This window comes from Suncus etruscus, chromosome 2 (genome assembly GCF_024139225.1).
Source record: "Suncus etruscus isolate mSunEtr1 chromosome 2, mSunEtr1.pri.cur, whole genome shotgun sequence".
Classification (NCBI taxonomy): Eukaryota; Metazoa; Chordata; class Mammalia; order Eulipotyphla; family Soricidae; genus Suncus; species Suncus etruscus.
This window is the reverse complement of record NC_064849.1, coordinates 83,260,378-83,516,016: the sequence shown is the minus strand read 5'-3', so window position 1 is coordinate 83,516,016 and position 255,639 is coordinate 83,260,378. Positions and strand designations below refer to the sequence as shown.

The following is a 255,639-nucleotide window of genomic DNA, read 5'->3' as shown; positions in this document are numbered from 1 at the left end:
AAGGCTTTAATTTATACCTGTATTGCTATGATCTGCACAAAACATCTAGTTTCAGGGCCAGAAAGATATTACAGCAGTAGGGCATTTGCCATGCACGCAGCAATCCAGGACAGACCTGGGTTCAATCCCTGGCATTCCATTTATGGCACCCACATAGGGTCCCCTGAGGCCTCTGGGAGTGGTCCCTGAGCATTGCAGGGTGTGGCCCAAGGTCCCCTTCAAAACAAAAACAAAAAAAAACAAAAAGACAGTTCCAGGGCCTGAGAGATAGCGCAACAGTAGGGCATTTGTCTTGCACACAGCCGATTCAGGACGGACGGTGGTTCGAATCCAGACATCCCATATGGTCTGCCAGCAGCAATTTCTGAGTGCCGGGTGTGGCCCAAAAACCAAAACAAAAAAAAAAAAAGAAAGAAAGAAAAGAAAGCAAGTTCCACCTTCCCCTGCCCTTCAATGTTGCTTCCTTCCTGGTGTTGGATCAAGAGTGTGGAAAGACTCTCTGCTCTGGGTGAAATCCCACCTTTGCTCAGGGCCCGATCCAGCGGGATGCTGTGAGTCTGTATTCTCCGCTGCCCCTGGGATCTTGAAACAGGAAATGGGGCCCAGACATCACTCAGTGCCCTGTAGATGAGCCGCAGGAACACGCTTGTCAGGATCTACAAGCTCCTCCTTCCCCCTGAATTATAATTATTACCATCAAGATCTGCTGAGGCCAAGAGCTGTTGAGGACTCAGATGCATAAAAACCTGATGCCAGCTGCTACTTGCGGTTCCCACCATCATTATCTCCAATCCAGACTCCTTGCCCAAGCCTTCCTCTTCTCCCTCTCTCTTTCTCTCCTGAAATTACTGTTGTAGAAAACGCTTCACACATCTGTTTTGCAGAAAAGGGCTGGACTAATTGCTTTCACTGTTTTTTTGACCTTTGACCTCCCTTCCTGGCCTTATCCCAGGGTCAGATGCTACTGAAACACAGAAATGGGTGCTGGGGGGCAGAGCTAGAGGACAGTGGGGAGGGTGCTTGCTTTGCATGCAGCTGACCCAGGTTCGATCCTCAGCATCCCTGATGGTGCCCTGTGCAGCACCAGGAGTGATCCCTGAGTGCAGAGTCCAGAGTAAGCCTTGAGCATTGTTGGGTGGTGGCCCAAAAAGACACACACAACAACAACAACAGGTGCTAGGGAGTGCTCTTTTTTGTTTTGTTTTGTTTTGTTTTTCGGGCCACACCCATTTGATGCTCAGGGGTTACTCCTGGCTAAGGCTCAGAAATTGCCCCTGGCTTGGGGGGACTATATGGGACGCCAGGGGATCAAACCGCAGTCCTGATCCTTGGCTAGCGCTTGCAAGGCAGACACCTTACCTCTAGCGCCACCTCACCAGTAGTGGCTGAGTAATTTATTCAGTACTAAGACTTTTAAAAAACAAATAACAAAATAACGCTGGGAACTATGGACCAAAACCATAGCACAGAGGAGGGCACTTGCTCTGCACGTGGTGGTGCAGGTTCAGTTCCAGGCATCCATATGCATTTGCCTTGCATGCAGATGACCTGGGTTCTATCTTCGGCATCCCATAGAGTCCCCTGTGCTAGGAATGATCCAGGAATGACCCCTGAGCTCAAAGCCAGGAGTAACCTCTAAGTGCCACCAAGTGTGGGCCCAAAACCAAATAAGTAAGTAACATGCAGGGAGGGGCAGGGAGGGGAGATGACTCAAAGGGTTGATGTCTTTTTTTCCTTAGGGGATAAGCCCAGGTTTGGTCCTGGGTACCACATGAATCCCTGAGCCCTGTTGGGAGAGAGTCCAGAGCTAAGCTGAAAACTGCCATCAAGTACTGCTGGGGGTGGCTGAAATTGATGATGATGATGATGATGATGATAATGATTGATGATGGAATAACGCTTGTCCCTTAGCTGCAAAAACATTTTATATTTTAAAAAATACTCCGGGCAGCCTCACAGTTTAAGATTGTCTTCTGACTTCTGTGGCTCTCTTTGCACAGGGAAACAGAAATCCCAGTGGGCACAACCCTTAGACAATATCAGTCTCCGAGGACAGCAAGGAAGTGGGTGATGTGTCAGAGGGAGGGGCAAGGACAGAAGACAGTTGTGTGTGTTGAATCCAGAGACCACTTCAAAGATGGCAGTTCCTGGCCTGAGCGATAGCACAGGGAAGGGCACTTGCTTTGCAGCTGGTCAACACAGGTTTGGTTCCATATGGCATGATCCCTGAGTGTCAGGGGTAAGTCCTGAGCACCTCCAGGTGTAGACCCCAAAAAATACAAAGGAAGGAAGAAAGGAAAGGAGAGGAGGGAGGGAGGGAAGAAGAGAGGGAGGGAGGAAAGAAAGATGAAAGGGAGGGAGGGAAGAAGGGAGCGAGGGAGGGAGGGAAGATGGGAGGGAGGGAGGAAAGAGAGGCAAGAAGGAAGGGAGGGAGGGAGGAAATAAGGGAGGAAGGAAGGAAGGGAGGGAGGGAGGAAGGAATACAAAATGACTCTTGGGTCTGGCTCAGCCCCAAAGACACCTGCCTTGTAAGCATGAGGCCATGAATTCAATTTCCAGAGCTCCCAGGATATCGCCTCTGGTGCACAACCAGGTGTGTGCTGGAACCACCAAAAGTGTGCACCCCTGGGTGGCAGCTATGTTTTATCAATGAACACATGTCTGCGTGTGTGAGATCTCGGGGGTTCAATGCAAAATATAAAAGGAAGTAAATAGAAGCCGAAGCTTTTCTCCCAGCCAACCTGCAGCATTTCCTGAAAAAACTTGAAGGCTCAGGATTCCCCAAGAGGAGGATTGATATGGGAGGCTGGCTGCTTCCTATGGTTACCTAGCACCCTCGATTCATGGCTGCCTTTTAGGTCAATTTTACTCATTTCCGTTTTTAGGGGGAGGATACACAGAGTACCTCGGGGGCTGCTCCTGGCTCTGTGCTCAGGGATCATTTACAGAAGTACTTGAGGAACCATATAAGATTCTGGGGGTTGAACTGTGGCCTGTTGTATGCAAGGCTAGTGCCTGAACCCCGGTCCTATCTTTCTGGCCCCTGGCCCATCTCTTTGGTCCCTGTCGCATAGCTCTGGTCCCTGTTTTCTGGTTCCTTTGTTGTCTTTCTGATCTCAGCTCTGCTTCATTGCATTTCGGTGACTTCACTCATCAGTCCATCCTCACTGATCAGGAAATATTCATGAGAGGTGGAGTTGGGCTTCTTGGAAAATGCCCAGATCGTACAAAGAAGATGCTTGCCTGGCTCTTGGTGGATCTGGGGTTTAATCTCTGAAACTATATGTGGTATCTGTTTTGCTTTAAGGCAAAACACTTGGCAATGCTCAGGGCTTACTCCTGGCTCTCAACTCTGGAATCACTCCTAGTGGAGCTGGAGGGTCCTATGGGATGCTGGGAATCGAGCCTGGGTCAGATGCATGCAAGGCAAGTGCCCTATTTACTGTATTATCTCCCTGGCGCTACTTATATGGTTTCTGGAGCCTCACCACGAGTGATCCATGAGCACAGAGCCAGGAGGAAGCCATCCACATCACCAGGTGTGGTCAAAAACCAAAAAAAGGAAAAAAAAAGAAGAAAAATTAAATACCCAGATGCCTGGTGCTTAGATGAAGGGCTGGGGCTGAAGAAGCAGAAGGCAGGTGAGGTGGAAACTGAGGAAGCAGGAAGAGACTGGCTGAGAGCTGAGAGGAGGAAGGAGGCCTCCACTGGGCTCTGACGCCCTTTGCCTTCAGGGCTGCACCGGAGTCAGAGGTTGGCCCCTTCTGTGCTTTGAGAGGAAAGTGATCTGGTCTGTGGTGGAGACAACTCTGCAGGGCAGGTGAACAGAGGCAGCAGGTGAAGAGCACAGACCTTGCATGCAGTCATCCAGACTGATCCCCAGCACTACATATGGTTCTGGGTCATTGGCAGGAGTGATTTCTGAGTACTACTAGGTGGCCTAATACCTCAGAGCTAGGATCTGAGGAGTAATATCAACTGTTTTATTGTTTTGTTTTATTTTGCTTTGCTTTGGGGTCATACCCAATGGTATTACTCTTGACTCTACACTCAGGGGTCATTCTTGGTGGTCCTAGGGGGACCATGTATGGGATGCTGGGGTTCGAACCTGGGTCAGCCACATACATGTAAGGCAAATGCCCTCCCTGCTATGTTATCGCTCCAGCTCCTCAATTTCACTTTATTTTTTTAATTTAATTTTAGAGTATTTGGGGGATTTGGGGGCCACACCCAGCAGTACTCAGGGATTACTCCTGGCTCTGTGCTCAGAAATCATTCCTGTCAGGCTAAGGGGACCATATGGGATGCCAGGAATCGAACCTGAGTCAGTCCTCGGTTGGTTGTGTGCAAGGCAAATGCCCTACCACTGTGTTATCACTCCAGCCCCCAACTTCACTTTAATACCTGGCACTGCCTATGACCCCCCACCCCCTGCGCACTGCAGTGATCACTGAGCACAACAAAAGCACCAGTATTGTCATCCACAACCCCCAGGACATGAGATATCAGGGTAATTTTGCTTCTGGGTCTCTGGAGTAGTCATGGGTCAGGGTCCTGGTTTGGGCCTGCTGTCTGCCTAGTTATTCAGAGGACTCTAATTTCTTTCCCAGGGTGAGCCAAGCTGCATGACACATGACGGTACTGCCTAGCCTTCTCCCAGCTGTCAACAGCTGAGACGTCTTCCTCTTTTTTTTTTTTTAGCCACACCCAGCAGTGCTCAGGGGTTACTCTTGACTCTATGTTCAGGAATTACTCCTGGCATTACTCCTGAATTACTTCAGCTGACCATATGGGATGTTGGGGATTGAATCAAACCCCAGCTCAGGCGCATGCAAGGCAAACACCAGACCCGCTATACTATCGTTCTGGTCCTGGATATCTCCCTCTTCAAGGTTTCCATGCTTATAGCTGTTTTTATTGCAGTCCCATGATTTATTGTCATTCATGACTGAGTTACAGGCATACAAAGTTTCAACACCCATGGCTGTACCAGTTTCCATTTTCCTCCACCAATTATTCCCAATTACCACCCCTCATTTTCTTCCCACCATCCAGCATGCTTCAGTGACAGACACCTTGTGTAAAATAAATTCCAAGAGTTGTGAGATCACCTCAGGCACTGTATTTCTAACCCCCATGCAGATAGGTCTGAAGAAACAGGGTAGCAGTGAAGAATTAATAAACCAAGCCAGTCAGGAAAGAATTATGGAGTCAGTTTGCTTCTTGCCTGTGGTCTCTTTGCCTTCACCAAAAGCCAGAACTGCCTCTTTCTTTATTAAACCAATACCCATCCCACCAGGTAAGGCAGGGTGGAGTAAGATCCAGGTGGTCTTTCACATATCAAAGGAAGAGGTTTATGAGAAAGAGGAAGCTTGGAGAACAGCTTTATTTTGGGTTAATAGGTGGGTGTAGGCACAGAGTTACATTTTTTTAACATTTTTTTTTTGTTTTTGTTTTTTGTTTTTTTTTGTTTTTGGGTCATACCCAGCAGTGCTCAGGAGTTACTCCAGGCTCTATGCTCAGAAATCGCTCCTGGCAGGCTTGGGGGACCATATGGGATGCTGGGATTCGAACCACCGTTCTTCTACATGGAAGGCAAATGCCCTACCTCCATGCTACCATGCTATCTCTCCGCACCCCCCCCTTTTTTTTTTTTAACATTTTCTAATGGTGGTGTGCCTTGTAATTTTTTTTCATGAAAAAAGTGTGCCTTTGCACAAAAAGGTTGAAAAAACTGTTATACAGTAAACCACAGGGTTTAAATAATGTTTAAAAATCTAAAAAGAGGGGCCGGCAAGGTGGCGCTAGAGGTAAGGTGTCTGCCTTGCAAGCGCTCGCCAAGGAAGGACCGTGGTTCAATCCCCCGGCGTCTCATAAGGTCCCCCCAAGCCAGGGGCGATTTCTGAGCGCTTAGCCAGGAGTAACCCCTGAGTATAAAACGGTGTGGCCCGAAAAAACAACAACAACAACAACAACAAAAAAGAAAAACTAAAAAGAAATGGAACTCTTAGTGAAAAATTAGATGGCGACTGACATTCATACTCTGTTCATGAAAGGGCCTAGTCCAAGACCCTCTGGCAATGAGCATGTCTAGGTACCCAGAACTGATTCCTAACACTTTCCTACCCTCAAGATCCAGGGATTTTTAGAGAACCTTTAACAGTTGACCATCACCTGCTGAATTAGGAACATCCAGTTTTGTAAGGTAATACCCAGCTATCAACCCCAAAAATTTTCCTTTTATTTTCCCTAACCTCTTCTTTTGGTATGTAAAATTTTGCCCAGTGGATAGTTAATTTTATATCTGACTTGACTTCCTCCTCCTGAATTTGGGAGTTGGTTTAAATAGAGAAAGGGGTCTGGTTTGGGGAGGAAGAGAGAGGGAGAAGAGAGAGGAAGTGGGAGAGAGGGAGAGGGGTAGAGAGGGAGGGAGAGGAGAGAGAAGAGAGGAAGGGAGGGGGAGGGAGAAAGGGAGGGAGAGGAGAGAGAAGAGAGGAAGGGAGGGGGAGGGAGAAAGGGAGGGAGGAAGAGAGAATGGAGGAAGGGAGAGAGGAGAGAGAGAGAGGGGGGAGAGAGAGAGAGAGGGAGGGGAGAGAGAGAGAGAGAGAGAGAGAGAGAGAGAGAGAGAGCTGACTCTAATGAATATCTTTTCTGACTGCTTGATATTATCCCCATATCATGCTTCATCAGACCTGTCTACCTAAGGGGTTAGAAGGATGGCATCTAGGATGATCTCACCAACCCATGGTTATATTTTTATTGTACCCCGTTTTAGAGTTTAAGAAAGCAAAGATGACAAAATCGCCAAGTCAAAGGGACATAAAATTGACTGGAAAAGGAGCTCACTGACCAGCTCTGGGAAGCAGTGAAAATCCAAGAGAATAATCCTGGTCAATGATGATCTTACCTGGATTTAAAAAATAAAAACTCATGAAACTTCCATCATGGAGGATGGAAAAGATAAGAAACCAGTAAGAGTAGCTTCCACCATCATTTGGAAAAGCAACATTCTAGAACTTTGATTCAGGCAGTGATTATTAATGAATAACGTGACCCACTTGGGAAAGGCTGCGAGGACGAGGTTAGGTGCACAAATTCAAGGTTACTTATTAATTGCTAGGACAAAAGTGTGTTTTGCAGGGAGCAGCCTGGCGCCCCAAGTCCCAAGGTGGGACATTGCCCCCAACTTCCAACAATTGCAGGCAAATTGCTGGCAACATTGACCTGAACTAGATCTTTCCAAAATAGACATGTCAAAATAGACACAGAATGTCAGACAGGCTAGAGGTAAGTATGAGAGCAGTGGGGGAACCCAGATTGTATCCTGGGATCCAACAAAAGAAACCAAAACCACTGATAGAGGGCGGGGAAAATCAAAGGAATTTGAGTTCAGATGAGAGGTCCAATGATCTGGATGGATCTTGTGCCTTTTCCTCGTGTAGTTCTGGGCTAGCAGACTTCTAGCTGAAGGACCAGCATGGGTCTCTGCTCTCTGCACAAGGAAGTGGGTGCAGAGAGAGAGACAGAGAGAGAGGAAATGGGTGCGGCTATGTGCCTGTGCTTCTTTGTGATGATGGTTCTGCAGCATGTGTGTCACACCGGGCTTTCAATTTCCCTGTGGGGTTGAGCTTTTGCAGAGCAAGAAGAAAGTGTTTTTGTAAGACTAAGACTGAGAAAGAGAGAAACTGCTAATACAAATGCTTTCAAGAGTCAGTTCCTTTCTATTCCTTTCCCTCTATGATTGTTCTCTTCTTGGGGCTGGAGTGTTTGACTTGTACGCCGCTGACCTAGGAGAGACCGAGGTTTGATATCCAGAGTCCCGTATGGTCCCCCGAGCCAGGAGCAATTTCTGAGTGCAGAGCCAAAAGTAACCCCTGAGCGTCACCGGGTGTGGCCCAAAAACCCAAAAAACAAAAACACAAACAAAACGAAGATTGTCTTCTTCAATTTATTGGGTTTATTGGTTTGTTTTTCTATTTTTTTTTATTCTTTCTTGACTTAAAAGTCACTGTATCAGAGGATCTGGAGTGACAGCACAATGAGTAGGGCATCTGCTTGCACACAGCCATCTGGATTTGATCCCTGGAGCTCCATATGGTCTCCCAAGTACCTCTAGGAGTAATTCCTGAGCACAGAGCAGAAGTAACCCCTGAGCACTGTTGGGTGTGGCTCCCCCCCCAAAAAAAAATCACTGTATTAGGGTAGGAACAGCAGGACAGCAGGAAAGGCATTTCCCTGGCACATAACTGACTGGGTTTGAACCCCAGCATCCATATGGTTCCTTGAGATTCCTGAGTACAGAGCCAGGAGTAATTCCTAAACACCACTGGGTGTGGCCCCTCCAAAAAAATCACCTTATTTTCCCCAGGGCAGGGACACTAATTTGTGGTTATATCTGGGAATTAAGAGAGAGAGAGAGAGAGAGAGAGAGAGAGAGAGAGAGAGAGAGAGAGAGAGAGAAAGACAAATGGATATCAAGAAATCAAATACCCTTTTTATTTCTACACAAAGCCTGAAGTCTGCCGCTGTCCAGGGATTTTGGGTAGAGAGAGAGAAGCAGAGAGAGAGAGATAAATTCACCACCAGAGGTGGCTAGGGGAGGCCTGCACACCCAGGTTCAAGAAAGAGAGAGAGGGAGAGGGAGAGAGAGAGAGAGAGAGAGAGAGAGAGAGAGAGAGAGAGAGAGAGAGAGAGAGAGAGAGAGAGATACAAAGCAGGCAGCATCTCACTAATGCTTTATCTCCAGCCCCCTGCGGATTGGCCAGCAAAGCTCTGGTCACTATCTTGTCCCCTCTTCAAATGAGTTTTTCTTTTTATACCTGCCGTGGCAGGGAGGCATGTCCAAGGATTGTAAGGGGGGGACACTTGTCTAGGTCCAACTCATTACAGTCGGGTATCTAAGGAGGCGTGTCCAAGTCCAACTGCCGTTACATCAACATCCTTCAAGTTCAACTTTTTTCACGGAACATTGGATATTACAAGAGCCAGGAAAGGTTTCTCACAGGAGCAGAATTGGACACCTGTGTGCTCCTGATTTCAGAAAACCCTACCACATGAATCATGAAGTGAACTCAGCCCGCAGTGTTTGGAGTGTTTTTGAGACACGGGCACTGCCACCCCAAATCTCTTGTCTTTAGAGCAATACAGACACATACTAGAACAACAGAAGGTGGATAGTAGTATCTTGAGATTGAGTTAGAGGGAAACAGACGGTGTGACTATTGGTGAAACTTATCCCAACTGTGCTCATATTGTTGTTCAAAGAACACAGGATAGAGATTACAAGGTGAAATGGGGGGTGACTTGTCTTTTGGTCACATGGAACACAATTTTGTGGAGGGAATTTGCCTAGAGGGAAAGCATCTCTAGTTCACAGTGTATGTTGAACCCCAACTGCAAATGCTGCATCATTCCCTATGTCATCTCAGCATATACCCACCACATACTCCATCTTTGCCCTTATTGGGCATTACCAACTTTCTCATTTTATTTAATCTGTTTGTGGTAGATTTAATGAAAATGTTCTAACAATTATTATTATTGCTGTTGTTGTTACTATTATTGGGACACAACTGGCCACATCCAGCAGTGCCCAAGGTAACTCCTAGCTATGCACACAGGAATCCCTCCTGGCAATGCTTGAGAGACCATATTAGGGTGCAAGGGATCAAACCCAGGTTAGCCACATGCAAAACAAATATCTTACCTTCTATACTATGACTCTGACCCCCAAAACGTCTTGATTATTAAAAAACAAAACAAGGTTGATCAAAAGACTTTTATTATGTTCTAAATTTTTTGACCAAGCATCCATGGACTGTGTAAGAGAAATAATACAGGAGTTAAGACATTCACCATGCATGCAGTCAACCCAGATTGATCCCCAGAACCACATATGGTCTCTGAGAACTGCCAGGAATGGTTCCTGAGTATAGTTTGGCATGGTCTACCCCAAGGGTCTCAAACTCAATTTACCTGGGGGCTTCAGGAGGCAAAGTTGGGTTGAGGCAGGGCCGCATAGGGATTTCACAAAAAAAGTCCTCAAACATCATTATTAACAGTTTTAATTATATCTTCTGAACATAAATAGAATGTTGAGTGAAGATCATGAACAGTTCTTCTGAACATGGCATCTTTTGCCTATTCCTTGCTGCCAGAGACTTGACAGCACTTCTTCTCACAAATCTGAACCACATTTGGCTTTAGAGAGGAAGCAGTTGAGACCCTCAGTATGGCTTGAAGATGATCATCATTAAGTCTAGACCTGTACTTTGACTTATTGAAGTTCAATGTGGAGAATAACTTTTCACACAAATATGTACTCCCAAAAAGGCACGTGGTGCGCTTGAACATTCAGGAAAGCTCAGTGAAGCTGGGGGGCAATTCTCTCAAAAATTGCCCATGCATGTCTGCTTTTCCACTAATCTCCCTGAACTTGGCTTTGAGATCAGAGTTGCATTGCAGGTCAATGAGCTCCATTTGAAGCACAGGAGGGGCATCTTGCACATCAAAGGAAAAGGGGTCCACAAAAATTTGGAAAGTGGCTTTGTGCTTTTTGAAGTCTGTAAATCTGTGATCAAATTCCTTCTCTAGCTTAAAAATAGCATCAACATATTTCTCACCACTGAATGGTATGCCTGCATCCACAAGTTCCTTGCATGCTGGGAAATGGCAAAGGTTTGTCTGAGAGAACTGGGATTTCCATAACACAAGTTTTGTGGAGAATGCTCTCACGTTGTCATAGGCAGCACTGATAAACTGCCCTGGGCCTTGTAACATCTTGTTTAGTACATTCAGCTTATGTGTGATGTCAACAAGAAAAGCTAAGTCCATGCGCCATTTGTGATAACTCAACTCAGAAACAGGATTCCCATCCTTCTCCATGAAGGCTTTCATTTCTTCTCTCAACTCAAAAAATCTTTTCAGGACATTTCCCCTGCTGAGCCAATGTACCTCAGTAAAATAGAGCACATCTCCATATTCTGACTCCATTTCCTCTAAAAAAGCATGGAACCTCCTGTGCTTTAAGCCCCTGGATCTGATTTGGTTGATGCATTTCACAACAACAGATATTATATTGTCACATGCCAGTCATTTACTGCAAAGGGCCTGCTGATGGATAACGCAGTGAAGAGCAATGGCCTTCTCTACACCCTCCATTTCAAGTTTTTTTTTGAACAAGTGCCACCAGTCCATCTTTCCTCCCTGTCATCGATGGCGCTCCATCGGTTATTATTCCAACAAACCTCTTCCATGGCAAACCTGCATTCTCAATGGCATCATACAGATGCCGAAATATTTCATTAGCGGTGGTCTGGCCATGCATTGGAATTATTGTGAGCAGCTCCTCTGTCAATTCAAAATTGCAATCAACACCATGGACATAAATTGTGAGCTGTGCAGTGTCTGTTATATCTGTGCCCTTGTCAAGAACAACTGAGTATGCATCAAAACATTTGGCTTTCTCACACAGTTGATGATAAATGTCACTTGACATGTCAGAAATGCGCTCTGCCACAGTGTTGGCAGAAAGGCTGATTTTGCTAAACTGACCTTTCTTTTCCAGACAGATAATACTTGGAGCCTGTAACATGCATTTTTTTTTTTAACAAACTCTCCTTCTGTGAATGGTTTCCCTGCCTTAGCAATCATCTCACTAACTATGTAACTAGCTTCTACTGATGCAACATTCTCTTTGGTTGCTTTCTTGAAGAAATCTTGTTGCCTCATTTTAATGAGACATCCTTTAAGACTGGCAACCTGCTTGGCTCTCTCATTTCCTTGATATCTTGCACATTCCTCAGCATGTTTAGTTGAATAATGGCGTTTCAAGTTGTATTCCTTGTGCACTGCAACTTTCTATGAGCAAATAAGACATATGGGGATGCCCCTGTGCTCAACAAAGAAATACTGTGTCTCCCACTTTTCCTGAAATTGTCTGTGCTCGTCATCAATCTTTCTCTTCACTGCAGGCTTTGATGAAGTCATAATGAAGGTATGACAAAATCTAATTCTGTAATAAACTTTTCTCCCTTAGGCCTCCGATAATGCAAGGGACAGTGGGCAGGAGCAGCAGAAATGACATCTGCGCTAGGTGCAAAGTATTCGTGATTATTCGCTTACTAAACATTTACAATAAAAATCACATTAGTAAGAAAAAAACCGCAAAAAATCGCATTAAACATTTGCATATCTCGAACGGAACTGATTAATGTTTAATGCGATTTTTTTCTTATTAATGCGATTTTTATTGCGATTATTCGGTATGTGAATAATCGTGAATACTGCGATATTTGAAGGCCGGCCGCAGGCCACAAAATACGGAGGGCCACAAATGGCCCTCGGGCTGCGAGTTTGAGACCCCTGGTTTACCCCCTACACTATTCCCAAAGAGAACAAGAGTATCTTTGAGCTAAGGCCTGAAGAAGAGCACAAACTGTTTTGTGTTTTGTTTTGGGGCCACACCCAGTGTTGTTCAGGGCTTACTCTTGGCTCTGCATTCAGGGGTCATTCTTGGCTGTGCTCAGAGGACCATATGGGATGCCAGGGATTGAACCTGGGTTTCCCGTGTGCAAGGCAAACACCCGACCCATTGTGCTATTGCTCTGGCCCCAACACGAACTGTTTCAATGCTAAATTGGGAGCAGGGACGTGACTCAGAGGCAGACCATATGCCTCCCACGCTAAGTCCCTGGATTCAATCCCCAACACCTCTTGAAAGAAAGAGACACAGAGAGGAGAGGAAGAAGAGATCCAGAGAGATAGGAATGTGCTTAAAGCAAATAGAATAAAATGTGTGAAAAATTTGGGCATGAAACGAGTACAGAATGCTTGAGTCTTAGCAAGTAGATAAAAGAGCTCAAATCTTTTTTTCCCCTTCCTACCACTGTGCTATTGCTTGGACCCCCACCTGGAGATGTGTGTGTGTGTGTGTGTGTGTGTGTGTGTGTGTGTGTGTGTGTGTGTGTGTGGTTTTTGGGTCACACCCGGCAGTGCTCACACCCGGCAGTGCTCAGGGGTTACTCCTGGCTCCATGCTCAGAAATTGCTCCTGGCAGGCACGGGGGACCATATGGGACTCTGGGATTCGAACTGATGACCTCCTGCATGAAAGGCAAATGCCTTACCTCCATGCTATCTCTCCAGCCGCTGGAGATTTTTTTTTTTTAATGTAAATTCTGATTTAGAAGGTCCTGCTTAGAGCCTAAGATTCATCATTTCAAACTGGTACTGGGCAGTGCTCTTGCTATTCAGATCTGTGTATCACACTTTGAAGAGCATAGCTCTAGATTTTTTTTTCACTAAAATTAACATTAGTCTATGTGCAAAAACAATTAGCCAGTATAGTTAGGGCTGAAATGTTGATATATGTGTTTGTCTCTTATGTGTGAGGTTCTGGATTCCATCCCTAGCATCATAAAGGAAAATAAATAAATAAGTAATTGTCATCAGCCTTAGAAACATCACCAGCTTCTGAACTATTCATAACTTCAATTTTTTCATTAGTTTTTCAGAGAAATGTGCAAGTTGACCATGAGACATCACCTTGCACCAAGGAGAAGGCTCAATTAAATATTAAAAAAGTTGGGGGAAAGACCTGTGCTGGCAGGGATGTGGTGAAGAAAAATCCCTCATTTGCTGCTGGTGGGACTGTTACCTCATTTAGCCTTCCTGAGAGACAGTTGGGAAAAATAAAACATGTCCATGGGACTCCGTGATTGCATATTCATTGGCCTTTCTTATCCCAAGAGCACTAAAACATTACTTCATAGATATATCTTCACACCTCTGTACCTCACAACACTATTCACAAAAGCCCAAATCTGGAAACGACCCAAGTGCCTAGTAAAAGATGAGCAGATAGGGGCTGGAGAGATATCATGGAGGTAAGGCATTTGCCTTGCATGCAGAAGGACGGTGATTTGAATCCCTGCATCCCAGTTGTTCCCCATATCTGCCAGGAGCGATAGAGTGTAGAGTCGAGAGTAACCCTGAACCTAGCCGGGTGTGACCCATAAACAAGAAAGAGAGAGAGAGAGAGAGAGAGAGAGAGAGAGAGAGAGAGAGAGATGAGCAGATAAAGACCATTTCTTTGCACAATGAAATACTAACTCAGCTAGAAGATCAGACCTTGCATATTGGGGAAACTTCCATGGAACTAGATGGTAGATGCCAAAAGGAGAAAGACCAGCAAGTTAATCAATCTTGCTCTTCTGTAGAATACAAAGAAACAACAGGGAAATAGAGCATTCCCAGTAAAGATGAATGCCAGATACTGCTTAATGGACTAAGAACTAACTCAGGCTGCCACTGACCTGGGAATGTGCTGAAGAGATCCCAGACTCTGGTGGGGGCTGTGAGACATAACAGCAGAATCACAAGGCAATACTAACACTACTATTGCAAACCATGATACTTTAGTAAAAACAGTTTAAAAAAATAAAGGGCTAGGGCTGGAGTTATAGCATAGCAGTAGGGCATTTGCCTTGCATGCAGCTGACTCAGGACTGATTGGGTTTAATTCCCAGCATCCCATATGGTTCGCTGAGCCTGCCAGGAGTAATTTCTGAGCACAGAGCCAGGAGTAACATCTGAGCGCTGCCAGGTGTGGCTCAAAAACAAACAAACAAACAAACAAACAAAAAAAAAAACAAAAAAAAAGGGGGGGTAGCTAAAGTACAGCATGTACTTTCACGCAACCAATCTGGGTTTGATCCTGAGCATCCCATATGGTCCCTTGAGCACGGCCAGGTGTAATTTCTGAGTGCAGAGTCAGGAGGAACCCCTGATAATTGTTAGGAGTGACTCTCCATGCCCAAAATAAATCAACAAGTATGTAACATTATGTAATGCATAATACGTAGATAGCATCTGATATATGCGGATATACCAGAGACCTCTCATAGTTGGTGCATAGAGACACATAGTAAATAACTAATAAATGGTCAAAGATGGGGAACCTAAGCATTGGTCTGTAGTAATGAACTGAGCAGGGTGGGAGGAGGATCTAGAGAAAATGAAGGAGGGAAGTGGTCACTGGGTCAGGGTGTGGTGCCAAAATGATATATTCATGAAACTGTACCATGAACAGAATGTCACCATGGTATCACACATTAAGAAATAAAGACACAAACAAAATCCATTTTCCCACAAGTCATTGACATGACCAAGAGATTAGTTCCTATAGCATATTTTTGGCCACAAAAACATTACTAGATTTATCAATAAAGACACACATTTCCACCAAAACCTGTCAATTGTGTGCCGTCATTTATTCTTTTCCCACCTGCTTATTCCAGTTTGAGGCCACAGATAGTGAGAGTTCATAGTTTAGAATATTGAACTGTGGGGAGGAATTCTTCCAATGCCCACATATGCACACACACACACATACTCATACTTATTCATTCACACAGTCTCACACAAACTCACATTGGAACAACTCAGACATTGTTAGTGAACCTTATGGGCACGTTTTCAGGATATGGAAGCAGATTGAAATGTCTAGAGAAAACCCATGTAGACATGCAAATTCCATTCATTCAGTGGCCCTGGTTGAGCCTGTTTTTTTTCTTTTCTCACTGTGATAAAATGATGCTGAATAAATCAACATTGTTCAAGGACTTGCTGTTTAAAGGCTCACTAAATCTCAGTTGTAGAGACTGAAGTCTGAACTGAATCTTTTTTTTTTTTTTTTTTTTTTGGTTTTTGGGCCACATCCGGCGATGCTCAGGGGTTACTCCTGGCTGTCTGCTCAGAAATAGCTCCTGGCAGGCACGGGGGACCATATGGGACACCGGGATTTGAACCAACCACCTTTGGTCCTGGATCAGCTGCTTGCAAGGCAAATGCCGCTGTGCTATCTCTCCGGGCCCTGAACTGAATCTTTTATGGGACTAAAAGCAGGATATCAGCAGGGCTGGTTGTTTCTTAGGCTCTGGTACATCTTTCTCTCAACTTCTAGGGGTGGACAGAAATCCTTGGCTTGTAGGTCCTTCCTTGTATCATTCCCTAAATCCTTGCTCTTACAGTGACTGTGATGACCTATCTCCCAAAGGACATGTGATAAAAGTGGATCCTTCTGGATAAACCAAAATAATTCCAAAATTCTTCATCGTATCTGCAAAGACATTATTGGCCATACTGTTACATGCATAGCTTCTCAGAGTGGGAGGCTTTGGGGGCCATTCGTGGTTCTAGTATGGTATTTGAATTCCTACATTAAATATTTTTCACTTGAAATAATATTATAGAATATTATCTTTGTTTCATTAATACATTATTGGAGGAGATGGGTTGTTGGGGTCACATCTACCATTGCTCAGGGCTTATGCCTGGCTTTGTGCTCAGGGATCACTCCTGACAGTGTTCAGGGAATCATATGCAGTGCAGAGTTGGACACAAACAAGACAAGCAAGCTCCTTAAGCTCTGTGCTATCCATCTCGACTGACTATACAGTATTATAAATCAACATCTATAGACACTACATTATGACTTTTGACATAAAAAAGTCTAGTTTCTATCATTCACTCTACAATGACTTTTACCTACTTCACTATGACCCCAGCCATTTCTCTTCCCTTAAAACATATCCCTTTGATATGTAGAAGCCTACCTAGATAGGTACTTCTCTCTCTCTCTCTCTCTCTCTCTCTCTCTCTCTCTCTCTCTCTCTCCCCCCCCCACCTTCCCCCTTCTGGCTTGTTGGGCAGAGACCACAAGGGAGAAGCTACTGATTCCATGACTCTCTCCTGACTAGCTTGTTTTATTAATCCTTTGTGGCTACCATATCTTCTTCAGACCCATCTGCCTGAAGGTGGAAATATGGTGTAAGGGGTGATTTCACAATGTGGGGATTGGTTTTACAATTCACCAACTCCCTTTCATTTTCCCTACTGATAAGGCCTCTTATAATTTAAAACTTTTCCTTAGTTTAGTTTAATTACTTTGTTGATCTACCACTCCTGAGTGAAAATTACAGTTTGTCTTTCTCTAACTTAGTTTACTTAGCATAATCACTTAATTCTGTATTTTTGATTACTGTAATTAATGTTTTTTAATTAATTGTAATTAATGTTTTTTAATCTTATAGGATTTATATTATATTGCATTAAAGTTTTGCTTTTGTAACTATGTGTTTATGGTTAAATAGTGTTACATTATTATTATTGTTATTGTATTGTATATTATTATTGTTTATTTACAAAAAAGGGGGAATTGTGTATTTTTTGTAATATTGTTTTTGCCTGTCGTCCCACCTGGATCTTCCAGGTGGGAGCGATTAAGGAAAGAATAAAATAACTTGTTGGGGAGGCGTAAGAAGCTTTTTGCCAGAGCTGATGGCTTGTTCGGTTTGCTTTTTGGAGCTTAATGTTGCCAATGGCAAGATTTTATCTTTCTTCGCCAAACCCTACCACTCCAGCACCCATACTTTTTCTTGTTTTGTTTTGATTTGTTAGTTTTTGACTTTATTTCCCTTCTCTTTTTTCTTCCACTTTTCTCTTTCTTTTTCACTCTTGTGGTTATTATTTAGAGATTTATTTTTATTTGCCAGGTCCATTTTTCTCTTTTTTCTTCCATCTTTATTTTCTTTTTTTTTCTCTCTCCTTTCTTTTCTTGGTAGTTGTCACCAAATTTTTTTCCTCCCCTTTTTCTTATCTTTTTTATCTCCAATGATGGTGGAATAGATGCTCAATCTACAACAAGCTGTAAAGTGGAGACCAGTTGCACAAGCATTCTGGGGGGTAGAGGAGGGAGATATGGCATGCATACTGGGAACAGGGGCGGAGGAAGGACAGCACTGGTGGTGGGAATGCCCCTCATTCATTGTCATTATGTACCATAAGTGATGCATTGAAAGATTTGTAATGCACTCTGGTCACAATAAAAATTAAAATAAATAAATTAAAAAATATTTTATCTTTCTTGGAGCCGGAGAAATAGCATGGAGGTAGTGCATTTGCCTTACATGCAGAAGGACGGTGCTTCAAATCCTGGCATCCCATATGGTCCCCCGTGCCTGCCGTAGAACGTAGAGCCAGGAGTAACCCCTGAGCGCTGCTGGGTGTGACCCAAAAATAAAAAAAAAGATTTTATCTTTCTTATGATGTTCAAATGATAAGATACTATTTTTTCATAGCTAAGAAGTGTTCCATGTGTGCATAAAGTTACCTGTTGCTTAATGCTGGAATCCGTTCTGAAAACAAACAAACAAAAACACAAAATGGTTTGGTGAATTCCACTTGCGTGAACCTGATAATGAGTCAATTGGGATGCTGTGAAATTGGGGTGGGCACCTCTTAGTACTCAGTCTTACTCTTGCCTTTGTGCTTATGGGTCTCTCCTGGCAGTGCTCAGGGGAGCAGGCAGTGGTAGGAATCAAATATGGTTCTGCTGCATGCAATTGTTCTACCCACTAAGCTATCTCTGTGGCCCCTTTAAAGGACACAGTAAAGCTTGTGTGACAAGCTGTGTTGAAATCACCACTGTGTGGGGCTGGAGAGATAGCATGGAGGTAAGGCGTTTGCCTTTCATGCAAGAGGTCATCGGTTCGAATCCCAGCGTCCCATATGGTCCCCCGTGCCTGCCAGGAGCAATTTCTGAGCATGGAGCCAGGAGTAACCCCTGAGCACTGCCGGGAGTGACCCAAAAACCACAAAAAAAAAAAAAAAAAAAAAGAAATCACCACTGTGTGTGCCATCTACTTTTGAGTGACATATCATTAGGTGATGCCTAACTGCAGTGCCAGATGCCACATCTATGAGGGATGGTGTCTCTCCACTGAGAAATTCCACCGATGCAAAAGAGGAAAGAGGATACAGGACTGAGCCAGAAAGGGAGACATCTGCCCTCTCTCTGGAGGAAACCTCCAGATATCCCCCCTCCTCCCTCTCATCCTGGAGAGACATTTTTCTGGCCATGCAGAGGATGAGGATCACCTTGATCCTTGTTCTCTCTCTCTCTCTCTCTCTCTCTCTCTCTCTCTCTCTCTCTCTCTCTCTCTCTCTCTCTTTCTCTCTCTCTCTCTCTCTCTCTCTCTCGCCCTCGGAGAAATATTCCCCTGGCCATGCAGAGGACAAGCAAAGACCACCTTGGTCTCTTGCTAGCTTGCAGAGCCATGGGCAAAACATCACTGTGCATGCTTCCCATCATTAGCCTCACTATGCTACCGAAGCATCCCAAGTGAATCTGCTAACAGGGGGACTCTTTTTCACTGGGGATTACTTCCAGCTTGGGGTGCAGTGGAATGGCTTAAAGGGAAAGTCTCCAGATCTAGCTCGAAGGGTCAAGTGCATTGGGATGCCCTGAAATTGGGGTGGGCACCTCTTAGTACTCGAGTCTTACTCTTGCCTGGGTCCTAAGTGATGGACTCTCCCCTGGTGACATGAAAGCCGAGTTTGAATAACAGTTACTTGTGCAGGATTAGAGAGAGGCATATCCACTCCACAGCAGGCATCAACCTGCCACCAACAGTGTCACAAATAGCCAATCCTGAATGGCCCTGCTGGAGTCAAACAGCAGCCGGAATTTACTTTTAAAAAGCAATTCATGACTCTTCCAGACAATAGTTACAGCAGTCAGCATCAAGTCCAGAACAGACATTCAAGCATTTCATATTGATCAAAAACAGAGACTTCTTGTCATGAAGGGATAGATTTTGACTTTATCTATTACTTATTTAATTAAGAGGTCTGGAGATCCTCAGGGTATATTCTTGGCTGCATATTCTTGGTGCAGGGATCACTCCTGAGATTTTGGACCTGGGTTGGCTGCATAAAAGACACCTTAACCTCTGTTCTCTCTCTTTGGACCCTCTTCTTGACCTTTATAAATTTTACTTTAGTTTTGCTTTTGGGACACAGCTGGCAGTGCTCAGGGATTTCTCCTGGCTCTGTGCTCAGGAATTACTACTGGCTTGGGGGACCAGATGAGATCAGACTCAGGATGGCACCATGCAAGGCAAGTGCCCACCTGTTGAGCTTGTTTTGAAGTCAGATTTTTTTTTTCTGTTTTGCACTCAGTGGAAGGATTGTCCAGTCAGAACGTTTGAGTCGTTGGCAACCTCACCTGTGTAATAAGGAAGCTGGGCACCAGGTTCCTCCTTTGATGTCCCGCCAGCTGCACTTGTGATGGGTGCTTGGATCAGTGCTTTCTGCTTCCTCTCATTCCAGGGCTTCTGAGGATCATTTTACGACTTACCAGCACCAAGCAGAGGCCTTGGGCTTCGGCATCAGACAGCACAGCACCTTTTTAGGTTCCTGTTTCCATTGCAGGATGTACTTTAAAATTTTTACAATGTATGAATCACTTACACTCACCCAAAATTCAGCATTTCATAAAAAGGAATTCCTAATTCCTTTACCCTGGTTATGCCTACCTTCTCATTCTTTTTTGTTTGTTTGTTGTTGGCCCATATTCGGTGGAACTCAGGGATTACTCCTGGCTTCTGTGCTCAAAAATTAGTCCTACTGGAAGGCTCAGGGGAACATATAGGGTGCTGGAGATAGAACCTGCATCGGCTACGTGCAAAGCGAATGCCCTATCCACCATTTAAAAAATCTACATCTACTCTTTCTCGCTCTCTCTCTCTCTCCCTGTCATTTATTTTTATTCATTTTTTATTTATTTATATTCATTTATAATATAATGTAGATTTTTTTTTATTTTTTTTTTTCATGTCGGGCTGGAGCTAATGGCTGCGCCAGTCCAGGATTTTCCTTGGCAGCAGGAAATTCCGCAGAGAGCACAGGGAGGAGGACGTTGTCCCAGAGCCACCAGGCGGCCTTAGCCAGCACTAGTCTGTTCCCAGAAGAGACTTTCCAGTAAACATCCTTCCCCATAGTGCAAACAGACTTGAATCTCCCCAAACCTTCAATAAAGCTCTTTCCCCTCACATCTCACATATAGAGGTGAGCACCAGAGGCAGAGCACAGGCTTTGCCTGGGGGGAGAATCCCCTGAGAGTTGAGAGAGCAGGGAGTAGTAACTTCTGGCTCTGTTGGGTGTGGCCTCAACCAAACCGAGAGAGAGAGAGAGAGAGAGAGAGAGAGAGAGAGAGAGAGAGAGAGAGAGAGAGAGAGAGAGAGAGAGAGAGAGAGAGAGAGAGCATTCTAATGTAGATTTATTTTTAAATGGTAAGATTGAGCCAGCTTCTTAAACATAATTTTTTTTTTTTGGTTTTTTTTTGGGCCACACCCGGTGACGCTCAGGGGTTACTCCTGGCTATGCGCTCAGAAGTTGCTCCTGGCTTGGGGGACCATATGGTTCGCCAGGGGATCGAACCGCGGTCCATCCTAGGCTAGCGCAGGCAAGGCAGGCACCTTACCTCTAGCGCCACCGCCCGGCCCCTAAACATAGTATTCTAAAAGATCTTAATTGGGGGGAGCACCCTTTCCTGCACTCAGGGCTTTCTTCTTACTCTGAGCTCAGGGATCATTCCTGACAGAACTCAGGGGACCACATATGGTGCTGAGGGTCAAGCCTGGGTTGGCTCCAAAGCAAGTGCTCTCGCCACTGTAGCATCTCTCTAGCCTGCAAATAAATGTCTTTAACTTTGTGTTTCATTTTGGGGCCCTCATCTAGTAATGCTCAGACCTACTCCTGGCTCTGAGCTCACAGATCCCAGTCTTGGTGGGTGGGGTTCTGAATCTTGGCCTGCCAGTCAGCTGCTTGCAAGACAAATGCCCTATCCTGTAACTTTCTCTCTAGCCTGTATTGAACACGTCTTATCATTGGTTGGTACTACTTTATAGCAAGGTGTAGTCTGTATATTTCCACTCTATTGTATGAACTTACATTTTCTCACTGATTCTAATAGGAAACCTAGCATAATCAGTGAAAAATAGTTTCACCACGCCTGTTGATGTGATGGTAATTGGGCTTGGACATGCCCCTTGGACAACCCCCTTAATGGCAGCTGGACTGGGACACACACCCCTGCGACTGATAATTGTCCCCAAAGTATAAAAGGGAGAGTCTGGCAGTTATTGGGGAGGGTCCAGGGAAAAGACTGCTGACCAACAGAGGCCTGGATATAGCACCACTGAGATGCTATGCTGCCTGCTCTGTATCTATCCCTCATTCTCTGTTTTCTCTTGAACCCAGACCTACAGGCCTCCCGTGTCCCTCTCTGACTGGTGAATTACATCTACCTATCCCTTTCTCAGAAACCTTTGGGCAGCTACAGACTTCAGATGGGAATAAAAGGATACTTAGTCAGGGTCAGAGATAGCACAGCGACAGGGCATTTTGCCTGCCTGCAGCCCAACCTGGGTTCTATCCCCGGCATCCCATATGATACCCTGAGCCTGCCAGGGTCTATTTCTGAGTGCAAAGCCAGGAGTAACCCGAGTGCTCAACCCCACCTCAAAAGGATATTTAGTTTCTACTTCTCTCTCTCTCCCCGGGACCTCAGCCCCTGCTAGCTAACTCTAACCCTAACCCTTGCAGCTAACTGCATAATCTGCACACGCCTGCTGTGCAGATTTACAGCTCATGTTGCAAGCTCTTGCTCTCCTTTTAGGCTGTCTGAAGTGCTCGCACCTCCTGGGTCCCTTGCATCACCAGCTCACTGTGTAAGCTGAGGCTTGAGCCACATAAAGGCTCACTCGTGGGAATGTCATGGGTGGAGGCAGGTGTCACATTGGTCTGGGGCCAAACACTGGTCTGGGATTCTTTGGCCTCTCCCCTCATCCCCTTGTGTCACTCTGTCCCCATTCAGGACTAGGCTTTGGGAGACTCACAGCATATCTGTTACATCCCTATTTGCTCAAAGGCTTCCATTGTTTCATGGAGTATCCAAAACTCGTGGTAGTGCTGAAAGCTACTAATGACACAGGGTTCTCCAGCCTCAATTCTGTCCATTTCTCCATGCAAAATACACTCCCTGAGGGCCAGACCTAGTGCAGGGGTTTAGACTTTTGCCTTGCATGGACAGAACCCAGTTTGGCCCCCAACACAGATTGTGATCCCCCGAGCATTGTCAGGAGAGATCCCTGAGCGCAAAGCTAGAAGCCCTGAGCACCACCAGTGTGGCCCAAAAACAAACCCAGAAAGATTGATCCCTTGGTGACTGGTTTGTGTATGGGGAATAATGACAAAGTGGAGGCACGGGGACTCACGAAGAGCTTAGAGGTGCAAGCAAGCAAGATGCAGCCCTCTGCCAGGCACCAGCCTCAGACCTGCAACTGCACCCCAGTCTTGGGGCCACCCCAAAACTTCCCCAACCCGCCCTGCGGCCAACAGCTCAAGACCCAACACTCCTTCCTCTCCTTTGCATCTTCCCGAGTGGCCTTGTGTGACCACTGAGTGGCTTGTGCAGAGCTAACCACTCTGCAGCTTGTCTGGCTCCTTAAGGAACTCTTTAAGGCTGTTTGCTACTGTCTGTTGACTGTTTCTGGCTGCGCCTAGGCAGGCCCCAGGGATGAAGGTGCATACACAGCTCTGGGTGGGGAGGCTCAGGACATGGTGATGGGCGCAGCCCACGCGTGAGGCTGAACCAGTCTGAGCTGATGAGGAAATGTGTGAAGCAAACACCTCTTAATTTGGGAACTGTGCTCCGCCCCAGGCACTGCACTGAATTTGAACTACAGCTGGTGGTTCTACAGGAAGGATTTGAGGTCCTGAAACCTTTAGGAAAGAAAACACTTTCCTAAAGGGCTGGACTGAAGACCACTTCAGCTTTGCAGGGGGTCTGTGTTGTTTCTATTGTCCTTAATAGACACACAGACAAATGGCCCACAAGCCTAGATGTGCTGTGATAAAAAAAAAAAAAAAAAAAGCTAGTGAGGAAACCCAGGAGCTGGGCTAATGTGAAGACTGTGTTACAGTTTGCCCAATGGAAAAGATAAAACAGATGAAAATGGCAAATGCCAAACCACAAATCCAGATCCAAGAACTTCCAGCCATCATATTTCTCTACTCAAGCATTGGGAACAAACAGATGTTCTGGTTAAATGTAGTTGGTAGTGAAATAAGTCAGAGAGAGAGAGAAAGACGCAGAATGGTCTCACTCATCTATGGTTTTTTTTTTTTTAAAAAGGAAAGACATTTCTCAATTTTCAGAGACATAAGAGAGGAGGGCTGGACGTTACAGCCCACCTAATGAACCTCACCACAAAGAGTGATGAGTTTAAAGAAATAACTACATTGCGAACTATCCTAACAATGAGAATATATGAGGGAAATAGAAAGCCTGTGTAGAGTACAGGTGGGGGCGGGGGTGGGGGTGGAGGAGGGATATTTGGGACTTGGTGCTGGGAATGTTGCACTGGTGATGGGGGGAGGTGTCCTCTTATATGACTGAAACCCAACCACAATCATGTTTGTAACCAAGGTGTTTAAATAAAAAATATTTAAAAAAATGTAGCTGGTATATATTTGTCCCAGTAAGATCATGGTGGGGAGGAGAAATATTGTTATTTACTTATTTATTTTTAGTGTTTGGGCCACACTCTGCTGTGATAAGGGGTTACTCCTTGCTGTGTGTTCAGAAATCACTCCTGGATCAGGGGACGATATGGGATGACAGGAATTGAGTCCGGGTTCATTCCACGTCGGCCCTGTGCAAGGCAAATGCCCTACCGCTGTACTATCTCTGGCCCCCAATAACAAAATTTAAACTAAATTATTAGGGGGCTTGAACAATAGCATTTTGGGCACTTGCAGGCTGTCGAGCTGGTTTCGATTCCTGATACCCCACATATTTTCCCAGGCACCACCAGGAGCGACCCCTGAATGCAGAGCCAGGGTAAGTCCTGAGCACCACTAGGTGTGACCTTCCCCCAAATAAATAAAATACCAAAAGGAGCTAGAGAAATAGTGCAGGGCATTATTTCTGGGACAAAGGAGTTAAGGCATTTGCCTTGCATGGAACCTATTTGGATTCATAGCACTGTATATGGTGCACTAAGACCCAAGGAGTGACCACTGAGCAGAGCCAGGAGCACTGCTGAATTTTGTCCCCAATTTTCCTCCCCCAATCATGGGGGTCAGAGACATACTCAATGACCAAGTGAACTCTTTAATTAGAGGCCTGAGCTCTGGTCCGACCTCCAGCATCACAAAACACAATCAAACATTATTTTAAAATAATAACCTTCCTACTATCTGTAATGACCATTATGCCTGCTATTCTCCGCCCCCCCCACCCCCCGCCTCCCTATTCAGGGAGCCCCTGGCTGGAGCATGCTCAAGTCCCACGATTGAAACCAGCTTTGGGTTGTCCTGAGTCGCTAGGAGTGAGTAAGTGCTGCCTGGCCGTCCCCTGTGACAGGACTAAACGGCCTCATTCTAGGATTCACAGAAGCTCTCGCTGAGAACAGGCCCTCAATGGCCACAGATGGCATGAACGCCTGAGAGGTCCTATCTAGTTTTGTTTTTTTGGGTCACACCCGGCAGTGTTCAGGGGTCACTCCTGGCTGTCTGCTCAGAAATAGCTCCTGGCAGGCACGAGGGACCATATGGGACACCGGGATTCGAACCAACCACCTTTGGTCCGGGATCGGCTGCTTGCAAGGCAAACGCTGCTGTGCTATCTCTCTGGGCCCAGTTCTGTCTAGTTTTATAGAATCTTTTTCTTCTACCTCTTGACTCCCTAAGTCACTTTGTTTTGGAGAAAGCAGAGGTAAAGGTCCACTGAGGACAGAGAACTCAGAAACACAAAGGCAATGACCCCAAAATTTCAACACAAACAGGCCCCAAATCTTTTTTTTTTTGGGGGGGGTCACACCTGGCAGCGCTCAGGGGTTATTCCTGGTTCTATGCTCAGAAATCGCTCCTGACAGGCACAGGGGACAAAATGGGATGCCAGAATTCGAACCACTGTCCTTCTGCATGCAAGGCAAATGCCTTACCTCCATGTTATCTCTCCGCCCCCCCCCTTTTTTAGTTTCCAAATAAATCTCTTAGGGTCTCCAGAGCTGCGAGAAAGGAAGCACACACATGTTTGCTAATATCTTTTATTGCCAGGCTTGATTTGAGCCCACAAACAATGTGTATGGCTGTTGAACTTGGAATAAGGCAACTTTCAAATTTCTCTCTGCTCTGTGAATGGACAGAGCGGCCCGAAGTCTTTACAACTTTTCCATATAAAAATAAAAAGTCCATGACCAGATGCTTTGGATCTCTGGCCATAAACGCAGATTTATTTACAGGTGCCTTGTGCGGACGGGCTACTCTTCGAAAGTCAGGATCAGAGATATCCCGTGTCTCAGCATTTAATACCGGGGTTCCTGAAAGGTTCTCTGTGCACGACATCAGAAGTCTCTTAATTTACCTTCAAGTGGGATTTTATTGCCAGTTACCCGACACGGTCCCTTGGAACCTCTAAAGACACTTTTTTTTTCTTTAAAACTTAGATCTCTGAGCAAGCAATGACTGTCAGGAGTATCTCCACACGGCCCTGAAACCAGCTGCTCAAGAACCACTTATAAATACAGGCTGCCTGCCGGTCTGTCTCGAATACAGCAGAGACACAGAGTGCAGACTTGGCTACGTGGAAAATAGGATGAGAGGGGTTTCTGCAGAATTGCTGATGCCCGGAAGGAGACGGGCTTCAGGCCTGTTTTACTGAAACCACCTTGGAAAGGAATAGAAGCCTCATGCTTAAATGACACCCTGCCAGGGTGCTCAAACGCTTCAGAGATAAACCTTGGGGGACCCCACTGTACATTCTTGATTCCCTTCCAGGACGATGCTCAGGACGCCAAGTCTTCATTAGCGTGAGGTGCCCAGGCCAAGCCCAGAGACTTCCGAGAGGCAAAAAGATAAGAAGAAAGTGAAAACGTGTCTGCAGGAAGGCTGCCAGCAGCTCCCCAGCTCAAATAACCTGCCCCCACTTCCACCCGTGGGGCTCCCTCTGTCCTCTCCCCTCTCCCTCACTCTCCCGAGACAACATAACCATCATCATTGTTATCATCGGGCAATCAGGAAAGAGGGTTAGTGCATCTCGGACAGACAGACACACACCCCTCCACCCCCACCCTCCCCCAGAAGCAGGGGAGAACCTCTTGCTTTCAGTAGCACAGTTATTAAGGTCGATGCGCGGGCCCAGGAGGTAAGGTAAGGCACAGAATGGCAGCTTTGGTGGCAGTGGTGGCACTGCTTGCTTTCCTTAAGGCAGGGGGCAGGGGAGGGTAATAAAGCTTTCCAAGTCGAGCTCAGTTGCCAGCTTAGTAGGAGATCACTCGGTCCAGGTGACCAAGGGGAGGGCCTGCGAAGCCTCTGTCCTTGGTGAGGGGATTCCAGAAGGGCCTGGCAGTGGTGCTCTGGCCACGGCCTGGCTTGTCCCCCGAGGTTTCGGACCCTGCAGAAGTGGCGAGCGGGGCTCCCTTCACCTGGAGCTGCCCTGGCTGCTGACAGAGCGTGAGGTGCTGTAGCGCTTCTTCACGATCATGCTGATGTAGGCCTTCATGAGCTTGGCCACATCCACCACCTGCAGGACAAGTGACACGAAGAGTCAAGGGGAATGTGGGGAGAGGGTCCAGTGGTTGGCTCCTAAGACAGGCTGCACCAACCCAATGCCTTCAATGGTTCTGTTGGGCCAAAGACAGAATTTGCACAAACCCACCAGGGGTGGCACTCTAAGGGCTTTCAGGTCTCAGCTCAGAAAATCCCAAGCTTTCTAGATGAGCCCTGTGGGTTTAGCCAACTCCTGAAGGAAGAGGAGGTTCAAACAGGACTTGGTGATGGTGGTGGGGCTGTGTCTTGAATGTGTGCCCCCAGCCTACCATACCTGCATAGTTTTTTGTCCCACAAGTCATGCACTTCGCCCATGGCATCCTCCCACAATGCATTGGCTGCAACCCACTCTAACAGGGCCCTTCTGGAGACCTGCCCTGCACCTCTAGGGGCATCCCCAAAAGTTCCTGTTTCTCTGCTGATCCCTTTTCTTACAACCACAGTGTTTGCAGAATCTAAGGCCTGGCCCAAGGCCACCCCCCATGGAGCGCTAAGTCTGTGTTGGTTGGTGGTGTGGGAGTCTCAGGTCAGGTCAAAGCCAACATCTCAGTCCACTTCCCATCAACCAGCCCAGTCTCCCTCGGGGACCACATTATTAGTCTGTCAGTACTAGTCAGCGATCACCTCATCTTTTCTTCCCATTTATCCAACAGTCCAATGGGCATCGTGCCACCCCCCCCACTACTCTGTGCAGTCCCATTCTGCTTCCCAAAGCATCAGCTCCATTATTCCCACTATCATCCTCACCATCACCCACCATTATTAATGCTGCATTTTTATTTGTTTTGGGGCCACACCCAATGGTGCTCAGGGCTTACTCCTGGCTCTGCGCTCAGAAATCTCTCCTGGTGGTGCTAGGGGGAGCCTATGGGAGTCAGAGATTGAACCCAGGTCGGATGCATGCAAGGCAAAATGCCCTCCCTGCTGTGCTATCCCTCTGGTTCCACCATCACAGCTGCACTTTTTAAGCTTTGCAGCAGATGACACAATCTATATATATCTGGAGCCCTCTTCTGGGGAGTTCTGTAGTCAGTTAGCTAGGCCAGGATGGTCACAGAATATCCCCAAACCCCAGTCCTGCTGGGCACAGCTGCTAGAACCGAGTACCCCAACTGGGCGATGCTTGCTGCTATAATCATTGGCTAAGTGCTCCAGGCTTTCACTGACACATTATCAAGGACATTTTTCTTTTTGCTCATGGACAGCTCTGTCATTTCCCTGTCTCTTCTTCAGTTCCACGGGCAAGATCTGCTGATACCAGGACACTAAATCCTCTGTAGCATGGAAGAAATCTGGAGTTTTTGGGGTCTGGCCTGCAGCTGTGAGGTGAGACCACCACATGAGGTGTTTCCAAATCGCAGAGAGAATCATCCAAGGCCACAAACCGGCACAGTCAGAGATAAACATGAAAAGCCACTTTTGTTTTGCCTCTTACCTCACTGGTCTCAAAGAGCAGCTCCCTCTCGTCCACGACGATCTTGTATGTGTTTGCTAGGGGCGCCCCGAAGGAGAGGATGTGCTCGTACTGGAACACCTCCAGAGGCCTGGCTTCCCCACGCTTATACACAGAGACGGCGTCTGCGCTGACACCCAGCCACAGCTCTTGCGGGAAGCCGCCTTCCTTGCACTGGTGAAGACAAGAGGCAGCCAGAATGAGCTCGACAAGCAGCTGGGAATGTGGGGTCCAGGGCACAGCCCTCCCTTTGGCCCAAACTCAGCTCTAAGGGCTGAATGCACCTGGGAGTCCTGGGCCCTAGTGTGATGGTAGATTTCTTTTTTTTTGGGGGGGGGGCACACCCGGCGGTGCTCAGGGGTTACGCCTGGCTGTCTGCTCAGAAATAGCTCCTGGCAGGCACGGGGGACCATATGGGACACCGGGATTCGAACCAACCACCTCTGGTCCTGGATCGGCTGCTTGCAAGGCAAACACCGCTGTGCTATCTCTCCGGTCCCATGATGGTAGATTTCTGATCGGTCTGTGAGCATCATAGATTTGGGAGAGCCTACAGTGTGAACCCCAACTAACCTCTTTTTGTTTCCTTTTGTTTTTCTGGGTTATACCTGGAAGCGCTTGGAAGTTACTCCTGGCTCTGCACTCAGAAATCACTCCTGGCTCAAGGGACCATATGAGATGCAGGGATTTGAACTGGGGTTCATCCCATGTTGGCTGTGTGCAAATGCCTTACCTGTGTGCTACTGCTCCAGCTCCTACTAACTAGCCTATTGCTCTGTCTCACCATCCTCCATTAACCATGCTGGGATCCATCACAGGAATCCCTGAACCTTCCAGGTTCCCTTAGGTCTATGTTCTAACTCCTCCCACCCTTTTGTGAGGGACACTGGAAAGAAAAAAAAAACAAAACAAGTACTAGCTGATGCTAACTGGCTGATGTGTATGTGAGTGAGTGTGTGATATGTTGGGGAATCAAACTCAAGAGTGTCACCTATGCAAGGCAAGTGCTCTACTGTTTGAGCTCCAGTCTCAAATTTCTTCCTTTTAAAAAATTGATGGGGCCAGAGCAATAGCACAGTGGCAAGGCGTTTGCCTTGCATACGGCTGACCCAGGATGGACCTGGGCTCGATTCCCGGCATCTCATATGGTCCCCCCAAGCCAGGAGCAATTTCTGAATGCAGAGCCAGAGTAACCACTGAGTGTCACCGGGTGTGGCCCCCTAAAAGTTATTGACAAAAATAATGTCAAACCCAGAAATAGGGGGCCGGGTGGTGGTGCTAAAGGTAAGGTGCCTGCCTCGCTTGCGCTAGCCTTGGATGGACCGCGGTTCGATCCCCAGGTGTCCCATATGGTCCCCCAAGCCAGGAGCAACTTCTGAGCACATAGCCAGGAGTAAACCCTGAGCGTTACTGGGTGTGGCCCAAAAACCAAAAAAAAAAACAAAAAAAAAAAAACAAAAAACCCAGAAATAGCCAAAAAGAAAAAAAACCCAACAAAATAACAAAAAAAAACCATCCATCAACTAAAAATACCACCACCTAAAAACATGCACGTTTTTGGCGTTTGTGCCAAAAGGTTACTCCTGGCTCTGCACTCAGTAATTACTCCTGGCAGGTTCAGGGACCATATGGGATGCTAATGATGCTTAGGATGTATGTGGTCAGCCATGTGTAAGGCATATGCTCTACCCACTGTGTGATCACTTTGGCTCCTACCTAAAAATCTTTTGGAATGCAGATTTATGATTTGATGATAATGAGATCAGCAGTTTCCATAAGAGTAGAAGTTGAACTTAACTATGAATTTGGTAATCTCAAATTTTTCCTTTTCCTGCAAATACATTTTTTTGGACTTAGGGTGGGCATGGTTCAGGCTCACTCCTGGCTCGGACCCACTGGGGCTGGCCTAAAACCCCCTTCTGTACTACCTTCCTGGCTCCTCACTCCAAATATTACAAGGTCGCTGAGTGTGTGGCAACAAGTCTGGGAAAGGCAATGGGTGTGTGGTTCAGCATGAGTGGCCCAACTGGGAAATGGCATCAAAGAGGATCGAAGGGCCCAGTCTCTTATCCTCCATGACCTCTGTCTCTCCCACGCTCGGACCCTGCAGCCTTTCCAGGCCAGTACTCACCTCCACATCAAATAGCGTCGACCCATAGCCTGGCCACTCCTTGATCAGGGCCATGTACTTGGCCATGGCCTGCTCCTGCTTCATGCCCTGGAATTTCTTCCACTTGTCCAAAACACTGGCGCGTACGGAGGTCACCTCTTCCTTAACCCACATGTCCAGCATCTGCTCTTCCTCAGCCTTGGGTCGCAGGGCCGGCACAGGCCGGAAGCTTCGCCTCAGGGTGCCCTCCAGGAAGCTGGTCCTGCGCTTCTCCAGCCGCTCGCAGGGCGCGAAGGGCCTGGTGGACTGGCTGATGCGGGCCTTGAGCCTGTGCACCGCGTAGACCTCCTCCAGCGGTGGCACGGTGGTGTGCGGGGAATGGTCCCCTAGCAGGTATTGCAGCCGGAGGGCAGCCAGGACTTGGAGGTTCTCTTCGGGGGCTGGATAGTGGCCCTGGATCACTGCCTCGTGGGCCTGCAAGGAGAGCACAGCTCATCTGCACTACCGCCCTGCCTGGTGCTCTGGGACCACTGTCTAGATATGGTGTCCTCAAACTAAACCCCTTTGCTGCAATGACCCTGAGCACAGTGCATAGATACGCGACATCCCCTCTGAGCTACCACATCCACTATTTGTTTTTAGACCACATCTGGCAGTGCTCAGGGGTTACTTGTTTAGTTAACTGAGTTCTGTTCTATTTAGGATATGTCTTTTACTCATTGGCTGGTAGCACCTTTGGATGAAAGCATCCCTTAGACCACCTGTTCTTCACCTGAGGGTGTGGCCTTCTGTTTCCTAACAAAGAGCCCGGGTCTCAGGAATTTTTGCAGTTTTGGCTTTCTACCACTGAGTTATGTGCTTCTTAGGCTTGAATGTGGAAGTTCCTGACCCTGTTTTATTTATCCCCTTAACTGTGTGTGGATAACTTCCTGTGTCGGCGTTTGCTTCCAGACTGGCATCCCTCCATTGCCCTGGGATTGGGGTATGAGGCTTCTGTTACAATTACTTCTGATTCTGTGCACAGAAATCACTCCTGCAGGCTTGGGGGACGTTGAGATACCAAGGGATTGAGCCTGGGTTGGCGGTGTAAAAGGCAAATGCTCTACCTGTTGTGCTATTGCTCTGGTCCCTTTTTCTGAATTTTAAATTTTTGAGTTCCACCTGTAGAACTGAGGAGTTATTCCTGGCTCAGCACTTAGGAATCACTCCTAATAGTGCTCAGAAGAACACTCGAGGTGCTAGAGAACTGAACTAGCTTGGCCGCAAACAGGGCAAGCACCTTACCTGCTGAGCTATCTATCACTCTGGTTTCCACCTTGCCTGTAATGAGCTTGTAATGAGCTTGGTCATTGGCCCCGAAAGGAGTTCAAATAAAGCATACAGAAATTTCCTTCCACCAATAAAAGAATAGTCACAGTTTTGGGGATGCCAAGGAAAAATGGCCCCTGCCTGGTTTCTAAGTCTGAGCATTTAATTTACCAGGAATCTAAAGGGATTTTGATTTTTAAAAAAATTTTTTGGGGTCATACCCGGCAGGGCTCAGGGCTTACTCTGACTCTGTACTCAAGAATCACTCCTGGCAGTGCACCATATAGAAAGCTGGGGATCAAACCCAGGTCAGCCACATGCAAGTCAAGCACATTACCTACTGTATTATCCCTTTGGCCCCCAGGATGTGCTGCTTTACCTGCTCAAACATGAAAGCAAATTCCACGCTGTCTTTTGGCACATGGTCAGTGTCGAGGAAGCAGTAAAGTTTGAAGTAGAATTTCCAGGGCAGTTCTCCCCCCTCGGATGTGGCCGCCAGCCTACAGACAGAATAGGACAGGACAGACTCAGAAACCAGTGAAACACCAGTGGAGCCAGCAGGCAGCCCTGGAAAGCTTATCCCTGCAAGATTCTAAGGATGAGACTGGTGTTTTGTTCAGGTTCAGGCCACAGAATAGGTGGATCGAGGGCAGATGGAAAGAAAACTGAACAAGAATGAGGCTGAATAGTTCAGCTAGTTTAACTCACTTAGCTGCTCATTAGTTTAACCAGAGGTGAGAAGCAGGTTTTCATTGGAGACTCACGTTAATTTTTTTGGATTTTGGGCCACACCTGGCTGTGCTCTTGGCTCTTTGCTTAGGAATCATTCCTGGAGAGGCCCAGGAACACCATATTTGGTGCTGGGGATTGAACTTGGGCCAGTCACATGCAAGGCCAGAGTTCTAACACTGTCCTATCTCTCCCGTTCTTGAGGAAAGAAAAGGAAAGAAAACCTTCCTTTCAATTGCACTAACAAGCCCTTTCTGAATCTTCCAGTTTAACTGCTGCTAGCCAAGCATTATACTGAATCGGAAGGAAGGAAGGAAGGAAGGAAGGAAGGAAGGAAGGAAGGAAGGAAGGAAGGAAGGAAGGAAGGAAGGAAGGAAGGAAGGAAGGAAGGAAGGAAGGAAGGAAGGAAGGAAGGAAGGAAGGAAGGAAGGAAGGAAGGAAGGAAGAGGAAGAAGAAGGAAGGAAGGAAGAAAGAAAGAAAGAAAGAAAGAAAGAAAGAAAGAAAGAAAGAAAGAAAGAAAGAAAGAAAGAAAGAAAGAAAGAAAGAAAGAAAGAAAGAAAGAAAGAAAAAGCTAGTTCTTCATCCTGTTTTTCTACCCTGGATTCAACCACAATAATGTTTGTGTGTGTGTAATATGTGTGTGTGTGTGAGTGTGTGTGTGTATGTGTGTATATATATTTTTATATATTTAATTTATGACATACCTGGCAGTGCTCAGGGCTGACTATAGACTCTGTACTCAGGAATCACTCCTGATAGTGGTTGGGGGAGACCCTATGGGATACCGAGGATCAAACCTGGGCTGGCTGCATGCAAAGCAAGTGCCTTCCCCACATTATTATCTCTCTACTATTTTAAAAAATACTATTTTTTTAAAAAGGACATCAATAGTATAGGGCAAAGTTTATAAGAAATAGCCTTTTATGTTTTCTTATTTTGGGGCCACACTGGCGGTGCTCAGGGGTAACTCCTGGCTCTGTGCTCAGGAATCATTCCTGGCAGGCTCGGGACCACATGAGATCAAACCCAGCTTGATTGTGTACAAGGCAAACAGCTTCCGTGCTGTGCTATTGCTCTGGTCCCAGGGACATACTTTTCAAACTTGGCCAAGACATCGGCCACGATGGTGCGGCTCTCGATGGCTTTGTCCACATGGCCGTTGTGTTCAAACAAGGCGAACATGTTCCTGCTGTCCTCCATAGCCAGGCCTCGGATCAGCTTCTCCACCACCTGCAAACACGCAACATGCATCAGCGCCTGTGGCCAGCAGGTCCAGAACTTGCTTTTACCAGCCTCCCCCAGCACCCTGGGTCTGGGCTGTCCTGCATCTCAGAGGCACAGATGTTGCCCTAGATCTTGGGAAACCAGGTCTCAGCCCTCCTTGCTGGAAGAACACAGGGTTGGGACCAGAGTGACAGCACAGCGAGAAGAGCGCTGGCCTTGCACACAGCCAACCCAGAATTGATCACCAGCATCCCATATGGTCCATCAAGCACTGCTAGGAGGATTCCTGAGTGTGGAGCTAAGAGCAACTCCTGAGCACTGCTGGATGTGGCCTCAAAGAGACAAATACAAAAACTCAAATAAAACCCCCAAAATAAAGATCACAGGGTCCTCCTGGCAATTCTGGGACCCAAGCACATGAGAGCCAAGAGACCCTAGGTTTTGTTCGTTTTTTTTTTTTTTGTTTGTTTGTTTGCTTGATTCTTTTTTGTTTATTTTTGGGCCACATCTGGTGGTGGTGCTACTCCTGGCTCTGCGCTTAGAAATCACTCCTGGCAGTCTTGGGGGAACCATATGGGATGGCAGGTATTGAACCTGGGTCCATCCTGGGTTGGCCACGTGCAAGACAAATGCTCTACGCTGTGTTATCATTCTGGTCCAAGACCTCATGTTCTTGGGACTGAATCTACTTTTTTTGGGGGAGGGGTTGGGTCACACCTGAGAGCGCTCAGGGGTTCATATGGGATACCAAGATTTGGACCATCGTCCTTCTGCATGCAAGGCAAACATCCTACCTCCATGCTCTCTCCGGGCCCTGAATCCACTTTTTTTTTTAAGCAACAACTAAACTTCCACTGAGGCCTTTGATGCTTCTCTGGCGTTTTGCTGTGTAACTTTTACCCAGCTAGTGGTTTCTTGACTTGTTTTGAAGTTTGCTGCCCTGGTGAGAGGGTAAAAGGGCCAGCAGGCTACAGTGAAAGTGCTGGGTGCCTGGGATGGAACTTTCTGAAACCACAGCCCCCACCTGAGCTTAAGTTTCAAAGAGAAATAGCATGCCTTCTGCATGTCCAGCTACAGAGGCATGTGGCTGACACAAACAGGGTGTGAGAGGGAGAGGAGGAGGTGTGTCATAGGGTCTGGCAGGACCACATGCTGGATTATGACTTGGCATTTCAGTGCTAGTTCAGCTTGTTGTTCCTCCTCTTTGATTCATGGGTAATTGTTATGGGATCAGGGCCTGAGGCTTGGGTCTCTCATACAAGACAAATCCTCTAAAGCTGAGCCCAGACCTTTGAACTTTGAACACATTTGATTTTAGTCCATTAAATTGTTTTGCCCCCCCCCCCCCCCTTTTCTGTTTGTCCACACTTGCAAATGCCCAACTCATTGTATTATCATTCTGGCACCATTTTCCTCTATTTATTCATTTTTTAAAAACTTACACCTTTGGGGGTGAAGCAATAGCACAGCAGGCAGGGCATTTGCCTTGCATGCGATCGATTTAGGTTCAATCCTTGGCATCTCATATGGTTCCGAGCCAGCCAAGAGTGATTTCTGAGTTTAAAGCTGAGAGTAACCCCAGAACGCCGCTGGGTGTGACCCCCTCCAAAGATAATACCCCCAAACAAACAAAAACAAAAACTTAGCACCTCAATAGAAATTTCATAAATATCTAAGACTCGTAAATTAGCTACCAACATCCAAACACTTGCTAGTTTGTTTTGGAGCCATACCTAGAAGTGACCAGGACTTACTCCTGGTTCTGTGCTCAGGGATCACTTCTGGCACAGCTCAGGAGCCCATTCAGGATGCTAAAGAGCAAACCTGAGTTAGCTCAGTGAAAGGCAAGTACCCTTCCAGCTGTGCTCTACTCCCCCTCTCTTTTTTGCTGCTGGGTTACTCCTGGCGGTATGTTCAGGGGACCAAATGGGATGCTGGATATTGAACCCAGGTCGGCTGTGTGCAAGGCCAATGCCCTCCCTGCTGTGCTCTGATCCCAATTTTCTTCAGTTTTTAAAATCATGTTTAACACTGTTGTTAGCTGTTCCCTGCAGTAATGGGGGTTGGGGGTAGAGATAAGAGTTGCTGGAAGGTTATACCCTGCCTGTGCTCATCCTCTCTCCATTTCCGATCCCAAATGAGGCACTCCCAGAGATGCGAGTGCTCCGTTGCAAAAGGTGTGTCCCCATTTCTGGAGTGGCGTCAGCGTGCCCTGATATCACAGCTCTGCCCGTCTCTCCTCATCTCTGATGCATATGGCTGGCATCAACTGTCCCCCTATCCCAGCCTCTCACCTCTCCGGCCGTGGTGTGGGAGTTAATGGTGATCCTGCAGGAGCCCCCACCATGGCAGTATACTGTGGACGTCATCTCCTGCCTGTGGACCAGCGCCTCTAGCTCTTCCCGGGAGGGCACGAACTCGCGGCACTTGGTCTTCTTGAGCGACTCGTAAATGAACAGGGCGTATTTCTCCATCTCAGTGCCGGGGAACTGGTCCCGGATCCTGGGAGACAGATAGGGGTGGCGGGGGGGGGGGGGGGGTCAGTGCTGGCTGAAGGGGGCAGGCCTGAGTACAAGTTGGATTTAAATACAAACTCTGAGGCCTGAAGCTGGAGACAATACAGTAGTAGAGTGCTTGCCCTGCACGCGGCCAACCAAGACGGATCTGGGTTCAGTTCCCGGCATCCCATATGGCTACCCTGAGCCTGCCAGGAGCAATTTCTGAGCACAGAACTCCTGAGCGCCGCTGGATGTGAACCCCCCCCCACCCCCCCAAAAAAAAACCCAGAACATTCTGGGGCTGGAGAGAAAGCACAGGGGTGAGGGGCACTGGCCTGATTTGCAGCTGCCCCTGGTTTCATCCCCGGGAACAAGTCCCCTGATGGTTATTGTTAGGAGCCACCCAAAGCACAAAGCTGGTGACTATGCCCAGCATGGGGGGGGGGGAGTGAAAGTAACTTCCAGGCCATATGCAAACTCTGCACCAAGTCTAGGTGTATCTGTCAAGTGCTTCTGCCCCCTGCACAATTCTGCACAACTTTTCTCCTGGAAAGAAAAATCAGGTCTCAGGGTGGGGGTGAGGGAAAGTATAAACACTGGTGGCAGGAAATGAGCATTGGTGAACAGATGGGAGATGGAACATTACTAGACTAAAACTTAACTATCAGCAACATTCAAACTTTTATTTGTATTTATTTATTTTTGAGTGGTGAGCCACCTGGTGGTACTCAGAGGTAATCTCCTGGCTCTGCACTCAGGAATCACTCCTGATGGGTATGTGGGACCATTTGGAATACCAGGGATTAAACCCAGATCAGTTGCATGCAAGACAAACTTTGCCCTTCCCTGCTATACTCTGGCTCCAGCCTCTCAATTGTCAAGAACTTTTTTTTAACTCTATTTCACGGTGAGTTAATTTAAAATGAATCAATTAAATCCATTTTATAAATCAATGAATAAATGAATTAAATAAAAGTACAATAAAAATTAAAAAAAATTAAATTTATTTTATTTATTTATATTTATTTATTTATTTTTGGCCCCTCGGGCCATACCCAGTGATGCTCAGGGGCTACTCCTAGCCATGTGCCCAGAAATCACTCCTGGTTTAGGGGACCATATGGGATGCCAGGGGATCAAACCATGGTCCATCCTAGGTCAGTGCATGCAAGGCAGATATTCTACCACTTGCACCACCACTCTGGCCCCTAAATTTTATTTATTTATTTATTTATTTATTTATTTATTTATTTATTTATGTATGTTTTTTTGGCCACACTTGGCAGCGCTCAGGGGTTACTCCTGACTCTGTGCTCAGATATTGCTCCTGGCAGGCTCAGAAGACCATATGGGATGCCGGGCATCAAACCCAGGTCCATTCGGGTCGGCTGCATGCAAGGCAAATGCCTTACTGCTGTGTTATCACTCTGGCTCCAAATTAAGTTAATTTTAAAAAGTAAAAAAAAAAAAAAAAACCAGGCCTCAAACTAGCACATAAAAATTACTTTTCCATGGAGCAGAAGAATCAGAATCAGTCTCTCTGGTCCCCGAAACAGCTCTGTTTAATCTGGGGACATAAGGCTGCAGTGGGACTCAGCATTACAGCACAGGCTCAAAGCATGAGGCCCTGGGTGGGTTTGAGGCCTGGTACTACCTAACAGGGAGAGAAGTGCCTGCTGCAGCTTTCTCCAGGCCTACTCCGGGACTGTGTGACAGGGGAGGTAGGTCCCAGCCCAGCGGCACCGCCCGGATCAAAGGACCAAGATCCCACCCACATCTCTGATTCCGCCACTGGGCCCTCTCCTACCTCTTCAGGTGGAACTTGAGGTACTTGAGGATGCCCCGGCTAGGCAGGAAGGCACAGCTGAGGCATGTGAGGATCTGCCAGCTATACAGGTTGCCAGGACTGCCCGGGTGTGGCACTTTGTTGGTCTGTTTGATGAGCTGGCAGTAGAGCTCGTCACGCAGTGGGCGCAGGTCGTGGCCCGTCTGCAGGATGCCCTGGATGATGGGGATGGGGTCGGACATGGACTCCAGCTGCTGCAGGGAGTGGAAGATCTTGATGGCTTCATCCTGCAGTGTGGTGTAGCCTTTGTCCTTGAGCACTGGGGAGCAGAGCAGATATATGGGGTCACAGGGGGCTTCAGGCAAGAATTCAAGGAGTGATAGATAAGAGGGAAGGGGATGGGTGGGAACACGGAACCACCAGCCACAATCCCTCCACATCTGAACCTGAGGCACAAACTGTCCAAACAGAGAGGGCAAGTATGTCGTTTTGCTTAATGGCATAATGCAATGACGTGATTTGAACAGGTATTAATAGGAATATGGCAGGGAAGGTTCCAGATCGAAAAATCAAGACTTGGTATCAGAGTGATAGTGCCAGAGGGTAAAGTGCTTGTCTTGCATGTAGCCAAACCTGGTTCGACCCCTGGCATTCTATATGGTCCCCTGAGCACCACCAGGAGTGATTTCTGAGTGCAGAACCAGGAATTAGCCCTCAGTATCACTGGGTGTAGCCCCAAAACAAACAAACAAACAAATCAAGATTGGGGGCCAGAGAGATAGCACGGAGGTAAGACTTTTGCCTTGCATGCAGCCGACACGGGAGAGAACAATTCAATTCCTGGCATCCTGTATGGTCCCCCGAGCCTGCCAGGAGTGATTTCTGAACGTAGAGCCAGGAGTAACCCCTGAGCGCTGCTGGGTGTGTGGCCCAAAAACCAATAAAAAAAAAAAAAAATCAAGATTGGGGACAGAGCTATAGTACAGCAGATAGGGTGCTTGCTTTGCACATGGCCAACCCAGGCTTGATCCCCAGCATCCCAGATGGTCCCCTGAGCTCCATCAAGAGTGATTCCTGAGAGAAGAATGCTCAGAAGTAACCCCTAAGCATTGCCTGTGAGCTCCCCCCCCCCCCCAAAAAAAAAAAAAAAAAGGACAGAAATCAAGACTGTTAGTGCTATGGTCCAGTCTACACAGGCTGCTGAGAGCTTATTAGGTACTGACTGCCTCTTCTGTTCTGACTGTCTGCAAATCTGGACAAGGGGTCAGAGTGATTGTACAGTAGACAGAACGTTTGCCTTGCATGTAGCTGACCTGGGATCGATCCTCAACATCTCATATGGTCTCCTGAGCCTGCCAGGAGTGATTTCTGAGCGCCGTTGGGTGTGGTCCCAAAACAAAAACTAAAATCTAAATAATATTTGCCTGGCCTGAGCAGACCCTGAACCTCAGAATCACCTTGAAGTGGAATGTCTCTCCTCTACAACCAGGGGGTAAGGGGTGGGGCGGGGGACTCACAGTTGAGGTTGATGTCTCCATAAGGTAGGGGGAGCAGCGGTGAGTGCAGGGGGTGCTGGGTGTGTCGAAGGATGGGATTCCGCTTGTAGATCTGCTCCACCACATCCAGGTTCAGGCAGTTTTCCTGGAAAAGAGGGAAAGAGATGCAAGGAACTAAGTATAAAAACTTTGAATGAGGACTGCAGTAGAACAAGGTCATCCTTAGTTGATTCACCCTGAGACAAGCATTTGAGATTTGCTGAGAGCTGCACGGGCCGAAGAGATTGTTCAGTGGGTTATATTGCACCCTGATATAAACAAGGGTCCTGGTAGGAGTCCTGGAAATGTATGGTTCTCCCCAATTGCTGCTGGATTTGGCCCGAAACTCAAAATAAACAAAAACCCTCATGCAAATCGAAACCACCCATTAGCATAGGTATTGGGTTTTAATGATTTCCAGCATAGGTGCTGGAGAAACATGCCCTCCTTGTGTATGGTGACTTGGTGTGATCCTTGTGTCGCATAAGGTCCCCTAAATACTGTGGGTGCAGGCCCTACATACCCCTAAAAACATGGTTTACTGATCAAACAATTTCCTGGTTTTCTGTTTGATCATCTTCCCCCAACCTAACATGAAGAAACCATAAGATACTTTTCAAAATAACTAATAAAACCCTTTAACCTACTTCACTCATTCTCTTCTTGGTGTATTTATTTTCCCATATTCTCTAAAATTTTCCCACGCATACAGCAGGGAGGGCATCTTCCTTGTACGTGGCCAACCTGGGTTCAAACCCCAACATCCTACATGGGCACCAGAACATCACCATAAGTATTTCTGAGTGCAGAGCCAGGAGTAAACTCTGAGCACCGCCAGGTATAGCCTAAAAAAACCATTACAAACATTCACCATGGAGTTAACATATCTAAAACTAACAATCGGTACTAAATTTTTACAAAAACCACTGAAAACAAACTATTAAAAAACTACTATAATATTTAACCTACTAAAAAGTAGTTATTTTGTGGGGGCAGTAATATGGATCAAGCCTAGGGCCTCCCCTATGCAAGGCAAATGTTCCATCATTGAACTACAACCTCATCCCCTTTATTTTATTTATTTAATTAATTATTTTAGTTTTGGGCCAAAGCTGTCTATGCTTAGGGCTTATTCCTGACTCTGAGCTTAGGAATCATATCTGGCAGTGCTCAGACTCTGAACTTAGGAATCATGCCTGGGGACCCCATGGGATGTCGATACTGAAATCAGGTTGGCCACACGGTAGGCAAGTGCCCTATTCACTGTACTATTACTCCAGCCCCATCTCATTGACTTTAATTGAATTCAGTCTTCTCTAGCTGAACATTTACCAAACTGCACTCTACTTGACTTATTAAAAAGATTTTTCTTTGGCCCGGAGAGATAGCACAGCAGCGTTTGCCTTGCAAGCAGCTGATCCAGGACCAAAGATGGTTGGTTCGAATCCCGGTGTCCCATATGGTCCCCCGTGCCTGCCAGGAGCTATTTCTGAGCAGACAGCCAGGAGTAACCCCTGAGCACCGCTGGGTGTGGCCCAAAAACCAAAAAATAAATAAATAAAAAAGATTTTTCTTTTGGAGGGTGCCCATACTTTATTTCTCTCTCTGCTTGGCAAGAGCATCCTCAAATCTTGTTAATGACACTGTGTCTGCCTTCCTCTGTCCTTTTGAAATCCCTCACAGAATTTCATCATGCTTTTGGTCTCCTGAAAGGTTCATTCAGTATGTAGAAAAGTCAAAGTTAAGGACAGGCAATGAATGAATCATTCCCTTATGGTAATTTCATTTCCACTAAAAACTTTTTCAGTAACATGTAACTGAGAGAACGGGACGATTTAAAATGATTTCATAGAGACTTAGTTGGTCTAATTTAATTTCTTAAGAAATATCATTTCATACTTGGAAAATTTGATTTTCTCTTTTAAAGTCTGATTTCAAGAGAACCTAAACATGAAGGCAAAGAAAGCTTGAAAGAAAATGAAGACTAGAAATAAAATGTTTCGTTTCTAGCACATGAGTTTCCTTGGAAAGTTCTCGTAGTCATGTCAAAAAAAAGGGACTTGCTGAAATTTAACTTCCAATACCCAGACTTGAATGGGGTGGAAAATAATCTGCTAGAGGTATATTAGGGTCCTCTTGTACCCTGCCTTCACATGGGGGTGAGGGTGGGGGTCTGGATCGGAAGAGCCAGTTCTGATGGTGCCCATCAAGAATTATCAGCCTCGCTTACATTCTGCTGTTTTTCCTGTCTTAGCTCTTTCCTGGGAATGATGTGCCACCACTTGGAATTGTCAAGAGAAATCAGTCATCAAGAGAACTGACCAGCAGTAAAAACAAAACAAGCAGAACAATCCACGTCTTGGTACACAGACTACAGTGCTCTTGGCCATGACCGCTGGTCAGTGAACGCTTTGCTCACTCATCATGAAGTTATAGACAACTGCACTCCATGAATGAGAAGTTACAACTTCACATGATCAGTGTTAATTATCTCAGGGACTTAGGAGTTCCTGGGAGTGTGGAGGCAGCTGATAGGGAAGTTGAGTCCCAAGAGCCAATTGGTCGCTGAAGCTATTGTGTGGTCTGGAAACTACATGGTAGAAGGAGTTTTCATGGTCCCCAGCACCCTCTGAACACAGTAGACTGTTTCCCAGCAGAGAAATACTACATACTTACAATCAGGGTGTAGCCCTAGACCCCTAAAAGTCATTCCTTTATTCTTCTTCTCGCAAAGGCCATAATCATATTTGGCTCATGCCAACCACTAATAACTCTTTGGGAACAAAAATGCTTTCAGCAGAAAATTGCATGTAAATCTTACTGATAAGCCTCCTAAGAGCAAGATTACCACCACCCCCCAAACTGTGAGTTCTGATGGAAACCAAGAACCGAGTTTCACTAATGCTGATGTCTTTTTTTTCCAGCAGCGCTCAGAGGTTACTCCTGGCTCTATGCTAAGAAATTGGCCCTGGCAGGCACAGGGGACCATATGGGATGCCAGGATTCAAACCACCGTCCTCCTGCATGAAAGGCAAACGCCTTACCTCCATGCTATCTCTCTGGCCTCTAATGCTGATGTCTTGATGTGCCCAGGAAAACCAGGGAGTGACCACGAGTAACCAGGGCCCCCACGAGGAACCAGACTCCCTCTTACCTTGATATCTTGAATCAGCTGCTGGGTGGGGGTGTCGATCGGAGCCTTGGTGTCCGTCACATTTTGGATGGCACTGGACCAGCGGGTGGCCTCATTGAGCAATTTGGTATAGAGCCGATAGCAATGCTTGCGACCATACACCGTAACGTTCCAATACCCTGTGAAAGCAGCAGCAAGAGACAGGTGGTCAGTGCTAACTTGGGACCCGGGCAGGGTGCCCACTCCGGATACCCACCGGAAGTGGATGACAGCTCTGTGTGCCATTTTTACTGAAGACATTTCAGTAAAATGAAATGACATTTCTGAAAATCTGAAATGACATTTCAGATGAGTTTGTGTTTTATCCTGGGCTAGATATCCGGGCATTCAAAAGACAAGAGGAATTCAGGACGGAGAAGGAATACACCAATAATTAAATATTTAGATGGGGCTTGAGTGATAGCACAGCAGTTATGGTGCTTGCGTTGCATGTGGTCGACCAGGTTCAATCCCTGACATCCCGCATGGACCCCTGAGCTTGCCAGGAGTGACTCCTGAGTGTAGCCAGGAGGAACTCTGATCTCTACCAGGTCTGGCCCAAAACAACAACAACAAAATAGACTAAAAAGACAATTACTTAAGACAGTAACATCTGTTCTGAAAGCAAAAACAGGAGAACATTAAAGCATTAAAGCCCTTTCAAGGCTCTGAACTGAGATGACAAGAGCTTCCTGCTTTATTTCCTCCCCCTGTCCTTAGCTTCTCCCTGGAGAAGAAACCACTGTGCCAGGCAAATAGACACTGTGATCAGACATAAGCTATAATCTGGGACAGTGACGGCATAACAGGCATCACGAGTCTTTTTGGATGCAGTAACTGTGATTAAGAAAAAAATAAATAAAAGCACAAAATCACCAGCTAGCGGCAAAACCCAAAGCAAACAACTAGGAAAAAAAATACCCCAACAAAGGGACACTCTCTTCCTTGTGAAGCTTGTGAAGCTTCTCTTTCTGACTTTATGGACAGCCAGGACAAAGCTGATGGAGGATGCTTCAGAGGAGAAGAGGAAAAGCCACAGAGAATAACAGCATTCTGGACAATCTTGGTCTTTACACATATGAAGGAGCTGAGAAGACTCAGATCTGTAAGAGTCAAGTTGATGCAGCTCCAAGGCTGACTCCAAGGAAAATCAAAACAAGCTTTTGTGGGGCCAAAATGATACATAGTACAGTGGGTTGGGCATTTTCTTTACATGTTGCAAACCTGGGTTCAATCTCCCAAGCTAGCCAGGTGTGCAGAGCCAGGAGTAACCACATGAGCACAGCTGGTGTGGTCCCCAAACCAATCCACCAACCAACTAACCAACCAAACAACCAACCAAGAGCTTTTATGCAGGGAACACCACTGGTGTCTCCTTCCACTGCTCTATATCCTCCCCCCGCTTACCTGTCTCCTTGAATATCTTCTCATCTGGGGGGACCACAGAGCAGAGACTGTTGAGGACCAGGGTGCCCAGCTTTAAGGCGTTCTTCTCCGAGCTCTTGTAATAATCCAGGGAGTTGTGTGTGAGCACGAACCACCGCTTCTTCAGCTTCAGCGAAGACATTTTGGGGCTGTTCTTGACCTCTTTGTGCAGCCACCCTGGGTGGACAGAAACAAAGATTCAGAGGAGCACTAACAAGCTGTGAAGGAAACACATCCACCAGTCCCACCATATCAGGCCATTCCCTCTAGTCCCCATCTTCCCCCAAGTTTGAGACTCGAATCGTCCTGAGTTCAAACAATTTGCTTGGCACTGCAGTGACAAGATTGCAGGGAAAGAAAGAGACAAGCACAGCCAAGCCGGGGTGGTCACCTCTCACGATGAACTCTTGGCCTTCCACTCGGGTGTCCCCTTTGGACCTCTGCAGCAGGGTGATCCAATGGTGCATCTCTTCCGGCGTATCTGCGTTCCAGTGCAGGACGCGGTTGGCCGTGATGATCACGAAAGAATTGGGTCTGAAAAAAAGACAGCTTCTGAGGATCAGTGCCACTCGGACCTGACTCACACAAGCTGCCCATCTCCCAGCTGGCAGCTAGGAATAAGGGGGCTCCAGACTGCAGGGCTGCCCCATTAATTTTACAAGGCAGAACCTCTGCTCATTTCTGCAGACTCACTCATCTGCATCATTAATCTTTTAAAGGTGGACCAACACATGCTGAAGGTCTGGCCAGTGGGGGGGGGGGGGGGGGGGGAAGGAATCTATCTTCCTGCAAAACTTTCCAGATGAAAAACTCAAGTTCCGGGAAGGCTAAATAAGGTGAGGGCAGGAAAAAAGCTTTATTTAGGGAACAGGGAGAAGGGGGAGTCAAGGGGAGGCAGGTTTGCTTCTCTCCAAAGTCAATTTCTTTCTGTCTCTAGATATAGCCTTGGAGATTATTATTATATATATTTTTTTCTTGGATACTATTTTTGAGGGTGGGGAATAACATGTCAGACACGAGAAAGAGCAAAAGATCGCTCACTAGGTGTGAATGGAACATCTTAGGCATCCGATTAGTCTGGGTACAAAAAGCCACCTGGGCCGTGTTTGCAAAGCAATCTAAGGAGGGCGAGTTTCCAGGCAGGGATAACATAATTATGGAAATTTCCTTCCTTGCTCAGCGCTCTGTGGCCTGGTCATGCTCTGGGCACCTTGCTCAGGCTACTTCCTCTATCTCCGTCTGTAAGCGAGTGACTAAGGTCTGCTCAGTGTTCAGAAGTTCACTGCAGCTCTGTCAAGGGTCAGCGGTCAAGCTGCAGGGAGAGGAACACCAATGGGGCTGTCTCGTGAAGGAGAGACACAATTGTTGTCAAAACCACACGAAGATCGCTCTGTAGTGGGAGAGGAAAGCCTGCATGGAAAGTTCCAAGCACAGCTGAATGACAGGGATGTCAGGTCAGACAGAAAGCAGGCAGCTCAGAAACGAAGGATCTGGGCTCTGCTGACCTATATCAACAACTGTTCCAGAGTCTGCTTTGGACAGTTTGTGGAATTAAAATAGATTATCTCTGTTGAGAGGACCCCTCATGGAGGGTGGGCCCCAGAGCCCAAATCCTGTCTACGAGACATGGTTTTGGTTGTTGATCTATTTTTAATTGTATTTAGACATCTGAAAAATGGATTGGGCTGGAGTGATAGCACAATGGAGAGGGTGTTTGTCTTACATGCACCTGACCTGGGTCTGATCCCCAGCATCCCATATAGTCCTCCAGCATGGCCAGGAGTGATTCCTGAGCACAGAGCCAGCAGCAATTCCCTGAGTATCATTAGGTGTCCCCCCCAATCAAAAACAAAATCCCAAAAACGGGCTGGAGATATAGTATGCGGGTAAGGCACTTGCCTGACGTATGAAATGACTTGGGTTTGATCTCCAGTACCCCAAGACTGATTTCTAAGCACAGAGCCAGAAGGAAGCCCTGAAGAAAAATTAAACCACTTTAAAATGTGTTTATGTTGCTTTAGGGGAAACTTCACCCAGTGTTGATTAGGGATGCCACCCAACTCTGATGCTATCAGGGGACCATGTCATACTGAGGATCAAACCACAAACAGCACACATGACCAAGACTATTACATGCTCTATTCCACTGCCAGTAAACACCAGACTTCCTAACCATCAGTGAAGAGAGAAGCCCCAGTACACATGCTCTGGGAAGCATCTTTGAAGAGATTTTCTCTTAAAAGACAAAATCACCCAGTGGGCTTCTGTGAAGGGCACAGGGAAAGGGCCAGTGAAAGGAAAATGAATGCTTGCAGGCTGACTTACATGCATTCTATGTGAAAACTTACAGGGGAGTTTTGGGGCCACCCCTGGTGGTGCGCAGGGGTTACTGCTGGCTCTGTGCTTAGAAATTTCTCCTGGTAGGCTTGGGGGGGGGGGCGGGTATATAGGATGTTGGGGATTGAATCCAGGTCTGTCCTGGGTAGGCTGAGTCAAAGACAAATACCCTACTGCTATGCTATTGTTGCTCCAGCCCCAGGAAATAATTTTCAAGCTCATCACAGGTTTGAGATGAAAGCCATTCCCCCCAATGCTGGAACTCTATTTCCTTTGTGTATGGGTTTCTAGTCTGCCCACACTGTCTCTGAATAAAAAACATTCTTCCTGTGCACATGGTTCAGGTTACATGCAGATGGTTCCCTTTAGAATTCCAAAGGTGGCCAAAGAATAAGATTCCAGACGATGTCAACCAGGTTCTAGACAGAAGACTGGGTCTAAAAGCCCAGCATCCTCTCACAGGTCCATAAAGGAAAAATGCAGAGAGCACAGAAGTCTGGGATTTGGGATCATTGATCAAGGGTTACTTCTGAGCTTACCGGTCAGGGCTATCCGAGGCACACACGGAATCGATAAGTCCCACATCCAAAGTCCCCTGGGAAAGAACATAAAGGAGAATGAGTGAGAAACATGCAGGCAGGACATCATACCCAAGTGCTCAGAACAGGTGACCAGATAAAGAACCTTATTAAAGAACACTTCTTAGTTGTAAGAAAAGATCAAGTCCTGCAATGCACTGCTATGTGGACGGATCTGGAGAGTAATAAATTGTGGGATGTTTGTTGGTCCAAGGAAGAGGGACAGACACCGAATGAGCTCTCTCGTGTAGGATAAAAAGAAACTTCATGAGGGAATAGCAAAGCCCCAAGGCCAGTAGAAAGGAAGAGCAGGAGAACTGGTCTTCAGTAGAAGCTGACAGCTGGATTATTGCAGGGGTGGGGTTGGGGAGAGAGAGAGAGAGTGAGTGAGTGTGTGTGTGTATGTATGTGTGGTAAAGTAGGGAAGGGAACCCCAGGACCATAGCAGAGGTAAAAGTGCCTGCAATAGAGGCAGGGGTGGGGTTAAAGAAAAGGATATGGGGAATATTATGAAGGGAAGTGAACACTGATAAAGGAGGGAGGGTTGTTAGAATATTTTATGCCTAAAACTCAATCATGAATAACTTTGTAGCTCTACAAGGTGATTTAAAAAATTTAAGTCTAAAAATAAAAAGAAAATGTCTCAACCTAACCCCTAGGAATATTCTCTAACGGGCCAACAAAAATGTCACTTCTGTGCTCAGCACAGCACATATCACTAAGTCAGAGGGACCCTGGCATGGAGTATGGGCGGCCTCCATCCCTGTGAACATGTTCACATGAGACTGTATTGTATTTGAAATGTCTTCAGTGAAGGGTGTACACGGACTTCTCTCAATAGTAACAATTTTTGGATTTACACCCTAATTCATCATTAGATTTTTTTTTTTGGTTTGTTTGTTTGTTTTTGGGCACACCTGGCAGCACTCAGGGGTTACTCCTGGCAGGCACGAGGGACCTTATGGGATGCTGGGATTGGAAGCACCATTGGTCCTGGATCGGCTGCTTGCTAGGCAAATGCCTTACTGTTGTTCTATCGCTCCAGATCCTCATCATTAGATTTTTAGTTTTCTGCAAAGTTTTCTTACTAGAAAACACAAAACTCAATTTGTAGAGTAGAACTTTGATACTGATGATCTGTTTGTGATTTTGAGAAAAGACAGAAAGAACATGATCTAGAACTCACCACATCTTTTGAAGAAACAGAAAAGGTACATCTGTGACTTCAAAAAAACAGGACTTTATTTTTGGGGGGGAGTTCTCTTAAAGGTTTGAGGTGAGGTACTAGAAAGATAGGACTGGGGGCAAGGTGCACATGGCTTACCCAGTTCTATCCCAGACACCACATACAGTTTGTAAGCCTCCAAACGAAAACATTAAAATTAATAAAAGGCTGCAGATGGGAAAGCTGAAAGCTAATAGTATTTATAATTCAAACTGTAATCAGCTTTTCTGTACGTTCTTTAACATGTTAAAGTCCAACCCACTCAACCACTCACCCACACCATGCCCATATGCTCAAGCCCCACCCAGGCCAACACCACACTCCCCACACCCACATCCCGCCCACATACTCAAGCCAGCACCCACCAAACCTAACCCCATGCTTATACCATGCCCCAAGCCCATACCACTCCCACTTGATCGAGCCCCGCCCACACCCAAGCTCCGCCTCATGCCCACGCACCACTGCATTTTGTGGGTTTGCCTGCTCATCGTGCATCTCCCGGATCTCCTGGTCCGTGGAGGCGTGGACCTGACTCAGGACGCTGAACCATTGGCTGTGGGAAGGAAGTAAAGAGGCTGTCAGGGGGAGGTCTGGGCCTGCATTTGCAAACAAGGACGCCTTCTCCAGGCTTCTAGAAACTGCAGCTCAGAGACACTTGGCTTCTCATCCAGCTCCTCATCAAAGGTAGGAGCCAAGTTAGCAAAATCAGTAAAGTGTCTCAAAGTAGTGGTCAAAAACAAAAACCAAAAAAACGAAAAAAGAAAAGCATCGGGGGTGGGGGGGCTGGGAAGAGAGTTCAAATGGAATGGAGAGCGGGTTTGCATGAGTGGCCAATGCAGGTTGGATCCAGGACAGAGCTTGTATGCACATCTTCACATCGCTGGTGCACCAGAGCACGCAAATGTCTTTATGTGACCTGTGTCACGCAGGAGGGTCCCTGAGACACACTCAGCTTGAATCAGCCCTGAGTCCTGCCGCGTTCATACAGAGGCCTTTGAATCCTAGATCCCACTGGTTAAACCAGCTCCCAAAGGAGCTGCTGCTCTTCCCATGCTTAATCTACGCACAAGAGATATTTATTCTCTGTTGAGATGCACAACATGTTTCACATGTGGGGATGGCACAGCTCACACAAGACACAAAGCCTTAACCAGGGGTACTCCCAGCAGGAATCAGGGCCCTGTGCTCTCCCTGGACAAGGACACACACACACACACTGAGGTATACGACTGCAGTGTGTTCACTGCAACCCACGAACCAGAACATCGATTCACATCTATGCCCAGACAAGAGAGGGGTCAGGGAACCCTAAGGGGAGTGTGGATGAAGCATAAGGCAGTTTGGGACCTCACCTGGCATCTTCCGGGGACTCTGCAATCAGGTGGAAGGTCCTGTCAGCCAGGATGATGTCGATCCCGTTCTCCTTGCTGGTGTTATCTACGATTTCTCTGCAGAGAACAGAAGCCAGTCAGGAATGCTGATCAGCTGGGAACACAGGTTAGAATTCTGAGTGCAGGGGCCGGAGAGATAGCCAGCAGGTGTGGTGCTTGTCTTGTAGGCAGCCAACTTGAGTTCAAGCTCGTCTGAATCCCTGAGTCCACCCTATCTATGCAGAGTCAGGAGTAAGCCCTGATCATAGCAGAGTATGCCCTCCCCCCAAATAAATTCTGACAGCAGGAAGATTTGGTGTTGGTGCAGGAATGTCATTTCCCAAAGGAAGCAGGCACTGGACATGACCTAAACTTTTTCTTCCTTTTTCTTAGGGTCTTTTTGTTTTGTTTTGGGGCCATACCCAGCAGTGTTCAGAGGTTATTCCTGGCTCTGCGCTCAGGAATCACTCCTAGTGGTGCTCTGGGGGTCATGTGGAATTCGGCAATTGAACCCAGATTGGCTACATGCAAAGCAAAAGTCCTCCCTGCTGTGCTATCACTCCAGCCCATAAGATGGTTTCTAAGCAGGGTTCAGGGGTTACTGCCAGTGATATTCAGCTGGATATGAGGTGGTTCCAGCACTAGGGACTGGAGTCATGTCATTGTCTGCTCTTCCCTTTTTCGGGACGGAATGGTGGGTCACTCCTGGTGGTGTTCAGAGAACCACATGTTGGTGCCAGGGACGTCCAGTTCAAAGCCAGGCCTCCTACATGCAAAGCACGCTCCCTAGTCCTGTCCATCTCCCTTGACTTCTATCCTTCTACCAACTGATCGCCCCCTCCCAAATGCCCAGAGCTCTGCTGGCCTGGCACAAACCACTCTGACATCCCCACCCTACTCCCATGCCACATACTTGGCGGCCCGGACTTCCACGGTGCCCTTGAGCTTCTCCTCGCTGTCGTTCTCGAAGTACATCAGCTTGGACTGGCGCAGGACGAACCAGCGCCTCTTCCAGTTCCTGCGGGACAGCGTGGACGAGCCGCCGCCTTTCTTGTGCAGCCAGCCCTGCTTGAGGGCCTCCTGCTTGGAGCGGAACCACAGGAATGTCTCGTCCTTGAGGACACACCAGCGGCGCTTCCAGGAGTTCATCAAGCCACCTGCAGCCCCCCGAAATTGGGGAGGGAGTCCGTCAGGTTAGCTGGGAGCTCTTAGGTTCAGTGCTGCCTTAACTCTGACCCTTGCTAAAGCAGGGTATAGGCCTCACAGGCCTGAAAGCACATGACCCAGGGGCAGCCTAAGTTTATCGGCCTTTGCCTTCAGGCCCATCACCAAGCATAAGGCCTAGAAAAGTGTAGGAAACCGATGCATGACGAAATGAGGTTGGAGCAGTAGCATAGCAGTAGGGTGTTTGCCTTGCACATGACTCATCAGAGACAGACCTGGGTTCGATTTCCAGCATCCCATATAGTCCTCTGTGCCTACCAGGAGTAATTTCTGAGTGCAGAGCTTGAGTGCCGATGGGTGTGACCCAAAAATAAAAAATAAAATAAAATGGGGCTGGAGTGACAGAACAGCGATAAGGCATTTGCCTTGCATGTGGCCGACCTAAGACAGACCAGGTTTGATCCATAGCATCCCATATGGTCTGCTGAGTTTGTCAGGAGCGATTTCTGAGTGCAGAACCAGGAGTAAACCCTGAGCACCTCCAGGTGTGGCCAAAAACTCCAAATAAATAAACAGATTAAAAAAAATAAATAGAAAAAAGAAGAAACTTTCCCATGAAGCTGAAGCTCTGGGGAACGATACACTAAGTGTTGTAGCAGTGGCACCAGCTCTCTCTGCAGACAGATGTACTGCTGTGTGTAGGAGAAAAAGGAAGTGCCTATACAGGGGAGGGTGAGGGAGAGCGGCAGGCAGGAAGGAAACAGCACAATGAGGCAGAGACCGGGAGCAGGGCTGCCAGGAGTGATGCTGACCCACCCCTCTGGCAGGGGACACAGGACAAGGTTTCCTTGGCAAGGCAGTGTGGTCCACGGCTGTCACCCTCTAGAGTAGACACCAGGGGGGGGGCAGTTGTGGCCAGGTCTTACCTTTCATGTAGAGGAAGCTGTGGAAGTAGGGCAGTGTGACGCAGCTGTACACGGAGTCCCGCCGGTACGACAGCTCATCATCTGTGTCGAAGCGTGAGTCGAAGTCCTCCTCACTGTCCTCAAACTGGGCGAGGAGGAAAGACACCCCAAGTGAGCAAAACAGGCACTGAGGGAGTCCCTGAGCCCCCAACCTGACCGACATGGGCCAGCACAGCTAAAGTAAGGCAACAACAGCTCAGGGGCTAGACAGATAGGATTAGTGGATGAGAGGTATTTGCTTTGCAGGCTAGGTTTGATTCCCAGCATCCCATATGGTCCCTCCCAGAACTGCCAAGAGTGATCTCTGAGGGTGTCAGAGAGATATACAGTGAGTAGGAGGTTTGCCTTGCATGAACCTGACCTGGGTTCAATCCCTGACATCCCATGAGGTCCCTGGAGCCTGCTCAGGATGATTCCTGTGCACAGAGCCAGGAGTAATGTCTGAGCACTACTCAAAACCCAAAAATGAATTCAAAAGAGTGATCCCTGAGTGCAGAACCAGGAGTAAGCCCTGAGCATTGTCAAGGGTAAACCCCAAATCTAAACCAAACAGAACCAAACCAAAATCAGCTCAGAAACAACACACTGGCTCCTAATGCCACAACAGAGCCTGCACCATGAAAAGACCCAGATTGAGGTGGCCCTGTCTGTGCCAGGGACCAAACCCAGGATCTCACACATCCGAGGCAAGCTCTCTACCACCGAGCTATGTGCCTGGGCTCCAAATACTAATGTTTGTATGTTAGTGTTCTGGATTTTGAGCCACATCTAGCAAAGTTTGGGGCTTACTACTCCTGATTCAGTGTTCAGAGACACTGTTGATAGTGCTGGGGACTAGGAGAGTGTATATGTAGTGCCAGGGATTGAAATAGGGTGGGCTAAATGCATGGCAAATGTCTCAACTCAGTACTCTCTTTCCAGTGCTCCATCCCATTCTTAAGAGCAGTATTGATGGCAAGGGGGAAAAAGAGGAACCAAACATTTTAGGAGCTGATAACCTATAAGTAACTAAGACAAAAATAGTTGAGGAAAGGAGGAAGAGAGAGAGAGAGAGAAAGAGGGAGAGGGAGAGAGAGAAAGAGAGAGACAGAAAAGACAGAATAAGGGAGAGGTAGGATGGGGGAGGGAGAGAGAGAGAGAGAGAGGAGAGAGAGAAAGAGAGAGAGAGAAAGAGAGAGAGAAAGAGAGAGAGAGAAAGAGAGAGAGAGAGACAGACAGACAAACCACTAACTCTCAATCCTGGAGTCAGAGGTCTGGGAAGGCGTCAGATATTCCTCTGACACAGGAAGTGTCTGAACTTCCACAGGCCCAGGCCCTTGGCATGTATGTTTCCTAACCGTGAGAAATGCCAAAGTTCAGGTGCCAGACAGCACAGCAGGGAAGGGCCTGCAAGCCACTAGGGCAGTCAGTGAGCCCTGGTTCTAATCTCTAGCCCCACATTTGCTCCCTGAGCAATGCCTGGACTCACTGCTGAGCAGAACCAGAAACCAAACCAAACACCAATGTACAGGCTGGCAGGTACACTGCCATCGTGCCTGGCATCAGAAATTCACAAAATGCTTATTTTTTTAGACTTCAGGCCCCAAAGCATGGTGGGCCTCCTCCCCAACACACACACACACATGCGCGCACCCCAAAGCATGGTGGGCCTCCTCCCCAACACACACGCGCACGCACGCACACACACACACACACACACACACACACACACTCGTCCAGCAAGAAAAAGTGGTTGAATGTCATCAAGAATCTTTGCTTTTGTGCCAAATCCAATGAAGTTACTCCAGGCTCTGTGCTCGGAAATTACCACAAAGAGTGACGAGTGCAGTTAAGAGAAATAACTACACCAACAACTATCATGACAATGGTGGTGAATGAGAGAAAAAGAATGCCTCTCTAGAAGACAGGCAGAGGGGGCAGGGGAGCATTGGTGGTAATAATGGAGCTTAAAGATATTAATTAAAAAAAAAAAAGAAATTACTCCTGGCTGTACTGAGAAGGGGCATATGAGATGCTGGGTATAGAACCTTGGTTGTCAGCGTGCAAAGCAAACGCTGGCCCCCTGCAAGAGTTTTTGAAATATCACCCTACTCTGTGGAATTTGTATGTGTGGTGATGTAGGATTCCACTACATTCAAAGTGACACCCCTCCCAGGAGCCCTGGGCAGATAAGATGGGGTGCAGAGGGAGCTCACCGAGGACTGCGCCCCTTCCGAGCTGAACCTGTAGGCACTGGAGCTGTTGTAAGTACCCACAGAGCAGCGGTAGTCAGGGCCCCACTGGCTGCCGTAGGAGTTGGAGCAGGTGACGCTGCTGCCCGAAGTGGCCGCGCCATCCTCATAGTCATCCTGGTCATAGTCATCATCACCTTCGGGGGACGGGGGGCTCCCGGGACCCTGCGGGAGGCAGTAAGTGGACTCGGCACTGGAGGAGTCTGACGCAGCCAGGAGCCCATCACTGTGCGCACCAGGGCTGGTGGGGACCACCGTGTCGTTCATGTACGGGTCCTCCTCGGACGACTCGTCGCTGGTCCTGATGCCGCTGGTGCGCTGGTCCGAGTGGCCGTGCTCGCTGGCGTTGGGCGAGTCCTTGAAAGCGTCGTCGTCCGCTTCAAAGCCCTCGTCCACCTCCTCGTCCTGCTGGCGCTGTCCGTGCACCAAGGCCACCGCTGCAGCCTCCTCGGGGTACGGCTGGCTGAAGTTGAAGCTGGGCTTGCGGCCACCCGTGCCCTCCTGGTCCTCCTGGCTGGTCGACAGCGAGCGCTCTATGTTGCGAACGCACTCGTCAATCTCGTCAAAGTTGAGCGACTCCAGGAACTCCTGGGCCGCGCGGCAGGCCTCGTCTTCTAGACGCTTAAGCTCCTCATCCCGCAGCTGCTGCAGCTTCTGCAGGGACGCCTCATTCAGTGACAGCTCCTGCCGTTCCTTCATGCGCTGCAGGTCTTCGATCTCCTTCTCCAGCCTCAGGATCTCCTCGACCTGCTTGTTCTCCTGCTGCTTCTCCAGCTCGCGGCTCTGCTGCTCTGCCTCTCGCTGCCTCTGCTGTGCTGTTTCCAGCTCCAGCTGCTGGCGTGCCTGCTCGGCCTGGGAGCAGATAAAGGGGGGAGGTTTGGTCAGCGCAATCCCGAGTTTGGGAGAACTGTAGGGAAAGCTCCCACTGTTAGCATTAAGTCGGGTTCACTTCCCATAGTGGTGGCTAGAAACTCCTATCCTGGGCACCTCTCAAGCTCTCTGAACTTGGAGATGGGTTCTTGCAGGATGGGGTCGAGAGAGTGAATGAATGAGGCTGGGAGGTGAGGCCTGGTCCTAGCAAGCTGGCATCCTTCTAGAGAGACACTGGGGGGCTAGAGCAATTGCATGATGTTTGTTGACCAGGGTTTGATTCTTGGCATCCCAGATGGTCCCCCAGCACTGCTAGAAGTGCAGAGCAAGGAGTAATTCCAGAGCACTCCCCGGTGTGGTCCAAAAACAAACAAAAAGAGAAATTAAAATAAAATAAAATAAGAAAGAGGGGCTGGAGTGATAACATGGCAGCGAGGATGTTTGCCTTGCAAGCGGCAAACCTGGGTTTGATCTCCGACATGCCACAGGGTTCTGGGAACCCACCAGGAGTGACTCCTGAGTGCAGAACCAGGAGTAAGCTCTGAGCACAGCTGGATGTAGTCCCAAACAATTAAAAATAAATAAAAGATAATTAAAGAGACATTGGGAGCTGGACAAACAGAGCAATGGGTTGGAGCGCATGCTTTGCATGTAGAAGCTTCAGGTTTAATCCCTGGCATCACATGATCCATCAAGCACTGAGCCACATGTGGTTCATAAAACAAAGAGGAAATAAAAAAAAAAAGACATGGGGCACACAGACATTGCGCAGATGCAAGCCCATGAGGACACAGCAGGTAGCTCGTCTGCAATCCCAAGATATGAGCCTCTGGAGTGAGCCATTAGGCCAATATTTGGATCCAATCTTTGCAGACTCTGGAGCTGTGAGAATGTCCATTTCTGTCTTTGAAGTCACTCAAGCTGAGGGTGATTCTACTCATAGGAGCAAATTGATCCCATACTGACAATGGCTATGAGAAATCCAGCTGTCGAGATTCCACTAACATCTGGCACACCCACTCGTTTTCTCCCAATTGCAATGGGCTAGAAATGGCATCAGTGAGATTTTTCTCTAAACTTCCCCTTTGTAATGCTTCTACCAGCTTTGAGTTTGGTCTCTGTGAAGTGGGAAGGGGGCAGAGGAGGAGCCATGTGGGCACCATGTCCCTTACCTGCTGAGCACGGAGCTCTGCCTCTTGCTTGGCCCTCTCCCGTTCTCTAGAAATTACAAGGAAAAGGAAAAGTTAAAAATATAAGTGCAATGAAAAAGGTCCTAGAACCACTTTCAGAGTGCTTCTTTTTTCTAAGAGCTTTGCTAGAAACACCGTTAGTAAAAGTACAAACTCCAGGACAGAACAATCATTTTGTATTTCTTTTTCTTTTTTTCCGAAACTCTGTGTTTGGAGGTTGAGGTGCTGGTAGATCCACACCCAGAAGTGCTCAAGGCTTATTTCTGACTCTGTATTCAATAATTACTCCTGGTAGTGTTTAGGAGACTGTATGGGGGACAAGGCTATAATTATAGAGTTGGTGGTGTGCAAGGCAAAACTCGTTTCTCCGTACTCTCATTCCCTGGCCCCAAGAATGTCAATTTTTATTTTATTACTTTATTACTTTGGTTTTTGGGCCACACTTGGCAGCACTCAGAAGTTATTCCTGGCTCTGCATTCAGAAATTGCTCCTGAAAGACTTGAGGGATGCCTGGGATCAAACCCGAGCCCGCTGCGTACAAGGCAAACGCCCTACCTGAAGTGCTATTTCTCTGGCCCTAGAATGTCAATTTTAAAAGACCCTTCAATCAGAGTCAAAGATCTTAGCCAAAGACCTCGAACACAGGCCGTGCCCACAAGAAGCCTGAGTTCCATTGCTAGCAAGCATGGTCCCCCAGCATTGGTGGGACTAAAGCAAAACCAAAGTTAAAAAAAAAAAAAAAAAGCTAAAACACTAAAATAAGGTGGGCAGGAGTGATAGCATCATGGTAGGGTGCTTGCCCAATCTGGGATCAATTCCTGGCATTCCATATGGTCCCAGGAGTGATCCCTGAGCAGAGCCTGGAGTAAGCCCTGAGCACAGCTGAGTGTGGCCCGAAAACCAACAACCAAACAAAAACCTCATTAAATTTTATAATGCAAAAAAAGATAAAAAAAAAAAAAAAAAAAAAAAAAGGGCTGTGAGATGTCCAAACACCTAGAGTGCACGAAGTCCAGCCCCTACAGCACCTTGAGGCCCCCTGAGCACTGCCAAGGTTACCTCCAGGGTCCACACTGCTGGCCTCAGCATTGTACTACTCAGGCCCAATTGGCTGCACACGGCCAGAAATGCCCTTCCTGGCCACCTGAGCATTGTTTGATACCCTCCTCCAAGGCCCTAGAAGAGGGAAAACACAGTGTCTCCTGGCAATAGGTTTGTTCTTTTAATAAAACATGACTAAAACTATACAAGGAACAAGGCTGGCAAAACTGCAGCAGGGAGGGCATCTGCCTTGAAGGCGTGTGACCTGACTTCAATCCCCAGCATCCTGTACCCTTGAGCTCTGCCAGGAATGATTCCTGAGAGTAGAGCCTAGGTGTGGCCTAAAAAAAATAATACCCCAAAACTCAAACAAACAAGCAAATAAGATACCAAAGAGGGCCAGCGAGATAGCACAGCAGGTAGGGCCATTTGCCTTGCATGTGGCTGACCCAGGTTCTATCCCCAACATTCCACATGGTCCCCTGAACCTGCCAGGAATGATTTCTAAGCGCAGAGCCAGGAGTAACCCCTGAGTGAGGCTGATTGTGGCCCCCAAAACCAAAACACTAAAGAAACAAAAAGAAAACTTTACACAGATCTGAGCCTTTGATCCAAGAACTTGGAACCAAATCCCTAAGAGTTTATGAGACAGCTGCACAGTGAACATTGCCAGGAGAGCTCCAGAGGGAGGTATCAGAGAGCACAAAGGCAGGAGTACCATCACTACCTTCTTCACCCACTGGTGCATCTCCTAAAGCCAACTTCCAAGAGCCCCTAAGGGCCTCCTCCCTGCACTGGAGAAGAACTCACCTCTCCTCCTCCTGCCGCCTCCTCTTCTCTTCCTCCTCTCGCCTCTCTGCCAGCAGCCGTCTGTATACTCGACGTGCCAGCTGGCCCCGGAGCTGCTTCTGCAACACCACGGCTGCTTGCTTGAGCTGCAGGAAGCGCCTCCTGGCCAGCACCGCGCGGTAGTTCTTCTGGATGATGAGTGCACAGCCCAGCACCTTTCGGTACTGCTTTCTGAAAAGGAAACCGAGGCAGCACAACAGAGTAACTGTTGAGGAAATGCAGCTCCCAGCCCTTCCCAGGTGTGGACGCCCTGAAGACCCTGCTGAAGGAGGACGATGGAGAACGATGATGAAAAAATGAGGCTGGCGAAGAGAGCAAAGAAAGCTCCACTGGGTGAAACCAAAGGATAATCACTCCCCCGACTCAAGCAAAAGCCTCTCATTATCTGGGCTAAATAAGCACGCAGCCTCTAATGCAGGAAGCTGCACTCTAAACAAGAGCCCACCGAAGTCCGTCTGGTCTCTGGTTCTGCAAGGGGAGACAGATGGGCCCAGAAGGGGGGCTGGTACTTTCTGAATAGTCCTATGTGTGCCACTGGCCTGAAGCAGGCAGGGCACATAACTCAAATGTGAGGGACAAAAGCTGTTGCTTTCAACAGAGGAGAGGAGGATGGACGTCTACAGGCTGAGGAACCCCAGTGTCCAAGCTGCCTGCCTACGGCTGCCAGGCTCCCCACTAACACCCTAGCTCTTTGCCCTTGTGGCCCAGCTCTGAGCTATACAGCTGCAGTGGCCCTCCTTGCTTTCTGCCCCAAATATCTCCTGAGGTGGACCCTCCCATCTAGGTGCGTGTGCAATGAAAGCAGGAGGACTGCAGACACTTGAGGGTGTGTTGGCATAGAACTGAAGGTTCCCCTTCACCCCTACCCAGCTTACCGTGCCAAGTAGCCCAGCACATGGGCCTGGATCACCATGGCTGCCCGAACCATTTCCTCCTCCCGCCTCTTCTCCAGCTTCTGCTCCAGGGATTCTCGGAGGAAAACCTTCAGGGATGATGGGGGGGGGGGGGGTTGGAACCAACGGCAGAGGTGGTGGGAATGAGTGATGGGGCAGGTGGTACTGTGAGTACGAGTGCAGCAGAGAAGGTCACACAACGGCACTGAGTCAGGATGGGGCTGTTGTGTGTGTGTGGAGTATATATATTATATCATGGTGGTGTTTGCGTGTGTATGTTTGTGTATGCATGTTAAGTGTGAGAGTGAGGATGGGTTATTGTATGTATAAATATAGAAGAGTGTATATAATGGTGCTGTGTGTCTGTGAGTGTAGACAGGGGTGTTGTGCATGTAACTGTATTTATCAGTGCTTCTCAAATAGTAGGGTGTGACCCCCCAGGAGGGGGTATGAGGCTCTGTAAAGGGGGGGCGCGTTTGACTGCGGCAAACACTGTCATAACAAGCTAAGCCCCGTGTTTATGTCTCTGTATGTCTCTGGAGCTGAGAGTTGCTGTGTCCTGCTTCAGACCCTGCTTCGAAGAGCTATGCATTGCAAAACATAGCCATTAATCCAGACATCACCTCTGATTAAAAAATCAGCTCAAATTATTTTATATATTTTTGTTTTGCAGGTTAAAGTTTTTTTTTTTGTTTGTTTTGTTTTTTGTTTTTGGGCCACACCCGGCGTTGCTCAGGGGTTACTCCTGGCTGTCTGCTCAGAAATAGCTCCTGGCAGGCACGGGGGACCATATGGGACACCAGGATTCGAACCAACTACCTTTGGTCCTGGACCGGCTGCTTGCAAGGCAAACGCTGCTGTGCTATCTCTCCAGGCCCGGTTAGTTTTTTTTTTTTTTTTTTTTTTAATAAAGACACAATTTACAGTCGCCGGGGGGGCACGAAAAATGGTTCCTTCTTCCTAGGGGGGCATGACAGAAAATAACTGAGAAGCTCTGGTATATATGAAGGTACTACATGTTTGCGAGTATATAGGGGTGTTATGCATGTTAAGTGTGAGTACATAATGAAAGGGCAGTGTGAGTGTAGATGGGGGTGTTGTGTAAGTGTGAGAGAGCATATGATGGTGCTCTGTGTTTGTGAGTGTAGACAGGGTGTGTGGTAGTATGAGAGATGGTGGTGTGTGTGCGCGAGTGTAGATGGGGGTGTTGTACATGTTAAGTGTGAGAGTGTATATGATGCTCTGTGTTTGCGAGTGTAGATGTTGTGTATGTAAGTGTGAGAGTCTATGATGGTGCTGTAAGTTTGTGAATGTAGATGAAGGTATTGTATGTATGGGAGTGTCTATCAGTGTTGTGTGTTTACTAGTGTATATAGTGGTGTTGTTTGTGTGTTAATATATATAATGACGCTGTGTGTGCTGAGAGTGTGTCTATGATGGTGCTGTGTATACATAAAAGAGTGTACATGGAAGCACACATGTGTGAGAGTACATGAGAGTTATGCAGGGTATAAGCGGTGGGCTGGGCATGTCTGAGAGTGAGTATGTTTATGGGGCTACTATGTGTGAATGTGTGAAGGCGATGCCATGTGTGTGATGTGTTTGTGTGAGTGTTAAAGGGTGGTGCTCAATAAGTGCGTGTACATATCATGGTATTGTGTGTGTATGCATCTGTGTTTGAGAAGATTTACGGTGATACTGCAGGTGTGCAAGTATGATGCAGTGGGTACATTTATGTGTGTATTTGTTTATGGCGATGCTGCATGTGATGTGCTATGTGTATGTATGTGTGAGTTTCTGTGAGTGTTGAGGTTCCCCCCACCCGCAACAGTCCTTCCCAGACCCCCTGCAGGGAGGTGCACCTGGCTACTTGAACTTGTCACCCAACCTGGTCTTAGAAATTTGGAATATGGTCAAAGACTATTGCTAGAAGGATGACTAAGAGGACATGTGAAGGGCCAGAGTAACAGCACAGAGAGATAGCAGCTGAGGGGGTTCGATCCCTGGCTTCCCATATGGTCCCTGAACCTGTCAGGAATATCCCCTGAGAACAGAGCCAGGAGTAACCTCTGAGCGCTGCTGGATGTAGCCCAAAAACAAAAACAAACCCCCCTCCCAAAAAAAAGGATTGAAAAAAGCTGGTGACTTTGTGTAGTCTCTGAGGGGCGCCCTGATGTCAACAATGTGAACAGACATAATAAAGTCGACACTAGGGCAGAATTCAGAAAAGTAAGTGTGAAGTCAGACTTGAGCCAGTTAAGCTGACCCACGCAGCCCTCACTGGGGAGAGTCAACAAACTGCAACCAAATACTGCCTTGCTTTTGGGACCCCTTAGATCCACCACTTGTCAAAGGGAACTAAAATTGGTACTTGGAGGTAAGAATTCCTAATTTTTCTAAGCACAGGAAGTAATTAAGACCCTCCTCAAGGGCCAGAACAATAGTACAGTGGGTAATGCAAGAACCTGCCTTGCACGTGGCCAACCAGAGTTTGATTTCTAGTATTCTATAGGGTCCCTCAAATCTGCTAGGAGTGAATCCTGAGTGCACCATAGTACATCCTCCCCCCACTAAAAAAAATAATAAAAAATAAGACATTCCTGAATCAAATAGCTTTCAGATTTGCATTAATTTTAACTGCACTGACTAATACAACCATAAGAAGTTTGAAATTCTTCCCCCAAATTAGTACCAGGTCTTTCTGATGCCCTTTCTATTAAAAATCTCACAGACATGGTGATTTGGGGGCTCCAGAACATATTCCTACTGGCAATGCTGTTATTTTATTCCATGTCATCCTGACCGAGAAAAACGATGCATCTGTTCCCTCACTGGTCCTTTATCCTAGAGACTGATGGCTGAGACACTGAGGAGGGCACAAAGGAAAAGCAACCTCACACCTTAGCACTGTGGCTACAAGAACCTCTGTTCCAGTGCCCTGAACGCCCCCACATCTGTATCAGGACTTCTCCCAAGAGGTTTTCTCTACAGTACAATTTCCACCCACATTCCCCAGGAACGCGCAAAGTGACTCTGGCTTAAAAGCCAGAACATGTTTAAATGCAAGAGTCAGAAATGTGACCCCTGGTTCCTGTGTGCAATGTCAAAAGGAGCATTTTGAAAGAGAGGAAAACCAAACGAAGCCTCAGAGGGCCCCCAGGGAGCGACTGACATCAAGTTTTCCTGCAGATGGTTTTGGGGACTGAGCTTCTTTCTCTCCTGCTTTGGCTCCGGGGTTTAAAGCACTTGGCCAGAGAAGCGGCTCAGACCACAAGCTTCCGGCGTGTCTGGGGCCCTGTGTTCCAGCCCAGGTGGCATGAACCAAGGATGGGGTCTAATCCTGGGAAAGTGGGGGGATGGAGGAATGACCGAAACAAGGCACAAGGCTCCCCATTCTCACGAGCCACTCTGAGTAGCCAGGACTTGTCTGTCACAAGGGTCTGGTCTTGATTTGGGGCCAGGCGATAGCACAGGAAGGAGTTTGGTGCCTTCTTTCAGCACATCCCCCAAAAGAACAAGACCACAGCTGGGCGGGGGCTGTGTTATGTCCCAGGTTCCAGGGCTCAGCTGCAGAGAAGGTCATGTTTGTCCCTGCAGGCATGAGGCTGTGGCTTAAGCAAGGCTGTCTGTAGCTCCAAGGGGTAGATTCTGCTGAATTTGACCCCCACTGAAAATATAGAGCTGTCAGATTTTTGGCCACACCCGACAGTGCTCAGGGGTTACTCCTGGCTCTGCACTCAGAAATTGCTCCTGGTAGGTTTGGGGGACCATAAGGGATGCCAGAAGTCGAACCTGGGTCTGTCCTGGGTTGACTGCATGCAAAGCAAATGCCCTACCACCGTGCTATTGCTCTGGCCCTGAAGGATGTTTTTAATAAAAGAGTCTGGGGGCCGGAGAGATGGCATGGAGGTAAGGTATTTGCCTTGCATGCAGAAGGTCGGTGGTTTGAATCTGGGCATCCCTTATGGTCCCCCAAGCCTGCCAGATTTCTCAGTGTAGAGGCAGGAGTGACCCCTGAGCACTGCCAGGTGTGACCCAGAAACGAAACAAAACAATTAATAAAAGAGTCTGGGCTAGGGGCTGGAGAGAGAGTCCAGTAGGTAAAGAAGGCAATTGCCTCACATAGGGCCAACCTGGTTCAATCCATGGCACCTCATAGGAGGGTCCCTGGAGCACTGCCAGGACTGATTGTTACATGAGAGCCAGGAGTAACACCTGAGCACTGTTGGATATGGTTCAAAAACAAAACAAAAGTCAAAAAGTTTGGGAGATTTTTAGTTTGGGGTTGGGAGAGTGGGGCTTGGGTTATGCTAACTAACTACTCCTCTATCTGTGGGTCTGTGGTCAAGGTCACCCCCTGGGGAAGCTTGGGGACAATGCATAGTGCTGGAGTTTAAAGCTAAGTTGCAGCTGCTACAGATGCATGCAAGGCAAGTGTCCTCCATCCTATATTAGCTCTCTGGGCCCAAGGTAGCTGAAAAGAGGTGGTGTGTGTATAGCCCCACCTTAATCCCTGACAGTGCATGGTCAGCCCTGACCCCTACCCCCCAGGTGCAGGTAGTCCATAAGCACTGCTGGCTGCACCCCCAAAGCAAATTGAATGACACCAAACCCACCAAGACTCTTTTTTTTTTTTTTGGTTTTTGGGCCACACCCGGCGATGCTCAGGGGTTACTCCTGGCTGTTTGCTCAGAAATAGCTCCTGGCAGGCACGGGGGACCATATGGGACACCGGGATTCGAACCAACCACCTTTGGTCCTGGATCGGCTGCTTGCAAGGCAAACGCCGCTGTGCTATCTCTCCAGGCCCAAAACCACCAAGACTCTTAACAGAAGCCTGGAAGAGCTCAGTGATCCAGCATCTTACTGAACACCGGCAGCCCTGCCCGGGCCAGGGGTATGACCAAGTGTGGTGGCACCTTGGTGGAACTCTAGCTGTGTGGCAGCAACAAATAAATAAGTGAAGGAAGGGACGTGGCAGGCTGCCCCCCATTCACCTTCGTCTTGCCCAGCTGCCACTCGCTGTTGGAGGCGTCAAAGAGCTGCAGAAGAGATGAGCAGCCGGCACGGAGATCCCCGGACAGCGCTGCACCACTCATCAGCACCTTGTACCTGTGGTGAGAAGGCAAGACTCAGTCACCGGAGGAGCTGCCCAGCCACCACCCCCTCATGCCCTGAAGGGGGAGCCCCAGGGAAAGTGCCTGCTTGCCTCTTGTAGAAATCCTGAAAGGGCCTCCGGACAGCGTATCCAGCTTTGCGGATCTTCACCGTTTCCAGCATCCCCGAGTAGCGCAGCTGATTGAGCACCACGGCCTGGTCAAACTGGTCTGGCATCTGCAGGGAGGAAGAAGGGAGAAAGAGAGGGGTGGGGGAGATGGGTCAGAGGGCTCCACATGGCTGTTTCTCAGGCAGATGCATACACACCACCACACTCACACACATTCACTTCCATACACATAATCAGACCACTACACATATTCACTATACAATCACACACCACATATACACACATTCACCCCTTACGCACACTACTATACACACCACTATATATACATTCATTAGTACACAGACACACACACCTCTGTACATATCTTCACTGGTACACACACACACACACGCACACACACACACACACACACACACACACACACACGCGCGCGCCTGCTATTTTATACCCCCCCCCACACTATTACACACAATCTGTACCAGAAGGTACAGTGCTTCTGTACAGATAATACAGTGCATGGGCACTAGCCTTGCAGGCGGCACCTTATATTGACCCCTGAGCACAGCCAGGAATGACCCCTTAGCACAAAGCCCTGAACACCACCATGCAATGTGACCCCACACCTTATAGAAAAGGAAATGTTCCTGTGCTCCTATTCCTGGGGGGTGCAAGCCCCAGCCCCCACACCATTCATCAACATATCTACGTCCCTTTTGGAAAAAGAACCTCAGTACCCATGTGACGTCTTTAAGAGCCCAGTGATACCTCCGCAGAACACCCGAGTTCTGATGGCACTGTATGTTCCCTGGTAAGTTCCACGAGGAACACTTCAAGGAACGCTCTTACTTCTTGGGGCTTTCCTTCTTTTCTGGGTCGTGCCCTGCAAAACTCAGGCCTTACTTCTGGTTCTACACTCAGGGATGGCTCCTGGCAGGCTCAGGGAACCATATGGAATGCCAGGGATCAAAAATGGGCTGACCACATGCCAGGCAAGCACCTTCCACTCCAGCTCTTCACTCCCCTCTTTAAAAAATCTTTGGGCTACATTCCATAATGCTCAGAAGCTTCTCCTGGTTGGGTGTCCCAGGATCCCTCTAAAGGGATGCTGGGGGAACATGTGTTTAGGATATGGAGTCGAGGCCCTATGCCCTCTAGCCTTCAGCTCTTATTTTCTCTCTCTCTCTCTCTCTCTCTCTCTCTCTCTCTCTTTCCTCTTCTTTCTCTTTCTCTCCTCTCTCTTCTCTTCTCTCCTCTCTCCTCTTCCTCTCTCTCTCTCTCTTCTCTCTCTCTCTCTCTCTCTCTCTCTATCTCCCTTCTCTCCTCTCTCTCTCTCTCTCTCCTCTCACTCTCTCTCTCTCTCCTCTCTCTCCTCGCTTCGCTCCTCTCTCTCTCTCCCTCCTCTCCCTCCCCCCCCCCCCATTTTTTCTTTATAAAGACACTGCAGGGCATTTTTAAACAAGACTACAGTGACCCACTAAGGAGCCAAGGGGGGCGAGGAGCAGAGGAAGGCAGAGCGGCAGGGGGTGAAAGAGGCAGAAAAATAACCCTCATTTTTCTCCATCACCACTCAAATATGCAATTTGTTGAGAGGTCCCGGAGACAATAACTGAACAAATTCAAATTCATCCCTGAGTAGGCAACTTAAAGAGACGAACTCACACCAGGAGGAGGAGCAACTGGAAATGTTCTCTGACAGGGCTCAGCAGCCAAACCTGCTGGCCTTGCAGCTAAGAACAAAGGTCTTTCAGGCAGGAGCCCCCAAGTAGGCCAGGACAGGTTTCTGGTTTAGCAAAGGGCTCTCCCTCTGGGCCCAATCACTCTCTGAGGGTGTTGCACTCAGTTAGTCTACAAACTTGGAGAAAATGACTACAAATGCCACAGTACTGAAACAGAGAGTGAAAAGGTCACAGAGATGGAAAGTAACTTCAAATTCTAAGCAATCCGTAGGAAGGCAGCCAGCCATGAAAACATAACTAGTGGTAGGGCATTTGCCTTGCAAACAGCTAACCCAGGACAGACACAGGTTCGATCTCCGGCATCCCATACGGTCCCCTGAGCCAGGAGTGATTTCTGAGCACAGAGCAAGGAGTAAACTGATTGCCACCAAATGTGGCCCAAAAATACCCCCCCCAAAAAACCCCCCAAAAACAAAATAACCAAAAAAACTATATAACTAGACTGAAAAGCCTTTTTCTTCTGGAGCTTTCCAGGTCAACACCCCATCAATCTGACCCTCCTCCCCCCCCCCCCGCCCCCCCCCTGCCCCCCGTCACAGACGGGCTCTCAAATACAGAATATCTTGAGCAAACCACACAGAAGCTGTCATATCTACTCAGCAGAGCACTATCCAGGCAGAACCAGCAAAGCTCCCAGAAGTTGGGGCTCCCAATTGATAAGTCTTATTTATTTTATTGTTATTATTGCAATAGTTATTAATGACTAATTTCTGGGTCCCCACCAGGTGGTGCTCAGGGCTTACTCTCAGTTCTGCACTCAACACTCACTCCTGAAAGGATCGAACCCTGGTCAGTCACATGCCAGACAAGTGCCCTAATATGCTATTTCTTCTCCCTTTCTGGGGGGGATGGGGCGGGGGGCAAACCCGGTGGCACTCAGGGGTTATTCCTGGATCTTCGCTCAGAAATTGCTCCTGGCAGGCTCGGGGACCATATGAGATGCAGGGGATCGAACGGGTGTATGTCCTGGGTCGGCAGTGTGCAAGGCAAATGCCCTACCCCTATTCTATCTCTCTAGCCCTAATCTCAAATAAATTTAAAATTGCTTTTGAAAAGAAACACATTTGGGGCCTGGAGAGATAGCACAGCGGCGTTTGCCTTCCAAGCAGCCAATCCAGGACCAAAGGTGGTTGGTTCGAATCCCGGTGACCCATATGGTCCCCCGTGCCTGCCAGGAGCTATTTCTGAGCAGACAGCCAGGAGTATCCCCTGAGCACCGCCGGGTGTGGCCCCCCAAAAAAAGAAACACATTTTTTAAAAGCAAGGCAAACAAAACTATCACCGGAAACTCTTCTATCTGGGTCTGGGGATGAAAGACGGAGACCGAGAAATACTAAAACCATTCAGCTAACACCATCCTGGGGTACAGTGCCAGTCCCAGTAACCCAGAAAGATGAGAACAGAGAGATTTAAAACCACACCAGGGAGAAGCAGCCCAGAGCCCTGGTCCATCCACCTGGTAAACTAGAGCATCAGAGAAACCTTTTGATTATGAAAGGTCTTTATTTCCCATCGTAGTTCATTTATTTGTTTGTTTATTTATTTATTTATTGGTTTTGGGACCACACCTGGCCATGCTCAGGGGTTATTTCTGGCTCTGTGCTCAGAAATTGCTCCTGGCAAGCTTGGGGGAACCATATGGGATGCCAGAAGTTCAACTGGGTCCGTCCTGGTCCCGGTTCAGCCGCATACAAGGCAAATAAATGCCTTACCACTGTGCTATCTCTCTGGCCCCTGATTATGAAAGGTTTATGCTTACAGACCTTCCAAACCCCCCCCCCGACCAATCCAGATCCCCCCAAACAGTGCTCGCTCTAAACCTTCCAACTGCCCTGCCCTCTGCACCCTCTTTGTTGCCTGCTTTTTCTCCTGATATCTCAGCAAATGCTGACAATCCTACCTTCAGCACTGAGCGATTTATTTATTTTTTTTGGTTTGTTTGTTAAAACCTGCAGAAAAGTATTGCAGCAAACTTACCATCCTGCATTCATCCTCTTTCTTTCTCTCTCTGCGGGCCAAAATTCATATGGAAAATGCTGACCTTTTGGCCACTGCTAAAGACACTGAACAATAAGGAACATCATTCCTATGCTTTAAAAAGTGCTGGGTCGCCATGGCAACCCTGGCGGGGGACCTGGGCTAATTAGTGTGGTGTGGTAGCAGGAGCTCACCCAGGGCCAGGGGCTGGCTCAGCCCAACTCCAGCAGTGATTGTGTTTCTGCCCCGGGCCTGGTCATTTAACCAAGGGGCAGGAGGATCTATTGGCTGATTGTCGCCAGGGCAACCGCATGAGAGGCCAAACCTGCTTTTCCCATTGGTGCATCTCAACTTCCTTTGCTGGAGAAATAGAAGGTTCCAAAAGATGACACAGCTGGAGGCTGGTGGAGTCCCAACTTAAAAGCATTTTTGCAAGAAAAAAAAAATCTTCTAAAGATTCAGTCTTTGAAACTGGAGGAGTGTCCTCCCAGCTTCACTGGCCAGTGGGGTGCAGACCCTGGCAAAGACCACCTGTGACTGCCCCACTGTGTGGGGATGGTCACAAGGCACTGAGTGGCCCTGAAGGGAAAAACCATTAGTTATTTTTCCTGCATACCTTCGAGGTGCAGGGGGGAGGGAGGAGGAGAGGGGTTTTCCTGGTTTCTAAGTGGGGGGATTGTTTTTTTTTTTTTTTTTTTTTCAATCAACAGCACCTACCACCAGTGGAACATGCCACACGGAGGGAGTCCTTGCGGGCCGTCAAGGTCCCTTAAGCTCACAGTTAACACAGGGGACCTTTCGGAGGTTGCATGGTCAGGGTAGGGGAGTGTGGAATGAAGCCAGTCAGCGAGAACGGACCCCACAGGGCACATTGTCCAACAGGAATATCGTCCTGCTGTGCGGGTTCACCCTGCAGGCATACAGACTGACTCCAGCATATTTCTTAAATCAGTTCCCACCCTTCTCTCCACCCCTCCCCAATGTAGTTTTAAGTTCGCATCGAATTTGCAAAGGAGAAATAAACTCTCTCCTTATATCCCTGGCTTTCAGGCAGGCTGGATTTTTGTTCACCCCTGAAATTCAGAAGGGGTCAGGTATGCCAAAAAACACTACTTATCTTAAAGAGCAGAATTAAATGTCTTGGGAATCTGGAGGAAAAAAAGTAGGGGTGGGTAGCGTAATATTAACCTCATACTTAGAAATTCAGCCAGGTCCAATCCAAAATTTAGGCTGTAAAAAATATTTTTTAATTTAATTTTATTGGTGGGGGGGAGGTTGAATAGAATTTGGGCCACAGGTGTTACTCCTAGCTCTGTGCTCTGGGATCATTATTGGCAGAAGCTGGGGGACCATATGGGCTGCCTGGTTAAAAACCCAGGTCAGTCTTGTATACGGGAAGTGTTTTAATCTTTTGTTTGGTTTTTGGTTTTTGGGCCACACCCGGCAGCACTTAGGGGTTACTCCTGATGCTGTGCTCAGAAATCGCTTCCTGGCAGGCTCAGGGGACCATATGGGATGTCAGGGATTGAACCTGGATCTGTCCCAGGACAGCGGCATGCAAGGCAGATGCCCTACCGCTGTGCTATCACTTTGGCCCCAATCCTTGTGTTTTCTCTCCAACCTGAGTTTAGGCTTCTATTAACCACAGTGGAATCCCAACTAATTCCAGTGGTAGGAGTGCCACTACTCCAGAGTAAAATATCCAAATATAACTTCTTAATCTCCTGCCAAACTTCACTCACCAGGAGTCTGCTGTGAACCACAAAGACTTACGAAAAAGCAAATAACCGGTGAACACATCCTGCATGCTGTTTTACACGCTTTGATGTATGTGTTCTAACCTTCATATCATGTGGAGACTATATAGAAACTGTATCTCCTAGAATATATTATTATATTCTTGGAATACGAGAAGCTACAGAAAACCCCAGCTTATTACGAAAATCCAAAGGAACAGAATTCACATTTAAAGAGCTGCAACATGTTTATAAATATGATGCTTATTTCTTTTGTTTCTTAGAAAATCCCATGGAAGTCGGCCCTTGTGTTGGTCGAACCTGTGTTATATGAAGCAACCCTAAAAGGAAAGGATATTCTGCAGAGAGAAAATAGGAACCAACACTTAGAGAGAGGAAAGAAGGATAATGGGGTCAGGTTTGAGGGCCACTACTGTTAGGATAAAACCCCAGAGGAAGTGCAAAGCAGAAATTGAATGTCCCCAGATGCTCCCCAACCAGAGAACCCATGTGCATGATGAAGACTGGAAACAAGCACAGAGAAATATTAGCCATAGATCCTTAAATACTGCTCGGCCAGGAATACATCAAACCTAACTAAAGATGCACTAGCTGGATCTCAAAGGCCTTTGAGAAAAGCCAGATGAGAAGTGAACAGCAAGTTATCTGTATGATGAGCTCATCAACAAACACAAACAGGAGGTCAGAGAGACAGTACAAGGGGGTGGTAAGGCACTTGGCTTTGTAGATGGCCAAGGCCACTTCAATCCCCAGCATCCCATATGCCCCACCAGGAGTGCTCACTGAGCACAGAGCCAGGAGTAAGTCCTGAGCACAACTGAGGGTTTGGGTCTGGCCTAAACCCCACATCCCATTTTCCTCCCAAATCAGATAAAGATGCAAGAAGTTTGAACAGAACTGGTTGGGAGGCAGGAAAAAAAGGCAAGATGGTGCTGAAGGCCCTTTCAATTGACAAAAGGCCAATGTGCTTCAACCAATGAGTGGCTAATCATGTAGGTACCAGCCCATTAGGGAGTAGCATTTGGTTATCCAAAAGGCTGAAGCACTGGTGATACCCGCTGCCCCATGGTTGAGTCTCGAGAATGTGAGACCCAGTAGGAGAAGCCAGTCACAAAAACAAAAGCCCACTTGTGCTCTGCTCATATGAAATCACCTACAGTTGTCTTATCTCTGAGCACAAGGACAAGCCACTGAATTGTGTGTTAGAAATGAGTCACTGGCACAGTGTGAGTAATATCTCAAGAAAGCAATCCAAGCAAATATTTGAACAGCCAGGCCATCAAGCAGGCATTTGAAACAGATTAGAAGAGGGGGCAGAGAGAGCTACAAGTGCAGTGGATAAGGTGCTTGCACCCATGTTCAATCCCTGGCACTCCCTGGCAGGAGTAAGCCTTGAGCACAGTTAGGTGTGGCCCAAGGACCAAAAATCATTCATTCATTCATTTATTTGGCTTTGTTGCTACACCTGGCAGTGCTTAAGGGTTACTCCTGATGGGTCCAGGGGACCATGTGGGATGCTGGGGATCAAACCTGGGTCAGCTGTGTGTACAAGGTAAACACTCTACCTGATATACTATTATTGTTCTAGTTTCTTCTACAATTTTTTGGTTTTATTTTTTAGGCCACATCCAGCAGCACTCAGGGGTTACTCCTGGTTTTGTACTCAAATATTACTATTGGCAGGCTTGGGGGAAACCCTATGAGATGTTGGGGATCGAACCCAAGTCAGCTATATACAAGGTAAATGCCCTACTTATTATTGCTCCAGCCTTCCTCAAATTTTTTTTTAATTAAAAAAATGACTATAAGGAGGTAGGGATGATAATTTGAGGACCAGGCTGCATGCTTTTGATCCCCTGTACCACGTGGCCTTCTGACCATGGCTGGAGTATCCTCAGTGGCTCCAAGCACCACAGGGCAGGAGAAGGGCTGGCCTTGGCATTTAAGTGCCAGCCCAATTTGTCTGAGTAGAAGCGATGGGGCCCCCGTGGATCCCCAGAACACTGTTGGAAAGACTCCCCAAACTTCAAAATGAAAAATAACATAAAACCAGCAAGCAGCTAGAAGGGAGGACCACCAAGAACAAGTTTGCATCCTGAGACAGAATTAATCATCAACGGATAGTAATGGATTCAACAATTAAGGATTAGTGAAGAGGTTTAGAGTTTGAGAGCATTTAAATCTATAAAGAGGTTAGAGAAGCTTCTTAATTTTACTTCCACAGGATAAGAAACAAACAGATTTCTGAGCACCCAGACAAGTCAAATAAATGATTGTTAACAGAGTGTGCTCAGCCCTCTACAAACACCAGCCAGAGGCTAGCACTTGCTCCTCTGCAACCTAAAATCCAAACAAAGGAGCAGAGACTGCCCAGACCTGTGACCCTCAGGCCCCCATGAAAGAGAGGAGCTTTCCAAGACAAGAACAAATGCATTTATGCGTGCCTGCATCTGCTTACCCGCACACTGCCCAGCCCAGGTCACTGTGTAAACACAGGCTGGATGACTGCAGTTTGAAAACTGCCACCTGTCTGTGGCAAGGGATCATTCGGCCCAGCTGTGCTTCTGAAACTAAAGGAGAGTGTGTTTGTGACCTGCACACTTTCTTATTTTTGTAAAAGGGTCACACCTGGTGATGTTCAGGGCATACTCCTGGCTCTATGCTCTGAAATTAGAACTGGCAATGCTCAGGGGACCGTATGGGATCAAACCCGCACTGACTGCGCTACAAAACAAATACCCTACTCATTTTGGCCTGATTCCCAAATACATTTTTTGGGGGCTTTTGGGCCACACCCAGCAGTGCTCAGTGCTCACTCCTGGCTCTATGCTCAGAAATTGTTCCTGGCAGGCTCGAGGGACCATATGGGAACCCGGGATTGAACCTGGGTCCATCCAGGTTCGGCCACGTGCAAGACAAACACCTTACTGCTGTGCTATCACTCTGGCTCTGCCCCCAAATACTTTTATAGGGTCATCCATAGCATTGCTTCTGTGGACTCAGGGTTGCTCCTAGAAGAACTCAGTCTGGTGGTGAGTGTTGGACCCAAAGGCTTGGTGTTTAGGAACCAGGGATCAAACTTGGGGTGTCTCACTCATGCTATGTGCATGCTATGTGCACTACTACCTTTGCACCAACTCCTCCAATATTCATCATATTTAAAAGCATTCAATTACTTTACCCTCACAGATCTGCTGATGACAGAATTTAGTGTTTATTCAGCAGCCTTTTGAAACACCAGGTCATGCAACACATGCATGATGGTAGCAGCGAATGTCAGCACAAAAATCAGGTTGGCTGATTTTTGGGTGGTGATGGGGTTGGGGCACATATGGGGGCTCTGTACTCAGGGATCAATGCTGACGAGGCTCGGGGGACGATATGGAACACAGAGCACAGAAGGGTCAATCTCCCGTCTGTAATGTCTCTGGTCTGAGTCCTCTGGGTGCCTTAGCCCATTTCGTAGGTGAGGGAAGAAAGGTAAGTGACAAGATGCAACCAGTGTAGATTTGCTCCTCTGAGCCATGCTTTGCATTTCCTAAATTCCAGTTTGATAACAGCATGCCCTAATTTCCCAGTGAGTCCTCAAACTGGGGGCCTATGATGTTCATAGAAGATGCTATTCTCGGAGGAAGGTTCTGGAAGAGGTGATGATGGACTATCCAGGCAGACTGTCTTGTCAACAGCAACCCCAAAGCCATATGGCTTCTGGAAATGAGGTGCCTTCAGCCATTCGCTGAAGGTGGCATCATGGGAGCCTCTAGGAAATTCTAGGAAGGTGCTAGGACCAAAATGCTGGCATATGAACACAGCTACATTCTGAGGGCCACAGAAACTGTGACCTCTTGTGAGGTTAGTTGCAGAAGCAATGGAAGAAAGCTGAAAAGCCCCCAAAGAACCAGCAGAATCAACCCAGCTCTGATCTTGGGGTCTCTGGGCACAGGTTCTGAAAGAAGACAACATCCTCCTGGCCTGATCACCCTTCAGCTAAGCACACATTGCAAATGCCACCTGCACCTTCACTCCTCCCAGGGGCCTGACAAGAGGTTACAATTCCAAATGGCCACAGGAAAGGGTGAGCGACTGACTCAGACTGGTACCGAACCACGTCCCTGACCTGAGCCTATCCGGTGATAACAGATGTCTCTTTTGGGTGTCAAGGGGTCACATCCGAAGGTGCTCAGCGGGGGGCGGAGAGATAGCATGGAGGTAAGGTGGCCTTTCATGCAGAAGGATGGTGGTTCAAATCCCGGCATCCCACATGGTCCCTTGTGCCTGCCAGGGGCAATTTCTGAGCATAGAGCCAGGAGTAACCCCTCAGTGCCGCTGGGTGTGACCCAAAAACCAACAACAACAACAACAACAAAAAAAGGTGCTCAGTGGCTCCTGATTCTGTACTCCTGGGGGCTCCGGGATCACTTGGGATGCTGGGGATTGAACCTGGATTGGCTGTGTGCAAGGCAAGTGCCCTCCCTGCTGTGCTATCGCTTTGGCCCCAATGATGAATGTCTTAATGGTCTCTTCCACATGGGTGACAAATACCAGAGAAGACATGCTAACCTGCCATCAGAACTTTCTGAACAAAAGCCAACTTTCTGTCTAGCCTGACCCTTCTTTCTCTCCCCTTTGAGAAATACTTAAATCATCCTCACTCTGAGAACTCAATCCCTTCACAAGACCATCTGGTTTCAGATGGTTTTGGCGATTAGGTCAAAGTCACCCTGACTTAGTCCTTCATATGGCGGAGAACTACAAGGAGGAGCCCCATTTTTTCCAAAGGGTACATCTATGTGGGAACTCAACAGCTGACCCAATTTAGCAGCTTAATAAAAAAAAAAATCAGGGACCGGGGCCGGAGAGATAGCATGGAGGTAAGGCGTTTACCTTTCATGCAGAAGGTCATCGGTTTGAATCCCCGGCTTCCCATATAGGTCCCCCCTGCCTCGCCAGGAGCAATTTCTGAGCAAGGAGCCCGGAAAAACCCTGAGTACTGCTGGGTGTGACCCAAAAACCACTACACACACACACACACACACACAAATCAGGGACTGGAGAGATAGTACAGGAGATAAGGGCGGTTTGTCTTGCATGCAACTGAATCAGGACTGATGGTGGTTCAATCCTGGCATTCCATATTGTCTCCCATGCCTGCCAGGAGTGATTTCTGAGTGCAGAGCCAGGAGTAACCCTTGAACACTGTCGGGTGTGACTCAAAAACCAAAAATAAAATAAAATAAAAAAATCAACAATGTTAAGGAGTAGAGAGAAGTAGAATGCCTGTCTCGAATACAAATGGAGTGGTGGGAGGAGGGGAGATGGCGGGACATTGGTGGTGGGAATGTTGCACTGGTGAAGGGGTAAGTGTTTTTCTTTTTTTTTTTTTTTTTTTTTTTTGGTTTTTGGGCACACCCGGCCGATGCTCAGGGGTTACTCCTGGCTGTTGCTCAGAAATAGCTCCTGGCAGGCACGGGGGACCATATGGGACACTGAGATTCGAACCAACCACCTTTGGTCCTGGATCGGCTGCTTGCAAGGCAAACGCCCGCTGTACTATCTCTCCGGCCCGGGAGTGTTTTTCTTACGACTGAGAACTCAACTACTAACGTTGTAATCATGGTGCTTAAATTAAAGATATTATTTTAAAAACTGTGAATAGTTAGTATCATTTTATACTTCAAACTTCCCTGCCAGGGAGGTTGGAGCAAATAGAAAGTGATAGCAGCCAACCTGGGTTTGTCTGATATCCCAGATGGTCCCCCGAGCCCTCCAGGGCTGACTCCTGGAGCACTGTGGGGGGTGTGGTATAAAATAAAAATTAAATAAAAATCCCCCAGAGAGACCAGAGAGACAGGACAGCATGGGACAGCATCTTGAATATAGTCAACTTGGGGTTTGCTCCCAGACATCATCTATGGAACTCGAGCACCACCAGGAATGATCCCTGAGCACAAGCAGACCATTTCTCAGAATGAGCAATACTGGCTCATACAGAGCGCATACTGCAGTCCTCAGAGCCGGCTCTCCAGCCCAATGCCCTTGATCCTCACAATGACTCTATACATTCAGTCAGCTCGGGGCAGTTAACAGAACTGTTTGGTACAAGGCAGAGATGCAGGTAAGGCCATTTGCTGATATGTCCTCGACAACTCCCCAAGTCCTTCCCTATAAGGCATCCCTTGTTCCTCTCTACCACCTTCAGAAATGGGCAAGGCTTTGATATTTTCTGTCAAGAGCCTAAAATAATGATGACTGACCACATCACAGAGCAGGAAGAAGACACCCAAGTATTCTATGAATGCCTCCATCAGCTCACCCCTCTACCCTATATGCAGGAGACCCTGGGCTCATTAAGATATTCTAGTCCAGGGGCCTGAGCAATAGCACAGTTGTAGGGTGCTTGGCTTGCATGCTGTCAACCCCAGATGGACACCGGTTTGACTCCTGGCATCCCATATGGTTCCCCTTAGCCTGCCAGGAGCGATTTCTGAACACAGAGCCAGAGTAACCCCTGAGCACCGCCAGATGTGGATCCCCCAAATCTGGTAAACTCAAGTTCTGGAGAGGAATGAGTTTTCTTCATCATGAAGAATGTGACAGAAAAGCCCTCTAGTGATCTCAGCCTAACCACCTCTTTCAATCATAATAATAATTAAAAAAAAAAAGATATTCTAGTCCAAAGAGACACTGGAACCGTGGCTGTGACTATCAGTTATGGGTAGATTCAATGAGCTCTTCTGTTCTGTCCTGATGTGAGAATTTGTATCAGAAAGTTGCATCTCTCTTGTACATGTGTTGTATGAAAATGTGTTGGTGGGGGCCAGAATGATAGCATAGTGAGGGGGGTATCTGCCTTGCATGTGGCAGACCCGAGTTCAATCCCTGGCATTCCATAAGGTCCCTGAGCCTGCCAGGAGTGATTTCTGAGTGCAGAGCCAAGAGTAACCCCCCGCCCCCTCCGAGCACCGGTGTGTATGGCTCCAAAACCAAAAAGAGAGTAAATGTGTTGATCTGTATGAACTCTGTGCCATGGATAATAGCTCTAGGGTTCATACTAACAGGAATCACAAAAGCCAACATATCCTCAGGACTCTGTACCAGGTTCTCAGCTATTCTGTATCCCAAAGAACCATCCCTGAGCCAGGGCTGTCCCTTCTCCCCTTGAAGGCAGAGCTGGCAAAGGCTGTGTGGGCTCAGCCACTGACACTGTCTGTTCTACAAGGTTCAAGTCCAGGGACCTGATGTGGAGGGCTGGAAGTGTTCCTGTTGTTTTGAAGTATTCATCAAATTAACAATGGGCTTTATTTCCTGCAGCCCTTTTCTAGAATATTCTTGAATAAGACTCATCACAATAGTTATGTTGATAACAGACCTGAAGCTTAAAGCTTACACTGAAACAATACTTTTTCAGTTAGGGCTGCGACTGGCCCACTCCAGTCCAACTGTCACACCAGCCTGCTGCCTATTCTCTGTAAATAAAGTTTTATTGGAACACAAGCCATGCATTTTCTGCAAGGACTCTCCCAGAACAGAGAGACACTAGCCCTAATTTATGAACTCTCCTACTAGTTATGCAAAGTTCTGTCTATCTCAATTTAAAACACCAAAAGTGAGGTAAAGAACTCCCAAGAAGTGCAAGGAAAGGTTGAGGAAATAGCAAAAAAAAAAAAAAAAAAAAAAAAGGGTGGGGTGCAGGCCCAAGCATGTTCTAGGATCAGTCCCAGGAAATGGCAATGCTTTGCCAGCCCCACAAATGGTCCCAAAAATGCAAACAAGAAACGTAATACAAGAGTGATGTTTCATAGGTAATTAACATATTGGACTTCAAAAGCTCAGTATGAGGGAAAAAAAGCTAACGGCATAATTCTGAAATGTAGTACAGGTCACAGTGGCAATATTTGGGCTATACTGGGATGAAATGTATTGCTGAAACTAATTTTACAGGGATCTGGAAACAGTACCACCAAGGGTTGGAGGTTTTGTATGAGGGAGACTGGGATTGGGTCCCCAACACTCCATGGTCCCCTGGGCAGTACATGGGCAGGACCCTTGAGCACTGCTAAGTGTGGCCCAAGAATCCCCCAGCCCCCCTCAAAAAGGCCATTGAGTTTTATAATTTTTCTTTTTTGGGAGGGGGTACAGCCAGTGGTGCTCAGGGGTTACTCCTGGCTCTGCACTCAGAAATCACTCCTGGCTCGGGAGACCATATGAGATCCTGGGGATTGAACCCACATCCATCCTGAGTCAGCTGCCAACAAGGCAAATGCCTTACCATGGTGCTACCACTCTGGCCCCTAAATTTTTCTTTTTTGCTTTTTGGACCCCAAAACTGGCAGTTCTCAGAAGCTACTCCCAGCCTGGTATGTAGGGACCCCATGTCCTTTGAACTATCTCCCTGGCCCCAAGACCAAGTGCACTGCTAGAAAAATGGCAATTACATTTCAGTTAAAATAAAGATAATGTTCAATGACACATGGGACTCTGATTCCATTTTATCAAGGACATGCTGAGTAACTGGCACTCTAAGAACTGGAGACTACCGGCTGGAAAAATAATAGCACAGCGGGGAAGGAGCTTCTGTTGTATGTGGGCTGGGCTGGGGGTATGGTCCCCACCCCCCCCCCCAGCACTACCAGGCACTCCTGAACACAAAACCAGTCCCTGAGCACTGCAAGTAACTCCCCACCCTCCATCATCCCCAGGAAATGATAACAAAAACAATCAAACAAAAAGAGCTGGAGACCAAAAGTTTTAAGATGATCATTCTACTTGCATCTACTTGGCTCAATGGTGCTTGTTTGAAATATTTCTTTTGATGACCCATCCCTCCAAGATGAAAACAATTAACAGGCACAGAAATAAGGCAAAAACAGAAGCCTTCCCAGGAACACTTTTCAGGAGGCTGGCTAAAGCCTCCTTTAAACATTTCATTAGCTTCACATCGAATGCCTGAAACAGCCCCCAAACCTATTTTTCTTTTTCCTAATGAACTCACATTCAGTTTGCAGAGTATACCCCCAAAAGATCCCTGGCTTTATTTTTCACAAGCTGTTGAATCCAGAACCTTCTGTTACTTACTGTAATGACCACCCCGCTGGGAGAGTGGGGGTAGAATGTGGAATCAAGCCTGAGTGCAAAAGGCCCAAAAGGGGGCCCACAACTAACCCCTCCAAACCGGGAAGTCAATGCTTGAGCTTTGCAGCTCTACAAAGCAAGAAAGAAGCTTTCTATTTCATTGTACCCAAGGGACATTCATGTGTTTTTGAAAGGAGGCCACCAGGCCACCATTGTGTTCAGGTCATGCTTTCGGTCCCAAACCCCTCACCAGGACTTCAACATTTGGGCCCAGGCTTCCGTGAGCTCCAAGAATGCCAGCCTGGCCTCCAGTCCTGCCCAAGACTTTCTCTTATTCTTTTTCCCTTCAGTTTCCGGCTTTGCGGGAGGTGGGTGGGTGGGTGGGGAACGACCTCCTCACTGTTCCCTGCACCTGCAGTCCAGCTTTCTCTTCTCAGTGGGGGAGCAACACCCATTGATGCATTTCCCAGTCTCCCCCCAGGATGCAGATGCATTCTCAGGAAATCCTAGAGGAAACCCCAGTCTGCACTGCAGATCCTTTTGGACAGGAGGGACCCACCTACAGGCAGTAGGGTATAGGAGGCCAACAGCAGGGTCCAGCTTTCTGGACAAAGGGGCACCCCACCCCCATCCCAGCTGCTACAGATGGAGGGTATGTTTAATCCTCAGCCCCAAACAGCAAAGAGGGTATGCCTTCCTGAACCAAAAGAGTATCAAAGGCTGTTGACCCTGTACCAAGAAATTTCATCATTGGACGAAACAAGATTATCCTCCCACTGGAACCAGGAAGAGGAGTGGGGGGAGGCTTGTGATGGATCCAAAGTGACCATCTTGGAGGAACCTGCGTTTGCCTCCAGCTTCCCCTCCTCAAGGAGGAGAGTTAAGGGAGTGAAGGAGAGCCTAGATGAGTCCCACTGCCACGCCAGAAGGACAAGCACCAGTGCACGAAAAGACTGGACATCACGAAGAGCTACTCTTGGGACATGCAGAGTCCACAAGGTCCTGTTGTTGGAAAAACATGACCAAGACATTCCTGATGACCCTGTGCACACAGATCTACTGTGATGACAATTCTGCACTTTCATTGTGCTGGAGACTCTAGACCTACCTCCCATTCTGGGAGGTGAGGTGGGGAAGAGGTATCAAACCCCTCTTGTTAAGTGGATGTCCTACTGCCCTTAGGGCCACTGATATCCTTCTAACCAGCCCTGTAAAGCCCCTCTCTAGTGCCCACGATGTTCTGTGCTGGCTTCCTCTGAAGTGAGGCTCTAACACAAGCCTCCGACTGTCTGGCTCAGAGACTGGCGGAGGAGCCAGGATGAGGAATAATCTCACCTAATAAGGCGAGCCAGAGGAAGAAGGTTCCCACCACCTCCATGAAAATGGGCAGACCCCCATTTGGGCTAGCCCCCAATAACTCCTGAGGACATTATCTGACTGTAAAAGGTTAAGACTAATATAGGATTAAAGTACTATATTGTGTGCAGCAGACCCACAAATTCGATCCATAGCACCCAATAATCCACCCCTTAGCTACCGAGCAGGAATAATCTATGAGCCAGAAGGTCATGTTGAACATTTCTAGGGTGTAGTTTCTCCCAAAAAAGACTCTCTATAGAAGGAGTCCAAGATATATCAAGAGTTAATGCACTCGCTTTGTATGTGGACAATTCCTGTTGATTCCCAGAACCCTATATGGTTCCTCAAGTACCCCATCAGGAGTACCCCTAAATCCAGAGCCAGGAGTAGCTCCTGAGCATTGCAGGTATGGCCCCCCAAACTCCTCTCTCATTCTTCAAATAAAAACCCACAACCACAGTTTAGACAGGGGATACAGCTTCATGGACTGTGTGCCAATTTTGCACGTGGAAATTTGGGATTAGATCATTGGCACTACATGGTCCCAGGGGTGATGCCTGAGACCAAACCCAAACAAGCACAACTCTACCCCAAAACCCAAACAAGCACAAAGCCCAAACTGTGACCATGTTCTTCACCATTCACCCTCATACACATCCTCTCTCTCTTCAGCTCTTGCTTCAGTTCAACCCTCATTACACTGTGAGTATAATATCTCCTAAAACAGAAAGACAGTACAGCGAGGGAAAGCATTTGCCTTGCACCACAGCTAACCCCAAATTCGATCCTGGCATCCAATATAGACTCAAGTCATCCAGAAGCAATCACTGAGTGCAGAGCAGGAGTCAGCCCTGAGTACCGGCAGGTATCCCCCTCCCCCCCAATAAAAAAGCCTAAACACAACAAACTGAGAAGAGTGAATGGATAAATCTGTATTCTGACTCGATGCTATGCTCCAGCTGGGAAAACAGAGGATGAAGGCTGGACCAAAAACAAAGGTAAATCAACTTCCATTTAAAAGAGGCTTGGTTATTCAAGGGGGGGGGGGGAATCGAGAGAACCCATGAACAGATGTAGGAACAGACCCAGAGAAGGAGGCCTTCAAGACCCGGACTTGAATTGGGATGAGCAACAGCAGGTCCAGTCTCCATCCAGTCACCCCATCTGGGCTCTGGGTGCAGAAACCCCCTCCTGGATCTAATCCATTGCTGTCTTCCCACACAGCGTCATTCAGCTTCTTTCTCCGGCTCCAGGAAAGCGCCCTCACTCCATTCACCATTGTTCCACAGCAGTCTCCTTCTTTATCTGGCCTGGCTGGGAGCACTCCCGCTGAGAAATACAAATTAGGAGGGCAGCTGTCTCTTTGTGCAAGTTGGCCAGGAGGCTCCTGTCAGTCACTGAAGTGTACAAAAGGAGTGGGGCATTTGCTGACACATGGGTACGGATACGTACGTGACTGCCAGACAGATCCTAAGCTATGGCACAGGGGAGGGCCCCAGTGTGGTGTGGAGAGAAACAGATGGCAGGGTACCTGTGGGTACAGATTCTGAACGTCCAAAGCCAGAAAAGGGGCTTAGCTCTGGGCTGATACTTGGCCAGTTATTATTTATTATTATTGTTGTTGTTGTTGTTTTTATTCCCAGTTCAGTGCTCAGGGATGCTCTGGCCAAGCTCACAGGACCCTGCAGGTCTGGAGATTAAGCCCAGGACTCCTGCATACATAGTATGTGCTCAGCCCTAGGGCCTGAGCCATCATCCATAATTCTAAATCCTGAAATCATTAGTCTCTCTCTCTCCCCCCCCCCTCTCTCTCACACACACACACACACACACACACACACACACACACACACACACACACAAATTAGGATAGAGAAAGACTGATATTCAGAGACAAATCATCAGTAGAAAACCTGAAAGGGCTCAGGTGTTGGAATTGTCGAAAAGCGTGCACGGAAGAATGACATATTGTTTGATCCCCTGAACCACGTACAGTCCCACGGGCCCTGAGGACTGCTAGTTGTGATAAGAAAGAAGAGAGGAAAAGAGAGTGAGAGAGAAAGAGAGAGAGGAAAAGAGAGAGGAGAGTAGCGAACTAGAGAAAGTCGGAGGGAGGGAAGAAAGGAGAGATAGGGGAGAGGAAAGAGAGATTCAGGACCCGAGTTCTATCCCTGGCATCCCAGATGGTCTCTCTGAGCCTGCCGTGGAGTGATTTCTGAGAGAATGTAGAGGGAGAGAGAAAGGCATGCCCCCCCCACTACTTTGGCGGTGGTGGGCAGGTATGAATGAATCTAGGCTATCAGCAGAAACTATTGGAAGCAGTTAGCAATGCCCGGACTATACATTAACATGTGGGTAAAAACTGGGGCAATCCCACCTTCTAGAAGATAACTGCAGGCTAGTGGGGAGGAGATGCTGGTGAGGCAACTGCTTTCTAGGAGTCCTTTTCCCTGGCCTATGCACAGATTAAAGCAGGAGCCTTCAAGCCTGAAATCAGCTGGCCTGGGCAGTGAAGATCTATTTGCTAAGGAGAAATCCAGAACACGGCGGAATATTCTGTGAGCACTTGGCAGTTGCTAGGAGACAGGCGGGTCAGCCGGGCTCAAAGGCCAGGTCGTTCCCACTCCCGGCCCGACAGAATGTGTCAGGCTAGACCCCTGGCAGTCGGGTGGAGGCGGGACAAGCTTGATCAATGCAACTCAGACCGCTAAAATCTAGACAGCCCTCCCCTGCTCCCCTGCTCCCGAGGGCTGGGGGTGGGTGGATGATGCTGGCAGCAGAGCTTTGCACTGGCCTTCAACACAGGGGAGGAGAGATGGCCCAGTGGCACACTTGCCCTGTAAGTGCCCCAACCTAGGTTCAATTCTAAGCAACACACAAGAGTACCCCTGACAGGACTGAGTCCTAGGCTCAGAAGTCAGTCTGTGCACTACTGGATGTGATCTCTCCACAAAAGAAGAAATAAAGAGTTTTAAGATGAAGATGATTCTAACTAAGCAAAATGGTTTTTAAAAAGAAATGTGAGAGATCCAGATAGTATAAAGATTAGGGGGCCAGAGCTGATAGCACTGGGGAATGGCATTTGCCTTGAACATGGCCGACTTGGGTTGGGTCCTTGGCATCCCATAGAGTCCTCTGAGTACAACTGGAGGAATAAATATGCACAGAGCCAGGAGTCTCTGAGCACTGCTGAGTGTGGCCCTGAAATCATAAAAACAACAACAAAACCCAGGGTTAATGAACTCGCGCATGTGTGGCTCAATCCCCAGTACCCCTAGGAGTGATCCTTGAGCACAGAGTCAGGGTTAAGCCCTGAGCCCCACCAGCAGTGGTTCCTGAGCACAGAGCCAGGAGAATCCCAGAGCACCCCTTACATAAAAAAAGGACCTGTGCTAAGTTCACACACTTGGGGTGGGGGCAGCACCAAGGAGCAAGGCTGAGGCTGGGACCAGCCTCGAGACACATTGGTCGGTCACCGATTCTAGAATATTAGGCACCCAAATCACGAATGGACAGTCTGAGTGTAGGGTTCATAGACATGATCTGAGTGGATCCTGGTCTGAACTCAGGGTATGCTGAGATGGTCCCAGTGGATCCTGGTCTGAACTAAAAAGGTTAACAGTCATAATCCCAGTGGATCCCAGTGTGAGCAGAGGGACTGCAGACACGACCCCAGTGGATCCTGGTCTGAGCTTAGGGACTGCAGAGATAATCCCAGTGGATCCTGGTGAGCTCAGGGACTGCACACATGATCAGTGAATGCCAGTAACCAACTTAAGAGTGAATGGCTTTGCCTATACTGCGTCGAGAAAGCAAGTGACAGCGGGTGAAAGTGAACGAAGACAGGTCCAGGGGGTGAGGATTTCTTGTCCCATCTAGGCTCATCAGACTATATGACCATCTGTACATCTGCAGTCTTCAGAGATAGTTAATGCTCATCCTTGGCTATTGTCCTGCTACGTCCACACCATTTCAACAACTGACTGCTTCTGTCACCAGCAAAAGCAACATATTTGAGAAAATGATGCCCGTCTACTCCCATCCATCCAACAGGGAGAGTAAAATAAGCCCTCTGAATCACAGCTACTCCTGAGGTGTTAGCTTGGTCCAATGGTCACTGCAATTCAAGTTCAAGCGCCAGGATCTCCTACTCTCACCAGCACCAGAGCAATTTCAGCATCCTGTGCCCAGGTGAACACTGAGCGACTCTTCTGTTTCTGCGTTTTACCCACAAACTTTGGTCCGACGAACACCCAAAAACAGGAATCATTTCAACAACATCTGCTGCTTCACCTCCTCAGACCTTTCCCATAGTTTTGCCCCAATACAAAACAGGTATGTCTGTGTGTTTCGTATGCTACCCACCTCCCCCAGCACTTAACACTTAATGTTCTTTTTTAGCACCTCATTGTGCTTTTAGGGATGGTTTACCCAAAAGACCAGAACAAAGAACAAGACAAAAAAAAAACATCAATAAAAACCTTTGAGCTTAAGCCACTGGTCAAAGGTCCTTAGAACAGTTCCCCTCCCCCACCTCCTTCTCCATCACCCAACAGCTTTATATCAACATGTTTTAACAAGGAGAGTGCGAGGGCTTGGAGCAGGCAAGGTGAGCTAGAGAGAACAAGAGGCGATTGTACTGCGGTTAATTTTTTCTCAGGGTGCAGGAGTCATCCTTGGCACAGGCCCAAGTTTGCAGAGAGCAGGAAATGCCTATAGCAGGACTCCAGACAGCAGAAGCTTCCCGGGAGGGAGTGAGAGAAGGAGCGATTTGCTCCATTTGCTGATGCACCCGGCTGCCTGCCTGCCGGGAGGGAGTGTGTCTGAGGTTAAGTTCCAGTATCTTTCTGCACTGCCTGCCCAGCTGCCTGTCCCCCAGGCCTGAGAAACTGTTAGAATCCTGGAAATCCAAATCAGTGATAGCAGGACCAAGTGAAACCTGTCCTTCCACTTCTGCAGGCCAAGGTTGGAGCTTTTCTGTAGCTCTTTTCCAGAGAGGGTCTTTTATATTGTTATCAATGGAGCACTTTAAGCTCCTTGGGGGTTTGGAGAACCTAGAGCTGAAATCAAAGACCCTCACCAACATTTATGGAGTTCAAGAAAGAAGGGAGGAAAAAGAGGGATTGAAGTGGGTAGTGGTAGCATAGCGCGGGTAGGGCACTTGCCTTGGAAGCGGCTGACCAAGACGGATGCAGGTTTGATCCCCGGCATCCCATATGGTTCCCTAAGCCAGGAGTGATTTCTGAGTGCAGAGCCAGGAGGAACCCCTGAATGCCTCCAGGTGTGGCCCAAAACAAACAAACAAAAACAAAAACAAAAAACAAGGGAGAAAAAGAGAAACAAGGCAAAAAAAACAAAACAAAACAAATCACACACAAAAAAACCTCAATTTCACTTCTGCTATTCCTTTGTCCCACAATGAACACAGACTGAGGATGCTCTCCACTTGATGCCAATAATCTTTGGTTCAGCAAACCTTACCCTTACTTAGTCTTTCTCTACTACATCGTCCTGTGGAAAAGAATCTCCAAAGGAGGCCCAAGGATTTCATATGCAAACAAGGCTCTGGGCTGACCAGCCCCGAAACTGCCCTGAAACTGAAATCTCGGTTATCCACACTTGTCTGGCTTCTGCAAACAGATGTATATTTTCTCAGCCATCCAAAGAGGCTTAAGGAAAACACAAAACTCCACTCAATTGTCTCCAAAACCTGTGAAATATTCATCACTGGAAACACCGGAGCCGCTCAGTATTTTGCACCAGTCCCAACTCTTTTTCTCAGAGTTTCAAGTGCTTCACAGGAGAATGCCAAAGTTGAACAGTCTTCCCTTTGAAGCGCTTTCCCGACAGACCCAGTTTCTGGCACACTTGAATGAGCTGTGTTAGCCTTTCAGATGAGTAAAAGTAGGGCAGTGATTCATCTGAGAAAGTGGAGAGCCGAGTCATTATGTAACCATGCTAGGCACGGATATTAAGGATGATTCCCTCCCCCTAAAAGATTTAGAATCTTTTAGTATATTTACCAGGAAAGAAAACAGTAATATCTGGGGGACTCAGTGACTCAATAACCTCTGGAAAAGGTTATTACTCTATACTCAGCCGTCAAACACCAGCTTCAAAGACTTCCCTAGTTCTCTCATCAAATCACACCCTGCCAAGACAGATGTTCCACTTCTCCCAAGTGCAAAGACAAAATTACAAGAATAAACACCAAAAGAAACCATCAGCGTGGAGGCCTGCACTCGGTCATCTTCCTCCACTAAAAACAATTTGGGAGACTTCAGGAGAGGAGCACTGGAGGACAGAGCCAAGCAAGGAGGAAGGGATGGGAATTGCAAATCAGGAATGCAACCCTGCACTGGAGAAATAAGACTTCGGGACAAAGAGTTCTCCAGCCCCCAATGCAAATAGAGCCAAAGTCAGCAGGGACCGAGCCCTAAGCTAAGAACAGTGTGAGAATCTCCCGGGGTTGGGGGGGGTGGGGGACACAGTACTGGGCTCAGCAGTCGGGCTCAGAGGAGGGCTAGGCTGGCAGGGCTGTGCAGAGGCACTCACCTAGGCTGGCAGCTCGGCAGAGGCGAGCATTTCTCCAGAGGTGCTAGGTGAGGAGGTGAGGCCAACCTGAGGCCATGTGTGCAGGGAGCCAGTTAAGAGGCAGGAGGAGGGGCCCTGGCTGGGGCAAAGAGGTGCCAGGGGGGAGGCGTGGCTGGTGATGTCACAGAGCAGCGCGGTGGGGGGAGTGGGAGGGGTAGTGCCAGCCCCCTGTACCTGAAGTTTGGGGTTGAAAGGCCTGTAAGGCAGCTGAGTGGGGCTGGGGCTTAGAACACAGAAATAGGGAAGGGGGGTGAACCATTATTTCTGCTTTAGAATGTAGAATCTTTCATTCATTCCCTCTCTAGAATTGCTTGGAATCATTCATTCAGAACTGCTGGAATCATTTATTTACTCTTTAGAATTGTTTAGAATCATTGACTCGTTTATTCCTTAGAACTGCTCAGAATCATTAGTTCACTTACTCTTTATAAGTGCTTAGAATCATTTATTCAGCTACTCCTTAGAACTGCTCAAATCATTAGTTCATTTACTTTTTAGAACTGTGCAGAATCATTAGTTTCCTTACTCTTTAGAGCTGCAGAATCATTCATTCATCTACTCTTTAGAACTGGCAGAATCTAGTTCACGTACTCTTCGGAACTGTGCAGAATCATTAATTCACTTACTCTTCTGAACTGCAGTGAATCAGAACCAGCTAGGGGGCTGGCTTGTCTTCTACCTCCCGACTTTATAGTAATAAGTACATGTTTAGTAATATTTGGGGGGCACTCCAGGCAGTGCTCAGGGCTATGCCCAGCTTAGTGCTGGGGGGGGGCCTGGCTGTGCCCAGGAATCAGACTCTCACCACCTGCAAAGTATGTGCCTGTTGTGCCTGTTCGCTATGGCATTCTCCTCCACCCTTATTCTTATGCATTTGCTACAACTGTGAACAAGGAGATGGGTACTGGGAAGATGCAATGGCTGGACTGCACAAGACAGGGAAATGGAGATAGTCTGGTTAGGCAGGAATGAAACCAAGAAGACAGCTCTTAAATGCAACCCTAGGAAGCAGTTAAACCCCCAGAAAGAGGCATTGGTCAGTTCTTGCTATCAAAAGCTCTGGGCAGGGGCCAGAGAGATAGAACAATAGTAAGGTGTTTGCCTTGCATACAGCCAACACAGGATGGACCCCGGTTCGAATCCAGGCATCCCATGTGGTCCCCTGAGCCTGCCAAGAATGACTTCTGAGCACAGAGCCAGGAGTAACCCCTGAGCTTGCCAGGTGTGACCCAAAAACAAAACAAAACAAAAAGCTCTGGGCAGTGTTAAAAGAAAAAAATCAGAAAACCTAGAAATACATCCAACTTCACAAGTTTGAATTCTTCACTGGTACTTTTGTGGTACTTCGCTTGTTGTTGCTGGCTCCCCCCCCCCTCCATTTTTATGTCATTATTTTTATATTCACTTATTTTCTCTTTGGGTTCTGGGTCACGCTTGGGGATGCTTTGGAATTACTCTTGACTCTGTGCTCAGGAATTAATCCTTTGGTGCTTGGATAACCCATATGGGATGCCAGGGATCAAATGCGGGTAGGCAGCATGTAAGGGAAGGGCCCTACCCACTGTGCTCTCCTGCAAGCTTATTCATTTTGCTTTTAAGGGGGGGGGGCATCCATCAGTGGTACTCAGGACTTATTCCTTCCTCTGTGCCCAGGGATCAGTCCTTGGGAGACCATGAGTGGGTGCTAGGGATGGAATCTGCAAGGCAGGCACCCCACCCATTGGACTAGATTTCCGGCCCCATTTGCATTTTTCTTTTTCTTTTTTTTGGTTTTGGTTTTTTGGGCCACACCCGGCAGTGCTCAGGGGTTACTCCTGGCTGTATGCTCAGAAATCACTCCTGGCAGCCTCAGGGGACCATATGCAATGCCAGGATTTGAACCATCGACCTTCTGCATGCAAGGCAAATGCCTTACCTCTATGCTATCTCTCTGGCCCCCATTTGCATTTTTCTAATGTGCTCTCATTTCTCTAGTGTTTGTTGTTTAGAACCGGAGCCATAGCACAGTGGGTAAGACCTTGCTTTGACATGGCCAACCCAGGTTTGATCCCTGGCATCCCATATAGCCCCTTGTGTCCCGGCCCCCCCCCCCCAACTAATTCCTCAGTACAGAACCAAAAGTAACCCCTGAACACTGCTTGGTGTAGCCCCAAAATTTAAAAATAAACAAAAACCCCACCAAAACCACCACCACCAACAACATAAACAAAAAAAAAAACTCCCACAAAATAAACAAAGTGAACTTATGGGTTGTTTAAGAATTTTTGGGAAAAAAATTTTTTTTGTTTTGTTTTGTTTTTTGGGCCACACCCGGTGACGCTCAGGGGTTACTCCTGGCTATGTGCTCAGAAGTTGCTCCTGGCTTGGGGGACCATATGGGATGCCGAGGGATTGAACCGCAGTCCGTCCAAGGCTAGCGCAGGCAAGGCAGGCACCTTACCTCTAGCGCCACTGCCCGGCCCTGGGAAAATTTCTTTTTATATATTTACAGTTTTTTTTAGAGACTAATTTTTTTTTTTTTTGGTTTTTCGGGCCACACCCATTTGATGCTCAGGGGTTCCTCCTGGCTAAGCACTCAGAAATTGCCCCTAGCTTGGGGGGAATCGAACCCTGGTCGCGATCTTTCCTTGGTTAGTGCTTGCAAGGCAGACACCTTACCTCTAGCGCCGCCTCCCCAGCCCCTAGAGACTAGGTTTAAGGGAGTTAATGTTTTCCAAATCTTTCAATATTTTGAAATAAGCATTACTTTATATTGAAGAAGCAAAGCATCAAAATCCAGAAATCCAGAAACAAGGAGCCCTCAGAGGGATTTCACAGCCAGGAGAGCGTTGGCTTTGCACATGGCCAACCCGGGTTTGATCCCTATCATCCCATATGGTCCCCAAGCTCGCCAAAAGTAATTTCTGAGATTAGAGCCATGGGATGGGTGTGGACCCAAGCAAACAAACACCCAGAAAAGATTGTGGTCCAGTTTAACTGTTGCTATAATGTTTGCTCTAATTGTTGGAATAATTTGAAGCCTTGGGGAAAGGGTTAAGCAGAACAGGGACTACACTGGGGCTAAAGGAGTGAGGGGACTCTTCCCCTAAAAAAGTAGCAGAATTTTGGGGGAAAAGTCACTAACTACTGGGGCTCAGGAATCCAGGCAGGCATGCACAGAGCTGGTCGGAGGTAAAGAATGTCGGGCTGTGATTGGCTGCGCGGTTAGAGCCACTGCTCTTCTCATTGGATGCTGGACCAAGTGTAGCATCTGCACAGTTGGAGGAATGCTTTCGGGGTCAGGGGCACCGAGCAAAGCATTCTGTCCTCACAGCTGTCACTTTCCAGGTGTGTAGGGGGCCATGCAGGGCCCACTGGGGGGGGGGGGTTTGCAGCATCTCTAACTGCCCTGCACTTGGATTTCCTTATTCCTTGGATTTCACCTTATTCTCTTCTTTCACTCAGCCCTCTTGCAAATCAACAATGGCATTCAGAATTTCGAGGCTGGGGTGTCCAGTATTTCAGGTCCCCAGAAATGCACTCAGAAGTTCATATTCTTTTTTTCTTTTCTTTTTTCTTTTTGGTTTTTGGGCCACACCCGGCATTGCTCAGGGGTTACTCCTGGCTGTCTGCTCAGAAATAGCTCCTGGCAGGCACAGGGGACCATATGGGACACTGGGATTCGAACCAACCACCTTTGGTCCTGGATTGGCTGCTTGCAAGGCAAACGCCGCTGTGCTATCTCTCCGGGACCCAGAAGTTCATATTCAACTCGAGTCAGGATTGGATGGGACTTTTCTACAGTCTTTTAAAATATCCTTTCTCCTCGGACCTTAATAAAATGTTTTTGTTTGTTTTTTTTTTGGACCACACCCATTTGATGCTCAAGGGTTACTCCTGGCTAAGCGCTCAGAAATTGCCCGACTTGGGGGGACTGTATAGGACACCGGGGGATTGAACCGCAGTCCTTCCTTGGTTAGCGCTTGCAAGGCAGACACCTTACCTTTAGCGCCACCTCGCCGGCCCCAGGACCTTAATAAATTTAAGTAAATACTTACATTTAAAAAACAAACAACAAATCCCCACATTCATTTTTCACATAGCTCTAGAAAGGTACAAGGAAAGCCAATTTAGCCAAGTGGCAAGTCAGTCTTATTATTATTAATTTCTTTTAAAACTCCTCTGATCCATTACAAGGCATTTTAGCAACTGAATAGAAACCCACAGAACACAATGTTAAGTCTGGCGGACATCTCTGTCTCTATTAGCATTTCAGTCCTGCTTTTTATTTTGTTGGGAGGAGGATCTACAAGGGGGGGAATTAAGAGAATCTTAAGAAAATGGGTCTCATCAGGTTTCTCTAGGAGATTGCCAAATGCAGACAAGTGTGAGCTTGCATGAACCGAGCATAGAATATTCAGCAGATGACCACTGAAACGTCGCACATACACACTTGCCTGTAAACCAGATCCAAGCACAATTCCATGACTTACCCTCCTTAGGATTTCTTCACAGGTTCCCCCAAAGCACAAAGCAAGAAACTTGGACTGTGGCTGGGTTGAAACTCCCAGAGAAGTTTTTGGCAGTACCAATGTCAAGCAAACACACAAGCAAGTCTAAGAATACAAAGGAGTCTTCTTGAAGAGGTACAGTATTTCACATCCAAAGCAGATTGCTTCAATGATACTTTGATAAATGGGTTCTGCCCTCTTCTTCCCACAAATGCATTTGCAACGCACAGTTCCAACTTGCCCCGACACCCACAAACCCGCCCTTCCCCATCGGTTCAGAAATGACACGTGGGGCCCGGGTATTCAGCTAGAAGCAAAACCTGTTCCCTCTCTCTGGCTTTAAACAATTCTTCTGAAAAATGAAATCGGACTCCGCAGCAATTGTTGCAAACAAAATGCGGTTTGGAAAACTCTTAAATGGGGGTGGAGGTGGGGGAGGGGGGAGAGAGAAAGAGAGAGGCCATACCTTGGATTCCTATGGCCCCCTTTCAGTGTCTGTCCAGGGCAAAATGCAGCTGCATGCTTTGCAGTCCAGGCTTAGAGCACGGAGAAGCAACAGACACAAACCCAGGCTTTCTTCAGCTCGCAGCAGTCCCAGCTTTTTATGTGGTGTCTCGTCCTGGCTGGCTTAATTCATTCAGGATCCCACTGAAAGGAGGTTCAGCCAGGCGAGGCTGGGGTCGCCAAGTTCTGAAGATGCCTCTAATTGTGGGAGCCGGCCAACCACCTTCCTGCACACCCCCCAATATGCAAACACATTGGAAAGCTCAAAAGCTTTGAAAAGATGACCTCATCTTCAGAGGGAGGGGGAGCCCCAGGACAAAACAAAACAACCCCCCCCCAAAAAAAAACCCCATCAAGCAATTTAGCTGTGAATTTGGAAAGTGACCAACCTAACAATCAATCTCTGGCCTCTGGGGCTGAGCTGCATTTATGTCTTTTTATCCTGGTTCTTTACATAGAGAAATTGAGTCGTTGCCATGACAACACAGTAAACAGGATTCAAGTGACTAAGGAGGGGTTTACTGGGATTGTTTTGTTGGAGGGGAGAAGAATAGAAGCTTCAAGTCTTCATTTAAATGCTTCCTAAAAAAAAAACGATTTTTATAGAAATGGTTTTTTTTTAGCTGTACAGATGTGGCTTTTTAAGTTCAGAACTGCCTTTGGAGATGGTCCCAAAGGTCCAAGATGTCTCTCATCAGGGAGAAAAAAGCAGAGACCCGAAGAGACCCTCGGAGATAAGGAGAAGGATGGACAGTGACATGCTGAATGCAAAGTGGTCCTTTTCACTATTTCTACAGAGCACATGTAACCATCTGGAAAGCTAACTCAGAAGATGGGGCTGACAAATCGGGCTGTTTTTAAAACTCCACATGCTGTGTCCCATCACATACTCTCCATAAAACAAATCATGCCATTTCTGCATGTACAACAGAAATTGAATGATTCTAAGATCCGGCCATCAGATTCCTAGAAACTGTTACTTTGACAAAAGGGTTCACTGAGGGCCCCAGGCCAGAGAGATGGTTCAAAGGGCAGACGCATTTCATGCTAGAGCCTCACGATGACACCCCCAGCCCCCAAGCACCAGGAGTACCTACCCTCCTCAAGAGCATTCATCACATGTGAACTGATTGCAAACATTTGAATACAACATGATATAGACATTTTTCTAAAAAGATAACCAAAGGGGTCAAGAACTTAATGGTAACTTGGGACTTGACTAAAAACTGATCAGTAGGGCTAGAGAGATAGTACAGTGGGGAAGGCACATGCAACCTAGCATGCAACCTCCCCGGGTTTGATCCCCAACATGAACAACTTTATAGCAGTGTATTTCAGGGAGATTCAATTAAATAATTAAATTAATTAATAATTAATAATAAACAATCATAATTAATAAAATTATTTTTCCTCAACAAAAATAGGGATGACAGGTTGAATCCAAGGGCAGGTTGATTCCAAGAGCTGGAGCATTTATTTTCCATGTTGGAGTCCTGGTCTTAACCCCTAGCAGCACATGCTACCTACCCTGAGCACGAGAAAAGGCCCCAAACATGTTCCAAAACAGGAGTATGATTAAGTCAAAACAAGTGAAAAGGCCTGAGAGAGAGGAGCCCTGCAGTTAAGATGCTGCCTTACCTGCAGGTGACCTGGGGCAGGTCCCCAACACCATACAAGTTGTCTGAGTACTTCATGAGCAAGACCCTGCAGTAGTTCCTGAGCACTTAGGGTATGACCCCAACCCCAAAATAAAGAAAGTAAACCAATAAAATAAACTCCAAGGAGAATCTTGGTGGTAGGTGTGCAGAGTTCTATACATAGAGATGCCAAGGCATCCAAACCAGGGCCAGAGAGATAGCACAGTGGTAGGGTGTTTGCCTTGCACAAGGCCAACCCAGGATTGATGGTGGTTCGATTCCCAGCATCCCATATGGTCCCCCGAGTCTGCCAGGCATGATTCCTGAGGTCAGAGGCAGGAATAAAAAACCCTGAGCATCACCGGGTATGGCCAGGCCCCCAAAACAACCCTCAGAATCATACAGTATGAATACTTCTATGTTAAAACATTTTTAAATTTACATAGTCATAGGACTCTCTAACACAATGAAAGATGCTTAAAAGAAGAATGTGTGAACTACAGGATGGAGAATTCTAGAAAATATCACCTCAGTGTTGAAATCCAGCATGTCCTTTGTTCTTCCCAGACCACAGTGCAGGAACCAGAAACAAGGAGCTGGGCCTTGCTGAAGAGTGGAGGGGACTGGGCAGCACTTGGGCCTTTCCTGCAGGGGGGCTGGGAACCACTGAGGACCAGTTCTCACAGTGCAGGGCTCCAGCTGGGCTCTGGGCTCAGCAACACCCTCAGGCCCTGCTCAGGGTTTTTCTGAGGAATGCTAATGACAGACTCTCAGGGCTGGGACTTATCTGCTAAAAAACCAGGCAGGGAGAACAGGCCACAGAACTGCTCCCTGGAGAAATTCTGAGGTGGTAAAGCAGGTTTTCTGGGATGCAACCGGCAGTGGGGAAGTCAGGGTTCACACTGCTGGCTAAACTGGTTACAGCAGCTAGGAGACAAAGGGTAAGGGTCTTGTCACAGAGAATCCTGGAGAAGCCCCTGAGCTCCAGGGAGTCCAGGCTAGCTGGAGGATGTACCCTTCTGTGCTAGGGTCTAGCCAGAGACCTGCTTCCCAACTTCTACCATCGCCAGGAGTATTTCGCAGGGGCATCTGAATGGTTAGAATGCTGGGTAGGTTGTGCCTGGCAGTGTTCAGGGGCTACAAACAAAAAAACTAAACCAAAAACCATAGCACATTTTGTAGGACGAACTGACATAATTATTTTAGCACGTGCTACAGTTTGCACCTGCTTTTTTACAAGAGTGAAATTATAATATTGTACACCTGAAAACTGTTTGGTGTCATAAATCTACATTTTTGTTTTGTTTTGTGTTTGTTTTTGGGTCACACCCGGCAGCACTCAGGGATTACTCCTGGCTCTATGCTCAAAAATTGCTCCTGGCAGGCTCGGGGCACCATATGGGATGCTGGGATTCAAACCACCCATCCTTCTACATGCAAGGCAAATGCCCTACCTCCAGGCTATCTCTCCGGTCCCTGGGTAACTCCTTCTTAAAGAGAAGGTCCTTTTGGGAAATGAGTACTTGGTAAGGCTGGGTGCTTCACATGACATCACATGACAGAAGCTCAACTATCAACAATTTTTTTAACTCTCTCTCACGGTGATTTAAATAAAATAAAATAAAATAAAAATAAATAATTAAAATTAAGTTAAATTCATTTTAACTTAATTTGGGGGAGGCTATACCTGGCAGTACTCAGGGATTACTTTTGGCTCTGCACTTAGAAATCACTCCCGGGGACCAAGCGATGTGTATGGCGCTTGCCTTACACAGGGCTGACCCAGGATGGAGCTCAGTTCAATCCCTGGTGTCCCATATGGTTCCCCAAGCCAGGAGTGATTTCTGAGCACATAGCCAGGAGTAACCCCTGAGCGTCACCGGGTTATATTTATAAAAAATAATAAATACAAAATAAAAGAAATCACTTCTGGAATCAGGGGATCATATGGGATCCTGGGGATCGAATTCAGGTCAGCCATGTGCAAGGCAAATGCCCTACCTGCGGTACTATCGCTCCAGCCCCATCAATTTTTTTTTTAACTAAGCAAAGAGAGAAGGCCCATTTTTATCTTTCTGACTCAACAAGACGGCTTGTGTCCAGAAACAGCTGTAGAAAACATAGACGGCTGTACCATTAAATCAAAGGCAATGAATGGGGACCCAGTACAAACAGTAAGATTTGGCTCTGACCACGCTGTCAAAGCATAATCGACATCTCAAAGGAGTCAGACGTACAGTCCTCATGAGGGAGGTACAGATCTTCCTCACGACATGGAGCTTACTTCTCCCTCAGAACAGGACACCAAATCATTCTCATTTTCTATTTTGTTCTTTTGGGACATACCCAGCCATGCTCAGGGAACTATTCTCCAATGGTGCTGGGGGGGTGGGGCATATGGTCCTGAGGTTTGAACCCAGGATCCTCCCATGCAAATTATATACCTTTGCCATTTGAATTTTTCCTTCACAAAATATTAGTTATAAATATTTTAAGGCAACCTGCTCATTTAGCTTTAGACTATATGTCTCAAAGACCAATTTTTTGGGGTGTGTGTGTGTGATCTTCCCCCTAACAAAATTAATTCAAAGGTTTTGCAATTCCCCCAGGTAAAATAGTTTAGTTTTTAGAATACAAATAGTGTAGGTTTTAGAATACATGTACAAAAGAATGCATCTTTGCAAATAGTGCACCCAAGGAAGAATAGAATAAATTGCAAATATGTGCCTATTGAATAGAATAAAGACTGTTTAGGGTCTTTGAGATGTAAGACATCCTGGGCAAAAAGGCAATGGTAGGGGCCCAGTGATAGCACAGCAGGGAGGGCATTTGCTTTGCATGTTGCCAACTGGGGTTTGATTCCCAGTATCCCTTATGATACCCCAGCCTTCCAGGAATGATTTCTGAGTGCAGAGTCAGGAGTAACCCCTATGGCCCCCAAAAAAGAACAGGAATGAGAACTTTGTACTTGAAGGAGCCTGATGATGTCTCTGAGAGATATGCTAGTCTCTGTTTTTCTTAGACGTACAGTATGTTAATGTGCTGATTGCCCTTGATATACTCCCAACTGTCCTTGACGTACTGTACTTATTGTCCTTGGTGTATTACTAACTGTCCTTGACTTACTTAACAACTATCCTTGATGCACTTACTAACCATCCTTGATGTACTTACTATCTTTTTTTGTTTGTTTGTTTTAGTTTTTGGGTCACACCTGGGCAGCGCTTAGGGGTTACTCCTGGCTCTATGCTCAGAAATTGCTGCTGGCAGGCTCGGGGGACCATATGGGATGCTGGGATTCGAACCACCATCCTACTGCATGCAAGGCAAATGCCTTACCTCCATGCTATCTCTCCGGCCCCGTACTTACTATCCTTGACTTACTAACTGTCCTTAATGCACTAACTCTCTTCCATTTACTTACTGCCCTTGCCTTACTTACTACTTATCCTTGATCTACTTATTCATTGTCCTAGATGCACTTACTAATTGTGCTCAATGTCTGTCCGCTGCTGTCTGAGAGCCCAGGTGGCTGAGGTGGGATTATACTGAATAAGCCATGAGTCTATGATACTACTAGAGACTGCTCAGGGGATCCCCAAAGCTTAGACAGTTCTTGTTTGTATGTTTGTCTCATGCTCTGCAGGACAGAGGTAGAAGGTGCCAATCTGATTAATATTAGACATTTTGTTGTTGAAACAGCTGCTTGTTAAAGTCACATAGTTTCTAACCAGGATGCGCATAAAAAACTAAAATCACAGCACCCAGACACGAGAACTTATTTGGATAGGAACTTGGAGCCATACTGGCAGTTCTTGGAACTTACTCCCAGCTCTGCACTCAGGAATCACACCTGGCCATCTACAGGAAACATCTATGGGAAAGCAAGTGCCCAACCCATTGTACTATCTCTTTGGCCCCTGAATTGAGAACTTTGACAAACTTTCTGGAATTCCCCATTTAGTTCCAATGACCTGAAGGCTTCAGCAATACTACATTGAAAAGAGATTCAGGCTAAGAAAGAGAAACAGAGAGCTGGAGCAGATTCTAGGCAAAAACATGGCCTAGGGTCTATACCTAAGACCATTGGACCCTCTAAGCACTGCCAGGGGAGCCTAAATGGTCTCTGCAGACCCCCAGCCCAGCTGGGTCAGAATACAACTGCACGGCCAGGCCCAAGCACTGAGCATTTCAGACTCAAACAATCCTCCTGATCATCAATGGAAAGTGACTCCCTCATTCCCCAAGCCAAAATGAAAACAGACTTTTCATCACACACATTTGGTAGGTTTAACAACAAAGCAGAAGGACATCTAGAAAAATAAAGCCAACAGAAAATCTCAGAGCATTTCTTCTAAAACTTTTGTTTGAGAACTTGGGAACAAGTACCAAGAGGAGAAGTGATGATCTCACGATGTTTCCTTTTTGAAGGAGATTTCTCTGATGGTTGATAGCATCAGCCAAAGGTAGAGGGAATTGCCCAAGAGACAAAGAAAGAATTTCAAGTTCATATTAAATTTTAATTATGTTCTGTACTTTCTAAACATCTATTTGAAAGGACTTGGGACAAAGCAAGTTTGGAAGTAGTCAACCACCACAGGTGTTCTTAACACAATAACGCCGGCACATAACACCAATAGCTCACACAACCATGGACTGTGTGTACCACTGGTGGCTCACACTTGGATGCCCTAAGGATGGTGTATACTACTAATGGCTCCCACTGCATCTCACATGGATGGTGTGGACCACCAGTGGCTCACAATTGGATGTCCTAAGGACAAAATGTACCAAGAGAAATAATTATGTAATGTTGTCAAAGTTCCATATTACACTTCAGTGCTGTTCGACAAAGCATTATTCAAGAAGTCGCCAGATGGGGAGAAACACAATTGCAGCAGCAGCACCAGTGTTTAAAGCCACAGCTTTAGTACAGAGCATTCTCATTACTTACCTTCTGCATGTTCGGCTTGATGCAGCGGACAAAGAAAGGATTAGAGGAGCTTAGCGTGGCCATCAAGGAATGCAATGAATCCTATGAGGAAGCAAAAAGCACAGGCTGATTTAGTCTCTTTCTTATTTCACTCTATACTTTTCAGCACTCTGGGTATGTGTCCAAAACAAGGGGAAAAAATCAGAAAACTGTAAACCCTAGGAAGAATAGCTATTTGCTGTTTTGACTATGCCACTGCCTATGAAGCACAGATAGGACTGGATTCCAGATTGTCACTGGAATTATTTCACCAAATACAAGACTTATGCATATTCAACATAATATATCATTATAAAAAAATCTGGAGGCTGGAGCAATAGCATAGCAGGTAAGGCTCTTTGTCTTATATGCAGCTAACCTGGGTTTGATCCCTGGCATCCTATATGGTCCCCTGAGAATGCTGAGTGCAGAGCCAGGAAAAAGCTCTGAAAACTGCCAGGTGTGACCCCTACCACAAAATTCTGGAAACTAAAGAGACAGCTCAAGATGTGGGTGCATGCTCTGCATGAGGGTCTGTTTCTAGCACTCTGCCTCTGTGGCCAAAGAAAACATTATATATAGTTACATATATTATAAATATTACACACATAATATATAGACATATAAAAACTTTAATATTAACACTCTTGAAAAAGATTTAACATGTAGTTTTTTTTTTTTTTTTTTTTTTGGTTTTTGGGCCACACCCAGCAGCGCTCAGGGGTTACTCCTGGCTCTGCGCTCATGAATCACTCCTGGCAGGCTCGGGGGACTATATGGGATGTTGGGAATCAAATCTGGGTCTGTCTTGGGTCAGCTATGTGCACTGTGTTATCATGTAGTTTTTTTGTTTTTCTTTTGTTTTCTGATTTTTTTTGGGCCACACCCGTTTGATGCTCAGGGGTTACTCCTGGCTAAGCACTCAGAAATTGCCCCTGGCTTGGGGGTACCATATGGGATGCAGGGGGATCGAACCGCAGTCCTTCCTTGGCTAGCGCTTGCAAGGCAGACACCTTACCTCTAGCGCCACCTCACTGGCCCCAACATGTAGTTCTTCTAAATTTTTTTTTTTTTTTTGGTTTTTGGGCCACACCCGGCAGTGCTCAGGGGTTACTCCTGGCTGTCTGCTCAGAAATAGCTCCTGGCAGGCACGGGGGGGGGGGGGGGGGCCATATGGGACACCGGGATTCGAACCAACCAACTTAGGTCCATGATCGGCTGCTTGCAAGGCAAACACCGCTGTGCTAGCTCTCCGGGCCCAACATGTAGTTCTTAATACTATAATCACATGTATAATGGCCTTAAATTGTCACATTTAAATACTCAACAAAATCCAATTCAATAAATTTTTTTTGAGACTTGGGGGTCATATCTGACAGTGCTCAGTGACTACTCCTAACTCAGTGCTTAGGGGTCACGCTCAGTGGTTCTTGGGGAAATTATATGAGGTGTCAAGGATTGACATGGGGCTGTCCACATGTAAAGTAAGTGCCTAATCCCCTGTACTATCTCTCCAATCACTTAAATTGCATACATCTTAAACAGTGTTCTTTGAAATCAGAATGTCAAGGCTCACATATCATAGATGATTAATGAATGTGAGTTTGTTTTGGGGGTATACAGCCCCCAGATCTCAGGAGCTGGTCCCAGATGGGTGCTTGAAAGTTGGGATGTTCTCCCAGATGTGCTTGGGGAAAATGTGTGTGTGGTTCTGGGACTGAACCCCTTATCTTTTTTATGGTGGGGGGGGTCACACTTGGTAGCGCTCAGGGGTTACTCCTGGCTCTATGCTTAGAAACTGCCCCTGGCAGGCACAGGGGACCATATGGGATGCGGGATTCGAACCACTGTCCTTCTGCATGAAAGGCAAATGCCTTACCTCTATGCTATCTCTCCGGCCCCTGAACCCCTTATCTTGAGCACTGGTCACTTAGGGTGACCAAGTGGTTCTTGAGTCGCCTTCTTATAACTTTAGAAAATGTTGGAAGTTTCACAAATGCAAATAATTATGTTTCCTGCCCCCTGCCTAAATTGTGGGTATCTATCTGGCCAAGGTGACTGGTGTGGATTTTATTTAAATATGTATCTGGTTTTTATTTCGAGAGAGGGTAATGGAAAAACTACAAAAATCTAGACTCAAAAGATTTATTTATAGGCATTCTTACTATGTAATGGATACTAGTAAAAATAATCTAGACATAGGAGCAGACATACTCTATGTTCACATGACCTCCAAATACAAATTGATGTCTTTCTTTAAAAAATTTTGGGCCATACCCTGACAGTACTCAGGGGTTACTTCAGGTTTTACACGCTGGGATCACTCTTGGCAGAGCTGTGTGACAATGTAAAATGCTGGGAATTCAACCCAGTCAGCTGTGTGCATGGCAAGAATCCTACAATGATACTAAGTCTCCAGTCACTGTTTAATATATTTTGGGGGTAAAGGTTGATGCTGGAAATTGAACCCCAGCCTGACATATTAAGACAAATAAATATTCCACCCCTGAACCAAATCTCCAATCCTACAAATCAGATTTCAAATAATCAGTTTTCTTTAAGGATGACTGATTTTTTTTGGTTTTTGTTTTTGGGCCACACACACAGCATTGGCTCAGGGCTTACTCCTGGCAGTGCTCAGGAGACCACTGGGGATGGCCAGGGATTAAATCTGGATTAGTAGTATGCAAAGCAAGAACCTTATCCTCTGTACTCTCACTCTGGTCCAAAAATGAATAATGAGAAGAAAGGAGACACAATTGCTATTGACAACTTTGAAAAAAATTATTTTTAATAAATGGAATAAACAACTATTTTCACAAAACAATCTGCATACTTTCATCAGACTCATAAAAGAGAGCATTATCTATTATCCAACCTGGTTTGCAGAGAGATATCAAACAGAAACTTTTTTTTTTAATTTAGTTTTTGGGTCAGTGCTCAGAGGTAACTCCTGGCTCTATGCTCAGAAATCAATACTGGCAGGCTCGGGGGACCATATCTGATGCTGGGGATCAAATCCAGGCAGGCTACATACAAGGCAAATTCCCTACATTCTGTACTATCACTCGGGCCCTAAAAAGAACCCCCTGCCTATGCTTCTGGGTACCCAATTCCAAAAATGACCTTCTCCTAGGAGCTGGTGTAACTGACCTTGAACTGGGAGCTGACGGTGGGCCTGCGATGCTTACTTCCACTTTTCAGAGTATCTTGGTTATTGCGGCTGGAAACGTGTTCAAAGAGGTCATAGATGAAGTCGAATCTGGGAGAGCAATACCAGAGGGTGATGAGTGGCGATCACTTGCTCACCTGGAGTAGCAGGACTGTCATCATAATATATTTTCCCCCTCCCCAGATCCTCTCCCAGAGGCCTCCAAAAAACCAAGATGGCCCCCAAAGATACACCCACCAATGTCAATGAACTCTCAGCACAGAAAAACACAGACGGCAGTCAACAAACAATGGCGCACATCCTAGCAGGGCAGACCAGAACAGGAAACAATGCCCGGGTGGTTCAGCTCTTTGGGTCATCTCGTTCTCCAGGGCAGTTGAAAGCTTCCAGAACTTTCCCTCCTCTGGAAGGGAGGGAACTACTAGATCTGATATCTCATTGTGGAGGCGGAGTCAAAATAAATAATGGGTGTGAAAGAGTTAACACTGGCAGCTGATTAGTTCCAATCCTGCCTTGCTACTTCCTAGCCCTAGCACTGGGGACAAGACACTGGAGATCCCTGGGCCTACATATTTTCAGCTAGAAAATGGGTGTAATCTTAGAGATGATCTCTTGTGATGTTGGGTTTCTCCCAGGAGAAAGTGCTCATTAAGTTGAGCCATCTCCTTGCTAAGTTCTTGGGTTCAACTCCCTGGCAGGGGACGTGCTATTGGCTTGAAGGCCAGGGGCGAGGCTGTGAACTGGAAAAGCAGGACCAAGACTGGGTAGGCATAGCTCCGAGGTCATGGCCACACTTGCTCACTCACTGGCCTCAATTCTTTTTCCTTTTGGTTCAAGAAGATTCCTAAATGCATACTTTTTTTTTTTTTTTTTCTGTTTTCTAACTGTGCTCCAGCACTTTGGAGAAAGGGTTTGGTTCCAACAAAGATTGTGGGAAATTGTGCCTTTAACAAAAATCCCAAGTTTGGGATGGATATCCCTCTGTCACTACACATGGGACTGAACTCTGGTCAGCCGTCTGCAAGAAACTCTAGAGGGCCACCAGGAATGGTCCCCAAACCAAACCATACCAAGAGAATCCAAAAAAACCAGTTTAGGGTCTTGACGTTTGCTGCCCAACAGTGATTTAGCCTGGCCTTCATTCTGCATGTAAATACTGTATGGTGATAAACTGACCAATTGACCTCAAGGTCTTGTCAACTGAAAGCTCAAATTGTGGCTCACGTGTTAGGACGTGGGGAAGTGGGGAAGCCCAGTGATGGCTGCCCAGGGGGCCCAAATGCTCCCACAAGAAATGTGAGTTTGTTCCCTTATTTGTCTCATTTTCTGCAACTGACCCCTGCTGGACAGAGGTGGAAGGTGCCAATCCAACTGGCATTAGACAACAGAAGTGAATGCCACCTGGGAAAGGATGGAACAGAATAGCAGAGCCCCAGCCCCTTGGTGGGTTGGAGCAGCTGAGATAGGAAGTCCTTTGCTGGCTCAAGCACATAGCCTGGCCTGGCTCGCTCCTTCCTTCCTTCCTTCCTTCCTTCCTTCCTTCCTTCCTTCCTTCCTTCCTTCCTTCCTTCCTTCCTTCCTTCCTTCCTTCCTTCCTCCCTCCCTCCCTCCCTCCCTCCCTTCCTCCCTTCCTCCTTTCCTGTATTTATTTATTTAGGCAATACCTGGTAATGCTCAGGGGGCACTACTGGCTCTGAGCTCAAGAATAACTCCTGGGAGGAGGGGTGCGAAGAGATAGCATGGAGGCAGGACATTTGCTTTGCATGCAGAAGGATGGCAGTTTGAATTCTGGCATCCCATATGGTCCCCGGTGCCTGCCAGGGATGATTTCTGAGTGCAGAGCCAGGTGTAACCCCTGAGCACTGCTGGGTGTGACCCAAAATCCAAAAAGAAGAAAAGAATAAAAGAAAAACTCCTAGGGGCTGGAGAGATAGCATGGAGGTAGGGCGTTTGCTTTGCATGCAGAAGGACCGTGGTTTGACTCAAAAACCAAAACCAAAAAAAGAAAGAAAGAAAGAAAAGAAAGAAAAGAAAGAAAAGAAAGAAAAGAAAGAAAAGAAAGAAAAGAAAGAAAAGAAAGAAAAGAAAGAAAAGAAAGAAAAGAAAGAAAAGAAAGAAAAGAAAGAAAAGAAAGAAAAGAAAGAAAAGAAAGAAAGAAAGAAAGAAAGAAAGAAAGAAAGAAAGAAAGAAAGAAAGAAAGAAAGAAAGAAAGAAAGAAAGAAAGAAAGAAAGAAAGAAAGAAAGAAAGAAAGAAAGAAAGAAAGAAAGAAAGAAAGAAAGAAAGAAAGAAAGAAAGAAAGAAAGAAAGAAAGAAAGAAAGATAAAGAATAACTCCTGACTCGGGAAAACATATGGAATACAGGGGATAGAAGCCAGGTCTACAAATGAAGGCAAACAAATGCTTACATGCTGTACTATTGCTTGGGCTTCTAAACTTTTTTTTGTTTTATTTTAACTTTTTTTTGGTTTTTGGGCCACAGTTGGCGGCATTCAGAATTTACTCCTGGTTCTACTCCTGGCATCTGGGGGATCATATGGATACCAAGGATCGAACCCAGGTCGGCTGCATGGAAGTCAAATGCCCTACGCACTATGCCATTGCTCTGGCCTTGGTTTGTTTTAACTTTGGGGCTATCCCTGGCAGTGTTCAGGGGATGATATGGGGTATTGAGAATTGATAACTGGGTAGGCTGCTTGCTAGGCAAACACCCTACCAGTTGTGCTATCACTCAGGCCCCTAACTTTCTCTTTCTCATAGCTCCTGGTTTAATACAAATAGCTAAAACCAATCATTGAAAGCTTCTGCATATTTTCTTTCACTATTTATTGGACTGAATTTAGAATTCATGAATAAATGAATGTGTAATTAAGCTATAATTTTAGCTGAATGAGTACTTGTTTATTTCATTTGACACCTGTGATCTAACTAGAGAACTTGGAGTCTTGCAAAGCCAAGACAAATCATTTCAACAAGCATTTCTGGGCTGGAGCAGAGAGAATAGGCCAGACTTCAGGAGACAGATCTTAGTGAATTTTAAAGACTTTTATTTGGGGGGTGGTGGTTTATACATGGCAATTCTTGAGCATACTTCTGACTGCACTTAGGGATCCCTTCTGAAGTTTTAAAAGGTCATATGTGGTGCCAAAGATGGAATCCAGGTCAGCTGTTTGCAAGGCAAGAGCTCTACCTGCTATAGGATTGCTCTAGCCCTGTAAGTTCTTTTTGAGTCACACTTGGCAATGCCCAAGGATTACTTTTGGCTCTGTGCTCAGGACTCACTCCTGGCAGTACTTAAGGGGACCATATGGGATGCCAGGAATCAAACCTGGGTCAGCTACATACAAGGCAAGCACGTAAGTTCCTAGGGTCTTTTCTTTGACCAGGAATTCGTGACTAGACAGGGCAATGGTTCATTGAAAGGGCCTGAAGTGCAATTCTAACAAGTTGCTGCAGTGCCAGGGATGCCACGACTAGCCTGGCAGTGCTGAAGGTCCTGCAATACCCCCAGGAACATAGGGTGCTAGAGATCAATCCTGTATCAGGCACACACCAAGATTGTGCTTTCTGTGCTGGACTATCTGGAGGGAGCCCAAGATTGTAGGTTCTTGAGGCAAGTGGGCTAGATCCAATAGTTACTGTTGGTAGAGGCCTTTGGATTGGTCCTCATATTGCCTTCTAATTAGATGTCTCTCAATTGGTTCCTTTGGTTTTCTTGTTAAAAAGATGTTTCCCCATTGATTTCTCTCATCTGGCTCCCCCCACCCCCCTTGGGGCTGGGCTTTGTTTTTCTCAATAGAGGCAGCTTTGGAGGCTTGGAAAAGGTGCTGCTTGCTATCTTGGCTCATGGTTCCACGTGATGGAGGGACTGGCTTGTGGGTAAACAGCTTGCCATGTGTGTTTCTGGCCTGCTATTCCTTCCCAACTGTGTGTGGATTATTTCTTGTGTCAGAATTGCTGCTGTTGATTGATTTCTGAGCACAGAGGCAGGAGTAACTCCTGAGCACTGCCGGGTGTGACCCAAAAACCAAAAAAAAAAAAATTGCTGCTGGACCTGCATCTCTTGTCCTACCCAGACAGGGGCCATGGGAATCCTTTCCCCTCTCTGGGGATTGTGGAATTCACAATGCACCATTTTAGTTACTAGCTCCTTGATGACCAGTAGGAAAATCTTGGGCAAGACATTTAACTAATACAAATCACTCATTTGTTTCATAGTGCTAAAAACTGAATCTGGAGCTCAAGATATGTAGTTAAAATCACCCAAATCTTAAACTTCTCCATCTGTGGGATTAATGATTTATTTAACTCTTGGATTTACTGTTCTTATTGTACCTGTGACATCCTGGCTACCAATAGAATTCTTGATCATTTGGGCAAGTTTATAGATGAATTATTACCCCGAGGAGGGAAAACATCACTAGCTTCTATATTAATTTTTTCTTTGTATTTGGGTCACACTTGGCAGTACTCAGGGTTACTCCTGGCTCTGCACCCAGAAATTACTCCTGGAAGGCTCAGGAGACCATATGGAATGCTGGGGATCCAGGCCAAGGTGACTGTGTGCAAGACAAATGTCCTACCCACTGAGGCTATTGCCTCAGCTCTAATTTTTGAGATATTTATGAACAGAAAGCATTGGTACAATGTTAGTCTGAGGTCTGTGGAGCGGACGGACATACCTGCTTTCTCTCAACAAGTTGAGGAGATCATCTCTAAAAGTATCTCTGTTCTTCTCCAAGATGCCCCGAACATCATACTGAACCTGGTTTTCAGAAATAGAGAAGTAATTTCAATAGTATCAAGACTGACCACAGGAATGGCCTTTTAAGTACTAAATGGGCAAATCCAGATAACCCAAAGTGATCCAATTTTTAATTTTTTTTTTTTTTTGATTTTGGACCACAGCTGGTGATGCTCAGTGGTTAGTCCTAGCTCTGTGCTTAGAAATTACTCCTGGAAGTGCTGGGGGGACCATATGGTATGCCGGGGATCAAACTCTAGGTTGACTGCATGCAAGGCGTGTGCCCTCCCTGCTGCACTATCGCTCCCCAATAAAGAACTTAACCAGCAAAGTTACCTCTCCAGCATAGTGTTTCACCCCAAAATTGTTGACTGCAACTCTGGGCTTCACGTAAAAATGGTTATTCTAAAAAAACAAAGCACACACACAAATTAAAAGCCTAAGTCATGTACTTATTGCCAACGACTTCTAGAGAAAACTAATAACGACAGTGAAAACAATTCTAAACCTTACTAAGTAGCAGAGATTTTAGTCCACAGCACATAATGGGTTTTATTAAATAAAATTCTTTTTTGTTTTGTATTGTTTGGCAGTGCTCAGGGGTTACTTCTGCTCTACACTTAGAAATCACTTCTGGCAGGTTCGGTGGACCATGTGGGATGCCAGGGATCGAACCTGGGTCAGCTATGTGGAAGGCAAAATGCCCTATCTGCTGTGCTATTGCTTTGGCCCTGAAATTAATTCTTTTTTTTTTTTGGGGGGGGGGGTCACACCCAGCAGCACTCAGGGGTTACTCCTGGCTCTACACTCAGAAATCGCTCCTGGCAGGGGACCATATGGGATGCCAGGATTCGAACCACCGACCTTCTGCATGCAAGGCAAACGCTTTATCTCCATGCTACCTCTCGGGCCCCCTGAAATGAAATTCTTTTTTTTTTTTTTTTTTTTTTTTTTTTTGGTTTTTGGGTCACACCCGGCAGTGCTCAGGGGTTACTCCTGGCTCTATGCTCAGAAATCGCTCCTGGCAGGCACGGGGGACCATATGGGACGCCGGGATTTGAACCACGGACCTTCTGCATGAAAGGCAAACACCTTACCTCCATGCTATCTCTCCGGCCCCTGAAATGAAATTCTTATCTATCTTACAGTAGGTGAGAAATATTCACTTCCAGACTCCTCCACTAAATGCAGGCTCAAGACTTCAGGCTGCTGAGCAAATAGTTCCAAATCTACTTTCTTAGCAGCTACAACCTCAGTCCCTTCTGTTGACTGAAATTTTACTTTATTATGATTTTTTGCTTTTTTTGGGCTACATCCAGTGGCACTCAGGGGTTATTCCTGGCTCTGTGCTCAGAAATTGCTCCTGGCTCAGAGGACCATATCAGATGCTGGGGGATGGAACTAGCATCCATCCTGCTCAGCTGCATGCAAGGCAAACACCTTAGCACTGTGGCCCTGTTGATTGAAATTTTAGCTCTGTAATCTACTCATCAATATCTACTCATGCACTTCTATGTTCTGTTGGTATTCATGCTAACCTAGATATGAAAAAAATCCAAGTCCGCAACAACAGATGAGTGGATAAAGACATGCTAGTAACACACACAATGAACAGCAGTCAGCTCTAGAAAAAAACAAAATCTTATGATCTTTGACTTCCAAAATGGAACTGGGCAGAGTGATCTAAGTGACATAAGTCAGAAGAACACCACCTGATTAATTCACTCGTGTGCAATATAAAAGAAAAAAGAAAAAGAAAAGAACCAACAAAGTGAAACCCGAAATGACCCAACCCAACCCTGGATTTCCCTTTTTTTTGGGGGGGGGGATACCCAGTGGTGCTCAGGGGTTACTCCTCTGAACTCTGCAGTCAAAAATTGCTCCTAGGGCTAGAGCGGTGGTGCAAGTGGTAGGGTCCCTGCCTTGCAAGCGCTAAACTAGGACAAACCACAGTTTGTTCCCCCAGCATCCCATATGCTCCCCCAAACCAGGAGCGATTTCTGAGCACATAGCCAGAAGTAACCCCCAAGTGTTACTGAGTGTGGCCCAAAAACAAAAAAGAAAAAAAAAACATTGCTCCTGGCTCGGGGGACCATATAGGATGCCAGCGATCGAACCAGCAACAGTTCTGGGTCAGCTGTGTGCAAGGCAAACTCCTACCGTTGTGCGGACCTGGGTTCGATCCCCGGCGTCCAATATGATCCCCCAAGCAAGGAACAATTTCTGAGTGCATAGCCAGGAGTAACCCCGGAGCGTCAATGGGTGTGGCCCCCCAAAATAAAAAAAAAAAAAAAGAAAGAAAGAAAGAAAAAGCAAAAAATTAATGTGGGAGGCATGGGGGAAAAACGGGACCAGACTATCGCGTATGTAATCTTAATCCTCAACTTTGCTTTTTAGGCATAATTAAGAATTGGCGAGTTTAAACATACTGCATGTTGATTGTGTAATTTTTCCAATAAGGTGCTGTCGGTGGCTTGAGGGAAGTGGCTTTCCTCATTGATCAGCGCCAGGAGGCCGAGTTTCTAGAGAAGGGAAGAAAGATGGAATGAATGAAAAGCTGAAGGCATTGCTCCTCTGTGTATTATACTCTTGCTTTCAGCTGTCTGTGAAGAGGGGGCATTAAAAAGAAAAAAAAAAAACCCCACACACTCTATTTGGAATGATACTACCAAGAGGTCCAATTAATTACAATTCTCGTAACATACAGGTAAATGAAAACACAAATGGGAGCCACTGGCCATTTGTGGGCAAAATCGACAAAACAGCTAATCCTTGGGTGCTGGCCAGGGTTTTGCTTTCACATGGAAGTGAGGAGGATTCGCACAGACTGTGGGATTGGAGAAACTGGGTTCCTTCCACCAGACAATGGGCTGCAATTGGCCAAGTATTTAAATTTAGCCTTCACGCATTCCCATTTCTGTTTCCAAACGGCCCATTGTGTTCTAAACATTCACAGCTTTGATGTACGTGTTCACACAGGCGAGGCTGTTGCCATAAAAAAAAATGAATCAGTCCAGCTGGACACCCTGGGGACAGTAACAACCCTGGGCAGGAGCGGTACCTTCTCGATCAAGTCCAGGCACTCTCCATTGTCGACCCAGTCAATATCTTCCCACACTAGACCTTCCCTGGGGAAAGAACGAGAAGGGCCAGTTACAGGAAGGAAGGCTCAGCCTGCAAGCCAACACCCTGCTGAACCGTGAATACTGGCTTTGGAAAGGGAAGTCTCTGAGCGCTTACCTGCTGTATTCCAGTTGTTCTAAAGAAAAAATGTGCTTGTTGAAATATTCCTGCAGCTTTTCATTTGCATAGTTTATGTTGAATTGCTCAAAGTGATTAACCTACAAGGGACACCATTCATTAAGTCTCTTACTGCCTTTGCCATTACATAAGGAAAAGACAGACAGACAGACAGACAGACAGACAGACAGACAGACAGACAGACATGTATTTGCTTCTAGCCAGCGGCTAAGAAAGGATTTCCCGCCTTCCCATCCTTAGCTGTGTACCTCAAAGTTTTCAAACCCAAAGATGTCCAGGATGCCGATGGATTTGAAATCCTCTTTGCCCTTAATCCTGCTGTTGATCTTCTTGATGACCCACTCGAAGCAGCAGGCGTAAAGTGCCATGGCCAAAGAGTCTCTGCTATCGATGGCCTGTGGGCAGGGGAGAAGGTGTTCACTGCTGCCCCATCCAGCAGAACCCCATCTCTCAGGGGTGGAACACAAGCGTGAAATGCTCCTAGGTCTCTGCACCTAGCACCGAAAGTACTGAGGGGTGCAGTGTCCAGCATGGGTGATACAGCCCTTAGACATGAGATCCATATGTGGGGCAGGCAGCAGTAGTTTTGTTTTTTGTTTATATGTTTAGGGGCCACATCTGGCTGTGCTCAAGGGGTTACTCTTGGCTTTGTGCTTAGAAATCACTCCTGGGGGCCAGAGAGATAGCACTGTGGTAGAGCGTTTGTCTTGCATGTGGCTGACCTGGGAGGGACCTGGTTGGATTCCCAGCATCCCAATATGGTCCCTAGCCTGCCGGGGTGATTTCTGAGTGTAGAGCCAGGAGTAACCCCTGAGTACCACTGGGTGTGGCCTAAAAAACCAATTGATCAAATTGATAAAGTTAAAAAAAAAATCACTCCTGACAAGCTTCAGGGACCTGGGATGCTGGAAATCGAACCTGGGTCAGCCACATACAAGGCAAACATTCACACCACTGTGCTCTCTGTCAGGCCCTAACAGTAGCCTTGGAGATACCATACCTGGCTGTGCTTAGGCTCTATTCCTGGCTCTATGCTCAGGGGTCACTCCTGATGGGGCACAGAGGTCCACACACAGTCCCAGACATCAAACTGTAGGGGTCTGCTGCCTGAAAAGCAAGTGCCTTAATCCTGTACTGTCTCTCTGGACCTCCCCTAGAAATGGCTTCCCATGTGATCAGGTTTAAAATAATAAATATAATCTCTGTGATTTCATCATTATCTTCTCATTGCCCTGGGCACACATGGAAATTGCCCTTATGATATATTCAAGCACTTTTTCCTTGTCTGCTCAAGAAACATTATGAGGGGGCTGGAGAGATGGTACAGTGGGGAGGGCATTTGCCTTGTATGCAGCTGACCCAGGTTCAATCCCCAGCATCCCCAATAAGAAAACCAAGAGTAATTCCTGAGTGCAGAGCCACAAGTTAGCTCTAAGCACCTCCAGGTGTGGCTACAAAACAAAACAAAACAAAACAAAAGAAACCCTCTCTGGGAGCCAGGTCCATGTACAAAAAAGGGATGCATTCCAGGAGAAGAGGCAAATTTATGACCACTTCCCTGCCTATTAACAAGGTTCAAGTTTATTAACAAGGTTCAAGGTTTTTAGGGGGTTACTCCTGTCTCTGTGCTCAGAAATCGCTCCTAGCAGGCTCGGGAAACTCTATGATATGCCTGGGATCAAACCTGAGTTGGTCCCAGGTCAGCTGCGTGCTAGGCGAATGCCTTGTCTTCTGTGCTGTTGCTCTGGCCCCTATAATCAGCTATCATTCTTCTAAAAATCCTGTAAATCAGGGAGGAGAATTCCCTGATTTTCAGCAGAAAGTGAGAGTACAATGGGGAGGACGCTTGTCCTGCACATGGCCAACCTGGGTTCAATTCCTGGCATCCCAAATGGGCTACCGAGCACCGCCCGGAATGATCCCTGAGCACAGAGCCAAGAATAATCCCTGAGCACTGCTGGGTGTGGCCCCCAAACTGAAAGAATGGAGAGAAAACAGTTCAAGCCCACAGCCCATGCATAGCTTCACTTAGATAAAGACAGGCTGCCTGGAATGGCTCTGAGTCTTTCTGCAGCTCAGAGGCGGGGACCAGAAGCTCCAGCCCGTCCCTGGGCACCGTGTGGTAGGCTAGGCAGTACCTGCTGCACGCTGAGGGGTGTGAGGATCTCCTCCCCGCGGAGAAACATGGATCTCTGCGTCAGGGCGTCTGTGAGCTGTGCCTGGTCCAGCCCCAGCAAGTCTGCAGACCTCACCAAGGCTGGGGACAAAGAACACAGAGCCAGTGGGCACACAGTCTCCTGCAGGGCAGGCACACCCACACCCAGGGGCCCACAGGAACAGGCTCTGCTCAGTGGCAGAGAACACCAGAGTCCTATGTGGCAGAGCCGAAGGAGAGGGGACCTATGATGCTATTCACTGATCGGCTGATTTGCTCTCCTTGCAGAGAATCTGGTGATTGAAACAAGAGCGATTCTAGGTAGTGATCTGGAGGTTCCAGGTAGATTCATGAGCCAGTCTGAGGCTTTCAGGGCCTCCCCTGTTTTCATCACTACTAAGATGGGTGCGCTAAAGAGACAGTACAGCGGGAAAGGTGTTTGCCTTGCATGCACCCAGCACCGCAGGGTCCCTCAAGTAACCAGATACAGAACTAAAAGAAAATCTAACCCAAACCCAAACTAAACCAGGTCAGCTACAGAGCAAGTGCCTTATTCCTTGTACTATCTCTCAGCCTCTGTTGTTATTAAAATAAAAACATCCTAAATAAAATTTTGTTTCATTTTATTACAGTATTCAGGACTTCTGAATCTGTGCTCAGAGATCACTCCTGTTGGTGCTCAGGGGACCACATAGGGTGCCAGGAATTGAACCTAGGTTGGCCGTGGTGTTCAAGGTATGAGCCCTACCTGCTGTGTTATCTCTGGCCACATCAATATATTTTTAAATATTTTGAATATAGTATGATATATGATGATATAGTATAATGTAATACAATTATTTATTTTGGTTTTTGGGTCACACCTGGTGTCACTCAAGGGTTACTCCTGGCTCTGCCCTCAGATATTGCTCCTGGCAGGTTCGTGGGACGATATGAGATGCCGGGGAACAAACTTGGGTCTGTCCTGCGTTGGCCACGTGGAAGGCAAGTGCCCTACCACTATGCTATCACTCTGGCCCCCTAAATATGATGTTTTTAAAAAAGAAAGTTTCATGGACTTAGCTCAAGGATTGAGGCACTTGATTCACTCATGGTGGACCCAGGTTGATCTCTGGTACCATATCTGATCCCCAAATAGCACCAGGAGTGACCCTTGAGCAGAACGAGGAGTAAGCCTAGAGTACTACTGGGTGTGGCTCAAAGCCAAAACCCAAACCCAAACCAAAACAAATAAAAACAAATGGAAAAGCCTGCCACAGTCATAACCCGCTATTTTGACCAAAAACCAAACCAAAACAAGAAGGCATAGGACAGAGTGACATTACAGTAGGCAGAAGTGAGCCCTGAGCAGAGTCAGCCCTGAGCACCGTCGGGTATGGTCCAAAAACAACCGAAAAAATTGGCATCAAGTCTGAGATGATCTTGTAATGAATGGTGACATGGGACCACCATGTACCCAGCAGAATCCAATGTCATATGTAACCCTAAATGTGCCCCACATCCAAACTTCCTAATGCTCTCTCACTCCTCCATCCTTTTACTCACCCCAATGTCTCTCCTTTGTGATTCAGAACCAGGACACAGACACCCACATAAGTGCTAGGCTGGGGTGCAGGAATAGATCTCAGCAGGGTCAGACTCAGGGATGAGGTTCCTGGAGGACCATCCAGGTAGGCAGAGAGGATGGGAGGAGGGTCTTACCGGTTTTGAAGGAGACCTGAGCGCCCCCTGCGGTGATGAACTCAATGTTCCCCAAGTGTAAGATGCCCGCCAGCAACCTTAGCACCTCCCGAACTTCCTCCTGTCGGAACTCCATCACCTCCATCGCCGTCTGCAGGGGAAGAAATAGGTCCATCATGATGAAGCCACATCTCACACACTCAACAGTGAAGAGTATTCCTCACTCACTGGATCAATATGCTACTGCTCTGGGGACCAGGGGCAAAGGGGAAACAGGCCAGAGCACCTGCTGTTTCATGCTAAGGATGGTGCTCATGGAAACAGCTTCAAAGAACAAGTAGAAAAGAAAGAACCAGCAAAACCAGGAGACGCTCAGTAGTGACATGAGAAAGGTCTGGCAGCTTCCCATTGAGGTGACCCAAAAATGCCCAGTCAGGATGGTGGGAAGACACGCTTTCCCAACAGATGTCAGAGAACAATCACTGTCCTTTACTCAGCAAGAAATGGGCCCAAGAGACAGTACAGTGCGTATGGCATTTGGCCATGCGTATAGGAAACCTGGGTTTGATCTCCCTGGCACCACAAAAAACAAGGCTCCACAGAGTGATCCTTGAGCAGAGAGCCAAGAGTAAGTCTTAGAGCAGTGCAGGGTATACCCCGTCACCCCCCAAAATGGAAAGAAATGCTGAGGAGAGGGATGTCAATTCTCTTTGTGTATATTAAAGGAAGGGCTGGTCTGAGGGTTAAATACAGCAATGAAATAAAATTCCATTGATGTTGTTAAGGAACAGAGAGGGTGCGAAGCAATAGCATTTGCCTTGCACGAAGCCAACCCTGAACAGACTCTGGTTTGATTCCCGGCATCCCATATGGTTCCGAGCCTGTCAGTTGTGACTTCTGAGTGCAGAGCCAGGAGTAACCCTTGAGTGCCACTGGGTGTGACCCAAAAACCAAAAACAAACAAAACAAAAAGGAAGGAAGGAAGGAAGGAAGGAAGGAAGGAAGGAAGGAAGGAAGGAAGGAAGGAAGGAAGGAAGGAAGAGAGAGAAGGAAGGAAGAAAGAGAGAGAATGAAGGAAGGAAGAAAAAGAAAGAAGATGCAAGGAGAATAAAATAAAATGAAATAAAATCAAATAAAATGTCCCTGTGTTAAGGAGGAGAAGGTGGACTAAAATTCTCCCACAGAGAAATCCCATAGCTTGGTGTCTTGTCTTCTGGTCCTTCTCTGATACTTCCAGAGTGGAAGCCTATTGGAATTTACTATGACTGCTCTATTTTCAATTTCTCTACAGGTTTTTAGAGAAAGAGTGTGTGATAACCAATGATGCTCCAAGCTTACTCTTGGCTCTGTGCTCAGGGATCACTTCTGGCAACGCACAGAGATGAGAGGTGATCTTGGGAATTCAACCCGAGGGTGGATGGATGTGTGCAAGGCAAGGCCTTCACCCCTCTGCTCTCTCTCAGGCCCATCTCCACAGACTTTTTAAGGTCTGCTCTTGACCCCTGGGTAGTCCACAGACATTACTGTGGGGTTGTTTTTGGGAAGGGGAAATTAAAGAGATCTGTCACGTCAAGCAAGTATGTAGGTAACAGGCTCTAGTGAATCTCCTCTAAGATACCTGCTTGTGTTCTACAGTGATTTCATTTTTTTGCTGTGCTCAAGGCTGATTCCTATTCTGCACTCAAGGATCCTTCCTGGTGGGGTTAAGAAGACCATGACGGGCTGCTGGGGATCGAACCTGAGTTAACTGTGTGCAAGAAAAATGCCCTACCTGCTGGGCTATCTCTCTGGCCCCACCCAGTGGCTTTTGGAGCCCTGTTGGGAATATATATCCTTACCTTTACCCCAACAACTCCCCCCAAAAAGACTGGGGCCAGAACTGCTGACAATGTATATGAGAGGGGGGGGGGGAGAGCCTGAAGCCAGAATGACCTGGTGACAGAGGAAGGAGACAGACGGAGGAAACCAAGGGCCTCTTGTAAGTGAGAGAATCCACAGAAGGAAACGACCAACGATGACTGAAAATGGAGAAGTTTCTTTTCTTTACAAGGAAAAAACAATACAGTGAGACAAAGGGCCAAAACAATAGTCAGGGAAACAGCCATAAAACTGGAGGGAAGGAAAGGAATAAAGGCGTGAGAGCAGGGGGTCAGCGGCAGGCAGAGGCAGGTGGTCCTTGTCCAAAGGGAAGCGGGTCCCGGGGAAATTGTTTCCTCCTTTGGAAGTGGATGCATCAAGAAAACCCAAACATCATCGAAGTCCATGGGCCAGAAAACTGTGTGCAAGGGAGTTGTGCAGAGTTGGGGTGCAGAGCTGGCACAGGAAGCTCTGGTGCACCTGTTCAGCACTGCCTTTTGGGGACAAGACTCCCAGGCAGCTGTGGGCTGGGCCATGTGTGAGATTTTTAAGGCATTTCAGTCTCTGAGCTAATAAAGGTTCAGAGGGCCAAGAGATAGTACAGTGGTAAGGCATTTGCCTTGCATGCAGCCAACCTAGGACAGAAGGTGGTTTGAATCCCAGCATCCTATATGGTCCCCTGAGCCTGCCAGGAGTGCTTTCTGAGTGCAGAGCCAGGAGTAACCCTTGAGTGCCAGTGGGTGTAACCCAAAACCCCCCCCAAAATAAATAAAGGTTCAGAGAGTTTCCATTAATCTCTCCTGGTTATGAAGCCAAGATTCTAACCAAGTTAGGTTCAAAGAGCTAAAATTTCTAAGCATGGACTGGAGCGATAGCACAGCGAGAGTGTGTTTGCCTTGCATGTTGTTAAGCCGTTTTCGATCCCCGGCATCCCATATGATCCCCCAAGCCTGTTAGGAGCAATTCTGAGCACAGAGCCAGAAGTAACCGAGAGCCTCCAGGTATGGTCCCCAAAATAACAACAACAACAAATATAAACAACAAAATTTTGGAGCAGATCCCTCTGAGGCCTAATCTCCGACACAGAAGGTCCCATATGTATCAGGGTTATGTCCTCCCTTTTCAGAAAAAAAACCCTGAAAATTTACTTTAAAGCAACAAAAGAACGGTGGCCTAGGTAGCCAGGGCCACCAACTCCTATGCTAGAAATGGATTTCAAGAAATATTTCAATAGAAAAACATTATAAAATGTTCATTACACAGTTGGTTCTCATGGTTTTTTTGGGGGGAGGGGTAACATGAGTGGATGGGGTGTGGAACCACAGATGGCTATAGTTAGGGCTTATTCTTGGTTCTGGCTTAAGGATCACTCCTGGGAGGGCTCAGGGGACACTATGTGGTACCAGAGAGAGAACCAGCAGGATGCAAGGGGAGCACCCTATATCCCGATATCTCTCAGGTCCCTATACCAGGCTCTCTCTCTTTTTTGGGGGGGAGGGGGAGTTTTTACCAGATTCTCTTAACATAGTTACATTAAAAGATTCTAGGAGTCAGAGTGATAAACATTGGGTAGGGTGCTAGCACTGCATGCAGACAACCTGGGCTTGATTCCTGGCATCCCATATGGTCCTGAGGAATGATTCCTGAGTGTAGAGCTAGGAGTAAGCCCCAAGAATCTGAGTATACAAACAAACAAAGTTTAAGATCATCTTTGAATAAGCACAGAAATGAAACTCTTGCTGAAATCACCTGCTTTAAATACCACTGAAAAGTATCCAAACCTTATTGTTATTATTTTAGTTTTTGGGCCATACTCAGTGGTACTCAGGGGTTACTCCTGGCTCTGTGCTCAGAAATTGCTCCTGGCAGACTTGGGGGACCACACAGGATGCTTGGGATCAAACCCGGGTCACCATGTGCAAGGCAAATGCCCTACAAGCTGTGCTTTGCTCTGGTTTCACAAGTATCTAAAGTATAAAATAAAGTTTGTAGGTGCTAGAGAAATAGTAGAGCAGGTAAGCTGCTCGCCTTACATGAGCTGATCAGGGTTGGGTCCTTGGCACCCCATATGGTTCCCTGGGTCCAGACAGGAGTGATCCCTAGGGCGTGGCCTCCACACACACACACACACACACACACACACACACACACACACACACACACACACAGATTTTCAGTAGTAAACAATTTTAAACTATCAAATAAAAAAAATCTCTCACCAAATGCCCCAATATGAAAACTTTGTGGTTATGGATTTAAGTATGTTTACTGAAGTGACCTATGGAAATAATCCAGGAATGAGGGGCATTGATGCAGCCATACAAGTGACCCTGACCTAAAATAAAAAATAGAAGTAATAAAAATAAAAAAATAATAAAAGGGGCAGGGTAGAAAAAAAAGGAGAAGACGGGGTAATAAAAAAGTGATCCCAACCATGCAGCCTCACTCTGTACGAATGAGTTCATCCCCAGGGAGCTATGTGAGGTGAACCCCAATTGCACCCCATGAGGCAAGCTAAGAGCTGCCCCCAATTATCCCAGGTGTAGGCGGTAGACAGGGACAGCAGTTCACCAAGGCTTCCTTGGACAGGCACTTGCGGTTCTATTTACCGTGTTAGGAGCCTTCTCTCCCCCTTCGGCAAGCGTGGCCACTTTATCCTAATAATCCTGTTTTCTCAACAATCCAGTTCGAGACGAAGCAGTCCTGGGAACGGCTTAGTAGAGCTCAGAAGAGCTAAGCAGCAATTTAGTCATAAAACAAGCACCAAGTTGTGCCAACGATTGTCAGTCAAGTCTTGATGATGCATATAAAAATAGGTACTTGTGAAAGCATGTGTCTGGGGGTGTTCTGTGTGTGTGTATGTGTGCATGGAGGGAGGTGGTGGTGGTGAGAAATGTGTCAGTAAGTGACAGCTAACAAAGACCAAAGAGATTCAGCCTCTGGAAACAGAATTTCAAGGGCCAGAGTGAAAGCAAAGAGTGGAAAGCATTTGTCTTGCAAATGGCTGACCTGGGTTTAATCCCTGGCATTTCATATGATTCCCTAAGCACTTCCAGGAGTGAGTCCTGAGTGCAGAACCAGGAGTAAACCCCAAGCATTACCAGGTAAGAACTCAAAATAAAAACAAACACAAAAGAGGTGTGAGACTGTCCCCAAAAAACTATAAAAAAACTATAGAATTCACATCAGCAATGGTCTCACAGAGAGAGAGAGAGAGAGAGAGAGAGAGAGAGAGAGAGAGAGAGGGAAGAGAGGAGAGAGAGAATGAGAGAGGGAGAGAGGGAAGAAAGAAAGAGAGCGAGAGAGCGAGAGAGCGAGAGAGAGAGAGCGAGAGCGAGAGCGAGAGCGAGAGAGAGAGAGAGAGAGAGAGAGAGAGAGAGAGAGAGAGAGAGAGAGAGAGAGAGAGAGAAGATGCAAGCAGATACCAGGTTTATTTTCTGCCCCAAAGTACCTACTTGCTCTCGGGGTCTTGGGCAAGTGAGGAGCCTTACAAGAACCAAGGGGACCCCACTGACATTTGAATAAAGGATGGAATGAAAATGGTACAAGGAAGATTTTTGGGGCCAGACTAAGTGACTGGACCATTTCCAGGTACTGCTCTCTTAGGTGAGTGGATGCTGATTCGCCAGGTGAAATCTGGTCTCAACCCTTCTTCACAGAACTAGAATGTTTGCAATCTTGGCCCAGGTCTTCTTAAAATCTGATTTATGAGCCATGAGGTACACACATGGGTTTTCTCACCAGAAAACACCCACAGGTTTCCCTCAGGGTGGGGTCCAAGGGGCTGTGGGGTCAAGGGAACCCAGGGCTGACCCAGGGCATGTTGGGCACAGGCAGGAGTTGTGGAAGGAGGGAGTGAAGGGATTATTGTCTGGGTAAGAAGCAAGACGATGATGTCACACACTTCATCAGTCATTCCTATCCTGGGGTCCAAAGGGCAGTAAAATTAAGCACTTGTTACTCTTTGACTCAAAACAGCTTTTCATCCTGCCCCAAATTTACAAATCACACACAATGTTTTTTTTAAAAATATGAGAGCATTTTTATAAATAAATTATTTAATTTAATTAACATGAAACAAAATTTCAAAGTTGTTGATGATTGAATTTTAGTCATACAATGTCCAATACTCTTCTCCAGTGCACATTTCCTGCCACCAATTTCCCAGTTTCCCTCCTGCCTTTCCCCCTGCTGCCTCTGTGGCAGATATTTTTCTTCTCTCTGTCTCTCCTGTGGTTTGCAATATTTTTCCTAAAGGGGCATCCTGCATATCACTTTATCCCCTTTCAGCACCCAGTTATTGTCCAGAGGGATCATTTCCAACTCTCATTGTCTTAGTGGTCCCTTTACACTCCCCCCACTCTTTATGACAAGCTTCCTCCCATGGACTGGTCCTCCTGGCCCTAATCTCTATTGTCTCTAGATATTAATATCATACTTTTTGTTTTCTCCCATGAATGAGATATCATGCACAAACTTGTGGTGCAATGTGGAAGGCTGCTTTTAATGCAGCCATGAATGTGGGTCTACAGCTATTTGCTCCAAGAGAACAAATTCCTTGCAAAGGTAGCAGCAAACCGCCCCCCCCCCCCCGCAAGGTGGGCATTTATGTCAGTGAGTGCTAGCCAAGACCTTGAGACAGAAAGAGAACAAACTGCTCTATGACATAGGCAAAACACTGAAAAGAAGGTCCCCTGGTTAGAGGAGATGGGCACTCAAGTATCCACAGCTGAGAGAGCTTAATTGTGAGGGCAGAACTGAGAGCTAAACAAGAGGGCAGCAATGCCATTTTCATACATGATTCACAAAAAAAGACACGTCTGCATAAACCCTGAATTGTGGTTTGTAAACCAGTGTCTTGGAGCAGTAATATGCCTGGTATTTTTGCCTCTGTGCTCTCTGCTCAGGAATCACTACTGGCAAGAATTGGGGGGAGCAAATTATGTAAGTAAGTATGACCCCCGAAAAAAACATAAGAATCAAAATTCGAAAAGGCCTAAGTAATTAAGATTTAATTCATGACTTTGAATTTACTCCTGGCTCTGTGCTCAGGGATCACTCCTGGCAGGGTTCACGGGATCATATGAGATGCTGGGGATCGAACCTGTGATGGCTGTGTGCAAGGCAAGTGTCTTGCCTGCTGTACAGTTGCTCTGGCCTTGGTCCTACTTATTTTTTAAATAGAAGGATGAGTGAGTGGCCTTATTATGAGGTTCCATATTATTACATAGACTGAGCATGTGTTTTGCTCGATGTTAGGCATCTAACCCAAATTACTTAGGCATTTTCCAGTTGTGATTCTTGTATGGCAGGGCAGAGAGAATATTTTATTATGGCAGGAACAGAGAATAATTTCTTCTTATTTTCTTGTGGGGAGGGGCAGGGTCATACCTGACTGTGCTCACAGATTACTCCTGGTTTTGAACTCAGGAGTCACTCCTGGTGGGACTTGGGGGACTATAGGCAAGGCAAAACCCACATCTACCATGTGCAAGGTAAGAACCTTAGCAGCTGTACTATCTTTACAATTCCAGGAAACTATTTTTCCTCTTATAGAAAAGACTATTTTCCTTCTCTTCAAAACACATGCCCTCCCTCTTATCTTTTTCTGACTAGAACTCCCAGAAGAGTAATAATAGCAAAAACGGTGGTGCTCTGATTTCAATAAACATCAGTTTAAGTTTTCATTGACATTTATGATGGGTTAACACTAAAAAAGTAATTGCAAAGTCAATATTGAAGGATCTATAAACAGAACATTGGCGAGGAGTGCCCGGCCATTAGGTCAATTTTCATGCATAAACTGTTCTTTTTTAGATGATCTCCCCTTTCATCATTCCAAATGCTGGAACCTGTTATTGCAATGTAAAAATAAAAGCTTGCAGCCACCAGAGGAGGCCAAATTCCAAGCACTGACTTGTAAGTAGCCCACTCAGAGGGGCACCGAGCCAGACGGTGCTGCCTCAAGTGGACAGCGGAGGAACGACAGCAGTGGCTTGCGGGAAACTAGCGCGTCCCCTAGTGGCCAGACGCCAATCAAGCAGGGCCTGTCACCTTGAGAAAGGACTACTACACAAGCCTGGTCCCAACAACAACGTCCTTTTTCTTGGGGAGGTCAAACCCACAGGTGTTTAGGGACCATTCCTGGCTCTGTCTCAGGGATTATTCCTGATTCAGGGGACCCTCTGGGGTTCCCGGGATTGAATACAAGGATAATCCTCTGTAATATCTCTCCAGTCCCATGAATATTCTTTTTGATTTTTGGGCCACACCAAAAAATGAGTTGTGGTCAGGGGCTTTCTGCTCTATACTCAGGAATGACTTCTGGATCTGCTTAGGGAACCATATATCGTGTTAGAGGATTCAAAGTGGGGTCGGTGGGCTGCAAGGCAATGTCAGAAACCCAGTATTATCTGTCCGGCCCAAAGAACATCTTTGTTTGGGGAGACCATATCACGGCACTCAGTGCTTACTTACTGGTGGCTGTAAGCTCAGAAACCACTCCAGGCAGGATCAAGGGACCATGTGGGATGCTTTGAATCAAACCTGGGTTGGCTGCATACAGGGCAAATGCCGTCCCCGTTGTGTTATTACTCTGGCCCCAAGACATTTAATAACTAACATTGGTCATAGCTTCAAGAATGAAGAATGAGGGCCCGGAGAGATAGCAAGCGGCGTTTGCCTTGCAAGCAGCCGATCCAAGGACCAAAGGTGGTTGGTTCGAATCCCGGTATCCCATATGGTCCCCGGTGCCTGCCAGGAGCTATTTCTGAGCAGACAGCCAGGAGTAACCCCTGAGCATCGCCAGGTGTGGCCCAAAAACCAAAAAAAAAAAAAAAAAAAAAAAAAAAAAGAAAAAGAATGAAGAATGATGGGATGATGGGATTGGAGTACTAATAAAATGGCCAGGGTGAGGCCGGCGAGGTGGTGCTAGAGGTAAGGTGGTTGCCTTGCAAGCATTAGCCAAGGAAGGACCGAGGTTCGATCCTCGGCGTCCCATATGGTCCCCCCAAGCCAGGGGCAATTTCTGAGCGCTTAGCCAGTAGTAACCCCTGGTCATCAAATGGGTGTGTCCCGAAAAACCAAAAAGAAAAGAAAAGAAAAAAATGGCCAGGGCACTTGTTTTGCACATGGCTGACCCAGGCTTAATCTCATATGGTCCCCTGTGCCCCATCAGGAGTGATCCCTGAGCACAGAGCAAGGAATAAGTTCTGAGCACAGATGGGAGCACCCAACCCATATTGGAAAAAAAAAGAATGAAATCAAATATGAAAAACAACCCCAAACCACTAATTCTGATGAATCATTTTTGTCCTACTTGATAAATATAAGGACAAATATTCATACTTACTGTAAGACTTATTTTGTCTTTTTCTGTTTGTGTGGTTGCATTTGGGTCATGCCCAGCAGTATTCAGTGCATAATCCTGGCATTGTGCTCAGAAATTACTCCCAGAAGGCTTAGGGGACCATATGAGATACTGGGGATCAAACCCAGGTTAGCCACATGCAAGGCAAACAACCTACCCACTGTACTATGGCTCCGACCCCTAAAAAGTTTTGTTTTTGTTTTTGTGCCACATTCGGAGTTGCTCAAAACTGATTCCTGGCTCTGCACTCAGGAATCACTCCTGATAGGCTTCCATGTGGAAGGACCATATGGGAAATCAGGGATTGAACCAAGTTATCCTTGTGAAAGTCAAGTGCCCTATTTACTGTGCTGTCTCTCTCTACTTGTTATTGTTGTTTTTAAATAAGTTTTTTTTTGGCCGGAGCGATAGCATAGCAGTAGGGCGCTTGTCTTGCACGGGGCCAACCCTGATGTATCTTGGTTTGATTCCCAGCATTCCATATGATCCCCCAAGCCTGCAAGGAGAGACTTCTGAGAGCAGAGCCAGGAGTAAGTAACCCCATAGCACCATTGGGTGTGACCCAAAATCCGAATGGAAGGAATGGAGGGAGGGAGGGAGGGAGGGAGGAATGAAGGAAGGAAGGAAGGAAGGAAGGAAGGAAGGAAGGAAGGAAGGAAGGAAGGAAGGAAGGAAGGAAGGAAGGAAGGAAGGAAGGAGGGAAGGAGGGAAGGAAGGAAGTTTTTTTGGTTATTTTTTTGTTTTGGAGGTCAGACCTGAGTGTTCACAGGTTTTCTGGGCTCAGGGTGTAGTTTTGGAGTGTTTAGGGGATCATGAAGTGTTAGCAATAGGTGGGACATAGCTCCCTGCATACAAGAAAACATTCCCACTTGCCCAGCTTCCTGCCATTGCTCCCCATATTTCTTTCTTTTTTTTTTTTTTTTTTTTTTTGGTTTTTGGGCCACACCCTGTGACGCTCAGGGGTTACTCCTGGCTATGTGCTCAGAAGTTGCTCCTGGCTTCTTGGGGGACCATATGGGACGCCGGGGGATCGAACCGCGGTCCGTCCTAGGCTAGCGCAGGCAAGGCAGGCACCTTACCTCCAGCGCCACCGCCCGGCCCCCCCCATATTTATTTCAAAAAGGGGAACAGACATCATGAATCTGAATGAAGTGTCAGACAGTAACTCACAATAACTTCCCGAAAGGACTCCTGGTCGCTGATCGTTTTGTCCTCCTGGCAGCCCGACTGGTTCAAGTAGTGGTAATTCTCTGGGACAGATAAATAAAATTCTTCTGCGGAAGGAAAAGGCAGAAGATCATGTGAGAGGTTGAGCAATGCTAGACAGAACCCAGGCGTTTTTACTTTGTGATTAGTAAGATTTTGCGGTTTGTTTCTGGGCCACCCCAGGTAGTGCTCAAGGATCACTCCTAGAGGAGTTTGTAGGACCAATGGGACGCAGGGATCGAACCCAGGTCAGCACCCGAACAGGCAAGGCCAGTGTCTGACCCACTGTGCTCTGGCTCTGACTCCTTTTCACTTGGGAGATTAAAGAAAGGAACCACCCAACTAATTACACAACTCCGACATTGACTGCTTTTTTTTCCCCCGCTCTCTTTTTATTCCCCCACTAAATCTCTTAACTGCTCTCCAGTAAAAGGGCTGCACTTAACTGAACTAAAAGCAAAAGGAGAAACATTCCAGAACATGCTTGGTTTTCTCTGAAAAAAAAAAAAAATTCTAATGGTTAGAAATTAGTTTTGGGGTCTGTGCTTTCAAAAGAAACCAGGGGCCAAAGAGATAGTACCAGGGGGGAAGGGCCCAGCCTAGCATGAGACTCTGGTTTAACCCAGACCATGTGGACCTGAGTGTGACCACATGCAGCTCTGAACCCCCTGAACACTTTGGGGGCAGCCTGAGTAATCCCTGTTACCTCAAGGACTTAGGAGCACCAATCTCCAGACCCTCTGATGGAAATGCTAGCTGAGAATGCCCAAGAGGGCCCCCAAATTCCCTCCAAGTTCTCCAAAATAACACTATGACTTTCCAAGTTGTTTCTAATACAGTTGTTTCAGGCACTAAATGTTCCAACATGGATTCCACCAACTATGTGACCCATCCCTTCACCAGTGTCCCCACTCTCCCACTACCGTCTTCCCCTGACTCCTTGCAGGCACAAACACATTTATTTCAGATTGTTAACACAAAGGTAAATCAAAACTAAGATCCACAAGAGTTGATTTGAAATGGCTGTTGTCTCTCCATGGTGTTACTAAAGTCTAAGGAGTGTCTAAGTAGTGAGCCTGATTTTTTGTTTTTTTTTGTTTGGTTTTTGGGCCACATCCGGTGACGCTCAAGGGATACTCCTGGCTCTGCGCTCAGAAGTCACTCCTGGCTTGGGGGACCATGTGGGACGCTGGGGGATCGAACCGTGGTCCATCCTAGGCTAGCGCTGGCAAAGAAGACACCTTACCTCTAGCGCCACCATGCCGACTCTGACCCTGATTTTTTAAACAAGTTATCATACAATATGGAATAATACTTCCATCCATTCATCTATCCATCCACCCATCCATACCATCTATCCACTCACCCGCCCACCCATTCTTCCATCCACACACCCATCCATCCACCAATCTATTCATCCACCATCCATCTCATTCATCTGCCTATCCATCCACCCATTCACCACCCTACCACCACCCATCCATCCAACCATCTACCCACCCGCTCATCTATCCACCCCCACCCACCCAGTATATATTACCTATCAGTGACCTATTACCACTGGTGCACCAGTGAAAATCACTGGTCTGTCTTGGTTTTATGTGCCAGTGAGTAAACCAGTGCTGTAGTCTTTAGTGTGAAATGGGTGATGGTCACTGACATATATAACACATACATGTGCAAAAATGTTGAAATTCCAAAATAAAAATAATTCAAGTTTTTTTCCCCTCTTTCTTTTATTTGGGAGATAGAGTGAGGGGCAATCCCAGCAGGGCTTGGGCATTATTCCTAGCTCTATGCTCAGGAATCAATCTTGGCAGGGCCTGGGGGACTCTATGGGATGCTGGGGATCAAAACCAGCTCAGCAACATGCTGAGGGAGACACCAAGATTTTTCTCTTACAGATTTCCTCTCTATGCTATTTGTGACTAGAAGAAAAGCAATACTATTGTGTGCTCCTACCCATTTTTTTCAGAATAATTTTTTAATTGGATCACTGAAATACAGTTACAGCACTGTTTATGATTTTCACTCATACAGTGTCCAACACTCATTCCTTCACAAATGAACATTTCCCTGCTACCAATGTCTGCAGTTTCCCTCCTGTCCCCTCTCCCTCATAGCAAGCAAATATTTTTCTTCTCTGTCTCTGTTTGTCTCTCTTTCTCTCTCACCTATTTTCCCTTTTAGACACTGTGGCTTACAATACTCTTTCTAAAGGGTTATCTTGGGTATCACTTTACCTTCTTCCAGCACCCAGTTCTGGTCCAGAGTGATAATTTACAATTCTTGTCATGATGGCCCTTCTCTACCCTAACTGCACTCCTCCACTATTTGTGGCAAGCATCCTATCATGACCTTGCTTAAACTGTCTCTGAATATTATTTCCACACTACCTTATTTTTCTTATATCCCACAAACGAGTACAATCAATCTACGTCTCCATCTCCCTCTGATTCATTTCACTCAGGAATAATCCTCTCCATAGCCATCCATGTATAAACAAATTTCATGACTTCTTTTTTCCTAACAGTTTCATAGTATTCCATTTTATAGATGGAACCACAGTTCCACATCTATCTATCCACTTTGTATATATTATATAGATGTACCAGTTTCTTTATCCCCTCATTTGTTCTCAGGCACTTGGGTTGTTTCCAGATTCTTGCTATTGTGAATAGTACTGTAATAAACATAGGCATGCAGATACTTCTTCATATTGCTTCCTACGCATTTTGTTTCAACCAGTAAAATATCAACAAAAGGAAAGCAGGCATTGTCCCCTTTCCTGTCATTTGTCCTGGAAAGATGAGTTGCTAACAGATGCTCTGGGCTCTTCCAATCCACTCACCTTTCTCCCGGAGTCCCAGCCCTGCCAGCAGTGCATAGAATATGTGGAAATTCCTCTCCCCAGGATTTTGCCTGACGACTCGGTTCTGTGGAGAGACAAATTCCTCAGAGTCATTTCCTATGCTGCACCCACAGGATGATCTATAATTTCCAAAATAGGGAATGTGGGAGGAAACACAACGAGATCATGCATACTTACTTTTTCTAATAAATCTTCATGTGAAAAGCAATGGTGAGTCAAGGAACAGAACGACGAGGAGGAGATGGACAGACATATGAACCTGGCACGTTCTGGCCTCCAGACCCACTGGAGTTTAAGTTCCTGGTACCCCTAATACTGAACTCTTGGGGTCTAAGGAAGAGCAAAGATAGCCCCCAGATCTTTCCCAAATCCATGATTATACAAGTGCACTCCTGGGCAGTTGTGGAATAAACTTGTCACATTCCTAGTCATGGGATAATGACTGCAAACCCCAACACTCAACACCCTCTGGGGTTGGACACTGACACCTGATTTTTAATCACAGATTTCAGGTGTTTGTTGGTGCATCCAATTGGCCACACTGTGGACATGAACTTGGAGTGGGAGCTTCTGAGCCAGGAGTAAATGCTGGGTTTAGTCTCACCATCATAGAATAATAGCAACTAGGAGAAAACTTCTAGAAAGGAAGGTGGCCAGAAGAGAAGCAAGGAGAAATTCACTGCTGGAGGGCAGAAGGAGAGGAGAGGAAGGGGAAGAGCAAGATGGGGAGAGGGACAGGGAGAGAGGGAGAGAGAAAGAGGAGGAAAGAGAGAGAGGGAGGGAGATCACACACGAGAGCATCAGCATAAGGCAGGATACAATCTACGACCTTCCCGCCCTGAATGTTCCCCTTCTGGCCGATGTTGAGCTGCACAAACTTCCCAAAGCGGCTGGAGTTGTTGTTATACACGGTCTTGGCATTGCCGAAGGCTTCCATGATGGGGCTATAAGAAAGCAGGAGTCAACAAACTACAACAAGCTGTACGTAAAGGGGACCTGTTACACTAACAGTCCAGGGAGCAAGGGGGGGAGGCATGAGATGAATGCTGGGAACAGTGGTGGGGGGAGGTCAACACTGGTGGTGAGAATGACCCTAATTCATTGTCACTAAGTACCTTAAATATAACCCTGAAAGACTTGTAATTCACATTGGTCTCAAAAATAATTATATAAAAAATAGAAAGCGGGGGTCAGGAGTACCCAGCCCCCCACCCCCCATCAGCATCAACACAGACCAGAGGGGTGGGCCTGGGCCTGGACCGATGACTACCCCAAGAGCTCATGAGCCTGACTCTTCCTGCCACAGACTTAGTTTAAAATGTTGGTGTGGACTCCTCACCCAGAAGTGCTCAGGGGCTATTCCCAAGACTGAACATCACCACATGTAGTGCTAGGAATGAACTGGGGTCTGCCACGTGCGCAGCAGGTGCCTTTCCTCTATGCTCCCTTTTCTGGGCCAGGCCACACATCTAGGAGGCATCTGGTTTGAAGAGGCCATCCTAGACGAAGAGGCCGGGCTGATATACAGCCAGTAGGGGCTGCCCAAAAAAGCATCCCCAGAGCCCAGAAATGGAGATACTTGCAGCCACTCCTGGGGGATTCTGGGGATTCTGGGTAACTCATTTCCCCTCTCTGGGCCTTCTCTAGTATCAGAGTGGATCAGAGGCTGGAGGGACACATGCTATTGCTCTGCAGTGTGGATGGTCTGAGCTATCACCACAGCACAGTGCCTTAGTAGGGGTGTGTATGGGTGTGCGTCCCTAAGAGATGCCAGCCTAGCTTTGTATATGTGTGTTTGAATGTGTGAATGGGTGTATCGAGGATTAGGAGATGCCAGCCCAGCCCTTTATTTGTGTGTGTTTGTGTTAGTTGTGTGTGTTAGGGCATGTGTATATGTGTATATTAGGATGAATGTATGTGTCCCTAGGAGATGCTAGCCCAGCCCTTTATTAGGATGTGTGTGTCTGAGACTGTGTGTGTCTGCTCTTTACCCTTCAGGAAAGTCCCATCACTTGTTTTTTTTTTTTTTTTGGCCATACCCGGCAGTGCTCAGGAGTTATTCCTGGCTATCTGCTCAGAAATAGCTCCTGGCAGGCACGGGGGACCATATGGGACACCGGGATTCGAACCAACCACCTTAGGTCCTGGATCGGCTGCTTGCAAGGCAAACACCGCTGTGCTATATCTCCGGGCCCAAGTCCCATCACTTGTCACTCAACTACCTCACGTGCTTTGTGGCCCCAGGCTCTGTTCTCTATCCGCTCTCATGGGTGCTGCTTTTCATGGATGAGGCGGAAATTGCAGCCGCTCTCCTGAGTTCCCAGGTGGGAAACCAGAGCAGGCTGTGCTCCTAGACTGCTTACAGCCCAGGGACAGGGTAGGAACATAGAGCCCAGGAGGAGGGATGGAGCACATAGCCAAGAAGGAGGGAGCACCTGCTCTCCAGGATGGCCTGCTCCACGCAGGGTGCCGTGTCCTGCTGGGGGCGCTCCAGGGCCTGCTGGCTGATGGCTGACAGGAACTGCAGTACCAGTTTGGTGCACTCAGTCTTTCCTGCTCCACTCTCGCCACTGAAAGACAAACAGGAGGGCATGAGAATCCTGAGTGATGCTCCTGAGATGCTCCTGAGCAGTGTTCCCCTGTGGTGCTCCTGGGTGATATTCCTAATTCATACTCTTGATCAATACTCCTGAGTGATACTACAGAGGATAATCCTGATCAATACTCCCAATAGATACTCCTGAGCTATACTACTGAATACTCCTGAATATACTACTGATCGATATTTCAGATTGATACTGCAAATTGATACTTCCGATCAATACTCAGAGGATACCTCTGAATCTTCCCAACCTGACCACCCTCCATACCCCCCAGAACCTCTGGCTCATTTTCAACACAGCTATCAAGATGAGGTTTCCCAGAGGGTAGAAATGCCTCCTCTCTCAAAAACACCCCAATAAAGGGGAGTAAAAGCCCTTTCTCTGGCTGGCCACACGGTCTCTAGTGCCCACTCCCTGCTCTGGCACAGGAGAGCAGCAGATGAGGGCAACCAATTAGGTGTTGGAATAATTTGTCTGCACCCTATTCAGTATATCTCTTTTTGTTGGTGCTTGTCACTCATTGGATGGAATCGCCTTTGGACTGAAGCATCCTTTGGGTTGGTCTCTTACCTGACCTGTTTTCCTCCCCAGGGTGTGGTGTTTGGGCTCCCAATAAAGACCCTGGGACTCAGGGAAAAATCACTTGTGGTTTCGGTTATCCACAACTGAACTATCTGCTTCTTAGGAGTGGAAGGTTTGCTGTGGAAGTCCCTGAATTTGTTATATCTCCATAAATGTGTGTGGATTATTTCTTGTGTTTGGAATTTGCTGCCAGACCCATGCCCCTGCAATCCTAGGAGGCCATGACAATCCTGCTTCAGGGGATGAAAACGGTACAGGAATTGGGGCTTTTCTGGTATGTGTGGCACTCATAGGTCCTGCTCAAGAGTCAAGGAGGAAAGGAGGTTCAGGGCCTTCACCCCATATGAATCCCTACAGTCCTGGAATGAAGGTCTGGTGTCTGTGTCAGAACTGAGCCTCAAGAACCCACATTTAGGGAGGGGAGGAAGACAGTGAAAGAAACAGCTGAAATCCGAGAAGCAAGGGGAGTCAGCCAGGCAGAGGGCAAGGATGGGGCAAATGAGGGAGAGGAAGGGCCCTCCCCAGGTCAGCTGGGCGGAAGGGAGGACTGGAGGATGAGAGGGAGGACAGAGAATGGGGGACAGGACTGGGCAGAAGACAGTGATAAACCAGGCACATTCCACAGGCTGGGGGCCCCCAACATCACCTTGAGGCCGGAGAAGGGAAAGAGGGTCTGAAGAGGAAGGACAGGGAGAAGGGGAAACTGGGGTGAGGCCCATGCCAGTTCTAAAGTGTAGAGACTGTCTTTTGGGGAGAGGGGCTGGCCATACCCAGTAGCACTTAATCCCGGCAGTTATTCCTGGCTCTGCGTTCAGAAATCACTCCTGGCAGGCTCAGGGGACCATAAGGGATGCCTGGAATCAAACCCAAGTCAGCAGTATGCAAGGCAAACACTCTACCAGCTGTGTTATCACTTGGACCTCTAAAGGGCAGAAAGAGAGAAGAGAGCAAAGGAAACACAGCTCTTTTGGACCCTTCTGATGGCACTGCCCAGGTTACTCCAGACCACACAGATAAGACCACTGAACATGCCAAACAGGGGTGTGGAAGCAGCAGCCCCCAAGGAGGAGAGAAAAAACTAGAGGGTCTGAGGGGCAGAATGACACTCAGGTGAACCTGTCTGTTGGGGCCACTCCAGGAAGCAATTCTCCGTGCAAGATGGATGACAGGGCTGTGGTGAGGACAGGTGGCAGGGACACAGCTCTAGAGACTCATTCTTAGTCTTGCCAAGGGCTCCTGGGGGGACCCAAGGACAGGCATGCGCACACACAAACACACACATACATACACACACAGAAGAAAAGTCTCCTGGCTTCAGACCACAGGTCTTGCTAATCCACACACCCTTGTGGTACCCGAGCCTGGAACACCCAAGAAGTGTCTCGTGGCCGTTCGTGGTCACATCCTGTGGGGTCTGAGGTAATGAGGATTCCTGCTGCAGTTTCCTGCCACCGTTCTGAGAATCCTCCCAGGCCAAGTTTAGCAATCATCCAGGCTTAGCTGGCGCTGAGCTGGCCCAAGCAGAGAAGGCAGCAGAAAGAAGGGGAGAATAATAACACAAAGAAAGACCTAGATTCCTATTTATTTGGTTAAAAGGGGGCAATTGTAAGGGCCAGAGTGATAGCACAGCAGGGAGGGTATCTGCCTTGCACGTAGCCGACCTGGATTTGATCCCAGCATTTCATATGATCCCCCAAGCACTGACAGGAGTAATCCCTGAGTGCTGCTGGGTGTGGCCCAAAACCAAATCCAAACAAAACAAAACAAGGCAGTTGTGGAGACTGGAGCAATAGTGAAGACTGGAAGACACTTTGCCTTGTATGTAGCTGACCCCAGCTTGATCCTAGGCATCCCATAGGGCCCCCTGAAAATCTTCAGGAGGTGTGGAATGCCATCCTGATTTGGAAACAAGGACATCCGTTTCTTGAGACTTCAGCCTGAGTACACAAACCCTGGCTTGTGGGGACTGTTTGGTCTCTCTGCTTGGATCAAAGACAAGTTCCGTCTTGGCCACGGTGAGTCCAGGCCTGGGGGTGCCCATTTATATTGTGGTGGTGGGTCTAGGAGAGGACCCTTACAATTTGCTTTATGCATCACTTGGGTTTTGCCTTCAGTCCATAGTCCCTAGGGGAAATTAGTCATTGGGTTCTGGGTGCTAAGAGGGTCCATACAGGAGTCTACATGATGTGTGCAAAAAATATCCCTTAGGACAACTAGATGCAACATTCATGCCCTGGGATGTACTGCTCACCATGACCTTCTTATGATGGGTGCCAGACGCAGACACCAGCTATGCAGTAGCTTTTACCTTTGCTTAACAGGCAACCGCAGAGCTTGCAGGCTGTCTTGCCCAAGAGGCATTATGAATATCGGCACTGTATGTTCTACAACACTCTAGCACTTGAACGATCTAGGTAACTAGGTCCTGGTGTCCATGTTTACCATAATCATGGTGCAAGTAAATTAAAAATAAATCAAACTTAAGTACAAAGCCAACAACAACCAACTGTACAAGACTAACTAAGCCAGGGGTGCAGCTGTGACCTTAATGTCTGTGCATCAAGGAGAAGGGGACCTGCTGTCTCTCCTGTGAGATGGGGTACATGACTCACCCCGTCCCCAGAGGAACATTTGCTCCAGCCTCCATATCAAACAGTGACTCCGGCTTCCATGACCCAGTGAATGCCCCTGCCCTCCAGCACACACTCCGCTTACTTCAGGGCTGCGGGCAATGATGGGGCTGACTTTAAGCCCAGTATTGACCCCATGCCAGCTCAGAGCTGACACCACTCAGAAACTTGAGAAGCTGGGGGAAACAAGGTGTCACCCCAAAAGTCTGATCAGGGGGTTGTGCAGGGCTTGGAAAGGTGGAGACTTTCGCTGCAGAGAGCAAGTCAGAGCCACTGCTCAGTTGGAGGATCAAAGAGGATCCAAGTCTCAGGAACTGGTTGCTGGGAAGGTAGAGAGGAAGAGAGGAGGGGAGGGGGAGGGAGAGGGGTGAAGGGCAGGGAGAGAGGGGAAGAGAGGGGTGCACTTTTCAGGGCAGACACAAGAGGGGTCCTGAAGGCCAATCACTGCACCAGAATTCAGTCCATCAGGCAGTGGTGACCAGGTGTGACCAGGGCATGGGGATGGTTTGTGCTCCTTGATTAAACACTGGGTGGCGCCCGGGCACACCTTCAGGGTAGGGCATGCAGAAGGACGGTGGTTTGGATCCCGGCATTGCATATGGTCCCCCGAGCCTGCCAGAAGCGATTTCTGAGCGTAGAGCCAGGAGTAATCCCTGAGTGCTGTCAGGTGTGACCCCCCCAAAAAAAACAACAAAAAACAAAGAAAAACCCCACACATTTTCACACATCACACACAAGATACACATTCACACACTCATAAACACATTCACAATTAATAAATGAAATTCCTCCCACGAGTCAGTGCAAAATCCACAATGAATCACCACATATCAACCTTGATATTAGGTGAAAAACTGTTCTCAAGTTTTTGAATGAACATTTTTATATCTTAAAAGCAAATAATATCAAAGAACACTCTTATTTAAACGTGTGTTCAAACATAGAGCAAAAACAGAACAAGGGAAAAACGAGGCAACCACCTTGAGAAGGAGACCAACAAAAAGTGGCTTCACAAGAAGCCAGAGTGCTGTGATCTGGGAGTTCGGTCAAGTCACAGAAGCTCAAGTAGTGAGAGGACAAGTGCCTCCTTTCAAACAAACTTCTTTTCTGGTTTGCAGAATAGAACAGGAGAGACTCTTTGGGAAGCAGTGAAAGAAGGTGGCCACCAGGGGGCAGACCTTGCCTGAGGAAAAAGGAATAGCGCTCTTGAACCCTAAACTTTGTATTTTTATATTCAATTTTCTCTTATTTCCCACAATCCCAACCCTTATTTAAAGGAAAAAAAAAAGCTGCTAAAGAGGTTTGGTAAAGCCCCAAACACTTTTTGTTTTGTTTTGGGGCCATACCCAACAGTACTCAGGGTTTACTCCTGGCTCTGCTCAGTGATGGTTCCTGGTGGGTTCAGGGGACCAAAGGGGATGCCAGGGATTAAATCTGGGTTGGCCACATGCAAGGAAAATGCTCTCCCCACTGTCTTATCTCTCTACTCCCAACCACATTTTAATGAGAAATCTAAAGACTTCAATTCCTGTTATTTTATATAGTTATTTTTTTATACCAACATTATACATGGGAATTCTCTGGATCTTTGCTTTCCATGTTCTATATTTTATTATTACTGTTATTATTTTGGTTTTTTGGGCCACATACATCTGGTGATGCTCAGGGGTTCCAATTGGGCCTGCATTCTGGGACACTTCTGGTGGGGCTCGAGGAACTATCTAGAAAACCAGGGATCAAACCTGAGTCAGTGGTGTGCAAGGCAACCCCCCCCCCCCCTTGTTGTACTACTGCCCAAGCAATAGTATTTTTAAATTGCAGTCTTTGGCATGAACATGCCACCCTTTCCTTTTTATTACACTTATGCTTGTACACACAAATGCACAGACGTATGTACACAGACATACAGAGATATGCACACAGACACACATGGACACATACAACAGAAAAAAGCCACATACACATGTACACACAGGCAGACTCACAGACACAGACATACAGACACACAGATATACACACAGATGCACAAGGACACACACACATTCATACAGATATGCAAATAAACAGACACACAGTACACACACTCTCACTCACAGATCTCATTTGCTTTCCTCTTGCTGTTCTTTCCAGCCAGCAAGAGTCAGTGCTCGACCTTTCCCAGGCCGTGACATCATCAGCAGTTCTCAAGGCGACGCAGAGGTGGGTGCAGGGAAAGCAGCCTGGCCTTTGAAGAGAGGATGAGGCCCTCTCTCCACTCAGCTAACCCAGCACTACTTCAGGGCCATTCATGATTTTCGGTTCTAACTTCTGAACTTCAGGAACTCTTGGAACTACCAAGCACGCTCAGGTCCCAGGCAGGCAACTTTACAGGGAATGTGACTCTTGACAGCAGGTTTTGGGGGCCAGAGAAGTGCTCAACAGGCTGAAGCACACCTGCTTTTTGGGGGTTTTGTTTTGTTTTATTTTGGGCCATACCAGGTGGTGCTCAGGGGTTACTCCTGGCTTTGCACCCAGAAATCACTCCTGACTGTGCTTGGGGACTACATGGGGTGCCAGGGACTGAAACTGGGTCAGCTGTGTGCAAGGCAGATGCCCTCCCAACAATGGCTATGGCTGTACTATGGCTCTGCCCCTGGAGCACATGCTTTGGAGTGCGCAGGGTCCCCTAAGTACTGCCAGGTGTGACTCCAGATCAAGCAAGGAACAGCCCTTGAGCACTATGGGCTTGAGTGTGTGTGTGTGGGGGGAGTGGAAGGGGTGGCTATGCAGGTCTGAGGCATCTTTGTTCTCCATAGGATATGCAGAAATGGGGGGAATGGGGAGGGTGGGGGACGGAGTACTAGAGGGAGGAAGGTGAAGGTGGGAGGAGGGTGATTTAGCAGAAAGGAAGAGGGAGCAATTTTGGTACTCAGCGGAGCTCTTTGCAGTGACATCTGAGCAGGCCTGCTTTGGGGCGCTCACCTCCCAGGTGTGCTGGGATCATTAGGGACACAGGATCCCAGAAATCAGTCACTGAGACCAGAGGGCACCCCTCAGAGACTGATCTTAATACAGGGCTTCAAGAGAAACTTCAAGAGAAACAGCTGAACCCTCTGTTAACAGTTCCGGGAGGAAAGGCCTTGAGAGTGGGGTTTCCAGGGCCTAATGAGCTGGTCTCAACCACTCCCTCTCTGGCCTGCTCCTTCCCTCCCCTCCCCTCTTCCTCTTTCCTTTCCTACGGTATCCCCTCTACCTTCCCTCCCCTTTGTCTTGCTCTTTCTTTTTCCTGGGGGGGGGGGGGGGTCACACCCAGCAGCATTCAGCATCCTGGCTCTATGCTCTCTCTCTCTCTCTTGCTCCTGGCAGGCATGGGGAACCATATGGGATGCGGAGACTTGAACCACCTTCTGTCCTTGGAAAGGCTGTGTGCAAGGCAAATACCCTACCACTGTGCTATCTCTCCAGCCCTGCTCTCTTTCTTTCTCTCTCTCTCTCTCTTTCAATAATTTATTTAAGCATCGTGGTTACAGACATGTTCGTAGATGGATTTCAGTCATCGTATGTACACCCACCACCACCTCACTTTCCTGCCACCAATGTTCCCATCTCCCTCCTCCCCCACCCCCTGCCTCCAGTATTCCAGATAGGCATTCTGTTTCTCTTACTCACTACCATTGTCAAGTTGTCAGTGTAGTTATCATGGGCCGGTCCTTTCAAACTTTATCTCTATTGTCTCTGGGTATTATTAACATATTGTCTTTTACTTTTCTTAAATCCCACAGACCTTTTGTCTTGTCTTTTTCTTTTTTGTTTTGGGACCACACCTGGCAATACTCAGGACTCCCACCTGGCTCTGTGCTCAGGCAACCTAGGTCCAGCTTGGATCTGGAACACTCTTCCTAGGGGTACTGTGTGACACTCACAGGGAGCAGAACACGCTGGCACTGCTGTTCCCGCAAAGACTGACTTCCTTTGATTCACTCAAAGGCTATGGCCAGCATCACTCAGCATGTCTATCTGGTGCTGAGGTGCAGCCCATTTCCGGCCCCCACCATACACCCCACCCACAGATACCTGATGAGGACGCACTGGTTGTCCTGGCATTTCCACAGGCAGCGGTAACACTCGTTGGCCACCGCAAAGACATGCGGGGGCAGCTCCCCGAGGTGGGCCCGGCTGTAGCACTCCACAGTGCTGGGTTCGTACAGGCCCTTGATGGGCTTGTAGGGGTTCACTGAGGCGATGATGGAGCCGATATAGGTCTGTGGAGACATGAAAGCAAAGTTACCCAGGCAGGTCCCATTTACCCTCTTGGGGACCAACTCAGGGAACCTCTGGGGCAGCACCTCACCCTGCAGGGGCTACAATTCTTAGTCCCCAGTGCTTATCACAGGCTGGAAGAGGAGATGTCCAGAGCCGCGGTGATGGTCCCAGGGACTGGATTCAGTCTTTGGAAGGGGCAGCCCAGGGTTGTTCTGAGCTGGAGGTTACACTAAGCTCTCAAGAGTGATTCAAACATAAGGAGAAAAGAGAGAGATGCAGAGAATGAGAATAAGAGAGAGTATGAAGGAGACAAAAAAAAAAGAAAGAAAGATCGATAAAGGAGAATAAAAACTAGAGGAGAAAACGTGAGAAAGAAAAGGGAGAAAACGAGAAAAAGATCTGTAAAGGATATGGAGTGAAAAAGAGAGAAAAGGAGAAAGAAAACAAAAAGAGAAAGAAAAATTTGAATGAGGGGACATGGTGGGGTAGCTCGTGTTGAATGAGGAGAACGTTCTGGAAGTAGAGAGAAGTTCCGGTCTTGCAACCCTGATAAGTGCACTCACTCAGGTTTGCACACTTAGTTCAAAGGGAAGATTAAAGCATATTCTGTGACCCCCAAGTTATTGTATGAGAGCCCACAGGGTACCCCAACATGCAGAAGAGAACAGCACCAAGGCCTATACAATGCGGGAGACTCATCACCCAGTTCTAGACATCCCACAGAAGCCAGAGCACATATGTTCCTCCATGCAGGGCCAGGCATCCCTGACACAGAGATGCTTTCACAAGCAAGGGGCCCTTAGCATGGGCAGGTGGTGGAAGAGAAAGCTGAGGGGGAGCTGGGCTCCATTCTGGGAGGCCGAGGCCATCTGGCAGTGGATAGCAACTCCACAACACTGTGAATGTGCTACACGCCACCCACAGACCATATGCTTCAAAGTGGCCTGTGGCCTGATGAGGGAATTTGGTCCCCCCAAAAAAACAAGGCCCATGGGGCTTGGGCTCTCCAGAACTTTCCCTGCTGATGATGGCAGGTATAGTCTGAAGGAGAGAAAAAACGCTTTTTCTTTAGGATGGACAGGCCCTATCTGAAGGAGAACAGAGAAGAATCAGGTTCTGATAAGCCCTGAGATCTCTGTAGGATTTGACTATAGACACTCTAGAGCCTTTTAGAACCTTCTACAGCTTTCTTTGATGTCTGCAGAGAGGCTTGGTCCAGCTGTTAACATCTGTTTCTATCTTCCCAACGGTGTCCAGAAGGTTCTGGCAAGGCACCCAGGATATTCTGGGTGAAGAGGGCAGTAGTTCAATGCAAAAGTCTGAGTGTTCATTGCTATACGGGCTCTCTGGTGCCAGGAGTTATTCAGACCACCACGGTCTGGGGATCTCTATGGCTAACCCAATGGTGCTTGGGGACCATGTGGTGCTGGGCATTATACCCGAGGTGAGCACATGCGAGGCAAGTGCTATAACTCCTGAGCTATCATTTGGCCTCCGTTTCTATCCTTCTGGGAACTGCGAAAATTAACTTTGAATCACCCATGGTGAGTAACACTCTTCCCTTAAGAAACCTAACACATTCTCTAACCTACTCTAACCTAAAGTAACCGCCTGCCCTGCTCATCACCCATGTGAGAGGCTCTAAAGCTTAGTGATATGTTAATTGTCTCTAAGGATTGATCTATTTAGGATAAAAATAATCAGGGTCTGGAGCAATAGAACAGTAGTAGGGCATTTGCTTTGCATGCAACCAGCTCAGGACAGACCTGGGTTTGATCCCTGACATCCTATATGGTTTCCCAAGCCTGCCAGGGGTGATTTCTGAGCACAGAGCCAGGAGTAACCCCTGAGTGCTGCTAGGTGTGGCCCCAAAACCTAAAAAATAAGAATAAACAATCAGCTTATACTATGGCCCTTCTCTCAGAAGTGATGCTTTCCAGGCTGGAGAAAACTAGCCTGAAGGTCTGGGACATGTGCTTTACATGTGGGAGGCTCAGTTCGATCCCCAGCTGCAGAGAAGTACTGAGTACTGCTGCGTGTATCCCCAAATAAAAATAAATAAAACTGCGCTGTTCTCCATTGAAATTGCCTAGGCGTGCCACCCCTCCCACCTGGCACCCATGTTCCTGAGACTCACTCCTGCTAACATTGTGTGGGTGCCATGGGGCTGATGATCCAATGCACTGGGAGGGAGGATGCCAAACCACAGGACCAGAACATTCCATGTGTTCCTCACAGTGTCACTGTGACTTTAAGTCATTGTGTACCTTGGCCATCAACATCTGTTGGCCCTCGACAATATGGAGGGGAATCAGAGATGCCAATCCCATAACTGACACAGCCAAAACCATGCCAGAACTAATTCCATCTGGACTACCAAGAACTGAAAGACAGTTGTTTCGTAGATGCTGTTTAATCAACCCTGAGCATAAACTCAGCTGGTAAAATGGCATCAGGAAGCTCCTTACAGGGGCTGAAAATAACAGTACAGTGTGTGGAGTGTTGGCCTTGCCTGTGGTCAATCTGGGTTTGGTCCCCAGAACTCCCTTGAGTTCTGCAAGTGAGCCTTGAGCATAGTTAAGTTTGCCCTCACTGATTGAAGAAACTCATCATGGGGACTGGGAAGACTGCTCCAAACGCAGTGCCCATGCTTTATGGGTCGAGCCCAGGGTTTGATTCTAGCACCACATGGTCCCCTGGCAGCTCCAGAAGTGGCCCCTGAGCCCTGAAAAGGAAGGAGGTCTGAGTGCCATACTGGGTGTGGCCCTCAAACAGTAACAGAACCACAAAAGCAAACAAAACTATGAAAACCACAAAGAAAAAATGACAATGACAATGACAATGAGATGGGCAGACAATGAGCCTGGCGTAGGGTTTGAATTCTAGCACCACACATTTCCCTGAGCATCACTGGAAGTGACCCTCCCAGACCTACCCCCAACCCAGATGCAAGTGATGAGGGGGAGAAGGAAGATTCAGTTTCAAGACTGGACTTGTTTTACTTGGAAAAGCCCAGAAAGAAGTGAACAGGGAGCACAAACGCAGGGTGGATCGGGTCGACTCTAGTTTTGTGAGGTTTTTTTTTGGGACTGTTGTCGGGGTCTATGATGCTGGGGTGGGCAGGAGTAACACGGGCAGTGCCAGGAATCCAACTCAAAGCCTTGCATGTGCTTGACATGGGTGCTGCCACCTACAGACTTCCTGGTTCCCAATTGAACTTCTGAAGCTAAGAATAGCATTGGCACCAGACGAGCTACCCATTTTGGGAATGCTCTGACCTGTGAAGCAAAGCCAATAGTCTCTTCACACAATACAGACACTGCAAGGTCAGTTGAGCTGGAGGGCGCCCCCTTCAGGCAGACTAAAACCATGCAGGTATGAAACAACACTTGCAAAAAGACACCTCTAGGGCCGGAGAGTTAGCACAGCCGTAGGGCATTTCCCTTGCATGAAGCAGACCCAGGACGGACAGTGGCTTGAATCCCAGCATCCCATATGGTCTATTGAACCTGCCAGGAGAAACTTCTGAACGCAGAGCCAGGAGAACCCTGGCTCCTAGAGGGCCCCTGGCTCAGGCCACACAGACCATCTCACAGACAACCTCGGACAGCAGGTGAGGGAGACAAGATTTGTCATCTTCTACTTCCAGATGTGTCAGCAGGAAGGAAACTGACGCAGCCTATTTCCTGTGTGTGCTCAGGGCTTCCTCCTAGCTCTGTGCTCAGATCGGATCATTTTCGGCAGTGCTCAGGGGAACCCAGTGCAATGCCAGGGGTCGAACTGGAATAGCCACGTGCAAGGCCAGTGCCCTTAATCCCTGTCCTTTTTTATTCCAGCATAGGTATGAACAGTTGAGGGGAAAAAAAGGGTCCTTGCCATTTTGTCCCTAACATTGCCTCTTGCAGGAAAATGACTTCCGTTCCAGGTGGATAGGACACCTGGAACACTGCAAAGCAGGTTCCTGAGCCTCGTGTCATCTCTACCACAGGATTAATGGCCTCTATCTGGCTCACAGGCCATCACAGCATTGCTGACCTGTCTGGTCACACCTGCTCTTCAGACTTCCAACACTTCCCCCCACTTCCTGAACCCCACTGTGGCTCCATCTGCTGCCAGTTAGCCTTGCCAGGTGCCCAGCATGGCAACATCAAGCGTGAGGGAAGCTCATAGTGACCTTGTGTGGGAGGAAGGGGAGCGGTCCTGTCCTTGCGCAGCCTTGCAGGGCAGGGTAGAGGAAGCAGAAGGGTGCATGGAGTGAAGACACACTTTTCTCTGCCTCTGCTATATATACATCATAGGAGCTTTGCTCCTAGCTAGGAAATTCTAGCCATTTTTATATAAAAGACACTGTGTCAGGTTATTGTTTCACTTTCAAGTGTTTACACCACAGAATGCATCCAAAAACAAACAAACAAACAAACAAATAAAGTTTAAAGCTGAATTGTCAACACATTTAAAAAGGAGTCACAGTTCTGGCCGTTGACCTGACACTCCCCTATGGTGAGATGCCCTGAGCTTGCCAAGAGCGATCCTTGAGAGGAAAGCCAGGAGTAAGCCTTGAGCACCATCAGGCATGGCTCAAAATATACCCCCACCCAAAAAAAACCCACTTAAAAATCAGCAAAATAAAGAGTCATAGTTTAAGTTATGAGTCCTTAAAATTCGCCTGCCCTGAGTCGTAAGCCACCTTCCTTACACTCCGATGACATCCATGATCTTGTTTTGAATCCCCAATTTCACACCCATTCAGGATGCTTCTCCCAGTTGGGTGCCGTCCATCAGTTAAACAGCAAATGGTGGCCACAAGGCAACATCCACGATCTTCCTGAGACCCTGGGTACTACAAGTGGCATGATTTCTATTTCATGGTCAGAAATGCCCCCATATTTACACTAAGAAAACGGATATTCCCTACAGCTGAAGCCATGACACATTCAACACAAGGCCCTGTCATAGTGCTTGGAGTTGGTGGCCTGGTCCTTTTCAACCATGACCCCCAAACCCTTTCCTGAAGAACTCTGAATCAGTTCTGCTGAGTCAATCAAATGTTCCTTTCTACAGGGTCGACCAAAAATACCATATCCCATGGGGCCAGCGTGTTTGTACAGTGGATAGGGCATTTGCCTTGCATGCTGCTGAGCCAGGTTCGATCCCTGGCATCCTATATGGTCCCCAAAAGCCTGCCAAGAGCGATTTCTGAGCACAGAGCTAGCAGTAACCTTTGAGTGCTGCTGGGTGTGGCCCCAAAACAAAACAAAAAACCATATTCCACTGGATACTCAGCACAGATTTTATGCTGACTTTCTTGTGTGCAAAAAAATGTAGGGTGTGCTGGTGCTGGAGCAATATCACAGCAGGTAGTGTGTTTGTCTTTGCACACAGCCAACCTGGGTTTGATCACCCGCATCTTATATAGGCCCCAGATTCTGCCAGGAGTGATTTCTGAGCACAGAGCCAGGAGAAATCTCTGAGCACTACTAGGTATGGCTCCAAACTCCTCCCCACAAAATGTAGAAGTGAAGCTTTTGGTGGTGAAGGAGGGAGGGTTGGGCCACCCTCAAAGGTGCTCACCTCAGGGCTCTTTGTGGCTCTCTGCTTAGGAGTGACCCCTGGGGGTGCTCAGAGGGAGCTAAGTGGGTGTCTGGACCAATCACCCAGCACTGTAGTCTGAAGCAGCAGCACGTAAAACCCCTTGGCACCCCTGCTACCTCGCTGCACTGTGAAGCTTGAGGAAGGTTCTAAACCAAGTTTTGGGCTGAGAAAACAGGGTGTGATGATTGTGCTGTGACAGTTAGCAGGAAGTATCTGCAGCCCAGAGGTACGGGCCCCAAAAGGCCCATGGATGAATTGGGGGCTAGAGCGATAACACAGCAGGTAGCGTGTTTGCCTTGCACGCTACCAAACTGAGTTCGATCCCAGGTATCCCATATGGTCCCCCGAGCTTGCCAGGAGAGATTTCTGAGCACAGGGCCAGGAGTAATTTCTGAGTGCTGCCAGGAGTGGCCCAACCCTCCCCACCCCCCGGGGGAAAAAAACCGAGCCCATGAGGAATAAATAAAAACCTGGGGCCTGTGGCAGTGTGTCTACAGTGCTATGGACTGAAGGAGGGAGGTCAGCCTGGTGACCCTGAGATCAGCCTGTCCTGTGAAAAGAGGGGGTCACACAGGACAGCAGTGTTGTGGGGATCACTCCAGGCAAGGACCTAAGCATCTGATGTAATGGGTCCCAGTGGCAGAAGATGTGGAGGGCATGTGGAGGGCCCAGGATTCAATTCCTATTGAAGCAGAAGCTTCATGCCCCAATCCCAGGGGATTGGGAATAGAGGATCTAAAAGCAACATCAACACAGGAAATAATCCACACACGTTAGGGAGATAAAACAGGTTCAGGAACTTCCACCACAAGCTATCAGCCAACAGGCAGACAACCAGCTGGGGGAAAGAAACTGAATGCAGTTTCTCGAGGAGACCTAAAGAGGTCTTATTGGGAAGTAAAAGACTACACACTTAGGGTGGAGAACAGGCAGGGTAAGGGACCCACCCAGAAGTAATTCTAGCAAAGAATGATCCAGAATAGAATGAAACAGGTTACTTCAACACCTGTTACGGTACAAAGAAATTCCTCAGGAGTGGACTGGAGAGGCAATCCCAGGGGTCACGTGCCTGCCTTGCTCAGGGTCATTCTGTGAAACCATGCTGCATGGAAAGGGCTGGAGGAAGAGAGAAGCGAGCACTCCATAGAGAGGGAGCTGAATGGCAGGAGAGGCCGGAAGGATGAGGAATATTTTCACATGCTCACCTGCCCCTGGGCTCTGAGTCAAGTTCACTCTTGATCTATCTACAATAATCAATAGAGGACGAGAATGGGGGAGGGGAAGACAGAGGAGGAGAGGCTTACATCCATCAACAAATCTTCTAAGCAACGATTCCTGGGCCCCAGAGAGGATAGTGGACCAGGGACATTTCTTCCCTGGGGCTGATCTGGGTTCAGTCGTGGCACTGAATAGCACTCACAGAAGTGATCCCTGAGCATAATCAGGTGTGGCCCCAAACTAAAACCAAAACTAAAACAAAGGGCAGGAATGATGGCACAATGGGTAGGGCATTTGCCTTGTGTGTGGCCAACCTGGGTTTGATCCCTGGCATCCCATATAGTCCCCCCAATTTCTGAGCACAGAGGCAGGAGTACCCACTGAGCATTGGCAGATGTGGTTCAAACTCCAAAAAAGAAAAAAGAAAGAAATTAGATTCCAACAGACCATTCAAATGGTCATCAGAGTCAAGAGTCAAGCTCAGACATCAAGTGACATTTTCACTTAATTTTTGTATTTGAGGTTCATACTGAAATTGCCTCCTTGATGAAGGAGCCAGAGAAGAGAAGAAAATAAAATAAAATAAAACTCAAAGCAAACCAGTAAGTCCCGCATATAGATAAAAGGGGCATGTAGCCACTGGTGACACTCATTCTCTGGCAACACCTGGCTTAGTTTCATTCAAATCCCTCATCCCCGATGGAGGCTTTTCCGGGACTTCCGGTCATCCTTGCTAAAGTGACAGGCACCTGAGTCTGGAAACCGGCTTTGGAAAGGACCAGAAACATCCTCATCACCCCAGGCCCCATAAAAGTTCACCTGGGGAAAACTCCACCCAAGGCAAAGAAAGGCAAATTGCAACAGACTTGTATGAGGGTACCATTTAGGCAAGACCTAGGGCAATCTCAGATGTGGTATCCGCCAGCTCAGGAGGGGACTTGTTCGAGGTGATGGCTGGGCATTCAGGCCAGCTGGAGTGCAGCTGACACCCAGGTGAATTGAGGGACAACGTCAAACATATTTGCAGCACAGGCCTGGAATGCCACGGAACCACAGGAGGTGCATTGAGACTGTCTAAAAATACCGGCATCTGGCAACTCTTCCTCACACTTATGTTCAGACACAGCCACCCGCACCTTGAGACAGGCTGCTTTGATTCCCATCGCTGTACTGTTTGTTTGGCAAAACCAACAAACGCACCCATGGAAGGCCTTGGGTGGATGAATCTGGGCTGCCTGCTCAACCGGAGACAGCCCTGCCCATAATTGCAGGCGGCTCTCAAGTCCCAGGGGCGTGTTCCAGTGATGTGGTTTGGAGATGAGACAGGGGTGGTTCAGGGCTGGAGTAGTTCTCGCTGGAGGGGACTCAGGCAGGCCAGAACCTGGGGTGGCTAGGTGGCTAGTCGGCCCTCCCACAGGAAGCAGCAGAGCCACATGGCATGGGAGAGCTTGCTGGGTGCAGAGAAATATGCGCAGCTCCAGAAACCTCAGCTGCCACGGCCACATGCAGCATTCAGTGGCTCAGAGCAAGTCAGAGAACACAGCTCGACAGGCCCTCCCAGCCCTGCACCCCTTGTAAGAAGCTTCAGGGATTGCCGAGGCTTGAAAAGACAAGGCTGGGTGCACTGGCCACTACCTTTCCCCCTTCCATTCCTAGAAGCCTCTTCTTTTTTGTTTTTATTTTGGGGTCACACTTGGTGGTGCTCAGGGTTACTCTTAGCTCTGAGCTCAGAAATCACTCCTGCCAGGCTTGGGGGACCATATGGGATTATCAGGAATTGAACTCGGGTCCGTCCTGGGTTGGCGGCATGCAAGGCAAATGCCCTACCCCTGTACTATTGCTCTGGCCCCAGAAGGCTCTCTCTCTCTCTCTTTTTTTTTTTTTTTTTGGCAGTGTTCAGGGCTTACTTCTGGCTCTGTGCTCAGAAATCATACAGGCTGGCTCAAGGGATCATATGGGATGCCGGGGATTGAACCCAGGTTGGCTGCAGGCAAGGCAAGTGCTCTCCCTGCTGTGCCATTGCTCTGGCCCCTGGAAGCCTCTTTTTGAGCTCTTGGCTAAATGAGTCCCTGGCCCAACACTCTCACCTCCTCAGTGCTGCATCATTGCCCTTCCTCATCCTGCTTCTATCTCCTGCCCCACCACATGCTGCTTTCCTTTGAGCTCTGAATAGTTGGAGCCAGGAAAGTTGGTGAACAAAAAGGGGGGAAGGCTGGAGAGGTTTAAGCAAGATGTTCTCACAGTCTTTGATAACAGGATCAGATCCTGCAGCATGGCGGACCTGCAGGGTCAGCGAGTTCTTCCCATGAGCCAGCCACTGACCTGTACTCTGACGAGCCCCAGAAATAGCCTGGGCCCCATTTACCAAGCACCTTAGGATTCCACCCTAAGTTGCTTAACAGACTGTTCCCAGATACTAGAAAAATTCCCCTGTGGAGCATTACCTGATTGGGAACCCCCAGCGCCTCCAACTCTGCCTCTTCAAACACCCTAACACTTGCTAGGTTCCATAAGCAAGAGGACAGTCTTCTATTTCTTAGATCCTCTCAGCCCACCCACCTGCATCTCCACTTTCCAGCCCACCCTTCACTGCTATTTGCACCTTAGGTTGCCCAATAAATGCATCCAGTACCTCTCAGTTCCCTCTGGGATAAAACTCTCTAACTCCTTCCTTCCTTCCTTCCTTCCTTCCTTCCTTCCTTCCTTCCTTCCTTCCTTCCTTCCTTCCTTCCTTCCTTCCTTCCTTCCTCCCTCCCTCCCTCCCTCCCTCTCTCCCTCCTTCCTTTCCTTTCCTTTCCTTTCCTCCCTCCTTCCCTCCCTCCCTCCCTCGCTCCCTCCTTCCCTCCCTCTCTCCCTTCCTTCCTTCTCATCCCCCCCTCTCTCTTTCTCTCTCTCTCTCTCCCCTACTATCTCTCCCTTTTGGTTTTTAGGGGACCATATGGGAAGATGGGATGCCAGGGTTGGAGCCCAGGTGTTTGCAGGCAAACACTCTACCCACTGTATTATCTCTCTAGCCCACTTTACATTGGTTATTCCACTATCAACACGGGCTTCCATGGAAGAACCGATGTGCAAAGTCCACTTTCCAGTACACATGTGCTTGCCCCTCTTTTTCTCTTGTAAAGATGCAGATAAGTTTGGGATAAAGGTGCAAAAGCTGAGTAGCAGATCTGTCTGGGGACCACCTGACCCACAAAGGCACCTACTGCAAAGTGGTGACGACGATGAGTTGGTGACAACTATTTCTGGGTAACAACACAAGGAGCCATGCTGCGAAAGGGAGTGCATGTATTGCATTGCACAGCAAATTTCGAGGTTCTGTTTTCTCCTCAGAGATTCTTTCCTCACCTACCTGATGTCCACTTTCTCCCCTACAGAAAACGCATCCTGAAAAAATGACATCCCAAGACAGAGGAGCCAGAATTCTAGAACATTCCCCAAAGAGACTTCCACTGACAAAGACTTTCTAAATCTTGTGTCGTAATGAACCATCAGGATGGCTATTTCTAATATGCCTGGTATTTCTTTTATAAACACTCATTGCACAATTACCAGGCGCTTGGTCATGTTTTTGGCTCCAGTAAGACAGAAGTCAGACCTTGAGACGGGACAACAAGGAAATTGCTCTGTAAACACTGATGTGGCAGTTTCGCCTCTTGCTACCAGAAAAACACAGTCAACTGCCTTTTTGACCAAGGCAAGCCTTGTCGAGGGAGAGGAGCACAACAGATGTAAATGGAGTTAAAATTGGGAAAATGAAAACAGGGTGATTCAAACACAGGCCCTGCTCTGGGAGCCCAGCCATATATCCTACCAAAGGAGAGAAGGTGCATGATATGCTGGAGATGGGAAAGTGGGCAGCTATGCCAGGAAGGTACCCCACAGACCCAGCAACAGCACTCTGGTGGGCAGTCACCTCTGCGGTGGCCTCTGTGGACCAGCCTTACCTTTGCTGCCGAACATATGAAAAACATTAGCATCTAAAATCGGAGTGTAAGGAGCAAGCCCATTGGAGAAATATAACATGATCCAATTTCTCAAGACAAGGCTGTTTGGAAAACATTTGGCAAACATTAGTTCAATCTGGCAAAAAAAAAAAAAGCAAGCTACTTTCTCAATGGAAAAAAGAAGGCCAATAAATTCTTAATTTTATTTTATTTTGAAGTGGAAGAAAAAGATATGTAGATTCACAAATAGCTCCTTTTTTGTCTTCTCTCCTGGGAGATAGGACACATGCACTCAAAGAACACTAACAACTGGGAATTTCTGCAAACCTCAATCACTGTCATAAGGCTGAAGCAATGGCCAATCAGGACCAGAAATGCATGGATAATGGTATACACAACTCTGGGCAAACAAAATCCACCCAGGCCTTTCTGGTATTTGAGGGATGAAAAGACAGTAGGCAGTTGCCTTGCTGTGGCTCACCCTGATTCCATCTCTGGCAACACAAATTCAGTCCCCTGAGTGCTGCCAGGAAGGGGCTCTGAACACAGAACCAGGAATAAACCCTGAGAAATATTGCCAGGTGTGGCACATCCTTGCCCCACACATTTGTGTGTGTGTGTGTGTGTGTGTGTGTGTGTGTGTGTGTATGTGTGTGTGTATTTTGAGGGTTGGAGAGATGGTACAAAGGAGGAATTGTGAGCTTTGCTTTTAGGAGTTCTGGGTTCAGTCCCCAATATCTCCTGGTCTCCCATCACTGCTGCTAGATATGTCACCTCAGTGCCACAATGGTATTGCTGGGTGTGACGCCAAACCAAACAACTTGATGTACAAAAAAATGAAGTTTAGATAAGTGGTTACTCCTGTTTAGAAAGACTTGCAGATAAATGCAGAGCAAAACTCACCTCCGCAGTGTTCTCCAGGCACTTGAACAGCAAAGAGTGAGTCTCTGTGAGGTACTGTTCAGTTTAACTCTCTTCTATCAGGCTTACCAAAGTGTAGGAAGCCAGAAAACAAAGTGTGTGTGTGTGTGTGTCAGTTCTGTGTGTGTGTGTGTGTGTGTCAGTTCTGTTGGGGATCTATTGTTCTTCACTACACCTAACCAGCCCACCAGCTTCCCCCTAAACACAAATATCGTCAAGATTGGGTGGGAAAGGGAAAGGGAAAGTTCTTTTTGGGAGCCTGTTTTATATTTTGGGCTACACCAGTGGCACTCAGGGGTTATTCCTGGCTCTGTGCTCAAAAATCACTCCTGGTGGTGCTCAGGAGACCATATGGGATACTGGGGATTGAACCAGGTTGGCCGCATGCAAGGTGAATGCTCTCTCTGCTGTGCCATCACTCCGGCCCCCAAGGGAAAAGTTGTTAAAAGAAAGATTGAGAGAGGAAAAAAATCTTCAACTCAAGTTCAGTTGTTTACAAGTCATTACCCCAGCTCAGCTTTTCTTCACTAAGGAAATTACAAAAAAATATGACTCCGTTCCAAAATGCAGACTTACAAACAGAACAAACATATATCTTGAAAGAGGTTCAATTCCCTCGGATAAACACCCCCCTCGTAATGCCAAAGCACTTGGTTTACTCAGACACAGTGGTAACTTGACAAAACACCTAAGAATAGTTCTTCTACCCAGTGGCTGTCAACATTTCCTTACCCAGGGGTAGGGAATATGTTCTGCAAATCAATAGGGCTTTTGCATGTACATGAGGAGGGGGGCAGGGCAGGGCAGGGGGCACTCACGTAGATCTGGTTCCTTTTGTACCGCTGGTGTAAGTTGTGCATAATGGAACCACCGTGTAGCTCAGCGAGTGTGGCCATGTCGTCCACACCTTCCTCATCCAGGGGGTGCATGGCCGTCACCTTTTGGTGAGTAATTGTGCTTTGCTTGTAGGTGAAAACCTGGGAGGGGGAGGGAGGGAAAAGGGTGTTTTTAATTATTTGATGATCAGCAACAAATCATTTCCCCAGAAATGACTCTACTTACAAAATATCAGGCCACGCAATGCTGAATGGTTTCGAAAGAAACGACAGAGCACAGTTAGTTTTCATATTCTGGCTGCCAGAGTAATAGTACATCAAGGAGGGTGCTTGCCTGGCACGTGGCCAACCTGGATTTGATCCCTGGCATCCCACATGGTCTCCAGAGCCCTGCCAGAAGAGATTCCTGAGCACAGAGCCAGGAGTAAGCCCTGAGCATGACCGAGTGTGAAATCTTCCTCTCACCAAAAAACAAAACAAAACAAAAACCAACCAAACCAAACCAAAGAAAACAAAAAAGAAAGTGTTCATTTTCTGCCTACTGCCTATTTGGTACTAAAGATTGAATTATTTGGGGGCCAGAGAGATAGCACAGCACTAGGGCTTTTGCCTTGCACATAGCCCATCAGGATGGACTATGGTTCAAATCCCGGCATCCCATATGGTTCCCCATGTCTGCCAGGAGTGATAGATTCTGAGTGCAGAGTCAGGAGTAACCGCTGAGCACCGCTGGGTGTGACCAAAAACCAAAAAAAAATTTTTTTTTTAAATTATTTCAGCAGTCTTAGATGTTCCTGAAGGATATTAGTTTGAGTAATAGCCATATATGGACCATCTCAGATTTATCAAGTCATAAAAGTTCATTTTTTTGTTTTTGTTTTTGTAGTTTTTTGAGTCACAGCCGGCAGTGCTCAGGGATTACTATTGGGTCTGTGCTCATAAATCACTCCTGGCAGGCTCAGGGGACCATACGGGATGCCAGAATTTGAACCACCATCAGTCCTGGATTGGCTGCTTGCAAGGCAAATGCCCTACTGCTTTGCTATCTCTTCGGCCCCAACAGTTCACTCTTCTCTTTCTCCTATGGACATAAAGCAAAGATGGTAAGAAGTGCCCCCATTAAAGCTAAGTATTTTTTTTTAATTTATTATTATTATTTTTTTTTTTTTTTGGTTTTTGGGCCACACCCGGTAACGCTCAGGGTTTACTCCTGGCTATGCGCTCAGAAGTTGTTCCTGGCATGGGGGACCATATGGGACATCGGGGGATCGAACCGCAGTCCATCCAAGGCTAGCGCAGGCAAGGCAGGCACCTTACCTTTAGCGCCATCGCCCAGCCCCTAAAGCTAAGTTTTTAGAGAGTCATTTCACTTCAGCACATAATCTTGAGGTGGATGAGACCATAAATTTCACAATAAACAAACATCTTCAGTATGTTCATTCCATCAGTTCACCACGTAGCTCTACTATTTGCTCCAAGACTAGAATGCTCTTGATGGAAACTTGGGAACTGTCCTTTGTAGCTCTTCCTACAGAACTGGGATAATGAGCATGTCTAAGATCTTTAGAAAAGCAAATACTGTCTCAGATTCCCCCCCACCCCCCACCCCAAGTTAGATTGTTTGTGTGACAGTCTGTCGTGCTTCAAATTCCAAACATCAGCTCTGAAGGTTGAGTATGTGTTGGGGCATGTACTCAAGATAGCTCATTACTTGAACTTGATTACTCAGTTTAGCACAGATTTTTTTTTCTTTTTGTTTTTTTGGGTCACTCCTGGCAGTGCTCAGGGGTTACTCCTGGCTCTATGCTCAGAAATCACTCATGACAGGCTTGGGGGACCATATGGGATGCTGGGATTCAAACCAATGACCTTCTGCATGAAAGGCAAATGCTTTACATCCATGCTATCACTCCAGCACCATTAGCACAGATTTTTAAATCAATTTAGTGTTCTCTGCACAACTTGTAAGGGATAGGACTCACCATATCAAGTCTACTGTATCAGGTCATGTCTTTTAGAATGTGGAATCAAGTCAGAAATGTGGGTCAAATTATCCAAAACTCAGGCAGTCTAAAAAGCACTCTATTAATCTACTTATACCTTCATTTAATCCACCCAAGAAATCAAAACAAAGATACTAAAAAAGTCAGCATCTAAACCATATGCAAAAATGGAAGGTTTACAAGAGCCCCAACGTAGGATCTACCTAAAAGTCAATCAATAGAAAACTGGATGAAGAAGTGTGGTTACTGTACTCAACAGAAATCTATGCTGTTAAAAAAAAATCCAGTTGTGACTTTGGGAACAAAATAGAGGTGATTAGGTAAATACACTCACAAAAGCAGATGTCATGTTCAAAGTGGGCCAGCTCCAGAGATTCGCTCTGTTTTTGAACAAGATGTAAACTGAGTAGTAAAAGATCATGGGTACACAAACCCACAGAGCTGGACATCTAGGGAAGAGAGTGTGGGCTAAGCTACTACCCTGCTGAAGCCATGTGTGCTGCTTCCATTACTCAGAATCACCATTTTCCAGATGGCTCTGCCTCATCACTGACCCTCTACTACTCTCTTCAGGGACACTCATCTGACCACATCATCTGACCAGGTTACTCCTGGCTCTACACTCCAAAAAATGCTCTTGGCAATTTTGGGGTTCATACCATCAAGGCTTTTTGGAGCGAGTGTGATCACGCTCCCCCCATATCTTCCTTCTTCCAGGTGACCTGGCAACTAAGTCACAGTATTAGTAATAGTGCCTGGAATTTATAGACCATTTCATTTGTTTAATGCTCACATCCCCATAGGAACATCTCAATTTAACAGAATAGACTGCTCACAACAAGAGCTTACTAAACCTTCTGCCACTGTATTAATGACTTTATTGGAGATACAAGAATTTTCACAAAGTGCTTGCTACTGTAGTTTTTCTTTTTCTTCTCTTCCATTTTTTCTTTCTCTCATCTGGAAACATATATATGTTTTTGGGTCATACCCTATGGTACTCAGGGTTTACTCCTGGCTCTGCACTCAGAAATTGCCCATGGCAGGCTCAGGGGACCATATGAGATGCCGGGGATTGAACATGGGTATGTCCCAGGCTGACAGCATGCAAGGTAAATGCTCAACCACTGTGCTATCACTCTGGCCCCTGGAAACAGATATATTATGATCAACAACGTGATGCACTTTATTTAAGTAAATAAATGTATTGGAGGTTATGCTAAGTAAAGAAAACCATTGAATGGTTTCATATATGTGTAGACTATGACTGACAAAATCAAAGAAAATGGAGCAAAACAACCAAACTCCTACACTGAGTAAAGAATACTAGTCACAGGAAGGGCAGAGGACACTTTTGGCAGTGGGAGTTATTTTTATTTGGCTTTTTTTAGGCCATACCCAGTGATGCTTAGGGGTTACTCCTGGCTCTACACTCAAAAAATGCTCTTGGCAGTGCTCGGGTGAACATATGGGATACCAGGCATCAAATCCAGGTTGGCCGTGTGCAAGACAAGAATCCTCCCTGCTGTGTTATTCCACATTATCAACTCCATTAGCAGTCAGTTGACTTTTGCTGGTGAGTGCAGTCAACCTTATATTTGAAAATTCAGGTGTGGCCCAGAGAGATAGCACAGCGGCGTTTGCCTAGCAAGCAGCCGATCCAGGACCAAAGGTGGTTGGTTCGAATCCCGGTGTCCCATATGGTCCCCTGTGCCTACCAGGAGCTATTTCTGAGCAGACAGCCAGGAGTAACCCCTGAGCATCGCCGGGTGTGGCCCAATAACCAAAAAAAAAAAAAAAAAAAAAAGAAAGAAAAAAATTCAGGTGTGAGGTCAGGTGCCACCCTGTGTTCTGTAAACTACCCATAAATAAAACAAGGTCAAGAATGCAATATGAAGGAAGAGAAGACACATTTGTAATCCATCCAGGGCTCGGAGGCAGAGAGCTGTAGCAGATGACTTTCCGGAATCAAGTCACAGAACTTCTTGCATAGGGAGTGTCGATTTTTAAAATAGCAACTGGCCATGGGTCTGGCACCAAATAGCACGTTATTGCAGAGGCGAATGACCCACGAGGAAAATCCAAAGTACCAATCCAATGGCGTCCGTCGGCCAGGAAATAAAGGGCAGGATTGACTTTTCTGGAAAAAAATCAAAGCCTCAGAGGGGGCCTTTCTGCCATAGGAACCACAAGTACTGGTGGCAACCAGCCCCGAGAGACTGAGGGAGCCCAAGGTCGGGCCCACCCATCTCTTGGGAAGCAGCCACGCCTACCAGCTGCTGTCCAGGTTCAAACAACCCCACTGACACTGCCAGCTATTGGGAGGGACCCGCCACGCTAGCACCCACGGGGGAGGTGGGGGGGGAGGCAGGCCTGGGGCTCCCCACAGGCAGGGGGGTTGGAGTGTGGCACAGCCGGCCGACAGGGCATTAGAGAAAAATGCACAGAATGTGTAAGAGTGTTGAAAGACTCGGGGTGCTACTAACCTTTCATCTCAACTCTGAAACACTGGGAAAACGGTAAAGAAACAGGGTTAGGCTCCTGGGAGAAACCACCTGAGAGCGACATGGAAAGTTCCAGAAATGAAATAGCTTGTTTTTCTGTCTTTAACAAGCTGGCCATGGAAGAAGGCTGCCAACTCAGGCAGGTTTTCTAGAAACACTGTGTACACTTGTGAGTATCCCTGGGTCATTCATCACTAAAGAGTCACGCACTGGAGGCAGCAGAGACAGCTGATCAGGGGAACATTTGGGTAAAGCAGTGGCCGTTTTGGCCTCTGCATCCTGTGCCCGTCACTCCTGGCTGTTTCCCAACCAGGAGGGTCTCCCCAACCCCACTGGCTCCAAACTCCTGCCCACATGAGGGCTAGTGTGACAAGCTCCACAGGATAGAGATGAAGATGAGGTCAATGTTAGCACCCGTTTCCCCCTTTGCTTTGCACTCCCCAGCAGAGAATCTTCTCTACCCCCAGCCAACCTTTCTCTCCAACACCTCTTAGAAAACTTCCCACCCCCAAGACTAGGAACAGTCTAGAATCCTGAAAATCATGTTTTTAGTTCTTTGGGGCCACATCTGGCAGCGCTGAGTGGTTAATCCTGGCTTTGCACTCAGAAATCGCTCCTGGCAGGCTCGGGGGACCATATGGGATGCCAGGAATCGAACTCAGCTCCGTCCTGGGCTGGCCAATGCCCTACTGCTGTGCTATCACTCCAGCCCCCATAAACTCATGTTGTTTTTGTTTTCTTGGTTTTGGGGCCAAACCAGTAGCCCTCAGGGGTTATTCCGGCTCTCTGCTCAGAAATCGCTCCTTGTAGGTATGGGGGACCATATAAACTGCTGGGATCCAAACCACTGTTGGTCCTGGGTGGGCCGCTTGCAAGGCAAATGACCAACCACTGTGCTATCTCTCTGGTCCCAGAAACTCATGTTTTGATGTTGACCCTGCTTTTCGGAAGTAATCTTTACACCTATTATTAGTCAGATAATATCTACTAGTATGTGTAGATCAGCACATAGCTAATATATACTAACATGTTATATAGAAACACATATGTGGCACACATATGCATGCAGTATATTCTGCATTATAAAAGCAGTGTGTTCTGTGTAGATCATTATGCATATACAAATATACAGAATATTCCTGCTATTTGTCCATAAATACATGCCAACTACAAGCATAGACAGATCTACTACATGTAAAGACACACTTAATTGTAGACATATGCAGACACTAATACACGTTATATGTAAACACACATCTACACATAAACATACATATACACATGCATAGATCTATAAAATGACAAGACAGCTACTCATATACAGACACTCCATGGTTCCCTTTTGGGTTAATTTTTTTGTTTGTTTGTTTTTTTTTTTTTGGTGGCAGTTGTAGTATTCAGGGCTGGCTTCTGAGTCAGGAGTCACTAGGAATCACTCCTAGAAGGCTTGGGGGACCCTATGGAATGACGGGATCAAACTTGCATGCAAGGCAAATGCCCTACCCACTGTGCTATCTCTCTGGCCCTCTGGGTCCTATTTTATTTTATTTTATTTTGTTTTTTGGGCCTCACCTGGTGACACTCAGGGGTTACTCCTGGCTATGTGCTCAGAAATCACTCCTGGCTTGGGGGACCATATGGCACACTGGGGGATCGAACCATGGTCCATTCTAGGTCAGCCCCATGCAAGGCAAATGCCTTACCGCTGAGCCCTGCTCTGGGCCCTGGGTCCTATTTTAAAGCCCCAACAGAAGCAAGATGACACGAGTCCATGGACACAGCCCAGACTTGCCCCTGGTCGCTAGCAAGGAAGGCCCTTGTCTATACCTAGTGATGCCACTTTCTCACATTCCATCTCTACTATGTTTTCAGGGTTCTCTGTGTGTAAGAATAAACCCATTTCAGGAGTGAGAAGAGTCCAGAGAACCAAGTTCTACACAACCAGAAGAGGACGGAATCACGATAGGGACAACTGTGATGAGAACAGGTCAAGAGGTTACAAAGGATGAACAGAAGAATCTAATGCCCGTCTTCTTTTGGGGAAGAGGCTGAGGGGAGCTGGGCCACACCAGCAGTGCTCAGAGCTCACTGCTGGTGGGGGGGGGGGGTCAGGGGACAGTAAAATGTGGTCAGGGTTGGCACCAGAGTTGGCCTTGCCCAAGATAAGCCCCTAACTCGTGATTCTATCTCTCAAGCCCCCTTTCTGTACTGACTCGCAGCTGCTCAAAGCAGACAGCCAAGATAAGTGGACTTAGAGAGAAACACATCTGTGAAAGATGGAAGAGGGATGCTTCATTCTGAGAGGGGGTCATATTGGTCAGGTCTCAGCCTGGTAGCTAGAAGGAAGGTCTGATGCGTTTATTCAAATGATCTGTTCATTCCTGCCAAGATTCACTAGTATGTTGGAGGCCCTGGGAAAGCTGCTTACATTCTACCAAGCGAAGATACAAACATACACTCTTTTTGGCACAGGTGATGAGTACCCCCAAACACAGAAGAGGGCAAGGGGACAAGGTACATGAGGTACATCAGGGGTTCTTTACTTTTAGCTGCTTGGGGAGAGCCTTGTCAAGAGGATTAAACCCTAAGACAACCAGTTGGCTCTCAGAATCTTAATGGTCAATGGAAGAATAAACTGACTGGGCTTAGCATATGACTGACCTGAATTTGATCTCCAGCCCACCAGTGTGATTCCTGGATGTAGAGCCTGGAGTAACTCCTGAGCACTGTCAAGAGTTTTCCCGAAACAACAACAACAACAACAACAAAAGACTGATGCTTTTATTTAAAATTTTTCAAAGAAAGCCTCCTTGGAAATATCCAAAGTCCTGTTTCTAGGGTCTCAGGGGTAAAAGCTAGGCTCTCTCACACATACTCTCTTCCACTAGGCCCCTTCCATAGCACTCCCATAATCATTCTTCTGATTAGTCCTGGAGCTTTAGTTGTGCAAGACTATTTCCAAAGATCAGAAAAGAAAAAATTGTAGGTTGGTTTTGCTCATTTGGTTTGGTTTTTTTTTTTTTTTTTGGTTGGGTGTGTGTACTGAGAATTGAAGAAAATTCTAGGTTCAAACAAAGGCATCCTTACAGGAATTTTTCAGGAACAAACAATAGTTACATTCCATTGGCAAGATACAGTTATGAAATCTGAAGTCAATTAACTACGTTTTTCAGTGGAGCATATACTCAGAGGAAGGTTAGGAAGGAAAGTTGAGAAATGGAGCAAAACGTGGATTAAGATTAATAGGCAGGAAAATCAATTTCAAGAAAATAGAATCTGAGGGAACACAGCTCTAGTTATAGAAACACAAACCACTGGTCACAAGACAGACGGGATTGAGTAAGGGAGGGAGTGAGTCAATCAAGGAAACCCATCAATATTGCTGGAAAAATAACTTGGAAAGGGCTCACCCCATTGTGGGATCACTTCATAAAAAACAGAAAAAGGAAGAGCCAACCAGACAAACAAGAACTGAACACTTAGCAGCCTTCTATATTCATTTATAGCTGAGTACATCTGCCCTGTGCATACATATCTGAAGAATCGCCAGCCACACTTACACAGCAGTTTCTGAGAAACTATAGAACCTATAGTTGAGGCCAGAATGATAGCACAGTTGTACGGCGTTTGCCTTGCAGCCAACCTGAGAGGGACCCAGCTCCAATCCCCAGCATCCCATATGGTCCCCCAAGCCTGCAAGGAGCGATTTCTGAGCTCAGAGCCAGGAGTAATCCCTGAGTACTGCTGGGTGTGGCCCCCCAAAACAAACAACCCTCCCCCCCCCAAAAAAAAACCTATGGTGGGCTTAGATTCCTCTAGCAAGTCATTGGGAAGGCCTTATCTCAAAACCTACCTTTTATTCCTTCCCTCATTGGAGAAATATGCAAAGGAAACTGGAATTGGGAGGAAGTTGGAAGGGCAGAGGGCATTCCATTCTGTGAATGCTTGAGGCCCTGAAAACTCAGTCCCCAGCATGACCAATGTCCAAGCCCTGCATCTCCTGGCTCTTATGGCCACTGGGAGCACCTGAACACAGTCAGGGACCTCCCCCCTCAACTGTTTTTAAGGGAGAAATGCTACCATGTGGAATGGGGAGAGAGTTCCAAGAGCTGGAGTACATCCAGGTGAATTCCATCTCAGGTACAGCATGGACCCCAGCACCACAATCAGTGCATCCTTGGGGTCTCCTTGGTCAACTGTCAGACCTACACAGCTGTTCAGTATCTCTCTCTTGTGTGATTCCCAGGGCTCCAGAGTACTGCTGGAGCGGTGCCCCCCAACTAAAAGGGAAACCTGTAATGTTATCCTATGAACAAAAGGAGAGGGATATATTTAATCTGGGCGATTTCATCTTAGACTAGTATGAAATTTTTAGAACAGGCCTCACGCTTGCCTCTAGGAACTTGTGGAAAAGTATGAGATTATCATTGGTCAGCATTGGGGGGGGGGCAAGAAAGAAGAAGAATGTTATTGGCATCCAACCAGTATAGGCCAAGGACGCTGTTAAATTATAGCAAGGAATTTTCCGGACCATCAAAAATATCAAATGTCAAGGTTGAGATACTTTGGCCTCCAAATGCTGGTACATGCCTGTTCAGGACATAGCCAGGTGCTGGTAGATTCCAGAGAGAACAAGAGTGAGCCAGGGGTGAGACACAAACCCTTTTACTGGACATAGACACGAATCTTTCAGAAACAAAGAGCCTCACGATCTGGATCATAGCCAAATGCAGCCTAACAACAATACATCACTTGGCTTTTGATTCTTCCTACATTTTTTTTTTCAGGAGGTAGGGGGCAGACCACATCCAAGTGTGCTCAGAGCTCACTCCTGGCTATGTACTCAGAAATCACTCCTGGCAATTAAAGGGGATCAGATGAGGTGATGGGGATTGAACCTGGGTCAGTCATGTGCAAGACAAGTGCCCTCCCAGCTGTACTATCCTACTGACTCCAAGCTTCTTTCTTATTTGACCCAAGAAGGCTGATGGTAAAATTTGCTATATTCAGGGCTAGCCTTATATATATAAAAGCAAATATATATGTACATATATGTATGTGGGAATATAACTATATATGTATATGTACTAAATTATTTAAACACCATGGTTACAAGGTTGTTCATAATACAGTTTTTGTCCCACAGTTGCAAAGTTGTTCATGATTGAGTTTCAGTCTTACTATGTCCAACACCCTTCATTAGTGCACATTTCCCACCACCAATGTCCTCAGTTTCCTTCCTGTCTTCTCCTCTGCCTGCCTCAGTGGCAGAATCCTCCCCTCCCTTTTTTTTCTTTTTAGACATAGTAGTTTACAATATTATTACTGAATGGTATCACACCTATTATTTTCCCTTTCAGCACTCAGTTCTTGTTCAGGAAGACCATTTCTAACCATCATGGTCCCAGTGGTTCTCTTCCCTGCCCTAACTACACTCCCCAATTCTTAATAGTATTTTCTGACTCTGCTGTATTCCTGTTTGTCAAGTTTCTACAAATGTCTGACCTGGCCCTGGTCTGGGGGCCTTTCTGGGAACCTCTGAATCATGGATAGCCCATCACTCTTCTCCTTGACATGTCTTCTTGGGGGGAGTCCAGCAGGGTGATAGCAGAAGAAACCACCCCACCCCCCCATCGGCTTGTCCTCTTTCCACCTGAATCTGAGCTGTGTTCTCCATGGGAGATGGAAGTGGCTTGGCTGGTCCATCACCTTATTGTCAATCATCCTCCCTTCCCTGATGCTCCAGTCCATGTATTTCAACTCTTTTGACATAGGCCACAGGAAGATACATCTGTCATTGTAAAGTACCATCCACAGGGCACCCAGATGCACTACAACACAGTGCTCTGGACTTGCTACAGACTCTATTGGTCCTTTTTATTTTATTTGGGCCACACCTGGCAGTGCTCAAGGGTTACTTCTGGCTCTGCACTCAGGAATCACTCCTGGCAAGTGCTTGGTGGATCACATAGGATGTTGGAGATCTAATTTAGGTTGGCTGCCTGCAAGGCAAATGCCCATATCACTGTGCTATCACTCCAGTCTCCTATTGGTTCTACTTGGCAATGCTGGATGGGCTGGGCAAGACTTTGAGCCTCACTCACAGTTCCCAGTGAAGGGAGCCTGCCTGTCTTACCCCAATGCGAAGCCTTGGCTAGTCATGCAAATTCAATAAACACCAAGTGCGTAAGAAGTGCTCTGACCTTTGGGAAAAGAAATTGAATGAGAGGCAGAGCAGACTCGGAATCAGAGCCTAACCTTGGAGTTGAGCCATGAGCCATGTGCACTGTGTCCAGAACTCTTGCCACCCTGGACACCAAGGACAAGGCAGCAGATAAGTCATTTCCCAGGCCCATGCTTTTCTCCCATCTTTGTTATAAACAAAACTCAGAGTAAGAAGAATAGCTAACATACTGAACAATGGCAAAAACAGGAGAAAACGCCACAGACGTCACGGCCATTGACATCAGTAAGAACTTCAATGTTGGTGCTTTTCCCACCAAGAGAACCCCCAGGCAGGAAGACAGAATGTTTTCAGAGTAAGGCAGGGGCCAAGTGCCTGGGAGAGAAGGAAATGAGCCCAGTGGGGGGATCATAGCAAGCATTCGTGTTTACGAGGCTCCTAACCTGAGGGTCATCTTGCACAGCTCTTGGCCACATCGATTATTGAATCCCTTGGCACAAGTCGGCCTGGCCTGCTCTGATTTTTCCCTAGCGTCTCCCTGTATTGTTGCTGGGGCTGCATCTCTGATTATTGTCTTCTGTCCTCTCATTTACTGGCTCATTAGTTTATGAATTAAAGTCTGATCCAGAGACAGATGCTAAGGCTTTGGCCTTCTGGCTGTAGCATAGACCATCCTGTGAACCTTTCCAGAGTTCTCATGTGATGCTCTGGTCCCTTCTGCTCTCGAGAGCCCTGAACTCTTCAGTGGGGTCTGAGAGGGAAATAATCCAGGGAATTAAAAACCAGCCTCTCTCTTTGCTGCTGCTGCCTCTAGCATCATTGTCAGGCACATTGGGACACCACAGTATAATGTCTACTAGAAAGTTCTATTGGAATCTAATCGAAAGTAAACAGACACATCTGATGAGGGGTCAGATGGCCATAGGATCTTACTTTCAGCTCTAAGTGGTCAGAGATTTGGCCTCCTAATTCACCAATAATTCTTATACAACATCCCTGGGTGTTTGTCAGGCTACTAAATATAGACCAAGTATAGAAGTGGTTTCCTTTTTTCCTAAGAGTCACCCTGGGAGGTGAGGGGTAGGATTAAATATCAGCCATCTAGCCATCCATCCATCCATCCATAGGTTACTCCTGGCTCTGCACTTGGGGGTCTTTCTGGTGGTGTTCACAACTCTAAGAGATGCCAGGAATCGAATCCTGGATTGGCCACCTAAAGGAAAACATCCTAACAGGATGCTATCACTCTAGCTGGTGATTATGTTTTCAATGCCCTGTGAAACACCAGGTATTTGTATATAAAACAGAGAAAAAGGAAGAGGGTCATGTGTCAGGAGCTCACAACCACCCTTGGTGACATGCAGCCACCTTGGGTGACATATCAATGAGATAGTCACTCTTGATTCCTTCAGAGGAGAGAAAATTCTGCTGCTCACTTTTGAAAGAGTAAATATATTACTGTGCAGAGAAGTAAAGAGCCCTGTCTCAATGCACTGCTCTCAATTGAACACAATGAGTGACTAACTTCCTTATTTGTTTAAAATGAAAAAACAAGGGGGAACTAAAAAAAAAAGAGGGAACAAACAAAAATCTAATGGGGTCGGAGAGATAGCATGAAAGTAAGGCATTTGCCTTTTATGTAGAAGGACGGTGGTTCGAATCCCGGCATCCCATATGGTCCCCTGTGCCCGCCAGGGTGGATTTCTGAGCATATAGAGCCAGGAGTAACCCCTGAGTGCTGCCCAGGTGTGACCCAAAAAAAAAATCTGAGGGGTATCTGGGGGTGTGACTTAGTACCAAAGTGCTCGCCTTGCACCATGAGGTCCCAAGTTTGATTCTAGGCACCACTCCACATGGGTGTGTCTAATCCCTGACACTGACACTCTGGTATGACTCCTCCCTAGTGCCTTGACTGTGTTTCTCTGCCAGCCACTCACTGATTTCCAAGTATCAACAAAGAATGACGAGATAGCATGCTGGCTATTTATCCATCCAGGGCACAAAAATAGAATCGGAATGAGTCCAGAGTCCAGACAGAAGCCAAAACTCACTTTTGGCTGCAAGTCTGGCAAGACTCCTCTGGAGAGGGCGAGAGGCCGGCTTGGCTCCCGGGACAAGCACTGGGGTGAGGAGAAGCAGTGGCCAAAAGAGAACAGGAAGCGGCTGGCTTAGAAGGAGGTGTCGGGTGCCTGTACCTTCCCTGGCTCGTCCCACCTCACTACCAAGGAACTCTAAAAACATCCAAGGAAAACACACTCGGAATTACTGGAAGGATTCCTAAGAGACAGAAGGCTGGGGAGAGAAAAGACTGATTAAGAGTGATTAAGAGGGCAGAGATCTCTCTGTGAAAAAATATTTTGAGTAAGAAAAATGAATACAAGGCACTTGGGTGTTTCTCCAGAATGTGGTTGATTAGTAAAGAAAGGAGGATAAAAAGAACAATTGCTTCCCTTCCAAAAGAATCAAGAGGAATTGCTGCTTTTTCTGTAAATGCTAAGGAGCACAGATGAATCTCTAAAATCAAAGGCCTTTGACCCAGGGGATTAGGCCTTTTTGCCCTTTTTGGTCTTTGGCCAGCATGGAGGTCAAAGGGAAGATGGCTGAAAGGAGTTAAGATGCAGGGCTAGCTAAGAATAGCAAATGCTATAAGCCACACATGTGGTGGATAGGGCATGTATAAAGTTGATGCTTCCTGATGCCTGTCTCTGGATGAGTCTGATTTCACCGTTCACCTAAACCTGGGACCCGCCAGCTGAATGGGGATTGCGGAGTCACGTGACCTGGGATGGCAGAGAAAAATCCCTCTATCCATCCTTCACCATCCAGCACCATCACTAATTATTTAATGCAACAAACCTAGATTCAATTCCTGGCACCCCTTATGGTTCCCTGAGCACTACCAGGAGAAATCCCTGAGCACAAAGCTCAGAACTAAACCCTGAGACCTATCGAATATGGATGCCCCCTAAATACACTAATTTTTTTTTAAATAAAAGGAAAAAACAAAAGGGAAGAGTTTATAGCACACCTGCCCTAGGAGATGGGATGATCTCTGGAACATTCTAGAATGTTCTTGAAGGATTCAGGATGGAGTGCTGTAGCATTCCTACCACCGGGAACATCCACTGATAATTCAATCCAACCCATTAATCGTTTACATGTCTTGAGAGCTGTTACGACCGTAACACAACAGAAAACAGATGTCAGCCCTTATTTTAAAGGTCTGATTGCTACAAATTAACTGAAAATGAGGAGGACCAGGAAGGGAATGAGTCTTGCTGCCTCTCTTAGCTGTCTGGGTTTAAAAGCATAAAAAAGAGGCAATTTAAAATGCTTAGAAGCTATTGACATAACTTTATTGGGGGGTGGGCGAGGAAGAGGCACATTATTCAGAAACAATGCATGTTTTCCAGTGAATTCCATTCGAAAGTTGTTGAGGGCTTTGCACTGTGGATGAGAAGAATGGAGACATTAAGGGGATTATTTTCTGCTCCAAGCTGAGCCCATGAAAGCAGCAAGTCTGTCTAGACCAAAGGTCAGAATGAACAGCTAAATAGCCAGAGTGAATCTGTTCAGCAGGTTAAGGCAGCAGGCGGACTCCACACTTTCTGGATTTCGGCAAACTAACATCTGCTCCATCCAGAGACCAGTGTTTGCCCAGAGAAAGAATGAAAGAGTCTTGAAGTGAAGCTGAGATCCAGGGAGGAGGGAGCAGAGCAAATTCACCAGCAAATTTGTATTTAAAAAAAAGTTGGGGCCGGAGAGATAGCACAGCGGAGTTTGCCTTGCAAGCAGTCGATCCAGGACCTAAGGTGGTTGGTTCATCCCATATGGTCCCCGTGCCTGCCAGGAGCTATTTCTGAACAGATAGCCAGGAGTAACCCTTGAGCGCTGCTGGATGTGGCCCCCAAAAAACAAAACAGTTGTTTCATACAATAGTGAGGAGAAGAAAAAAAAAAAAAAGAAAGATTGGAGAAACGCAAATGTGAACTTAGTTCACAGCACAACTGGTCTGCTTTGAAAGACCTGGAGAAGGAAGATATGTTGATTTTTAACACCTGGAATAGTATTCCTAACTCATATAATCAACTAAAAAAGCTAGCATTTACTGTTCTTTCCTTGTTCGGGTCTACATATTTATGTGAACAATCATTTTCAAGCATGAATCTTATCAAGAGTAAATTGAGAAATCATCTCATCGATGAGAACCTGGAATCATGCCTAAAATTAAAAACAACAACATACAAACTTGACTTATTCAAACTATCCAAGAAAATGCCAATGTTCACATTAGTGTTTGTGACTTTTTAAGTTATTGTCAAGATGTAATTTTCTCTACATTGTAAGGCAAATTTTATGGAATTTTATGGGATTTAATGTTATTGATAAATAATATTGTTCTAAAGTTTTGTTAGTTGTGTTATTTGTATCCTCCCAACCTATGTGGATACTTGCATGCAGAATATTCTCAATAAAACTTGTTGAAACTAAAAAAAAAAAAAAAAAAAAAGAAAAGAAACTGAGTGGAGGAGAAAGACAGATGCAAAATAACAGGGGGGGGGGGCAGAGGTCAAGGAGACTCGGGCATTGGTGCTGTTAAGAAAGGACAGAATAAAAAAAAAAAAAAAGAAAGGACAGAATTAAATATCCAAGACACAGAGTCAACAACAAAGAAACTATGAGACTCAAACTTTAACAACCTCAGTTAAGAATAGGCCTCTTTTTTTTTTTTTTTTTGGTTTTGGGCCACACCCGGTGACGCTCAGGAGTTTGTTACTCCTTGCTCTGTGCTCAGAAATCGCTCCTGGCTCAGGGAACCATATGAAAACGCCAGGAGATCAAACTGCAGTTCATCCTGGGTCAGCCGCATACAAGGCAAGTGCCCTACAGCTGTGCCATTGCTCAGGTAGACTGGGCCTCTTATGTTGGTAACCTGGGGCAGGGTGGTGGTAGCATGGGATGGACTCTGGGGACATTGGTGGAGGGAGGTTGACACTAGTGGTGGGACTGGTCCTAAAACATTGTCTAAACCCCAACTATGAAGAACTTCGTAAATCACAAGGATTTAAATAAAAATAATAACATTTTGTTGCCAAATCAATCAAAAAAATTTTTTTTCTAAGCTAGAAAGCATAGTGTTGGTTCCCCCCCCCCCGGATATTTTTTCCTTTCTAGTCTATTTATTCTATTCTATTCTATTTATTTATTCTATTTATTTATTTATTCTATTTATTTATTTATTTGTATTTAGCTTTTTTTTTTCTTTCTCCTAAGCTAGAAAACAGGGTTTTATTTCCGGACCCCACAAATCATCATTAACAGAGAGGCCCTCTCTGGTCTGAGACGAAAACAACTTATTCTAGCTCCTTCCATGCAGATGAATCGTGTTTGAACTCACAGAAGACTGTTTCTCATTACTAAACTTTTTGGGTAAGCGTGTCTAATAATAAAGCCACATTCTCCGTCCCAGCTTCATAGTTTCAGGCCCCGAAGGGCTGCGGGGGTTCTGGAGAGTCCCCACCTTCCAGCCCAGCCACTGTGACGTTTCTTGTAGAGGTGCAGAGGATCTGAACCCCAAAAGGTGTGAGCCCCTATACCACAAGGGGTGAAGGAGCAAAGCTGGAGTCCATCTTGAATAATCAGGAGATTGGGAGATAGCTCGGGGACTGGAGAGTGGGCAGGGCAGATGGGTACCTCCAGTTCACTTCCTAGCACTGCCTGGACACCTCCTCCACAAATAGTCAGACAGACAGACAGACACACACACACACACACACACACACACAATCCATCAATCAATCAATCAACTGGGGGCCAGTCTGTTCTCACCTAGTGCGAAACAATCCTCTAAAGGGGCATCTAAGAGAGAAAACCCTTCACGGTTCCAGCACTTAGGGCCACTGAGACCCCTGTAGTATATATATGTAAAATAAATTTCTGGGCCAAAGTGATGGCACAGCCAGTAGGGCATTTGCCTTGCTCATGGCTGACCCAGGACAGATCCAGGTTCGATCCCCAACATTCCATATGGTCCCTTGAGCCTGCCAGGAGCAATTTCTGAAAGCAGAACCAGGAGTAACCCCTGAGTGCCACCAACTAATTCTTTAATGGAATCACCATGGGATGCAAAGTTACCAAGGTGTTCATGATTATTATAAATAAATTATTATATTATATATTATATATAAATTAATAAATTATTATAAATTAATAAACTTAAGTTTATTAAGTTTCAGTCATACAATATCCAACACTTTTAGCAGTGCACATTTCCCACCACCAGTGTCCCCAGTTTCCCTCCGGCCCTTCCCACTGCCTGCCTCTTAGGCAGATATTTTCCTTCTCTTTCTTTCTCTTCCCTGTTTCCCCCCTTTTAGACTTTGTGGCTTAAAATATTGTTACTGAAGGGGTACCATGCATATCACTTTATCCCTGATCAGCACCCAGTGCATATCCAGAGTGATCATTCTCAACTTTCTTTTTTTTTTTTTTTTTTTGGTTTTTGGGCCACACCCGTTTGACGCTCAGGGGTTACTCCTGGCTATGTGCTCAGAAATCGCCCCTGGCTTGGGGGGACCATATGGGACACCGGGGGATCGAACCGCGGTCCTTCCTTGGCTAGCGCTTGCAAGGCAGACACCTTACCTCCAGCGCCACCTACCCGGCCCTTTAAAATTTTTTTTTTTTTTTTTTTTGGTTTTTGGGCCACACCTGGTGATGCTCCTCCTGGCTGTCTGCTCAGAAATAGCTCCTGCCAGGCATGGAGGACCATATGGGACACCGGGATTTGAACCAACCACCTTTGGTCCTGGATTGGCTGCTTGCAAGGCAAATGCCGCTGTGCTGCTATCTCTCCGGGCCCCATTCTCAACTTTCAATGTCATCATGGTCCCTTCTCTGTCCTAGCTAAACTGTCTTGCTCTTTGTGACAAGCTTCCTACCAGGGACTGGTCCTCCTGGCCCTCATTTCTATTGTCCCTGAATATTATTGCCACACTATTTTTTTTACATATACCTCTCAAATGAGTAACCATTCTATGTCTATCCCTCTTCCTCTGATTCACTTCAATCAGCACAAAACTCTCCATATCCATGTATATCCCATGTATAAACAAATTTCATGACTTCACTTTTCCAAACAGCTGCATAGTATTCCATCATGTAGATGTACCACAGTTTGTTTAGCCACTCTAAGTACAATTTCTGATGGTGACTGTAGATTAGTAGATGAGCTAGTTTGCTTTCTGCCACTTACTTTTTTCTTTCTTAAAATGCACCAGCACTCTGCCTAGCCCTGTAGCAGCAGCTAGGAAAATAAAGACAGATGAGAGAAGGGTAGTGTGTTAGGTTACACTTTATTTTACCTAAAACAAAGATCATCCCTGGTTCTTTTGTATGTCTGTTTACAATTTGGATTTACCCCAAAACAGAAATTGTCTTGCTTGTAAAAACTGGGTAAAACTGGTTCAGGATAGCCTGAGCTATCTTTTCTTCCAGCCCCACCCAGGGGTGTTCCTATACTCAATATAAACGGCAGTTCTGGTTAGGCAGCTTGGTGTAGATCTGAGGTAGAAGACTGCCAGACTATACGTCTTTCACCCTCAACCTGGTTTGGATTATTTTACGTGCTACCCTGATTCAGACTTGTTCACTTGGGGCTGGAGATATGGTGCTGGGGTGAATTTACAGTAGGGCCAGCTCCTGGCAAGGAGGAGCCTGATCCGGGGGTGACCTTAGCCCTAGAGCCAAGATGGCGAACCTATGGCACGTGTGCCAGTGGTGGCATGCAAAGGCCTTGCAGCTGGCACGCGGGAAGGTCTGCAATTAAGATATGCAGCTCGTGCCACAGTTTTTAGATACTAAAATTTTGTTATTAAGGTTTAATTGACGGGGTGGCACTTTTGAGGAAATTATTTGGCTTTATGAGGCTGTTTGGGCAAGCGGGCTCAAAAAGGTTAGCCATCACTGCCCTAGAGTATAGTAACGAAAAGGCCAGAAGGAAAAATAAGAAAGGAAGTAAAAAGAAGCGACCTGGAGGGTCAAAGGCTTGGACAAAAAAGTATAGAAATGGGTGTACATGTGATATGTGTACTAACCTACAAAGACACTGATGGTGAACCCCGAGTTACAGTGATCAAGCAGGATAATGCTGTGAAGGCAGCAGGCTGGGGGGATGGAGGGACCCCTGGGGACACTGAGGGAGGTAGGCAGACATATGTTCAAACACTGCCTGTCACTCTGTGTGGACATATTCGTAAATCACAGTGACTAAATAAAAACATTTGGAAAAAGTAAGGACTGAATGAGAGACCAGAGCTTCAATAGGCCCTTCGGAATCCTCAAGGCTTCATTAGCCCTAAGTCAGGTGAGCAGACAGTCTCTGTGGAACCCCCCAACTTTGAGGTTACTTTTGTTTTGTTTTCTAGGCCAGGTATGTGCAAGGCTTCCTCCTGGCTCTGCGTTCACGGGTTACTCATGCAGGCTCCGGGAACTAAGTATATGGGGTGCCAGGGATTGAACCTAGATTGGCAGCATGCAAGGCCAACACCCGACCCGCTGTACTATCTCTCCAGCACCCAAACAGTTAGAATCTCAAGATCTAAAAAAATAAAAATTTTGTTGGGGCTACAGTTAGAGGTACTCAGGGCTTCCCCTTGGCTCTGCTTTCAGGGGTCAGTCCTGGTGGGCTCAGGGGGGTGGGCATATGGGATACTGAAGATCAAACCCGGGTCTGCCATGTGCAAGGTAAGTGCCTTAACACTCAATGGATTCTCTCTACAATTCCCGCAATGTTCTGATATGAAAGCAGCGACTCTGGCATGATCACCGCTCCAAGTCAAGCTGAAATTTGTCCACACTGCCTGTGGGCTCAAGTCTGTGGATTGTGTTGTACTAAACAGTGAGAAAATAAAATGAGCATCTCTTTTTTCAAAGGAGTTGCCAACCACTGGGATTTGGGAGTGGGGATTGGCCAACACATCACCCCAAAGCTTCTAGGTCTTCTGAGGTCCTTGAACAGCCTCCACTTGGGTTAGGGTGAATGAGGTAGGAAGGTTAAGTGAGGACAATGATAAGGGATGCCAGGGACTGAACCACACTTGGATGTTAGTACCACATGATAAGGCAGAAGTACTTCAAGGACTTAATTCACACTAAGGCTGCTTTGGAGTCTATCCTGACAGGCTCTTGGGAGGACCCAATCAGGGTGAGAAAGAGATGCCATCAGGCAGGATGGTCGGATGACCTAGTTGTGAGTTAAGATTTCTACAAGCTCTCCCTAGCTCCTCTACACTTAGGGGACCAGAGGATTCGGCCTGTCTCTCAACATAGTCATACCAGAACTTGTGACAGTGCATCATGTGACCCCAATAGTTCATATCCAGCCCTCATTCTCCACCCTTTGTTCCTAACCCTTCCAATCCATAGAGGCTGGTAGAGATGTGGTATCATGTGAATGTGATGACATTTGAAAGTACCCAAGTCAGAGGGTCCGAGTAGGTAACTGGAGGAGACCTGGTCCCTGGGAGGTGGGCTGAGCCCTTTGAGGGCCAATGAGTTCATCAACCAAAACCTTTAGACACCCCCAAAAGGATGGGATTCAGAGACTTGAGATCTACAGGGTGTGTTGGATCTGGGCAACTGCTGTGCCTGGAGAGGACATAGGATATCTAGGCTTGTTCTCTTAGTCTCATCATGGTCATCTCTCCCATTCAGAATGCTGAATGCATTTCCTAAATTTTGTGAACTGTGTGGGCAAATTCACTGAACCCAAGGAGGGATTTGTGGGTAGCTCCAGCCTGAGGTCAGTAGCACAGGGAATGATCTGGGCTTGCAAATGCTCAGAGTCTGGGATTAACAGATCCACAGGATTGACATTACTGCTGGGCATTAAGTTTTGGGTTGAACTTTCAATACCACCAAAGAGTCATTTCTGTTGGAAAGTCTGTACATGCATTCACTTTGGAACTGTGTGTAAAAACAAACCCATATGTCTTTAAATTGCATCTTTAAAATCATATGATTTTTGGCTAAAAAGAGGAAGAACAGGGGATAAAGGTCATGGATACAGCCGACCAGTCTTTACAAGGAGTGATTCCTGAATATAGCTAGGTGTGGTTCTCACCCCACCTGAATCATATCAAGTCACATGGCTAGGTATGACTAATTTCCTTCCCAATATATTTTTAATCTAATTTTTCACTTGAATCATGGATTCCTTATTTAACTCAGAATTGGTTGATTGGGTCCAAAATATTTTATATAAATCAGCGAAGAAAAATATACTTTAAGACTCTTAGGCCTGTATTTCAGAGAACAATTCTTTTTTTTTCTTCTAATTTGTGGAATATCTGTTATATTCTCTCTTTTTTTTTTTTTTTGGAAAAGTAGTATATATATTTTTTCTTTATTTAAATACCATGATTACATAAATGATTGTAGTTGGGTTTCAGTCATAAAAAGAATATCCCCCCTTCACCAGTGCAACCTTCCTCCCACCAGTGCCCCCATTTCTCTTCTTCCCCACCCCTGCCTGTATTTGAGACAAGCATTCTACTTCACACTCATTAACATTGTCATGATAATGTATTTAATGTAGTCATCTCTCTAACTAAACTCACCACTCTCTTTGGTGAGCTTCACATCAAGAGCCAGTCCTTCCAGTCCTCATCTCTGTTGTCTCTGGGCATTATTACAATAATGTCTTTTATTTTTCTTAATATCCATAGATAAGTGAAACAATTCTGTGTTTACCTACCTCTCTCCTCAGAGAACAATTATTAAAGATAAACCTTACATCCCAATGACCCCAAGATTTATCCACTACACATTCTCCAATGGGGTCCTCAAACTTTTTAAACAGGGGGCCAGTTCACTGTCCCTCAGACCATTGGAGGGTCTGACTATAGTAAAAACAAAAGTTATGAACGAATTCTTATGCACACTGCATATATCTTATTTTGCAATGAAGAAACAAAATAGATACAAATACAATATGTGGCCCGCATGCCATAGTTTGAGGACCACTGGATTGATTCTTTCTGGTAATAGGCACTATAGAAAAAAAAACAGTTTAAAAAATTACAGTAAGACAGATATTGTAAAAAAAAAAAAGGCAAAAAAACTAAGTCTAAATTCTTTCTAATTTTTTAACTAGTTAATTTACCAGAACTGAAATTTGAAAAGCAAAGGTGGCATCTCGTAGCAAAGGACACAACATGGCACTGATGGGGGTTCTAGCACCTAATCTGTATTCAGGGCCCAGTTCTGGGTTTCACCATGGGTACCAAGTTTTTCTTAAAACTATGGCAACTCCAAGGGACATTGATGGCAGGAATCCTGCACTGGTAAAGAGTATTAGACTTTGTATGACTGAAACTCAACCATGAACAACTTTGTAACTGTGGGAAAATAAAAACAACAGTATTATGAATAACCTTGTAACCATAGTGTTTAAATAAATTAATAAAAAAAACTGATGGCAACCCAACTTAAAATTAGGTGAAAGTTAAAGTAACATTAAAATGTGGAGTATATACTAAGAATGCGCTTATAACTAAAAAAGAAACAATGAAAAAAATCAAGACCTGCAGAACTCTGAATGTGTTATGAGAACTGCAGTTAAGAAATAAGAGGTAGAGCTGAAGCAGCAGATCTAGCCTAGGTGAAATCCCAGTTCAATCCCTGGGGTCACCTGGTCCCTCTTTCTAACAACACCTGAGTATGGCCCCTCTAATAAATGGGGGGATAGTTCTTTTTAGAGAATCTGTCCCATTAGTAAACTGTCCCATAGAGATTTGATTTGGACAAAGGAATTCCCAAGATATATTGTTTTCACTGAACAGGACAATCAAAAGCCTACACTTCAAGGGTTAAATAGCTGTATCATAATCAAAATCATATCTTTAAGGACAAGAAATGGGAGTAATTTCTGTGCCTGCTGCACAAGTCAACATCTCCTTGAGACAAAGCCCAGTGTCTGGGGCCTAGAGCAGGGAGTGTCTTTCTTGTGTCTTAGGGTCCGAGATCCCAGATGCTAAATTCACTGTAGCAGGGATCTGCTATGTTTTCAAGGTCTAATAAGAAATACAAGAGAAAGTTCAATTTATTCACCAGAATTTTTTGTATTTGAAATCTTTTATATGGAGATTCTGACTTTGCATGTTGAAGTTGCCTTAAAAACTTAAATGAGGGGCCAGAGAGATAGCATGGAAGTAAGGTGTTTGCCTTGCATGCAGAAGGACGTGGTTCCCGGCATCCCCTATGGTCCCCCGTGCCTGCCAAGGGCGATTTCTGAGCAAAGAGTGAGGAGTAACCATTGAGCACTGCTGGGTTACTCAGACTCAAAAACCAAAACAAAACAAAAAAATTAAAGGACAGGGCTACACAGTATAAGTTTGAAGGTGCTTGCCTTGCACACAGCTGACCCTGGTTCAAATCTCAGCATTTCCTAGGATCTCTTAAATACTGTAGGAGTGATTCCTGAGCATAGAGCAGGAGTAAACCTAAGTAGAGCTACTGTGGTTCCACTAAGATAAAAGAATAAAAGTGACAGAGGCCCAGAAGACCTTACCTTACTGTCCAAAAGATGAGATCACTTCCTGTTGGTCTCCTGGACTTTTCAGGAGCAGGAAATCTGAAGTTTGAGATTCACTGAGCTCTAGAGTCCAGAGTCTAGAGCTTGAAGGAGCTCCAGACTGTCTGCAGGGCCCTGTTATAACCCTGCCCTCCCAGAACCCAGAAGCCAACTCTGGGAGAAGCCATCCTCACACCTCTCACCTCTAGAGCCTAAGACCAAATCTCACTGGAACTAATCCTTCACACCCAGTTTCTCACCACACCAAGAGCTGCCTTGCAGTCATTGAAGGGTGACGGGCATTTCTGGGTGTGAGATGGAATGTTCTAGAATAAACCTTCCAATTCCCTATGCTTCCCTCCCACCAGGCACACAAGTCCCAGAAGAGTCCAGTATCATCAAAAGGCTTCTCTCGTTTCGCTCATGAAATGTCCAGCTGTCAACCTTCTTTTAACTGGTTCTCCAGTTCTCCGATGTCAAGATCAGCTGAAACAGGGAGGGGAGCAGGGTTGCCACAAACAGGTTTATAATTACCCTGGTCAGCATTAAAAAACGGGGACGGTCACTGTCTTTGTGGGGCCTGTCTTCTGGAGGATGCTTTGTAAACCAGGGCAGGCTATTACAGAAGGTGTTGACACAGCCCTGGGCCCTCCCTTTCCCAAATGCTCTCTGCAAAATGAGTTTGCTCACCTCCTTTCTCAGATGGGAGAAAGGAAGAGAAATGGCCTGTTTAGTCCCTGAAACCAAAAGCCTTTCTTTGGGTCTACAACACATCCTTGATTTCAGTACCACATACTTTGCCTCTGAACACACACAACTTATCACTCAGTATTTATTGGCTGATGTTCTGCTCCAAAGTTCTAGAAAGCTTTGGGGAGTTATGCTGAGGAACAGAAACTACTGTCAGGTCAGAGATATATAGCACAGGCATTAAGGCACTTCAACGGTACCTAAGCCAGACCCTAGTTTGATTCCTGGCACTATAAGGCGTGACCTCTGAGCACCACTAGTGTGGCCCACAAAACAAACCAACAAACCCAACAAACAAATTAAGTCTATGCCCTCAAGAAGAAGAAAAGTCCAGGGTGAGAGCCAGACAACCCTTAAATCTACTTTGGATTAAAATTTTATTCCCTCATCATGGGTTTACAGTACTCTGGGAGAGTTCCTTGTCATACCTCTATGTGAGCATAAACCTCATTGCATCCCTCCCATCATCAGAAGGTCCCTTTTTCCCACCCTTCCTTCTTTCTCTCTGGTGACCATTCGCCATGGCTCTCTGTTTAGGGGATCACTCCTGGCAGAGCTTAGGGGACTATAACAGATGCCAGGGATGGATCTGGATCTGAGCTAACAAAGCCAGAGCCCTGTCTGCTGTACTATAACCCCAGCTCTGTGTCTTTCTATTACACACAAATATTTGTCTTTCACTGTCTGATGTTCTTCGCCAAACAGAAACACCTCAAATTCCCTCCAGGTTACTGCAAAAAAGCAGATTTCATCATTTTTAATGGTGAATTAGGCGAACACACTATAGCGGGCACATTCAAGACAGTCAAATGTCTGAACAGTCCTCAGCCCAGACACATCCTGGAGAGGAGGACAACCTTGATATTAGCTGGTGACCACTGATCTTAAAAACTGGAATGAGAAATAACCACTATAAAAGGAAAAGCCCTGACCACCGAGCTTAACATTTCCAAACCAAATACTGATAAAAGCATAGAAGTTTGGGGACTGCATTAAAAATGAATGCACAGTAACTTTACAATGCCTGGGAGGCATGATTCAGATTCACAGCAGAAATGAAGATTGACTATGCTTCATCTCAACTGTCCCAAGCTGTATTCAGTCCCTTACTCCTACCACCTTTTTCTTCTATTTATTTTATTGATTGAAACCATTGTGATTTACAAAGTCCTTCATAGTTGGGGTTCAGACATACAATGAATTAGGGCCAATCCCACCACCTGTGTCCACTTCTCTCCTCCATTGTTCCCGAAGTACATCCCATACCACCCCCATTACCCCAGCCTGCCAGTATAAAAGGCCCATTTTAAGTTTAGATTGTTAAGAGTTTGGGTCTCTTGATTCCATTGTTGTTGGCTTTGATTTGGACATCACCTTTTTCTCCTCTACTAAAGTCTATGGAAACACAATATCTGATTCATGGACCAGAGAGAGATAGTATAGTGGGTAAGGCTCTTGGCTTTGCACCAGGATTACCCGGGTTAGATTCTCTCGGCAACTCATATGATCCACCCCCCCCCCCAAGACCTGCCAAGAGTGATCCCTGAGCACAGAGCCAGGAGTAAGCCCCAACCATAGCCAGATGTGTCCCCAAAGCAAACATACAATATCTAATCCAGTCTCTACTGAAATACGGGGGGCTGCTACTCAGTAGCCTCATTCAGAAGAACCTGCTTTTGTATAAAGACTCAATGGGTCCCAGTCCTTGGCTCTTCTCTTCCCATCACAAACCCAGCTACCTTCACCTCACACTAGTCATAGATTTTTCCTAGAAACAAGACAGATCAGGCCCTCATCTATGGTCCTGAGTATACCTTGTGGGCCTGTGATATTTTTTGAACTGTACCTGGAAATTACTGGAGTAATTACTCAAAAGGGTTAAAATAATAAAAAAATGGAAAACAGCCTATGGATTCTTTACCAATATTATTCATATTATTATATTATAATAATAATTATATTAAATAATTAATTAAATAATTATATTATTATTATTATTATATTGGGTCATACCTAGTAGTGCTCAGAAGATATGGCTCTGTGCACAGGGAGTAAACCCCTGTAGTATTTGGTGAACCATATGTGGTACTTGGGATTGTCTATACGCATGGCAAGTGCCTCAACCCTGGTATTATCTTATCATTTAAATTTATTTTTATTTTTACTTTTTTGTTTTATGGGCCACACCCAGTACTACTCAGGACTAAATCCTGGATCTGTGCTAAGGAACCCCTCCTGGAGGGTTCAGAAGATAGTATGTGGTGCCAAGGACTGAGCCCAGGTCAGTTACATGCAAGGTAAGCACTTACCAGTTCTCTGGCCTCATCTGTATTATTTTTAGTGTTCCATCTAATATTCATAACTGAACACAGGTGGGATCTATTATCCGCACATTTATTAGGGCCACAATCGCCCCAGTATGATTCCACATGTCACACGAAATAAATTCAAAACACAGTATCCAGGCCTAAGGGGGGGATTCACAAAGGAGTCAACTATGTTTCAATTCTTTACATGTTGGGGCCAGAGTGATAGCACAGAGAGGAGGTGTCTGCCTTGCATGCGACTAACCTGAGTTCGATTCCCAGCATCCCATAATGTCTCCTGAGCACTACCAAGAGTGATTCCTGAGCGTTGAGCCTGAAGTAATCCCTGAGCATTGCTGGAAGTGGCCCCAAAGCTTCCCCTGAAAAAAAAAACAATAGTCTTTATGCCATTATAATATAGCCCATAGCAATAAATGAATAAAAGAGCTAAAATAGATTTGTGGTGAGGAGGAAACATCATCCATAGTCCAGAAAATGCTGTATTTCCAAAGCATTTCAGTACCCGACCTCCTTTCAGGGGCAAATTCTAAGCTAATCATCTTTACTTCCCCCTAGCCCTCAAAATAATGAGGAGGAAATTGAGAGAAATACCCAAATGGCTTAAAATAAATGCATTGCTTGCTGGGGATACTTGTCTAGACAATAGTTGACCTAGTCAACTTAGGGGTGTAAAATCCAACACGTCTTCTTTCCTTCAATCATGGCTTGAAAGCGTTCCAAGAGTTCAAAGGGGGAAAACATACGCCGGGGGATACCCAAAAAAATGAAGATGGCAGGCCTCAGACAGCTGCTCCAAGCTTAAGACAAAAGACATTTGGGGGGGGGGGGGTTCTGTCCTGTGAGCCAATAAAAGTACAAAGAACCCAGATCCCACATGGCCTAGATTTCCTTTCCCAGAATAAAACGAAGACCCCTCTGGATTTATTCCACAAGTGAGTGTGAAGGCCATTGTAGGCCTGGGGTTGCTATCAGACCAGTAGAAGTTGCAAAAAGTTGATGTGGCTGTGTGAATTTCCCTCAGTGCCAGGCCCATTTGGCCTCACCAGGGCATGGCAAGAAAGTTCTTCGCTCAAGAATCTTGACTCCTCACTTCTTTCAAATCAGACCCGATTTGACACAGTTCAACCCCCAGCCAACCTCCAGCTGCCTATTACATTTTTAGAAAATAATTTCAGACAGGACAGGACCTCAGTGATAGCACAGTGGGGAGGGTATTTGCTTTGCATGCAGCTGACCTGGGTTTGATCCCTAGCATCCCATTTGGTCCCCTGAGCCTGCCAAGAGTGATTTCTGAATGCAGAGACAGGAGAAACCCTTAAGCGTCGTTGGGTGTGGTTCCCAAACAAACAAAAATTCCAAAATTGGTGGGTCCAGAGCAACAGACAGTACAGCAGGTAGGGTGCTTCCTTTTTATACAGTCAATCTGGGTCCAATTCTCAGCTTTCCATATGATCCCCCAAGCACCACCAGGACTAATTCCTGAGCATCTCTGAGTGGGTGTCTGCCCCTGCCCCCAAAATTTCAAAATTACTTAATTGATAATATGAGCCTCTGAACGACTTACTTTGCATGAGCAGAGTGTGTGGAGTATGAATTGCTGGACAGCAATCCAATTAAATGACAATTGATCCCTTTCCATTTCATTCCAGGGCTCAGGCTCCTAAAAGTTATTCATCTCATCCTAAGTGCTAAAATGTGGCTCCAATCTCTTCTACACTTTCAAGGGAAGAGCAACATCTGCAAACTATTCTGAGATCTTGATCAAAGATAGCCAGGCACCAATAATAGATACTTCTGAGGACAACTTTCCCCAAGTGGCAAAAATTATTTTCTGTTATTCACATCATGGCAGCCTGTTGCAAAGAATGTCCCAAGTGGGAATCCTGTCAGAAGTGAGGGGTTTGGAGGCTGACATCTATTCTCCTGGTTCCTACCCCTAGCAAAGCCTTCGAAGGCTCTGCTAAGACTAGTTCTTTTCATAAAAGGGGCAAATGAGGGGCCAAAGCAACAGTAAAGCAGAGAGGATATTTGCCTTGCATGTGGCCGAGCTGGGTTTAATTCTTGGCATCCCATTGGTCCCCTGAGCCCACCAGGAGTAATTAGCTCCTGAGTGCAGAGCCAGGAGTAAGTCCTGAGCATTGCTAGGTGTGGCAGAAAAGGGGGAACAGTGCAAATAAAGAGATAATTGTCTTTTCGATGAGTCATTCTCAAGGTTCTAATCCTAAACATCTTTCTTCCCTCCCTCCTTCTTTCTTCTTTCCTTCCCTTTCCTTACCTTTCTCCTTCCCTTTCCCTACCTCTCTCCTTCCCTCCCTGTTTTTTGGGCCACACTCACCAGTGCTGCTCAGAGGTCACTCCTGGCTCTGCACTTAGGAATCCTTCCTGACAGTGCTTGGGGGACCCTATGGGATACTGGGGGGTCGAACCCCCTGGTTGGCTACAGGCAAGGCAAACACCCTCCCTGCTATGTTATCACTCTGGTCCCAATCCTGAGCATTTTCTAAATCAGAAAGAAAAAGAATGCTCACAATGAACCTGCAATTTTAGTTCCTGTGACTTAACGCTGCTGGAGTTAGGAAATTAAATTCATCAGTGAGGCTTTGTCTGTACCAGAGGCATGAAGGCAACAAAGTCAGACAGATGGCATGCTCTTTTGAAAGTTCCAAAAGCTTCCTGAACCTCAGGACAACCTATGTGTGGGCCCATTGTCACAGAAGGGAACGATTCTGGGACTCACTCACCCCCTGAACATCTGTCCTGAACAGCCTCCACAGGAAACAGCACATGGGTGGGACAGGAACTCTGAAACTCTGACACATGGGTGGAAGATGGAGACGTTTCAGAACAGAAGGACTTTCTGGGAGACCCACAGACTTGAATTCTCCAGGGCTAGCTACTCACTTACCCTCACTGAAAGCCTTAGAAATTCTATTAATTATTTCCAAACTCTTACAAGAACCATTTGGAACACCCAAACAGCAGCCAGATTAAAGGCCCATTTGCAAATCTGAAATGAAGTCAGCTTTTGGAACTGCTAATATGGTCCATGTGCGAATTTACAAAGGCAACAGTTCAGAGTTTAATGGGTACAAAGTCTTCATCCAGGCATCCCTTGGGGGACACTGCCCCTCCAAAGTTGATTTGAATAATCAACAGTTATTAGACTGTCTGGCATATTATATGAGTCACTTCATTTATAACACACATCACAAAAATGGAAAATGGACACAGCACTTTGGAAACAGGTGCCAAAGAAAGAACTGCTTGACTTGTGTGTTATCTCTGAGTATTTGGAATGTAAAAACTGGGTTATTCAAGCAAAAGAGAAAGAAGGAAACTGGCTTTGTCTGAGGCCATGTTTCTCAAGCCTCCCCCCCCCCCCCCACAGTTCTGATAAGTGCTGGATGGGAGAAAGTACAGTTTAGTCTCCTAATTGGGGAGTGAAACAATTTTGGGTCACATGCATCATCATGTGTGACCTTGAGTTCTCTTACACTCTGCACCCTCCATAAACCCACTTTATTCCCCCCTCGCTGAGTCCCTTTTCTGCCTAGTGTGGGCAATGTGCTTGATGCCAGGATAGAACAGGAGCTGGGTAAAGATGGAAGAGTTAAATGTTAATCTTGCAAACACAGAAGTTTTCATCGTAAGCGCCAGCCACTCACCTGCCTTCTCTGGATTTAGCTGTTGGTTTAGTAAATGAGACCTATAGCTAGAGAGATTGTCCTGTAGGGATGGCACTTGCCTTGCACACTGCCAGCCTGAGTTCAATTCTGGGTCCCCCATATGGTCTTTTAGCACCACAAGAGGTAAATGCCAACCCCAGGCACTAACATACAACTCATGCTTTTCTTTGCCTTTGAATATTTTTTTCGTATTTTGGGCCATAACTGGCAGCACTCGGGTTATTCCTGACTCTGCACTCAGAAATTACTCCTGGCAGGCTCAGAGGGCCCATATGAGATGCTAGGGATCTAACCCAGATTGGTTGCATGTAGACAAATGCCCTACCTACTGTGCTAAGACTCTGGCCCTTTTTATGTTACCTGTGCCCTGGAGGAGCCACTTCCATGAGACCAGAAATGTGTAAGTGATCACAGGCTACTTCACAGAAGCAGCGTCAGCTCCACTAACCTGCTTTCACTGACATGGCTTATTTTGGACCTAGCACTGTTCTAGAAAGATCCCTTTATGGCTAAGTGGCCAGAAAGTGTGCTTGAACTGTGTGAGTATCAGATGCTTTGACTTAGGAGGGAAAGAGGGAAGGAGGGAGGGAGAATGATAGAGTGAGAGAAAGAAGAGAGATTAATAGAAAACAGAGAGGGTGAAAGAGAAGAGATTGAGATAGAGAAGAGAGATTGAGAGATTGAAAGAGAGTGCTTTGCATGCAGCTAATTCATTTGCAACTCTGGTTCGAATCCCAAGACCCACTTGGGAGTCTCTGAGTAGAGCCAGTAATGCCCTCCTGAGCACTGCTAGGTGTGTTCAGTCCCACCCAGTTAAAACAAGAACAAGAAAAGGTCAAGGTTTTCCAGGCTGTATTGATGTGTGTGTGTATGGGGGTGGGGTGGGTGGGAGAATATGCAGAGACTTCAAGAAATATCTTTCCATTCTTAATCCAGAAAGGTTTCTGGGTACCTCACAGTGGAGAAGGTCTCCCACCATCAGTCTTCAGACACAGTAAATAAAGGCAGGGTCCTGAATGCAAGGGAGAAGGGGAGATGCCTCAACTATGCTAGAGTGGAAAATGGAGTTCAGGGTGCCCAACTCAGATTTTCGGGCTCATGGCAGCACCAGAGCTCCAAGTCCTGAACATGGTGGCCAGATTTACTGTAGAGGATGCAAAGCATGGAGCTCTCTTAGCACTGCTCAGAGGACCAAGTAGTGCCAGGGAACAAGCCCCAGTGTACCTCATGCCAGGCATTCACTCAGCCCTCTGGATCACCTCTCTGGCTTCAATTATCCACAACATTTTTTGTGGTTGTTTATAATTATATTGATGGTGCTGCAATGAAAAGCCCTCCTAGGGTTTAAAAAAAATTTTTTTTTTATTGAATCACCATGAGATACAGTTTAAAAAAAAAGGTATTGATAGTTAAGTTTCGGTCATACTGTGTTCCAACTCCCAACCTTTCACCAGTGCTCATTTCCAGTCAACAATGTTCCCAGTTTTCCTCCCATCTTGCTCTACCCCCAACTTGCCTTTATAGCTGACACTTCTACTCTCTGTTTGTCTGTCTGTCTGTCCCTTTGTCTCTTTTATTTTTTCCTTTTTGGAACCTAGGATTTTACAAACACTTCAAGGCTGAAATCCCAACCCCACCCCAGTGTCGCATGTCCTCCACCTTTAAGGTACCATTCGGATAGGCTGCCAAGTCATTCAATCGGAAATCACTGTGAATTTGGCTTCTCATAAAAGGACACCCAGGAAGTTTTTTGCAACATGCACTGTGGCGATATCCCAACTGAGACTTGGATTTCATTGTTTTTGGGGCAGGGCCCAGGTCGCTGAGTTCAGCCAGCAGCTGGGTGAGAAGACCAGTGTGGTGGCCGCCACCACAGGGGCAGGGCTGTGAACATGAGGCCCCTCTGTGGGACACTCAGAGAAAAGCGTATTTGCTCCTGACCCTCCTTTCCCTACGGGGGAAAAGACCACAGCAAAGAGGACACAGCTGAGCAACTGACAGACTTCAGGTGGTTTCCCTCCTGCATTGTCTGCTGACTCTGGTGGCAGGAAATGTGCCCTGGTGAGGGGTGTTGGACATTGAATGAATGAAACTCAATCATGCACAACCTTGTATCACTGAAAAAGCAACTGTATTATGAACATCCTTGTAAACTACATGTTTAAGTAAAAAAAATCTTTAGGTGATTTAAAAAAATCTTTAGGTTCCATGCCTAAAGATTTTTCTATGCACTGTGGGGTGTGACCCTAGTGGTCCTCAACACCATAATCCTCAGGTCGAGCCTTGAACTTTGGACCTGGCTGGCTGAGTACTGTGGGTGGGAGCAGTCCCCTGACCTCCTGAGCACTGCTTGGGATCAACCCCCACCATAACAGAAACCCTGCCCTTTAGGACACCACAGATGGAACCTGGTGTAATCAGGCTACAGACATGACCTACCTGAGCTGTGAACAATGGATACTGGGAGGGTCCATTTAGAGGGGCAACTACTAAATCGAAGAGGAGGGGTGGAAAATGAAAAGTAGTGGTGGTCCCTGGAGGGAACAGGTAGGAGACTGGAGAGGCTGGTGTATAGTGAAAGTCAGGCACAGGTGGATGGGTGATGCTATGAGCCCCATCCCAAAGTGCTGTGGGCCGGAATGGGAATGGCAAAGAGAAAAGACCTCAGCAGTCCTATGTTCACTGTGGCCCTGGTCACAACAGCCAGTGTAACCCTGGCCCCAAAGCCCTTTTACCTAAGCTTTCTGTGAAGATGTTAATCCCACCTGGGTGATCAGACCTACCCACACCTGGAATAGGACGGGCTGTTTTAAATAAAGAAAAAGGGAGTCTGGTTGGGAGAACATGAGAGGAGAAGCAGCAGAGAGCTCATGAGGAAAGACATGGGATAAGCAGTATAGGGAGAGCTCAGTAAAAAATGAGCACATGGCAGAGAAAAACCTGAGAAATAAAGCAAGCAGACTCCAATAAAACTTTAACTGGCTGCTTGTGAATTATTTCTCCACCGTTACTCTGCATAATTATACCTGTCCGTTGAGGAGTTAGAAACATGGTGCCTGGGGCGGCCTCTCCCAACAAGTGGACTTTATACTTTATATTATTTATATTTTAATTCTATAATCAGGATCTGGAAACATCCCAAGAGCCTGAGAAAAAATGAGTGGCTAAAGAAACTGTGGTACATCTACACAACGGAATACTATGCAGCTGTAAGGAGAAATGAAGTCATGAAATTCACTTCTTTGTGGATGGATATGAAGAGTATTATGGTGAGTAAAATGAGTCAGAGGGAGAGGGATAGACACAGAATGATCACACGTGTTTGCTATCATCTTACCTGCTTTTATCCCAGAATTTCCTCCCTGCTTACATGAAGTTAAGGTTGTGCCAATTCTGTGATTTCTAAGGAAGCTACGTGTGCCAGTAAATGTCAATGCCACTGTTGCTTCTATAACCCCCAAATGAGAATTAATGGAAATGTGACTTTCCATTTTCTAGCCATGAGATGCCAAGGCAAATTCTTAGAGGAGGTTGGGGCTGAACCATGTACCCTACAGAGTGAACAAACGTCTTCCTCCACCCAAAACCAAATACACTGAGCAAAGTGCGTCTTGCCAGCTTCCCAAAAACCCCAGCAATGCTCTCAAAATTCCTGGGTGCAAATTCTGGATTCCAGGAAGCCTATGTCCATGGCAGAGTGGGTATTTCCAGGATGCTATAGTGAAAATGTGGCAACAGCGGAGAGAGTTGGCCAACTTCCCAGCTCGAGGCGGCCTGCTAAATCCAGCTGCCTTGTTTTGACTAAAGCAAGCTCTTGGAATGACAGCTGTACCCAAGTGAAACTTTAGCAAGAGCAGCCCAATCTCTATGATCTCAACAAATTGGGGCTCAGAGAGCTGAGATAGCTCAGTGGGCTGGAGGGCTGGCTCTGCAGGCCAACGGCCACTTCCGATTCATTGCCAGCACTGCTGGCACCCCAAGAATTGTCATGAGTAACTCCTGAGCATCCCTGGGTGGGGCCTCCAATGCATCCAACACACAGCACCTGCCTTTATCACCAGTTTACCCTCTTCATCTTTCCTTTGCCAGAGGTTTGGATAGTGGAATGTGATACTTTTACCCGTAGGGTAACCCCTTCTCCCACATGCCCATCCCATGCCACTGCCAGCTGCTAGCATTGGTCAGTGGAGCTAAGTCCTTGGCATCTCCATGCCCAGTAACCAGAGTGGAGCTAAAGAAATAATTTCTGAAGATTTCTGAAGAAAGCATTCACAGCTAAATTTCAAACATGCTGGGATTTCTTTTTGATTACTTTGTTTTCTGGGGACATACTCTGCAGTTCTTAGGATTTGGTTCTTGCTCTGAGCTCAAGAATGATGCCTGGTGGTTCTTACAGGATCCCATTGTGTGCTGGAGATTGAGCCCAGGTTAAGCAGATAACAGGCAAGTACCCTGCCTGCTGGACCATGTCTTTGGCCCTGTGCTAGGATGTCTAAAAGCAGCAGGAGAAAAGGTATTTCAGAATTCCAGAGGGAAGAAGTCTGCAAGGAAACTGCACCTGCAATTCTTGCTCAGGGGTTTGGGTTTCTGTTTGGGTGATGAGAATGGTTTGGAAAGCGTAGTGCTGGGCGCGCACATTATGAACTCACAGCATCGAATCATATACTTGAAAATCCAATTAAGGAACCAGGGAGAAGGCTTAGGGGACTGGAGTAGAAGAATTCAATCCCCAGCACAGACTGTTTCCCTAAACTCCACCAGGTATATCCCTGATAAACTTCAAGCATCTCTTACCCACACGTCATCCCATCCTTTGGGCCAATCACCATCAGTCCCACAAAACTGAAGCAAGAACTCCTAGGAATGGTCCTGGGACCATCTGAGCACTCTTAGAACCCACTTTCCCCCCCAAATTCCCTGCCCCCAAACCAGGGCCAGTTCAAGCTCAGGGCCAGCTCAGCATAGAGCAGGAAGGAGGCCCTGAGTTTGACCTTGGGCACTGCTATGCTATGGTCTTTCCCAGTTGCATTGCCATTTTCCCTCCTTGTAGTTCAATGACAATGTAGTTGCATGACAGCCTGTGTCTAGGTCCACAAGTCTGAACGAGAATGACAATCACAAGTGTCCAGCAACAGTGAAAGGAAGGAGAGCAAAACTGTCCCAAGACCAGACCAAAACAGAGCATCTGCATCCATTTGTCTTTTCTTTCCTTACAAATTGGACCAGGGCCAGCAAGATGCACCAGAGCAACCCTTTTCAGATACTGACCAGGGGAACTGGACACCCTCAGCATCATAACTGTTAGCAAGCACAGATGCACCCCATTGGAGATTAATGGCAGCAGTGATGCCAACTCCAAAAGCCTTGTTTTGGAGGAGATGCTTTACTGCTGAGCTGCACTGACTTTTATTTCCTTTAGCTGACTCCTGGGTTGTTAAATTTGACTATGGGCCAACAGTCAAATCCTAGTGCCAACAGATCAGTGAAAAACTCAACACTGGAGAGATAGGCACATCCATAGGGCGGAGGGAGACAGACACTGTAAGGAGGTCACTTAGGTGGGATGAGAGAAAGAGCAAGCCCAGGTTGACAGATGGAGAGATGAAATCAGGTGATGGCTGAGGGGCAGGGCAGAGGGGAGGGGTGCAGGTTAGATCCACAGGGGATAACGAGTGTCTTAGGGTGATCTTCTGTAATGTGTACAAATAGCAAATCATAGTGTGACATCCTAAAACCAATGACAGGTCAATGATACCTCAAGGGAACAATGAAGGATTAGCTATGCTAGGGGCTGGCCACTGGCACCTTCTCTCCCCAAGGTCACCCTGCCCCACATCCACTGGTTTGGATGCCTTTAAGGTTCTCTCCAAGGGACACTCCAACTTGAGAGGCAACATGGAGCAAAAAAGTGAAAATAATCCTTGATTTTTATTTTCTTTTTGCAAAAACCCAAACGACAACAAAATAAGAAATCTGTAAAAGTCCAGCTTGCTCTTCCCGCCTGGTTCCTTCTTGAACCCGTCTCTACTTGCTTGTCTTTCTCTCTTTGCTCTCTTAGTTCCACTCTGGAGAATCTGATGTTTGTTCGTGAATATGTATTTCCTCTTTCTCTCTCCTCACATCTTTCTTTTTTTTTTTTTTTTTGGTTTTTGGGCCACACCGGTCGGTGCTCAGGGGTTACTCCTGGCTGTCTGCTCAGAAATAGCTCCTGGCAGGCATGGGGGACCATATGGGACACCGGGATTTGAACCAACCACCTTTGGTCCTGGATCGGCTGCTTACAAGGCAAACGCCGCTGTGCTATCTCTCCGGGCCCCATCTCACATCTTTCTAAATCTCAGTGAAAACTAGCTTGCTACACTAAAATAAAATTAATAATGATAATGATAATAATAATAATAGGGGCTGGAGAGATAGCATAGCAGTAGGGAATTTGACTTGCACGCAGCCAACCCAGGATGGACCAGGATTCAATTCCCAGCATCCCATATGGTCCCCCAAGCCTGTCAGGGATGATTTCTGAGCACAGAGCCAGGAGGAACCTTTGGGCTCTGCTGGGTGTGGCCCCCAAACCAAATAATAATAATAATAAACCTCCAGGAGTTGCGTGTTGACTTGCATATGTTTCCCATAAATCAGGGAGGCTGAGGGCAGAGAAGAGGTCAGAATGGATTTTTTTTTGAGGGTGGTATTAGTTTTTGGTTTTTGAGTCATATCCAGCAAAGCTCAAAGGTTACTCCTGGCTCAGAAATCATTCCTAGCAGGCTCGAGGGATCATACATATGGAATGTCAGGGATCAAACCCTGTTCCATCCTGGTTTGCCACGTGCAAGGCAAATGCCCTACCACTGTTTTACTGCTCCAGCACCTCTAACCACATAAATAGGGACAAGGGAACTGACACTGGGTCCCTGGAAAGAAGTGACCCAGGAACCCAGACATGGGCAACACTGCTTTCACCCAATTAATGATGCCCTACATTTCCCTTCTTCTACCTGCCTAAGTGAGGGACCTTCCTGGTGGTCCCCCCTCTTTTGCCCACCAGAGTCTGGCCTCTGAGTTGCTCTGGGTCCCCACCTCCCCAACAAATGCCTTCTGCTGGCTACCCCACTCCAGCCTAGTCAGTCCCTCACCTCCTCCCAGCTGCTCTTGGGGGCTGGGGGGTGCAGTACATCTGCCAGCAGCTGGTGGGCAGGAAGCAACTTGGGTGGCGGCTAGACAGCCTGGGCATTCCTGGGCATGCGGTCCCAGGAGACCTTTAGAGCCCTTGCAAAGAGGCCCTTCCACTTGGTTCTACTTACAGCAAAGGTCATGGACATTCATGCTGACACCAGACGCGCCTCAAGCGTGCATGACCACCGGCCCTCTTGCAGGGTCAAGCAGCATTGTATTCATGCTGAAAAGTTGGCATCTGCCCCTTCCTGGGCAACTGTCCCATGTCTTAACCGCTCGCTTCTATGGAAATTGGAAGCATGGCCAGAAGATCCCAACCTACATCTTGACTGTAACAAGAACCCACCAGCCTGCCCTCCAGTGAAAACATCGAGTGGTAGATCTAGCTCCTGATTTTTTGGGAGCTTGAAGAGTTCTGGAACTTGACATGGAGACAGGCAATTTACCGGGATACCCAAGCATGCATGTTTGTGGGCTACAATGAGGTGCACAGGACTGAGGATGAGCTGCAGTGAACACTCCATCCCCCCACAATCAAACCTCACAGGCTTGGACCCATGATAGTCATTCCAACAAGTCAGTCTCGGCCACCCCAAAAGGGAAGAGAAAGTTTTCTGTGGGAGATGGACTAGAGACAGTTGATACTTTCTGTGGGACTTAAGTGATCTGACTTTTAGGTAATTTGAAAGGACCAGGCAATCGAGTGGCCTTTTCCTGGTTAATAAAGGAACTTAAAACCATTTAATTATAATGCTTTGCAAATAGGAGTATAGAGGAAGGTATTTACTTATAGAAGGAGGAAATTAAGTCTCCAGCCAGCAAAAGATCTCAGGAGTCCCCCATTCAGGCAGTGCCAACCCTAACCCCAACAGCGACAGCCAGTTTACTGGGTTGAGTTAAACAGCTCCCCTTTACAGAACAATTAGGTAAATTGATCTCTGTCTGAGCTATTTCAGAGCCATCTAATTAGGCCCTTTTTTAGAAAGGATAATAAAATAGCTCACTCTCAAAGTGAAAAATCTAATTTAGGACTTATTAGCCAAGTCTCTAATGGCCCTAAAGGGCGTGGGAGTGATCGCTCAAGAATGTTCTAGAAAAGATGAATCTTCCAGGGAGTTTTGCACTTTCCCAAGAGTTGATCTTTTAGCAGGAAAGACCTCGGGGGTTTCTGAAAATTAAAATCTTCTCTTGTTAACTTTTTTTGGGGGCCACACCCAGTGTCACACAGAGGTTACTCCTGGCTCTGTGTTCAGAAATCACTCCAGGCAGGCTTGGGGGACCCTTTGGGATGCTGAGTAACAAACCTGCATCTATCCTGGGTCTGCTGTGCACAAGGCAAATGCCCTACCACTGTGCTATCTCTTTGATCTCTTGAGTAAAGTTGGTTTTGTCCATCCAGACGGAAGTCCTGGCTACCTTTAAAAGGTCAGGCTCTGGCCCACCCATATCCCTAAGGCCATAATGACTCGAGTTTTTATTTCCAGCCTGTCACTCCCTACTGTCCTTTGCCCAGCTGAAAATACCCCCATAGTGAGGATAAAGCAGATTATAAATCCCGATGAGAATGTTTTGGGTCTTTATATTCCTCAGGCTAGGCTGCAGTAGTTCAAATTTTAGTATAGAATAGAATTTCAAATTAACAAAAAAATCTGGCAAGGGAGGAGAAAGGGGGGAGCAGAGGAAGAAGGAAGAACAAGGATTAAAAGAGAAGAAGGAAGAAAAATGCAGGGGTCAAACTCAAGTTAGCTACTTGCAAGGCAAGGCCACTAGCCTATTGTATTTTGTTGATGCATAGATCTCTTGAGATATTTAGTGTTGACAGTATTCCGTTTCCCAAATTTTCAGATCATTTTCAAAGACTGATCATAAACATATAATGTGTGGATTATCCCAGAGCTCCCACTGAAACCACTAGTGTACTAATAAAACAGAGGCAGATAGAGAACTGAATATAAGAAAAGTCAGTGTAATGACAGAATCAAGATGTTATACTGTGGCCTTTAAATGGAAGGGCTATGAGCCAAGAAATAAGAGTAGGAAAGAATTCTCTAGAAGCTTCTAGAAGGAGACAGCTCTCCTGACACCTACCATGTAAAGTCACCCCACGTGCCGTATCTCCAATCCCAGGTGAACAAGTCTGAATCAGGGTTGCTCGTGAAATAATCCAAACAGGCTGAGGGTAAAACACGTGTAGTCTGACAGTCTTCTACCTATGTAGAGCAAGCTGCCTGCTAGAACTGCTGTTTTTATTGAGTCCAGAGACCACCCCTGGGTGGGGCAGTAAGGACAAATAGCTCAGGCTATCCTGAGCCAGTCCCACCCAGGTTTACAAGTAATACAATCTCAGTTTTGAGGTAAATTCAAATTGTAAAAAAACATACAAAAGAACCAGGGATGATTTTTGTTTTAGTAAAATAAGATATAACCTAACAATACCATATTGCACTTTTTTTTGGTGGGGTCATATCCTGCAGCGCTCAGGCTGGCTCTATGCTTTATGCTCAGAAATCACTCCTGGCAGGCTCGGGAGACCATATGGGATGCGGGGATTCGAGCCACCATTCTTCTGCATGCAAGGCAAACGCCTTACCCCCATGCTACCTCTCCGGCCCCACCATATTGCATTTTCATATGACTTCTCTAGTCCAGGCTGAGCCTGCTAAGATCCAACGGGTCTTGGTTGGCTTGGCCATCTGTCTCGGGCCATGGAAAGGACACAAACCTTCACATCTCTGCTCCTCCCTTTCCGGCTTCTCCACAGGGCAAACCAACGCTCTCAGATCTCCATAAAGCAAAGCAAACAGGATGTCCTTTTGGGAATTCCAATGAAAGCCATTATTCTATTTTCACAATCCATTAGTATTCTGGATGACGAGTGAATTCTAGATTAGAATTTATTTTCATGAAGCAATTTTCAAATTAAAAAAATATTTTATAAGCATAGCTAGCACCAGCTACAAAAGTGTCAACATTTACGGTTCTGATGGGCAAGGTGATTGTACAGCCCTGCCAGCAAAATGATTGAGAACTTTCTAATTCTCTCCCTGTCTCCTTTCTAATTTGTCTTTGCTGCCCCCTACCCCCCCATCATTTCAGTTCTGCATTTGATAGTTTAGTCTCTCATTTTGTTTCTTTCTGTATTTATTGGAGGTGAGTAAAAGCAGCCAGTCTTCCCACTGCCAATATATTTTGCTTAACAGGATACCTTACAGTTTACCCAATTTTCAGCAAAATGAAAAGATTTTTTTTTTGAAGAGAGGGTGGTTTGGGGGCAACACATGGCAGTGCTCGGGACTATTCTTGGCTTTGTGCTTAGGAATGAACTCTGGCAGAATTTGGGGTAAGGAATTCACACATGGCACCAGTGATTCAAAACAAGTTGGGCCACATGGAAGGCAAGGACCTTTCCTCTCTGCACCATGGAAAAATTTCACCTTTACTTCTTTTGGCTTTTGGGCCAGATCTGGCAGTGTTCAGGGCTAAAGACTGGCTCTGTACTCAGGGATCACTCCTGGCAGTGCTCAGGGCCCATATATGGGGCTGAGGATCGAACCCAGGTCAGCCATATGCAAGGCAAATGCCCTACTTACTGCACTATGGTCTGACCCCAAGATTTTACCTATTCGTACAGCTGAGTATCAATCTATTGTCTGTGTTGTGTATGTAAACATTTCTTGGGATTATTATGTTACTGATCCTATCCTGATCAGTATCAATCTATTGTCTGTGTTGTGTATGTAAACATTTCCATGGGATTATTATGTTACTGATCCTATCCTGATCGGTGATTGTGTCCTACTCTAGGGTGTGACCGGATTCTGCACCCACCCTAGGGTGATACCTGATTCTCATGTATAAAAGCAAGGGTCTGTGGAAGGAAGGGGTTTTTATCCAGGGGCTGATTCTGAGGCTTTTGGTTTCAGCCTTATGCACGAATAAAGCTGTTATCTTCAGAAGCCTGACTGCCTGTTAGCTTTATACCCAGAAGCCTGACTGCCTGTTAGCTTTATACCCGCCACATTCACCTCAGAACCGCCTGCTGAACAGGGTAGCAGACGTGTGGTTCGAGCTGGAGGAGAAAGACCTTATCCTCCATCCCTCCATCAGTCAACTCCATCAAGGGTTGTTCTGCAAAAGTCTGCATATATAAACCACATCTTTCTTTGGTTTGGGGGCCACAATGCTTTTGGTTTAACTCTGCATTTATTCATCTCTATTTTCTTTCTCTATGTTTTTAACAATAGCCAGATGCATCCTCATCTTTGAGTGTGGAACCAGGCGTCACACTGAAACTGGCTACATTTTCTGTCACTGTAACCCTGCCCCCAACTTCCTGTTTCCCTAACCTCTTCTGAGATATTAGTCCCACCAGGAGAATAAGACATTAGACCAGCCCTCATCTGGGATGGGGTGGGCTATTTTAAACGAAAAGAGAGTCTGCAATGGGGAGGCAGGAGGAGAGGAGAGAGCAGAGAGAAGAGAGGAGGGAGAGAGGGAGAAGGAGAGAGGGAGGGAGGGAGGGGGAGAGAGAAGGAGAGAGAGAGAGAGAGAGAGAGAGAGAGAGAGAGAGAGAGAGAGAGAGAGAGAACAGAAAGCTTAGCAGAGAAGCAGCAGAGAGCTCATCAGAAGAGATGAATTAGGCTGACATGGCACAGAGGCTACATAAAGCATGGCAGATAGAACCATAGAATAAAGCGAGCTAACTCCAGAGAAACTTTAACTGTGAATTATTTCTCCACTGCTACCCTTCTTCATCAGACTCAATGGTTGAAGGGACTAGAGAGGTGTGGTGCCTTACCCAACACGTGGAGTTTATTATGCCTTATTTTATTTTATTTTATTTTATTTTTTTGTTTTTGGGCCACACCCGGCATTGCTCAGGGGTTACTCCTGGCTGTCTGCTCAGAAATAGCTCCTGGCAGGCACGGGGGACCATATGGGACACCGGGATTCGAACCAACCACCTTTGGTCCTGGATCGGCTGCTTGCAAGGCAAACGCCGCTGTGCTATCTCTCCGGGCCCTATTATGCCTTATTTTATATTTAAATCAACATGTCACCATTGGCCACATCTAACCCATGTGCCTAGTTCTTGGTTCATCTATTTTCTAATTCTTTCCCAGGAGTATTGGGTGTTTTTATTCTTTTCCATAGTCATAATCAGAGCAGTGTGGGAGGGAAGTGGAACACCCCACCTCAGCATCTTCAGTGGACTAAGAAGATGGAGGAGGTATCTAAGCTCAGTGTTTTTTTTCTTACAAGACCCAGAATACCCGACTCTCCCATCTTGCTGGCAGACAGCTTTCTCAGACTCAATGGACAGTTCAGAATTTTGCAGGAAGACATGGGGGCCTTCCATGTGGTGTTAGGAGGTTAGAGGGTACCCACTGGCAATTTTCAGTCAAGCAGGCTAGTGGTTCAATGCAAGGAGGAGATGCTGCTGGTTGGGCCCTGCAGTGTTGGGAATACCTCGACCACCCCAAAGGTACTGAGGGCAGCCTCTGGAACGCCCAAAGTCTTTAGGGCTGTATCTGCAATGCCCAAAGGAGCACGTTAGTGCTAGGGATTGATACAAGGACTGCACAGGTCATGAATGGGACTCTAACTACTACCTTGTAGCTAATCACCTTAAGCACACACCCTCTTTTAACACCCAGAGCACATACCCTGCTTTCCCTAATCCCCTTATCCTGCCTTCCCTAAACACAGAAGCACACAACCCCTCTCACATACTACCGAATTGGCTGGCACAGAGTCTATACCTTACTCTCTCTACCTCTTACTCTCTACCTTACTCTCCCCTAATATCCCTTTCCCACCTACTATAAACTAAGTTACTCTCCAGAAGTGGCTGGTAGATGTTTCTTTGTGAGTGCTCTACTCGCCTGAGATCTGACCTCAACAGTGATCTCTACATCCAGCAACTCTGACCTCACTAGTGACTTCTACATTTTTGGATCTGTCCTTACCAGCCTCATCTACATTGCCCTAACACTATCTCCAGGCTCTTTCATATTGAATTTTAAGGGCAAGTGGTCGTGGAAACAACTTGAAAATATCAGTCTGTGCAAGCATGTCCTTTTTTTTTTTTTTTTTTAAATGTGGGTCACTCCTAGCCATGTTCAGGGGTTACTCCTGGCTCTGTGCTCAGGAATGACTCCTGGCAGGCTTGAGGACCATATGAGATACTGAAAATAGATACTGGATTGGCTACATGCAAGATAAATGTGCTCTATCTCCTGTCCATGTTCATGCATTAGCATGTTCTGACATTATTGGCTTCAATGCTTCTGAATTTCAGGAAAGACACCCAAGAATTCCGTGGCCCAGAGACACACACTTGGCGTACACTGGCTCTATAGGCATCTGTTGCCACATGACACACAAGCTGTGCAGCAGACCACACACTCTGGGGCTCAGGAAGAAATGTAGGCAGGGAAAGGGCTGGGTGCAAGTGCTCGGGCCCTAATGTGGGGGCCCCAGCTTGGGGAAGGCGGCAGGGCTGTTGGGAGGTACCAGGACACAACTCACCTGTCCATAGTCAGTGCGGAAGACCACCACACCCTCTGCGCAGGAATTCACGGTGCTGGGGTAGTGCTGACCATTCTCCCTTAGCCAGACCCGGCTCCCCTGCGAACAAAGCAAGTAGGAATTAGTGATGTCTGGGACCTTCCTTGAGCAGAAGCAGCATCCTCATAATAATAGCCACCAGAAGGTCTGTTCAGAGCACACTGTATAGATGCACCACAGTTTCCTTCTCCTATCATCTATTCTCAGGCACTTGAGTTGTTCCCAGATTCGGACTATTGTGAACAGCTGTGATGAACACAGGAGTACAGAGGACTTTAATGCATCATGCTTTGGGGGCCCTAGGGTCTATCCCAGAAGGAATATTGCTGGATCGAATGGAAGCTCAATCTCTCCCCACCCCTTCCCTCTTTCTTTCTCTCTCATGTTCAGATTGCTTTCCAAATTGGTGGCAGGAAATGAACACTGATGAATGAACACTGTTGTTGGAACATTGTATAGATGAATCTCAACTATCAACAATTTTTAAACTGTGTCTCAGAGTGATTTAATGAGGAAGGAAAGAAAGGAAAGGAGGGAGGGAAGGAGAGAAGACGGAAGGAAGAAGAAAGGAAGGAAGGAAGGAAGGAAGGAAGGAAGGAAGGAAGGAAGGAAGGAAGGAAGGAAGGAAGGAAGGAAGGAAGGAAGGAAGGAAAAAAAGAAAAGAAGGGCCTGGAGAGATAGCACAGCGGTGTTTGCCTTGCAAGCAGCCAATCCAGGACCAAAGGTGGTTGGTTCGAATCCTGGTGTCCCATATGGTCCCCTGTGCCTGCCAGGAGCTATTTCTGAGCAGACAGCCAGGAGTAACCCTGAGCAACGCTGGGTGTGGCCCAAAAAACAAAAAAAAAGGAAAGAAAAGAAAAGAAAAGAAGGAAGGAAGGAAGGAAGGAAGGAAGGAAGGAAGGAAGGAAGGAAGGAAGGAAGGAAGGAAAAAAAGAAAAGAAGGGCCTGGAGAGATAGCACAGCGGTGTTTGCCTTGCAAGCAGCCAATCCAGGACCAAAGGTGGTTGGTTCGAATCCTGGTGTCCCATATGGTCCCCTGTGCCTGCCAGGAGCTATTTCTGAGCAGACAGCCAGGAGTAACCCTGAGCAACGCTGGGTGTGGCCCAAAAAACAAAAAAAAAGGAAAGAAAAGAAAAGAAAAGAAGGAAGGAAGGAAGGAAGGAAGGAAGGAAGGAAGGAAGGAAGGAAGGAAGGAAGGAAGGAAGGAAGGAAGGAAGGAAGGAAGGAAGGAAGGAAAGAAGGAAGGAAGGAAGGAAGCCAGGAGTAACCCTGAGCAACGCTGGGTGTGGCCCAAAAAAAAAAAAAACAAAAAAAAAAAGGAAAGAAAAGAAGGAAGGAAGGAAGGAAGGAAGGAAGGAAGGAAGGAAGGAAGGAAGGAAGGAAGGAAGGAAGGAAGGAAGGAAGGAAGGAAGGAAGGAAGGAAGAAAAGAAAGAAAGAAAGAAAGAAAGAAAGAAAGAAAGAAAGAAAGAAAGAAAGAAAGAAAGAAAGAAAGAAAGAAAGAAAGAAAGAAAGAAAGAAAGAAAGAAAGAAAGAAAGAAAGAAAGAAAGAAAGAAAGAAAGAAAGAAAGAAAGAAAGAAAGAATGAATTTAAATGCCCTTTGAGATGCTCCCACATCTCTTTGGGTCAAATTGGACTCTTCAAAAAAGGAGCTAAATTTGGGGTGGGGGGGTTTGGGTCACATCTGGGTTTGCTCAGGCTTACTTCTGGCTCTGTGCTCAGAAATTACTCCTGGCAGGTTTGGGGGACCATATGGGATGCTGGGGATCAAATCTGAGTTAACAGCATGCAAGGTAATTGCCCTTCCTGCTGTGCTATTGCTCCAGCCCCAGGAGCTTAATTTTCAGTAAATAATCTCAATTCAATCCGTTGGATTTTTCAAAAGATACCGAAAGTAGGGTTAGTGTCTCATATGGTCCTTTTGAGCACTGCCATCTAGTGCTCCGCCATCTAGCCCTCAAAATGTATTTCAAAAATTTCAAATTTCGAAATGTATCTTAAAATTGGGTATTGTAGCCCAACAGAAGGCAAAATGTAGATCCCATGTTTTAACTTAGGATGTCTTGGGGTTTTTTTTTTTGGTAATGATTTCATTTCCATTTTTCATTTTTCCCCTTGACTGGTGAAACATCATCTTTATCTTTTCTTTCTTTGGGCTACACCAGGTGGTCTCAGGGGTTACTTCTGGTTCTGCCTTCAGAAATCCTGGAAGGCTTGGAGGACTATATAGGATGCTGGGGATGGAACCTGGGTTGGCTGCATACAGGGCAAATGTCCTTCCGCTATGGTATTGTTTCAGTCCCATATTCTTTTCAGTTCTAAAATTCCTCTGCCTTTGAGTCCATGCCACACAAACTTTTTCCAAGGGCAAGCAATAAAAATGGAAAGAAATGACCATGTGCTCACTGGTCATTCACATCAGTCAGCAGTTACATTCGTGATGATTCTAGGACTTCCCACATAAGGAGATGAGCCTGAGTATCTTATTCTGTAATTTCTACTCTGCTCGACAACTTCACCAACTCCCATGAAAAGGAAGACAGAAACAGCTATTCCAACATTCTGACTTGTGGTGACACTCAGACCAAACTTTTCCTAGTAATGAAAATCGATGTTTCTGTCTTGTTTCATTGGTCTGTTCAATTTCTGGTTTGGTTTGATATGTTAAGTAAAAATACTTAAAAGGGATCGGTTATATGCTCAACTTCTAATGTAAAGGACTCTTTCTTAACAGAGTCAACAAGGGATAAACAATGGAGAAGTCTCACATATTTACAGATAGGTCAGCCAAGCAATTACTTTAAGTTGTGCTTATCCATAGCAAAACCACTAGTGCTGAGCCCATGAAGTGTCCAGGCCCTCGCCTCGAGTCTTGATAGCACTAGATGTCTCTTACCAGCCCTCAGAAAGGTAAGATATCCCCCTTCTGAAAAGAAAGAAAAACTCAAGCTTAAATCCTTGCTAAGTCACACAGTTGATGATCAATACATATTCTCTCTCTCTCTCTCTCTCTCTCTCTCTCTCTCTCTCTCTCTCTCTCTCTCTCTCTCACACACACACACACACACACACACACACACACGATCCTTAAACTTATCCCCAAATGAACCAAATGCATAGTAGATCAGCGAACAAGTAGACGATTATACAAAGGCCAGTTGAAGCCATTACCAAATGCAAAGGTTGGATCTTTCTCACCCTGGTGGAAGGGGAAAGTGGACATAGAAAATCCAGATGCAGTGAGACCCCACTTCTACTCCACTCCATCATCTGTCCTGAACAGGATAGTCAGTCTCCCTATTTCCCAGCTCCTTGGCAAGTCAACCTTGAGTCTATAAAGACACTTGGGGTAACAAGCTTGACACGGTGAGGCTCAAAGAAGGCCTTGATGCGGGGTCATACTCTGTAAAATTACCCCACATGCCATATCTCCAAGTCCAGGTGAATTAAGTTTAAAGCAGGGTCACATATAAAACAATCCAGACTAGGCTGAGGGTGAAATACGGGTAATCCAGTGCTTCTCAGATAGTGAGATGTGCCCCCTAGGGGGGCGCAAGACTCCATATAGGGGGCGAGTTTGACCTCAGCAAACACTGTCATAACAAGCTAAGCCCCGTGTTTATGTCTCTGTATGTCTCTGGAGCTGAGAGTTGCTGTGTCCTGCTTCAAACCCTGCTTCGAAAAGCTATGCATTGCAAAATGTGCTCATTGTAGCCATTAATCCAGACATCACCTCTGATTAAAAAACCAGCTCACATTATTTTATATACTTTTGTTTTGCAGGTTAAAGTTTTGTTTAATAAAGATACTATGTACAGTCCCACGGGGGGGGGGGCATGAAAAATGTTTTCTTCTTCCTAGGGGGGCATGAGAGAAAGTAATTGAGAAGCACTGGTGTAGTCTGGCAATCTTCTACCTCATATAAGAGCTTCCTGCCAGAATTATGATTTTTATTGAGTCCAGAGACCAGCCCCAGGTGAGACAGCCAGTATAGAGTAAGGGCAGATATCTCAGGCTATCCTAAACCTGTCCTGCCCAGGTTGACAAAGGAGACAGTCTTTGTTTTGGGTGAAATCAAATTGTAAACAAACATACAAAGAAACCTAGGATATTTGTTTTGGGTAAAACAATCTAACAACTCTCCATGCATGTCTGAGATCAGGGGGCTGGAGTGCAGGGCTTGGATAGTACAAGCCTTTACACAATGCTGCCTGCTCACATCACTAGCCCTGCAAGTCCCAGGAAGGCCAAGTGTCCCCTATGATAACCCAGTGTCTGTTCACCATGTCACTCCCTTCCCTCTCCTTAGGAGAAATGAAAGTTGTTGACTCTTTACTTCTTCAGACACATCCCCCCAACAATGGAAACTTCTCCGATTGAGGGGAAAATGTCAGAGAGGTAGTGTTGGGGTTGGACTCAGCTCAAAGGGGTGGTGAATGATCTTAGCCAGATCCTGAGTCTGATCCTCAATAGCACAAAGCTACTTGGGAACCACCAGGCGGCATCCCAGCCACTTGGTGAAGCAGCATGATCTCATTGGGCCCAAGCATTGAACCTGAGCACTACTAGGGAACTCCCAACAAAGTTTATGTAGGGGACTGAGCCAGAGTACAGTGGGTAGGGTGACTGCCTTGCAGCTGATGACTATGCTCAATCCCTGGCACCCCATCTGGTCCCCTGAGCACTGCCAAGAGTGATCCCTGAGCACAGAGCCACGAGTGATTCCTGAGCATAGAGTCAGGAGTGAGTCCTAAGAACAGAGCCAGGAGTAAGAGCTGAGCATAGTGTCAAGAGTAGTACTGAGCACAGCGCCAAGAATTATTCCTTAGAACAGAGCTCAGAGTAAGGTCTGAGAATAGAGCCAGGAATAAGCACTGAGCACAGAGCCGTGAATGATCCCTGAGAACAGAGCCAGGAGTAAATTCTAAAAATACAGCCGGGAGAAAGCTCTGAGTACAGAGCCAGTAGTACTGAGCACAGAACCAGGAGTAAGCCTGAGCACAGAACAGGAGTGAGCCCTGAGAATAGAATGAAAAATAAGAAAATAATACATAATCAAATAAATAATTTGAGAATAGAGCCAGGAGTAAGCAGTAAGTCCTGAGCACAGAGCTGGAAGTAAGCCTTGAACACAATCAGGTGTGTGGCCCCAAAACATAACAAAAACGAAATCAGTATGCAATGTTATCAGCTTATCTCATATGGGACTATAAATAACCCATGTAAATGAAGGAAACAGGAGGGGAGGGAGGGAGAGAGAGAGAGAGAGAGAGAGTGGGAGGGAGGAAGGGAGAGAGAGAGAGAGAGAGAGAGAGAGCGAGAGAGAGCGAGAGAGAGCGAGAGAGAGCGAGCGAGAGCGAGCGAGAGAGAGAGAGAGAGAGAGAGAGAGAGAGAGAGAGAGAGAGAGAGAGAGAGAGCGCTCCTAGACTCAGAGAGGCTGCTGGGCCGAAAGAAAAGTGAGGAACAAATTACTCACATGGTTGGGCAAAGCTGTGTCCTCGTTCTCTCTGTCTCAGCCACAAAATGACATTTAGAATGTTCATGTAAGTGGCAGAGACAGCTAGAAAGGGCTGAGGACTTGAGGAAAGGGAGTTGCCTATACGCAACACTCGTGTCTGGACTGGACAAAAGAAAACATGGGAAACTTATCTCTGCAAAAACCAGCCACGCATGACCCTCTGATTTGGGATCTAGACTGTGACCAGGTGATACCACAAAGAGGGACACAACTGTCAGTCCTGATTGCTTATCAGCAAACAGGCACTCCCAAAGAACATTCCAAACAGAGGCACAGGATGTGGACATCTTGAAAGAACCTGAGTCATTTGTCTCATCCTCTTGCTAATCCACACATCAAAGACTCGGAGAAAGCTCTCACAGACCTCCACAGACACAAAATACCAAGGCAGACCTACAAATGGAAGCTTCAGCCCAATAAATAATGGGGTTTCTTGTGGTGGTGGTTTATTTATTTGTGTTTTTACTATTTGGGTCAAACCCCAAGTTTGTGATAGTTTCAGTGAACTGTTATTCTGGAATCCAGAAAGCCAGTTAAGACTCTGATGTGTGGGCCCAGAGAGATAGCACAGCGGTGTTTGCCTTGCAAGCAGCCGATCCAGGACCAAAGGTGGTTGGTTCAAATCCCGGTGTCCCATATGGTCCCCCGTGCCTCAGAGGAGCTATTTCTGAGCAGACAGCCAGGAGTAACCCCTGAGCACCGCCGGGTGTGACCCAAAAAAAAAAAAAAAAAAAAAGACTCTGATGTGTGCTAAGGCCATCAGTGCTTCTCATCAAGAACCAATTTCAAAGGGTCCAGAGTGATAGCACAGTGGGGAGGGTGTTTGCCTTGCATGCCACTGACCCGGGTTCAATCGCAGCACCTTATATGGTACCCTGAGAGCCCATGAGGAGTGATTCCTGAGCATGGCTGCATATGGTCCAAAAAACAAAACCAACCAATCAACCCAAACAAAACAAAACAAAACAAAACAAAAAACCCAAAAAAAACAAAATAAAACAAAAAACCCAAAAACAACCAACACCCCAATTTCAAGCATGTGTTTCTCAATGACTAAAACGGTCTCTTTGGTAAGAATCAATTTCAGACTGAATCCTAAAACATTATAGAATGTAGAGTCACCAGGGCTAATATATACCACACCTCTTGACTCCAACCATCTATATTGCCTGAAGTTCCTGCTGAGCTCCCCTGGGGTTCTTTTTCACTTTGTACCCTTCTTTGTTGACACAGTCCTTCAAGCTCACACAGTTGCTCAGTCCAAAGGTCTTCTGGACCAGTGTGAAGAGCTGCTGATAAAGCCAGACTGATGCAATCCTGCCCAGATTGCAAATCTCAATACTATTGGCTCAGATTGGTAGAAAGGGAAAAGCACTAGCTCCAAACATGCTCTTTGATCTTCCAGAAAGTTTAGCTTGGCTCTCTCCACAGAATCAGAATCAAGGTGAAACCCTTTCAGCGCCTATTTTGACAGAGGCTGTTCTTGCTGCTATCTCTGCACACCATCTACTTTCTCCCCAATTTTCTACTTCCATTCTGTACTGACTCAACACTTATATCCAAGTCTAGAAAAAAAATAGAAGGTCTCATACTCACTTTGAAATGAGAAGTTCAAGTTCAAATGGGGAAGAAACATTTGCACATGCATGCCAACCACTGATATTCTGTCACTGTTAACCATCATGATGATTATTTAGAAAGTGAACACTTTGGGCAAATAGAGGATATTTAGAAGATGAAACCAGTTGGATCATAATATACAGAGTTTATTATAACATGGGCAAGTGTTCATCTTCATCTTGGACATGGGCGCATGTTGAAGGTGAGAGCTAAAAATGTTCTGCATATTATGATTACTTTAACATTTTTTTACAATACAAAAGCCCTTGCTTATGAAATTCCTGTGTCCTTTGGTCCTCAGAGGATTCTGTAAGAGGAGGTGCAAATAAGGCATCGCTTCTTCAAAGGAAGTTCTTAGGAGGTTCCATTTTCTAGCACCAATAAATGATATAAAAGATAAGCCTAGACTATACTCAGGGTGAGTGAGTATAGGAAAAAAGGTGATGTGTGTAAAAATGGCACCTCCTGCACCAGAAAAGTTATTTGGGATTTTAAGAAGCAAATATAATCTCCCCTAAATCCCAATATATTCTCCTCATAGATCCTCATAGAAAAGAATTCAAACAGTCCTGTAGGTAGATAGTTACATTGGCATTTTTCATGAATCCAAATATGAGACATCACTCAAATGTTCACTAACCAACAGAGACAAAAGGCAACGAATCTGTAGACTGGATCTCCACCAATAACAGAAAAATCACCAAAAGAATCCTCCCTTCCCACAAACAAAGATGAGTCTCAAAAACATTAAGTGAAAGATGCCATACATCAAGCATATTGCTGTTTCCCATTTCTACAAAACTTCTGAAAAAGACCAATTCATATACAGGAAGCAGATGAATGGTTGTACAGAATGAGGTAAGGGGGTACACGTGGGGAACCCTGGCTCATAATGTGCCAAAAAGAAACCTGGGGGACTGAAGCAACTGTTCTAAAGCTGAACTGTGTCACTGGCCTCACACTCTGGGTGCACTAACACTAGCACACATTCTCTGGTGGGCCTATGAGTATTATTGCTTGTCATCAGAGTTGGGCAACTTCAAATCAGTTTTTGTTTTTTTTTTTAATTTCCCAGCTTACATCCTTCTCCAGAGACAGAAATGTGAACCATGCCCTAGTGAAAATAACCCCATTGTGTCTCTGTAGCTGAGACCTGGCAGGCTTATGAAACACATTCACAAAGCCACAACAAATGACCCATGAAAATTTGTTTGCCTTCATTAAATCTCTCTGCTCTCCACCAACATGGACAGGGTGGGGGAAGGAAAGAGAAAAAGGGAGAGAGAAAAAGAGGGAGGGAGGGAGAGAAAAAAAGAGAGAGAGAAGGGGAGGGAGAGAGTGAGAGTGAGAGAGAGAGAGAGCATAAGAGCTGTGGTGTTGTCTTGTATCTCAATGATTAACTGAGCCCCTGGAAGAGAACCATCATCAATTGCGAAAAACTTGCCTCTCTGGGCCAGGAATTTTACCTGGACACTTCCTGTTCCCCCCAGCAACGAGAAACATGATCCAACATTCACTTCCTCCTTTTGACCCTTGGCACAAAAAACGTGGCTGATGTCTCAGAAAAATAGATCAACACCACTGTCGCAGATTCCAATTTCCAATCACCCTTTAAAAAGAAAGGATCACAGGAGACAAAGGGGTAGGTATGGGAAGCAGGCTGGGAATAGGGGTGGAGGGAGGACAACATTGGGATGGGAATACCCCTAATTTATTGTCACTATGTACCTTAAATAGTACTGTAAAAGTTTTGTAATTCACATTGGCCACAGTAAAAATTTAAAAAGAAAGAGAGGATTAGTCTCTTCATATTACAAAACTGATTCTCTCCCAAACTCTAAAAAAAGTAAAATAAAATAAACCCTGCATTTAAAAATAACTTAGGGAAGCCACCCCCAAAACAGATAATGACAATGGACTCTAAATACCTTGCCATGTGGCATGTTCTAATTACAGATTTGTGGAAAAGAGCATGTCCTTTTGTCAGACACACAGTTTCGGCTCAGATCCAGAGCAGGACGGACCTGAGGAATCTCTCACAAGCTGCGGAACAAAGTCTCAATTTGCTTCTGAAATGCAAACAGCTTTTTTCTTTTTCCACAAACAAACCAAAGAGATCAAATAATTAGGAAAGGAAGAAATTTAACTTAATACTTGCACCTATAATCAATCCAGTAGCCAAAGATCTCTCTCCCTTTGCCTGTTTTGACATTGTCAAAGTCAAGAGTGTGTATGGGTCAATTCTAGAAACTGGGTCTGGATCAGCTATGGCAGCCCCGAGCATTTCTTGCTGCTGGAGAGTCCCTTTGCTTCCTGTAGGCAGCAAAAATCCCTTCCACATAACAGATGCTCACTCTAATTCGCCTGGAACCTTCTGAGGTTCCTGGCTGTGGAGATGTTCAAGTCCTGCTGTAGGTACTGATTCTGGGGGTTGCTGAGCAGAGATTCGAATTTGGGAGCCCCTGGGCCAGAGTCTATCTAAGTGCTGGAAGCTATGGCCAAGATTTTTTCAGAAAGTGTCATCACGTAATGACTCTACAGTCTGAATTCACTCACCCTCTGAGTAGGATCAGGCCAAATAGGGCACAGCAGGGCAGATCTTATTTCTGGTAACATTAATCTGGGGACAGCAAAAAGGAAATGCTGATGGGGGTGCTTGGTCACAGGAATTGAAGCATTTAACAAACAGAAAGAGAAAGGTTATAGGGGCAGGATCTCTCCTGGCCTTTCCCTCCTCTACCCATCATGGGACTTTAATGCATTTCAAGGAGAATTGGGGGGTACCAGAGTGACAGCATAGTGGGGAGGGTATCTGCCTTGAATGCAGCTGACCTGAGTTCAATTCCCAGCATCTCATATGGTCCCTGGAGTCTGCCAAGAGTAATTCCTGAGTGTAGAGCTAAGAGTGTCACTGGTTGTGATCACAAAACAAAACTGAGAGAGAGAGAAAGACAGAGAGAGAGAGAGAGAGAGAGAGAGAGAGAGAAACAGACAGACAGACAGAGACAGAGAGAGACAGACAGAGAGACAGAGTGACAGAGAAACCGAGAGAGATAGAGGGACAGAGGAGGGAGACAGAGAGAAAGGAAGGAAGGAAGGAAGGAAGGAAGGAAGGAAGGAAGGAAGGAAGGAAGGAAGGAAGGAAGGAAGGAAGGAAGGAAGGGAGAGAGAGAGAAACAGACAGACAGACAGACAGACAGAGACAGAGAGAGACAGACAGAGTGACAGAGAAACCGAGAGAGATAGAGGGACAGAGGAGGGAGACAGAGAGAAAGGAAGGAAGGAAGGAAGGAAGGAAGGAAGGAAGGAAGGAAGGAAGGAAGGAAGGAAGGAAGGAAGGGGGAGAGAGAGAGAGAGAGAGAAAGAGAGAAAGAGATAGAGAGAGAATTAGGGTCCAGAGATGGCTGGAGCAGGAAGCTAGAGCACTGACTCTGCCTGAAGTAGTCCTGGGTTCATGGTCTCCGCAAAGCACATTCCTCCTACCCAGGAGAAAAATGCTAATTAGAAGAGGTTTGATATAGTGTGTGTGTGTGTGTGTGTGTGTGTGTGTGTGTGTGTGTGTGTGTGTGTGTGTGTGTGTGTGTGTGTGTGCTGGAGCAGGAAGCTAGAGCACTGGCTCTGCCTGTGTGTGTGTGTGTGTGTGTGTGTGTGTGTGTGTGTGTGTGTGTGTGTGTGTGTGTGTGAGTGATATACACAATGGAGTACTATGCAGCCACCAGGAAGAATAGAGTCATGAAATTTTTCTGTACATGGATCTATTTTTAGTTTTGTTTTTGGGTCACACCAAGTGGAGCTCAGAGACCCTTCCTGGCAGAATGCTCACGGGTTACAGCCAGCAGTGCTCAGGGAATAACCACAAGGTGCCCGAGATGGCATCCAGCCCTCCCACAAGTTCCAGTCCTTTGAGCCATATCTCTGGCCCAATTCAGGAGTAGGAGGGACAGTGGGGGACAATAAGGAGGGTGCTGAGTCACACTCAATGATGCTCAGGGAATGAACTATAGTCAGCCACAAGCAAGAGAAGCCACGTTAGGGGCCAGTGATAGTCCAGTGGGAAGGGCACTTATCTTGCATGTGGCCAAACTGGGTTTAATCCTCAGCATCCCATATAGTCCCCAGAGTTCTGCCTGAGGGCAGAGGCAGAAGTAAGCTCTGAGCAACTTAGTGTGTGTCCCCCACCAATAAAAGGGAAGTGAATCAAGTAGCCTGTCTCTCCATGCCCTAGGAGGGGTGTTGAGTGCTGTCCTGTAGATGATGTTATGTAGATAAGACCTGTACATGACGCACTGCAACCTCAAAGATTTACAGTCTCAGCAGGAAGCTCAGTGTGGCAGAGGAAGAGAGAAGGTCCAACAGCCACTGGGACCCGGCTGAGGACAGACCCAGCAGATTTGGAGATTGAAGGGGAGGGTGGAAGCCAAAGTTTGCCCCAGAAGAAGGCAAACCCTCTCCCCAATAGTCTGGTCCCTGGCCTCAAAGTAAGGCCAGACTTCATCTCTCACCCCTCACAGGGCTGGGAGATGTGGGAGTCATTTCCTGGACTTATGATGGGGTACCTGGCCTGTGTCGTTTTCTCCCTTCTCCCTAACAGTGACTCTGTGCTCACAGCCAATGCTTCCTCTGGCTCAGAGATGGACAAGAGGATCAGTGATGGCTCGGAGCCCCCAGAGTGTGGATCTCCAGGGGTGCTGGGCTGAGCTCTACCCCACCCAATGCCCAGAAGAACGGCACAGCTATGGAGGGGGACTCAGAAGCCAGACAGCGGCACACAACTGATGGGCAAAATAGAAGCTGTGTAAGTCTCGAATGGTATCACTTTACTGATGCTAGTTTTCGCTCTAGAACATCTAGAATCACTGTTGGTGCCACCTCTGAATCCTGGATGCTAATGGGCATCCATTGAGCTCCCTAATTCCCCACACTGGCCCAAGATGTCAATGTCATCCAGATTTTTGTTCCAAGTCTACACCTTCTTAAAATTTTTTTTCAGGGGCCAGAGTGTGTAGGGCATTTACCTTGTACATGGCCAACCTAGGTTTGATCCTCAGTGTCCCATATGGTCCTTCTGAACCTTCCTGGAGTACAGAGCTAGGAGTAACCCCTGAGCAGTGCTGCTGGATGTAATCCAAGACCAAAAACAAACAAACAAACAAACAAAAAAATTTTTTTTCAAGAAAATTGAAAGATCTTGGGTCAGGTAGAAAAGTCCAGTGAGTAGAACACTTGCCATGCATGCAGCCAGCCCTGGTATGAGCGCCACTATCAACCTGAGTTCTGCCTGGAATGATCCTTGAGCACCAACCCCCCCCTCCCCAAAACACATAACAATAAAATGATATCCTGTACGCTGACTACTAGGTGAGTCACAGAAGTAGTCTTATACCCTGGTCTTCGTATACATCACATGGAAGCCTCCTGCCTCCAGGATTCTAGAAGCAGCATCACATTTGCAAACTTCCACTTCCTGCCCACCCTTCCCCCTTCTCCTCTACTCACCACCCCATCACAGATCTCTCAGCACCTAGAGCTAGTAAGATTATCTCTGAAGAAGAAGCAAATGCAGGAGATGGCAGTAAATTCAGGGGCACTTGCCCTTGGTTCGATGTCCCTGGTTCCCACTCACAGCACTGCTAGATGTGGGGTGACCCTGCTGCTTTCTGGTACTGCACAAATCCTCTGGACCCTCTGACAAGCACTGGTTGGGAGACAAGCCCCAAAAGAGAAAGAAATATGTTTCAGCTATTGGCGGTTACAATCCATCACTAGCGCCCACGCCCTCACACCAATTGCATTTTTGGGCTTTGCCTATGGGTTTAAGGATAATTTCAAGCTGTGGTTTGGAACCACCAGGCTAATTTACAGGCCTACTGTGGAGAAAGCCACTGATTTCTAGATTTTTTCCATAGAAAGACTTTGAGTATCCCTAACAACTCATCAACACAGCTCACAAACAGTGTTTTAGGTAACCAGGGCTGTGGGCATCTCTTTCCATTAACACTCGCAGACAACATATGGCTGGTTTTTGGGCAGTTCCAGTGTCTGGGACACCAAGGACTGTCCCACCTTTCAGGCCCAACTCTTTCCCCATGGCGAGCTCTAAGGACAGGGCAGCTCCATGAGGAGCATGTGTGAGAAGTGCCTGAGTCAGAGTTGGTAAGAAGGGATGGGAGACAGGTAACCAAACAAAAAACTAGAGTATATCATATACTCTCCCAGTCCAAGAAAGAGCAGCTCACTGGACCAAAATCAGAGTCAACACAAATTACACTTATTGACAACACACCAAAATTCTGAACATGTGATTCTACACCTATTACTCAGGTTCTAGAATTCCAGCCTGCTGAGTGAGTCCATCCTAACTGCCTATCTTCTAAACATTCCTCAGTTTTTTTTAGAAAGCTTTGCACTTAAATGAGAGGCACTAAAGTAATTCGAGATGATTTTGCAGTGAAAATTTTAAAAAGAAAAATATACCTGTGTAAATGGCCAATCTCAAAAGTCACATTCTGGGAAAATTAAAAGCAAGAAAGTAAAATCTAACTATGCCATATAGTAGCTAAACAATCCTCAAATGTCAGCCAATACACTAAAATCCATTGATAACTCTGAAAGTCATTTCACCAATAAATCCACCCATCCAGTCAGTCATCTATTTATCTAGCCAACCATCTATTAATCTATCCATTCATCCATATTCTTGTCTATCCATATATCACCCCTCCATCCATTCATTCACTTACCCACCCATCTATCCATCCTTCTATCTACCTATCTTTCCATCCAATCACTAACCCATCCACCCACCCAACTGCCCATACATCCATCATCTATCCACCCACCCATGCATCCATCCATCAACCCATCCTCCATCCTCCACCCATCCATCCATGCATCTGTTTATCCACACACCCATCCATCCATACATACACCCATCCATCCATCTACCCCTCTATCCACTATATATCCACCTGACCATCCATTCATCCTCTCCTACTCATCCCTCCATTCACTAGTCTACTCATTCCCCATCCATCTAGCCATTCATTCTTCCATCCATCCCTCTAACCATCCCTCCACCACCCATTCATCCATCCCTCCATCCAGGCACCAGTATCATCACCCCATCCTTTCAAGAAACATTCTTTCCAGTGGGGCCTTCAAAGCAATGTTCAAGAGACCTAAGGATCCCGCCAGTAAGAGTCAATTCAATGCAGGCTACAGAGATGCAATGCTGCTTGGATTCTATAATGCTGGGTCACCTTGTGAATGCTCAGGGATCTTCAAGGCTGTACCTGAAGTTGTTTGGGAAACCAAGCCAAGATTCAAACCTAGGCCAGCCACAAGCTAGGTATGTGCTCTAACAACATACTTCCATGCTTCCCAACTAATATATTCTGGGTCTGATTATATGTTAGAAACAAGAAAAGAGTCAACAGTGCAGAAAACCTGCTCCTCTAAAGAATTTCCAGATACAGGAGAGGCCCACTAAGCCTATAGAATATCTTTCTTGGGGCCAGATAGATAGCATAGAGCAGTGGTCTCAAACTCAATTTACCTGGGGGCCGCAGGAGGCAAAGTCGGGGTGAGGCAGGGCCGCATAAGGGATTTCGCTTACCGAATATTCGCAATAAAAAATCTCATTAAACATTCGCATACCCCAAACGGAACTGCTCGGGGTATGCAAATGTTTAATGCAACTTTTTTCTTACTAATGTGATTTTTATTGGGATTATTCAGTGAGCGAATAATCGCGAATACTGCGATATTTGAAGGCCGGCCGTGGACCACAAAATATTGTATGGAGGGCCACAAACAGCCCACGGGCCATGAGTTTGAGACCCCTGGCATAGAGGTAAGGCATTTGCCTTGCATTTAGAAGGTTGGTGGTTCGAATTCTGGCATCCCATATGGTCCTGAGGCTGCCAGGAGCGATTTCTGAGCTTAGAGTCAGGAATAACTCGAGTGCTGCCGGGAGTGACCCCCCCCCCAAAAAAAACCCTGAAAAATAAAAAAAGAATATCTTTCCTATCCTAGTGTCTTTCTGTTGAAAGGCGAAATTATGGTACATAGGAGTAGCTAAACAAGAGAAGATGGTAGGTTAATGGAAACAGACCTGCAGGTTTCACCCAATGCATAAAGTTCCCCTGATTCTCACAAACTCTGAGAGTACTGGGGAATTCTCCATGGGACTCAGACAGCTGGTTTGAGAACAGTGCTCATTCTTCACTTCTAGTAGAAACAGTAGGAGAAAGGGAGCACTCTGCATGGAGACTAATATAGAAAGTCATCTTTTCTTAAGTCCTGGGATTTATATGATCCTTTCTTTCCTAGCCTTGTCAGAACACACCATCCTCCCCGCTGTGGGAAAAAAACAACACACTTCACCAATAAAAAACTGATAAGATTATCTGAATAAAACACTGGTTGTGTTTTGGTTTTCATCTTTTTTTTTCTTTAGAATATAGAATTGACTAGGGACAGCAATGCACCATTCACAAAAATGAATGACCAACACACAGAGTTAGTAAGATATTAACTGTGACACCTATTTCTCAACTCTGCAGCCTGTGTCTTATGGCAGGCTTTTTGCAGAACTATATATATATATATATATATATATATATTTTTTTTTTTTTTCCTTTTGGGTTTTGAGACACCCACAGCAGGGCTCAAAGGCTACTCCTGGCTCTACACTCAGAAATTACTCCTTGCAGGCTGAAGGACCATATGGACTGATAGGGATTGAACCCATGTCAGTCACATGCAAGGTAAATGCCCTCCTTGTTGTGCTATCACTCCGGCCCCTACATGAAGATTTTTAGAAAGCTAATATAAATAAAACAAAACATAAAATCTTCCTTGATGAAAACGGGTTAAAAGAGAATTTTATATCATGATGATGATGATGAAGAGAAAGATATAGCATGATGGTGTGCCAAGTAAATGGAGACACTGGAACCCTCAGGGAGAGCCGATGAGAATCTAACACGGAACTGCAACTGTAGACAGACACAGTCTGGCACCACCTCACCCAGGAATTCAGTCTGAGGTAAACACCCACGACAAAAATCTGCCTCCATGCCAAGCGGGCACCCACATTCACAACAGCAGCAGCAGTCACAAATGCCCTCAAACGGTAGCAGTCCAAAGTTCCTGACAACGGATGGGCAGATCATGGGAAAACACAGTCTAACCATACCACAGTGATTTACAGAAAGAGAGAAAGCAGAAGTGCTCTCTGAAATTTCACTGCACCCTGGGGACTCAGGCTCGGGAGAGAGTCCAAGGGTTGGTACGCAAACGTTCTTTGGAGGAGAACGGGACTATATTCCAGCTCTACGTCATGTGCTCCCTCCAGCATGGTTGTGCTCTAAAATAAACAAACTGGGAATCAGAGATGTGGGACCAAGACTAGTAAGTGCCAACCCTGGCTTCTGGAAGTTTCTTGTCCCTTGGGAACCAAGTGTAAATAAAATCCACTCAACCAGATGGCATGGAACTAACTTGGGGACACAGCCAGGCTATGCGCACACCCCCCAGTCTGAGCATGCTCCATAGCAGCGGACCTCACAGGAGAAGGCTGGAGGATGAATGGGCCAGACCCCCATGGGACACATGGAAACTTCTAGTTGAAAGATCCAATTTTCTGCAAATTAGTCAAGTGCCAGAGCCGGCTAAGATACACTATAAATTGGTTTGCCAGCTCCTCTTAATCACCGTTCATTAACTATTAATGGCCCCACACAACTAAACAATGAAAGCATTCACCTTTGTCTAGTCCAAGAAAGAGAGTGGGGGAAAAAAATTCAACTCAGACTCCAAGTCACCAAGTGCTGGAAACCACTAAGGACTAACTCCATCACCCCCTTCCCAATAAAAGGGTGGCCAGATGACATTATTTTACAGCGGGTGGGAGGCAGGAATGTTTGAGGTCTCGAGTAGACACCAGGGCTGGTCGGGGCGGGGGCCACAGTCCTGGGCCCAAACGCAGAAACACAGCTCCTCACAGAGGCAGCTGACAACAAGCTGGGTGCTGAAGGGAAGGAAGCTTTGCCTGGTAGCTTCAATGGGTTCCTCTTGGCAGGACTCAAGGAGGACCCAGATGCCCAGTGTTCCCCTACTCGGATCCCCAGGAAGCACCTCACTACCTGAGTGTTTGGAAGTGAACAGGCCCAAAGAAACACAATCCCTGCTCAGGAAAAGACTGAGGTGCTCAAAGGAAATTTCCAGAGTGAGTCAGCCCCGTCCACCCCAAGGCGGGAAGTCAGGGCCTAAATCCAGCAGTAGGCTAAGTTAGGCAGGATGGAGGGTGAAGGGCCCCAACTTCCGGTCAGCTCCAGCTTATCTCCCTCAAGCCTCTCAGCTCAGCTTCCTTTCTGCCACAGAACCCAATGCTGTGTCCCCAAAAGCCTGGAGGGAACAGTCACTAAGGGCTCAGGGGTCTGGAGTTTCAGGCCACAAACTCCAGTGGCAGAGTGAATGCTCCAAAAGCTACCTGGCTTAGAAACATCTAGCAGAGTGGCTGGCATCCCTGGGGGACAGTAGATAAACACCTACCTATGCTCTGACACCTGGTCAGGGCCCAAGTTTACCTTCTGCAGCCTCACTGAGATTTTAGGCCAAGTTATGGGGGGATTAAATGAGCCGGAGGCCTCCCCGCCCTTGTAGGGTGGTTCTGGATCCTGTCTTAAGTCCTAGAAATCACAAGGTACCTTCTTTGGATTAATCCTCACTACCGAATGCTACCGCCAGATCTCCCAAGAGTGATCCCTGAGCACAGAGCTTAGAATAAGCCATAAGCACTGCTGTATACCAAATCAAAACCAAAAAGGTAAAGAAAGGAGACAGTGGATGTGAGACCTGAGCAGAACGCATGTGCCTCTAAAATGAATATTTACCCCAACTGCTACCACTCACAGCCACTGAAGTATTTGTTTGGAAATTTGTTCAATGCAGATCATTTTAGGGGCCACAGAGCAAGTACAGGGGGTAAGGTACTTGTCTTGCTTGTGATAGATCACGTGGGCCAAACCCAAGTCGATCCATTTTTGGCTATTTTGGGGCACACCTCGTGATGCTTACAGCCTTACTTCTCACTCCCAGCAGTGCTCAAAGGACCATATGAGGTGCCAGGGACTTAACCTGGATTGGTTGTGTACAGGCAAGCGCCCTACCAGCTGTACTCTGGCCTTCCAGTTCAATCCTTGGCAACACATGGTCCCCTGAACACTGCCCTCTGCAGCCCTGGAGGCCTTCTGGTAACTCTAGGTTGACCTGGGTAACCCTCTGCTCTAAACCACTAGCTCCATTGTGTGAGCCTCACTGGGGAGACCCCTAGAGAGTAACAGGATGCCAAAGAATGGCTCAGGAGCCGTCTCCCCAATAAACACACAAAAACGTGCCATTAAGACGCTGTTAGAAATTCTATAAAAGCATGGCCAGAGCAGACCTGACTTTCTAGGCATCCTGGACAAACGGGTCTTGTAAGAGAAGGTCCTTTAACCACATGTTTCAGGGACCCTGCAGTACTATTAAGTGCCAATAAAACACCAAGATGCAGGTCCGAACCTCCCCCACCTGCTCCAGTGCAAGAAACCAGCATCCCCCCATAAATAACCCTGAGTGCATTGGGACAGAGTTTGTATGGGGGATGCTTCCCTCCTGCCAGGAAGCCTGAGCACTGCTCTCTGCCAACTGTGCTCCCAACCAGAGCGTCTGCCCAAAGCCAGACACTGCTCTGCACACTGGGGCATCAGGGAACACACATTTCCAATATCTCCACCATCTCTGTTACAGGCACCCAGCCAGGCTTCCCAGGAGAACAGCCCAGCATCATTTTGTTTTGTTTTGTTTTGTTTTATGGTCTCCCAGGGGTGCAGAAAGACCACAAGGGTGCTACCTGGTAATACTCAGAAGCCCTTGCTATGTGCGAGATCAAACCTGGTGCCTTGTGCATGCCAGACCTTCACTCCAGCCCCCTGAGCTATCTCCTTGACCTACTTCAGCCTCTTTTGGAAAAAGCAAGATCCAAAGAATTTGAGTTCTCTCCCTTGACAGAAAAAGAGCCGATTCTCTACCCTTTAGCCCTCAAGATGCTGGTTTCAAATGTAATCACAGCACAGAAAACTTATAAGGACCAAAGGCAATGCCTATGCAGAGTGTCACTAAAACACAGCAGTCCCCGCTAATCTCAAGAACCCTTGAAGCATTTTTGTTGGGGAAAACAGCTGAGTTGCCCCTTCAGCTGTCAGCAGTCAGAGGCAGGAAGATAAGAGGATTCCTCCAAGCAGCTGAGCAGCAGGCCACAGTGGGACAGACCCTCGGGAGCGGACCCTTGGAGCAGCAGGAATGATCTCGGTAGTACACAGAACTTCACAGACAGAACATATAAGATCTCTCAGCTTCACAGCTTCCATTTCCCAGAAAATCATTCATCCCTCCCTGCCAAGGGCATCCAGCTCTAGTGAGACCAGAAACAATGCAAGCCACTTACAGAACTTAAAATCTGCTAGCAATCCCCATTTACTTCTTTATTTCTGTTCTGGAGTCACACCCAGCAATGCTTAGGGATTCCTCCCAGCTCTGCAATCAGGAACTGCTGCTGGCAGCTCCTGGGGGACCATATGGGCAGCCAAAGATTGAACCTGGGTCAGCTATGTGCAAAGCAAGAGCCCTCCCTGCTGTGCTGTCACTCTGGAAGACCAAAGCTCATCTCTGTAACTGACCCCAATAGAAGCAAAGCATTAGCTCTTGGGTAGGTAGGACAATGTCTGAAGGTGACATTGTCCATTCTTAAATACCACTGCCCCCGTTCATTCTCAAAGGTGAGTGTTATTTTTGTTTGTTTTGGGGAGGGGTTTGGGGGTCACACCCGACAGTGCTCAAAATTGGCTCCTGGCAGGCTTGGGGGACCATATTGGATGCCGGGCATTGAACTGGGGTCCATCCAGGGTTGGCCAAGTGCAAAGGAAATGCCCTACTGCTGTGCTCTCGCTCTGGCCCCAAATGTGAATGTATTTTTTTGTTTGTTTGTTTTTTGTTTTTTGGGTCACATCCAGCAGCGCTCAGGGGTTACTCCTGGATCTATGCTCAGAAATCACTCCTGGCAAGCTCAGGGGACCATATAAGATGCTGGGATTCAAACCAATGGCCTTCTGCATGAAAAGCAAATGCCTTACCTCCATGCTATCTCTCCAGCCCTAGGTGAATGTATTTTATACTAAAATGGCACAGCTTGATTTGGAAATATGCTTTTTGATGTGTAGTATAGAGGTGGGTGGCCAAAGCAGTGCAGTTTTAGGGCCTAGGATCCAATTTAATTCTTCAAGCTTCCCTGGTTTCAGGAGCGCAGAAGCACAAAGATACTGACCTCAATCTAGCTTGCTTTCTCTCCTTTGGGGAAAACTCACTACAAAATCAGAGCAATAGATACACAGCAGTAGGGCATTTGCTCTGCACACAGCTGACCCAGGAAAGACCTGGGTTTGATTCCTGGCGTCCGATATGGTGCCCCAAGGTAGGAGCAATTTCTGAGTGCAGAGCCAGGAGTAACCCTAGAGCATCATCAGGTAAGACCCAAAAACTAAAAAAAAAAAAAAAAAAAAAAAAAAATCAGTTCTTGAGAGTTTTCTGCTCTGCACTTGCATTTGGGATCAATTTCTTGGGGACTGAGGGATGGAGAATCAGCTTTTTCTCTGAACCATTCTGGCTTATGGGTGAATTCCTCAGCTGCTGGAAGCATTCCCTTCCATCAATATTCACCTGGGGAGAAATTTCGACCCTCATTTCCCTCTTACTCCCCCCAAATAACCCAAGAATGTGTGAAATGAGAATGTTGTAACCGCTTCAGTGCCGCAGTAGATAAAAATGGCTCCAGGTAACTCGGCACATAAATTCCCCATGACATTTGTTTTGACCAAAGGGAGGAAGGAAAAGATATCTATTTACTGCAAAAGTCAACTCCATAGCCATTTCCACAGCCATGCTTTTTAAATTCTTGAGCTCCGAATTGCACATGTCAGCTCCTGATGTGAATTATTGGTGGTTCAGAGCTAAGACAAATAACACCAGACAATTAAGTCTCGATCACAGAGCAGAAAGTATGTGCTTTCACCCCTAAACCGCCCTCTTTGCCTGCCAAGCATGACCAGAAATTTCTAATGTGATAATAAAGGGGGCACATCTTGGAGGCGAAAAAAGGGTTGTCTATGTATAAGTTAAAAACTGTGTTGATGGGGCCTGAGTGACAGCGGTTGGGCATTTGCTTGCATGCAGCCAACACAGGATGAACCTGGTTTTGATGCCTGGCATCCCATATGGTTCCCCAAGCCTGTCAGGAGCAATTTCTGAGTGCAGAGCCAGAAGTAACCCCTGAGTGTTGCTGGATGTGGCCCAAAAACAAACAAACAAAGAAACAACAACAACAAAAGAAAATGTGTTGGACTTCACTAAAAGGAGACTCCACAGAATGTTGAGCTGTGAGCATTTCCCTACTTCCACTCCAAATATCCATAGAGAAGTCATAGTGCTGAGAGGCCAACAGGCTATTCAGAATGTGGGGGGTGGGACGCTCTCTTTCTGGGGATAAAGTTCATGCCATCTGTTGTCACTACTTTGCCTCATGCACCGCTTATCTTTTCAATCCATGTGCCTTCTCAAAGTCAGTGTGACATCCCCCCCCCCCACACACACACACACTTGCCTTTCTGTTTTATTAGTTTGCTGCAGGGGTGGAACTGAGCTACGTCCAGCAGTGCTCAGGGTTCACTCCTGGCTCAGCACTCCTGACTCAGAGCTCAGTGCTCATTCCTTGTGGTACTCAGGGGACTATATGTTGTGTCATGGATCAAACCCAGGATGTATGCAAGGTAAGTGTCCTACCTACTGTACTTTGTCTCTTCCCAATTAACTTTTTTTGGGGGAGATGTATGAGAGACAGCATTCTAGCAATGCTCAAGAATTTACTCCTGGGTGGTTCAGGGGATCCTATTGAGTGGGCGGGGTCCCAGGGTTCAGACCCACTTGGACACATGCAAGGTAAGCAAGCATCTTGCCTGCTGGACTATCGCTCCAGCCCCCAGATTCACTTTCTTTTTTTTTTTTATTTTTTTATATAATTTTTATTTTGATCATAGTGGCTTACATATTGTTGACAATAATATTTTAGGTACATATTTACATAAAATCAGGGGGGATTCCCATCACCAAATTGTCCTCCCTATTCCTCCGTTATTGTTTTCCCTCCCATTTCTTCTTCCCTCACCCCCAGGGCGGCTAGAGTATGTGGTCCCCTCTGTATCTAACCTACTACTTAGTAGTCTTGGACCTATTTGGTCTTGATGCCTTCCTTATTTCCCCCTCTAACTGGAGGCAGTACTAGCTATTTCAAGTTGCGTGGTTTTGCCCGAAAAAGAGAAAAGTAATAAACTGGGGTAAGAGTCTAATACCCCGAAAATGGGCGGAATCCTTCTAGAGGCTCTCATCATCGGTTTGGGAGATGAAGGAGAAAGAGAAGGTGAAACACTCCACCAGTACCAAAAGAAGTGTCAAATATCCAGCGAGGACTCCAGCTATATCGATAAGCACCACAAAAAACAAACAAAAAAGAAAACAAAACAAACATACAAAAAACATGCCATGGTCTTGAAATAAGAAACATGGCATAGCACATAACGAAAGAAAGGGAGAGAAAAAATAAGTATAACTGGGGACAACAATTTCAATAATCACACCTAAACAGAGAAATCGACCAAAATAGATAGGTAAATAAAAATAATAATAATAATAAATGAAGGTAAAATATATATATATATATAAATAACCACCAGATTCACTTTCTAAGTTTTCAAATTCCCTGTGACCTTCCCTGTGTGATGATATGGATCACAGATCTGGGGCCTCACATTGGTGGAAACCAGTAATAATCATGGTAATAGCCACATCCTAAAATCCCACCATGTCTTGTTATTGACCCATGTAGTCTTCTTGACTTCTATGATGGGAGATTTACATTCTGTTTCCCAAAATCCAGATTCTTGGTACTCTCCTCACACCCCAGGGCCAGGCAGACTCATTTTATAGATGGAAAGAGAGCACCGTGAAAGTTATAGGCTGTAGAAGGACAGAAGGAATCATCCCCATACCAACTCCAGCCCCATGGCATGGAAACTGCTTCCGGAGCCAGGCTATGGGGAAGGGGTAACTTTGGGGTATTTTGTTTGTTTGTTTGTTTTTGGGGCCACACCCAGAAGTGCTCAGTGCTTAGTCCTGTGTCTGTGCCCAGGAATCACTCCTGGCAGTGCTCAGGGGACCCTATGGGGTGCTGGAGATTGAACCTTGGTTGAGCACATGCAAGGCAAGTGCACTCCTGCTGCACTATGACTCTGGCCCCATGAGAAGGGACACTTTGCATTTATGTTGGTTCATTTCAACCAGATTCCAGAAGAAACCCGCTTTTCCAGACCAAGCTCCTGTACACACAGGAGGTCTCAGAACTCAAAGCGGATGTTCCAGTTTATGAATGAAACCCAAGCCAGGTTCTTAACCTTTGAGAAAATTAATTTTATCCGGGAACCTCCACCCCCAGTTCTAAATCCAAATGCACTCACTCTGTCTACAGATATTTATCTAGCCCTTGAGGCTTTGTGCCAGAGTTAGGGAAAAGGCATAATTCAAGGTCAAGGACACAGGCTGTGAAAGCCAACAGGTCTGGCCTCCCAGCCCTGCACTGGACATGAGACCTTGAAAACAACAGTGACAGGGCAGGAGCGATAGCTTGGCAGGGAGGGTGTTTGCCTTGTATGTGGCCGACTTGGGTTAGATCCCAGGGCATCTTATATGGTCCACCAGGCCCACCAGGAATAAACCCTGAACACTGCCAGGTGTGGCCCAAAAACAAACAAACAAACAAACAAAAAACAAAAAAAAAGAAAACAATAGTGACAGAAACTTGGTTAGCCTCAAAGGCAGACACAGAAAATGCAAAGTACCTATGTGTGGTCTCCTCAACCCCAGGAGTGATCCAGGAACATTATTACACTTACACACACACACACACGAAGAATGCGGGAGGTCCAGGACAATGAAATCACTTATCTGAACAAAGACACCGCAGAGTACAAAGTCATTATTTCAATATAGTCTTTTTAACATGTCATTTGTAAACCATGACATGACTCACAGGCAAGTCCCTTCCTCCAAAGTCACCCAATTCTACCTCTCTCCCCCTGGCTCGGCTTTCTGAGTCACAGTTTCCCACTAGGCACGATTCCTTGCGGTCTACACTGTAAGAGCTAAGGAGTAAATAAGGGAAGGGAGTTTAGCAGATCAGCTCAGCCCCGGAGCCTGATATGCAGCCTGCCAATACATAAATGTGTCAGAAACTTTCATCAAACACACAACCAGTTAAGTAGGAGAACAGCCATCTACAAATCCGGTAGAAGGACCCAACACAAAGGTCTAAACACAAAAGAGGGAAACACAACAGGCTTTTGAGAGTTTTCCGAGTCCTTGAGATGAAGCTTTTGCAAGGGCAAAGGGTGGAGCTTCATGGGTTCAAGCACTTCACACACACACTCCAGATGGTCCCTTCTTGTTCCTGCCTCTGCCTCCCTGCTCCATGATTATCTGGCCATTTCCTAAGCCAGGCTTTGGGCCAATGTGTGGGAATAAACAGTCCTCAGAGGCTTGGGCCAGAGAGATAGCCCAGTAGGTAGGGCACTTGTCTTGCATGCAGTTGACCTGGGTTCTATCTCCAACATCCTGTATCTGAGCACTAAGTGATCCCTGAGTACAGAGCCTGGAGTCTTGAGTATTGTCTGATGGAGCCCCCAAAACAAAAATTAAAAGCCTCAGTCTTTTCTTGAAGGACCTGCATATCGGGGACACCTGCATCTTGCATATTTGATAAACTGAGAAGTAGGTGGTGAATCTGTGGGCATGAAAGCAGAAGACAGTGACCTATCACAAATCAGCACACAACACAAGCCACTTCCAAAGCATGGGAGAGAAGCATGGAGGCCCCATCTCGCTCTGCAAAGTTCACAGCCTTCGGGGCCAGAGCATTGGCATTTGCCTTGCATGAGCGAATCTAGGATAGACCAAGGTTTGATCTCCAGGCATCCCATATGGTCCCCCAAGCCAGGAGCCATTTCTGAGTGCATAGCCAGGAGTAACCCCTGAGCATCATTGAGTGTGGCCCAAAAACAAACAAAAACAAAAACAAAAAAATTCGATTCTGCAAAAGCCAAAGACCCGCCAGTTGTCAGCTATCTGGTACAGCTTTTGGGGAAATCAAGGACACTAAGAGACAAATGGGCTTTAGTTTGGTTTGCCCTTTTTATTATTATTATTATTATTATTATTATTATTATTATTACTATATTATTATTAGCTTTTGAGCTACACCCAGTGGTGCCCAGGAATTACCCAGGGCAATCTCAGAGAAACCATATGGGATGCTGGAAATCAAACCCAGGTTGGCCATATGCAAGGCAAAAGCATTTCCCACTCTGCTATGGCTTCAACCCTGCTTTGCTTTTGAAGACCCAGCCATGATGCCAAAGAGAACATAGAGGGTCAAGTGCTTGCTTTGCATGTAGCCGACCCAGATTTGATCCCAGAAATCCCAATATGGTCCCCCATGCAACTCCAAGATTGAGCTAGGAGTAAGTCCTGAGTGTTGATTGCCGGGCATGGCCCCTAAACCAAAAGATAAAATAAATAAAAGTAAAAAATAAAGACCCAGCCAGGGGTGAAATGAAGACTCCCCAATTCAGTGATACTTCCTGCCTGCCCCTTCATGACATACGGTCCCAGCCTCCTAGACATGCACATGATGGGGAGCAAGGGGGAGGAGAGGGGAGCTGACCATGGAGCACTGAGTAAGAGAGAACAATCCCTGTCTTTGTCCCACACTGTTTCCTGCTCCACATTTCCTCTGGCAAATTCGGGGAAATGAAGAAAAGCAAACTTTTCTTTCCAGAGCGCCATGCCCCCACTGTAAGCCCCGAAGACCAGGAGGGTTCCCCTGCCCAGCCTTACTCCAATTTTAGAGGTCAAAGGGGAGAACTAGCAAGGCAAGGTGCTTACCTTGCATGCAGCCAACTTCAGTTCTGTCTTAGGCACTGCACTGTCCCCCAGTCACCACCAATCACCACCAAGGGTCCCCCTTGAACACTGTGGTCCAATCCTCAGCCTCCCCTGCAAATGCTAGCAAGGTGTCCACACACATCCCTACCTGAGTCATTGGCTGTTGAGGTTTCAGGGACACCTCTGACAGGCACTAGGTTTAGAGCCTCTAGTCTCCCTCCACTTAGCCCTCATAACCAGAGACTAGAAGGAATAGCTGACAGTGGAAGTTTCTCAAATTTGGGGACATACTGTTTCTTTTTCAGACAACAAAAAAAAAATAATCATGGGACTGGAGTGATACCACAGTGGTATGGCATTTGGCTGGCATGCTGCTAACCAGCGTTTGATACCCAGCATCCCATATGGTTCCCAAGGTTGCCAGGAGTGGTTTCTGAGTACAGAGCCAGAAGTAACCACTGAGTGCCGTAGGGTGTGGCCCCAAAAACAAAACAACATCCCCTCCAAACTAACTATGTCAAATGTTATCAAGAAAGTCAAGCAACAGGGCCTGAGAGATAGCATGGATATAAGGCATTTGTCTTGCATGCAGAAGGTCGGTGGTTTGAATTCCGGTACCCCATAAGGTCCTCTAAGCCTGCCAGGAGCGATTTCTGAGCATAGAGCCAGGAGTAACCTCTGAGCGCTGCAAGGTGTGACCCAAACCCCCCCCCCCCAAAAAAAAAGGAAAGTCAAGCAAGTAAATCGCTCATATATTTATGGGAATGAAGAATAAAGAGCCACATTGAACAATTTGGCAATTGTTTTAGGAATTTAAACATACCTAATGAATATATACTTGATTCAGCAATCCTATTTGAAGGCATTTGTCTAGGAAAAATGGAGATACATATTTTTTGAAAATCTGCTTTTTAAAAAACATTAATTTGTTTAAACATTGTGATTACAAGCAGAAATCTACTTTGATTAAATAAATAGAAAGCACTCTCTATTGTGCCCCCGATTATTCTAACACACCCCTCAGGGAACATCACCTAGAAGCAGTGGTCAGAATCAGGGGTTCTTCAGTCATGGACCATGGAACAAAACCAGCCTGCATGTGTAGCAAGGTTAAAAACAACTGGTCTACCCTGGCTCTAGCTGCCATCCTGGGGGACGGATGTAAGACAACTGCCCAATTCATGAGGGGGAAAGGCTGGAAGAATGGAGGTCCAGAAAAAGGTCAATCTTTTGGGTCACGGGTTAAGAGGGGACTCCTCAGTATGTCCACCTTTGACAGGAGCTGCTGGAATGTTGCTTGATATGACGCCTGCCTTGTGCACTGTATGATCTGCAGGAACCTTGGCTTCTTCCACACAACAGGTCCAGCTCTACTTGTGACCCACATAAACATCTACAAACCTTGCCAAGGGTGTCCATGGAGGCATAATCGCTTCCAGTGAGAACTGCTCATCCAGCAAAGATGGTTTCAAGTAGTTTTAAATCATCAACTACTAAAGACACCAGGGCAGTCTCCAGCACCTAGCCATCATCAACACCATCATTCCACTTCCTGTACCCCAATTTTTTTTAATGAAGGGAGTTTGAGGCTATGTCCAGTGGTACTCAAAGGTTACCCCTTTGAGTTACTCCTGGCAATGCTCAGGGAACCATATGTAGTGATGGGGATGGAAGCAGAGTTGGTTGTAGGCAAGACTCTTGCCCCCTGCACTAACTCTGTCCCCCATGAGGCAAACTTCTAATGTCAAAAGATGGATTTTCCTCCACTTTGAAAGGTAAGGCTTCTATGTCTAAATTAGCTTGGTAAAACAAAGAAAGGATTAAGAAGTCAAACCTAAAGAACACAGAAAAGAAACCCTGCAAATGTAGAAATTTTACCTAGATACCACCCTCTCCTGACAGCTGTGGGGCACAGTGAACAATTTTGGGAAGTAAACAAAAACAAGCCCAATGGAAACATAAGCAATTCTGTAAATTCTCCTCCTTTTGCCTAACAGGCCATTTCACTCTTCCTCCTCCTAACTAACCCTGATGGACCCAAACTTTTTTAAACCATTCTTGGGAATAAAGGGGCACACTGGGTTGTGATCAGGGCTTACTCCTGGCTCTGTGCTCAGGAATCAATCACTCCTTGCAGTGCTTGAGATATAATATCTGGTACTAGGAAGTGAACCAGTGTTGGTCCCATGCAAGGCAAATGCCTTCACTTCAGCACTCTCTTTCTCCAGCCCACAATGAGCGGGTTTTTTTCATTTAATGTTTGGTTTGGTTTTTCCCCCCCTTAATGTCTTTCCTGCAGATGATGTCTCCACTTGGAAGGAACTTTTGGAGGGAATTATTTCAATTATATAATGGGCTTGTCAAGTAGTGCTCTGAACAAAACTTGGCTCAAATCAAAAGGAAAAATGAGTGTTTTTTCAGCCAGTGCTGGACATAATATATTGAATCATATCTTAATTCTGACCAAATGGCTGAATAAAGCCATTTTTAAAAACATGAATTTTAGCCACCCAAGTGAGTAAGAATTCTATTTATAGTTTCCAGGAGTTAAGGCTTCCCCCCTGCTCTACCCCCCCTCCCCACACACACCATGTCACTTCCTCCATATTAAATTTCAGCCTCCAGCAAGTCAGACTTTTTCCATTAGTTTGGTTTGGGATGATTCCTGGGCTATAGGCATAGTTCTTGGCTACTTTCCAAGTGAACACCAGAACACAAGAAAATACTGTTTATGGGAGGAGGAGGAGGAGGAGGAGGAGGAGAAGAAGAAGAAGAAAAGAGAAGGTGGCAGAAGAGGAAGAGAAGGAAATGAGGAAGAAGAAAATTTATAGGGAAGAGGAGGAGGAAGAGGAAGACAAGGAGAGGAAGAGGAGGAAGAAGAAAAAGAAGAACTCTTCCATTTGGTTTTCATAACACTCATCAAAACAGTCTTCATCTCTCACAGCCCTTCCATACTTTTTGTGATTAGTGTCTTAACACTAACACAAATGGGTTTTTTTTTTTTTTTTTTTTTTGGCTTTGTGATGAGAGGCTACTCCCTGCTCTGTGCTCAGGACCACTTTGTCAGGGCAGCATGAAGTGATGGGCACCAAACCTGGACCTCTTGTATCAAAGCTTTCTCCCAGTCCACTGACCATCCATCCAGCACCGCCACTAGCAATTTTTATCACTTCCTCCTTAGTGAAAAAAAAAAAAACCAAACAAATGATTTCCACACTCAGTATAAGTGACTAAAAAAAAACCACCCAAAGTCTCAGCACCGAAGACTCCAGCTGCATCCAGACTGTTCTTCTAACTCGTGCCCTTAATTCTTCAAATCTCTACCTTAGAAGAGAGATGGAGCGGGGCCACGTACTGGGTCACTCTGGAAGAAATCCTGGCCCCTCCTCCACAATCTTGGTGCCAACATTTCAAACCTGTTTCTCCTTGCACATGCCAGGCAGTGAGAGCCTGTGGCTTGCAAGCTATCAAATGCCCTGCTCCCTGGAAATTAGAATTTCAGCTGCAGGAGGAGGACGATGACCAGGAACTTAAACCAGAGACTGGAGTGCAGGTGGGGCTACCACCTTGCACAGAGGCAGTGTTAACCCAGAGCAGGAGGTAGGTGTGTGACACAAGGCTAGACTCGGGAACTTTAAGAGTCGCCCAAGAGCAAAGAGTGTGAACGATGAGCATATAAGGCACAGCTGCTGACCAAGGCGCTGGTGTCAGTCAGGACTCTGGGTACCACCTGCAATGCCAACTTAGACATCCAGAGGACAAAGAATGTGATCAGTTGGGAGAAATAAGCATTGCAAATTGGGGTGCTCAAGCCCCCATCCCAGACTGGGAAGTAAAGAACTTGTACTCTACAACATGCTGGTTATAACCAGCATGTACTTGGGCAGCAAGGATGAGCTGGGAAGAAAGCAGAGGAGGGCTGGGCATGTACCTGGGCATGTGGAGGCATGGGGTTCCATGTTGGGCACTGCCCTGAACAGCCCCAGGTGCTTGCCAATTCTTCCCAAGAACTGTGATTTGCAGGGAGGGAATACCTGGCAATGCTCAGGGCTGACTTCTGGTGGAGCTAAGGGGGCCATATGAACTGCCAAGGATGAATACAGGTTGGCCTAGTGCTTCACCCACTAAATCTCTCTAGCCTAGCTTCCCAGGGGCTCATAGGGCTATTGTGGATGGGCACTGCATAGCCACAGGACTGGCCCTCATCTCCTTCCTCCTCCAAGTCTCCACTCTCAGATAAATACTAAGCACATCCTATGAACGCCTCCAGGCTGCCATGGCATGGTACTCAGCTCGGGACTCTGAGACTCCTGCAGACCTGTTATTCCAGCCTGGTCTACTCGTTCTGAGTTGCCCCATATACAAATATTGACTTTCTAGCCCCAGATATGTCCACTTATATCTGAGGGTACCAGAGACAAAACACACAAGCCCAGAAAATAACCTTGAAGTTGCTGCCAAGCTGCAGGGCTCTGGGGAAAGACCCAGACATTGGCGAAACACCTTTGGCCTTAGCCAGGGCCTGATAAGGTCCTGAGACAACAGTGGAGAAGACAGACAAGGAACATGAGCTCTGGAACCAGACAGAACCAGGTACAATTGTGCCACTTGACCTCATCCAGCATGGGCTGGGTGTAGGCATGAAGAGTAAAGCCAGAATACAGGTGAGGCAGGAAGGAAAGAGAGACAAAGTCTGTAGTCCAGAAAATGGGTCTGGACCTTTCACCAGTATCCTGTGTTGACAGTGTGGCGGTGCTTCCGGCTGAAGGTGAGAGACTGTCAGGGTGTTTCAGCTGACCTGTGACACTCTCAGTGGCCCTCCAGAGCATCCTGGGCTCAGGGAGACCTGGCTATATGGTCCACTTTTTTGTTTGTTTTTGTTTTGGGGCCACACCCGGTGACACGCAGGGGTTACTCCTGGCTATACGCTCAGAAATCACTCCTGGCTTGGGGGACCATATGGGACGATAGGATATCGAACCACAGTCTGTCCTAGGTTAGCAGCGTGCAAGGCAAACACCTTACTGCTTGTGCCACCACTCTGATCCTTATATGGCCCACTTGAAGCCAGAGATCACCTACTGCTGAACCACTATCTGTTCACACAGCCAGATCCCTTAGAATGAATGACACTTTCACAGTGACTCCCAGCCTTGGGCAGTGACCCTGGTACACGGACAACTCTCACCATATGTGAGTTTCTTGCTTATCTGGAGGAATGCAGTGCATGAATTCAAGTCCGTTTTCCTGTCTAAAATACAAGGTCCCCAGCACAGGCCACTGCATTACTCACATTTTGACAGCCTGATTTTCATCACACATTAACCCCAGAAATATTCTTTCCCTGTCAGGGTCACCTCCTGCCCAGTATATGACCCAACTCTGCAAAGTCATCTTATATCAACAGAGAACCCTTATATCAATGGACCCTGATCTAACTAATTAGACAAACCATGACTCTATTTGTTTCATCGACTCTCAGCAAATAGAGCCGATGACAATTAGGACTCAAACACAAAGATGGCAGCACAATGGCTGTGTGTTTGTCTGAATGTGTCAAGCAACAAAGCGTTTAGGCAGCAGGATTAAATTTCTTATCTCCCTGCTAAAGGAGAAAAGGATGAGAAACATGGTAAGAACTCGCTTCCAACACAATGCCCAATTTTTCTGAGTTTCTGGGTCTGTTTTGGGGACCATGTGTGGGGAGGGTGGGGAGCTGGAAGCTGTGGGGAGGGTGAAAAGGACTATGTAGCACTTTAATTGGGAGTTAAACTTGGGGTTCCTGCACTCATTGTGTGCATACCAACTTAGGAGATGTCTCCCCAAGGCCATGATGTCTGCTTTAACTACCAATTTTGGGTATCCATCACCCCTCAATAACGCAAGGGGTAAATGTATCCCAAAACTGCAGATGAAGTTCAGGAACTCTAAAGATCAATCTAGTTCACTATCCTTTTGCCTGAAAGGTCAGTGAGGACAACAGAGTGTGAACACAGGCATCTGGTTCCCTGCATTTTTTAGTTGACAAAGATCTGCGTGCAGCCTTTCAACTTCCCTTACCCAATTCCTCAGTGATTCATGCCTGTGGCTTGCAAGAAAATCTCAGGCTTGGTTCAAATGAAGAAAAAAAATAAAAGAGAAAGAAAGAAATCACACCATGAGTCATCCACGTTGGGCCAAATGAACCAGCAAGGCAGGTGGGGAGCTCCGTTGTCAAAGTTCCTGAGTCTGCTTCAAAGCAGCTACCTGTGGCATGACCAGGCAGAACAAGCTAAGTATTTGCTAATTAAAACCACCACATATCCCAAGAGGTCAGAGAGCAGAGAGCAAGTCCTCGAGGCGGGTCCCCAGCTTGCTTTCTGTCCTCTCGGAAACAAGCATGGACTCTGCCCTCACGGTCATGACCCAACTTGTCCTACTGACTGTTCTGCTTGCCTTTAGGCTAATGGATGGTTAAGAAGTTGCCAAAAGAACTTTCACCTTGAAAGATGTGAGTTCACACTGGAGATGTGCTACAGATGTTGATGGGCTATACATGTACGATTTGGCTGATGTCACAAGATGTGAATGACTTCCATAGAAAAGGAAGTAAAAAAAAAAAAAAAAGGTTGGTGGGCTGATGGCACTTCAGGAGGTATGGTGCTTGCCTTGAAGAGTTCAAGTTCAAATCCCTGAATGGCTTCCCTGACCACTGCCGAAGGAACACTCCTCAGCTCAGAGCTCTGAAATAGCCTCTGAGCACTTCAGGGTGAGGTCCCAATATCCCAATTGGTTTATTACACATAAAACTATATGTGTATTTTTTTTACTATTGCTCTATCAATACACACACATATGTATATGTATATAAATAACCTGTGGTTTTAGATAGAATCAGATGACTTATAGACCATAATTGAGCTATATAAAATAAATACATTTTGTATAATAAAGCTTAAAACCAGGGGTATAAATTATCCATCATACACTCTAAAATACATACTAGGAAGTGACTTGGTGGTGAACATTTTAGGTAGAAAATACAGAACCAAAATAAGAAAATACAAACCTCAGGGAATTAAGTAATTTCTTCTACATTTAGGTTTCTCAAGATTTGGACTATTGATATTTACACTGTTGGTCTGGGCAGAAGCATAGTCTTGTATAATTTGGAGGTGTTTAGAAGCTTGTGGGCTCACATATCTCCAGCCATGCAAATGTGTACTAGGAGGCCACACTAACCCCAATTAGGAATTACTCTTCTAAATTTGTTTTGTTTAAATTTGGGGCTGCATCCAGTAATGCTCAGGGCTGACTCCTAGCTCTGCACTCAGGAATCACTCCTGAATGGGTTTGATGGATCATATGAGACGCAGGGGATTGATTCAAGTTAGTTGCAATCTTGACAGGGGAAAGCAAATTCCCTCCCTGCTGTACCAGCCTTCTACCCAGGAATTATCCTTCTATACAAACACCACTCCATTCCCAACATGTAGACCTATACAGTCCTTACCAATATCCAGACTGCCTGCCCACCTTATGACAAGAATAAATCTATGATCAGAAAAATAGCATTGTGGGTAAAGTGCTTGATTTGTACATAAAATACCCAAGTTTGATCCCTGGTACCACATATGGACCCTAAACACAACCAAGAGTGATTCCAGAGCACAGAGCCAGGATTAAGCTCTGAACATGGCAGAGTGTGGCTCCTCAAATCAAAAAATAATAAAATAAAATAAAATCTACTGATTGAAACAGGCAGGAACTTTTCTTTCTTTTTGAAGTTTTTTTTGGGGGGGTAGCATGCCTGACAGTGTTAGGGTTACTTCTGGCTCTGTGATCAGAAATTACTCCTGACACACTTGGGGAACCACACAGGGTGCCAGGGATCGAAACTAGGTTAACCATGTGCAAGGAAAGGCCCGACCCATTGTGTTATTGCTCCAGTTCTGGTACTTTTCTTTTAAACTTACAAAACCTAAAGCAGGAGATGTGGTTCAGTGGTTATGTACGTGTGAGAGTCCTGAGTTCGATCCCTGGCACTGAAATCAACCAGTCTGCAAAAATCAATGTTTCTTGGGCTTGTGAAAAAACAGCAGTAATCACAGCACCTACTGTCTCTCAATTTGAAGCTTTGAAAGGGGCACTGAAATAGACATCCACAGCCTTTGCAAATTCCCCATCAGGAAAAGAGGGCTCAACTTCCACCAGGGTTTCAAATTTCATAATTAGCTGTGAACCTAAAACAGTTCTGAAAATATAAATCTAAGGACTTTGGTCCAAAGAACTAGAACACCAGGTAAGGTGCATGTTTGCTACGCAGCCAACCAGGGTTCAATTCCCGGCACCTCAGATTGTCTCCTGAGTCTCACCAAGAGTGATCCCTGTGCACTGCTGGATATCAAGCTCCCCCCACCCAAAGTATGTTCCTAAGCTTAAACAAAGCATCACTTTTCTGAGCTGTGCTGCAGAGGATGGAATGGGTCCAAAATGCCGGCTCTGTGACAGCCCAGAGCTCTTCCAAGGGGTACTTCCAACCCTCTGCCCTGCAGATGACAAGCTAGAGTCCTCACATGCGGCTGGTTCCAAAGCAAACAGTCTCCCCCCGCATCACTTCATGGGAGTCTGGAGTTTATCAAAAACAGAGCCCAGAAAGTGGACTTGGTAAATTCCACATGACCTTGAGTTTCCGCCGAGACCCTCAAAGATCTCATTAAAACCTGTCCTCCGGGGACTGGAATGGGCAAAAGAAAAAACAAAAACAAAAAACCCGTCCTCAGATCTTCTTTTCAAGAGAACGCCTCCTGACTCTCACAAAGGAGTAAGGTACATTTTTTGCTGCCACCAAAACAAAACAAAACAAAACAAAACAAAAATCACAGCCCTACTCCCTGAATAGAATGGAAGAAAAAAGGTGATTCTTCTTTCCAGGGCCCAGAGGGCATCTTGGGCTTGTATCATAGGACTGTGGTCTTCAGACTCTGTACAGAAAAGCCAAGCCAAGTCCCTAAAGGTCTCACCCCAGCCATGACCTTCATTCCTATTAACTGTCACCACCTCTTTAGGGAATCCACATGCCAGCTTCAGTCATGTGGTCTGGACTTGATTCCCTTCACTTTGTCCAGACTCTCCCATGCAACGTGGAGACGGTACATTGCCAACACTAAACATGATATGGATTCAGTAAGAGGATCTGTGGGGAGAAATGAGCACCATGCTGGCCTTAAGTACACAAGCTAGCTTAACAAAGGTGCCCCAAAGGGCAGGCGAAAGGTCAGATCCCAACTCTTTAACATTGTTAGTGAGATTCAACACAAGGACATCGGTTAACTGAATGCTGTATTTTCTCTTTGGACAAATCAACCACTGACCTGAGTTCATCAGAAAATTGCACAGAGTCAAGGATATGGCTCAAGTGATACAGGAAAGGCCTTGCATGTGTGAGGCCTGGGTTCGGTGGCCCAGAGGTTCTGCTGAGTTTCTCCATTGCTTCCTGAGCAAGACACTCTGTCTGGGTGCCTAGAAATCATCCAGTTATGGGGCACAGGTTGAAAATGAAAACTTGAGAGAGGCAGATGCCCTCCAACTTATTTAGTTCACCGACGATAGGGTACTGATGAGCCGAGGACCTTGCCACTGTCCGGGTCAGCCCTGCAGCCGAGAGCCTGAATTGGCCTCAATCTGACCAGCTTCTGGGCCAGGCCATGGTGACCTCTATCTGGCACCCAGCTCTCATTTTCCTCCTGCAAAGTCGGAGCTAATGTTGCTTCCTCCATCCACATCTCCATGGACACCTCGATTTACTGCTTCTCATGATCCTTAGCTTGTAGGACAAAGGTTTTCTCTACTTCTGAGGTATTCTTTATTCTCTTAGTAAAATTTTTTTTTTTTTTTTTTTTTTTTTGTGATTTTGTTTTTGAAAGTGAGAGGCAGAGGCCTCTGAAACAGTGCTCAGGCCTCTCCGTGATCCTCACTTCAGCCTGGCCAGATGGTTGGTTCAGAGCTAAGACTCAGTGCTCAGGCCTGGTAGTGCAGGCATACAGGACTATACTCAATGAGTGGTCACTGCAGGGGGTATGAGTTGGGGGATCAAACTTGGGGTCTTTCAAGCCATGCACCCCTGACTCTTGAGTTATCCCTCGAACTCCTGTAGCCTAAAAAATACATTAAGTGGCCTGAGACATAGTACAACAAAGAGGGTGTCTGCCAACCCAGGTCCAATCCTTGGCATCCCATAGGGTCCCCCACACCTGCCAGGAATAGTTTCTAAGCACAGAGCCAGGAATAATCCCTGAGCACTACCACTGTGGCCCAACCTCTCCTCCCCAGTTTTAACTTTTCCTTGTCTTTCCTCCCTCTATCAAGTATGTGTATTAAGTGTGTCTAGTGAGAAGAAAAAGGAGAGTTGTTATTTTGTAAATGTGCAAGAAAAGAGCACAAGTTAACACACTGTCAGATATGAAGACATCCTAGGCCAGAGAGACAGCACAGCAGTAAGGAGTTTGCCTTGCATTCAACTGACCCAGGAGGGACCCATTTCAATTCCCGGCATCCTATATGGTTCCCCAGCCTGCCAGGGGCGATTTCTGAGCACAGAGCCAGGAATATCCCTGAGCTCCACTGGGTGTGGACCCAGAACCAATCAATCAATCAATCAATAAAGCTTTTTTATAAAAAGATATGAACACATTCAAGAAATGATTAAGTTTAGCGAGAGTTGATAGTCTGAGAAAGGGGCAGAAAACGGTGATTTAAGGACTCTTAATTTCTTTTTTCTTTCTTTTTTTTTTGGTTTTTGGGCCACACCAGGTAACACTCAGGGGTTACTCCTGGCTATACACTCAGAAGTTGCTCCTGGCTTGGGAGACCATATGGGATGCTGGGGGTCTGTCCTAGGCTAGCGCTGGCAAGGCAGGCACCTTACCTCTAGTGCCACCACGCAGGCCCCAGGACTCTTAATTTCTAATTACCAGAATACTGGCACCCTCGGGAACACTCTCACTGAGGGCATCCTCTAATCACTCTCTGTCCTGCCTCCTCTCCCCAGGAAGACAATCCAGAGAGACTTTGCATCATCTTCCTCTTCCATATATACCCCTTTTTGAGATGTAAAGAGTCCCTTAAGCTTGAGTAGCATTAGATAGGTATTTCCCTGTTACCTGCCTTCTTCTGATATTGATTATTCCTGGACAATAAATATTATATGTGAAGGACAATCAGAGCTCTCAGTTCACAAGGATGGGAGTCCCCCAGCCCCATGTTTTTCTCTCACGTTTGTCTTGTTTTCTTAATATTTGTGGTGCTCCTGCTTCAGGCCATCACCCAGGGCTGGTCCCTGGCAACACACAGCACACAATGACAGGGGTGTATACACACAATCATGGCCAAATATACCACAGAGGGTCCTGTCTGAGGCAAGGACAGCAGTGGGCATGGGAAGTGAGGTATCCCCATGTTCTGCTGTCCAACATCCTTCACCAGTGCACATTTCCCACTACAAATGTTCTCTGTCCATCTGTCTGTCTCTCTGTCTCCCCTATATCTCCCTTTTATTCTTTTTAACACTGAATTCTTAATGATTTTTTATATCTTTATTTTAACACCTTGATTACAAATATGATTGTAGTTGGTTTTCAGTCATGAAAAGAACACTCCCCTTCACCAGTGCAACATTCCCGTCACCAATGTCCCAAATCTCCCTCCTCCCCATGCCACCCCGCCTGTACTCTAGACAGGCTTTCTACTTCACTCATTCATTCACATTGTTATGATAGTTCTCAGTGTAGTTATTTCTCTAACTGCACTCACCACTCTTTGTGGCGAGCTTCCTATGAGCTGGACCTTCCAGCCCTCCTCTCTTTGTCTCTGAGAATTATTGCAAAAATGTCTTTTATTTTCCTTAAAACCCACAGATGACTGAGACTGTTCTGTGTCTATCTCTCTCCCTCTGACTTATTTCACTCAGCATAATAGATTCCATGTACATCCATGTATAGGAAAAGCTCATGACTTCATCTCTCCTGACGACTGTATAATATTCCATTGTGTGTATGTAACAGTTTCTTTAGCCATTCATCTGTTGAAGAACATCTTGGTTGTTTCCAGGGTCTAGCTACTTGGCTACTGTAAATAAGGCTGCAATGAATATACCATATTTTCCGATGTATAAGAGACCCTTCAACCCATGAAAACTTCCTAAAAGTCAGGAGTTATTTGATATGCTGGTACACGGCATGCTGGAACTTATTCCAGCTTCAGGGATGAGTGATTCGCCCCTCTTACTTTTAAGAAGTAACTTACTTTTAAGACTTTTAGAAAGTTTTTCAGGGGTTGAAGGATCGTCTTATACACTGGAAAATACGGTTAGGTGTGAGGAAGGGACTTTTGTATTGTATTTTTGTGTTCCTAGGGTATATCTCTAGGCGTGGTATAGCTGGATTATATGGGAGCTAAATTTCCAGCTTTTGGAGAAATCTCCATATTTCTTTCCATAAAGGTTGAACCAGAGGGCATTCCCATCAGCTTGAATAAGAGTTCCTTTCTTTCCACATTCCCACCAGCATTCTTGTTCTCATTCTTTGTGATGTGTGCCAATCTCTGTGGTTTGAGGTGGTACCTCATAGTTATTTTGATTTATATCTCCCTGATGATTAGTGATGTGGAACATTTTTTCATGTGCCTTTTGGCCATTTGTATTTCTTCTTTGTCAAAGTGTCTGTTCATTTCTTCTTCCCATTTTTTGATGGGATTAGATGGGTTTGTTTGTTTGTTTTTGTAAAATTCTGTCAGTGCCTTGTATATTTTGGATATTAGTCCTTTTTCTGATGGGTATTGATTGGGTGAATAGTTTCTACAACTCAGTGGGTAGCTCTTGTATCCTGGGCACTATTTCCATTGAGGTACAGAAGCTTCTCAGCTTAATATATTCCCATCTGTTTATCTCTGCTTCCACTTGTTTGGAGAGTGCTATTACCTCCTTAAAGATACCTTTAGTCTCAATGTCATGGAGTGTTTTACCTACATGTTGTTCTATATACCTTATGATTTCAGGTTTGATATCAAGGTCTTTAATCCATTTGGATTTTACCTTCATACATGGTGTTAGCTGGGAGTCTGGGTTCTTTTTTTTTTTTTTTTTTTTTTTTTGCAAGTTGCTAACCAGTTGTGCCAACACCACTTGTTGAAGAGGCTTTCCTTGCTCCATTTAGGATTTCTTGCTCTTTAATCAAAAATTAGGTGATTGTATGTCTGGGGAACATTCCCTGAGTACTCAAGCCTATTCCACTGATCTGAGGGACTGTTTTTGTTACAATACCATGCTGTTTTGATAACTATTGCTTTTTAGTACAGTTTAAAGTTGGGGAAAGTAATGCCTCCCATATTCCTTCTCCCAAAGAGTGCTCTAGCTAATTAGCAAATAGCTTTAGCTATTCGAGGGTGTTTATTGTTCCAAATGAATTTCAGAAGTGTTTGATCCACTTCTTTGAAGAATGTCCTGAGTACCGTTAAAGGGATTGCAATAAATCTGTACAATGCTTTGGGGAGTATTACCATTTTAATGATGTTAATTCTGCCAATCCATGAGTAGGGTATGTGTTTCCATTTCTGCGTGTCCTCTCTTATTTCTTGGGGAAGGATCTTATAGTTTTCTTTGTATAGGTCCTTCACGTCTTTAGTCAAGTTGACTCCAAGATATTTGAGTTTGTGTGGCACTAATGTGAACGGGGTTGTTTTCTTAATGTCCATTTCTTCCCTATCATTATTGTTGTATAAAAAGGCCATTAATTTTTGTGTCAACACTGAATTTTCAAAAGCACTAAAGAGCTGGAAAAATAATGCAAAGGGCTGATGGCTTCCTTTGCATGTGGGAGTCCCAGCTTCAAGGCCCAGCACCACATGGTCCCCTGAGTCACTAGAAATGTGGCTTCTGGAGCCATAACAAGATATGATACCCTCAATTTTATTTAAGAAATAATAACAATAAGGTGGGGGGGTGTTTTCAGCTGTAGAGCAATGATCCTACATGTGTGGTCTTTGGTTTTGAGCTCTGTCACCACCAGAATAATGAATCAATGTGAAAAATCTCTATGCACTGGAATAGAACACAGCAAGAGTCAAAAATAACTGTGACAGACACACACATAGACGGGTTCCAGAATTTCATGGTATGCTGGGGGAGATAGCTGAGGTGACAAAACATAATTAGCAGGTGGTCTGAACCCCAAAGGCATGTCCCTCCCACTCCCCAAAAGTGGTAGCCCCACCCCACACCCCAAGCACCATCAGGTGAAGCCCTTGTTTAAAAATCAACACTGAATGACAATGATTCCAGTCACTACACAGTATTATCACAGAGACTTAACACAGTCAAATGACAAAAAAGCAGCACACAAATGATCAGTCATCGGGGTCTTGAGGAGATAGGTGCAGGGGGGCCGGAATGACAGCACAGCGGTAGGGCATTTGCTTTGTATGTACCCAACTCTGGGTGAATCCGGGTTCAATTCTCGGCATTCCATATGGAATTCCCTGAATTCCTGAATTCTCATTTCCTGAATGGCATTCCCTGAAACTGCCAGGAGCGATTTCTGAGTGCAGAGCCAGGAGTAACCACTGAGCACTTCTGGGTGTGGCTCCCCCAAACAAACAAACAAACAAATAATGGATGGTGCAGGTAGTTATTTACATGCATCCATGAGATGTAAGATTGTGAGGACTTACACATTAATAAACGCTGTACACAGACTGGGCAGGTCAGTTTCCTGGATTTGACTCTGCCTCGACAGATGCTGCAGAACCACAGGAACTTTCTAGAACATTGTGGCAACTTCTGAGTTTCTAGGTGAGCAAATGCAGCCCAGCAGCTGCTAACTGAGCTCTTAACCTGCCTTCAAAGGTTCTTTTTGCTTGTTTGGGGGCCACACCCAGTGGTGCTCAGGGATTATTCCTGACTCTGCTCAGAAATCAATCCTGACAGGCTTGGGAAACCATAAGAGATGCAGGGATCAAACTTGGGTCAGCTTTGGTATAAGGCAAATGCCCTATCTGTGGTGCTATTTTTCCAGGCCCACCTTCAAGGTTCTTAAACAACTTGAGACAAATAGGAGAGAATAAGGGTCAGGCTCATTCCTCAAAAAACTTCCTCAAAATTTTCTGCAAAACTTCAAGCAGCCTCTCCAGTGTATTTAAAAAATAAAAGGGGTATGTGTGTGTCTTTATAGTTTAAATAGAGGCCGGAGAGCATGAGACCAGGGGACCAAGAGGAAGCGAGAAGCACCCCATAGAAAGGAGCCAAGACTGAAGTATGGCACAGTGAGTAAAGGGTGGAGGAAAACTGCTCTAGAGGATACCAGATGGATGGAACACGTGGGGTAGCAAGAGGTAGGCTGCAAAACCCCAAAACTTTCATACCGGGGACAGTGGGATTCTCAAGACTTGCCCCACCCAACAACAAATACAGACTGTGAAGACAGATCTCAGAATTTGGATCCTGAGGAGAAAAAAACACTCCATATATGAAAGGAACAAATTGCCTTAGGCTTGGGTGGGGGAGAAGGTACTGTTGAGATGCATGTGCCAGTCTGCATCTCTCAGGGAACAACTCCACACTCTCTTCCTGCCCAGAGATACCCGCAAATATCCCAGGGGTAATGCCTGGAGATGTGTTTTGCCTGACTGAGGGGCTGGAGAGTGGTTCCAGTATCTAATGCTTAGAGGCTGGGGATGGGGTTTCTTGACTACCATGTGCTGGATCCAGCACACCCCAAAGACAGATGGGGCCCAACACATCTAGGATGGCCAGTTGTGAGAGGACCCACTGGGCCAGATCCTAACTGCTGAGGTTGTGGGCTAAGTCTCCAGAGTCACCTAGCTGGTACAGAAATTTAGTCCAGGGCTATTATGATTCAGGGGATCAAAAAATTGTGCAGAGGGAAGTCAAGCAAGAGCCCAACCAAGAGGAAAATAATGTCCCCAGATAATCTGATCTGGGCTGATCCCTCTGTCTAAGCCTCAGACAGGAGGGGGGCAGATTCCCCCCCCCTTTTTTATTTTGGGGTCACACCCAGTGGCACTCAGGGGTTACTCCTGGCTATCTGCTCAGAAATACCTCCTGGCAGGCACGGGGGACTATATGGGACGCCAGGATTCGAACCAACCACCTTAGATCCTGGATTGGCTTGCAAGGCAAATGCTGCTGTGCTGTCTCCGGCCCCTTTTTTGTTTTATTTTGTTTTCATGACCTACAGCAGCCCAGCACAATCTCCTACTGCCTCCGACAGAAACGGCCCAGCTCCATGACTCAACCTTATCAAACTGCCAAGCCACCAAATTTGTTTCAGATCTATAGATCCTGGACCTCACGGCTATAGGCAGCCAAGTGGCACCTCAAAATATCAGATCAATAGCATCAGCCCAGTAAGATTCCAGGAAATATGATGGGAAAGTTCCATAGTAATCTATCAAGCTCAGTGAGTCTAAACAGTAAAGTAACACAGAAGGGATAACTAGCACAAACCACAGCCCAGCAAGCCCTTAGCCAGGGATCTCAAACTCAATTTACCTGGGGGCCACAGGAGGCAAAGTCGGGGTGATCCTTGAGTGCAAAGTCAGTGGTAAGCCTTGAACATTGGGGGGTGTGACCCAAACAACTAAAACAAAACAAAACAAAAAAGATTCCTCTAGGGCAGGGCCACAAAATGTTGTATGAAGGGCTGCAAACGGCCTGCGGGCTGCAAGTTTGAGAGCACTGCAGACATTGACTTTAATAATGCTGTGATTTTTAATCTAAATTTTAATAATCCCATTTGCCATTGTAATGTAATAAACAATATGAAGTAAACTTGTGCTTGCAAGGGGGGGTGGGTAGGGTGGTAGGTGGGAAACTGGGGACACTGGTAAAGGGAAGGTCACATTGGTGGTGGGGTTGGTTTTGGAACATTTTAGTGCCTGGAACGACTATTATGAACAAGGTGCTAAAATTATTGTGTTATAATTTAAAAAAATAAAAAAAGAATGAGAGAAAAAAGAAAGGGAGAAAGATAAAGAGGGAAAAAGGAAGAAGAAAAAAAGAAAGGAAGGAAGGAAAGAGAAAGGAGAAAGAAAGAGGGAAAAAGGGAGAGAAAGAAAAGAAAAAGAAAGGAAGAGAGCAAAAGAAAGAAAAGATGAAACAAAAAGATAAAGTGAAAGAAAAAAGAAAGGAAAAAAGAAAAGACTGACCCCAAAAGAATGGACATGCTGGAGCATCAGGCCACACTGTCTCCAAACTCCAGGCCATTCCTGAGATCAGAGGCAGAAAGGGCCACTTTGAGGTCCTTTGAGGTGACCCAGGCGCTGTCAGTGTGATGTGCTGTGGGGCCTCTGGGTTTGGTTCTGAGCCCAGGTATCTGCCCGGAGGGTTTCAAAGACTTGGTGCTCTTTTCCACAGTGAAGAAATTGGCCAAGCTCACTTGGATTCCTCAACTTTCACCTTTTGATGGGCCCTCAGGATCACATCAGTGAAAGGACAGATGGGGGTGGAAATCAACACAAACTACGCAACCCTGTGTCAGGGACAATGTGTAAGGTGCAATGTCACTTTCACCCAGCACTCAAAGGCTGCTACTTCAAAGGCCCTGGTAGTTAGTTCCTGGTGGGCAGTTCAAAAGAATTAGTCCCTTTTTCTTTTTGATTTTTAGCCCATACCTATGGTCCTCATGGCTTTGAATCACTCCAGGCCGTGCTCCAGGGACCATATCAGATTCTGGGGATCAAACCCAAGTTGTCTACAGGCAAGGCAAGTGCTGTTACCCACTGAACTCTGTCCAGTCCCAAGAATTTAAAGTATTTTAAGGTACTTGGCCAGTGCACCTGGGTTTGATCTAGGTACCACATATGGTTCTGTGAGCATCCCCAGGAGTGATCCCTGAGCACAGAGCCAGGAGTAAGTTCCTGATCACTGCCAGATGTGGCCCCCAATCTTATAAACAATGTTGGTGCTGGAGATATAGTACAGAGGTCAAGTATTTGTCCTAGACACACACACACACACACACACACACACACACACACACACACACCATACACACACACACACACACACACCATACACATACATACATACATACACACACACACACACACACACACAGGGCCGAAGCAGACAATGTGGCGGGCAGGGTATCTGCCTTACATGCAGCCAACCTGAGTTCCATTCCTGGCATCCCATATGGACCTTAGAGTACAGCCAGGAATGTCACAATCAGGAGTAATCCCCTGAGCACTGCCCAGTATGACCCAGAAACAAAAAATAAAACAAAAAGTCTAACCAGAAACTCCCCAGTCCCCGGCATCAGAGATTCATAGTGGTAGTGCTAGATGTCTACACCCTTCTAGAATCAGCACTCATACTTCCCATCAAGCTGCCATTGCCACTTCATCTTAATAAACCCTGCAAACCCTTTGATCCTGCCTCTAGTCTCTGGAGGATTTTTGGCTCAAGAAATAGTAAGACAAGCATTCAATGATGCAGGGTGCTTGTGGGATGTTTCCTCAGGACAAGAAAAACTAAAATCTAGAAAAGTGAGATTACCACCCAGGAAGAAGAAATGTGCCACTCTAAAACCTAGGCACATGGACTTCTCCTCAAAAATTAAAATCAAAAGTCTTTAGATTAAATCAGAGCCTTAAGTAGAAATATTCCTACTTCTAAAATTGCAATAGCAGCAGTTATTTTGCTATGGATTATTGCTTACTATGAATAATGCTAGCAAAAATTTTCCCACAAACCCCAAACCCAACTAGTTTGTCCATTTCACTTAAAAATGTGGGACTGGCAAGATAGTACAGTGGGTACGGTGCACACTTTCCATGTGACAAACCCAGGTTTGATCCCTGGCACCCCAAGGATGGGATGGATTCCCAGAGCTCACCAGAAGTGATCCCTGAGTGCAGAGCCAGGAGTAAACCTTGAACATCAGTGGGCTTTAAAAAAAAATGTGGTTTTTCTTCCAAGCAATTTTAGAGAAAAATGTCCTTAACTGAACAAAAACAGGTGAAGCATGCAACAAATGTGTTATTTCAAGAAAATATTATAAATCAGTTTAGAGAAATAAACATGTTTTATATGACAAAGAAGGGAAAGATTTACTGACACATGATTCTGGTATTTTATAAATTTTGCAGTTTCTCAACTTTTTTTCCCCAATAGTAACACCCCAGAAATCTTGTTGCCTTCATCTGTGTCTCCCCCTTCAAGCCCCCCATCCTACTGACTAGTCCCTAGTCTTATAGTACATCCCCCAATTTTGCTATTTTTACCCCCCTTCAAAGTATCCTGGTGGTCATATGGCCCCAGTTCAGAAAAACACTGACATGAGACTATATTTTGGCCAATGGGAAGGTATAAACTCTTATCTGAACTAAAATTTTAATGAGTTCATGTCTGTGCTCAGTTCTTCCATAATACACACGTGTAATTTTTTTTATAGTAACACAGGCAACATACTCAGCATGGAAAAGTTTGAAGAATAATTTTGGAAATATTTGATGGTCCTAAGTATTGCTCTAAGGTATGGTGAAACGCCTGCGAGTAATGACATAATAATATGGCAGCATCAATAATTATATACAACCACTGCTCTCCCTTTCTTAATCTCAAATTGTTCTCTAAATTTTGTCCATAGGGCCAGTAATGACGGACCTGCCTTAGCAAGCCAGGCCTTCTCCAAGTGAATGAACAAGAAATACAAACAAGACAAATAATAAACAACAATGCAACTACCATCCGTGAAGCCCAATGATTCAAAGAGTTTTCTACTTCAGTGGGTCTATTAACATAAATATATGTGCAACTCATGACCATATTGCCATAGAACTATTTCGCTGATATAGGAGTAAGAAAAATAGATGTACAGGCACTATTTTATGGCCCTTGTTGTCTTTTACTCACATACACCTCACTCATTCACCAACAGATACACACACTGTGCCTGTATATGACAATTCTCATTGATCTTGATATTTGGCAGATTTTTGGCAATAGCTTTAAACATTGTTTTGACTGTGTCCCAACAAAGGTCTATTTATCAAGTTAGGAAAATAGTTTCTTTTTGTTTGTTTTTGGAGGGCCACAGCCAGTGACGCTCAGGGGTTACTCCTGGCTATGCGCTCAGAAATCGCTCCTGGTTTGGGGGACCATATGGAACGCCAGGGTCGGCTGCGTTCAAGGCAAATGCCCTATCACTGTGCTATTGCTCTGGTCCCAATTAAAATAGAATTTCTTTTTAAAGGAGGCTAAATTGGGGGCCGGATAGACAGCACAGTGGTAGGGCATTTGCCTTGCATGTGGCCAACCCTGAAGGGACTCGGGTTCAATTCCTGGCATCCCATATGCTACCCTAGCATGCCAGGTGTAATTTCTGAGCGCAGAGCTATGAGTAACCCGAGCGCCGCAGGGTGTGGCCTAAAAAACAAAAACAAAAAAATGGGGGGGAGGCTAAGCTGGATTAACGTATTTTTTCCTCTAGGTATGAAACATGGAGTTACATTTGTCTCTCATTCCTGCACATGGCAGCGACTCCTGTGTTTACACTAGTTTCTTGACATGTGGAATCTTCGCTTATCAAGTGAGAAGTGGGCTTTAACTAAAACATTCTTTTTTTTTTTTTTCTTTTTGGGCCACACCTGGTGGTGCTCAGGGGTTACTCCTGGTTGTCTGCTCAGAAATAGCTCCTGGCAGGCACTGGGGACCATATGGGACACCGGGATTCGAACCAACCACCTTTGGTCTTGGATCGGCTGCTTGCAAGGCCAACGCCGCTGTGCTATCTCTCCGGGCCCTAACTAAAACTTTCTTACCAGGGCCTAGAAAACCCAGATCAGAACACATTCATTCAGAGGAAAGCCAGGGAGGGTCTGAATTAGCCCTGAATTAGGGCTTTTTTGTTGTTGTCTGTTTATTTGCTTTGGGGGGGGGTCACACCAGGCTGTGTTTGGGACATTCTCCTGGCTGTGTACTCAAGGGACATATAAGGATGCCAGAGATCAAAACCCAGGTCAGGCAGGTATCCTACATGCTATACTGTCTCTCCATCCTCTAGATTACAGCATTTTCAGAAAAAAAGTTCAGTAATTTCTAAAGGATTAAGGAAAGTGGGGGGGCAGAGGGAGATTTAAAAATGACATGGAAAAAGAAATATTGTCAATCTGTATCAACCCTGTTTCTTTCAAAACAACAGCTCTAATTCTAAACACAGAATTTCAGTATCTAGGCAGAAGCTATGAAGGCAATCGAGAAACTTTATGGAAGTTTCTGATTTGTCATAAAAACTGATTTTTCATGAAATTAACATAATACAAGCTCAGAAGAATCTGTGGATACTTTTCCAGACCCAACACCTTTTTCCCTAAAAAAAAAAAAAAAAGAAAGAAAGAAAATTTGTTTTAAAAAATCCAGAATTGTGGAATTCCTTGGGACCTGATGTTGAGTTTGAAGCCAAGTGAAAGAGTTAACTCTAGTCAAGCCTGCAAACACCAGGCTTCTAAATCAGTTACAACAACTGGTACAAAGGAGCAGGCTCATCCATCCCAACACAGAAATCCAACCCCACTGACATCCGCTCATAGAAATAGCTAATTACCACCATGTCAACTGTTTCTCGGTGGCAACAACTGGAAGGGCAGATGTGAAAGCTGGGGTGAAGGGAGAGCCCCATGACACGTCCCTGTGTGTCACCCCCTCATCCTGGTTGCCAGGGCTCTCTGCCCAAGTCCAACACCTTTTCCTGGAACTGGCAAGACATCAGATGTGCTGATGTCATATCACCAGATGATTTAACTAGAGACTCAAGTTTCTCACTGTCTGCCCGGCAGACCCAGGGCCAAAAAAAAAAGAGCAAGGCAAAAAAATGTTGTATTTAAAGATTGATCTTTAAAATGTGGTGGATGGGACTAAAGAGATGTTATAGTGTGTTTGGTGCTTTCCTTGCACAAGGCTGACCTAGATTTGATCAATGGCATCCAATATGGTCCGCTGAGTCCCACTAAGCGTGATTTCTGAGCACAGGGCCAGGAGTAAGCCCTGAGTACTACCAGGTGTGGTCTCCCCCCAAAAAAGAAAAATATTAGACAATAATAAGAGGTAGAGCCCTTGATTAGTGATCTCACAAGTAAAATATATATGAAGGTCCCAGAGTGGTAGCACAGTGGGTTGGGCACTTGCCTTGCAAATGGCCAATCCGGGACCAACCTAAATTTGATCCCTGGCGTCGTATTTGGTCCCCTGAGACTGTCAGGAATGATTTCTGAGCACAGAGCCAGGAGTAATCCTTGAGTGCCGCTGGGTATTACCCAAAAAATAGAACAAACAAACAAACTATATATATATATATATATCTTTATTTATTTAAAGAAACTCTGTGGGGCCAAGTGATAGCACAGTGGACAAGGCACTTGCTGTGCATATGACTAACTCGAGTTCAATCCCCAGCATCCCATAGGGTCCCCTGAACTTGCCAAGAGTGATTCCTGAATGCAGAGTCAGCAGTAATCTCCAAGTATCACCAGACATACCCAAAATAAAAACAATCAAAAAACAAACAAAAAGGAACTCTGGGAGAGTGTTCAAAATCTTGATCACAAGGTTTTTCTCAGATAAGGGGCTAATATCCAAAATATACAGGGCACTGACAGAACTTTACAAGAAAAAAACATCTAATCCCATCAAAAAATGGGGAGAAGAAATGAACAGACACTTTGATAAAAAAGAAATACAAATGGCCTAAAGGCACATGAAAAAATGCTCCTCCTCACTAATCATCAGGGAGATGCAAATCAAAACAACGATGAGATACCACCTCACACCGCAAAGATTGGCACACATCACGAAGAATGAGAACAATCAGTGCTGGCAGGGATGTGGAGAGAAAGGAACTCTTATCCACTGCTGGTGGGAATGCCGCCTAGTACAGCCTCTATGGAAAGTGATATGGAGATTCCTCCAAAATCTGGAAATTGAGCTCCCATTCGACCCAGCTATTCCACTCCTAGGGATATACCCTAAGAACACAAGAATACAATACAAAAATCCCTTCCTCACACCTATATTTATTGCAGCACTATTCACAATAGCCAGGCTCTGGAAACAACCAAGATGCCCTTCAACAGACGAAATGCTAAAGAAACTGTGGTACATATACACAATGGAATACTATGCAGACGTCAGGAGAGATGAAGTCATGAAATTTTCCTATACATGGATGTACATGGAATCTATCATGCTTAGTGAAATAAGTCAGAAGGAGAGAGATAGATACAGAATAGTCTCACTCATCTATGGGTTTTAAGAAAAATAAAAGTCATTTTTGTAACAATCCTCAGAGACAATGAGAGGAGGGCTGGAACACCAGCTCACTCCATGAAGCTCACCACAAAGAGTGGTGAGTACAGCTATAGAAATAACTACACAGAGAACTACCATAATCAAGTGAATGAATGAGGGAACTGGAAAGCCTGTCTAGAGTACAGGTGGGGGGTGGGATGGAGGGAGATTTGGGACATTGGTGGTGGGAATGTTGCACTGGTGAAGGGGGTGTTCTTTACATGACTGAAACCTAATCACAATCATTTATGTAATCAAGATGTTCAAATAAACAAGAAAAAAAATAAAACAAGCACAAGCTGTCATCTTGCATAGGAGAGCCATGCTCAGATGGGAAACTGAAATGGACAGTTGTATGTACTATGTTGAAAGAAGATTTAAAACCATCGTTTATCAGTGTTTCTAATTGTGAAAGTCTTTGAAATCTTGAAGATAGCAATTTGTTTCTCACTGGTGTTAAGAAAGGTAGGAAATATTGCACTGGAATTTCCTTTCTCAGAGAAGCACAAAAATTAAAAACAGATTTTTCTCTGTAAGATACAAATTTGAAACTGAAATAAAACAGATGCTTATCATTTAAAAAAATCTCAAAGAGCAAAAACCAAAAACAAACAAACAAAAAAAGTTTGGGGCCGGAGAGATAGCATGGAGTTAGGGCGTTTGCCTTGCATGAAGAAGGACGGTGGTTTGAATCCCACCATCCCATATGGTCCCACGAGTCTGCCAGGAGCGATTTCTGAGCGTAGAGCCAGGAGTAACCCCTGAGTGCTACTGGGTGTGACTCAAAAACCAAAAACTAAAAACAAAACAAAAAAACAAAAACAAAATCTCAAAGAGGATTTCACTGACAGAATTCGGCAGACATCCAGATCTCTGCTGGACAGATATTAGAGCAGCCCAGACTCCATTCCCAGTACCACCTATGAGCCCTACTTCGAGAAGTGATCCCTGAGCACAGAGCCAGGAGTAATCCATGAGCAAAATAAAATAAAATAAAAACAGGAACATAATTGAATCCTACCCTTTATTTTGGGTCAAATGGAAACTTCTCAAAAAAGGAGAGTTATGTGCCTTATTATATAATTCTGTCCCCGTGGGGTCAAGGCTAGGGACTTAAGATACCATATTTAAAGATCACAGTACAAAGGGAAACAATAACAATCAGTGTCAAGTACAAAAATATTTCCTTCCTGACTTTCCAGTGTAAGGGGGGGTAAGGAACCCTTTATCTGATCAAACTCCCACCCCATGGTAGTTCTGTTTAGACTCCAAAGGTATATTCCTCAAGGTTGCTTCATCTAACAGCCTATGAGGGTAAGGAGACTCTGGGGAGACACTTGCGTTCAATCCTGGTAACTCTTTCTTTGCATATGTACGTGGAGTGAGGTTGGCTCTCCTGCAGAGCTCAGGATGCAGAGAGGCTCCTCCCAGCAATACCTGGCTGGGCTATGTGGATCTAAGTGGGGCCACTAGTACTAGAACCAATGACACTGGGGTTCAGGGCCTCACAACTCCAAGGCATGTGTTCTTCTGGCCCTTTGAGCTTCCTCTCTGACGTTGCTTTCTTTCTTGTTTCTTTTATTAATTACTTTATTAGACGCCATGGTTTCAAAGTTGTTCATAATAGTTGGGCATTTTTTTTCCACAGTTGAAAAGTTGTTCATGATTGAGCTTCAGTCTTACAATATCCAAGACCAGGGCACTTTTCCTACTACCAATGTCCTCAATTTCCCTCTTGCCATCCTCCCAGCCTTCTTCTGGGGCAAACATTTTTTTTTCTCTCTCTCTTACTTTTTTCCTTTATTTTCTTTTAGATACTGTGGTTTGCAGTATTGTTACTGAAAGGGTATCATGCATATCCCCTTTCAGCATCCAGTTCTTATCCAGAGTGATCATTTCCTACCATCATTATTATAGTGCTGCCTTCTCTGCCCTAACTGCACTCACTGTTCTTTGTAACAAGCTTCCTCCCATGGACAGGTCCTCCTGGACCTCATCTCTATTGTCTCTGGATATTATTATCATACAATTTTATTTTTATATCTCACAAATGAATGTGATCATTCTATGCTTGACATCACTTTCCAAGAGTGTGACCCAACTACTTAACCCGAGGGTCACTTTCCTCGCTATTGCGCTAGTGACATCATCTCTACCCTTGTGAACAGGAAGTGTTTCCAACCCTTCACACCAGAGCCCAAATTCACTGGATTTCTTGACAATCCTCAGGCTCTTGGGGGAAAATAATTCAGAATCCAGGGAAAACGGGGACCTAGCTGCAGCTGTACAACATCTGCCCTGAGCAGGACCCCCAGCCTTGCTAAAACAGAATCCTTTCCTCGAGGACCTTGTGGGGCAAAGGCTTTAAAACTTAGTTTGCAAACCCTTCTAAAGGGGGTTGTTTAAGCAAAGAGGCTGCCATGGGCTCCTTTGGGAAGGCTGGTTACCTCCAGGATCGAACTGGGGGCATGTCTTGCCAACAAACCTATAGCGGAAGATGGCAGAACCAAGTTTAAAGGAGAGACAGGTAGACGGGTAATGGGGTGATATGTGGGTTTGAGGGTAGGGTAGTTGATGGGCAGGAAGAGACAAAACACAAGGCCAGGGCAGAGCCAGGATAGGAGGCAACAGTGGGTACTTCACGGAACAGAAGATGTAAATAGACTGTTAAGAGGGGAAACCTCATACACTTGGTTTTATGTCCTAGAGAGAATTCCAGAAAGGAAAGAGAGGAAGGGCCGTTGGGGACAGTCCTAAGGTCAGTAGCCCCTGCCCTGAGAATACTGGGGTGTGTATGTGTGTGGGGAAGACATGAATTACTGCATGTGAATATAAGGCTGCTTTCTAGGCCAGCCCATCCCCAGCCTTGGGGAATCTTGAGAGATTAAGGCAGAGCTTAATGCAGACTTGTGTGACTTCCCCTTCTCTGGGGTAAGGCCAGGCTGATCATAAGCATGCCAGTGACCCCACTGGTAATTTCATTTTTGTTTTGTTTTGGGGGACATACCCAGGGTTACTCAGGGGTTAATTCCTGACTCTATGCTCAGGAATCACTCCTGGCAGACTCAGGGGGACCCTATGGGATGCTGGGAATCAAACCTGGATCAGCCATATACATGGCAAATCCCTGTTCACTGTGCTATGGTTCTTCCTGCTCCCCCTCCCGACATCTTTGAAGGCAAACTTTGGAAAGCTGCCTCCCCCAAGGTGCCTCCTTCCCTCCAGGCACGGAGCTGAGAATTTCCCAAGCTGGGTCCTTCTTGGTGACCCCACAGAAAGTGAGGGGAAGGGGAAGAACAAGGCTCTTTGCCCTCTCTCTGACTTTGATTAGACAGCAGGCCTGTCTGGGCTGGTCTGTGCCTGATTGTGGGGGTGGGTGGGGGCACCCCCAGAGCAGCCGGTCACAGGATCCCAGAGCAATCCAGCCTGCCTGGCCTGCCCCACACAGGTTCCTGGCCCTCAACTACCCTACTCGCAAATGCTGGAGGGCTATGCTGCCCTTTGCACCCGCATAGCAAGGACCCAAAGCCATTTGTCCAGTCCTGGGCAAGAGGAAGTCTTGGGGTCATGCAGAAAACACGAGGTCTAGCAGGTGAATGTCCTCACAGCCATAAAAAGTAAAAAGGGTCACCTTGGGGCCTTAGTGATGGCACAGCAGGCTGGGGGGCACTTATCTTGCAGGCAGCTGATCTGGGTTCAATTTCGGGCATCCCATAGGGTGGGGATCTCTAAGTGCAGTCAGGAGTAAGCCCTGAGCACAAATGGATGTGGCCCCCAAAACACAAACACAAAAAGGGGTCACTTTTAAGACTTGTAACCCAAGAAAGTTCTCTCAGCCCTCCCTGTGCCCTGGAGAGAAGATAGAGGTGGAAGTAGTTCCACAACGTAAGTCTAGACCTCAACTTTTTTTCTGTGTCTCTGAGAAAGCTCAGTGAATGAGATCAAACAGCCAGGGGCATAGCTCAAAGGGCTAGGGCTCATATACAGCATATGGGATCCCTGGGATTCCCCCGAGCACTACCAAGAGTAGCCCCCAATTTCTTCTGCATGTGTGCATTCCTTTAGCCCCCAAAAGAAAATGAAACAAGAAAAGCAAGTTCAAGGACAGTTTGAACCCACTCAGCCACCTTCCCAAAGTGGGAACATTGTATGACTGAAACTCAACTACCAAAAACTTTTGAACTTTTCCGAGCCCTCCCACATCCATGCTGGCTGCTGATTCTCTCTTTCTATTTTCTCTCTCTCATTCTCTCTTTTCTCTCACACTATCTCTCTCATCTCTCCCTCTCTCTTATCTCTCCCTTTCTCTTCTCTCTCACCTATCTCTCTTTATCTCTTCCTCTCATCCCTCCCTTTTTCTCTCATTTCTCCCTTTCCCTTATATCTTGCCCTCTTTTATTTCTCCCGCTCTTCTTTCTCCCACCTCACTCTCTCATCTCCTTTCACTCTCTTCTCTCACTCTCTCATCTCTCCCCCTTTCTCTCTCACCTCTACCTCTTTAAACTCACCCTCTTTGATCTCTCCCTTTCTCATCTTTTTCCCATCTCTCCCTAGTTCTTCTCTTTCCCTCTCTCTCTCACTCCCTCTCCTATTTCTCCCTCTCTCTCTTCTAACTCTCCCTCTCTTCTCTTTCTCCCCTCACTCTCTCTCTCTATATTACTGTATCTACCCATTTTAACTGCTTCTGCAGAAAACCTAAAATGTTTGGGGTGTCCCATTAATAAGCCCCCAAAAGGGTTCTGAAGCTACCTTGATTTGCTTTTCTGCCACAACTACCCATTCACAGACCCATAGGCCGGGCCCGGTGGATATGCAACCAGCTCTGCTCTCTTCAGACATCAGCCACAGCATCGCTGCAAGTCCTGTACAAAGTTGCTGTCATTATTTGTTTTGTTTCTTAATTGCTTCTGGTTCCAGACATACCTAATCTGAGCTCCTGCCTGGAGAAAACTTAACATCTATGTCCAGAAGCTGCAACTTCCACAAGACTTCCAGAATGAACGGGCCACTGGAGCGAAGCCATGAAACCTTACTATGGGCCTCGAGGAAACTCAAAGACAGCAAAGGGGCCCCCTCAGTTGCTCGAATCCTGGGGGTGCGGTGTGAAGCTGACCATATGCTGTCAGACCCCAGCATCCCACTGGTCAGCAGAAAGAACGCCTGGTGCCATTTAAAACAGACAAGTGCAGGCAAGAAGGTTGGATCGCAACAGGCACTGGAATTAATTCCACAAGGACAAAATCCACTGTGTAGCTTTTGTGGGTTTATTTTTTTAACTCCTTCAGGATCTCCTGATAACATCTGCAGATATTTGGATGATCCTGACTTGGGGTCATCTCTAGTTCTAAATGAGCAGAGTCCAAAGTACCTGCTGGACACCCTCGCACACAGAGCATAGCACTCCCACAACAAAGCCCCATCCCCTCCCAGTGTCAACAGTGAACCAGTCTGAGAAAGCCCAATCTGGCTTAAAACAACAGCAACTGGTCACAAATCTAGCAACAGTGGCCTGGCCATTTAGGGGTTCATACATAAGCTAACCCATGTGTCAGGCTGTTCCGAGTTTCCTAGCATAGCATTCATTTGGGGCTGTTGTCCAACAAGTGAAAAGTCATTATCCCGAGGTCCCAATGCGGAAGGCGACAAAACCCAGGGTAAGGACGGACACACGTCTTCCAGTGTGCTTCCTTGGAAATCTATCATTTCTGTGAGTCCGACCAGATATCAAATTGTCTTCAACAGCTTCTTATCAGAGTGTCTGTTATCTGCAGCACACACTCAGGAGGGAACGGGGCCTATGTCAGTAGTCTGGTTCCAATTAGGACAGAGGTCTTGGGAGTCCCTGTGACCTTCTGGTGCTGACCCCCAAATCCAAGGGATGGTTTCCAGGGGCAGAATTTTGCAGACTCATTTGGTATCAATACCAGCAAACACCTTGCTAGACTAAATGCCGAACTTAACCTAATGAAAATGTTCCCGAACTACTGGAGTCAGCCGTAATAGATGGAAAAAGGTTCTGGAATGTATGACAACAAACTCGGGGACTTAGCCATGTTTGGGGTAAGAGTCATCATCTAGTAAAGGGGATGGAGTTAATCGGGTATAAACACCGACTGCCATATTAGCAGAAAAAATATAAATCACCAACAAGGTCTTCTTACAGGGAAGGCAAGGCAAGGAACCCACTTGGGATAGCAGGTGGACCCAGCCCGAAGTTCCCACTAGGGGGCAGTGATCGACCCCCAAGGGGAGGCCAGGTGTGTCAAGGAAATTGGAACCCCAATAAACCGAAATACAAATCTTGTGGTTCATTAGATTGCTGATGAGGCCAGAACACAAAAATCTATAAAACCAAAAAAAAGAAAAATGTGTGTGTTTGTGTGTATAGAGAGAGGGAGAGCCTGAGGGAGAGGGAGAGCGAGACAGGGGGAGAGGAGAGAGACAGAGAGACAGAGAGGGAGAGAGAGACGGGGGGGGGGGGGAAGAGGGGAAAAGAGAGAGAGAGAGAGAGAGAGAGAGAGAGAGAGAGAGAGAGAGAGAGACAGGGGGAGAGGAGACAGAGAGGGAGAGAGAGGGGGGGGAAGAGGGGAAAAGAGGAGGGAGGGAGGGAGGGAGGGAGAGAGAGAGAGGGAGAGAGAGAGAGGGAGGGAGAGAGAGAGGGAGGGAGGGAGGGAGAGAGAGAGAGAGAGAGAGAGAGAGAGAGAGAGAGAGAGAGAGAGAGAGAGAGAGAGAGAGAGAGAGAGAGAACGACGAACACAGGAGAACAAGCCTAGGTTTCCTAACAGACGAAAGCAATTAAACAGCCCACTGGCCTTTCATCATTGGTTAACCTGCAACTTGTGTAAAAAGTTCTGGTGCCTTCTACCAGGAAAATAGAGGTCTGTGGAAAAAGCTACAGTCTCCCAATCTTTTAAAGGAAAAATATATGTATGTATGTGTGTGTGTTGATGATGATTAATTTTGTTCCAAACCAACTCTCACCACTAAGTATGAGCATGCCATCTGAGACAAAAAAAAAAAAAAAAGCACAGATATTCCAGAAGAATCTACTTATCACTTTGGCCTACAAGGAAAGAACTCTAGACCATAGAGGGTATCCAGAAAGCAAAATAACTGGAAACGTTATATATCCCTTCTCACCCCCTAAAGAAAGCAAATCAGGAACAAAAACGTCAAACTCTGGGCCAATGGAAGGTTCCAAAAGTCTAGATTGCACCCCACCCCCACCCTCTCCCAGACTTTCAATGAAAGTCACAGATTCCCTGAAGTCAACGAGGTTTACTTTGAGCCACTTCAAACCTCAAACTTAAACAGATTTTTATTAAATAAACACAACCATGAAAGGAAAAAAAAAAAAAAAAGAGTCCAGAAACCGCCGAAACTCTCATGAGGGGGGATGGGGTGCGGGTTCCCAAGTCAAGGGTTTCAAGTAACTTTGCTGTTCTGTCGCCCGTGACCTCCAAAGGGGCACGAGTTTTATCTTCCAAAAAAATAAAATAAAATAAAACAAAACACAACACTTTGAACGGGTTTCTTTCCACACCCCAAACCTCCAAAGTCTCCCCAGGCCTGGCACCAACGCCAGGTTAGATTCCCACCGCTCTGCAAAGAGCTCAGGTCCTAGAGGAGCACTTCTTATGGAGCATTCTCCAAGGTGAGGCTCCAAAGGTCTACCTACACCTTGGGCAGCGGCGGTGTAGACCGGCGAATGAATGAATGAATGAATGATTAAACCTCCTTGGGCCCTGCCTGCTCTGCGGGGAGCCAGCTGGGCCTGGAAGTCGGGTTGCACCCCCTTTTTGCACAGGAAGCCGGCACGGCACGTTTTGCAGAGGAAATACCAATCTTTCCTTGGAGAAGAAGGAAGAAGGTATGTCCTGGGTTAGGAATTTTCTTTCTTTTTTCTATGTATTCTATTTTTTTTAAATGAAGTTTTCCTGCATTTGCCGAGATGATGGCTAATTCGAGAGGGGGTGTCAGGGCGCCTTGGGGGGAGCACCCAGAAGGCCTGGGCAGGCGAGGAGGAGCTTTTGGGGGGCCAGCCCAACCTCAACTCAACCCAAAGCAGCAGCTACTTTAACCTGGGCACGGCTGTCCCGTCACGGAGCACTGCGGGACGAATCAAAACCTGCCCGGGCTTACTCACTCACTCGTGCGGGGCAGGAGGGAAGGGGGCGGGCGAACCGGCGACTCCCAGAAACTTTCCTTCTCTCTCTCTCTCTCTCTCTCTCTCTCTCTCTCTCTCTCTCTCTCTCTCTCTCTCTCTCTCTCTCTCTCTCTCTCTCTCTCTCCTCTCTCTCCTCTCTCTCTCTCTCTCCTCTCTCTCTCCTCTCTCTCTCTCTCTCTCTCCCCCCCCCAATTCCGGAGGGGTTTGGAAAAACGGGGTGTCCGTGGGGTGGGCGCAACTCACCTCGGGGAAGAAGCTGTCCATTGTTTCCCGCCCGTCTCACGGGCGTCCGATCGCCGGCCCCGGGTCCCTCCAAGCGAGCAGCCAGCCCTTTGGCAAGACTTTTTGGGGTCCGCGAGGAGCCCCCCGCGCGTCACGGCGTCGCTGCCGGGCTCGGGGTCGGGGCTTCTCGGGGCTCCCCGGCGCCCATCGCCTGCTCGTCCTCGTCCCTAGCTCGCACCCTCGGCTCCCGACCCCTCCGTCGTCCCAAACGCCGCCAACGCCGCCGCCGCCTTTTGTCTCGCTCCGGCTCCCAAGTTGCAGCGCCGAGCGCCGAACAGCTGGTGGCAAATTCTTCCCGCTGGGGAGTCGGGCAGCGCGGCGGCCACTTGCTTGCACTCAGCGAGCGAGTCCCGTCCGGCTCGCCCGCTCGCTCGCTCGCTCGCTCGCTCGCTGCTGCGACTGCGGGTCCGAAGCGAGCGAGCGAGCAACAGCGGCGCCGGGGAGTTAGTTGCTCGTCCGGCGTCCCGGCTCGGCCCGCAGCCGGCAGCACTGCACAGACCTGCGGACTGAAGCTCACGCCCCGCCCCGTAGCCACACCCACGCGCTCAGAGACACGCCCCTCCTGCCTTTGAGCCACGCCCCTCCGAGAAAAAAATTCGAGCTCTCAGCCAATCAACCACGCCTCTCTGCAGTTAAGCCACGCCCCTTATACCGCGGAGACCCGCCTACTTCTTCATTTATCCAATTTAGGCTCTCAGCCAATCACGCCCTTCTGCCCGCTGAGCCACGCCCTCTCATTAGACTGCAAAGCCCCGCCTCTTCCTTGGCCACCTGGCTTGACTGCCCCCTTGCAGGAGCTCGACTCACAAGAGCCAACCACGGCCCTCACTCGCTGAGCCACGCCCCTTCATTAGACTGCGGAGCCCCGCCCATTCCTTGGCCCACCCACTTTGCCAGCCGGCTCTCAGCCAACCACGCCCTGCGCTCCTGCTCGGGACGGTCCCGCCCCACCTGCCACCTAGGCCACGCCCTCTGCAGCTCCGGGCTACTCGCGTTTTCTGGCTTTGCCTCCCTCCCTACCGAGGCTGCAACCTTTGGTGGATAGAGACCAAATAGTCTGTCGAAGGAGGAAGCGCGGCGGGGGAGGGTCTTTCGTGCCTTTGATCTTCAAGCAGCCCCTGGAACCGGCTCCACTCGAATCTCATGCTTGCAGCCGGGCAGAGGAGTGGAGCGACCCCCAGGGAAGGAAGCGGTGCATGGAGCTGAACGGACTGTTGGGCCAGATCAAAGCGTAGAACTCTCGGAGAGGCTTAATCAGAATTTCTGGAAGCCGCCTGCCCGTGTTGAGTTTCTCTGCCGGCTCTATAAACGACGTGGTCAGAGCGCCGGGGAAATGGAAGTTTTGCACCCTTGGAAGAAGAGGACGTGGATTCATTGCACCTGAAACAAATGCAGTCCTTTCCCTGGGCTAGAAAGGAAACCGAGATAGGTAGATCGAATCGAGGTGGATAAAGTAGTTAAAGGCCGCCCAGGAACTACCTGGAACTCTTGCTAAAATGCGTATTTTAGATGCCTGTTTTAGAATGCATATGTGAGGTGAGCGCTGCCCACCTGTCTTTCCGACATGCTTTTTGCTGCCCCAAAAAGGGCGTCTCGCATGATCCCGCGCGGCTTTGCAAACTGCCTTTTGGACTCAGCCTGTAGTCTGGCAGAAAAACGATTTAGAAAAACTTTGGTAGCATATTTTAAATGGAACGACATCCAAGCGCGTGATTGGTGGACTCGAATCAGGTCTAATGCACCAGTTCCGGTGCGTGAAGTGTGACTCACCTGGCCCAGCCCGCTTTCCCGTTGGTAGTTAGTTGGCAGCTCGGATTGGAAGCAAGGGGTGGGTGCTTCTTCCCTGCCAGTTGCTCCTGCTTTTTCCTGAATGTTGTGAGTTTGCCAATTGCTACTCAGTCCCGAAAACGCAGACACCTGCATCCTAGCAGGTGTCACACACACACACACACACACACACACACACACACACACATACACACACACACACACACACACACACACCTACCTAGTTTTTCCTAACCCTGGGTTTAGTCCCTACTCAGTGGGTTTTATACTTAAAACTATTGAAAACTGTAGCATGTTTTTAAAAATATTTTTATTTAAAGAAAATGTATCACATAGTTGACATAACTGATCGTAATACATTTGTTTCAAGATAAGTGAAAGCAAAGTTATTGAAAAATAGAAAGGCAATAAAAAGGAAAAATAAAAACTAAAACGGAAGAGTAGAAAAAAAGAAAAGTTCAGTAGCAAGTATATTTGTGAAAATTGTTGTATCTCCAATAAATTAATACAACAGCAGAAGGTTTAGTAAGCTCTTTGTTTTTTAAAGATAAGAGATAAAAATACAATAAAAAGGTGTGTGTAGCAGTTGTTGTTTGCATAGGCACAGCCAAATCTGGGGAAAATAGAAAGGAAAAACCTTTGGCCTAAAAAACAAAGAGACCTTACCCATAAATATTAATCATACTCATTTATAGTAAAAAAAAATATCCTTAAGAAGGAAATTACTTCAAGACAATCTGGGTGCCCTCCCCAATTTATGCCCCCCCCACCTCACAGTTATGATTTACACCCTTGGTCCCTTGTAAAACCTGGTAGCCCACAGCGGAACCAGATGGTCAGTGGGAAGATTGTACTGGTGAAGGTGGGGTGTACTTTTTTTTTTTTAAATGACTGAAACCCAACTACTAATGTTTGTAATTATGCTGATTAAATAAATATTTTAATTTAAAAAAAATAATGTACCAACTGTCCCAGAAAATGAATGAGGGAGACATCTTGCTGGATCTGGTGTGATATGTTACGCTTGTTTGTAATCAATCCAATGGCATTTCATCTGGACTCTCCTTTTGCCCACCTGCTCTTGTAAAGAATCAAGGTCTACATGAAGATCTTACTGAGCTACGCAAATGCTGTTTTTACAGGTCCACACACTTAAGTCATTAGAGATGCCCAGTAAGTTAAGATGGAGCTGAGATAAATACCGGGGATACCAGGCACCTAGCTAAGTGCTTAGTCAAATCCCTCCTGTTGCCACCTGTGTGTAGATACGGTCACAGAACAATTACAGCCATTATGTGGTTAATCTGGACAGCACATCTCTTCGATAGAAATTACCAGGCCGTTTTGTTCAAGTGAGTGTGGAGGTGTGTCTTGGTTCCCAGCCTTAGCCCAGTTCTTAGTGCATGGGAGAGACCAGGCATGTCATTTCAAGGTCACTTTCCAAATATGTGGTAGCAAATGTACTACCTAAATAAATAGGTAACATAACATGTTAGTAACAGAGGAACATGGGGGAAAGACAAGTGTGTGTGTGTGTGTGGGGGGTGTTTTCAGAGGACATTTATTTTTCCTAAACTTAAAACTGCTCAAAAATCAAAGCCGATTAACATAAAAGTCATTTCCCTGTTGCTTACAAAAGAAAATTTGGCTGATCATCAGCCCGATTTGATTAAAAGAATTGGGAGGAAAATACAATAGGTAAGGGTTGACTTTTACTGAATTATCTGCCTTTTAAGATGTTTAATACCATGTTATCAAAATCACCTGGTACAGGTATTTTTGTTTGGTTTTTGTTTGGGGGCCACACCAGGCAGCGCTTAGGCATCACTCCTGGCTCTGTGCTCAGAAATTACTCCTGGGGAGTAATGTAGGAAAACTGGAATCAAACCCAGGTTGCCCACATGTAAGGCAAATGCCTTACCCTCTGTGCTATTGCTCTGGTCTACCTGGGACAGTTATTAAAGGGAAAACAACACAGAAAATTTTGCCCGAAAAGAAAGAAAATAAATCATGCTAAAGCCTGTATTTTAGCAAGCACTGAATTAAGTGCACATTCTGGAAAAGGAATAAAATTAAATTGTAGCATTAAAGCTTCATATACTAAGCAAACAGTAAAGAACATATCTGAGGAGTAGTGAAACAATACACCCAGTAAAATACTTGTGCCTTACATATTGCTGACTCTGATTTGATCCCCAGAACCCCACATGATCTCCTGAGCACTACCAAGAGAGATCTCTGAATGATGAGCCAAGAATAAGCCTTGAGCACCATGGGGTATGGCCTCCAAACCAAAAATAAATACACAAAAATAAACATGTTTGAAATAGTTCCTATTCAGGGCTGCCTCAGTTTACACATGGATTTTGTGCCAATAAACCCATCAACAGTTGAAGATGTTATAAGTCACAAATGCATCAAATACCCCCTCCCCTGTTGAA

The 255,639-nt window shown here is 46.4% G+C and overlaps 1 protein-coding gene across 1 annotated transcript; it reads right to left on the bottom strand.

Annotated features, from left to right (window-relative positions):
- Nucleotides 1-25,943: 25,943 nt before the first annotated feature.
- Nucleotides 25,944-251,609, bottom strand: MYO10 (myosin X). Its single transcript, XM_049768272.1, is given in 41 exon segments — nucleotides 25,944-27,432; nucleotides 28,894-29,085; nucleotides 31,043-31,495; nucleotides 32,709-32,829; nucleotides 34,153-34,289; nucleotides 36,578-36,785; nucleotides 38,589-38,886; nucleotides 40,085-40,208; nucleotides 43,257-43,414; nucleotides 44,682-44,876; nucleotides 45,091-45,233; nucleotides 47,576-47,631; nucleotides 49,302-49,395; nucleotides 50,195-50,290; nucleotides 51,126-51,369; nucleotides 52,303-52,426; nucleotides 54,537-55,424; nucleotides 56,615-56,658; nucleotides 58,447-58,694; nucleotides 59,399-59,505; nucleotides 64,414-64,528; nucleotides 64,626-64,750; nucleotides 98,724-98,804; nucleotides 101,895-102,003; nucleotides 106,594-106,676; nucleotides 106,992-107,060; nucleotides 109,085-109,177; nucleotides 109,717-109,783; nucleotides 109,896-109,996; nucleotides 110,165-110,311; nucleotides 112,055-112,173; nucleotides 113,773-113,902; nucleotides 124,148-124,251; nucleotides 127,035-127,119; nucleotides 127,233-127,246; nucleotides 127,875-127,999; nucleotides 129,491-129,625; nucleotides 136,924-137,111; nucleotides 149,609-149,767; nucleotides 193,359-193,457; nucleotides 251,372-251,609. Coding segments are annotated over 41 exon segments (6,201 nt in total). The 5' UTR covers nucleotides 251,393-251,609; the 3' UTR covers nucleotides 25,944-27,330.
- Between the last annotated feature and the right edge of the window lie 4,030 nt (nucleotides 251,610-255,639).